General features: G+C 40.5%; 7 protein-coding genes and 1 long non-coding RNA gene across 35 annotated transcripts; 4 read left to right on the top strand and 4 right to left on the bottom strand.

Moving 5' to 3' along the window:
- The first annotated feature begins 13,536 nt into the window (after nt 1–13,536).
- LOC137284939 (ponticulin-like protein H) lies at nt 13,537–42,049 on the top strand. 7 transcript variants are annotated; one of them, XM_067817017.1, is made up of 6 exons: nt 13,537–14,208; nt 14,909–15,004; nt 15,587–15,835; nt 36,598–36,669; nt 38,919–39,018; nt 40,477–42,049. In XM_067817017.1, the coding sequence occupies exons 2-6, from the start codon at nt 14,935–14,937 to the stop codon at nt 40,535–40,537; spliced, it is 552 nt and encodes a 183-aa protein (XP_067673118.1). In that variant the 5' UTR covers nt 13,537–14,208; nt 14,909–14,934; the 3' UTR covers nt 40,538–42,049. The 7 variants fall into 7 exon arrangements, with proteins under 7 accessions (XP_067673118.1, XP_067673115.1, XP_067673120.1 ...); XM_067817014.1 differs by having other exon boundaries at nt 36,460–36,669; XM_067817015.1 differs by having other exon boundaries at nt 14,027–14,220; nt 36,460–36,669.
- An 8,555-nt stretch (nt 42,050–50,604) lies between these two features.
- LOC137284560 (uncharacterized) lies at nt 50,605–52,910 on the top strand. Its single transcript, XR_010956913.1, has 3 exons — nt 50,605–50,719; nt 51,552–51,671; nt 52,663–52,910. It is a non-coding gene; the product is annotated as an uncharacterized lncRNA (long non-coding RNA).
- Nucleotides 52,911–71,559: 18,649 nt separating this feature from the next.
- Nucleotides 71,560–81,753, top strand: LOC137284944 (uncharacterized). Of its 2 annotated transcripts, XM_067817027.1 has the most exons (6): nt 71,567–71,651; nt 72,392–72,479; nt 73,235–73,483; nt 77,977–78,457; nt 78,716–78,818; nt 80,385–81,753. In XM_067817027.1, the coding sequence occupies exons 4-6, from the start codon at nt 78,391–78,393 to the stop codon at nt 80,608–80,610; spliced, it is 396 nt and encodes a 131-aa protein (XP_067673128.1). In that variant the 5' UTR covers nt 71,567–71,651; nt 72,392–72,479; nt 73,235–73,483; nt 77,977–78,390; the 3' UTR covers nt 80,611–81,753. The 2 variants fall into 2 exon arrangements, with proteins under 2 accessions (XP_067673129.1, XP_067673128.1); XM_067817028.1 differs by lacking the exons at nt 77,977–78,457; nt 78,716–78,818 and having other exon boundaries at nt 71,560–71,651; nt 80,385–80,538.
- Nucleotides 81,754–102,278: 20,525 nt separating this feature from the next.
- Nucleotides 102,279–103,052, top strand: LOC137283930 (uncharacterized). Its single transcript, XM_067815604.1, has one exon. The coding sequence runs from the start codon at nt 102,279–102,281 to the stop codon at nt 103,050–103,052; it is 774 nt and encodes a 257-aa protein (XP_067671705.1).
- A 3,000-nt stretch (nt 103,053–106,052) lies between these two features.
- LOC137284933 (uncharacterized) lies at nt 106,053–126,272 on the bottom strand. Of its 16 annotated transcripts, none has more exons than XR_010956933.1 (6): nt 125,937–126,107; nt 110,002–110,138; nt 109,270–109,340; nt 108,226–108,592; nt 106,929–107,046; nt 106,053–106,525 (listed from the first exon to the last, which is right to left on the bottom strand). XR_010956933.1 is itself a non-coding variant. In XM_067816988.1 (6 exons), exons 2-6 carry the CDS (start codon nt 110,127–110,129, stop codon nt 106,453–106,455), a joined length of 630 nt encoding a protein of 209 aa, XP_067673089.1. In that variant the 5' UTR covers nt 110,130–110,138; nt 125,937–126,114; the 3' UTR covers nt 106,053–106,452. The 16 variants fall into 16 exon arrangements, 11 of the variants coding, with proteins under 11 accessions (XP_067673089.1, XP_067673091.1, XP_067673088.1 ...); XR_010956930.1 differs by lacking the exon at nt 125,937–126,107 and adding an exon at nt 111,494–112,066 and having other exon boundaries at nt 108,226–108,936; XR_010956931.1 differs by lacking the exon at nt 125,937–126,107 and adding an exon at nt 111,494–112,066.
- Nucleotides 126,273–126,306: 34 nt separating this feature from the next.
- Nucleotides 126,307–146,009, bottom strand: LOC137284938 (uncharacterized). Of its 5 annotated transcripts, none has more exons than XM_067817009.1 (9): nt 145,846–146,009; nt 137,965–138,037; nt 135,757–135,981; nt 134,578–134,736; nt 132,435–132,551; nt 131,377–131,496; nt 130,183–130,410; nt 128,736–128,838; nt 126,307–128,001 (listed from the first exon to the last, which is right to left on the bottom strand). In XM_067817009.1, exons 1-9 carry the CDS (start codon nt 145,870–145,872, stop codon nt 127,941–127,943), a joined length of 1,113 nt encoding a protein of 370 aa, XP_067673110.1. In that variant the 5' UTR covers nt 145,873–146,009; the 3' UTR covers nt 126,307–127,940. The 5 variants fall into 5 exon arrangements, with proteins under 5 accessions (XP_067673110.1, XP_067673112.1, XP_067673111.1 ...); XM_067817011.1 differs by having other exon boundaries at nt 130,183–130,389; nt 145,846–145,970; XM_067817010.1 differs by having other exon boundaries at nt 130,198–130,410; nt 145,846–145,944.
- A 1,582-nt stretch (nt 146,010–147,591) lies between these two features.
- Nucleotides 147,592–254,058, bottom strand: LOC137284937 (follistatin-related protein 5-like). Of its 2 annotated transcripts, none has more exons than XM_067817006.1 (16): nt 253,988–254,058; nt 250,119–250,243; nt 188,498–189,341; nt 187,934–188,149; nt 166,752–167,144; nt 164,070–164,279; nt 163,361–163,524; nt 159,068–159,185; nt 158,586–158,744; nt 157,107–157,247; nt 155,650–155,933; nt 154,567–154,752; nt 154,273–154,453; nt 152,555–152,749; nt 152,152–152,316; nt 147,592–151,035 (listed from the first exon to the last, which is right to left on the bottom strand). In XM_067817006.1, exons 2-16 carry the CDS (start codon nt 250,206–250,208, stop codon nt 150,842–150,844), a joined length of 3,540 nt encoding a protein of 1,179 aa, XP_067673107.1. In that variant the 5' UTR covers nt 250,209–250,243; nt 253,988–254,058; the 3' UTR covers nt 147,592–150,841. The 2 variants fall into 2 exon arrangements, with proteins under 2 accessions (XP_067673107.1, XP_067673109.1); XM_067817008.1 differs by having other exon boundaries at nt 253,861–254,021.
- An 8,275-nt stretch (nt 254,059–262,333) lies between these two features.
- Nucleotides 262,334–276,210, bottom strand: LOC137284941 (ubiquitin-conjugating enzyme E2-17 kDa-like). Its single transcript, XM_067817021.1, has 6 exons — nt 276,077–276,210; nt 270,998–271,061; nt 269,665–269,696; nt 269,337–269,414; nt 268,807–268,912; nt 262,334–263,276 (listed from the first exon to the last, which is right to left on the bottom strand). The coding sequence occupies exons 1-6, from the start codon at nt 276,098–276,100 to the stop codon at nt 263,137–263,139; spliced, it is 444 nt and encodes a 147-aa protein (XP_067673122.1). The 5' UTR covers nt 276,101–276,210; the 3' UTR covers nt 262,334–263,136.
- Nucleotides 276,211–288,358: the final 12,148 nt, after the last annotated feature.

Below are 288,358 nucleotides of genomic sequence, written 5' to 3'. Positions count from 1 at the left end.
GATATATTTGCTAACATCAAGAAAGAACCTGATTTCTCCTATCAACTAAATTCACAATGTTATGATGCCTTCCACCATACTTTGCCTGCTTGTTTCATACGAAAATGGCATGTACAAATTGATTGACAAAGTTAAAAGTGTGAAAATCGCATTTCTATATGTTAATTCGAGGTAGTGGCAGCATGTCATTAATTAAAACATAACTGACCGCCCGTTTGAAGAGGATGTCCAGTGATACACAATTCATCTGGTTCACTGGTTACATCTGTTTTATGTTCTTTGCATGTAATAACGTACAACGTGACTTACATAATATCAAGTCCATACCAGCGCCACAAATGTTTCTGGGGCCGAGCCTCGTTTTGAAATTTTCATGATTTACGTTTGTCAGAGCAGGCTGTACAACAGAGGACGCTGCACGACGTGTTTCCACGGAGTAGAAAGACCGTATTATTGCATTATACAAGTGATTAGATGTATCAAATAATACTGATTAATATTTATATATCCAGGTCCCGATTTCTCGAAACAAACTTAAGTCTCAGTTTAAACTTAAGTTTGAGTTTTTACTCACATTTGAGTAAACACAGGGAAATTCTTTTCCTAGAATGAACTGAAATCGATATTATACTCAAACACGATAGATTAATTATGTTTGTATGTGCATTTTTATTGAAAATGTACAGCTGAGTAAAAATTCAGCTATTTCATTTTGTGAAATTTGAGTAAAAGCTTAAGTTTTGGTCGAGAAATCGGGGCCAGTTGAATGAGTTGGTCTCAAAATTCTGGAACGGTTATTGTACTACGCTGTGCAATAAGACGGAACCCAGTCAACAGTAACCGAAATGGAGTTGTGTAATCAATGTTTTGTCTTGCTGATGTTTAATAGTCACGAAGCATATCTAAAGTGCAAATACATCATTAGATGGGGACACTTCCAATGTAAACACTGCGAGCTGAAAACATGATTGTCATCCACAAGTCTATATCACTTAGAGAAATATACTCACGCATAAAAGATAATACACAACTGGTATTTAAGGATGATTTTCCAGAAGATAAAGTAATTATTTTTTAAAAAGTGTTTTCAGTGTGGCTTTTCCGTGAAAAACACTGAGTACGTATAGTTTCTTTTGTACGTCAGTATACTTGTTTAATGCGAGACGTAAACTTTATTATTAGGTCAAGCCTATATTATTTACAAATCTAACACGATCTCTCAATTCATGGAAGTCACGCATACCTCGATAACGGTGTGTCTTAACGGTGTGTTTACTTGTGTATCTTACGTAACTGAAGGAAGAATCCGCATCCAGTGACTTTAAACAAGAAGAAAAAATGTAATGCAAATGTGATGATTAACTAACCAGGTTGATGATATAGTTTATATCCAAAACAGAAAGTAATTACTATTTCATTTCTGAAAATAAGATCTAGTTAAATAAGCAGGCAGATCAGAAAAGGAAGTGCCGATGAAACGGTTTAAAAGTCAATACAGATATGTAGCGTTTTTCAAAATTGTATGCTATCAAATTTTCCCGAAGCACACACGAAGTCTAATATTGCCAGCTAAGCTGAACCATAAAATATGTTTGGACCCAGAAGGAGTTAATGTATCCCTTTAAGATTCGGATTATGAAGTGTGGTAATTAAGGTGATAAATGTTTGGTAATTCAGGAACTTACGTAGTAGAAATGCAAGTCAGTAATTATTCATGACATGAACGCAGTGGTACTATACAGTGTATTGTATTGTGTGTTACGTTAGGGTGACGTGGGTCTTGATCTAATTGCAGTTATGGAGTACTCACTCACTCACACACAGACACAGTGGGTTGAGGTAGGGTAAGGTACTAATAAAATTCTGGTTATAATACGTCCTCCGCATGTTTTTGCTTGTCTTCAGATGGGGCTAGGTTGGATTTGGATACAATACTCGTTTGCCGTCTGTTTTCTCGTGATTGTTTACAAGATGACTTGTCTGGGGTGGAGAAGTGTTGATTGCGGCGTAAAACAATACGAAATTCAAAAAGGCAATAGATCTTCACTATAGTTGTTTGTATAAGAATAAGGGAAGACAAGTCTCATGTGCAACGACCTCTGAAATATCCAACACAAAAGAAAAGTGCAAAGAAGTGCAACATATAGCAATGAACTAAATGCACCGCGTAACAGTAGAGAAAACTACAACTGTCGACCCAACACATGACAGTAATGGGCAACAGTTAGTTGTAAACGAAACACATGATAGCAGACTTGGTGGTAAATGTAACACATGATAGCAGACTTGGTGGTAAATGTAACACATGATAGCAGATTTGGTGGTAAATGTAACACATGATAGCAGACTTGGTGGTAAATGTAACACATGATAGCAGACTTGGTGGTAAATGTAACACATGATAGCAGACTTGGTGGTAAATGTAACACATGATAACAGACTTGGTGGTAAATGTAACACATGATAGCAGACTTGGTGGTAAATGTAACACATGACTGTTTAGACTCTAAAAGTGAATGAAACACTATGACTGTAGTCTCTAACAGTGACCGAAACAGTGAAACAGGAGATTGTTTGTGTCTCTGGGGATTTAACTCGATCATTTCTGATTAATGCATATTAATATATATCGATCATCTCCTACAAGACATACTAAGTCCTATTAAATAGATTATTAAGTCCTATGTAGGAGATAACGAGACTATTATTTTTTTCACCGTGGCCCTACAAGGCTTCCGTACGTAGAGTCCCGATTTCGTCACTACAGGATTTTGTAAGCCTTTTGATGGAGCCCGACATGCGCTGGAACCAACACAACATCACAAGTAATTTAATATACTTTCAGTTAAGAAATGTATCCACCATCCACGGTGTCACGTCTTGAACTACTGAAGCCAGATTCAATTGCCTTAAGAACTGCCATGAAGTCAGTAAATACACCTGCCTCATGAAATGATCGAGGATGGGAACACATAGGATTTATCTCCCTTTCACTGCTTTTCTCGGTTTTGCAGTTCAGACAAGATATGGCTGAAAGAAAAACTGTTGCAGCTGGCCAGATGAAACTGATATACTCTTCCAAAAAGGAAGGGAACTGTACTTTCAACGCACGATTGTCGAAATTGGGAGATATATGGGATTGAATCAATACTGATACAATAATAGTGGATATTTTGAGAATGCATCACCATCACGTGGATTTCATTCAAATCAAAACTGTTCGTTCAGTTATCCCCTTGTTAGGTGACTGGAGTATGACATGAATATTTCAGGTTGACAATTTTCAGTCAGAAGTGTGTAATGTGACCCTGAAAACCCTGACCGTGCACAGATGCAAGGAAGTTATCGGTAAAATGGTCTACAGTGATTTATCGACTTGCCTGAAAAACGTCAAGATTCATAATGACACCCCATGCACATGTAGGAGGCTCCCATATTGTGCACGTGCTTCACATGCATTGTGTTTGCATGTGGTGATAACGTGAAATGATGCTGCATACACAAGATGAAAGTCATTGTAATGTTCCTCAATGGGTTTTCTTGCTACCAGACTTCAAAGTTCTGGTTCCCCTACGTTTTTGAAGAGCATATTATAGATGTGAGTGAGTGAGTTCAGTTTTACGCTGCACTCAACAATATTCCAGCTATATGGCCGCGGTCTGTAAATAATCGAGCCTGGACTAGACAATCCAGTGGTCAACAGCATGAGCATCGATCTGCGCAACTGGCAACCGATGACTTGTGTCAACCAAGTCAGCGAGTCTGACCATCCGATCCCCTTAGTCGCCTCTTCCGACAAGCAGCCGCATTTTATGGCAATCATGGGTTGCTGAAGGCCTATTCTACCCCGGACCTTCACGGATCTATTATAGATAGATGGATGAATGGATATATGGAATGATGGATGGAATGACAGACAGACAGAGATAGGTAGATTGAATTTCAGTTTATTTAGATACACGTAAATGTATACCAGAGAAATGTATGCCTGTAAACAAGTTTCATATATGTATATATATATAATGGCTTGTCATGCAATTGTCACTTCACTAAAACAGACCAATAGGTAATTCACCTGCATCCCACTGTCACATTACTCAGCTGAATGCCATTGTCACATCACTCAGCTGAATCCCACTACCACGTCACTCAGCAAAATCCGATTGTCACATCATTGAGTTGAATACCATTTTCACATCACACATTTGAATCCTCTTGTCACATCATTCAGTTGAATCCGATTGTCGTGTCACTCAGCTGAATCCGAATGTCACATCGCTCATTTGATTCTCATTGTCACATCATTCAGTTGAATCCATTGCCGCATCATTCTTTCGTCTAATCTGATGTTATTAGACTAAAACGGTCCTATAACCAAACGGCACCACTTTCGCTTGACTAAAACGGCGCCAAATTGGCAAAAACGACCCCAGTTCAAAACGGCCCCGATGTTGCTCAGTGAAAACAGCCAGAGATTGCTTTAAGTGACCCCGTACAATTGATAAAAAACGTCAAATATATTTGAACATTTATATTGACCTGTAACATATGTTGACAACAGAAAAAAGCCTAAACAATAGACCCCTTGCTGCACACATTATCAGCAGTACCATTAACGTGCTGGACCATGTATTTGTTTTCAACTTTAGTGAAATCTGAAGTTACATAATGGGTATTAAAAAGAACAACAACACAGACACTTAAAATTGTTCTAGCATGATAGCAACAAAGGAACAGTTCTTGCATATAAAGTCAGCAGGTGATGAGTCCATGGGCTTGGCTGCATTGGTCAAATCTTGACCCAACGACAGGTCTCCATCCTTGTAACCTCTCCAGGCCTCAAAGATGTCAACCTTTGCAACTGTTGCAGAGTTGCGCAGGTAGGCTCGAAGTCGGCCTTCCTGACTCATCCGAACTTACAAGGGCAACAGACTGGCTTTTCTGTGCAATTCGGAGATAAGTCCATTATGCCAAGAGGCTGGTCGCCGCTTCGACTTCGGGGCCGTTTTGCCGTGGGGCCGTTTCAGCTGTAACCCCAATTGATATGGCCTTGGATCTTTGTCGGTGGCGATTGCTAAGATGTGCATGGATTTTATGAAAAGTAACTTTCAGCATCTGATGGAAATGATTGTTCCGTTGGAGGTAAACAGTGCTCGGTCAGAATTACTCACTGACTTACACTGTGACTCACTCACTTATTCATTCACCTACTCACTCACTCTCTCAGTGACCCACACACTCACTGAGTCACTCACAGGTTCACTCACTGACTCACTCACTCATTCACCTACTCACTTTCTCAGTGACTCACTCACCTACTCATTCACTGGCTCACTCACTCAGTCACTCACTAAGCAGATATTGTCGGGTTTTGAGGGCTAGCGAGATGACAGATGACGTACATGGTCAGAATGGATGAGACTTCAAACCGCTGATATCTCTTGATATCTCTTGATATCTCTTGATATTGCTTGGTATTGCTTGGTATTGCTTGGTATTAGTTTTATCAATTTCTCGAAGACCTCTGTCAAGTTCTGCTCGTGTAGGTGGTCCAGTTCTGTTTTTCGTTGTCTCTCTCTCTGTGTCTCTCCTCTTTCTGGAAAAAAACATTTACAGTAAATTCACATTGTCAATATTTCTGCTTGAAGTGGGACGAACATCGACTGTTAGATGTTTTGGAGTTTGACAAACCCAGGAACCTCGAAATATAATCCAGATTCGAACCACAATCATATGCCTCTTTACTTACTCATTAGGGAACTTGGACGTCCGTGCGTTCTCTTTTCTATGCTCTTCAATGGTTATGGTTAGGGTAGAATTAGTAACCAACTGGAGTCCCAAGTTCGATTTTCAGTATCAGTACAAAAAGAAAGTGCCCATCTGCGTAATGCATAATCTTTCTCTTAAACCTTTTCAACAGATTCACTACACTGACATACACGCCTGTTTGGGGATGATTACGAAGTGTTTTGATTGCGACTTACAAGTCAAAAATAGTGTGTACGCGAATGCAGATATAATTTATTGTAATGTGAGTGGTAATTATGAAAATCATGACTTATTTAAATCGCATGTTGTGCGTCAAAAGTACATTTGAGTCGATTGAGATTGCTAGTGGTATGGCTGGTGCATGCACAATTCAGACGTCAAGGTTATCACAAGAACGAGCCATTGTAATTTCGTTGATGTGGTCTCCGACAAGCAGCTGCGCATTCTTGTAGAAGTAGAAGTAGAAGTAGGTGTAAGAGTGGTAGTTGTAGTAGTTGTTGTAGTGGTAGTAGGTGTAGTAAGAGTGATAGTTGTAGTAGTTGCTGTAGACGTAGAAGTACTAGTGGGTGTAAGAGTGGTAGCTGTAGTAGCTGTTGTTGTAGGAGTAGTTATAGTAGTTGTGGTTTCCGAAGAAGAATAATGGACAAAATAAACTTGAAAAAATGTATACTCCAAAAACGTATACGCATACTTATAATGCGAGTTTTAGTCTCCTGTGTGGATCCATGCCCGATTCTTATCGACATGCAATGGTAAAACCATTGTTTAAAAAACCTGGACTAGATGTGGATGGTTTGAAAAATTATAGGCCAGTCTCAAATCTTCCATTTACATGTATTTCCAAAGTTAGGTCTTAGGACCGATTCTATTCACCCTTTCATACTAAACAGCTTGGAGAAGTCGTTGATCAGTATCAGCTACTTCGTCAACAATACGCTGATGACACCCAGTTGTCCACAAATCACAACCAGAAGAAGCAGAAGTTGCTGCAGCTGTGTGTGTCATCTCAAGTTGTGCCCTTATCAAGAGCTGGGTAGATGTTACCAGATTGAGACTGAATGACAATACGACAGAGTGCAGGCCATTTGGACCACGTTTAAGGAGTGAGCAGTCTGATCTACATGGTCTACAGATTGGGTGATGTTTCATTCCGCTCTCCACAGACGTCAGAGACTTGGGAGTCATCTTGGAAAGTGAACTGTCCATGTCCAAACATGTCAACTATATTGCAAAAGTCAGTTTCGCAATATTGGCAATATACGTAAATTCCCAAGCCAAGTTTCTGCGGCTACCCTGGCACTTGCTCTTGTAAACCCGAGAATCGATTACTGCAATAGACCGCTCACCAACTCTCCAAAGTCGGCAATAAACAAACTCTAACCCATTCAGAATACGGCTGCCAGGATCGTGTCTTGCTTCAGGAGGTGTGATCACAATCCTTCGTACCCTTTACTGGCTTCCGGTACAACAAAGGATATGCTACAAGAGCCTGTGCTTCGTGTACCAATGTCTGTCGGGGAATGCTCACGAGTGTCTCCGTGACTGCATCGTACTGTATATCCTGGCTCGATCTTAGAGATTAGAGTGAAAAATTTTATTGACTATCCCAGTTACCAAAATAGTTTCCTATGGATATAGATCCTTTTCATCGGCAGCTGCGACTGAGTGGAATCAGTTACCAACATACATTAAAGACTGTGACACTTTCCCTCTATTTAAATCCAGACTCAAAACATGTCTATATAGGCAAGCATTCTGTGATCAGTCGAGTCAGGGAACCCTTGGACTGTGAGCTGTGAGCATGATCTATTCATGGAGTTATACGCAATATAAATGTATTATTATTGTCATTATTATACTTGCTGATTTGCAAGAAATATTTTGTGTGAGATAACGTTTTGGGATAACGTTTGTAGCAGTATATTTGTTGTTGAAAGTGGAACCTACAGTTACAACCATAAGTGAACCAACTACTACTACTACCAACACCAGCACCAACACCACCACCACCACCACCACCACCACCACCACTACTACTACTACTACTACTACTACTACTACTACTACTACTACAATGACAGTGCCGGGGCATTGTTAGTCTGTTTATGAGACATATCTTAAAGGTCACATACAACGTAAAACTTTGCAGATTCTGATACCTTTAAGTATGCACTTACCGAAACAAATCATGAAAAATGCCAATTCAACCTATAGAGTTGAAAAAAAATTCGATGAAAAATCGGAGTTCAAACGATTCACTAAATTTCACCCAGCGCTGGTGGAAAAACTGGTTTCAACAGCTGTGCTGCGCTGCGCCCATAACGCATGCTCAGTGAACAGGTTCGCGGAGCTTGAAACAGTATGCATGCTCGGAGTATGAGGTCGTGAGCAGTAGTCTAATCTTGATTGTATACACAAACAAGTAAATAATCTATCTACTCGTTACATTTAAAAAAAACTTGCTGATAGTGGTAAGCAGCCTCTATCACAGAGAAAGCTCAATATCTGGTTTATTGACGCCTATATGTCTGCCTGCCTGTCTGCTAAAGACAATTATGCAATAAGCAGCTTCCACCATTGATCACATGCAATTTGAACTTAACACCTATCAGGCTATACGCCATAAACAAAATAAACTGATTTATGACTCGTGCATCCGAGTCCTGTCCCTGCCACATTATGTAATTGGGCAGGTATGATACTTGTACACATGACATGTTTTTATGTCTGTGGCTTGCAAACAAACGACATCCATTTTTTTCGGATGACTGGATTTGAAGAAAACTGGTGCAAACTCTTGTCAGTTTCAAATCCTGCTTTACTTGGACGAATGACCGTTTCCAGCCACGCAGTAGTTCACCATCCCTACTAAGATGATTTTTGATTGAATCGAACTCAGATTCAGAGAACATGTATTTACAAAACCCAACATCTCTATATACATTCTCCAGTGATAACAACTTATTCTAGTGTAAATGATTTTGTTTGACAACGGTATATGAATCCATACTGAAACGTTGCATCAAGTACAATAAAAGAAGTTGTTATCCATAAAGAATCTTACTTTCTTGTGACTCGCCATACTTCTAAGATGCCCAGCAAACAGATCATCTTTCTGTACACACAATGAGTCCTCAGCGTATCAGCAAATGAACCAGCCAATCGGAGGTCATCGTTACACTTGAGTGCACACCCACCCGCTATGACTGGGATCGGTCTCGCGAAGGCTTCGTTTCGAGTGACGTAAGCCCAAGTACAAAATGTTGCACTTTTGAATCGCGATTGTACGCTTATAATTTTGTTTAATTGTTTTTTAACAAGCAGCAATGTATATTATATGTCATGAATAAGTGATAATTGTGTTTTAATTATGTTTCATTTTTTGGTTGCATGTGACCTTTAATTGACATGGGTTTACAGAATTAATAATACTGATTTTTTTAAACGTCACATGATATTAAACAAGGTAGACTGCACTTTACATCTATGTAAAACAGAGACATATGTTTTATGCTTGTTGTTTTACATATACTTGATAACATTAAAAATAGATGAAAAAAACTGCCTCATAATGACATAAGGAATGAAACACTCACGCACGCGCTGGCACCTTATAAGAGACAAACAGAAAATCTACTATTCATCAGCTAGATGAAATTAGTGCATTTGTGCACACATTTTGGCTAATCAACCAACATTTTTTATTGCTAGTGTCAGATAGAAGCACGTGACAAGGCAGCTAAGCCTCGATCTAATACTGCACTGGTTTAGGTCACTGTTCTGTCTGCGCAACATTTGACCTACGCAAGGTCCGAAATCAGTGTGACCATCAACGATAAACAAGATATCGGCAGATCCTTCGCGCAAGTGGCGATCGACCAAACGGTAAGAATTTCGAATCTGGCGAAGAATGTTCTTGCATTTTTGTGCAATGTCAAACACGAGATGTCTTGATGTATATTTGTAATTCTGTGTAGAGTTACGTAACATAGTACTGTCAGGATCTTTCAAATGTTCCTAATATCAGATTATGAGATCAGATTTCACAAAATGAAAAGACTTACTAAAACACTGGCAAGGCTGTACTTAACAAACGCACGGAAAATATGTCAATGAAGTACATTGTATTACCCCCATGGAGATGAGATTGAAAAATCAGGTGCACACAAATCCAGTGATGGAGTAATGAAATGGCGGCATGAGAAATCTCAGGGGTTTAGCTATATTTTTTTTTTCGTTTTCACAGTGGATTACTCAGGTTACTGGCATTTTATGAACATTATGTAGTTTGTATCCAGTCACAATGGCACTATCTTTATTCCAGTAACTACATCAGGTCTGTATTTACTTGAGTCTTTTTCAACTAAAAAGTGTTCGTGCTTCATACTTGATAATGTATGTAAGTATATATCCGTATTATGTGTTGTTTTGAATGGTTTTTGTTTTGTTTTGTTTGTTGTTGTTGTTGTTGTTGTTGTTGTTGTTGTTGTTGTTGTTGTTGTTGTTGTTGTTGTTGTTGTTGTTATTTATGGTGTGTGTTGTGTTTCTAAGGCAACGGTAACCTATTCCCTGATTGGCACCGGTCGTGCACCGATTTTCTTTGAAGTCAACGACACAACGGGGACATTATCTGTATCAACAAAATTAACCTCTGACCCCGATGAATTAACTACGGAAACGTCCAAGTGCCACAGCCTGACGTTTTTTTATCTCCTAATTACTTAATATTTCCTAATTAGTACTTATTATCTCCAAATTAGGACTTAGTATCTCCTAAATAGTATATAGTATCTCTTAATTAGGACTTAATATATACTAAGTAGGACTTAGCATCTTCTACTTAGGACTTAATATCTACTACGTAGGACTTAGTATCTCCTAATTAGTACACAGTATCTCATAATTGGGACTTATTAGAGTTTAGAGGTTTGTACTTAATCGGAGCAAGATGGTTGCCTTCGTTGTCTCAACCTTGATTGGAGCAGCGTTTTTAATTGGAATTGGTTTTCATTTGTCTGCGCCATCACTGTACTGGGATTCTTAAGAGGCATTTAGAAGTATAATAAGAAAATAATAAGACGAGTATACTGATGACAACTTCTTTTTATGGTCTAACACGACGTTTCTGTTCTATTTCTTGCCCCTTCTTCAAATTATAATAACCTTGACCTTATTGTAACCTTTTTAGGGTTTATATGTGGTCTAGGATAATTATAATACCTAGAATTGTTGTCGGGGAATTAGCATGGGACCGCACACCTTCAAAATAACCGAGAGAAGCATCAATTAGTGGCCAGTCTTTATTCGGTGCATTTCATCAGTCATCACATGATAAAACATCAGCAAAACTTGTACAAATAATAATATGAAAGCCATGTGAATTAACAATTACACAAATCTTACTGACAAAATACCTTACAATAAACAATTGCAAGGATTACACGGAGGTGAAGCCAGCGCAGCTGACAAATAAGCATAGACACGGATGAGGTAACGTTTTAGTAAGATAAGTAATACATGTGTTATCAATAACTAAAATAATCTTCTGTTTGTGGAGGTCGTAAATGACAGGGAACACAACTTAAATGGCGCAATATAAATACACAAATAATATACATGTCAGTGTGCTAGTTGAATCATATGACCACATTTTTACATCTAGATTATCGTGGGATACAAAAAGATGATATGTCGAACATCATGTTATTGAAAGTATTCAACGTATATATAATTAGAGCTTAACAATACTTAAAACGTAGCAATATTGAGCAGCAGAATGCAACAACAAGGCTTATGCGCGCTCCCTAGTTTTGCGTGTACAGTATAGTTACCTCATGTAATACATTTGAATTAAACGCACACAATAACCATTTAGAAATACATTCACTGGTATACATTTGATTGTAAACATATAATATACAAGACGTGCACAATGATTTTTCTGCTTCCACGAGCCCGATTATATGTAAATGTGATTTACTAAAGTTAGATTATGCCTGACGCTACTAAATTATACTGTAAGCTATTTTGACGTAGACTACATATTTAGGGTGGTGCTACATGATCTTACCTAACTAAAATATTCCCTGGTGTAGTTAGCCTATACTGCATAGTTTAAGTGCCAGTATACCGTATGAACTAACAGTATGGAACGCAACAGAAAACGTGAACATACATTGAATGAAATGAACATGGCTTAGCTTCAAAATAACCGAGAGAAGCATCAATTAGAGGCCAGTCTTTATTCGGCGCATTTCATGAGTGAAGTACCCCGAATAAAGGCTGTTATATATACCACCGATGCTCTCCGAGTTTGTGATATGGACGCAAGTTCAACTGAGTAATCCTTAAAAAATACTTACAAATGTTACTAATCTACACTGCTGCCTATCTGAATTTTGAGATTACCAGCGTAGCTTCAAAGACTTGAGAATGCAGAAATGACTAAAATTATCTAACAATTTTCTCGGCGAGCGTTTTATCATAGAGTAATCTTTACCTTTCTCTCTGGACATGTGTTCTTAACGATTAGTATATAACGCTTATCTAGTAACTTAGTAATTAAGACGAGCGCATATCTCACTGACGGATTAATATACTTGGAATATCTGTACCTGTAATCTTAAAGTTTAACACACAATGCTAATTATCGGATAACCTGGAAAATGAAGATCACCAATGACAGATACAGCGTTCAGTATTCTCGTTTTTGAGTAAAATATACAAACTGGGTTGTTTAGTTCTATTCTATGAACTCAGGAATATTTATGTAAGACCGAGGAAAATATGGCGTATTTTAGAACTATGATAAGATGATAAAGACAGGAGTACAAGACATATTATATATATGTCCAATCCAGTACAAGCCTCTAAACTCTAATAAGTCCTAATTAGGAGATGCTATGTACTAATTAGGAGATACTAAGTCCTGAGTAGTAGATATCAAGTCCTAATTAGGAGATACTATGTACTAATTAGGAGATACTAAGTTCTAATTAGGAGATATTAAGTCCTAATTAGGAGATAATGAGTACTAATTAGAAAATATTAAGTCCTAATTAGGAGATAAAACAATTCAGGCTGTGGCACTTGGACGTTTCCGCAGATTTTGATGTTGATAAACCTAAAGTAAATGAATACATTAACGATGTGTGTATTGTGACCGGCTTAACAGAGTAATACGTGATAAAACGAGATGAACCGATCGAAATGAACCGAGATAGAGAGCGATGAACCCGACGAACCGACGCATGCAATATCTTGTCGCATGTGATCCACGGTACTCTCTTGCCTTTTCATGTCAGTCATGAAAAAACACCACTTAGACCGCCTCCATTAAATATAATCTGACCAGTCCTGAGCTGTCATATATTACAACAGATTAAAGTACACCGTCAAGTTAAGGGGGATGACTCCTGCTGTAGCTGAAATGTGATCCCAGTTCCTTGTGCATAGTACAATAAACAAACACCATTTCTAATCAAACGATACTGTAATTGTATCTTTCTTTGTGTTGTATCTGCAACAGTGCGAACCGACAATACCCCACATCCAGGTGACGGGTTCAATCAGCGGTACTGCAGTGACACCGCTCCTGACCCCGCCTCATACCTGCTTGAATACACTACATCCAGACGTCCTATGCGGTTCTTATCACGTGACTCTCCCGCAGTGACATGTACCGCCACACAATATATCTGCGTCAGGTTTCAATGCCACAGGTACCCAGTGGTCCGTGACCTGTAGAAAACGTAGGGGGGACCTTCTGTTCTGTACAATGAACTCTCAGGTCGCGGATCGTTAGTAGCCACTTCTCGCTCTGTTGGCTAGCTATTTATTTCTTAACATAAACATTGTCCTGTTTAAAGACATCTGGAGCATTTTAAAGTACGTTTCGACCCGAACCTTGCAGCCGGACCTTAACCTACTTCACATTGTTGGAAAGTCAAATCTTAAATCACAAACATATAATTCACAGACTCCTTATCATGATCACCGAGGTAATGATGCTTTCACGATACATAATGGACTCCTTACTTGATCACCGAGACGGTGAAGCTTTCACGTTACATAATGGACTCCTTACTTGATCACCGGACGGTGAAGCTTTGGAAATGGAAATCAAGTGTTTTCGGAATGCAGCTTCACGCACAAACAAACTAGGACACATAAGTGCTTCAGCGTACGGTACGACGTTCATGTTACGCATGACTGGTGAAACGGCGGGCACCTAGAGTGGCGCTCTCTCCTGCTACGTGTTGGAGAGTACAGACATGGACGGATACTGTTTGGGTGTTGATGTTTGTGTTGACTTGGGAGGCGTTATTGTTGATAATACGTTTTGATCCGCATACCTCTTACCAGTTCAATGAAGAATAGATGGCGCTGCACGTTAAACAGTGACAGTGTCGGTCTTTGCTCGATATTGCGCACAACGCAGTGAGTATTTATGTATGTCCTTGTATTCTGATATTGTATTCATACAGTCGGAGTTGAAGAGAAAGAGAGAGAGAGAGAGAGAGAGAGAGAGAGGATGGAGGGATGGAAAAATAATTAAAACGAAGAATATGGAACATGTGATAATTGTGTGTGAGAAGAGGTGTGTGCGTGTGTGTGTGTTTGTGTGTTTTTTGTGTGTTTGTGTGTGTATGTATGAGAGAGTGAGAGAAAGAGAGAGAGAGGGTGGAAGGGAGGGAGGGGGTAGGAAGAGAGGGAATATAGAAATATTCAATATCGCTGATTTTGTTGACTCCTTATCCCAGGTTAGGTGCTTAGATCGAGAGAGAGATTGTACGTACAATGTGCAGGCAGGACGTTGATTTGTGTATGTCATACTCTGTACTCTGACTGTCATGTGAGAAGAAGGATGCATTACCACCGTAGCTACACATTCAGTCACGACCTGCTACTATTCTAGCGTGTATGACACAACACCTATGTCGTTCAGTCAGTTCACTTCACTGGGCTTCCAGCTGTATACGTTCGGCTTCCAGTTGTAACACGTATTCACGGTCTAGCTCAAACGTCTGTACCTGGTTCAAGGACAAGTAGTACGCGGAATATTGGACTTGTCTTGCATTTTAGTGTTCACGTATGTTTTTTAAGATATAATTGTTCACGTTTCATGTTTTTTTTGCAGTTATTCAAATCAGTTCATGAGTCATCATGTGGACCAAATGGGCAAGGCTGTATCAAGTCGTCCACTTCACATGTCTGATCCTGACAATATCCAAAGGTAAACCACACTATTAAGTAAAATATTTCGGAAACCTTTGAGTTATCTTTCAAACAGTATACCCGCGAAAATACGGGTTAGAAATGGTCTTCGGTAACTCTGGCTTGTCAACAAAAAGGATCGGGTGGCCCAGCTCGCTGACAGCTCACTGTTGTATGCTATCAGCGTTGCGTAGATTGATGTCATACTGCTGGGGTGGGGTGGGGTGGAGTGGGGAGTTAGTTAGGTAATGTACACATCCACTTACTAGTCGAATTGCTTGAATATTCTGTCTTGTACAATCAGTCAAGGTATTACTACAGTATGTGTTAACACCATTGCTCCTTCATGAGCCCGATGTTGTATGTGAAGCATATTGGAAAGCGAGTGAGCCTAGAGGTTAAAGCACTAGCTTGTCATGATAAATATCTGGGTTCGAGTCTCTAAACTATATGAGAAGGTCAGCTGTGGTGAACAAAATGATACGGTGTTACGGATTCAAGTATCGCTTTCGTATGTCCACAGTGATATTGCTGTAATGTTGGCAAAAGCGGCGTTAATCCAAACTCACTCACTCACTCACTCATGTTGTACGTACGTCAGGTACGTCAGGTCAGACATGCAGCTTCATGGAGACTTCGGGACAGAAGGGAGTGGACAGCCTGAGGAGTAACACGGGGAATACGACGACGGACGTGGATGGCTGCAAGACTCTATGTAACACAACCGACCTGTGTATAGCAGGGGAGTTCCTCTCCAGCACAAACACGTGTTACATGTACAGTCTGGAGACAACTCTCACTGCCCAGGCTGACACAGTGTTCTTCCAGTGGGACTGTACGAACGAAACAGGTGAGCATGCTGCAAATTTTCATTATTGAAAGACTACATGCTTGTATATGTACTATTCTGATAATGAGGAGATAGTGTTTCATCTCATCTTTAGCAGGGAAGTGAAGAGGCAATTCAAAACTTAGATTGTTCTGCCAGAATCTGTGTATATGTGCTTTAAATTAACGGTTCATCAGTTTACGAAATTTGAGCACGATAAGATAAGATAAGATGAGATAAGATGCGAGCTTACCCTGGTCTTCTGAACTACTATCACATGTTTCTTCTAAATGTACCAGACGCCCTCCCCATTCTGTTCAAGTTGCTAGCACATAGACCTGAAATGGTTCTGGAGTATGCTACAACGGAAGAACTGGCTTCAGGCATTGTTTGTCTTGCTTCATTTTGACATCCCAGAGTCACAAGAACATTGCTACGATATGTAAAGCCCGTTTCTGGTGTCCACCGCCGAGACATTGCTGGAATATTGCTAAAAGCGGCGTTAACCTTATCTCACTCACTCACTCATTCTGATCTCAATAGGATGGAAAGATGCGTATTGAGAATCGTCATTGTTCCACTGAAACTCTGAATCGCACCAGGTGCACCAGCCTCACCCAGGGTCAATCAGTCTACATTTGATGCCGCTATATATGCTGACATGCAAACAATAGTAGACATTTGCGCTTCATGCCAGGAGCATAGAAACTGTCCAAGTGTGGCTCCTTGGGGGTTATCTTCTCAACTGTTTCAAAGCAAACAGAAGGAGTACGCTGGTCATTCATGGATAACACGTTTCTCATAGTGACAGGTGCTTGGTCCAAGTGGATCGAATGTGTTCCAATTTTTGAAAGCAGTCGTCATCTGCAGAAGCCACCATCGATAAACTAGGTAGGATGTTTTTAACCTCCTGCATAGGAGACACTACTTTTTGTGAAGGGGAAGAACCTGTTTCATTCACATCCATAAACGGAGTGAACATATTGCGTCATCCCATCATCATCCCAGAGGAAGAGGTTTAGTAGAAATCATGGATCAAATAATAAAAGATGGCTTGACACAATGACACCATTGTTAATGGACTACAAGCGTAACTGCTGTATTATCGACTTACACATTCTACATCGCCTCATCTTTGTTTATCGGACCAGATTGCATTCTCGACTGGACTTGATGTTTTGAAATCCATGGTGATGAAGGGGCAGAAATAACGGTGTATCAGTCAGCTCAAACGAAATTTAGAGAATTTTAAGTCAATGACTTAAAGTGGGTTAAAAAACCCGTAACTGACCGGAAGTGTAACCTATCCATTGTCATACATAACCAGGTTTAAAGGATGGTAGATTGGCCAGAAGGCATGAGGAGTATGCCCGGCGAAGGGTGTATTTATCGGTGACCCCAAGTGGCGTGAAGGAATCGTAGTCTTCAGGGGGGAGGAGCAACCAGAAGGGATGATAGTTCGTGAAAGTCTCACGTATACCAGAAATGTATGAACATGTGAAGATCAAACCAGAAGTGACATCGACAACACGCAAAGTCAGCAATCTAACCCACTGAGCCACCGCGGCACAGATGATCTTGTGTACTAACGATAAGGTGTACGACTCTGAGAGTGTGGGTTCGAATCCCGTATGAGAATCAACTTAACAAAAGTACTTGAGTTTGTACTTTACGGAGAAAATGCAATCCCAAATATAACATCTTGCTGCAAAATGACATTACGTGACTGCATTTTCACAAAGGGTACAGCCTGACGATCAATGCGGTCCGAGTGCGTATGCAAATCCATTTGCCATTTACATTACCAAAATGTTTGTTTTCTCCAATGAGTTGTGATGGCTATGGATGCGTTCTTTGTCAGGGACAGTAAAAGTTGTTGATGAACTTGGATCGTGAAAAGTAGTTCCGTCAACTCAATATTATCATATTTCGTCTCTGCTAAGCTGACCAGTCAACGCTGAGAATCATTAAAAGGCACATGTGCGATTATCACAAAAGTACCTGTACATCTTAGCCCGCATTGGTAATAATGTGTGCAAATACCAGTATTTGACTACAAATATGACTGGTGATACTCAAATGAATAGATCAATGTAAATAAGTCAGTCCCTATATGCATATAGTGAGCCAAAATATATACTTCACAATTAATATTTGTAAATGCAAATATGAATTGTTATGGTTGACAGTTTTCGGGTCTTATATTATTCATCCTCTATTATCGACTCAAGAAAAAAAATCACCAGAGCACGTTTAGGCCAGTCATCAAATCGTGCAATAGCGCTGAAACGTGCTTTTTCACGTGCTGCTGGTCACGCGATCGTACCATTGCTAGTGCATTCGATCACAAATTTTCTTTCAAAACTTACAAGGTGAAAAAACACTCAAAAGCACTATCCGGAACAGACAGTGCTTGTGCCGTGCCTTTCAAATGTGCAGCGTCAATGTGCGATTATCACAAAAGTACCTGTACATCTTAGCCCGCATTGGTAATAATGTGTGCAAATACCAGTATTTGACTACAAATATGACTGGTGATACTCAAATGAATAGATCAATGTAAATAAGTCAGTCCCTATATGCATATAGTGAGCCAAAATATATACTTCACAATTAATATTTGTAAATGCAAATATGAATTGTTATGGTTGACAGTTTTCGGGTCTTATATTATTCATCCTCTATTATCGACTCAAGAAAAAAAATCACCAGAGCACGTTTAGGCCAGTCATCAAATCGTGCAATAGCGCTGAAACGTGCTTTTTCACGTGCTGCTGGTCACGCGATCGTACCATTGCTAGTGCATTCGATCACAAATTTTCTTTCAAAACTTACAAGGTGAAAAAACACTCAAAAGCACTATCCGGAACAGACAGTGCTTGTGCCGTGCCTTTCAAATGTGCAGCGTCAATGTGCGGTTGGCATACGGGAACACCAGGTCGTGACATTGCAAGGACAAAGTGTTGCAGCCGTCGGTCTGTTTATGATTTACAGACCTGATTTCATTACATTCAAGTCTGGAAACACTGCATATCGCCCTAGGCCAGGTCGATCATGTGTGACGTCATAGGCGGAGACTGTCAAAATGTATTACGTCACCTCCATAACTGTTTGTTGACGGCCTCATGAGTTGCCTAGGGATCGATTGACGGCACAGACCATCCGAAAGCGGCTGTGATCTGCTAACCTTCGTTTTCGACGACCATATCGCGGAACTATATACTATAAAAAAAACAATTAAAAAAAAATAAAAAAAAACCGCATAGACGAGAAATCTGTTGCGAAAATGTGGTGTTTTCAAACATGCACAACCCGTCCTCAAATAGCCTTTTCTGCATGAAATGTTACACATTATAGAAGATGTCTATACAACCAAATGGATACTTTTTGATAACGGGGACGTTGAGATCCATGGTGACGACGTAGCACGACCCCGACGTCGGGTTTCCAGGGTCTCAGACCAATCGCTTTCAAAATGTTCCCTACAGTTTGACCGGATATCCTCTGAAGTCCAGGCACCCTAGCTGCTATGCTGTCACCCATGGCAGTACGATCACACAATTGTAGTATCCGGATATACCGATCTTGCGCTGCAGTGGTAACTGTGTGTACAGGCTACGGACGGTCATTTGTTTTACCTGTTTGGTTGCAACGAGCTGCAAGCCACGATATCTTGCTCAGACTAACATTCACACGCCTGGCAACAGAAGACTGGTAATTTCCAGCATGCAGAGTCAAGACGTGACGTAGTGATTTGACTTTGAAACTCCCTCAAATGAATGCCAATTTCTGAAAGTAATCTGCATTTTTATTATCAGACAGTAAATGCTGTTTGCTGCAGTTTCCACTGGAAGGTGATTTCTGTTGCCTTGTGGCAATTCCTTTCTAATCCTTGTAAGAAATCTCACCAGAATCCACATTTTCAGGTAAATTCGATATTTTACTTGTGCAGTTGTGTAAAACCATGTTATCAACGCTTTTGTTAATACTTTGTTTGAACACAATAGGTAATTAATAGATATAGAAATCGAAAATAGAAATCGTTTCTTTTGGGGGATAGTGTTTTACGCCGTTACATCTACGTCAGCGTTTGCTGTGGACCGACGGTACCTCCAATGTCTTCAGTGATGAATCAAGATTTACCCTCAGATTCGCTGATGGTAGGATGAGAGTTTGGAGGTGACCCCGTGAACATTTAGCGTGAGAACCTTAATGCTGCAGGTTACCACGAACAGGTGCTAGCCCCTGAAATTATTCCATTCATGGCAGCTCATGGCCCAGGTCTGCGCACTCTCAGGAAGCAGACCCAATATTTGCAAGATGGTTTTGCTTCTTTTCAGGGAACAGATTTTCTCAGTATAAGATAAGATGGGGATAAGATAAGATAAGGATATCCTAATAGATAAGGAAAGTAAATGTGGTTTGCGTTTTGAGGACATGATTGTTGTGGTGAAGTTAAAAAGGATGAACCAAATTTGTTCAGAACTAGGGGGCGGGGCATATTGTATAATATATGATTGTGAAAGTGAAAGTTTGACTCAGTATAAATGTGTTCCGACCAATGTATTTCAAAGCATCTCATTAACGACTGATACTGAATAGATTATCTGTAACTACCATGGTAGCTGAAGTAGACGGGATGTGTTAGTGGTGGGTCTGGTCATAATGTTCGAAGAAATAGAAGTAGTACATATACTACCCATCGAAAGTAGTACTCACTTATAACACACACTGTACATAAAACTACATCGAATTTCCCCAGTGACTTGGTGGAACCAACTGCAAACCCAATGCAGATGAATTGCACTGAGATCAAACTGCTGAAAAGCATGCGCGAATATTGTGCATGTGAACAAGTGCAGTTTGGTGTAAAGTTTTGTTCAGAATTAACCATTTTTCACCGAGTTTCATCCTTGATGAACTCATGACAATAATCCTTTCCATGTTACGAATTTGTCTTCCAATACATCTGCCCATGTGTACACAGTAGCTTCAAACGGTGTGGGATATTTTGCAAAATCTAGTTTAGAACAGCTTATTGAATGAAGTACATAGCTACATATACACTAGTGGGTCTTTTGATGGGTAGTATAGTTGCAATAGCATTTGAGTACCAGTAGCAGTACCAGCAGTAATAGTGGTAGTAGTAGTTGTCGTAGTCGTAGTCGAAGTATTAGTAGTAGAAGTAGCAGTAGTTGTAGTGAATGAGGTTAGTTCTAGCAATATTCCACCTATACGGCGGCGGTCTGCAATTAATCGAGTTTGGACCAGACAATACAGTATCTGGGATACAACATAGGTTATGATGACATGTGTCAACAAGGCAGCGACCCTGACCACCCGATCCCGTTAGTGGCCTCCAGTAACGAACATGGGTTACTGAAGATCAGTATTTTAACCCGGATTTTCACTGGTCAATAGACGCAATAGTGATGATGCTAGTGATAGAGCTAGTGGTAGATCTAGTAGTAGTAGTAGCAGCAGCAGCAGTAGTAGTAGTAGTAGTAGTAGTAGTAGTAGTAGTAGCAGCAGCAGCAGTAGTTGTAGTAGTAGTAGCAGCAGTAGTTGTAGTAGTAGTAGTAGTAGCAGCAGCAGCAGTAGTTGTAGTAGTAGTAGTAGCAGCAGCAGCAGTAGTTGTAGTAGTAGTAGTAGTAGCAGTAGTAGTAGCAGCAGCAGCAGCAATAGTTGTAGTAGTAGTAGTAGTAGTAGCAGCAGCAGTAGTTGTAGTAGTAGTAGTAGCAGCAGCAGTAGTAGTAGTTGTAGTAGTAGTAGTAGCAGCAGCAGCAGCAGCAGTTGTAGTAGTAGTAGTAGCAGCAGCAGCAGCAGTAGTAGTTGTAGTAGTTGTAGTAGTAGTAGTAGTAGTAGCAGCAGCAGCAGCAGCAGTAGTTGTAGTAGTAGTAGTAGTAGTAGCAGCAGCAGCAGTAGTAGTTGTAGTAGTTGTAGTAGTAGTAGTAGTAGCAGCAGCAACAGCAGCAGCAGCAGTACTTGTAGTAGTAGTAGTAGTAGTAGTAGTAGCAGCAGCAGCAGCAGCAGCAGCAGCAGTAGTAGTGACACTTCATTTGCTAACGATGCTTCAGCCCTCCATGCTTCTCATACAATCATGTACCACCTCTGCCAGGTTGGAATTACACAGATGAGTGTGAGCATTGTGGCAAGAATTTGCAAAGGCAAGGGATACAGTGATCGCCCTCTTCTGTATTATTAATTCTCTAAACCCATACCAATTAACACATGTATCATAAACAGACTAACAATGATCAGACACTTTCATTATAGTAGTAGTGGTAGTAGTAGTAGTAATATAGTAGTACTACTAGTGGTAGTATAGTAGTAGCAGTAGAAGTAGTCGTCGTCGTCGTAGTAGTAGTGATGGGCGGTAAGGCCTGGGCCTGTATTGTTTAAAATTGATGGCGTTTAAGAGTTGGTGAACTGGCTAAAATGTTGGTGTGTAGATTAAAAATGTTTTGGGTATATAAATGGAGGTGTATATGATAAAATGAATTTGAAATATGGGTGGTTGAGGAGAGTGATGAATTTACAGTGATATATAGTATTCCAGAAATTATTGAGAATCATGTTGCGTCATGTAACTCATTACGTCTATTAACTTCTGGCGTTTTACTTACATAAACATGTTAAAACATCATCCTTTTACAGTCTCAGTCTTGTTTTAGTACTTTGTTAGACCTCCTCGCTCAGCAATGCATGCCTGAATACGCCTAGGCACACTACCCATCAAAGTTTGTAGGTAATCGTGTGACAGGGTATCCCAATATTGGACCACCTCGGCCTTCATATCTTCAATATTTCTCAGTCCCTTTTGGTTTATTCTGTCCTTCATGACTCTCCACACATTCTCAATTGGGTTTAGGTCTGCGCTGTAACTGGGCCAGTTTAAAACTTCAACATTTTCGCCCGACAACCACTGTTTTGTGTAGCGCGCAGTGTGTTTTGGGTCATTATCATGCTGGAAAATCCAATCATCTTCTACAATGTTTGTGCTGTCGGAAGAAGGTGACCATTTAGAATGTCAACGTATCTTTCCTTTGTCAAGTTTCCCGTGAAAACACACAATGGCGTCACTCCGTGAGCCGATATGCCACCCCACAAGTGAAACTTCGGGCTATGTTTTGGTCGCTGGTAGATAGGTTTGACAGTATCTGTGGTCCAGATTTTCACACAATTAGGGAAAAGCCAAACAGAACTTTCATCCGAAAAGAAAACATTATCCCAATCTTGATTTTCATGAGCCCGACACCAGTTTAAACGTTTTTCCTTTTGTGCATCTTTCATCAACGGCGAGGGAATTCCACGTTTTTCCACCCAATTAAGTCTCTGTAATTCCTGCCTAACTGTTTCATTGCATACCTGAGGACTTCCTCTGCTAATCATTTCATTTCTGATGTTCTCAACACTTTTCAATTTGCCCCTACTCACAATCTGCCCAAGTCTTCGGCGATCCACAACACTGAATTTCCTAGGCCGACCTGCCCCTGCTTTGTGCTCTATCCCGAGTTCCTGTTTGAATATTCTTCAAAGTTCTGTATACTGTAGACAGAGGAATACCATGTCTACAAGCTAACACTTTAGCATCAGCCTCACCCCTTTGAAAATCATCTAGAATGAGCTTTCTTTTCTCTCTTGCTGTAAATTCTGCCATGTCAACACAGGAAGCCGTCTGCTCAGACAAAGGAGATAACTCTTGACGTAATGAGCTGCCTTCTAAGCCTTCAAGAGTTGTCTCCCTTATTTAGTATGCTTAGTGCATAGTGAAAGCCCTTTTTCCAATCTTAGCATCATTAGAAAAAAAAGCAAAGATTTTCTCAATAATTTCTGGGAACACTGTATGTACAGTGGTTTGGGGGTGGTGGTGGTGATAATGTTCTGGGGTATTTTTATATACATAGTGCTGTGGGAAAAAAATATATTTTTGGCTCTGAACTTATTGTTTGTATATGGTAAAATATGTGGTGAAAAAGAAGGATTTAAATGGATTAAAAGGTTAAAAGTGAAATGGATATTTACAAGGCTGCGGGAGGGGATGAGTGGGTTGCAGATAGCAGGGATTGAGTAGGGCAGAGAGCGTGTAGTCTGGCGTGGACGTCGGAGAAGACGACCGTGCACCGGCTTGTGGGACCGTTAGGTGGCTTACGGTACAGGCGAGAGGTAAGATGGCGGACATTGTTGCAGAATGTTGTGGCGGAGAGTTGTAGGTTTTAAATTTTATGGGCTATGGAGGAATGTAGAATAAAGGTTGCTATGTACAGCGTTGAAGATAGGTTTTGGGTTAGCCGGGTTGAGTAGTAGGTGTGTGTTATTGTGGTATTTCGGAGGAATTGTGCTGTGTAGTTGGATGATATTGGTGTGTTGTTATTTACATCCGGTGAATAGGTGTGTTATTGATTCTCTTGTTTTGCTGTGTGGGCAGAGTCCATCTGGGTGTCTGTTCTGTCTATATAGGTTGTAATTGAGGTTGGTGTTGCGTGTGACGAGGGTGTCTAAATATGGGGTGTCTGAGAATGTAGGTGTTTTGGTGATGGGTTTTGTGATGATAGATTTGACCCAGATGGACTTGCTTGCTATGGGAGGTGGGTGTTGTATTGTGTCAAGTTGTTGTGTATGCAGCAGACTGGATAGGTGTGAGTAGAATGGTGCAATATTTTTATCATTTTTGAATTTTTTAGGGTGGATTTTTTAGTGTTGGTGTATTTTGTTTTAATGGTGTTGTAAATGGGGTTATGTTGGGCCCCAGCCCAGTAATTGAGGGCGGTTTGGTTTATTCGTGTACTGATTGAAGGGATGCCTGCAAGAAGGAGGAGTGTGGATAGGGGGGTGCTAGTCCTGACCCCTAGGGCTAGTTTGAGGGCCTTATATTGTATGGAGGTTAGTTTTTGGAGGTTGGTGGGGGAGAGGGAGTGCAGGACCGGGGCGGCGTAGTCCAATTTCGACTGTATGAGGCAATGGTAGATGTTTATGAGTGTTTGTTTGTCGGCTCCCCATGTAGTGCCACGAATACATTTCATTAAGTTTAAATCTTTTTGACAATTGTTGACCAAATTATTAATATGGGGAGTCCATGTTAGGTGTTGGTCAAACGTCACTCCTAAGAATTTTGCTTCTTTTTCGAAAATGATTTTTTGATTGTTTAGGTGCAGTTTGGGTGTATAATTTTTCATATGCTGTTTTTTTAATAGAATGCCCATTATTTTTTTTTACATTAATATGGAACCCCCACTTATGGGCCCAATTTTGAAGGTGGTTTAGCATTCGTTGAGCTTTAGAGGTTGCTTGCATAATTGAGATCGAGGAAATCCAAAAAGAAATATCGTCTGCAAATTTAGCTGTAGTTATTTCGGGCCATTTTTCGGGGAAGATGTCGTTAATCATAAAGTTGAAGAGGGTTGGTGATAGGATGCTGCGCTAGGGGGTGCCATTTTTTAGGGGATATGGGTCCGAAAGGGTGTTGTGAGTTTTGACTATTATTTGTCTATCTTTAAGGAAATGGTGAATGAAATTCAGAATATTTCTGTGTATGGCATTTTCTTGGAGTTTTTTGATGAGGCCGTTGTGCCAAACCATGTCGAATACTTTACTGAAATCTATAAAGATGGCCAGTGTGTATTGTTTCTGTGCTTGTGCGATTCTAATATCATGCTCCAAATGCAAAATGTGGTCTGAAGTTTGTCGATTTGGAGTGAAGCCGCTCTGGTCCTGTTTTATGAGTTTATGTGATTGTATATGATGCTTTAGCCTATTGTTTACTATGGTTTCCAGAGTTTTACAAAGATGTGACGTTAATGAAATTGGCCGAAATGAGTCTGGCTAGTTGGCGGGTTTCCCTGGTTTCAGGATTGGCACCACCTTTGCTGTTTTCCAGGAGTGGGGCAAGGTTCCTAGGGTCCAGATTTTGTTGAATAATGTTAGGGTGAGAGAGAGCATGTTGGGGGGGAGTTTGTTAATGATTGTGTAGGTGATATGATCAGGACCCAGGGCTGAGGCTGTTTTCTTGTGTTTGAGTGCTACTTTAAGTTCGTGTATGTTTATTGGTTTGTTGAAGGATAGGTGTGAGTGGGGTGGTTCAGGGGTGAAAGGGTTGTAATTTGCGATGTGTTGTTGGAAGGTGGGTGGGTAGTTGGTGGAGCTGCTTGTGTCCGAAAAGTGGGCTGCCATTGCATTTGCTTTATCTTTATTTGTGGGGTGTTCCGAAAGGTGGGGTTGAATAAGTTTTTTGGAATTTCCCTGTATGGCTTTAAATTTGTTCCACAATTTTCCTGAATTTGACGGGTCGAGTCTGAGGGATGAACAAAAGTTTCGCCAATGGTTTATTTTGGCAGCCCTGATAACATTTTTGGTATTATTTCTGAGTTTTTTAGCCAAATATATTTTTGGTTGAGAGCCTTTTTTCTTGCCTTCCTGGCGTTAATGATTTCTGTGCTCCACAAGGGGACTGTTTTTGGTGCAAGGGTGAGCCGAAAGGTGGGAATGCATTTATTTGTGATGTCAATGATGGTGTTTGTGTAGTTGGAGCTGAAGGTGTTTATATCGTGGTTGTATATGTCTTGTGTGTTAATTTGGGTGCATAGTTTATGGAATTTGTTCCAGTCTGCTTTTTTAAGGTTGTATTTTATTTCTGTGGGTGGAGGTGTGATGGTGTTAGGTTGGTGTTGTGTTTGTAGGTGATTTATTGTTATTTTGATGGGGCAGTGGTCACTGCCCCAGGTGTCTTGGTGTGCCTCCCATAGGCAAGCTTTTGCTAGTGTTGGTGTGGTTATTGTTATGTCTATGGCGGAAGGGAGCTGGTAATGGGATAGTTGAATGACTAGAATGATTCTAGTTGGTTGATTGTCATTTAAGGTGATATGGTTATGGTTGTCTAGCCAGTCTGATAGGAGAAATCCGTTTTGGCAGGTGTAGGGGTTTGGTGCCCCATGATGGATGGTGTGCATTGAAGTCTCCGGGGATAAAGGTGTTGGGGTTGATGAATTTGGAAATGATGTCTAAATCTTTTATGTTTAATTTAACTGAGGGACGTCTGTATACGTTTATGAAAGTAAGCTCTTTATTTTTAATGGTAGTTTTGATAGCCAGGACTTCAAGGTCTAAAGTTGGTATGTCAATTTACGAGTAGGTTAACTGATCAGATATAATGATGCCCAGCCCTCTTGCAGGGGGCCGGGGTTATTTACGGGCCGAGGGCGGTCTTTCCGAATATAAAAAAAGCCTGGTGTTTTGAAGGCGTTTCTGGGGGATAATTTTGTTTCCTGAAGAAAAATTAACTGGGGGGCAATTTTGTTTTGGGCAATGAGTGCCTTAAGCTCATGACCGTTTGCTCGGAGACTGTTACAGTACCACTGCATCAGAGCCATGATCACAGTAATTTGGAATAGGACTTTATAAAAGATCATGGGTGGGGCACATAATTTTGATAGATGGGGTAAGTAGGCTAGAGCAGCTTAGTGGGGGTGAATTATGAAAGAGTTTTAACAGCGATGAGTAGACTGGCTAGGGGTTTGTGGTATATGTTGAGTTTGCGGGCTGAGGTATGTATTTTTTTTGGCGGTGGTGTTTGGTAGAAGGGCTATGGTGGTGATGAATTCAATGAGTATGTTTAAGTTTTGGTTGGGTTTTGGGGGGGTGAGTGTGATGTTGGAGTTAGCTGAGGGTGTAGTGGGGGTTTTCAGTGTTTCCGCTATCCGATAAATACCGAACATAGTCCGATAAAAAGTTATCATTGTCCGGTATTTGAAAACACTGCCGGACATCATGTCCGATAAAATATCAAGTTATCAACTTAAAATAAATTACTAAAAAAGGGTTGGGAAACACCAGTTTGCTTAAAATAGAATGCAGCGTAACGTTCAGTGCTCGCGAGACATTATAGCATTCGGAAATCTGATGTTGATTTTAAATATCTCGGTTCCAGTGGTTATTTTAACTATGTGCGGAAATGCTCGATATTTACCGATACCTTCTGATTTCAAACACGTGCCCCGCCGGCGCTATTTTGAACAAAAATGAAGAAACAGACGAATCTTTCAAGCTATTTCGGGGGGGGGGGGGGGGGGGGGGAAGGTAGTACCCTTGCTGACAGTAGAAAACGAAAGTGTGACAATGAGACAAGTACACGTTCTGTTGTTTCTAACAGCGAAAACGTTAAGAACACTGAATCTGAGACTAGTAGTAAATCTGGACCTTCATCTGATACAGGTCCCCAGACATCGCAACCGTTCAACACGTGCGACAAATCTCAATTGAAAACACAATGTCAAAGTGAAAAACCTTCATCTAGTACAGTTACTCGTCACGTAAAGGATGACTGGTTTAAGGTGTTTCCGTGGCTCAGTTTTTAGGATGAAAAAATGTTTTGTAAAATATGCGTGGAAGCAAAAATGAAAAATAAATTTACGGAAGGCAGTATCAATTTGAGAAAATCGGCACTAGACGATCATCGAGATAGTGCGTCACACACTCAAGCTGTTAACCTTCTGTATCAAAAAAACTGCCATGGTTGCTCACACTGAGACTGTCAAGGAGAAAAACAATGAAAGTTTACTTGCACAAATGAACACTGTACTTGTTATGGCGCACGAAAATATTCCTACTGTTAAATTCTCAAAACTGATTGAACTTCAGCAGAAGAATGGTTGTTCAAGTTTACTTAAAGGTGTCGTGTACAGTCATTCACATTCCATTGAAGAAATGGAACATGCCCTAGTTGCAAGCACAATCGAAGATATTAAGTAAAAAATTGGAAAAAGCAAGTTTGTTGGCTTAATCGTGGATGAAACCGTGAATGTAACTGTGGAAAAAAAACTCATGATATTCGTGAGGATAGAAAATCAAGGGAACACGGAAACATTGTTTCTTGGAAATTTCAGTGTACAAAATGGCACATCAGAATGTGTAACGGAGAAAATTAAAGAAGTGCTTCCACAATGGAATATTGAGTTAAATCGCGTTGTTGGGTTTGGTTCCGATGGAGCCAGTGTGATGACAGGCCGCCGGACAGGGGTTGGTGTCTGACTGCCCGTATCTGATTCATGTGCATTGCATAGCACATCGAGTAGCACTTGCATCGGCAGATGCGGCCAAAACAACTAAAGTTGTCGCAGACTATAGAAAAACCTTGAATGAGATATATAAACTTTATGAATATTCAGCGGTTCGGTACAATAGACTGCGCGAACTGTCTGAGGTCTTGGAAGAGAGTGAGTTCTCCAGTATCAAGCAACCGTGTAGCGTTCGATGGTTGTCGGTAGGGCGTGCGGTTGAATCAACGAAATAGAATTGGCCGGCACTTGTGATGGAGATAGAGCAGGAGGCCAGTGAACGAAACAACCCTGTCGCGAAACACATTATAAAAAAATCAAAACCTATGGATTTGTTGCAATGACGTATGCATTGTCAGATATCCTGTATTACATGGACAAATTAGATACATGGTCATGTCTATAATGTCAGCGGAAACACTGGTTTTTTGCTTGAGTGTGCCGTGTTTAATGTTTGCTGGGTATGTGGGTTTTGTAGTGGTTGGGCGAGGGTTTGTATTGAGGGTGGGTTTTGGGGGAGGGGGGCAGTTTTGGGGCGGGGTTTGTTGTGGGGGGTGGGGGAAGTGGTGGTTGGGGTGGGAAGGAGGGGCATTTGGATGTTTTGGGTTGGGTGGGTGGTTGGGCCTTTGGGTTGGGTTGGGGTTGGGTGGGTTTGGTGGCTTTGGGTTGTTCGGGGTAGGGGGTGGGGGTTGTTGTGTTTGTTAGTTGGTTTGGTGAGGCGAATGGGGGAAAGGTTTGGGGTAACAGTTGGAGAAGGGGGGCGGGTTTGGCGGGGGGTTGGTTGGGCGGGAGGGGACGTGGTATGGGGAGAGGGAGGATGTGGAAGATGTGGATGTGTTTGATGGGGTTTGTGATGAGAGTGAGAGTAGGGAGTAGTGTGTAATGTGGCGGGGGGCAGCTTTTGGCTTTGGCAGATCAGTGTGTTTGAGGTGCTTGTTGGGTTTTGAGTATCTGTGTCTGTTTTATGGGGCACGTGTTTTGATTTGCTGTGTGTCCTTGTGTTTTACAATGTATGCAGTATGTTGTGTATGTGCATTCTGTTATGTCGTGAGTGTCTGAATCCGCATTTTGGGCATAGGGAATGTTTTTGCATGTGTCTGTGGTGTGATTGTATTGGTGACAGTGTTTGCATTGTTGAGGGTTTTTTATTACTGGGTGAACTTTGTATGTGAGTGCTCCGCATGTAATGCATTGGGGTAGGGTGGTGGTTGGAAATGTTAGGAATGTGATTTGAGTGTTTGGGTTTGTGTATGAGGGTTGCTTTGTGTTGATGGATTTGTAGTGGAGTATTTTGGGTTGTGATGTAATGGTGTTGGCAATGTTGATGTAGTCTTGTATGTCTGTGTGTGTGTCCCGGCTGTCTAGATGTATGACTCCCTGTACCTGGGTAAGCCACCTGGGGTGTTCCCACTCCTCCCGCAGAAATTGACATATTTGTAAGAAATGTTTGATTTTTAGGCAGATAGCGAATTTATTGGCGGAGTAGGTGTGGTTAAGAGGTGGTGTTTGTTGAAAAGGCCAAGAGAATTAACTTGTTGGGTGGTGGTTTGGGAGGAGTGTCTTTAGCACAAGTTTTTTTTATTGTTTTGCTGATTTTCCAGAGGGGAGGTTTGTGGACGTTTTTTGTTTTGTTGTTGATTGGATGGGGCGAGTTGAGATCTTGAATGGGTTGGTTGGGGACAATTTCCTCGAGATCCATGCCGAAATCAATGGGTATGGGTTTAACATTTGGTAGTGGTGATGTAAGTTTGGGGAATTCTTTGGTGGGGGTGGAGAAAAGTGAAGATGCTAGTTATGGTGAGCTCATGTTGGGGCATGGGGAGGAGGGTAAAGGGTAGTGGGGGTGGCGGGGAGGGGATGGGGTTATGAGTAGAGCAAAAACAATGAGACAATTTATAGGTAAAAACATATGAGGTTAAAAGATGAATGGGTTTTTTTATGATGAGAATGTACAATTTAGGTGATGATAGGATATTTGATAAGAACTATGTACAACTGGCTATAAAAGGTGGTTGATTGATAAAGGGACTTGTCCCGTGGGGAGGAGACCCCAGGCTATCGGTGGCCTCGGCCGCACTGGTCGGCGACTGTGTACGATAGTCTCTGATCGAGGAGGAGGTGGATATAGTCAAGATGGCGACGCCTTGGCTGGGGTGAGGCTTGAGGGCTTGGGCTTGGCTCCGTATAGTTCAACATCCAATGTCAGAATGAATGAATGAATGAATGCCCTGTTACTGACCGTCCGTTCAGTTTGGTGCTTTTGAGGTCGCCTTCGCCGGTTGGCATGTCGGCAGACCTATCCCTCCTTGGGATGCGTGGGGTGTCCCTCTTTGGGACGCATGGTTGTTGGCGTGGTTGTGGCTGCCAGTGGATGGGGGTGTTCCGCCTTGGAACGCATGGGCCGCTGTTCATGGACGTGTCCCACCTTTTTTTTTTTTTTTTTTTTTGGGGGGGGTCCGCAGGGGAGTAGACACGGCCACTCCCCAACTTCACCCTGGGAGTGGGCACGGCCACTCCCTTCGCTCTCTGCAGGGGAGTAGACACGGCCACTCCCTCCCATACCTGCTGCTGGAGCGGACATGGCCTCTCCATTGTTGTTACTTATGCTTACCTTGTGTCGTTTTTTGTCCCTCCTTGGGACTCATGTGGGGGTTTACTGCAACGGTTGTGTTGCACACGTGTAATGGTCCCAGAGTGTGGGTGGGGAGATTGCCAACCATAGTGCGGTTGGGTTTCAGACCTTTGGGGAGGGGAGCTTGGGTGTAATAATCTCCCTGTGTATGTAACAAACCGGAGGACTGGCTGATTGATATAATTTCTTTATATATACTGACATAGTTCACTGTCCAGAAGAAAGTTTGCTAGTGGCTTATGCATTGAGTGGTGCTCCGTGTGAGCCAGCAACTGCTTTGCTGTCAATGTATCTAGCTTGGTTTCTTCTTTAAGTGTCTGCCTGATCGTGTCAAATCGTTGGCAGTCCAGCATGATATGAGAGACCGTGGCCTTGGTGTGGCATGTTAGACAGTTTTTATATGAGGTTTTGGTGGTACCTAGCCTCAGGCGTGTGATCATGATATCCACTCGCCTGTTTTGTGAGGGGCCTAGTAGCTTCCCTTTCACACGGGGGCGGAGTTGATGTAACCATCTGCCTTTGTCTGAGGTGTTCCATAGCCTCTGCCACTTGCTAGTGATTGAATTCTGGATCATACTTCGGATTTCGCTCTTTGTCTTATTTTCTGAATGAGAACCAGGATCTCATGGATAGTGTCAGGTCTACTACTGGAGTGCTTAGTTGCCAGTGACTGGATTGCACTGAGAGAGTCTGAGAGGATAACCACTCTTTTTTCATGTAGGTTGCGACAATACCTAAATGCATGGTGTATGGCTTCCAGCTCTGCACTGTAGACCGGTTGACCATCCGAGATTGTGTGGTTGAAGGTGGCTGTGTGTATGAGGATACCGTAGGCCGAGTCCTCGTAAACCGTGTCAATCCTACTGAGCGCTCTGACACGTAGTAGCGTTGGATTCTCACTTTTAGGCGGTTCATTTGTGAGAGCGGTGTCGACATTTGGGGACCGGAGTCTCCATTGGGGACATTGCACTGTCATTGGTTGGGTTGGAGTTTCTACCTGGTCGCATCCATGCTCTCGCCTTAGCTGGATGACCCTGAGCCCACCTGGCGTTGTGTTGGGTCTCTTTTTAAGCCACACTTTGGTTTTACCAGAGTAGAGTTTCTCCTCCCACAACCTAGTGATGAGTGGATTGGAGCAGCGACTCCAATAGTTCAATATCAGTTTCTCTCGCCTGAGATGGAGTGGCAGCTCCCCAGTTTCCACTAATAGGGCTTGGTGGGAGGTACAGGTCGCTGCTCCGGCGACCAGTTTAAGAGCTTGGTATTGAATGCTTTCAAGCCGGCTCAGGGCCGATTGGGAAGCGCTGTGGTAGGCTTCGCACCCATAGTCTATTTTACTCCTGATTAGGGACTTATAGAGGGTCAAGAGTGTTTCGCTATTCGCTCCCCATGAGCTGCCGGATACAGCTCTCATTGCGTTGAGGTCCTTCTGACAACTCTTGGTGATATTCTCTGTGTGTTTGGCCCAGGTGAGATGTTGATCGAAGGTTACCCCGAGAAACTTGGCTGATTTCTCAAATTTGACCTCTTTGCCCTTGAGTTTTAGACAGGGTGTGTGGCTTACACGGCAACCCTTACGCTTGAAAACCACTCCTACTGTTTTCTCAGGTGAGATAGTGAAACCCCATTTGTCGCACCATTGTTCCACCCCATCGAGAGCTTCCTGAGTTGAACCTGGATCTTGGATAGCTCTCAATGTCTGACCCATACAGCCCCGTCATCAGCGAACTTAGAGGTGTTGGTGTAGCTGTCCCGTGGGACATGTTTAAATAGGTCATCAATCATGATATTGAATAGCGTGGGACTGATAATGCTTCCTTGCGGCGTGCCATTATCTAACCTGTGTCGCTCGGACAGGTGGTCCCCGAGGAGGACTAATATCGACCTTTCTTGCAGAAAACTTTGAACATAATTTGCCATTTTCCCTCGTACACCAACATTCTCTAGTTTAAGGAGGAGTCCATCGTGCCATGCCATGTCAAACGCTTTGCTGAAGTCTAGGAAGACAGCAGCTAGGTACTCTTTTTTGACCTGGGCTAATCTTATATCATTTTCCAGGCGGAAAATGTGGTCAAGACATGAGCGGTTTGATCTATACCCGCTTTGGTCATGAGATAAGTGTCCGTTTGTTTCAAGGTGAAGCTTTAGGCGTATGTTCACCATTGCCTTCATACTCTTGCACAGATTTGATGTTAGGGATATTGGGCGATATGAGTTGAGCAGAGGTATGACTGCCGCATGTTTCCATGCTGCAGGTACCTCCCCCTTATTTGGCTACGCTGTCCGGCAACCTTTTTAGCATCTCATAGCTGACCATGTCCTCTCCAGGATTAGTACCCTTTTTGTGGTGTATGGCAGTTCTGAACTCCTCCACACTGAAGCAGTGATTACAGGCGTGCTGTTCGCCTGGGGGTTGTTTGGGCCATGGAGGTGGCTTCTCTGACTTCAGAGAAGTTGTTGCTGCTACTGACAGAGGCAAAGTGGGTGGCTAAGATACTGGCTTTATCCGGTATGGATGTAGCCCCTATTATCTTGGGATTGCAAGCGGACTTGCGTTTCCCTCTGATAGCATGTATCTTTTGCCAGACTTGTTTACTGTTTGTTTTGTGGTTGAGCGATTGACACTGGTTGCCACAGTGTCGTTACGATTCTGTGGCTTGGCGGTTGACTTATAAACATTTCCCGCCTTACCGCTTCCCTTATCAGCTTGTGTGTGCTTTTGGTTTTGTAAAGTCCCTGTGTTTAGACTTTTTCTTTTTGTCTGCCTGCTCCTGCAGAAGTTCGAGAGGGCTGAGTGCCCTTGAACTTTGCAGTTCCTGCAATAGAGTGAGCAGTTGCCCTTGCAGACACTCTCTGGCTTGGAGCATGTCCTGCATTTTGCCTGATTGCGGCGATTTGCCTTCACATGTCCATAGCAGAGGCACTTCACGCACTGGTTGGGTCGCTTAAGGTAGGGTAGTGTTGCCACTACCTTACCTGCGACTGTAATCGTCTCTGGCGAGTATTACCACTCTTGTGTTTTTTCCATGGCTTTTAATCCTATACATGTCACTGATAATAGGATCGCGCTGGGTTGGGTCGATTAGCTGCTGGTCGCTAATCTTTTTATCTAGATGCACCGCGCATCTGGTGTGAGAAACCCACCCTGGCACTTTCCATATTATAGTTTTGCCAATGATTTTGTTGGGGACGCGTAAAGATTCATTTACGTTGTTGCCGCTAACAACGTATCCCCTGTTTGCTTTGTTTATTTTGTGGATGGAGATGGACTTACTAAGCTCCTCCTTAAGGGCTTGTGCAGAGACCTTGCTGGTGAGGGTGAGGTTGTAGTCTTTACATTAGACTAGCCTCTCCCACGCCAGGTGTTTCGGGGGATTAACCTTAGCCGGAGCTTTGGTTTGTTTAGCAGTTTCCTTGGATCTCTTAGAGTTCCTGATCCAAAGCTCGTTGATCTGCTCCCTTTCCGACAAGCTAAGCCTGCTAAAGCTGATTTCCCCTTGAGGCAATTTCATCACGGCTTGCGCATATGAGAAGTTTGCCGTGGCAAACTTTCTCTTTTGGGGGCTTTCAGTTTCTGGACTAAAATGTAGCTTTGTCTTCCCCGGACGGAGCTGGGCAAGTTCTCCGTTTTTCAGATCAGAGCTATCTCTGATGGAGTTGGGCATTCCCCTCTGAGGGCTGGGCATTCACTCGTTTTCGGACTCAGAGTCCATTTCTACATTTGGTGGGGTAGTCACGGCTACCCCTATGCGTGTATGTTGGCCCCGAGAGCTGAGCGGGCTCGCGGTCACTAAGAAGGTGTTCCCTTCCATGACTGGTCGGGAACAGTCCCTGTGAGAGCCTCACAGCGACTTGCCTTCTTGGTGCTTTCCTTCTGCTTTCCTGGAGGTTGTTTACATCTGAACATCGAAGTCGTGCCGATGATTACGAACATCATGAACGTGCGCCATGAAGAAGTTTATGAGCCATAATTTTTCTTGCTATGAAGTGCAGTTGACAAATTTAAACACATTTCACCAAAAAAATGATGTTATATCTAGCGCACGTTCGTAATCATCGGCTCGACTTCGATGTTCAGATGTAAACAATCTCCAGGGGCATGACTTGTGACACTCTTCTGCGGTGACTATCTTTTCCTAAAAACATAAGGTATTGCCCCGACAACACCTCATACCTAAACGCATTCAACGCGGGTGGTCAAAGATGGATAAGTATAAAAATGTAATAGTAGGAACTAAAAACAAAACTCACCGAGACGGGTGCTTCTTCCAACGACGCCATGTTTTGCTGCGTGAGTTTCCGCTCTCGACCGAAAAATCTCCGGAGATGGCCGAGCGTGTTTCCAGTATTATCGACATTGCTTCCGATAGGGCCGACGGGTTTCTGTTATTACCGTTAAACTACCGATATCGCTGCAATTGTTTCGCGAGTGGGCTGCGTTTGTTTACATTTGAGATGCAATTGCTTCAAATTTGCTGTAATTCCTTCAGTTACTTAGGGGGGCCTGATAATGTTGAAATATAATTTTAAGCGTAGCGACAGCGATTCTACATATACCAAACACGGCCCTTACTATACTGAAGATGGCCACTAGGCTGTCACGTGATTCAGGGCGGGAGGTGGAATTCGCGCAGCCATAACAGTGACACACGTACACTCAGCAGCAGCAACTTCTCCAAGCTGTATCGTATAAAATGGGGTGAATAGAATGGGTCCTAAGACCTAAGACCTAACCTCGGAAATAAATTTGAATGGAATATTTGAGACTGGTCTGTAATGTTGCAAAACATCCACATCTAGTCCAGGTTTTTTAAACAGTGGCTTTACCATTGCATGTCGATAAGAATCAGGCATGGATCCACACAGGAGACCACAATTCACATAATAAGTATAAGTCTACGTTTTGGAGTATACATTTTTTTGCAAGTTTATGTTCTCATTTTGTGTCCATTATTCTTTTTTAGAAACCTCAATTACTACTCCTTCAACTACAACTACTACAACTACCACTTTTACACCACCACCACCACCTACTACTACTACTACTACTCTTACACCTACTACTACTACTACTCTTACACCTACTACTACTACTTCTACAGCAACTACTACAACTACAACCCCTGCAACAACAACCCTTGTGTCAACCTTGAGGGCAACACTCAACCAAGTTGGTGAGTTAAATGAACTGCATGTACATGTTGGATAGAAGGTAATTAAGGGATTAAACGCTGGCTCAGGTTGGTGCCATCCATATTGTTAGAAATACATAAATATTGCGATATGTGATTAGTGCGTGAATGTTTGATTGAATGTATTGGCTTGTGGACCATACATATGTATTTGTCAAAGTTTGACCTGCTGAAAAGTGAAGGAGCAATTACCAATGTTTCTGTACGTGATGTTTAAACAGTACAACACAACTTGACAGTGACGATGACAATGACAATGATGACAATGACAAAACTTTAGTACCCCGAGGGGAATTCGTTGTACATTTGAAAGTGAACACATATGTGATTGTTAAAACATAAATGACTGCATACAGATTAATATACATAAAACGACAACAAAGACAGACAGTCAACAGTCAATTAAAAGGCGGGATACTTGATGGAATATAAAAGAATTTTTAACTCTCTTAGTTTTAAAACGGGGCATTTGGTAAAGATTGTATTCTTGGAATAAAATGTGACTTGAATCTGATAAAATTCTCTCAGCGAGATTAACAGCACGGTCATTAAAGAGGAAATTCCAGAAATCTTGGTTGCCATAAGAACAATTTTGTTTAGAGGAGATTTGCTTTTGAGGTTAAGAGAATCGTACCAACCCTGAATTGAAAAGGTTAAAGTACTCTCAACAAAACAACGATAAAACAACAACATTACTTTTTGGCTAACATTAAAAGATCTTAATTTGCGCATAAAATGTAATCTTTGTTGGCACTTCTCGAAAATGAAAGCAGTGTTTTGGCTCCACTGTAGTTTGTCGTCAATTAGAGTACCAAGGTATGTGTACTGTTTAACAATTTCAACATTTTCATTTTTAATTGCAACAGGAGTAATATCAGTTTTCTTGCTTCTAAAATCAATGATGAGTTCTTTTGTTTTCGAAACACTTAACTGAAGGTAATTATCGTCACACCACTTAACAAAGTTATCAACGTCTTTTCTGTAGTGGGCTTCTGTCTGTCTAATCAGGCCAACCAAAGCGGCGTCATCAGCAAATTTGACAGTCAGACAATCAGGGTTACGGCCTACACAGTCATTAATATAGAGAATGGAAAGCAAGGGTGAGATGACACAGCCCTGGGGTGCCCCAGTGTTAGTGTGCACAACTTATCGCACGTAACATATAAATTTCGTTCTCTGATTGGCTGGGCGGTCTTCTGTTATTTTCAGTGTATCACGCTTAAACGCGAGTAACATTTTTTGTAGCCCTCTGGGAATGCCGACCTGATTTGGTACACCATGGTGGTAATTCTGTATCTCGAATAACTTTGAATCACGTATGATGTACGGAAATTACCGACGTTTTGTGAATGCAAATCGATTGAAGGGGGATAACTCTAATCTGTTTTTCTTGTCTGAAAATTCTAGCAATGGCTGCAAAAGGTTTTGTACCCATTGCTCAAACAATTAAAAATTAACATTGAGGTGTTCGGTAAGATACACACGTTGTTCACTGGTCACAATGGGAACATGGGTTGATGCACCTTTGATGGTTGTTTATGTTCCCTGAGCCCGAAAACCGGGGGTACATCAACCAATAGGACCAGTGAACAAATTATATTGTCAATGTTTCTGGATGTGATGTTCCATAGTGCCTACACTTTACACTTGTTAATGTTTCTACCCCGTCATTGGGTAACCAGGCATCTGTTTAATACTGGATTGCCTGGTGCACACTTTATTTCTGGTCATTTACAGACCGCCGCCATGCAGGTGGAATATCGCTGATTGCAGCGTACAACGGAACTCACTCAAACACTCAGTGATAATCTTTCTCCTAAAAGTCTGTGACAGTTTCGACAAGAAACACTGAGGGGGTTTCATTTAGGAGATAAACATCATGTGTTGGCCAATTTCCGGGTGTTATTGAGTATTTGAAGCACGGGAATGCATTTGGAACCGACGGCTTCAAATACTCAATAACACCCGGAAATTGGCCAACACATGATGTTTATCGACATTGTAAACACAAAAGTAAACCAAAGGGTTTTACTGTCTGCACTCGTTTACATCGAGTACGGATACAGCAGTGAAGTGTCATCAGCTGACCGTTTCAGCTGGTTCCCATGGTAGCATCTGGAGCGGCTCATTTGTGACGTCATTCGGACTTTACGTCATGTTTTTCAACCAATCAGATTACAGAACACTGACGTTTGGTTTACAAGGATGTTTACTGTCTTCGTTTTCTCCAGATCGTGACCTTAACCAAAAGGGTAAGATAGCAAGTGCTGTCTCCGCTTGTGCCTTCTTCGGCGTCTGCGTCGTCCTGCTGATGATCATAATTTTTTTCAGGTGAGCTACAACTTGTCTATTTTCTCAAGTCCATATATTATGTGGCGTCAAACGCATCCGAACCGACAGAGCATTTTGCGGCAAACGCATGAAAATAAGATTTATTTAAAAGTGACGAACAAAAACGTACACCCCTGGCATTCTTTTTTTGAAAAGTCAACTTAATATTTTGAAAAGATGTTTTGATTGTGACTTGTAAGTCACTATTCGAACATTGTGTAACTGGTGGCAAAAATACCCTCCACAGTATCCATTTACCCGCATCTCATGTTCCTCGCCCAGCCGAGACGATTCAGTCGATGATGACGGATGAACAAAAGCCCCATGGTCTACAGAAGAAGAAGCCAATTGTTTATTAAAGTGTCACAAGTTTTGCATCACAAAAGACATAGTAAAATATAGGCATAAAATCGGGTACAACGTCTAGTCGATAATATATTGCATTTAGAGTCTAAACTTAAAAATAGATATTAAATTACTAACAGCTATTAAAATAGTGTAATATTACTGGGAATGCGAAATTAGTGCCTAAGGTTGATAGGAGGAGAACAAAGTGAAGATAAATAGTAAAGCTGTAGGTTAACGCCTAAACACGTGTGGGAGTATAGCTGCTACTTGTTTAGTAAACTGACTAGTATATTGCATAATGACAGTGATCTGGTCAACAGGGGTGTACTGGCTAAAGGAAGGGTATTACTTCGTTCCTGGTGATGTAGTACACGATGCTGATGATGTCAGTGTCAGCATCGAGTTTTGCAGATGTAGAATGCGCAGCTGCTTGTCGGAGACCACATCAGCGAAATTACAATGGCTCGTTCTTCTGATAATCTTGGCTTTTGAATTGTGCTTGCACCAGCTATACCATTAACAATCTCTATCGACTCAAACACTTGCGATTCAAATATGTCATGATTGTCGTGATTACCACTCTTATTACAATAAATTACAGCTGTATTTGCATAAACACCAGTTTATCTTGTAAGTTAAAAGTACAACACAACTTATCGCACCTGACATATATATCAAAACACTTCTTAATCATTCCCAAACAGGTGTGTATGTCAGTTTAGTTAATCTGTTGAAAATGTTTAAGAGAAAGACCAAAGGTTTCTTTTGGTATTATGCAGACGGGTACTTTTTTGTATTGATACTGAAAATTGAACTTGGGACTCCTGTTGGTGAGCCTGACTGGCAGGTTACTAATTCTACCCTAACCGTAATCATTGAAGAGCACAGAAAAGAGAACGCACGGACGTCCAAGTACCCTAATGAGTAAGTAGAGAGGCATATAATTGTGGTTCGAACCTGGATTATATTTCGAGGTTTGTTTGCACCACATCGTGGCTCCTAAGTTTGTCGAAAACTCCAAAACGTCTAACATTCTATGTTCGTCCCACTTCAAGCAGATATATTGACAACGTAAGTTTACTGTAAATGTGTTGTATTTTCCTGAAACAGGAAAGGCAGAAAGAGAGACGACGAAAAACAGAACTGGACCACCTACACGGGCAGGACTTGACAGAGGTCTTTAAGAAATCGATAAGACTAATATCAAGCATTACCAAGCAATACCAAGAGATATCGGCGTTTTGAAGTCTCATCCATTCTGACGGATTTACGTCGTCATGTCATCATGCTAGCCCTCAAAACCCGACAATATCTATTTTGTGAGTGAGTGAGTGATTGAGCCAGCGAATGAGTAGGTGGGTGAGTGAGTGAGTCACTGAGAGAGTGAGTGAGTAGGTGAATGAGTGAGTGAGTGAGTGAGTCACAGTCAGTGAGTAATTCTGACCGAGCACTGTTTACCTCCAACGGAACAATCCTTTCCATCAGATGCTGAAAGTTACTTTTCATAAAACCCTTGCATATCTTAGCAATCGGCGCCGACAAAGATCCAAGGTTATATCATTGCTTATCAGATGGGCTTATAGCTGAAACGACCACATGGCAAAACGGCCCCGAAGACGAAACGGCGACCAGCCCCTTGGCATAATGGACTTATCCCCGAATTGCACAGAAAAGCCAGTCTGTTGCCCTTGCGAGTTCGGATGAGTCAGGAAGGCCGACTTCGAACCTACCTGCGCAACTCTGCAACAGTTGCAAAGGAGCACATCTTTGAGGCCTGGAGAGGTTACAAGGATGGAGACCAGTCGTTAGGTCAACATTTGATTAATGCAGCCAAGCCCATGGGCTCATCACCTGCTGACTTTAATCAACAGATCTAAGAACTGTTCCTTTGTTGCTATCATGCTAGAACAATTGTAAGTGTCTGTGTTGTTGTTCTATTTACTATCCATTATGTAACTTCAGATTTCACAAAAGTTGAAAACAAATACATGGTCCAGCACGTTAATGGTACTGCGGATAATGTGTGCAGCAAGGGGTGTATTGTTTAGGCTTTTTTCTGTTGTTAATATATGTTACAGGTCGATATAAATGTTCAAATATATTTGACTTTTTTATCAATTGTACAGGGTCACTTAAAGCAATCTCTGGCTGTTTTCACTGAGCAACATCGGGGCCGTTTTGAATTGGGGTAGTTTTTGCCAATTTGGCGCGGTTTTAGTAAAGCAAAAGTGGTGCCGTTTGGTTATAGGGCCGCTTTAGCCGAATAACATCAAATTAGACGAAAGAGTGATGTGACAATGGATTCAGCTGAATGATGTGACAATGAGAATCAAATGAGCGATGTGACATTCGGATTCAGCTGAGTGACACGACAATCGGATTTAACTGAATGATGTGACAAGAGGATTCAAATGTGTGATGTGAAAATGGTATTCAACTCAATGATGTGACAATCGGATTTTGCTGAGTGACGTGGTAGTGGGATTCAGCTGAGTGATGTGACAATGGCATTCAGCTGAGTAATGTGACAGTGGGATGCAGGTGAATTACCTATTGGTCTGTTTTAGTGAAGTGACAATTGCATGACAAGCCATTATATATATACATATATGAAACTTGTTTACAGGCATACATTTCTCTGGTATACATTTACGTGTATCTAAATAAACAGAAATTCAATCTACCTATCTCTGCCTGTCTCTCTGTCATTCCATCCATCATTCCATATATCCATTCATCCATCTATCTATAATAGATCCGTGAAGTCCCGGGGTAGAATAGGCCTTCAGCAACCCATGATTGCCATAAAAGGCGACTAACGGGATCGGGTGGTCAGACTCGCTGACTTGGTTGACACATGTCATCGGTTGCCAATTGCGCAGAACGATGCTCATGCTGTTGATCACTGGATTGTCTAGTCCAGGCTCGATTATTTACAGACCGCCGCCATATAGCTGGAATATTGTTGAGTGCAGCGTAAAACTAAACTCACTCACTCACTTCTATAACACACTCTTCAAAAACGTAGGGGAACCAGAACTTTGAAGTCTGGTAGCAAGAAAACCCATTGAGGAACGTTACAATGACTTTCATCTTGTGTATGCAGCATCATTTCACGTTATCACCACACGCAAACACAATGCATGGGAAGCACGTGCACAACATGGGAGCCTCCTACATGTGCATGGGGTGTCATTACGACTTTTTCAGGCAAGTCGATAAATCACTGTAGACCATTTTACCGTTAACTTCCTTACATCTGTGCACGGTCAGGGTTTTCAGGGTCACATTACACACTTGTAAACCTGAAATATCCATGTCATACTCCAGTCACCTAACAAGGGGATAACTGAACGAACAGCTTTGATTTGAATGAAAGCCATGTGATGGTGATGCATTCTCAAAACATCCATTATTATTGTATCAGTATTGATTCAATCCCATATATCTCCCAATTTCGACAATCGTACGTTGAAAGTACAGTTCCCCTCCTTTTTGGAAGAGTATATGTTTCATCTGGCCAGCTGCAACAGTTTTTCTTTCAGCCATATCTTGTCTGAACTGCAAAACCGAGAAAAGCAGTGAAAGGGAGATAAATCCTATGTGTTCCCATCCTCGATCATTTCATGAGGCAGGTCTATTTACTGACTTCATGGCAGCAGTAGTTCAAGACATGACACCGTGGATGGTGGATACATTTCTTAACTGAAAGTATATTAAATTACTTGTGATGTTGTGTTGGTTCCAGCACATGTCGGGCTCCATCAAAATGAGATAGCAGGCTTACAAAATCCTAAAGTGACGAAATCGGGACTCTACGTACGGAAGCCTTGTAGGGCCACGGTGAAAAAAAAATAGTCTCGTTATCTCCTACGTAGGACTTAATAATCTGTTTAATAGGACTTAGTGTCTCTTGTAGGAGATGGTGGATATATATTAATATGCATTAATCAGAAATGATCGAGTTAAATCCCCAGAGACACAAACAATCTCCTGTTTCACTGTTTCGGTCACTGTGAGAGACTACAGTCATAGTGTTTCATTTACTTTTAGAGTCTAAACAGTCATGTGTTACATTTACCACCAAGTCTGCTATCATGTGTTACATTTACCACCAAGTCTGCCATCATGTGTTACATTTACCACCAAGTCTGCTATCATGTGTTACATTTACCACCAAGTCTGCCATCATGTGTTACATTTACCACCAAGTCTGCCATCATGTGTTACATTTACCACCAAGTCTGCTATCATGTGTTACATTTACCACCAAGTCTGCCATCATGTGTTACATTTACCACCAAGTCTGCCATCATGTGTTACATTTACCACCAAGTCTGCTATCATGTGTTACATTTACCACCAAGTCTGCTATCATGTGCTACATTTACCACCAAGTCTGCTATCATGTGTTACATTTACCACCAAGTCTGCCATCATGTGTTACATTTACCACCAAGTCTGCTATCATGTGTTACATTTACCACCAAGTCTGCCATCATGTGTTACATTTACCACCAAGTCTGCCATCATGTGTTACATTTACCACCAAGTCTGCCATCATGTGTTACATTTACCACCAAGTCTGCTATCATGTGTTACATTTACCACCAAGTCTGCCATCATGTGTTACATTTACCACCAAGTCTGCCATCATGTGTTACATTTACCACCAAGTCTGCCATCATGTGTTACATTTACCACCAAGTCTGCTATCATGTGTTACATTTACCACCAAGTCTGCTATCATGTGTTACATTTACCACCAAGTCTGCCATCATGTGTTACATTTACCACCAAGTCTGCTATCATGTGTTACATTTACCACCAAGTCTGCTATCATGTGTTACATTTACCACCAAGTCTGCTATCATGTGTTACATTTACCACCAAGTCTGCCATCATGTGTTACATTTACCACCAAGTCTGCCATCATGTGTTACATTTACCACCAAGTCTGCCATCATGTGTTACATTTACCACCAAGTCTGCCATCATGTGTTACATTTACCACCAAGTCTGCCATCATGTGTTACATTTACCACCAAGTCTGCTATCATGTGTTACATTTACCACCAAGTCTGCTATCATGTGTTACATTTATCACCAAGTCTGCTATCATGTGTTACATTTACCACCGAGTCTGCTATCATGTGTTTCGTTTACAACTAACTGTTGCCCATTACTGTCATGTGTTGGGTCGACGGTTGTAGTTCACTGCCTTGCGTTCAGTTTTCTCTACTGTTACGCGGTGCATTTAGTTCATTGCTATATGTTGCACTTCTTTGCACTTTTCTTTTGTGTTGGATATTTCAGAGGTCGTTGCACATGAGACTTGTCTTCCCTTATTCTTATACAAACAACTATAGTGAAGATCTATTGCCTTTTTGAATTTCGTATTGTTTTACGCCGCAATCAACACTTCTCTACCCCAGACAAGTCATCTTGTAAACAATCACGAGAAAACAGACGGCAAACGAGTATTGTATCCAAATCCAACCTAGCCCCATCTGAAGAAAAGCAAAAACATGCGGAGGATGTATTATAACCGGAATTTCATCAGTACCTTACCCTACCTCAACCAACTGTGTCTGTGTGTGAGTGAGTGAGTACTCCATAACTGCAATTAGATCAAGGCCCACGTCACCCTAACGTAACACACAATACAATTTACTGACTTGCATTTCTACTATGTAAGTTCCTGAATAACCAAAAATTTATCACCTTAATTACCACACTTCACAATCCGAATCTTAAAAGGGATACATTAACTCCTGCGTAGGAGATAGACTAAGTATTTCCTACGTAGGAGATAGTTAGTCCTACGTAGGAGATAGTTAGTCCTACGTAGGAGATAGTTCGTCCTACGTAGGATATATTAAGTAAGAGTTAATAAGACTACAAATAATCATCGTGGCCCTCCTACGTTTCTGTAGGATTCAGATTTCGCGATTCTGGCAATAACTGTGAAATGATATGACTACTTATCGACATATGTACTCAGCATGTCAAAATGATTAATTCGTCGACGTATGAAACTCGAAAATGTCATAATCACAAGACATCGTCTTGGACACTGTGGCGTAAACGCTTACTGTGGAATCTTAAAAGGGTCATTGCCGCATTGTCGCGCTTAAGTTAATTTTGACACTTTGTGCTGGTTTTCTGAGGGCGATAATGCGACAATGCCACAATGCCCCTGCTAGGATTCCATAGCTTGCAACTGCGTCACTGATACAGTGGCCTCCTCCGCTTTGTGACGGAAAAATTCCCGAAACAATGAAATATTATTCAATTAAATGTCCTGGCCAAATGAAATCAGGTTAAATTTACCAAGTGCAGTGCCTTAAAGGACCACTAAACTCAAGTTTTTGGTACTCTTCTTATCACTGCATATGAAGGACTTTTGGTTAGCCATAAACGAAACACCATTTTATTTTAAAAAAACTGTAGTTAATTAATACCAAGCGCTTAAAAGCTGCTAAAAAGCCGTCTGCTTCTCTCCAGTTAAATGTATAGAAAAATGTGTTGGGTTTTTTTTGTAAACATATTTTTATTCATGAACATAAATAACATGAATATGGATTGGTAAAAGGCTTATGTAAGTGCCTCTCCATTAACTATAATATAATGCAATAAAAAAATTTACACAGTACAATGAATTATTTCAGAAAATAAAAAGCAAAAGAAACTGTTAATCATTCTGATGACAGTGGAATTAGCTCCCTTGAAAATCAATTGTTTCATTTTTTCCATGACTTTGGTGACAACTGTAAATTGATATTATGCGGAGACTTTAATGCTCGGACGTCAGCTGAGGGGGATTATATCATCGATGATGATACAGACTTCCTGCCAATATATGATCAATATGTTGTAGATACGTTTTCACCTACACGTAAATCATCTGATCCTGTGGTAAATAATTACGGAAGACAACTTTTAGAGCTCTGTAAAAAGATATGTATTCATATTGTTAATGGTCGAAAGGAAAACGATATCGATGGAATGTCTACGTATATATCTCCGTCAGGAGCCAGCGTAATAGACTACTTCCTTGTGTCAACTTCTTTGTGTAGTTTCCATGTGTAGTTTCAATGGACGTGATGTCCCGAACCGAGTCAGACCATCTTCCCATTGTGTGTCGACTTAGCAACATATTACCCAAGAGAACGCAACTACAGGCTGATGTTCCATGTGCGTTATATGATGTACCAAAGTATAAATTACTCAAAGAACAAACAACACGCTTCAGAGACTTGTTGCATAGCGACACAGTTTCATCTATGTTAAGTGCTTTTATGTCATTAATTGAATATGATACCGATCGAGCTGTGCAGAAATTATCGGACATCTTCATTTTCTGTGGATCTGAAGAATGGGGAAGCGAATCCAAGCAAGAATATCACCAACCATGCCCAAAACAACCATCTTGGTTCGACAAAGATTGTCGTCGACTAAAGTCAGAAAAATACAGGTTATTAAACAGATACAGAAGATATCAGTGCGAAAATAATTTACGTCAGTATTTAAAGGCTAAGGCTGAAATCAAACATTGTTGTAGTTCCAAAAAGATATTATACGACCAGAAAATAGCGGAGCATATTTCATGTCAGGCACTACTTGGAGACTGTAAATGTTTTTGGCAAACTGTTAAACGTGCCCTTTCTGGTAATTCTAATATAAATGATTCTTCAATTTCTCCGCAAACTTGGTTGTCTTACTTTAAAATCTTCTTAACCCAGTCACAGTTACCGAATCGGATTTTGATAAGACAGTGAAAGACTTTATTAATTCTCACACATGAGATACTTGTTCAGATTTTCCTGTAACTGAAGAGCTTCTTTCAGGGGAAATTACTATAGCAGAAATAGATGACGCTATAAATTACCTTAAGAGTGGAAAAGCCGCAGGTGAAGATGGAATACCACCGGAATTCCTGAAGTGTTCCGATGACTTACTCTTATACTATCTTTATGCTTTGTTTAATAATTGTTTTGAATCTGGAAACTTTCCTTCAGCTTGGAATATAGGTATGATTGTTCCACTTCATAAGTCAGGAGATAAGACAAACCCAAACAATTACAGGGGGATTTCCATATTGAACGTTATAGGGAAAATATTTACAACTGTCTTAGAAAAACGTTTGAGGACTTGGATTGAACTGAACGATTTAATATCCGAAGCCCAAGCTGGCTTTAGGTCTAGTTACTCTACCACTGACAATATATTCACTTTACAAGCATTGATTTCTAAATATATGTGTAAACCACGTGGTAGGTTTTATTGTGTATTCATTGACTTCAAGAAAGCCTTTGACTATGTAGACTGAAACAAGTTATTATTTAAATTAGCACTAAAGGGTTGCCATGGGAAAATGTTTCATTTACTTAAGAATATGTATTCATCAGTTAAGTCATGTGTGAGATCAAACTCAAAAAGAACCAGTGACTTTATTACTTCAGCAGGTGTTTGACAAGGATGTGTTCTCAGTCCTATACTTTTCACCTTTTTCATAAATGAGCTTGTAACTGAAATGTATGATAAATGTGATCATGGTATATTTGTCACACAAAATATTTATGATATACTGCTACTTTTGTCTGCAGATGATGCTACAATGTTCTCTTACACTGTTTCGGGGTTGCAAAAGCAATTGAATGTGCTCCAATCTTTCTGTGAAAAATGGGGGTTCCAAGTCAATTTAGATAAAACTAATGTTATTGTATTCAGAAATGGAGGTATCGTTGCTAAACGTGAAAGCTGGGTTCTAAACAACATAACTCTAAAAATTACACCATATTATAAGTATCTAGCTATTCTGTTGTCATGAATGTTAAATTGGGCAAAAGCGTGTCAAACGTTAGCAGCTCAAGCATCACGTGTAATGATACCTCTGTACACATTGTTTCAACAAAAACACTTGCATATCCTTTTCTGCGGCTTGTAAAATATTTGATAGCAAAGTTTCACCAATTTTACTGTATGGGTCTGAAATATGGGGGACAAGATACTTTGAAGTTATAGAAAAAGTTCACACCCAGTATTTAAAACGTTTCTTACATGTTGGCAAATTCGCATCAAATAAGGCTATACTTGGTGAAACAGGGCGACACACGATGTATGTTTTAACACAGACAAGGGTTATAAGATACTGGATAAAAATGCTCCATATGAATTGTACTAGATATCCACACCAATGCTATTTAATGTTGAAAAGATTAGATGATGCGGGAAAGCAAAACTGGGTGTCAAATCTCAGAAATTTAGTGTTTTACACAGGCTTTACACACGTTTGGTTATCACAAGATGTGGGTGATTCTATTATGTTTACAAATATATTCAAACAACGGTTGAAAGATATTGATTACCAAAATTGACATAGTTTTATATCATCTTCACACTATTTAAGTAATATAGTAGCATTAAGTCTTTGCTGCAGCCTGAAAAATATTTAATGTGTCTCTCTGATAGGTCTTTGCTAAGAGCCTTATGTAAATTTAGAATATCTCTCCGTGATTTTAATATTAACAACATACGTAGAAACAAAAATGAGCAGGTATACAAATCACTCTGTTTACAGTGTGATCTCAGCGTTATGGAGGACGAATTTCACGTTCTGTTTATTTGTGAAAAGTATCATGATCTGAGATTAAAATATCTCCCAAGCCTGTCCAATGTAAAGCACTATTCAGTGAAACTCTTGCATAATACATTAAACACAAATAATGAGGATACTTTACGAGCTCTCTCTACTTTTCTTAAAAATGTGTTTATATTGAGGCATCAATGGAAATAGAAATATTGCTGTATTGTTTACCACGTGACATGTGTTCTGTCAAATATAAATGTATTCTAGGCTATGACGCCGAATTACTGAATAAATGTGTATGTATGTATTAAACATCAGCAAGACAAAACATTGATTACACAACTCCATTTCGGTTACTGTTGACTGGGTTCCGTCCTACTGCACAGCGTAGTACAATAACCGTTCCAGAATTTTGAGACCAACTCATTCAACTGGCCCCGATTTCTCGACCAAAACTTAAGCTTTTACTCAAATTTCACAAAATGACATAGCTGAATTTTAACTCAGCTGTATTTTTTCAATAATAATGCACATACAGACGTAATTAATCTACCGTGTTTGAGTTTAATATCGATTTCAGTTCATTCTAGGACATGAATTTTCCTGTGTTTACTCAAATGAGAGTAAAAACTCAAACTTAAGTTTAAACTGAGACTTAAGTTTGTTTCGAGAAATCGGGACCTGGATATATAAATATTAATCAGTATTATTTGATCTAATCACTTGTATAATGCAACACTACGGTCTTTCTACTCCGTGGAAACACGTCGTGCAGCGTCCTCTGTTGTACAGCCTGCTCTGACAAACGTAAATGATAAAAATTTCAAAACGAGGCTCGGCCACCAGAAACATTTGTGGCGCTGGTATGAACTTGATATCATGTCAGTCACGTTGTACGTTATTACGTGCAAAGAACATAAAACAGATGTAACCAGTGAACCAGATGAATTGTGTATCACTGGACATCCTCTTCAAACGGGCGGTCTGTTATGTTTTAATTAATGATATGCAGCCACTACCTCGATTTACATACAGAAATGCGATTTTTAAACTTTTAACTTTGTTAATTTTACATGCCATCAATTTGTACATACCATTTTCGTATGAAACAAGCAGGCGAAGTATGGACAGTACAAATAGTGGAAGGCATCATAACATTGTGAAATTAGTTGATAGGGGAAATCAGGTTCTTTCTTGATGTTAGCAAATATAACCAACACAACGAACTTGAGCGCCCGGTCCCGTTGTTCGCCTTCTGCGACACGCAACTGTAGCTGAAGGCCAGTTCTAACCATGCCATCATAGATACATACATAAGGCCTATGAACTGCAAATGTCGTGAGGCGGAATGGTGGAGGATCCCACAGGTATTGGTTACTGGATCTGAGGGCACGAGCACCAGTGTGAGAAATTCTGAGAAATACTCAGAATATGGTGTGAGAAGGTCACAAGGGTGGATGAACTACTGGGTGGTTTGTTGGTATCTGTTTTGTTTGTGCTTGTGTGGTTGTTATGTTAGCTCTGCTTGGCTATCATAAGCAACCTAGACGAGGTTTTTGATTAGATTTCTGAAATATTCCTAAGGCTTAACAATATAGGTGACTCTATATTGTTAAATCTAATTTTCTTACCTCTGTGTGACAGCTACAACACCTTCGACAATTGTGTCTGCAGCAGTTACAAAGGAACCGAATGCAACCTTAACAGCGTCAACTGCAGAGCCAAAGAACATGACGGTTCCAGGGATTTATCCAAATTCCGGTAGGATTGATTTTTCTTTATGTAGGAAGAGTGAGTGAGTTGAGTTTTACGCCGCACTCAGCAATATTCCAGCCATATAATAATCGTGCCTGGACCACACAATACAGTGATCGACAGCATAAGCATCGATCTGCACAAGTGGGAATCGTTGTCATGTGTCAGCCAAGTCAGCGAGCCTGACCACCCGATCCCGTTAGTCAGCTCTTAAGACAAGCGTAATCGCCTACTGTGGCAAGCATGGGTTGCTGAAACATATTCCACCACGGATTTTCACGGGTCTCTTTAGAAATGAAGACCACAGGCCCATAGTACAAGTATACACACAGTTCAACAGCACAGTGGATTCTCTCTGAAATAGCATCATAGCATCATAGATACACAAAGGCATATTTCAATAAACAGTTGACAATATTTGTCTATATTTATGTTTTGACGGTTGTTTCGTAAAATAACTGGGTAGATATTTGCCCAAAATGCCATCTGAAGAACACAAACGCCACAGAATCATGATTTGTCGTCAGCTCTCGGACAGATCATATTGATACTCAGGATGAAACCTTTGACCCTCAAAAAGTCCAAGTATGCATTGGAAGCACGAGGTGTCACCAACGCAAGGAGTCTTTAGGATGACGTTTTCAATGGTTTTCAGACGTGTCAAATACATTTTGGAAACGGCGAAACAAGTGCATTGAAGTGACGGGGTATTTATGTGTGAAAAACAATTTTCATACAGATCGCATATTAATTTGATCGGCTGGAAACCTTTGGGATAGCCCTCGTACACAGATAACGACGGTTGTCCCCTTTGTAATAACTACAACTGTTTTGGCAGGTGCGTCTGAGGCAGTTACAACGGAACCGAACGCAACTGCAAACGCCTCTACTGCGGAACCAGCCACCTCGTCTGCAAAATCTAATTACTCGAAGTATACGGCTATTCATAGGAAGTCAGGTATGACTGCTTACACACTTCTATCAACATTCATAACAATACGACAGACTGGCTAATGAAGTGGAACTTGTTTTATACTCGCTGTTTCCTTTGAAGAATATTTTTCAAAATTAATACTGGTGCAAACAATATTCCGTTTTGGAATACATGCACATGCCAGTATATCAATTGCTTGAACAGGACATGAATATTGAATGTTTTTCGGGCGTGAATATTGAATATTGAATATTGAAACATATAACAGTATTAAAGCCAAACTATGTCATTTTTGGAACGACAGGAATGTCATCACTTCAACATAAGTTATCTACAGAGAGACCAAACACTATGTCTACCCCCTGTCTATACCTTTTTCTTCCTTGCCCTCTAAACTCTTCTCTGGGCCTCTGTCTACGAGTCCTATCTTGCCTACATCTTCAATGCCCGCACACGTCCTCTTCTTTCCTGCCCCACCTTGTCGTAAGATGTAATTCGCGGGATAGGGTGTCGGGATCGCTGACGTGGTCGTCACACGTCGTCGTATCCCAATTGCGTAGATCGAGGCTCATGATGTTGACCACTGGAACTGGATTGTCTGGTGGACACTTGATTGTTTATAGAGAACCGCGATATCTAGAATATTGCTGTGTGCGGCGTCAAACAACAAATCAGTCAACAACTGGTCTCTCCCTGTCTGTCACTCACTCTTTCCCTCCTTTTGGCCCTTAAACCTCCCATTCCATCTACTCCTAATCCTAGCTGTCCTATTTCTCAGTCTCTTCCAGACCTGGCTAGCTATGTTCGAAACGTTCGTAGCCCTACGAACTTCTTAAGCCCATTCTTAACACATTGGCTACGATCAGAGTTAAAAATTCTTGGGGCTACGAACGTTTCGAGAATAAGGGCCCCAGGCCCCTCGACATATGTCGGAGTCTCTGCTTTTCTTCTGTTGTACAAAATGTGTTGTGTGCATGCAGTGCTCCTTATTATTACAACTGATTCGTCTCACCAGGGTATGAAACTTTTACAACGGAACCAGCTGCAACTACAACTACAACTACCCGGCTACAATTACAACTACCCCGACTGAAACTTCAACCACTGCAGCTACAACTACCCCGACTGCAATTACATCCACTGCAAGTACAACTGCCCCCGCTGCAAGTACAACTACCCCGGCTGCAACTACAGCTACACCGACTGCAACTACAGCTACACCGACTGCAGTACCAAACCTTTCGATTGCAGATGGTCAGTTAAAGTCAGGTATAACTGATTTAAGCAGAATTGTATTCATTTGTATGATCTTATACAGTTCCGTCTCGGGGTGGAACTTGTTTCTAACTCTCTAAAGAACATATACTGAAAGCCGTTAAAACGCAATATGACATTCTTGCTTTCTTTCCTCACACAAATGTCAATTTATATTGATGTACCTGGCAGATATGTTTTAAATAAACACCCGTAGATAAAGTAAGCGGAAAATGTCCAATCAACAACAACGTCAGTGACGCAACAACAACATCAAACAAAGGAGGAGGTGTCACTTGCCGTCAATATCGTTTGTGTCCACCGTCCACTGTAAGACAGTCTCCGGGGGCACTGGAAGACACAGAGTTCTCAGAAACAGCTGTGGGGTGGTCTGCCAGTGATGTTGATGGGTCTGTGTCAATTTAGCACTTGTCCTTGGTCATGGCACCACCCCTTCCAAAACGACCATGTTAAAAAACACAATTTTTCTCGACGTCGATAAATCCGTTGACGCGTCCATCTGCTTCGGGTATGTTAAAACTGCGTTAAGGCATCTTCGCACCGTTTTGGCACAGATGTGACGTTGTCCTATCCCAGTTGTCCTCTTTGCAGTATCAGCAGCTGTTTTGAACCGATTTCGGAAGTGTACGACTCGGATATTCCTGTCGAGCTGTCGTGGTGCGCAAGGTCACGGACAAATGCAACACTTTCGGTGGCCCGAAAACAGTGTCTGAGCTGACAAACGGTGTATGGATGCACATTACGGTGCCTGACAATCATTATATCTGAAGAGACGCCGCTAACCATAGCGAGAAGCTGATTGTTGTCGTCTTGTTCAAACACTTTCTCAACGTGATTCCGTTGTGCTTTTATAGGGCATGGGTGCGTGCACAGCGTTTTTCATGAATGTGATTGTGTTTGCGAGAAATGTCAAAGGTTCAGTTTTAAGCATCGAAGTTCATAAAAGAGGAAGTCTCTGGGACTCAAGCTCGAAATGGGCAAGAATATAAGCCTTTTATCCCCACATTCCCTATATGGTAGGGAAAAAAGCTGCAATAGAAGTTTTGTAAGTTTCAGCATAACAAGTACCAACTACCTTTTAACGGCTTTCAGTATATTTAAAGAACACTTATTAAAGTGAATGACCAGCTAGAGATATCTGTACATGTTAATATCATTTTATAACATGACAGACGCTATATGGTGGGCAGTATTTTGAATATATAAGTATTCCTGCTATTCGCAAATATCATTTCATGTTATTTATAATTATCGTGTCATGATATTCATACTGACCAAGTGTGTAGTGGCTACTACAGCGTTCCACTTAAGACAGTGAATATTACCTATATCCACCCCTTCTCACGCAGACAGTTCTCTGATGTCGACGGATACCGAAGTAATAATCGCTGTAACCGTAGGAACCCTCATCACGTTTTTCAGTGCACTTATATATGGGTAAGTTAAACATGTGTACCCGACAGAACAGAGTAAATGCGTCCTAGTGTGTCCATGACACGGTCAAGTAAACACGTCCTTCTGTGTCACGACATTGTTGAGTGAACCCGTCATTCTGTGTCATGACAAAGTCGAGTAAACAGGTCCTTCTGTGTCATGACAAGGTTGAATGAACACGTCCTTCTGTCACTCAAGGCTGAGTGAACCCGTCCTTCTGTGTCATGACAAGGTCCAGTAAACAGGTCCTCCTGTGCCATGACAAGGTTAAGTGAACCCGTCTTTCTGTGTCATGACAAGGACCAGTAAACAGGTCCTTCTGTGCCATGGCAAGGTTGAGTGAACCCGTATTGTATCATTTCAAGGTCGAGTTAATGTATCTGTATCCACGACATGGTCGAGTGAACACGACCTTCTGTGGCATGATAAGGTCGAGTAAACACATCCTTCTGTGTCCATGAATGTGTCAAGCAAACATGTCGTTTGGTGTGAAGTAAAATTACTTTCTGCACATTCGGGTGTAATCGAATATATGTCTGTATACATGGTACTTTTTGTTTTCTGTAACCTTCCATACGTGCTATTTCATCGTTCCTTTAACTTTCGTTTGTAATCGATAAGCTGACGTCGGCTGCTTGAAAGAAAACCAAATGTTATTCTATTAAATCATGACATTCCACCAGGAATATTCAAATGGCCTGATGAAAGTCTCAAAAACAACGCTAAAGGAGGACAAAATGTGATAAGAATAGATACAAAATAGACACCTGTCTATACATTGCTACTTTCTACCGCAAATGAGTACGGAAACTATTTGTGGTAACTGAGTTGAATCAACTGTAGAGAAACCATGCCTTCGGTATTAGGACATCGTCAGATGCTCTGTTCTTTTTTCAGGAGAAGCAAACGTAGGAGAGCTCGTTTTGATGTAGTGGCGATTCCTATTGACCAGAACTAGAGAAGCGGCCTTTTTCTCCTGCTGAATGGCACCAGCATTCCTCATCCTACCAGAAAGGATACATGTTCTTGGTAAACAGTGGTGTCACATTTGTTATGAATGACATTATTTCTTTATTAAATCCTATTTCGTTTCTGTACATGGAATCATTTCCCACTCTTCAGTTACATTTTTTAATGCATAGTTTACCATATAGCCCTATCTTCCTGCCCATGCGCATTCGTGAACAGCCCGGGACAAGCCGAATAGCGACTCTTGTCCATCTGGGAGGATTTGATTGAACATAAGAAACACGTCAAACAGGAAAGATAACTCTATTCCTGGTTGGTTCCACTGGTACTTAATATCACCGAAGTACTCATTCATCACCAGTCGCCCCTTTCTGCCCTGGAATAACATGGGTTGGTCACGAATGACCAAAATATTGCAGGCAACGTGGGAACGTGATCAGTTTTTCATAACATATCCATGTCTCCATGTAAAGACTGAAAATTCTCAGAATGAAGTCAACCAACACTTTTCGTTATCTGAAAACGTCTGTAGGCAAAGTGGGAAGATTAACAAACTAACTGGACAAGTTCATATTATCGGGTCGAATCAAACTTTCCGTTAACTTCACTTTCAGGTCACTGGACCGTATCGTGTCGTTTTAACCTGTAGGCAGTTTGGAACTGTAGGCAGTATGGGAATACACCCATGAGGGTGTTGAAAGCCGATATGTCCAATCATAGAACCAGTTGGAATGCTGGCATTGTGTGTTGTACCGGTGTTCCGACTCAGCGGCTAGTCGATAACTGCGCATTGAATTTTTTTCTGGGAAAGGGTCGGGCACTTCAATAACATCTGTGATTCACTTGCTTTGACGGTTGTAGGAAAGTGGGGCTCAGTCAATAACGGGTGTTTTCCTCATATTTCTGTAACATAATAAATACATGATTGGGGCGGTGTACTGTGGCATGATGACCAGAAGGTCACACATTTGTCACATTCCTATTCCGTGTACGATGCTTATTTTTCCGTATGATAAACATCTAGCAGGCATTTTTGACGGCAGTGTTAAGGAGATGATTGCAACATTTTTCGTGCAATGCAAATTATATTGAAGAGGTCTTTCTGTTTTTCTTTAAATTCAGAAATAATGTGATTCTTATCTATCTTTAGTTTGGCACAAGTTTTATTCCATATCAATTTCAACATGTTGTCCAACATTATTTTCAAATGCATAATATAATGTATGAACGATATTTTCAGTTTTACCACTGGTTCATTGCGACATTTACCAGCTAGTGAAGATCCCGGTTAGGGTGGTCAGGCTCGCTGACTTGGTTGACACCTCATCGGTTCCCAGTTGCGTACATCGAAGCTCATGCTGTTGGTCACCGGATTGTCTGGTCCAGACTCAATTATTTACATGTAGTAGGAATATTGCTGAGTGCGGCGTAAAACAACAAACAAACAAACAAACGGAAAACCATAGTGACCTTTGACCCATGCGATCTGATGAGGGTCTAACGGTATGGCTAACTGTACGAACAGCTTTATAATAAATTGAAACGAATAGCTTTATAATAAACGAATAACTGTTCAGTAAACGTCATTTGAGAGAGTGGGGTAAATGTCGTGAGATCCTCATATGGCTACAAGTTTCGTATAAAGCACTATCAGTTTGTCGTTACTACCTGTCACGGATCTAAAGATAACACCTACATGAAATCCACACCCGACACATGTCAGCGACAATTTTAACGTTCAGTCGGGGTATTACAAACTAGTGTTCGGAACGATCTTTTCAACACTGAACACGGAACGACCATCGCTTGATTCTTGACGTCGTGATTCCAAAATAATGTCATGAATAAACATGCTTTTCAAAAACTTTGTACATGTTAGCTTTGTACTTAAAATGTTTTTGTATTCAGACTTGGTCTCGTCGGTACATGGCTGAAATAATCAAGATACGACGTAAACATCAACGCAACTCCCAAAACGACTCTTAGCAATTCCCCGAAGCGTTTCCCAACACAACATCTGTTACATGTTTATATCGCCATGTCACAGCGTTTCCGGATTCTAGTTGTATGTGGTCATAAAAATGACTGATTTTATATCCACGGATATGATTTAGAAACTGTCCTATAAGGCACAAGGAGTTTAAACAAAAATGTTAAAATGCGCTAAATATGGTGGAATTTAAAATAATCTCTGATTTTACATCCACGGATATGATTTAGAAACTGTCCTATAAGGTACAAGGAGTTTAAACAAAATGTTGAAATGCTCTAAATATGGTGGAATTAGAAAAATGCCTGATTTTATATCCACGGATATGATTTAAAAACTGACCTATAAGGCACAAGGAGTTTAAACAAAAATGTTAAAATGCGCTAAATATGGTGGAATTTAAAAAAATCTCTGATTTTACATCCACGGATATGATTTAGAAACTGTCCTTTAAGGCACAGGGAGTTCAAATATATTGAAATCTGTTCATCGCTTCATAACTAAGAGCAATCAGTTTGTATATGCATAGGCTAGTTTCGCACTGTTTTGACTGCAAAATCTAAAAGGCTCGAACTTATAACATGAATGCGGGTATGTGCGTGGATGTGGGCGTTATCATGGGTGTGTAATGACCAGGGATATGTGGGCATTATGATGGGTGTGTAGATACCGGGGTATGTGGGCATTATGATGGGTGTGTAGATACCAGGGATATGTGGGCGTTATGATGGTTTTGTAGAGACCGGGGATATGTGGGCATTATGATGGGTGTGTAGATACCAGGGATATGTGGGCGTTATGATGGTTTTGTAGAGACCGGGGATGTGTGGGCATTATGATGGGTGTGTAGATACCGGGGATATGTGGGCGTTATGATGGGTGTGTAGAGACCAGGGATATGTGGGCATTATGATGGGTGTGTAGAGACCAGGGATATGTGGGCATTATGATGGGTGTGTAGAGACCGGGGATATGTGGGCATTATCATGGGTGTGGAGGGACCTGGGATATGTGGGCGTTATCATGGGTGTGGAGGGACCGGGGACATGTGGGCGTTATCACAGGGGTGTAGAGAAATCGGATACGAGGGCGTGTTTGTGTATCGTTGTCGGTGTCGGTGTCGGTGTCGTTGTCGGTGTCGGTGACGTGCCGGGTTACTGTTTTAGTACCATGTGTGGGTTACTGTTGAAAAGGCTGGAACGAAGGCTGGAACGAATACGCTGGCCGTTATCATGGGTGTGCAGGGACCTGGGATATGTCATACATGTGTAGGGACCGGGGATATGTGGGCGTTGTCATAGGGGTGTAGAGAAATACGAGGGCGTGTTTGTGTATCGTTGTCGGTGTCGGTGTCGGTGTCGGTGTCGGTGTCGGTGACGTGTCGGGTTACTGTTTTAGTACCATGTGTGGGTTACTGTTGAAAAACCTGGAACGAAAGGACTGATCTCATGTGCACAAATAACAATCGAGCTTAGATGTACGTGACGAAGTCCGGGAGATAATCGGCTCATCTGTCCACGGACTGTGATTTGTGATGAATCATGGCAGCTGATGGGTTATCTGTAGAGACATTACTTGTGACCACCGCTAGCCGCCAACCTTTGTTCATAGTCTGAGCGAATTCTTTAGGATACAAGATTGCATCAGTTACCGGCCCTGAAGACGTTATGTGGGCATTATGATGGGTGTGTAGAGACCGGGATATGTGGGCGTTATCATGGGTGTGTAATGAACTGGGATATGTGGGCGTTATCATGAAATTTCCAAAATCTCATCCAAATCTATCGCTGTCACGTATATGAGAGGATAACCCATTGCCACGTCAGAACGACCTTTCATGAACTTGAAATGACTAACAGGAAATCTAAATTAAGAAGAGATGTTTCTCTGGCTTTACGCAATACTTTAAAACCTGTAAAAGATATTTTGACAAAGCATCGTGTCAAAATACGAAGATAGATAGATAGATAGGGAGGCACAGAGAGAGAGAGAGTGAGAGAGACTTATATTTCCATAGCACCTGTTGCCATGGCAATACATTGTATGACATGGTTTAGGCGTTGTATTGTGGGTCATATTATTGCCTCATGAATACCAGCGTGTCAATTCATGCCTCACAGTTTGTGTCTTCATGCTGAAGAAAAGGTACATATAGTCATTAAGTCTAAACCGGCTTATGCCTCACACACTTCGGTTGATCGCATATGTATTGTGAGTTTTGACTGACACTCGTTCGCCAACATGACGACCATAAAACCTCATTTAAACAGAAACACAATGCTCTCTGCAGAATAATACACACGGAGTAGATTATCTACATATGATAAATATATTTCTGAATCTGTGTAATAGTATATGTGTATTTAATGTGCCCGTCTGTGAATGCTTTAAAAATGTGTAGTTAGTGCGTTTGTGCTTGCAGACGAGTAGCAAGTCATTTATCATGGAATCCCGATAGGTTAGTATTGAGGGCTTGCCCAACCTTTCTAGCAACATTCATTTGTGAGTCCGGTCTTTTTTAACAATGGTAGCTACGCCCCTGGCTTGAACGTGTGTTCACGTTTGACTGTTTGTTAATGCATGTGTGCGTTCATTTGTGAATCGGACTAACGGGATCGGGTGGTCAGACTAGCTGACTTGGTTGACACATGTCATCGGTTCCCCATTGCGCAGATCGATGCTCATGTTGTTGATCACTGGATTGTCTGGTCCAGACTCGATTATTTACAGACCGTCGCCATATAGGTGGAATATTGCGAAGTGCGACGTAAAACTAAACTCACTCACTCACTCACTCACTCATTTGTGAATCGGACTTTAACCACTACACAACCTCACCGCCCTCAATGAGTATAGTATTGCTGTCTCGAGTAGGAGGATGAAGTGGGGCACGCCTTTGTTTCCTATCACAGACAGCAAACAATGCCTTGAAAATTATGCATGACAATGCTATTCCTGTGGAAGGCTAGTTCTCTGACGCCTCACTGGAACACTTTAAAGATTTGTCTGAAGAAGATAAACGAGAATTGAATGGTTGCAATTTGTCGTTCATGCTATCAGTCTACCTAAGCTCATTCATGCTATCAGTCAGTGGCTGGTCAGACCCCTGAATATCTGAGCTGGAATTGATCTTCAGCAACCAATGCTTACATTAATTAGTGACTGATGGGATTCGGTGGCCAGGCTCGCTGACTGGGTTGACTCATGTCATCGTATCCGGTGCGTAGATCGATCTTCATGCTGATAATCAGTGGGTTGTCTGGTCCAGGCTCGATTCTTTCCAGACCACCGACTTTAGCCGGTATATTGCAGAGCGCAGCCTTAAACAAATCAGCCTGCATGCAAAATGTCTACACCACACCGACTTCCCGCACTCACCTACCCTTCGCGCAACTCATTATAACTTACAGGCGCGGCTTGTGAAGTGCTGTTCACAGGTATACAATGACAGGTTTCAAAATGCACTTCTCTCTCTGTCCACCGTTGCACATGAGAATACTTTACACAGTGCATTCGAATTATACTGGGGACAGCTGAATGTGGGTTAACTGACATGCAGACATTGACAGACACTGTCCTAAGTTTCTCTCTGCCTGAGTTGGTCGTATACAAACAGACGGCTTGGATCAAATTACGACAACAGGCAACAGATTAACACGGAATGGAGATTCACACGAAGAACTCGCACATTTTACGAGTATGCCTCCATAAACACAAACAATATAGAACTACACTGTGTTTCTAAGTCTCAGTGGGGTGCTTTCGACACAAAACACGCCTTACCATGATCCTCAGAATCACGGGGGCGGTGGGGTAACCTAGTGGTTGAAGCGTTCACTCTCACGCCGAAGACCCGGGTTCGATTACAGATATATATATGGTTTAGCTTGAATAGTTTTGAAATTTCACTCACTCACCCACTCACCCACTCACTCAGCGTCAGTATCCCGATTTTTTCCAGTAAAACCGACATCGTACTTGAACAAAAAGCAAGAGCAAAAGAAGACGTTGGCACTGAGAAACATTCGCTTACAGAAGACAAAGAACATCAACATCTAACTGAGGAGAAATCGACAGTCACGTTTTTTGTTTTCAAGAAAATGAATGAATGCAAGAGTAATAGGACTGTAACCTATAAATATATGGTACTGAAATGAACCACTATTTTGATTTCTCAATAACCGTAGTTATGTGGATTTTGACAGCTGATGGTATAGCTGTCGTTGTACAAAGCCATCTGGAGATCGTAACGTCCATACGAAACATAGACTTACGACTGGCGCATTCGTAACTACTCGTGTCGGTCACGGAAAGAGACGAGTTGTTACGAATGCCTGAGGTTTAGTCTTAAGGTTGCTTTGAACAATGACACCTTGGATAAAAAAATAATCCGTTATAGCTCAGTTGTTTCAAGCTTTTTTCATTATCTATGTAGTATGTAAAAATAATCTCTTTATGTATGTGTAAGAAAAATGATAATAAAAATCAGCTTTTCTTTTCTTGACTTATGGCTGCTAACCTGAGTACCTACCATTTCAACAAAAGATAGTGATCAGCGAGGCGTACAATCGAGATTTTTGTTTGGCTAAGCTGTCTGTGAGCGAGTTTAGTTTTACGCCGCACTAAGCGATATTTTAGCTATGTGGCTGCAGTCAGTAAACAATCAAGTCTGTGCTAGACAATCCAGTGATCAGCAGCATGAGTTTAGCACTGCGCAGCTGGGATACGATGACATGGGTCAACGACGTCAGCGAGCCTGACCACCCGATCCTGTTCACCTCTTACGACTGAACTGATCTTACTTGTATGGTTCAGATCCCCGCCATGATGTTGCTATGATGTTGATCACCGGCTTGTCTCGTCCAGATCCACCGCCATGCAATGTTGATGATTCTGACGGTAAAAAACAAAGCAAACAAGCGACTGTATGAAATATTTTGCATTGAGAGGGCCCATTATCAAAATGTGTTATCCTCAATCATCAAATGTACGGTTTTTCTTGATACATTCCTTAGCCAGATAGTGTTGATTGAAAATCTTCATTTTCATCCTCCTATGTTTGAAATACATGTATATCTCTCATTTTCGTCTTAGTCTGAACGACCTCCAATCAGACGATCAGGCATTCTAATCAGGATATCAATATGTATTCTGACCTGAACTTGTGTTTCGATTGTAATGCCTTGTTAAAATGACCTCTGACTAGGTTTTTTTCTCCCGAAACGTTCATATTTACCTGTACGAGTACATGGACGTGTATGTGGACATCATAGTCTAAATATCGAAATTAATGTTGTAAAACTAGAACTGCATACTATGCATACACGTTTTGACGTGCAACCAGATTCAACATGATGAAGGAGTAAACATTTAGTTATCCACAATAAAGAAGTTCATAAACATCCATAAATCTGACTTTTCTTATGCTTTCCACTTCTAAATGCCCTTCAAAGATTGAATCAGATTCCAGCTGAGCGTCATCCCTTTGATAATCACGTCCAGACCAGACTGTAAAGATGCGTGTTACCTGAACCACTGGGGCACGATGACATGCTATAAACAAGTTCTCGAGTCAGGCGAAGTCTATTTTGGCGTGATTAGATCCTGTTTTGGGGTGTCTGCTATTTTATGACACTGATGTATCTATATATATATACTCTTACAAATAAAAAAAATAAAATAAACATTAAAACAGAAAACAGCGAAAAAACTAGGGAAACTAGGAATAGGAAGTGTAAACGTTGCAGTACTGACGTCTTATGAACGCACCACAAATTCCCTCCATTACCACTCCTACACACAGCGCATGATATGCACGTGCACAGCGCAGTAGCTCTATACACGTGCATGGGGTGCAATTCTTGATTTTCACGGTTCTCAAGAAGGTCGAACAGTCACTTAGAATATCAATTTTGGCACTCATCTTCCATCACACATTTATTAGTGTTTGTCCCTAGTCGTTTGTTCTAAAATCGTACACATGCAAATTACATGTCATACACCAATCATCTTTCAAAAGTGACTACATTCCAAATAGCTATGGTTGTAAGGAAGTGAAAATGGTGATGCACTCTCACAACATTCAATATTATCATGTCAACATTGATTGACTCCGATAAACCTCCTAAGTATTTTTAATCGTAAAATCGTAGTTCCCCTACTTGTTTGAAGAGTATATTTGTGGTCAACACAGTGGCAGCAAATGATAGAAGAGCTTGTAAAATGTCACTGTCTGACAGTCCCATCCTGTTTGTCTGCAACTCCACAACTTTGGCAAGATTTCGTTCCGGGAATGTGTCTTAGAGTTGGTGGGACGTATTGGAGACAAGCAAGACGGTACTTTTTCGAACATTTTCATTTAGTTAAGACCCGTGAAGATCCGTTTGAGAACTGATCTTCAGTAACCCATGCTTCTTGTCGTAAGAGTGGTCAGGTTCGCTGACTTGACAGACACATGTCATCTCTTCACCAACTGCGTAGATCGATGCTCATGCTGTTAATCACTGGATTATGTGGTTCCGACTCGATTATTTATATATAGATACTGTCGCACTCAATTTGTGCTTTTATACGGACGATGTCTGGTGATCTTCTTCTCCATGGTATCCAACAGCTGAAAACGTGACAGGGAATGAAATCTATCCAGACAGGGTTTGACACAGAAGACCCAGACATCCATGAAACGTATTCAAGGTGACCCAGCCTTATAATAGCGGTAAAAATGTGATGTGGATCCTTTTGAAAATACAAGTTGCAATGTCATTTCAAAATCCATGTCAAGTCTCAGTTACCGTGTTATGCAGCTCCATCACAGACTTTGAGAGTTGCGGAGTTGTGAACATAGTGTGGAGACTGGGGATTTGAGGATGTGAGTACGTACTTGCGGAGAAAGCTAGTTGGGGAGGTGGGGTGAGCATCGTTGAGTGGGGTAGGGGGTGTGGGGAGGTGGATAGCTGGGGATTTGGGAAGGAGCGAGCATTAGGATGTGGATACTGGGGATATAAAGGATTTACGGAGTTGAGAATGTGGATATGTACTTGCGGAGAAGAAGGGGAGGAGCGTCGTTGTGGTGGTGGTGATATGGAGAGATGGATAGCCGGGGATTTGGAAAGGAGCGTGCATTAGGAGGTGAATAGTTGGGAAATTGGGTAGGTGAGTGGTTGTGGAGGTGGTGATATGGAGAGATGGATAGTTGGGGGTGTGGGGAAGAGCGTGCATTACTAGGCCAGTAGTTAGGGAGGTGGAGGGAGCATTATTGGAGAAATGGTGAAATGGTGAAATGGAGAGGTGGATAGCTGGGGATTTGGGAAGGAGCGTGCATTAGGAGGTGGATAGTTGGGAAGGTGGGGAGTTGGAGAGGAGAATAGTTATTTGGCTCCTTGGGTAGTCGGAGAGTCAGTCCAACTCGACCCAAAATCAAAACAAGCGAGTCTGCTAACGTATTATTTCTTTTATTTAAAAATTTCCTAGCACACCAAGATATATTTTGAGAATAATAGATCTGTAAGATCATGCTCACCATGCAAGGAAGGTCAGTGTTTCCAAGAAGGTCGGCTAATCTTCATGTCTGCCATCCTCACCTCCTCATCATACAGTTGTAATTTGCTTGATGTTAGCATTTTGTGTACACCAGGTTACATCGTCTGCGGCGCGAGGAACGTCTACGGGCTTGAGTGCTTGAAATTGGCGTGAAAACATCAACGTTCAGTGCTCAGCTTCTTCGAAGTTTCACAGATTGTGAATAACAAAAAATATGGGAAAGGAAACAACAAACCCAAAATGTTCCCGATCAGCCCCACCGTCAAGAACACCTGAAGAAGTCTGCAGTAACGAAGTGTCAATACTCACACCAGGGCGACAGGATCTTGATAAGAAATGTCAGCAATGATCCAAGACGCTTGAACACAACTGGGACATGACAAGTGCATCAACGTGCGTCAATGTCATAGGCCACCGACCACGTTGTTTGAACTTGACCAGGCATTGAAGGATCGCAGGGATTGACTCACTTGAAGCGCCACTGGGAGACACCAACACGGTATTGATTCGAGCGAATCAGTTTGAAAAACTCCCGACTGACTGAATAAGTATTGTTTTATGCCTCATTTAGCAATATCCCAGCAACATCAAGTCGGGGAACACTGGAAAAGGTCTTCACACATTGTATCCATATGGGCATTCGAACCCGGGTCTTCGGCGTGACGAGCTAACGCTTTAACCCCAAGGTCACCGCACCGCCCCAGTCTGAGAAAGAAAAGTGGCATCACGCACTAAGGACACCGAACCCAAAACGTTAACGCTTCCCATCTTGCCAAAATCGTCCTTGAGATCTTTGGCACTCAAATAATCTTCTGTAATAGTTTGCAGTAGAACCACGCACTGTTACTGCAATATCTCGTCCACATTTTTATTAAAACAATTTCTCAATATTCCGTATTTGTTTTGGAACATAGTGTATTCAGTAGTTCATGTTACAAACAGTTACGAGATCTTAGGCTTACGAGAGTCTTATGACACGGGGCCAGGAAACGCTTTTCGAATATATTGTTCACTACGACACGACTCGATAGTACGTCCACTGAAATTGACTCAGTGTTTAGTTTGTACATTATGGAGTCACTCCTAATATTGACGTGTCATGACGGGATAATAATAAATAAGCATCAAGATTCTATATTCATTGCTATGGAGCTATTACTACATGTTTTCACTATTTAAGAGCCATATTTAGATTTTGTTCTGCATGCCCAAGATAAAATTCTTTTTGTCATTATTGTTGCATCTCTTTCAAGCCTGCACCCCCGTGAAGACATATAAAGGTGTCACTAGTTGCGGATGTAGTTGTCAGTTCTGTTGTCGTGTTTGTGTCGGTGAAACATAACGATGTAGTCAGCTTTCTATGGCTCAGGGTTATTAATTCATGACACAGAGGAAAGGGTTGATGTAGATACGAGAGTACAATATATACATACAGAGGAATGGGGCACCAGAAATTTGCTTCACACATTGTACCCATGTGGGGAATGGAACCCTTGTCTTCGGCGTGACGAGCGAACACTTGAACCACCTCCCCCGTAAAATATACCTCAGTCTTACAAAACGTCCAAACGTTGTGGAACTTGTACCAGAAATGTAACCTGCTGTAGCTGAAATGTGATCCCAGTTCCTTGTACATAGTATAATAAACAAACACCATTTTTAATCAAACGATACTGCAATTGGATCTTTCATTGTGTTGTATCTGCAATATTGCGCAATACCCCACATCCAGGTGACGGGTTCAATCACGGGTACTACAATGGCACCGCTCGTAACCCCGTCTGTTTGAATACAGTACATCCAGACTTCTGATGCGGTTGTAATCACGTGGTACTCCCGACAGGTTTAAATCTCGACAGTGAGTGAGTGAGTTAATATTTAACGTCACATCGGCAATATTGCAGACATACATGACAGAAAAGAACATATATGGATATTATGAAGAACCTGTCGACGAAGAACAGTAAAACCACTAGACTATCACAGTTAGTATTAAAACTAGCGTGGAAACTTAAAAAATAATGGTATCACTATTTGGACAGTACAATATCAAAACAGGCCATAGATCGCCAACAACAGAGGGTAGATCACCATACTAGGGGCCATGGGGACTTACAGTACCTCTGCTACCTGCATCCATCTGGATTTACACCATCCCCTCAGCAGCCGGCGACTGTATGCAAGATTAGCCACAAATTACAGATACAAAGACACATAATTTTTATTTATACTACAGCTAAAAATGTAGAAGATTAAATCTGATTCCAAATGTTTTGGGACTTACGTACCCTCTCAGGAGGACAATAATTTTACGGTACTTCAACCCCATTCGAGGATGCAGCCACTAACAATGTTATCTGCTAATTCAACTTCCAATCATAAAATGCATATCTATTTACAAGTCCTGAAACAGATCTAATTCTTTTTAAAACGCAATGATTAAATGACAACTAACATTACTAAAAAGATCCTTCATACTTCGTGATTTAAAATAGTTATCCTTTGTGATGGAATATTCAACACAGTCAACACAACACAGTCAACAAAACACAGTCAACACAGTCAACACAACACAGTCAACACAACACAGTCAACACAACACAGTCAACACAGTCAACACAGTCAACACAACACAGTCAACACAACATAGTCAACACAGTAAACACAGTCAACACAACACAGTCAACACAACACAGTCAACACAACACAGTCAACACAGTCAACACAACACAGTCAACACAACACAGTCAACACAGTCAACACAACACAGTCAACACAACACAGTCAACACAACACAGTCAACACAGTCAACACAACACAGTCAACACAACACAGTCAAGCAAAACATGCCTAACCAATTGCCAAGGAGGAGAAGAAAGGAGACGGGAGGTAGCTATGTTTTCCAGCCCAATGCCGGCCGAAGAAAGAAAGGGTTTAATTCTGTGTCCTAAAGGTGGAACAAGAGTAGACTTCTTGTCATACAAAACTTCATAAAGTGGATTGAACACACAGTTATATGCAGGAATAGATTCATTAGAGTATAATTTAGTAATGTATTGTAAGGATAATTTTATACGACGTTGTGTAAGAGATGGTTCATCGGCTGCAACGTAAAGACTGTCAATAGGTGAAGTTCGGAAAGACCCAAGACAAAGTCTTAAACCTTGGTGGTGTAGAGAATCAAGAAGTTTAAGGTTGCTTTCGCAGACTCCACCGTATACGATGGCACCGTAATTAAGTTTCGAACGGACCAATGGTCGATAAAGTTGTAGGAGGGTAGCTTGGTCCCCTCCCCACTTACAATTACAAATGACTTTCAACAGGTCAAGTGCCTTCAGGCATTTAGCTTTAAGATATGATATGGGGGAGAAACGTTAAATGCGAGTCAAAAATCAATCCCAAGAACTTGGCTTCTTTTACAACTTTAATAGCAGTGCCATTTAGAAACAGTTCAGGGTCTTTATGTGGTTTATATCGTCTACAGAAATGTGCACAATTAGTTTTTGATTTAGAAAATCTGAAACCGTTCTCAAGACACCATTTATTAATTTTGTTTAAACACAACTGCAGTTGCCTCTCAGTAGTATGCATATTTTTACCACGACAAGAAATATTACAATCATCCACAAAAAGTGATCCATCAATCGAATCATTTAAAACTTTGGATAAACTGTTGATTTTAATGCTAAATAAAGTAACAGACAAAATACTCCCTTGTGGAACACCTTGATCCTGATTATAATGATCAGAGAGGGTAGAACTTGAAATTGCCTGTCATTTAAAAAGTTGGATATAAATAGAGGCAATCGGCATCGTAGTCCAAAGACATGTAAATCTTTTAAAATGCCGTATTTCCATGTAGTGTCATATGCTTTTTCTAAATCGAAAAAGATAGACACTGCATGTTGTTTATCAATTATAGCGTTTTTGACAAAAGATTCTAAATGCACTAAGTGATCAATGGTACTTCTCTTTTTACGAAAGCCACACTGAATATCTGTTATGGGGTTATTGGTTTCTAAGTACCAAACTAGTCTATTGTTTATCATGCGTTCCATGGTTTTGCAAACGCAGCTTGTGAGAGAAATTGGGCGATAATTTGAAGGATCGGTATGGTCACGTCCAGGTTTAGGTATTGGGACTACTATAGCATCTCACCATGATGACGGAAATTTCCCCGACGTCCAAATATCATCAAAAATATTTAGAAGAGTTTCTAAACAGGATTCTGGTAAGTGCTTCAGAAGTTGATAATGTAAGTTATCAGCTCCTGTAGCAGTATCGTGGGCCTCGTCAAGAGCAGTATGGAGTTCATGAATTGAAAATACCTCGTTGTAATCTTCCCCGTTTTCTGAAGTGAAATTTATAGATTTCTTTTCTTGCTGTTGTTGATACCTTTGGAACTCAGGTACATAATTTGTGGAAGAAGAATGTTGAGCCAGTGTTTCACCAAGTTTATTAGCAATATCAGATGTATTAGTTAATAATTGGTCTCCATCTTTGAGATGGTGGATGCTAGATCTAGAGCCCTTACCTTTGATTTTCTGGATCATATTCCATACTTTAGAAATCGGCGTGCGTGAATTTAGTTTAGATACATAGTTTTGCCAAGACTGACGTTTATTTTGTTTAAAAGTACGCCGGGCTATAGCGTTTAAAATTTTACATTTGTTCAAGTTATGGACCATAGGATGACGACGGAAATAATGTTCAGCTTTTTTTGTCCGTGCGAGCCTGTTTGCATTCAACATTAAACCATGGTTTTCGTATGTGCGGAATTACTGAGGACTTTGGGATACTCTGATCAGCTATGTCGTTCAGTTTATCAGAAAAAAAAACCATTTAATAGCATCAGGAACATCAATGAAAAGTTCAGGTTTAAGTTTGTCAATGCAGAGAGTTTCATATAAACTCCAGGTGGCCTTTTCAAAATTCCATCTAGATGATGGAGGGACATCAGATGGGTTCAGGGGTTTTAAGATTGTTGGGAAATGGTCACTTCCACAAAGGTCGTCGTGGACTGACCATTCAAACTCACTCAATAGACCAGAATCAGTAAGTGACAAATCAAGAGCTGAAGAGGTTCCTGTGCCAGGGTGTAAATATTAACATGGTGGAAATGCACAATATTTTAAAAAGATTCTATGACAGAATATTTTATTGAAATATCGAAATGCCACACGTTCCTCATCTTCAATCTGGCAAGGGTCACACTGAAAACGAAGGTCCAAGACCAATATATTGTAAGTGTCAACAGATAGAGATAGGCTAATCCAATTTATCGTGTACTTCACTTGTGGTCACACTGATATCGAATGTCCAAGACCAATATCTTGTATGTGTCAGCAGATGCATCGTGTCTTTCGCTTGTCAACGCCGTTGTGGTCAAATACGTTATGAAAATCTTTATGTAATTCTGACAGCTAGAGTAACTTAACTTCGCAGTAGGTACGTTATCGGTAGTCGAATTAGGCAATAGGATGTAGATACAACAACTTATCAGCAATATTATCAGTAAACCCGATTAGCTATGACAACTGGAAAAGGGTATAAAACAGGGACGACCACAGTCACAAATCATCCTGTGACTGTGGCATAATAAACTCCTTGTTTATTTACTCAGGTAAGACCCTTTACTTTCTCCTACCTTGGCAAATCGTTACCATTACTGTTCAATGTTTTCTGCAATAAAGTTTGCTATCATGACAACATGTTAAGATCCTTGGCAAGGTCGTTATGTTTATGTGGAACGTGGTCGTTAATATATTTTAGACTGTATTACTCTCTATTGCTCTGTTCAGAAGCGGCGAGGTATCCTAGTGGTTAGAACGTTTGCTCGTCACGCTGATTCCCCTGTGGGCACAATGTGTTAAGCCCATCTCTGGTGTCCCAAGCTATTGCTGAAATATTGTTGTGTACCACCCAACTCGCTCCCTGTATAGCTGTTCATGTTTTGTTTGTTTGATAATAGTGGTTTCGTGGCTGTCGTGGAGCGTGTCGTGTATTGTTACAATTATTGTATTATGAGTAAATACTTTCTAGTGTTGAATGATACTGGTACAATGTATAGAGTGTGTTCGACGCTGTGTATTTCATTATGTACAGCGTAATGTTGTTTTGGATATGCTAGTATTATAAGATGTATGAACAGAAATTGGGTTGATGTTATGTGTTAGAAAATGTATCTTGATTTATGTAGTATGTGTCGTGTACATCGACGTATGATGATTATGTACTTTGTATATCAGCATATAATGATAATGTATCTTGACAACTGATTACTGATTGTCAATATGTTCTAATAATTATTTATACCTAATCATGTAAAAATGATCCTGTGACTGTGGCATAATAAACTCCTTGTTTATTTACTCAGGTTCTCGTGTTGTGTGTGGGTTGGTATAGTTACACCTCCTATCTGCCAAGCGAGCTGATTCCCCAAACTCGCGAGTTAACATAAATATGTATTTGAACAATCATTATATATGCATAAATCATTGTTTGTAATAAACTCCTCCAGTATTTACCCTTTAGCATTAATAGATGGCCACCCCAGAGTGGGTTGTGGCCATGGTTTAGGAATACAAGTTATAGTACATACAAACTGGGACACATAAGTGCTTCAGCGTAAAGTGTGGCGCTCAAGTTACGCATGACTGGAGAAAAAGCGGGCCAAATGAGGCGCTCCCTCCTGCTAGGTGTTCGAGAGTACGGACGTGCACCTCCGTGAAGATCAGATGCTGCTGCACTTTGAACAGTGACAGTGTCGGTCCCTGCTCGATATTGCGCACAACGCAGTGAGTATTTACCGTTGTGTATGTCCTAGTATACTGGGAGAGAGAGAAAGAGAGAGAGAGAGAGAGAGAAAGAGAGAGAGATGGAAACAATATTAAAAAGACAATTGAACATGTGATAATTGTGTGTATGTGAGAGAAGAGGTGTGTGTATGTGTGTGTGAGAGAGAGAGAGGTGGAGAGAGAGGGATGGAAAAATAATTGAAAAGAAGAATATGGAACATGTGATGATTGTGTGTATGTGAGGGAGAAGAGGTGTGTGTGCTTGTGTGTGTGTGCATGAGAAAGAGAGAGAGAGAAAGCGGAAGACGGAGAGAGGGAGGGAGTGGTAGGAGAGAGAACATAGGCTTGTTTAGTCTCGCTGATTTGGTTGACACTTGTCATCCCCCCTTATCCAAGGTTAGGCGCTTAGATCGAGAGAGAAATTGTACGTACACTGTGCAGACAGGATGTTGATTTGTGTGTATCACGCTGTTCTCTGACTGTCATGGGAGAAGAGGTACAGATTACCACCGTAGCTATGCATTCAGCCACTACCTGCTGCTATTCTAGTGTGTATGACATAACACCTATGGCGTTCACTCATTCCACTTCGCTGGGCTTCCAGTTGTAACACGTATTCCCGGTCTAGCTCAGACGTCTGTAGTCTGGACTAGTCTTAACATTTTAATGTTCAAATATGTTTTTTTCTATCTATGATATAACTGTTCACGTTTCATCATGTTTCTCTTGCAATTATTCAGATCAGTTCATGAGTCATCATGTCGTCCAGATGGGCAAGGCTGTGTCAAGTCGTCCACTTCACATGCCTGATCCTGTTGATATCCAAAGGTAAACCACACCATTACGTGAAATATTTCGGACACCTTCCAGTTATCTTCCAAACAGTATACGCGCGAAGATACAAGTTAGAATCGGTCTTCGGAAACTCAGGCTTGTCGACAAAGGGGATCGGGTGGCCCTGTTCGCTGACTCAGCTGTTGTATGCTATCACTGCTGCGTGGATTGATCTCATACTGTTGATCACTGGACCGTCTGCTATTTGCAGGACGCTGCTATATAGCTTGGATGTTGCTGAGTGCAGCTTAACTTCAACAAACAAACAGAATGTAACAATATGCTCCTGTAGCTATGAGTGAGTGATTTTAGTTTTACTCCGCATTCAGCAATATTCCAGCTATATGGTGGCTGAAGCTATGAGAAATGGAGTAATGTACCCATTGACTTACCAGTCGATTTGCTTGAATATTCTGTTTTGTACAATCAGTCTAGGTATAACTGCAGAATGTGTTAACACCATTGCTCCTTCATGAGACCTATGTTGTGTGTGAAGCATATTGGGAAGCCTAGAGGTTAAAGCGCTAGCTTGTCATGAAAAACATCTGGGTTCAACTCTCTACACAATATGTGAAGGTCAGCTGTGGTGTTCACCACCATGCTACGGATAGAATTTGAGAAAAGCAGCGTAAATTAACTCACTTTCAAGTATCACTTTCGTACGTCCGCCGTGATCTTGCTGGGATGTTGGCAAAAGCGGCGTTAATCCAAACTCACTCACTCACTCACTCATGTTGTACCTACGCCAGGTACGTCAGGTCAGACATGCAGCTTTAAGGAGACTACGGGACAGAAGGGGATGGACAGCCTGCGGAGTAACTCGGGGAACATGACAGCGGACGTGGATGGCTGCAAGACTCTATGTAACACAACCGAGCTGTGTATAGCAGGGGAGTTCCTCTCCAGCACAAACACGTGTTACATATACAGTCTGGAGACAAGTCTCACTGCACAGACTGACACAGTGTTCTTCCAGTGGGATTGTACGAACGAAACAGGTGAGCATGCTGCAAATTTTCATTATTAAAGGACTATTCTGTACTATTCTGATATTAAACAGAGTTTTTCATCTCATCTTTAGCAGGGAAGTGAAGAGGCAATTCAAAAATTTAGATCTGTGCCATAAGCATTACGTCTTGAAATGGACGCTGAACTCGATGAGTTCAACGAAGTCATGATTGAACCAAGCATTATATACCAGTAGACGTAACCCTTTGAGCCAGTCCCTGAATGTCCTGTAAGTATCTGTGTATATGTGCTTTAAATTAACGGTTAAGTTTGAGCAAGATAAGATAAGATAAGATAAGATAAGATAAGATAAGATAAGATACAGTGCATCCAGGGGAGAAAAGACTGCCGTAGTTGAGGAAGCGAAGGCCCCCAAACTGAAGCAACCCTGGTCTTCTGAACTACTATCACACATTTCTTCCAAATGTACCAGACACTCTCCCCATTTTGTACAAGTTGCTAGCACATAGACCTGAAATGGTTCTGGAGTATGCTACAACGGAAGAACTGGCTTCAGGCATTGTTTGTCTTGCTTCTTTTTGACATCCCAGAGCAACAAGAAGATTTCTACGATATGTAAAGCCCGTTTCTGGTGTCCACCGCCGAGATATTGCTGGAATATTGCTAAAAGCGGCGTAAACCTAATCTCACTCACTCACTCACTCACTCTAATCTCAGTGGGATGGATAGATGCGTATTGAGAATCGTCATTGTTCCACTGGAACTCTGAATCGCACCAGATGCACCAGCGTCACCCAGGGTCAGTCAGTCTACATTTGGTGCCACTATATATGCTGACATGCAAACAATAGTAGACATTTGCGCTTCATGCCAGGAGCATAGAAACTGTCCAAGTGTGGCTCCTTGGGGGTTACCTTCTCAACTGTTTCAAAGCATATAGACGGATTACGCCGTTCACTCATGTATAACACGTTTCTCATAGTGACAGGCGACTTCTCCAAGTGGATCGACTGTGTTCCAGAGCAGTCGTCAACTGCACAAGCCACCATCGATAAACTAGATAAGACATTTTTAGCCTCCTGCACAGCTGACACTATTTTTGTTTATCTTAACCTGTATGGGCAATAATGTGTGCAAATACTAGTATACAAATTTGAGTGGTGATACTCAAATGAATAGATCAATGTAAATAAGTCAATCACGATATGCATATAGTGAGTCAAAATATAAACTTCACAATTCATATTTGTGAATACAAATATGAATTGTTATGGTTAACAGTTTTCGGGTCTTATATTATACATCCTCTAGTATCGACTCAAGAACAAAAAAACTCACAGCACGTTAAAGTCAGTCCAAACATCGTGCACCCCACAATAGTGCCAAAACGTGATTTTCACGTACTGCTGGTCACGCGATCGTATCATTGTTAGTGCATTCGATCACAAATTTTCCTTCATAACTTAGAAGGTGAAAAAACACTTTAAAGCACTATCCAGAACAGACAGTGCTTGTGCCTCTCAAATGTACAGCGTCAACGTGCCATTGACATACGGGAACGTCAGCACGTGACATTGCAAGGACAAAATGGTGCGGCCGTCGGTCTGTTTACAGACTCGACTTCAATACAATGGCAACACTGCATAGCGCCCTAGGCCAGGTCTATCATGTGTCACGTCATAGGCGGAGACTGTCAAATTGTGTTACGTCACCTCCGTAACTGTTTCTTGACGGCTTCAGGAACCAGAAATGAGCTGTTTAGGGGTAGATTGACAGCACAGACCATCCGAAATCGGCTGTGATCTGCTAACCTTCGTGTTCGACGACCATATCGCGGAACTATATACTATCCTTAAAAAAAGAAGGGCGTAGACGAGAAATCTGTTGCGAAAATGTGGTATTTTCAAACGTGTATAACCCGTCCACAAATAGACTTTAGTGCATGAAATTTTACACCAGTTTAGAAGAAGGTGATGTCTATAGAACCAAATGACACAGGGTTTCCGGGGTCTCAGACCAATCTCTTTCAAAATGTTCCGGATGTCCTCCGAAGTCCAAGCACCCTGGCTGCTGTGCTCTCGTCCGTGGCAGTACGATCACGCAACTGTAGTACCCGGATATACCGATGTTGGACTGCAGTGGTAACTCAAGGTCTGCCTTTAAGGGGACGGTCATTTGTTTTGCCCGTTTGGTTGCAACGAGCTGCAAGCCATGATATCTTGCTCAGGCTAACATTCAGACGCCCGGCAACAGAAGATTAGTAATTTCCAGCATGCAGAGTCGAGACGTGACGTAGTGATTTGACTTTGAAACCCCTTCAAAACTAATGCCAGTTTCTGTACGTAATCTGCATTTTTATTGCCAGACAGTAAATGCTCTTTGCTGCACAGTTTCCACTGGAAGGTGATTTCTGTTGCCTTGAGGCAATTCCTTTCTAATCCTTGTAAGAAATCTCACCAGAATCCACATTTTCAGGTAAATTCGATATTTTACTTGTGCAATTGTGTAAAATCATGTAATGACTGAATTGATCATCTGTAACTACCATGGTAGTGTAGTAGATGTAGTAGCAGCAGGAGATGTGGTAGTGGTGGGTCTGGTTATAATGCTGGAAGAAAAAGAAGTAGTACATACACTACCCATGTATGTCACTTAAAACACTCGCTGTATATAAAACTACGTCGAATTTCCCCACTGACTTTCGGGGAACCAACTGCAAACCCTGTTCAGATGAATTGCACTGAGCTCAAATTGTTGAAAAGCATGCGCGAATATTGTGCATGTGAACAAGTGCGGTTACGTATACATTTTTGTTACGAGTTCGCCATTTTTCACCGAGTTTCATCCTTGATGAACTCATGACAATAATCCATTCCATGTTAGGCATTTGTCTTCTAACACATCTGCCCATGTGTACACAGTAGCTTCAAACGGTGTGGGATATTTTGCAAAATCTAATTTAAAACAGTTTACTGAATGAAGTGCTTGTCTACATTTACACTAATGGGTCTTTTGAGGGGTAGTATAGTTGCAATAGCAGTTGAGGCAGCAGTACCAGCTGTAATAGCTGAGCAGTCGTAGTCGTAGTAGAAGTAGTAGTAGTAGCAATTGTAGCAGAAGTGGTGAATGAAGATAGGTCTACGCCGCATTCAGCAATATTCCACCTATATGGCGGCGGTCTGCAAATAATCGAGTTTGGACCAGACAATACAGTATTCAGTAGCATCAGCATCTGGGATACAACTGGGATATGATGACATGTGTCATTCAAGTCAGCGAGCCTGACCACCCGATCCCGTTAGTGACCTCCTACGATAAGCATGGGTTACTGAAGATCAGTATTCTAACCTTCACGGGTCAATAGAGGCAATAGTGGTGATGCTATAGCTAGTAGTAGTAGTAGTAGTAGTAGTAGGAGGAGGAGGAGGAGGAGGAGGAGGAGGAGGAGGAGGAGGAGGAGGAGGAGGTTTCAACCTTCCATACGTCTCATACAATCATGTACCACCTCTGCCAGGTGGGAATTACACAGATGAGTATGAGCATTGTGGCAAGAATTTGCAAAGGGAAGGGATCTCTTTCTTTAAAAAATCTGTATTATTAATTCTGTAAACCCATACCAATTAACACATGTAACATAAACAGACTAACAATGATCAGACACTTTCATTGTAGTAGTAGTAGTAGTAGTAGTAGTAGTAGTAGTAGTAGTAGTAGTAGTAGTTGGTTCACTTATGGTTGTAACTGTAGGTTCCACTTTCAACAACAAATATACTGCTAGAGACGTTATCACAAAACGTTATCTCACACAAAATATTTCTTGCAAATCAGCAAGTATAATAATAACAAAAATAATACATTTATATTGCGCATAACTCCATGAATAGATCATGCTCACAGCTCACAGTCCAAGGGTTCACTGGCTCGACTGATCACAGAATGCTTGCCTATATAGACATGTTTTGAGTCTGGATTTAAACAGAGAGAAAGTGTCACAGTCTTTAATGTATTTTGGTAACTGATTCCACTCAGTCGCAGCTGCAAATGAAAGGATCTATGTCCATAGGAAACTGTTTTGGTAACTGGGATAGTCAACAAAATTTTGCACTCTAATCTCCAAGATCGAGCCGGGATATAAGGTACGAAACAGTCACGGGAGCATTCCCCGACAGACATTGGTACACGAAGCACAGGGTCTTATAGCATATCCATTGCTGAACCGGAAGCCAGTGTAGGGTACGAAGGATTGTGATCACACTTCCTGAAGCAAGACACGATCCTCGCAGCCGTATTCTGAATGGGTTGGAGTTTGTTTATTGTCGACTTTGGAGAGTTGGTGAGCGGTCTATTGCAGTAATCGATTCTCGGGATTACAAGAGTAAGTGCCAGGGTAGCCGCAGAAACTTGGCTTAGGAATTTACGTATATTGCCAATATTGCGAAGTTGACTTTTACAATATAGTTGACATGTTGGGACATGGACAGTTCACTATCCAAGATGACTCCCAAGTCTCTGACTTTTGTAGAGAGTGGAATGAAACAAATGACGACCACAACACCAACGACAACAGCGACGACTACATCCTCAGCCTCTACTTTCACAACCACATCACCTACATCATCAACGTCTACAACTACAACTACCACAACGCCAACGACAACAACATCAACTTCTACAACTACAACCCCTACAACAACATCATCACCGTCTACAACTACAACCTCTACAACGACAACACCATCAACATCTACTACTACAACCACGTCAACCTCTACAACACCATTCACATCCATATCAACCACTATAAGTACCACAACACCGTCAACTACATCGACGACAACCCCTAGCACAACTACAATACCAACAACTACTACCATAGGTATTACAACGTCTCCAGCGGCAGAGATCACATCATCGTCTACATCGACATCGACGCAGGATGTATCGACAACGCCATCAACTTGAATCATCAACCACGTCAATGTCAAGTACCGTCTCTGACCCTGGTAACAAATAAACTTCATGGAACACTATTAACACATCAAAATTCACTGAGCTTTACATCCTCAAATACTTGTCAAATGGATTCAGTTGTCTACTCACGCTAATATCGTACGTACTGTGTGAAGTTTGTTTACAAATACTTGTACGTTGTTTACTCACACAAATATCGTACGTGATGTGAAGTTTGTTTTCTCACACAAATATCTTACGTACTGTAAAGTTTGTTTACAAATACTTGTACTTTGTTTATTCGTTTGCAGACAGTCTTCAGTTAGCGAGTATTGGGCTTATAACTGCCGTAGTGACGAGCGGAACCTTCATCATAGCCTTCTTTCTCATCCTCATATGTATACTTATATTTGGGTAAGTACAAGTGGACCCCAGGTCCCCTTACGGCACCATGTACTAGATTCGTTAAGTAACGTCAGACCACGTTTCTTTAATCGAACAACGTTGCTTTACAACGTAACAGTTGATCACGAAGGGGACATGGGTTGAGGTAAAGTCGATTTTTGTTTATGTTCCCTGAGACCGAAGGGCATAGGTTGACAGCATGGGTTGAGGTAGCCTTTGGGCTCTAGGAACATAAGCAAATATCGAGGGTACCTCAACTCATGGTCCCCGAAGGACCAGTGAACAACGTATTTGTCTTACAGAACACCTCGAGCTCAATGTTAATTTTGAACTGTTTGATCGTACACTTCAGACAACCAGTGTCAATCAAACAATTCAAATCTTGCAGCTTGCTGTTTTTCCCCGTAGGTATTGTCTTAGTAAAGTCGCCCCATGTAATTCCCCATCTTAATATTCACAGGGACTACATATGAACGTGTTGTCAAAATTTATTTATTGGAAAGAGAGTAAAAAATACAAAACAAAAAAAACAAAAAAAACAAAACAAACAAACAAAAACAAAACAAACAAAACAACCACCAACAACAAAAAAACCGAAAACAAAACAAATTATCTCCCTTCCATTGATTTGCATTCGCAAAACATCAGTAAGTTCCATGCATCATGCATCATTTAATGGTATTTGAGATAAAAATAACTGCTACGAAGTACCGAATGAGTTGGTATGGCACCGGGGAATTTTGCAATGTACCATGCTTGTAAGTGTTAGTTTTAACACCAAGTATTGAGAGACTGTAGATGTGCATGGTAAAGCCTGTTCCTCTGGGTGGGAGTTTTAACATCAAGTTCTGAGAGACTTTAGGTGACTGTAGATTCAAAATAACAGAAAAGCGCTCAGCCAATCAGAAAACGACATGTGTGAGGTAAGATAAAAAAAATGGTGCTCTTATTGCGAACACCTGGTGTTTTCACTGATTATCAGCGATATAGGTTCCTATAACTCTCAGCACTATTTTACCTGTTACACCAATTGACTCAATGTCTAACATAGCCGCGACTGACGTTAACTGACGTTGACGTTCTATATATGTAACCGATATAAGTATAGAAGCATTAATAATGTTTCTTGAACAAATACTGTTCCTAGTTAAGCGTAGTAGATACATTTGAAAATTTGAAGGCTACAATGATAATAACAGTGATGTCTGCTTGTTTGTTGTTTAACGCGGAGATCAGCAATATTCCGCTATTTGGCGTCGGTGTGTAAATGGTCGAGTCTGGACCATACAATCTAGTAACGTCATGAGCATCAGTCTACGCAGTTGGGATACGATGACGTGTGTCTGGAAGTCAGCGACCCTGACCACCCGATCCCAAACATGGGTTGCTGACCTGGATCGCCACACGTTGAGAATGAATGATTGTATGAATGAATGAATTAGATTAACGAAGCGTTTGTTCATCTTCATAAACCCGTAGCGCTGCTTGTGGTATTTGATCTTGTGTGTGGAATGTAGAGTGTCGAATGCTGCCCGACCCTCACCAGATACCATCATTTGTCTTCTCGTGTTCCAGTGCCAGAAGGCGTAAAAGAAACACCGCCGTCGTCACAACACACTACATCATCTACAGGGGACCAAACTCCATAACAGTGTGCAAGGAAAATATCTCCATAAAACAACACCCTTCGCCCCACGATGACCACAGGTACCATCGATTAAAACCTTCTCCCAGACTGAACTATTTAGATTACCAGGCCTATGTCGGTATCGCCCCCAAGGAGGCCTGGCTCACCAAGTAGACGGATGTGAGATGCGAGTTTTAACACCAAGTACTGAGGCACTGTAGATGTGCACAGTAAACCCTGCACCTACGGATGGGAGTTTTAACACCAAGTGTAAATGCAAGATTTCTGTACATACATGTCAATGTACAAACTGTTTATAATGAAATTGTTTTCTACGGCGGCGTATTAGGGCCACGGTGAAAATTGTTTTGGTGTCACTATCTCCTACGTAGGACTTACAATCACCTACGTAGGTGATATTATGCCTTACGTAGGAGATAGCAAGTCCTACATACGAGATACTAACTCCTACGTAGGATATAGTAAGTCCTACGTAGGTGATAATAAGTCCTACGTAGGAGATAGTAAGTCCTACGTGGGAGATAGTATGTCCTACGTAGGAGATAGTGACACCAAAAACATTTTTCACAGTGGCCCTAGTACGCTTCCGTAGTTTTCTAAATTGTTACAGTTGATTTTAATTAATTTATCCATGGTGGTCCAATAACTGAAATACTCTCTCAATATTTAAAGTATATTTCCATTAAAGTTATCATTCAAAAGTGTAAATGTTTATATTTGGCCAGTAAATTTCCATTGCCTAGTGGCCTTAACCTTCATATCTAATGTCAACGCTCACAGGTCACTTCAGTCAAAGGTCACATCTTGACCTTTCCAAAGCTCATGCAATTTGGAGCACATGCTTGTCAGTGTGTATTGGACCTCCATGCTGCTTGGCTGTCACTCAGCTGACTGTAAGCTGAACTATGTACAGACACACATGTGAGTACTTTATCTTTTTATTGCTACAGTATGCTATGTCTAAATGAAAATGAAATTGTTTGTATGCCAAAATGTTAATTGGTTATTGCAAAAATTTGTTACTATATTTCACACATTTATTTGCAGATTTGTTGTTAATTTTGAACACTGTGCTCTTGACTAATGCATTCACATATCATTCGAATGAAGTATTGAATGTTATGTACTGTGAAATTTGTACATTTTCCGAATTTTATTGATAGCTGTTGTTTGTAGTTTTCTGAACCTCATCAACGTAACAACTGTAAACCTCAACGCAACTCATCTGTCAAGTTTGTATCTCTGCCTCAGCCACATATAAACTGTAATTTCTGAATACTATATGATAACCCTGTTGATGCGAGTGTCAGTTTTGTGTTCTTGCGTTAACACCAAGGTCTGAAAGACTGTAGATGTGCATAGATGAGGCGCGGTGGGCGAGCTGGCTAAAGCGCTAGTAATCCAGCGAGGTTGAGGTGTAGGGATCGAGGACACTTGTGACCGGATGTAAACCGGTCAGTTCTGTGTGCAGACTCACAACCCCTAATCAATAGTACACAAAATGCACAGTGTTGTGCACTCAAAGAATCCACGAATCCGTTGGCATATGACCAGATAGTGGTCACATGAACACGTGCGAACACCTAGATGTAACATGCAGTACACTTGGACAAAGTACTGTGACAATGTGTTCCAGTCCACCAAGTTGTGAATGGATACGTCATTAGGATGAGAAAGCAGCAAGAAATTCTGTGCACCTTGTCCAAGCTGTGAATGGATACGTCATTAAAATAAGAACGTTACAATAAATTCGATGCACCTAATCCACAAACCTGTGAATGGATACGTCATTAGGATGAGGAAGCTACAATAAATTCGGCTCGCCTAGGCAACAAGAGCTGTATACTCCCAAGGGAGTTGAGATTGACAATGCAATGAAGCACTGGCTGCATGGATATGCGCGCTATATAAATATTCTATCCTATCCTAATCCCTGTTGTTCGGGTGCGGGTTTTAACAAGTTCTGAAAGCCTAACACCTAGGTGAGAGAGAATACAGTTGAACACAGTAAACCCCATTATTTAGGAATCTCGTCCTTTGAACGATTTCTGTTGGAAACACATGTATGTCCATGATATATTATTACCCACCCAATGTACGACAATCAATGCAAGTGCTTGATATTTATTTTTTTACACTGAATTTTACCGGATTAGTGGGTTTTCACTTTAACTTAATGACATGAAACATATCCAACGTAGGCGGTTCCAGGAATTTTCAAAGGGGGTGGGGTGGGTTCGAACCCCGCATAAACATATACTACCGACAAGAAATAAGGGAACTAATGAAATAATAGCGAATTTGAAACTGCTTTAAATATCCACTAAATCAGTTTTAGGCGTCATCTTCAATATCTGGTGTGTCCACCATGTTAGGCAACACATTCACGGCACCTTGATGGCATGCTGTCAATCAATTTCCGGATGGTTGCCCGTGGTATTGCCCGCCATTCCTCTTGGAGAGCTGCACCAAGCTGGGCCAGGTTGGCGGGTCCTGAGTCCCTGGCGTACACCCTTCGACCAAGAACGCCCCAGAGATGTTCAATTGGGGACAGGTCTGGGGACTTAGAGGGCCAGTCCAATGTCTGGATACCTTCTTGTCGGAGATAAGCGGAGACAACTCGGGCCCGATGTGGTCTGGCATTATCATCTTGGAATACAAAATTTCGGCCGATAACTCAATGCCAATGGAGCCATAACAGGACGCAATATTTGGTCAACGTATCGCTGACCAGTCATGGCTCCGTTAATGATGACCAAATCTGATCGTCTGTCATGTGTAATCCCACCCCAAACCATGACACTACCATCTCCATATCGATCATGGTCAAGAATTGCTGCTCTGGCACATCGCTCCCCGCTCTGACGCCAACAACGTTTTCAGCCATCTGTGAATCGTAGGCAAAACCTTGACTCATCAGAGAACATGGTGTAACGCCAGTGGCGCATAGCCCGTCTCTGATGCTGCCTAGCCCATGCCAATCTTTGGCGCTTATGGTGAGCTGAAAGGGTGACACCCTTAAAAGGCCGTCTTGCTTTCAGACGAGCTTGATAGTCGGTTTTTAACGGTTGAGGTTGAAGTGCGTCTTCCAGTGAGTGTGCGGAATTCTCTATTGGTGGCAGGGGCCGATTTAATCCTATCGCGTAGAGCAGTTAACGTAATGAGACGATCCTGTCGTGGTGTCGTTGATTTTGGTCTACCTCGCCCAGGTCTCGATGCAAACCCCACCCGTCTGACGGTACTTATCCCACAGGCGTGAAATTACACTTTTTGATTTACCCATCTGCCGGGCAACTTCACATAATGATGTCCCCCCCTCTATCATCCCCACGATTCTCCATTTTGTTGCTTCACCGAGATACTGCCTCGGAGGCATTTCTGTCAGTAAGTGTCAATCTCTATTGCATTAGTGATTGCGACTTCTCTAGTACATTTACAGGAGTTAACTTTTGTATGCACGTGTAGCACGTGCTGGGCGTGCATTATACGAAATTCCATTGTCATTGGGTATTGCGTTTGGGAGATACGCCACGATAACGGACCCTGTCACAGTCAAAGTCATCTACATTCAATTTCTTGGTTCCCTTATTTTCTGTCGGTAGTATATGTATTTATTGACACCAGCATATAGCTCATCAACAACACACGTCTCATTTATCGGGTTTCCATAGTGCAACAAGATGTGATGTTTTTTGTCTCAGATGTACATATGATGTTTATTATTTTATAGATGTTTAAACTTTGCAATGTCACCATTTGACATACTGATGGTGCTGATGCTTAGAAAAGCGTGTTTTGTCAGTCCTCTTTATAGATGTAATGTTGATGGCGTAGCGAAACATGTTTGAACTCGATGTGTCTTCAAACGTCGAGACGACTTCACTGTTAGTGTATTGTTGCTATATATACTGGTTTCCCGTGCCATAGTCTAACAATATTCTCATATTTTATATACCCTATATGTCATGACACAGCTGGTGTCAGTGAGTGAGATGGGTTTTACACAGCTTTTAGTAACATTCCATCAATATCACGGCAGGGGACACTAGAAAAGACTTCCCACACATTGTACCTATGTGGAGAATCGAACCCAGGACTTTGGCGTGACGAGCGAACGCAATAAGCACTCGGCTTTTGTCATGACAAAACAATATCATTCGCTAGCCTACAGGAATTCCAGGGGCTGGGTGGCATTTATAAAGTGTTATACGATTGGATGTCAATACGTTTTGAGCCTTGAGCATTTTTCATACCCAGGTGTCACAGCCTATGGTACGATATTGAACCTTGGGGTGTAGCTGATGTGACATATACTGAACATCATTGAAAACGCACCACCCCTAAAATTGTGGATTTCTAAGAGCAGAAGTGAGCAATCTATGTAAATTTTACATATTTGTGTAGACCAATGTTTGATAAAGAAAAGAAGCAAAAAACAATCAAGCAAAACAGTGAAGATTTAATGCAGCTGACAATGAAATAAAGATGGGGTCAAAATGGAAAGTCAGTAGCGTGTATGACCCCCGTTAGCAGCAACACAAGCTGTGCAACGTCTCCTCATTGAACGGATAAGTCTCTGAATAAAGTCCTGAGGCACTGCATTCCACTCTTGCTGCAAGGCATTGTCGAGTTCCCCAAGGTTGTTGATCTGCGGACGATGTGCGAGGCGTTGGCCGATGTAATCCCACAAGTGTTCGATGGGTGACAAATCTGGTGACAATGCAGGCCAATGAAGTAGAGGAATGTTGTTGTTAGCCAGATACTGTATCGAAACACGTGCAGTGTGGACTCGTGCATTGTCATGTTGAAATGTGTGCAGATCTTGATGCTGGTGAAAGAAGGGAACGACGTTGTTCTGAAGAATGTTGTCACGGTAGTAAACGGCATTCACTCTGCCACGACAAACAATCAGAGCGGTTCTGTGGTGATAACTTATCCCTCCCCACACCATAATGCTGCCTCCACCCCACCGATCGGTTTGCACAACACAATCCTGATGATAACGTTCACCCCGTCGACGCCATACCCGTAGACGCCCGTCAGCATTTCTCAAGTGAAAACGCGACTCGTCGGAGAACACCACACCATGCCAACGTCGTAACAACCACACACGATGCTGTTCAGCCCATTGTCGGCGTTCACGGCGATGCCTGTCAGTCAGGATGGGTCCAACGTAAGGGCGTCGACAACGTAACCCTGCCGCACGGAGACGGCGTCGGACGGTGGAAGCGCTGATCAAACCACGTCGACCCTGGACAGCGTTGGCGGTTCTGGCAGCGGGCAAGGTTCGATCCCGAATATGGCGCCGTACAATGTCTCGATCTTGACGAGGGGTGGTAACACGTGCCTGACCTGGGCGTTGCCGGTCCCTGCTGGTTCCTGTTTGTTGGTATCTGTTAGCAAGCCTCAGAATGGTCGAATGATGACACCCAAATCGTCGTGCAATGTTTCTGCTTGAAGCGCCGACCTGCAACATACCCAAGGCCTGTTCTCGTTCCTCTGGTGACAATCTTGGCATGGCGAAAAAACTTTACTTACGAAAGTACTGCGAAAATGAGAACGGTTTTGTGCCGAAGGTCATTTATACCCCTGCTTTCTGCATGCAATTTGTGCCCTTCGTGTGTGATGTGCATGAGTTTTGTTGTTTGCATGTGATGTGTTCGATGATGTGTTCGAACGATCCGTTTTTTACTGTAGAGCGTTATTTACGATCTAGTGTGTTATTATCAAAATTCCCACCATTAATTTTCCATTTCCAAAAGATTCTATTGCCTTATTTCAAAATTTACAGGTGGTGCGTTTTCAATGATGTTCAGTATATAAGTTTTGGTATCCTACTCTCAGAAGTTATTGAACAGCTCACATTGACAGAAAGAGACCCCCCCCCCCCCCCCCCCCCCCCCCGAATAAAATTGAATATAGAGCAATAATTAAGTGTTTAGTTCTTGAAGGAAACTCGGCGAATAACATTGAAGAAAGGCTTTCAGCTGTTTATGGGAAGTCTTCCCCTTCATCTGCTACCATCAAACGATGGGTCAATGAATTTAAGCATGGTAGAGAGAGTCTTGAAGATGACCCCCGTCCAGGTCGCCCAACAACAAGCAATAGTCAGGAAAACATTGACAGAGTGCATAGACTTGTGCTGGAAAATCGTCGAATCACACCCCACGAGTTAGAGAAGACCACAGGCATTTCACACAATACTTGGTTGACACATGTCATCGGTTCCCAAGTGCGCAGATCGATGCTGATGTTGTTGGTCACTGGATTGTCTGGTCCAGACTCGATTATTTACAGACCGCCGCCATATAGCTGGAATATTGCTGAGTGCGGCGTAAAACTAAACTCACTCACTCACTCACTCACCTGGTTCCCGCAAAGCAAATAAACAGACATGTAGACGTGCTCTCGTCTGATGAGGAGGTCGCTCCAGAGATTTCTGATTCTTGGTCACGGTTTATCACAATTGCATCAGTTGATGGAAGTCCATTAAAACTTAACCCGTTTGCTATCTCACTGGGCATTAGAGGTGTCTGTGGAGATGTTAAGAATGTCACACGACTACAGACTAGTGCCTTACTAGTGGAATGTTTAAGGAAACAACAGTCAATCTTTTGGGCTTAAAACAATTTGTTAATACTCCCGTTGTTGTTTCAGTGCACAAGACACTGAACACGAGCAGGGGCATTGTCAGAGATGTTGCTCGCTGTCTTTCTGATATGAGCGAGGAGGAAATTGTTATTGAATTAAACGCTCAAGGAGTCACACATGTAAAATGTTTTTCCAGAAAAGCACAAGATGGTACCTTTGTTAAAACCAACACCTATCTTTTCACTTTTTCTCTACCTGCAATACCTAAATCACTAACATCGGGGTGGAGGTTTATGTACCAAATCCACTCCGATGTTTTATGTGTTTTAAGTTTGGTCATGGTGCTAAGTTCTGCCTTAGCAAGATGGTAGTATGTTGCCGTTGCACTGGAGCCCATGATAGCTCCGAGTGCACAATTGACCTCAAATGTGCTGCAATGGAGATCACATGGCGTCTTCTAAATCCTGTCCATCGTTTGAATTTGAAGTCCAAATCTTAGCACACAAACACACCAAAGTAAGCACACAAACATCACCTACCAAGAAGCAAAAAGAACTAGCTCCATCTACTGCTCAAACGTATGTAAAAACATATTCCGCAGCAATTGCATCCTCCACTCGAGTTTGTAAGACAGTCTCTGTGTCATGTCAGACCGACATCTCCTGGGTCAAGGATGACCAGACTGTACTGCACCAGCCCTCTGACATATCTCAGAAAGGTAATCTGAAATCAACCACTTCACAAACAGACAATCCTACTCGTGATGTACCATCTGACTCCATGGAAAGTACACATGCCGATGATGCAAATTTAACCAGAAAAGAGAAAAAGAAACTACAGAAATGACGAAAGGCGCTCACTTACGTGGAGATGCCCACTCAAGTTCTTACATCTGTTGAGGTTCATAATTCGTACGATCTCCAGTTAAGCCTCCATGAACACTTCCAATACCATTATTCAATGGAATTGTACAGGACTGAAGAACAATTTTAATGATATACATTTACCTATACAAGATTGTAAGCCATCAGCAAGAAACATATTTTAAAGAAAACGATCAAATTGCAATTGATATACGACAGTATACTCCATATCACTGCTTTTCTCCTCCTGGGCCGAAAGCAACTGGAGGTTCTTCAATAATAGTGAGACACTGTCATTGGATCGAGAACAATATCTTCTAGAAATCCAGATAACAGTTCTATTTTTACTGCAGAAGCAAATGCCATATTAACAGGTCTCAAATATATTCAAAAAGACCCTAAACATAAGCAGTATATAATCTTTTCCGACTCTCTTTCTTGCCTTCAGGAAATTATTGAATTGTATAATAATCTTGCTATTTGCCAATACGACATCGTTTTCTGTTGGTTACCCAGCCACGTAGGCATTTCCGGTAACGCAATGGCCAATCTTGCTGCTAAGGAACAAATCTGCGACAAGAGAGTAAGATGGTAAGATTCTTTATGGATAACAACTTTTTTATTACATATGATGCGAGCGTAATTAGTAATTGTAGGTGGTGAGCTCTAATCTGTTATTTTTAACAGTTCATTGTATGCAGTTGGGATGAGGTATCCCGGATCCTTGATCTCTAATTACCCTATCAGCCATGTATACTTTGTTACCGCTACAGCCATTATTGGCTTCCTGTTATTGTCACATCATTACTACCATCCATTGTTGTTGTTAATCCCGCGCCTTTGATTCATATCCATACCATCTGTTCTAAGATGTATTACTCCACTCTTGCCTGACAACGGTAAAAGGATCCATACCGAAACGTCGCATCATATGTTATAAAGAAGTTGTTATCCATAAAGAATCTTACCCTCACTGGACAGGGCAGGTAGACAAAGACATTTTCGCGCGGTTTTAGGGACACACGTGTCTCAGCCTAAAAAACGGTTCTGTGTCAAAACAGGGTTGTCAAACCTGTGCGCAAACGCCCCTGACTCAAAACGGACACAACTAAAATGGCTACCTATCCCAAACAGTTGCCCACATGTCTAATTGATGCGATATTTTAAGTAAATGAATATAATATTTACAGATCATGTCGGCCCAGAAACAATCATGGTAAACGAGTCTAAATTCTTCCTGGGTATTACTTTCCGATGAATGTGGTTGCACTGGTGGTCACAATTGCGGCGACGGCGCTGGCTGCTGCTGCTGCTGCTGCTGCTGCTGCTGTTTCTGTTGCTGCTGCTGTTCCTGTTGTTGTTGCTGCTGCTGGTGCTGTTGCTGCTGCTGCTTGAGATCCTCTCCAGAATGTTTTGCTCGAATATGGCGGGACAAGTCATGAGCCCAAACATATTGTTTGGAGCATACGGGACAGTAATACATGTTCACACGGCAACAGTCCTACTACAAATGACACATTTACCCTTTTGTCTCTATTTAAAAATCTATTTTCATTTTCTTTCTTGACACTGCTTCCGTAGTAGTTTCCCCTGGCTGGATGAACCTTTGCCTTTCTCTCTTCAACTTTGCTTTCGCCTGTTCTACCACTTGTTGAGTCGGGGTGACGAAATTAATCTTAGGTTCTTGTTCTGAGGTTGTTTCTTTTGGTTTCTCTTTCTTCCACTCTGGATCGTACAGTTCCAAAAAGCGATCCACAGACATCATGGCAGATTTGGAGTGATAACGATCTCCTTTCCCTTCAGCCTGTAGCATGTAGAATCGAGTCCATTTTTCGACATCGGGTACGAAGAGTTTGTATCGTGGATTATTCATGATGAACACCAAAACGGGAGCAACTTGAGGTGATGTGTCACTGTCACTGGTCCACGACTAAATGAAGCAAGATTGTCCTCGTGATTTATATCCATGGCTTGGTATGGTATCACTGTTAGTCATATGAAGCCATAGCTCTAAGCCAATGCTCTATTGAATAACCAGGCATTTTGAATGGCCTCATCTCTAAGTGCATTGACAAACTGTGGTTTCAAAACAAATGCTACGATAGGCATGTTACTGGAGAAAAGACTCTTCCAAAACTTGTGTGTCGTCCATAGAGGGTGAACTAATCTTCGTAACACGGCTAGATAGTTATTTCTATCATTTTTCCTCAGGAAACGACGTTTTTCATATCGAGTCACGGGTAATGTTCCTTTTAATAACCTATTGATAATACCATTGATGGCAAGAATCTGTTCTCTGTTCATGTCTAAGATGTCTTGTCGAATTTCCTCAACGTCTTGAAATATTAATATGTCCCTTAAAAATGCGTAATGTTTCAACACGTACCTGGCCATCATTCTAGTCTGATGTCTGATCTCAATGAGTAAACCTCTATTTATACACAGACAACAAATATACTCTCATATGCATTTATTCTCAGACAGTATTTTACATTACAAATCCACATGACTACCCCAACGGGCCATCTCTGTCCGAGGGACTCCTACCAGGGCCAAGTACGGACAATTTGGAGACCACTTTTCATGTTCGACCCAGGGATCATCATCGACTTCCCAGTTCTTGAAACACCACACTGAACACACTTGCAAGCGTCTCCTCTGAGCAAGTATACAAATCCTGCCTGGGCCATGTGACTAGGACTCTGTTTCATCTGCACTGGCCAAGACTGAAAAGAATTCAGCCGTTCTTGGAACTGAGGTTTGAGAGGAATACTGTCCATACATAGGTACCCATCATCATATTCGGTCTTGTCTGTCTCAAGTCCCAGCAATGTTATGGCCTCTGTCTCTCCGCATTCCTCCAGTGCTTTGCAGAAGAGGGTGTATGCTTGAGGTCCTCGTCTAGGTAACATGTTGAGTAACTCACTGACCCTGTCAAAGGACAGTTTCTCCATAATGTCCGCTTTCATGAGGCAGGTAATGACGTTAAACTGCACGAGTTTGTCGACCACCTCTTCTACACGCTGTATGGCCTGCACGAGGCCAGAATAATTCTTCCTTAGGATCTCCCGGTGAACCGTTTCCATTTTCTGTCTTCAAAGTAAACAGCTACCAGAACCAGCAGAGTCAAGAACATAGACTGGAGAGGTTACGTTCGGCAAGTGAAGTCGGAATGATCTGGAGGGCTGTTTGGGTGGACCTTATATTACCCAGCTGAATCTAAAAATAAGTTGTGGGGAATTCGGTGTGACACAGTAGATCTCCATATACAATATAGAGGAGTGACTCATATTCTAAAAATACACACACCAGGTGTCCAGGTGTTGATGACGTCATGAATCCAATATGGAGGATTTGGTCCTCAAGTAGCAGCCTTACAACATCTGTTCTTTTCCTGGTCTGTCTACGGCGACACCAATCTCTCTGTAGCGCTAGGTCCGTCTTTTAACAGTGATACGGTGGTATCCGAGGGCACTGGCAACAGCATTGTACGTCGACCCCCATCTGTACCTCCCAGTGTCTCTTTCACTCTCCTCCGCTGTTAGTCGTGGCATATTTCTCGTATTTATGTATCATTATTTACATTCTAGTCTCTCTTTATACTCTATAGAATCACTCTACAGGTGAAATTGATGCAAATACTGTTTGAAAGTTGCTGATGTTTTGCGATTAATGATGCAAACATTATGTGAAAATAGAAAATGGAACAAAAATTATTTTGCAAGCAAAAATGTTACCAAAGATTATTTTAGGTGTACGAAATCATTTTTTTCATCGTATCAAAGACATGTTGTGCTTGTTGTTTTCACTTATTGAAATTAGCAGTTTTGTTTTAAAAGAATGAAATCATAGGAGTTAATCTTTCACGATTTACACGTTCTACAGCAGTTGTTTCATGTTTTAATAGTTTTATCTTTGTATCAAGGCAGGATTCATTCAACCTTTCTATTGGACAACTAAATTACTGTTGTTGGTGTATTTCGGCATGGTCGAAAATAGGACAATTTAACTCTATTGTAAGAAAAAGATCATTTCACCTAAATATGAATGCACGTGAGAATACTATTTTCGTGATTTGCATAAAGCTGTATTGTTAACCTTTCATGTGAACAAATACCTCCTAACTTATGCTTGATAGTTTTATTTTAAGGTGGAGAATTGTTTTGATATCTTCAGCAGACGAGTTAGATTGCTGCTATATATTATTTGATAGGAGGTTTGCACCTACAACAAAGGCGAAAGGTATTAAGTGGGTTTAAGAACATTTCAACTCTCAAGGACAAGAAATTTAATTTACTAAATTAATTGAAAAACATTTTTTGGAGTGCACGCTTTTTGAACGTATTCGTGTCTAATTTACCGAACCTAATAACCAACACCTAAAGAATGAAACTATGTTAAAACGTTGCTCAAAACGGGTTGTTCTCCTGTTACATCGCGTTTAGTAATTCCTAACCTCTTGGGCATTAATACGTCACGAAGACAGTTGATGAATTGTCAATTGATTTAGGTTACCTGCAAGAGATACCCGACTGATTCTCCGCATTTACGAGACACCTTTTGAACCTTTCCACCAATGTAAGGCGTGGATATACAACACAACAAACGGGGGTTATCACTGTAATATAATTTCAAAGCAACATGCCTACAGTGAATGGAACATCAAACCTATTGATGTAAATATATCCGTGTACAATGTGCAAACCATTTATACAGTGTCCATGTCGTGCTACGCGATAGTTTGTCGTTAAAGCCAGCGACTGTTTGAGTTTGGTTGAGGAACTGTGAAAGAAAGATTGTAAATGCAGTCAAAGGTTTCATGCGCAAATAGAGGCTATTATAACTTGTTGAGACGTCGTTGTTGTGCACGTGGACACGCATTGGAGACGACACCGTCGGGTGGACAATGTCATAAATCACTGCTCCTGACTGATAGGACCTGTCGACTAGAAAACTATTACATTGTGTTCTGGTTTTAAAGAACAAGGGTCTATAAGGATTGTGCACGAATTGGTAGTTTTATGTGCACAAGTTGGTTACTTGTGTATACGCAGATGTCAAGACTGAAATATGATAGTTTGTTGTGTAGAATAGGTGGATGCACTGTGTAGGTATTAGTTCTTGTGTATGTGTATCAGTGATATATGCGAGGGTGTATACAGATTACTGCAAAACCTTCTATGAGTAGTCGAATGCAGTAAAGCCAAGAGATGATATCGCGTTGTAGTATCTGTAGAAGATCCACCCATCGTTCCATACACGTATATATACATTCATTCGCCGACACATCAATCCATCCATGTGTACGCACGCACGCACGCACGCACGCACGCACATACATACATACAGTTTTCTTGCACTCTAACAACAAAAGTCAATATACGTGGAATAACATGTATGTGACAGGCTGAGACATAGACTTTCAATGGGCCAGTAGTGAATGAGTGGGCGATTTTACACCACTTTTAGGAACATTCCAGGAATATAACGCTGGGGGTGGGGGTGGCTACATAGATAGGCTTCACACTTTGTAACGTTATTGGGAATCGAACCTTACGAGCGGGAACTTTAACCACTAGGCTATCCCACAGTCAACATTTGCCAGTAATATACACGTGGTCATGGTTTTATCTTGCGACAGAATGGGATGTGATTTTTCACAATCAGGAATGATTTAGCTTTGATTGAAAGCCGGTTGTCATCAGTTACAGTGCGTGACTACCATGCAGTGGTCCTTTCAAGGTGCAACATGTCATTTCAGTTATGGCAGCATTTTAACCCATAGATAGATGGTTTAACTTGAACATTCTGGTTCGGATTGACCGATTTTTAATCCAGAATAGTAGTTTTTGTATGCACGGTCATGATTTAAAATTGTGGAAAATAACATAATATGACATATATACTCATCGAAAAATATTTTTTTAAGATCAAAGGTGAGTTTTAATAAAAAGGACATTACAAATTAAAGGTATTTTTCCCCAAATTATGCTTTTTCTGATTCGGGTAATTAAGCTATACTTCAACATTCATAAAAGTTACGTTAGGTTGGGTTTTAATAATATGTAATGATAAACACAAGACAGACATTTCTATTCAGAAAAGGGGCCTCGGGCCCAAAATGCAAACATCACTGATTTCACTCACTGAGCATATTTTAAGTTGATCCTCTTTTCTGCATGGTAGCGGAAATTTCCAATATTATATAGAGAACTTGTGTTTGAATCTTTTAAAATATTAACAACATACATATGGTTGTATGGTTTCTTTAAAGTATCAATAAGGTGTTTGTTTCTATTTGTACATTCTAGCAAAACATGATATCCATCCTCAATAGTATTTACATTATTTGTTTACAGTGGCTACACAGCCTTAGACGAATATTAGTATTAGTAGTAAAATATGATATTCATCCTCAATAGCATTTACGTTATTTGTTTACAGTGGCTACACAGCCTTAGACGAATATTAGTATTAGTAGTAAAATATGATATTCATCCTCAATAGCATTTACGTTATTTGTTTACAGTGGCTACACAGCCTTAGATGTATATTAATATTAGTAGTAAAATATGATATTCATCCTCAATAGCATTTACGTTATTTGTTTACAGTGGCTACACAGCCTTAGACGAATATTAGTATTAGTGTATCTTCCTGTTTCTATGGCAGTTTTACAATTTGAGCATCTATATCTGGTGATAGCAGTTCTTACATGTAGAGGTAAATCACAACATATGTACTTTTCAACACCCGAAACGTTGTGTTCTCTCATAAAGAAGTTGATATCCATAAAAATCTTCATTCTTATGAAGATTGTAGGTTTTGTTGATTTCACACAGGATGAAACTGCTTCAATAGGATCTCCCTTGTAGTACCACTTCTCACGAGACCTAAGCGGACCCCACTGTTGTCTAAATACAGACCCGTGAAGGTCCCGGGGTAGAATAGGCCTTCAGCAACTCATGCTTGCCATAAATGGTGACTATGCTTGTCGTAAGAGGCGACTAACGGGATCGGGTGTTCAGACTCGCTGACTTGGTTGACACATGTCATCGGTTCCCCATTGCGCAGATCGATGCTCATGTTGTTGATCACTGGATTGTCTGGTCCAGACTCGATTATTTACAGACCGTCGCCATATAGCTGGAATATTGCTAAGTGCGACGTAAAACTAAACTCACTCACTCACTCTAAATACAAATTTATACACATACCGGTATTGTTGCAAAATAAGTCTAAACCGTTTATCTTCAACTGCAACTGGTTACAGGGCAGAAACATCATTTGCGAACAATCAGGCATACAAGTTGTTTACATTGTGTGAAATAAACACCCTTCGACCACCTACATCCTCCAATTATGTATATACTAGTAAATAATTATTTAATATGATAAACATTAGAGGACTTAATATACAAGCCTCTCGGGTACCGATATTACATGCAAAGGGTTGAGACAGACCTCTACTAGATCTCACACAGGCTGACAGACTGCTGCTGTACATGGATGATATGATGTTGAAATATTTGCCCGTCACGCCAAAACATGTTTCAAAGCATTTAAGTGAATGTGGTGTTTGAAAGTGTCCAATAACAAGAAAACTCAATATATAAACAGTAAAATCTCCCATTTCTTTTACATGAATATTTTTTTTTGCAATAGCATAAGAGTAAATATGTGGTCTATTGTAGAATAGCCAGGTCTAAAACCTGCCTGAAAATCACCTACACTAAGTACATTATTTTCATCACACCATGTCTGCCGTTCAATGTTCAGTATTGAAGTCATGTGCATACTTTACATGGTGAGACAGTGAGTGAAATATCCCTGTAATTGGTAAACACAAAAGAGTTTCACTTAACATGGTCATGAAACTATAAGCATCGATGATAAGTGAGAAGGTTCAGCTGACCACATTAGTTCCCTCTTGGGACAACACTGTTTTGGGGGGTTTTGTTTCAGATCAATTGTGACCTAACATATTTGTGAACCTATCGGGATGGTTAATGAATAAATGCATAGTCAGTCTCGTGATATGGATTGTAGCAGAGCTGACACAGGTAACACGGATACCCATATGGGTGTGCAATGAGTTGGACCCGAGTACCCGTCTCAACACCCTGACCCCTTATGTTCGTGTGACTAATTGATTAAGCACTGAAACATATTAAATATTATTCCATTTATTTATTTATTATTATTAAGATTTATACATAATTAGTTTTATTGTAATATATGGTTAGGATATTGGAAAACTCGAAATTTTAACCTCAGAGCTGAAGAATATATTTAATGTCAGGAATTAACATAACTGGTATCCTTGTAGGGTAATAGGGGATGGGATATGCGAGTGGAAGATTTGGACCCGTCCTATCCTTAGGTTGTGGATGATCCCACATACTGTTACCGACAACACAATATATGTCGCCAATATCAGCTGGTCTCTGTATAAGTCGTACCTCTGAGGCTCAATTTGCATTTAGCTATTCTGTACGAGCACAGATGCTGGTAGATACTTTGACAGACGCTTTGTTCGAAAAAAACTTGAAATCGTCCATACATATTGACAGTATTGGGTGATTTAGACGATATAGATACCAAAAGATCATCTGTCGTTCATTTCCCAGTCGCAGAATGTCGCATGACTACTTTGACCTTTAAGAAGAGCGTTAAGGAACTGACAGTAGTTATCGCATCATGGAATTGGCTCAGGTGAATCACTATCAGTTCTTCGTCAGCTGATGAACGTCGACAATACAACATCAGCCCTAAAATATTGACACACCTCACTAGACGAATACTACCAAGTCGGCTGGTGTCAACTGCATTGTTCCAAAAGATATTATAAAGTTATGAAGTTACCAGTTGTGGTCAGAGCGTATTTTAAAAGGACACCGTCTGCTTGCCCAGATCTATAATGCTAGTATTACTAGGAGATTATTATTATTTTTATTAAAAATACATGCGTTTACCTCCTTGTAAGAACTGCATTCGTTCTTTATGACGTTGTCAGTTGTCCGTCTCATACGCGAAACTTTCGGCTTGACCTTGTCTGTCATGCATTAGTCCAAAATGAAGCCAGTCTAAACTGACTCACTGGCTCTGTACCTCAGAGCTCGCTGGGGCCAATTCATCATATACGGAGTAATATATTCTATCAAAATTTCTTATTTTCAGAGGCTTAAGCTTGATGTATCGTGCCAGAATCCTGTAATGCTAGGTCAAAACATGCCCCGGATGTGCTTAGTGGTGCTTCAAGACCATACGTATATTTCGTACCTTAAACAACTGTTGGTAGATCCAATATTAAAGTTGCAGCTGTGTAGGCCTTTTATGGCATTTGATGTTGTGCGAGTATTTTGCTTGTTTGTTTTTGTTGCATGTGTATGGACAGGGGCTAGTGAAGATGAGGTCCATCGATGCAAGATAAAGCGATTATTTCCTCACTAACACAGAAGTAACGAATTAAGTTATCTACTTTTTTCGTTTGTACCCTTAGCTTCCGTTTTTTTCCGATTTACAACTTCTGTGTTTTGCCCCTTCACCTGTTGGTGAGATGGCAAGGCGTATAACCAGTGTTATTTATGATATTGAATAGGCTTATTGTTTTTCATGGAATTTGGAAGAAGTTAATCCAAGTACATTGTATGCACAACTGCTTGTGGGATCTTTTAATTAGCATGAATATTTTCGCCAGTTATCCTTAGGGAAGTGGAAATGGGGAAAGATAAAAAGTGAAACAACACTGTGTGAAAGTACCTGTGAGTAATGCAGGTTTAAGCAGGTTCCGATCACAAGGATTTTTGTAGATGTTTTGTTATTGATTGAATGCAGTAATGTTGTTAGTTAACACCCAATGAACCAGGTGAGAGTAACAACATATTGCAAAGCCGAAAAAAACTATCAACCTCAATGTGAATGACAACATTTAAGCCTGTAACATCTGTATCCTTTTCTCCCACTTACATTTGTCCAAAGAATTGACAACGGGATGAAGCGAAGTGATTAATTTAGTGACCTAATGGAAACCTGTCCGCTTGCATAACAATGTTTTGCTTAGCCAGCCCCTAAGTATGAGCCTTGATTTCAAAGGCGTCAGCATGTGAATAAGACAATGTAAACCCAGTTTTTTCTGTGATCATTTGTTTTAACACTGGTAACATGAACACATAAAAAATGTTCAAATACATACCCTTGATACCCTGAATGAAGTACGAGTTTTTTTAAATTTACAAAATTACAAATGTTTCCCCACCTATGGAAATATTCATGTTTTGAACCCAAGTAAGCTTAAGAAAGAATCGGAAATTACACCACCTATCACAGTCAAAAGGAATGTATTTGAAATACTGTGTAGATCAGAGTTATATGAGGGGTGTGTAAGATACAAATACAAAAACAAAGACGTATTATTTCACATCGACGTAAAAAATGGTGCACCATAATGTCATATGGAATAATTTAGTTATGCAGTTAGTAGCTTTCTGTTATGTGGTGTAATTTTAATAACAATCCAACTCTATCTTCGACATATTTGGTAACGTTGGTACTATGAACTATGTAAACAGACATTATGTAATATTTCTGATTTAAATACAATGAATTAACTTTACTTTTGTTTCTTGGTCATAGGTTTTCATGAACACAATGCCATCCAAAGGAATGTATGATCTTTAAATAATAAAGTGATAAAATATCATAATTTGGCAAAAATACCTTTAATTGTAAATTTCAACTCATATTTTCTCATCAAATGCCCCTTCTATTAAAATGGACCTTTGACCTTACCAAAAATGTTTTTCGATCAGCATATAATATGCAGTTTTGTTGTCCACAATTTTCAATCATGATCTGAGCATTCCATAACTACTATGTGATAAAAGTCGGTCATTCCAAACCAGAGTTATTAAATTCAACAGTCTAGCTATAGGTTAAACTGCTGCCATATCTGACATGACACTGTGTACCTTAACAGGACCCCTGCATGATAGTAGTACACGCACAGTAGCTGATGACAATCGGCTTTTAGTCAAAGATGAATCATTCTGGATTGAGAAAAATTGCGTCCCATTCGGTCGCCAGAACTGCACCACATTTTCACAATTCTGGGGTTCTGGCTTCGATTTCGGATGAGTTTACCCAGAGTGCGTGTGTGAACGTCGTACTTTGTGTTTTTTACCCACTTCTTGGTTCATATTTCGAATTAATAACTTTACGCATAATCATCATTCTAATCTTTGGTTACATAATTTACATAGTGCCGGTTTAGACAGCTTCCACTGTATGTTAATTACATTTGACCACTTTCCAAATGGCATTGTGTAATCTGAATATGTTTTTCTTAGCATGTACAGGGGAATATGGTAATCGTCCAGATATACAAGACGATTTGCCAAAATAGAAAGCAGAATGCTACAAAAAATGAGTACGTAACTTAGTAATGGTATTTTTTCAGATATCGTATGGCTGTCAAAGGCCCTCATACGGGGGTGATATTGTTTCTGGGGCTACTGGTCTCATTTTGCAGTAAGTATGGAACTCATCACCTTCAAGGTTTTAGTTAAACATTGAACAGCCAGTGCTAGTCGCGAGAGGTGTGGGTGTCCGGACTCGCTGAATTGCTTGATATATACACAGGTCGATGCTCAGTATCTCCATCACATGATTGTCTTATGAAGACGTGGAGTTTTGTAGATCATCTTCATTTAGGCGGAATATTGAAGTGAGGTGTTAAATAACAAGCTAAGATCACGTTGAAATACTCATATGTACATGCTGACATTTATACAAGATATTTACGTCCAAACATTGTTCAGAGCTGTTCAGAATAACATCCGGCTTGGAGTTGTATACGGTACTGACAGACAATGCACAATACTGCGCCCCGTATATTGTGCATTACAAACAATCTCTAAGATATCATGGATGGGCGTGTTGCACAATACTGTTTCAGTTGTGAACTCTGTCGTGTATATTTGTTATCTTTTAATTCATACTTCCGACCAAATGAATTCACAGAACAGTATTTACCAGTGAAAATGCGGGTTAGAATTTGCCTTTAGCAACCGATGTTTGTCGTAAGAGGCAACTATGAGTCTTTAGGCCACATATCATCGTATCACAACTGGATGCTTTTGCTGTTGGACTGAATTGTCCACACTATTGTCCACATTATTTAGAGGCCACAGTCATGGAGCTGGAGTATAACTAGGCAGCGAAAAGGATAACAGAATTACACCTTGAGACGAGCCAGAATTCAGTGTGATCACATCAGATCCACCCTGAGTGAGTTAAGTTTTACGCCGCACTCAGCAATATTCCAGCTATATGGCGGCGGTCTGTAAATAACTGAGTCTGGGCCAGATACGAAAAGATGATGCCCGGAAACACCTTGGTTCCAATAAACCAATAAATAATCATATATAGTTCCCGTCTGTGGCACTGTGCTTCTGTGAATGTCATATCCCCATCTCTACAGTCTTCATGATGCGTAGGTCCGTAAAGACCCAGGTTAGCATTGGCCTTCATCAAACCATGCTTGTCGTACAAGCCGACGAAGCGGGTCAGGCCCTCTGACTTGCAGCTGCAATGTTGCCGTGTGGGGCGTTAAACAACAAACAAACAAACCAACCTGGCTGTGTATTGGCTATAGCACAACTATATCGCATGTACAATACACTTAGTCATATTGGCTATAGCATAACTATATCACATGTACAATATATTTAGTCGTATTGACTATAGGATAACTATATACAATACATTTAGTCGTGCTGGCTATACATCGGCTATAGCATAACTATATCACGTGTACAATATCTTTTGACTTTATCAAAAGTATGCTGATTTAATATACTTATTGTTTGTGTTACATGACCACATTCCATACATCAATGGAAATATTGTTTTTAGACATGTACATCCACGTTTGTCCGTAAATGGACACTGTTATAAACAGCCCTCTACGATGATGCCAGTGATAATACAATGTTCATTTGAAATTTTTAGAACCACTCACCAGATAAGACGTTAATGATATTAAGACCTAATTAGGAGATAATAAGTACTAATAAGGAGATATTGAGTCTTAATTAGGAGATAAAAAACGTCAGGCTGTGGCACTTCGGCGTTTCCGTAAAAGTCATCTTGTACATTACCTTAGATATTATAACATAGTAATTATAACTGTCAATATAATTAATATTTTTACACATTTTGAGCATTTCGAAAGGGTTACAATTCTAGTACAAGTTCAAAAACGTTTGGACGTTTTGTAAGACTGACGGATAGTTTACGGGATGGTGGGGTAGCCTAGTGGTTAAAGTGTTCTCTCGTCACGAAGAAGACAAGGGTTCCATATCCCACATGGGTACAATGTGTGGAGCGAATTTCTGGTGCCCCATTCCTCTGTATGTATATGTAGTGCTCTCGTGATCTTTATCAACCCTTTCCTCTGTGTCATGAATTAATAACCCTGACCCGTTACGTTTCACCGACACAAAACACAACAGATCAGCAACTACATCAGCAACTAGAGACGCCTTTATGTCTTCGCGGGGGTGCATGCTTGAAAGAGATGCAACAATAATGGCAAAAAGAATTTTATCTTGGGCATTCTGAACTAAATCTAACTATGGCATTAGCTCTTAAATAGTGAGAACGTGTAGTAATAGCTCCATGAATAGCAATGAATGTAGAATGTTGATTGCTTGTTTATTATTATCCCGTCATGACACGTCAATATTAGGAGAGCGACCTCTTAATGCACGCTCCTCCTCACATCTCAATACTAGGAGGGGCTCCATAATGTACAAACTAAACAATGAGCCGATTTCAGTGGACGTATTATCGAGTCGTGGCGTAGAGAACATCATATTCGAAAAACATGCCCTGGCCCCGTTTCACCTCCTCAATACCCCACCCCCACCTCCTCAATACCTCACCCCCACCTCCTATACAACTACCGACCTCTTAATGCACGCTCCTTCCCACATCCCCAGCTACCCATCTCCCTATTCCCCCACCTCCTCAATACCCCACCCCCACCTCCTCAATACCCCACCTCCACCTCCTCAGTACCCCACCCCCACCTCCTATACAACTACCGACCTCTTAATGCACGCTCCTTCCCACATTCCCAGCCACCCATCTCCCTATTCCCCCTATTCCCCCACCTCCTCAATACCCCACCCTCACCTCCTCAATACCTCACCCCCACCTCCTCTACAACTACCGACCTCTTAATGCACGCTCCTTCCCACATTCCCAGCCACCCATCTCCCTATACTCCCCCACCTCCTCAATACCCCACCTCCACCTCCTCAGTACATCACCCCCACCTCCTCTACAACTACCGACCTCTTAATGCACGCTCCTTCCCACATTCCCAGCTACCCATCTCCCTATATTCCCCCACCTCCTCAATACCCCACCTCCACCTCCTCAATACCTCACCCCCACCTCCTCTACAACTACCGACCTCTTAATGCACGCTCCTTCCCACATCCCCAGCTACCCATCTCCCTATTCCCCCACCTCCTCAATACCCCACCCCAAACTCCTCAATACCCCACCTCCACCTCCTCAGTACCCCACCCCCACCTCCTCTACAACTACCGACCTCTTAATGCACGCTCCTTCCCACATTCCCAGCCACCCATCTCCCTATATTCCCCCACCTCCTCAATACCCACCCCCACCTCCTCAATACCCCACCCCCACCTCCTCAATACCCCACCCCCACCTCCTCAATACCTCACCCCCACCTCCTATACAACTACCGACCTCTTAATGCACGCTCCTTCCCACATCCCCAGCTACCCATCTCCCTATTCCCCCACCTCCTCAATACCCCACCCCCACCTCCTCAATACCCCACCTCCACCTCCTCAGTACCCCACCCCCACCTCCTCTACAACTACCGACCTCTTAATGCACGCTCCTTCCCACATTCCCAGCCACCCATCTCCCTATATTCCCCCACCTCCTCAATACCCCACCCCAAACTCCTCAATACCCCACCCCCACCTCCTCTACAACTACCTACCTCTTAATGCTCGCTCCTTCCCACATCCCCCGCCCCATTTCATCATCTCTCCAACAACGCTCCCTCCACCACCTGTCCAACTACTGACCTAATAATGCACGCTCCTCCCCACATCCCCATCTATCCATCTCCCCACATTACCACCTCCCCAACGACTTCCCTCTCCCCCTTCTCAACTGTCCACCTACTATTGCACGCTCCTTTCCAAATCCTCAGCTATCCACCTCCCCATATCCACCCAACCCACTCAACTACGCTCACGCCACCACCTCCCCAACTACCCTTATCTAGCCTCATGTAAGAATGTCGAGTTTTGATTGGTCCACGTGACTCTGATAAAATACCATGTACATCCATCACGATCCGCCAGCAGGAGTATAAAAGTCGTATACTCCCGCTGCGAAAGTCATATCGCCCCGCTACGCCTCGGTGACGACGCGAAGTGAGAAAAGCGTGCATCGACAAGCTTTTAGTAACGTGCGGTGCATTGAGGTCAAACGATCAGCTGGTGTCAACATGGCAGCAAGTCGATTCGATGCGTGTTGTTTTGTTTTGATTTAGTGAAAACATTCAGCTAGATAAATGCGTTATCACATCGTGTCGAGGGAAATACGGGGTTTTATCAGTCTCTCGTCTACTCGGGACTGATAAAACCCCGTATTTCCCTCGACACGATGTGATAACTTATAATATCCGCAACTACGTACTCACATTCTCAACTCCATAAATCCCCAATCTCCCCTCTATATTCACAACTCTCCAACTCTCAAAGTCGGTCATGGAGCTGTATAACTCGGTAACTGAGACTTGACACGCATTTTGAAATGACATTGCAACTTTTATTTTCAAAAGGATCCTTATCACATTTCTACCGCAGTCGTGAGACTGAATACGCTTCGTGGATGTCTGGGTCTTCTGTGTTAAGCTAACCAAACGTTAACCCAAAATGCGTTGCGGACGCTGAATTCACTTTTGTGGGCTGTTCAGATGCTACACAGAGACCCCACTAAACATGTGTCTGGATTAACAGCTGTCTTGATCACGTTTTCAGTTGTTGGATACCATGGAGAAGTAGACGGCCCGGAATCTTGGATATTGTCCGCATAAAAGCACAAAATGAGTCCGACAGTATCTGTATATAAATACTCGAATCGGAACCACATAATCCAGTGATTAACAGCATGAGCATCGATCTACACAACTGGTGAATAGATGACATGTGTCAACCAAGTCAGCGAGCCTGACCATCCGATCCCGTTAGTCGCCTTTTACGACAAACTTGGGTTACTGAAGACCAATTCTAACCCTGATCTTCACGGGTCTTAAGTTAATGAGACGGATGTTCGAAAAAAGTCTCTAATCACCCTCTTGCCTGTCTCCAATACGTCCTACCAGCCTCTAAGACACATTTAAGGTCCGAAACCTCTCGAAACAGACAGGGTGCGACTGTCAGACCTTGACATTTTACAAGCGCTTCTATCAGTTGCTGCCACTGAGTCGACTACAAATATATGCTCTTCAGAAAAAGGTAGGGAAACCTGAACTTTCATGATCAATTTGGACAGGAAGTGTAAACGTTAACAAACGTTTCAAGGACAGACATCTTATGAACGCAATACCATTTCCTTTTATTACCACCCCTAAACACAACGCATGATATGCACGTGCACAACGCATAAACGTGGATGGGGTCCCATTCTTAATTTTGACGTTTTTTCAAGAAGATCGATATATCACTTAGAACTTTTGACACTCATCTTGCATCACGCATTTGTTATTGTTTGTTTCTAGTTGTTTGTTTTAAAATGAAAATCGTATACATGCAAATTACATGCCATACACCATTCAAAAGCGACTACATTCCAAATAACTATGGTTGTAAGGAAGCGCAAATGGTAATGCACTCTCGAAACATTCAATAATATCATATCAACATTGACTGATTCCGACAAATCTCCTGAATATTTTTAATCGTAAATAAAAAAATGAAGTTCCCCTACTTTTTGTGAAGAGTTATGTACATCAAAGTCAATCAATAGCAGACACCCAAAACAGGATCTAATCACGCCAAAATAGACTTCGCCTGACTCGAGAACTTGTTTATAGCATGTCATCGTGTCCCAGTGGTTCAGGTAACACGCATCTTTACAGTCTGGTCTGGACGTTATTATCAAAGGGATGACGCTCAGCTGGAATCTGATTCAATCTTTGAAGGGCATTTAGAAGTGGAAAGCATAAGAAAAGCCAGATTTATGGATGTCAAATTCCTTATTGTGGACTACACAACGTTTCGGAGCGCATGCTTGCTCTTTCATCAAGTGGAATCTGGTTGCACATTTTTTTCGCCGGTAAACAAACACAAAAGAGCAATACATGTCAAAACGTGTATGCATAGTATGCAGTTCTAGTTTTACATTAATTTCGATATTTGGACTATGATGTCTAAAGATGTAGATGACCGTTTCAGGCGAAAACCATTGTTAGATGTCATTTGAACAAGGCATTACTATCAAAATACAAGCACAAGTCAGAATATATACTGGTATCCTGCTTAGATGCCTGATCCTCTGATTGGAGGTCGTTCAGACTGAGGAAATGCGAAATGTACATCAACACTATCTCGTTTACTGAACGTATCAACAAAAACCGTACATTTGATGATTAAGGATGACACATTTTGATAATAGGCCCACTGAATGCAAGATATTTCATAAAGACGGTTGTTTGGTTTGTCACAATCATCAGCACTGCTTGGCGGGGGTCTGGACCACACAAGCCAATGATCAACATCATGAGGTAACGAGCGGGATTGGGTGATCAGGCTCGCTAGCTTGGTTGACCCATGTCATCGTATACAGATTGTGCAGTGCGATGCTCATGCTGTTGATCACTGGATTGTCTGGCACTGGCACAGACCTGATTATTTACTGAGTGCCGCCACATAGCTGACATATCGCTGAGTGCGGCGTAAAACTAAACTCACTCAGCTTAGCCAGACAAAAATCTCGACAATCCGCCTCGCAGATTACTATCTTTTGTTGAAACAGCAACAGGCACTAAGGTTGGCAGCCATAAGTCAAGGAACGAAAAGCTGAGATTGTCCATATTTTATTATTATCATTATTGTTACGCACAACTACATAAATAATGAACAAGCTTGAAACAACTGAGCTACAACGGACTATTGTTTGGTCCAGGGTGTCATTGTACAAAGCAACCTTAAGACTAAACCTTAGGCATTCGTAACAATTCGTCTCTTTCCGTGACCGACACGAGTAGTTACGAATGCGCCAGTCGTAAGTCTATGTTGTCGTATGGACGTTACGATCACCAGATGGCTTTGTACAACGACAGCTATACCATCAGCTGTCAAAATCCACATAACTACGGTTATTGAGAAATCAAAATAGTGGTTCTTTTCAGTAACATATAACTGTAGGTTACAGTCTTGTAACTCATTCATTCATTCATTTTCTTGAAAACTTTTTGATGTTACTCGTCTTCTTTAAGCGAGCAATTCTCTTCGTTTTCTTCCGCTTTTTGTTCAAGTTCAGTGTCGGTTTTTCTGGAAAAAAAATTGGTATACTGATGCTGAGTGAGTCAGTGAGTGAGTGAGTAAGTGAGTTAGTGAGCTTTCAAAAATATTCAAGCTAAACCACATATCTGTAATCGAACCCAGGTCTTCGGCGTGAGAGCGAACACTTCAACCACTAAGCTACCCCACCGCCCCAGTGATTCTGAGGATGGCGTATGACACATCGTTCCACAAGTGTTCAAAATATAATTGCATCTGTTCTCGAGGACGTTGACGTCGCATACATCAAATACATTGTAGATTTCAGCGTTCTAACCTTGAGGTAAAACATGCCCATTTTGTGATTATCTATAAAAATGACGACCAGACGAGAGGAGTGAGACTGAAGTACAGAGGCGTCTTTGTGCCCTTGTTTTAGGGTGGGTTTACTAACCTCTTGTTATTTGCTTTTGTGCAGCAAACGACAGAGACAGTAACCGCTCCAGTAAAAACCACCACACCAACGACACAGCCTACTATGACGGGTACATAGTTTGAATCATCGTCTGAAACTTTGCACATGGTAATATCACATTAAAATTATGTGGTGGTAGTAATAGCAGTTCAGGGATCACGGAGGCACACGTAGGGTTCAAGCACGGTTACTCAAACCCATTGGGATCGTCTTATAACTTCGAGACATCGTGACAATCGAGGTAGCGAGGAATGGACAAAGAGACAGGGGGAAAACGCGAATTATAATTCTACGGCTATGTAAATATCTTAAGACATCCTCTTATGGGCCCCTCAGAGCAATCTTAAATCCGACCAATCAAAACCTCGTCCATCAGATCAGGAAACTCACAGTCAGAATGCTTTTTCTAATCATGCAACCCCGAAAAAGTTAACTCGAGGTATTCCGAGCGACAAATACACGTGTTTCCTAGATGATCAAACATTACACCTTCTAATCCTGACAGCAATGAAGATCCAAGCTAGAATGTTCTGCCCCAGCCCGAGCCCAATGCTTAGTCCCTAAACATATATAGTTTTGATAGTAACAAATAAACCCATTTTAAGGAGCTGCATAGAACGTTCAGATTGCAGCGCATTGCTGGGCTGCTAAATTATGCAGCCGGGTAACAAAAGCTGAATTATTCACTGTATTTAGGTACATAGATCCCACTGCTTACAACTGAATAAATGAGTGAGTTCAGATTTACGCCGCACTCAGCAATATTCCAGCTATATGGTGGCGCCCTGTAAATAATCGAGTCTGGACCAGACAGCCCAGTGATCAACAGCATGAGCATCGATCTAGGTTGTTGGTGAAGAGGTGACATTTGTAAACCAAGTCAGCGAGCCTGACCACCCGATCCCGTTAGTCACCTCTTACGACAAGCATGGGTTACTGAAGATCAATATTCTAGCTCGATCTTAAAGGGTCAAGTAAAGAAAAATGCTTTGCAAATAGATTTAAGTCAGTATGGTCAATTTTAATGTCCCAGATCCAACATGTCTTTTAAGCCATGATAAAGAGAGATTGCCAAAATGCCAGATCTCACATTTACCTATTTTCGTGGTGTTTAAAGTATCGAGAAAGCGAAAATAGGTTTCATACCTATTGCCCTAACTGACTTCTACTATGATTTTAAAAAATGAAAAAAAAGAGAAATGTGGGTAGTGGGTATGATGTGTATGCTCTCTATATTCTACTTATTTATTTAGAAATAGTTTCTATAAACGCTCACCCGCTCCTGTAGGACAGTTCCATCGGAAGAACACTGTGTCAGCCTGTACAGTGAGACTTGTCTCCAGACTGTACATGAAACACTTGTTTGTGCTGGAGTGGAACTCCCCTGCTATACACAGCTCGGTTGTGTTACAGAGAGTCTTGCAGCCATCCACGTCCGTTGTCATGTTCCCCGAGTTACTCCGCAGGCTGTCCATCCCCTTCTGACCCGTAGTCTCCATGAAGCTGCATGTCTGGCCTGATGTAAGGGACGTGAGTGAGTTTTGTTTTACGCCGCACTCAGCAATATTCCAGCTATATGGTGGCGGTCTGTAAATATTCGAGTCCACTGATCCAGTGATCAACAGCATGAGCATCGATCTACGCTGTTGGTGAAGAGGTGACATTTGTCAACTAAGTCAGCGAGCCTGACCACCCGATCCCGTTAGTCGCCTCTTATGACAAGCATGGGTTACTGAAGATCAATAGTCTGAGCCCGATCTTAAAGGGTCTTCTTACAAGTAAAGAAAAATGCTTTTTCCTATTTTCCTGATGTTTAAAGTATCGAGAGAGCGAAAATAGTTTTCATACCTATTGTCCTAACTGACTTCTACTATGATTTTAAAAAACAAAAAGCTCGGTTGTGTTACAGAGAGTCTTGCAGCCATCCACGTCCGCTGTCATGTTCCCCGGGTCGTCAGTGGATGAGATTTCGGATACCTCTATAAACCTATAACTAGTTTTATCCTGTGTTCCTACATACAAGAGTGAGCGAGGGAGGGTGGGAGATAGTGAGTGAGTGTACAAACACTCTTTAAAACAGAAAGTAGTTTTTTGGACACCCGAAAGTACAAGCGATTCACCAAGGTCAAAAGCAGAAACGACAACTTTAATATACTCTGATCGCTCTTTATATTTTTTTTATTTATATTTTTATATATAACAGGGAGGGGATCATTTAAAGAAATCAGAGATTTTATTTTGTCATGATATAAAATATTTATGACCAAAGATTATGTTGGCAGTTAAAGGTATTAACATACATTAAAGGTATAAAGATTACCTTTGGACACCAGGAACCGAATAAGAACAAAGTGAAATAAGAGCCTCCCCCAGTGCGTCATGGCACAGACGCTGAAACAGAAACACTTGCCGTCATAATGGGTCCGTCAGTAGAGATCAAAGTTATATGGCGGCGGTCTGTAAATGATCAAGTTTGGACCAGACAATGCAGTGATCAACAGCATGAGCATCGATCTGCGTTGGGAACCGTTGACATGTGTCAACCATGTCAACGAGTCTGACCACGCGATCCTGTTAGTCGCCTCTTACGACAGTCATAGTCGCCTTTTATGGCAAGGTTGCCGAAGGCCTATTCTAACTGGGATCGTCACGGGTCTGGTCTTACGTAACTCGTGATGTCGTAAGACGCCAATGATAGGGTTTCATGGTCAGACGCGATGACCTGCTTGACCAATGGGATCCCACCTCAGGTCAATGGCCATGATGTTGAACACTGGATTGTCGGGTCCAGGTTCGATCATCCGGGAGATGTTATATTAAGATAGGTTGACATGTTTTGCTGTGTGTAAAAGAACACATAATTGATCGTTTAACGGTTTTAATGTAAGTGAAGTATTCATGCAGGCCGGCGATTCTGATACTACGCCATATCACATGTCGTGAAAAAATTATCGAAAGCATTAAAGGTATGTGTATTTAGGCCAGGTTACGTAACTATATGACAATGGTAATTTGCATTTGAATGCGGTCTGTACAAAAGGCATAGTACTACCTGTTGCATTGATTATTGTTTATATGTAGTGACGATAGAGATGGGAAGCAAACATGCCCCACAAGCTGAATGAAGCCAACCAGTTTAGAGTTGTCCTTGTTCAGATGTCTATTATCCACCGAGACCATGCATGAGTGCTGAAAATGTTTTATCCAGTTTCAAGAAGGATATTTCTATAACTGCCACAATGTCAAGAAGGATATTTATATAATTGCCACAATATCAAGAGGGATATTCTTATAACTGCCACAATGTCAAGAAGGATATTTGGAGTACCAAGAGGGATGAATTCAAATGAATATTTGAAGAAGGTAACGCGTGTATAGTATCGAAAGCACCCCACTGAGACCTAGAAAGACAGTGTAGTTCTGTATTGTTTGCGTTTATGGAGGCATACTCGTATAATCTGCACGTTCTTTGTGGGAATCCCCACAGCGGATTTATCTGTTATGCTAACATTGACTTGCAAATTCTTTGATGACATACAGCAACTTGTTTGACGATATATATGCATGACACAGTGAACATCATCTTTAATAAAGTGACATTTCGAGATTTTTTTTTTTAAAAAAACTGTTTTATCCAGTTCAGTGTTTAATAATGCAATTGCAGCCTTTTTTCGGTAAAATCAGGGTTCACTGGGTTCTGACGTCCGCATGTCTGTTTGCTGAACACGTTGAATTTACTTTACCGTAAGTCAAATATCTCTAACCACAGTACAGATACGCTGAACCTGTAGTATTGCCAAGAGTCTATGTTCGTGGATTCGAAAGCTGGTTTGGGTCGATTATGTCCCCAGGTTATTCAGCACAATACCTGCTAATGGTTTCACTAAGACATCGAGCTTTACTCACACATGTCGTGATATGGGTGAAATAGTCATCAAAGTGAAATATTCATCTAAGCTTCTCACTCACTCACTCACTCAGTGAAAGATAGAAGATTATTATGATATTAACAATGAATATTTTAGTTTCATTTCATGCAACTGTACATACATCCACCGTCCACATATAAAATAGCTTCACATGGATACCATATGTTAAGCCCATTTTCTGATGTCTCCTCCACGGATCCTTTCCCAGCCTCTCCCTCAAAGTCTACTCTTAGCTCACCCTTCCTGTCACTCTCAAAGGCAAAGGAAGTTGAGTTCTCTAAGGTGACACAATAAATTATCTAATTTTCCTGTTCTCTAAATACCTAATTGTTGTCAAATAACTAACTTTGAACTGAATGAATCCCAGGGAAATGGGCGAAGAGTCAACTCTGAAGTTGTAACGTAAATGACAGACAAGATTTGGCGGAAGGAAAAACAACACATACACACTACATATCCGACTACGCTGACATTGGGCTGTAACCCTCATAAGGGTGATATCAATCGACACATACACACATGACTTGTCAATAAGAAACATAAACATACCACTACTACTAGTAGTTTTACTGTTACTTGCAAAAGAATAAGGAAAGGCATGATTCACATACTTACTTCTCAAGAACACTCATAACTCCATTCCGTGTCAAGCTGTTGCCTGTTGTCGTAATTTGATCCAAGCTGTCTGTCTGTATACGACCAACTCAGGCAGAGCGGAAACTTAGATCACGCGCTCCGGATGTTGGTTAGGACAATGTCTGTCAATGTGTGCATGTCAGTTAACCCACATTCAGCTGTCCCCAGTATAATTCGAGTGTACTATGTAAGGTATTCCCATGTGCAACGGTGGACATAGAGACAAGTGCATTTTGAAACCTGTCATTGTATACCTGTGAACAGCACTTCACAAGCCGTGCCTGTACAGTTATAATGAGTTGCGCGAAGGGTAGGTGAGTGCGGGAAGTCGGTGTGGTGTAGACATTTTGCATGCAGGCTGATTTGTTTAAGGCTGCGCTCTGCAATATACCGGCTAAAGTCGGTGGTCTGGAAAGAATCGAGCCTGGACCAGAAAATCCACTGATTATCAGGATGAAGATCGATCTACGCACCTGGATACGATGACATGAGTCAACCAGTCAGCGAGCCTGCCTTCATCCTCCTACTCGAGACAGCAATACTATAATCATTGAGGGCGGTGAGGTTGTCTAGTGGTTAAAGTCCGATTCACAGATGAACGCACACATGCATTAACAAACAGTCACACATGAACACACGTTCAAGCCAGGGGCGTAGCTACCATTGTTAAAAAAGACCGAAATCACATATGAATGTTGCTAGAAAGGTTGGGCAAGCCCTCACTACTAACCTATCGGGATTCTATGATAAATGACTTGCTACTCGTCTGCAAGCACAAACACACTAACTACATATTTTTAAAGCATTCACAGACTGGCACATTAAATACATATATACTATTACACAGATTCAGAAATATATTTTAAATTATCATATGTAGATAATCTACTCCGTGTGTATTATTCTGCAGAGAGCATTGAGTTTCATTCTGTTTACATGAGGTTTTATGGTCGTCATGCGGGCGAACGAGTATCAATCAAAACTCACAATATATATGCAATCAACCGAAGTGTGTGAGGCATAAGCCGGTTTAGACTCAATGACTATATGTACCTTTCTTCAGCATGAAGACACAAACTGTGAGGCATGAATTGACATGCTGGTATTCATGAGGCAATAACACGACACAATACAACGCCTAAACCATGTCATACAATGTATTGCCATCGCAACAGGCGCTATGGAAATATGTCTCTCTCGCTCTCTCGCTCTCTCTCTCTCCTCTCTCTCTCCTCTCTCTCTGCCTCTATATCTAACTATCTATCTTCGTATTTTGACACGATGCTTTCTCAAAATATTTTTACAGGTTTTAAGGTATTGCGTAAAGCCAGAGAAACATCTCTTCTTATCGGTTAAATTAGATTTCCTGTTAGGCATTTCAAGTTCATGAAAGTTTCAAGTTCTGACGTGGCAATGGGTTGTCCTCTCATATACGTGACAAAGGTAGATTTGGATGAGAGTTTGGAAATCTCATGATAACGCCCACATATCCCAGTTCATTACACACCCATGATAACGCCCACATATCCCGGTTTCTGCACACCCATCATATTGCACACATAACGTCCTCAGGGCCGGTAACTGATGCAATCATGTATGCTAAAGAATTCGCTCAGACTATGAACAAAGGTTGGCGGCTAGCGGTGGTCACAAGTAATGTCTCAACAGATAACCCATCAGCTGCCATGATTCATCAGAAATCACAGTCCGTGGACAAATGAGCCGATTATCTCCCGGACTTCGTCACGTACAGCTAAGCCCGATTGTTATTTGTGCACATGAGATCAGTGCTGTCTTTCCAGCCTTTTCAACAGTAACCCGACACGTCACCGACACCGACAACGATACACAAACACGCCCTCGTATTTCTCTACACCCCTATGACAACGCCCACATATCCCCGGTCCCTACACATGTATGACAACGCCCGACATATCCCCGGTCCCTGCACACCCATGATAACGCTCAGCATATTCCAGATCCCTACACATTCATGATAACGCCCACATATCCCGGTCTCTACACACCCATCATAATGCCCACATATCCCCGGTCTCTACACACCCATCATGATGCCAACATATCCCAGGTCACTACACACCCATCATAATGCCAGCATATCCCCGGTGTTTACACACCCATCATAACGCCCACATATTCCTGGTCATTAGACACCCATGAAAACGCCCACATATCCCAGGTCTCTACACACCCATCATAACGCCCACATATCCCAGGTCTCTACACACCCATCATAATGCCCACATATCCCTGGTCTCTACACACCCATGATAATGCCCACATATCCCCGGTCTCTACACACCCATCATAATGCCCACATATCCCTGGTCTCTACACACTCATCATAATGCCCACATATCCCTGGTCTCTACACACCCATCATAATGCCCACATATCCCAGGTCTCTACACACCCATCATAATGCCCACATATCCCTGGTCTCTACACACCCATGATAATGCCCACATATCCCCGGTCTCTACACACCCATCATAATGCCCACATATCCCTGGTCTCTACACACTCATCATAATGCCCACATATCCCTGGTCTCTACACACCCATGATAACGCCCACATATCCCTGGTCTCTACACACCCATCATAATGCCCACATATCCCAGGTCTCTACACACCCATCATAATGCCCACATATCCCTGGTCTCTACACACCCATGATAACGCCCACATATCCCCGGTCTCTACACACCCATGATAACGCCCACATATCCCTGGTCTCTACACACCCATCATAATGCCCACATATCCCTGGTCTCTACACACTCATCATAATGCCCACATATCCCTGGTCTCTACACACCCATCATAATGCCCACATATCCCAGGTCTCTACACACCCATCATAATGCCCACATATCCCTGGTCTCTACACACCCATGATAATGCCCACATATCCCCGGTCTCTACACACCCATCATAATGCCCACATATCCCTGGTCTCTACACACTCATCATAATGCCCACATATCCCTGGTCTCTACACACCCATGATAACGCCCACATATCCCTGGTCTCTACACACCCATCATAATGCCCACATATCCCAGGTCTCTACACACCCATCATAATGCCCACATATCCCTGGTCTCTACACACCCATGATAACGCCCACATATCCCCGGTCTCTACACACCCATGATAACGCCCACATATCCCTGGTCTCTACACACCCATGATAACGCCCACATATCCCTGGTCTCTACACACCCATCATAATGCCAGCATATCCCCGGTCTCTACACACCCATCATAATGCCCACATATCCCTGGTCTCTACACACCCATGATAATGCCCACATATCCCCGGTCTCTACACACCCATCATAATGCCCACATATCCCTGGTCTCTACACACTCATCATAATGCCCACATATCCCTGGTCTCTACACACCCATCATAATGCCCACATATCCCAGGTCTCTACACACCCATCATAATGCCCACATATCCCTGGTCTCTACACACCCATGATAATGCCCACATATCCCCGGTCTCTACACACCCATCATAATGCCCACATATCCCTGGTCTCTACACACTCATCATAATGCCCACATATCCCTGGTCTCTACACACCCATGATAACGCCCACATATCCCTGGTCTCTACACACCCATCATAATGCCCACATATCCCAGGTCTCTACACACCCATCATAATGCCCACATATCCCTGGTCTCTACACACCCATGATAACGCCCACATATTTCCGGTCTCTACACACCCATGATAACGCCCACATATCCCTGGTCTCTACACACCCATGATAATGCCCACATATCCCTGGTATCTACACACCCATCATAATGCCCACATACCCCGGTATCTATACACCCATCATAACGCCCACATATCCCTGGTCTCTACACACCCATCATAATGCCCACATATCTCCGGTCTCTACACACCCATCATAACGCCCACATATCCCTGGTCTCTACACACCCATCATAACGCCCACATATCCTCGGTCTCTGCACACCCATCATAATGCCCACATATCCCTGGTCTCTACACACCCATCATAATGCCCATATATCCAAGGTCATTACACACCCATGATAACGCCCACATATCCCAGGTCTCTACACACCCATCATAATGCCCACATATCCCTGGTCTCTACACACCCATGATAACGCCCACATATCCCTGGTCATTACAAACCCATCATAGCGCCCACATATCCCCGGTCTCTACACACCCATCATAACGCCCACATATCTCCGGTCTCTACACACCCATCATAATGCCCACATATCCCTGGTCTCTACACACCCATGATAACGCCCACATATCCCTGGTCTCTACACACCCATGACAACGCCCACATATCCCCGGTCTCTACACACCCATCATAACGCCCACATATCTCAGGTCTCTACACACCCATCATAATGCCCACATATCCCTGGTCTCTACACACCCATCATAACGCCCACATATCCCTGGTCGCTACACACCCATCATAACGCCCACATATCCTCGGTCTCTGCACACCCATCATAATGCCCACATATCCCTGGTCTCTACACACCCATGATAACGCCCACATATCCTCGGTCTCTGCACACCCATCATAACGCCCACATATCCCTGGTCTCTACACACCCATCATAATGCCCACATATCCCTGGTCTCTACACACCCATGATAACGCCCACATATCCCTGGTCTCTACACACCCATGATTACGCCCACATATCCCTGGTCATTACAAACCCATCAAAACGCCCACATATCCCCGGTCTCTACACACCCATCATAACGCCCACATATCCCCGGTCTCTACACACCCATCATAACGCCCACATATCCCCGGTCTCTACACACCCATCATAATTCCCACATATCCCTGGTCTCTACACACCCATGATAACGCCCACATATCTCCGGTCTCTACACACCCATCATAACGCCCACATATCCCTGGTCTCTACACACCCATCATAATGCCCACATATCCCTGGTCTCTACACACCCATGATAATGCCCACATATCCTCGGTCTCTACACACCCATGATAACGCCCACATATCCCTGGTCTCTACACACCCATGACAACGCCCACATATCCCCGGTCTCTACACACCCATCATAATGCCCACATATCCCTGGTCTCTACACACCCATGATAATGCCCACATATCCTCGGTCTCTACACACCCATGATAACGCCCACATATCCCTGGTCTCTACACACCCATGACAACGCCCACATATCCCCGGTCTCTACACACCCATCATAATGCCCACATATCCCTGGTCTCTACACACCCATGATAATGCCCACATATCCCCGGTATCTACACACCCATCACAATGCCCACATATCCCCGGTCTCTACACACCCATGATAACGCCCACATATCCCTGGTCTCTACACACCCATGACAACGCCCACATATCCCCGGTCTCTACACACCCATCATAATGCCCACATATCCCCGGTATCTACACACCCATCATAATGCCCACATATCCCTGGTCTCTACACACCCATGATAACGCCCACATATCCTCGGTCTCTACACACCCATCACAACGCCCTCAAATCCCCGGTCTCTACACACCCATCATAATGCCCACATATCCTCGGTCTCTACACACCCATCATAACGCCCTCATATCCCTGGTCTCTACACACCCATCATAATGCCCACATATGCCTGGTCTCTACACACCCATGATAACGCCCACATATCCATGGTCTCTACACACACATGAAAACGCCCACATATCCCTGGTCATTACAAACCCATCATAACGCCCACATATCCCTGGTCTCTACACACTCATGATAACGCCCACATATCTCCGGTCTCTGCACACCCATGATAATGCCCACATATCCCTGGTCATTACAAACCCATCATAACGCCCACATATCCCCGGTCTCTACACACCCATCATAATGCCCACAGATCCCTGGTCTCTACACACCCATGATAACGCCCACATATCTCCGGTCTCTACATACCCATGATAACGCCCACATATCCCCGGTCTCTACACACCCATCATAATGCCCACATATCCCTGGTCATTACAAACCCATCATAGCGCCCACATATCCCCGGTCTCTACACACCCATGATAACGCCCACATATCCCTGGTCTCTACACACCCATCATAACGCCCACATATCCCCGGTCTCTACACACCCATGATAACGCCCACATATCCCTGGTCTCTACACACCCATCATAACGCCCACATATCTCCGGTCTCTACATACCCATGATAACGCCCACATATCCCCGGTCTCTACACACCCATGATAACGCCCACATATCCCTGGTCTCTACACACCCATCATAACGCCCACATATCCCTGGTCTCTACACACCCATCATAACGCCCACATATCCCCGGTCTCTACACACCCATGATAACGCCCACATATCCCCGGTCTCTACACACCCATGATAACGCCCACATATCCCTGGTCTCTACACACCCATGATAACGCCCACATATCCCTGGTCTCTACACACCCATCATAACGCCCACATATCCCTGGTCTCTACACACCCATGATAACGCCCACATATCCCTGGTCTCTACACACCCATGATAACGCCCACATATCCCTGGTCTCTACACACCCATCATAACGCCCACATATCCCCGGTCTCTACACACCCATCATAACGCCCACATATCTCCGGTCTCTACATACCCATGATAACGCCCACATATCCCCGGTCTCTACACACCCATGATGACGCCCACATATCCCTGGTCTCTACACACCCATCATAACGCCCACATATCCCCGGTCTCTACACACCCATGATAACGCCCACATATCCCCGGTCTCTACACACCCATCATAACGCCCACATATCCCTGGTCTCTACACACCCATCATAACGCCCACATATCTCCGGTCTCTACATACCCATGATAACGCCCACATATCCCCGGTCTCTACACACCCATGATAACGCCCACATATCCCTGGTCTCTACACACCCATCATAACGCCCACATATCCCTGGTCTCTACACACCCATCATAAGGCCCACATATCCCCGGTCTCTACACACCCATGATAACGCCCACATATCCCCGGTCTCTACACACCCATGATAACGCCCACATATCCCTGGTCTCTACACACCCATGATAACGCCCACATATCCCTGGTCTCTACACACCCATCATAACGCCCACATATCCCCGATCTCTACACACCCATGATAACGCCCACATATCCCTGGTCTCTGCACACCCATGATAACGCCCACACATCCCTGGTCTCTACACACCCATGATAACGCCCACATATCCCCGGTCTCTACACACCCATCATAATGCCCACATATCCCTGGTCTCTACACACCCATGAAAACGCCCACATATCCCTGGTCTCTACACACCCATGATAACGCCCACATATCCCCGGTCTCTACACACCCATGATAACGCCCACATATCCCTGGTCTCTACACACCCATCATAACGCCCACATATCTCCGGTCTCTACACACCCATGATAACGCCCACATATCCCCGGTCTCTACACACCCATGATAACGCCCACATATCCCTGGTCTCTACACACCCATCATAACGCCCACATATCCCTGGTCTCTACACACCCATCATAACGCCCACATATCCCCGGTCTCTACACACCCATGATAACGCCCACATATCCCCGGTCTCTACACACCCATGATAACGCCCACATATCCCTGGTCTCTACACACCCATCATAACGCCCACATATCTCCGGTCTCTACATACCCATGATAACGCCCACATATCCCCGGTCTCTACACACCCATCATAATGCCCACATATCCCTGGTCATTACAAACCCATCATAGCGCCCACATATCCCCGGTCTCTACACACACATGAAAACGCCCACATATCCCTGGTCATTACAAACCCATCATAGCGCCCACATATCCCCGGTCTCTACACACCCATGATAACGCCCACATATCTCCGGTCTCTACACACCCATGATAACGCCCACATATCCCTGGTCTCTACACACCCATGATAACGCCCACATATCCCTGGTCTCTACAAAACCATCATAACGCCCACATATCCCTGGTCTCTACACACCCATGATAATGCCCACATATCCCTGGTCTCTACACACCCATGATAACGCCCACATATCCCTGGTCTCTACACACCCATCATAACGCCCACATATCCCTGGTCTCTACACACCCATCATAATGCCCACATATCCCCGGTCTCTACACACCCATGATAACGCCCACATATCCCTGGTCTCTACACACCCATGATAACGCCCACATATCTCCGGTCTCTGCACACTCATGATAACGCCCACATATCCCCGGTCTCTACACACCCATGATAACGCCCACATATCCCTGGTCTCTGCACACTCATGATAACGCCCACATATCCCTGGTCTCTACACACCCATGATAACGCCCACATATCCCTGGTCTCTACACACCCATCATAACGCCCACATATCCCTGGTCTCTACACACCCATCATAACGCCCACATATCCCTGGTCTCTGCACACTCATGATAACGCCCACATATCCCCGGTCTCTACACACCCATGATAACGCCCACATATCCCTGGTCTCTGCACACTCATGATAACGCCCACATATCCCTGGTCTCTACACACCCATGATAACGCCCACATATCCCTGGTCTCTACACACCCATCATAACGCCCACATATCCCCGGTCTCTACACACCCATGATAACGCCCACATATCCCTGGTCTCTGCACACTCATGATAACGCCCACATATCCCCGGTCTCTACACACCCATGATAACGCCCACATATCTCCGGTCTCTGCACACTCATGATAACGCCCACATATCCCTGGTCTCTACACACCCATGATAACGCCCACATATCCCTGGTCTCTACACACCCATCATAACGCCCACATATCCCTGGTCTCTACACACCCATCATAATGCCCACATATCCCCGGTCTCTACACACCCATGATGACGCCCACATATCCCTGGTCTCTACACACCCATCATAACGCCCACATATCCCTGGTCTCTGCACACTCATGATAACGCCCACATATCCCCGGTCTCTACACACCCATGATAACGCCCACATATCCCCGGTCTCTACACACCCATGATAACGCCCACATATCCCTGGTCTCTACACACTCATGATAACGCCCACATATCCCTGGTCTCTACACACCCATGATAACGCCCACATATCCCCGGTCTCTACACACTCATGACAACGCCCACATATCCCTGGTCTCTACACACCCATGATAACGCCCACATATCCCTGGTCTCTACACACTCATGATAACGCCCACATATCCCCGGTCTCTACACACCCATGATAACGCCCACATATCCCTGGTCTCTACACACCCATGATAACGCCCACATATCCCTGGTCTCTACACACCCATGATAACGCCCACATATCCCCGGTCTCTACACACCCATGATCACGCCCACATATCCCTGGTCTCTACACACTCATGATGACGCCCACATATCCCTGTTCTCTACACACTCATGATAACGCCCACATATCCCTGGTCTCTACACACCCATGATAACGCCCACATATCCCCGGTCTCTACACACTCATGATAACGCCCACATATCCCTGGTCTCTACACACCCATGATAACGCCCACATATCCCTGGTCTCTACACACTCATGATAACGCCCACATATCCCCGGTCTCTACACACCCATGATAACGCCCACATATCCCTGGTCTCTACACACCCATCATAACGCCCACATATCCCTGGTCTCTACACACCCATCATAACGCCCACATATCCCTGGTCTCTACACACCCATCATAACGCCCACATATCCCTGGTCTCTGCACACCCATGATAACGCCCACATATCCCTGGTCTCTACACACTCATGATAACGCCCACATATCCCCGGTCTCTACACACCCATGATAACGCCCACATATCCCTGGTCTCTACACACCCATCATAACGCCCACATATCCCCGGTCTCTACACACCCATGATAACGCCCACATATCTCCGGTCTCTACACACCCATGATAACGCCCACATATCCCTGGTCTCTACACACCCATCATAACGCCCACATATCCCTGGTCTCTACACACACATGATAACGCCCACATATCCCTGGTCTCTACACACCCATGATAACGCCCACATATCCCTGGTCTCTACACACCCATCATAACGCCCACATATCCCGGTCTCTACACACCCATCATAACGCCCACATATCCCTGGTCTCTACACACCCATCATAACGCCCACATATCCCCGGTCTCTACACACCCATCATAACGCCCACATATCCCTGGTCTCTACACACCCATCATAACGCCCACATATCTCCGGTCTCTACACACCCATCATAACGCCCACATATCCCCGGTCTCTACACACCCATGATAACGCCCACATATCCCTGGTCTCTACACACCCATCATAACGCCCACATATCCCTGGTCTCTACACACCCATCATAACGCCCACATATCTCCGGTCTCTACACACCCATCATAACGCCCACATATCCCTGGTCTCTACACACCCATGATAACGCCCACATATCCCTGGTCTCTACACACTCATGATGACGCCCACATATCCCCGGTCTCTACACACCCATGATAACGCCCACATATCCCTGGTCTCTACACACCCATCATAACGCCCACATATCCCTGGTCTCTACACACCCATCATAACGCCCACATATCCCTGGTCTCTACACACCCATCATAACGCCCACATATCCCTGGTCTCTGCACACCCATGATAACGCCCACATATCCCTGGTCTCTACACACTCATGATAACGCCCACATATCCCCGGTCTCTACACACCCATGATAACGCCCACATATCCCTGGTCTCTACACACCCATCATAACGCCCACATATCCCCGGTCTCTACACACCCATGATAACGCCCACATATCTCCGGTCTCTACACACCCATGATAACGCCCACATATCCCTGGTCTCTGCACACCCATGATAACGCCCACATATCCCTGGTCATTACAAAACCATCATAACGCCCACATATCCCCGGTCTCTACACACCCATGATAACGCCCACATATCCCCGGTCTCTACACACCCATCATAATGCCCACATATCCCTGGTCTCTACACACCCATGATGACGCCCACATATCTCCGGTCTCTACACACCCATGATAACGCCCACATATCTCCGGTCTCTGCACACCCATCATAACGCCCACATATCTCCGGTCTCTACACACCCATCATAACGCCCACATATCTCCGGTCTCTACACACCCATGATAACGCCCACATATCTCCGGTCTCTACATACCCATCATAACGCCCACATATCCCTGGTCTCTACACACCCATGATAACGCCCACATATCTCCGGTCTCTGCACACCCATGATAACGCCCACATATCTCCGGTCTCTGCACACCCATCATAACGCCCACATATCTCCGGTCTCTACACACCCATCATAACGCCCACATATCCCTGGTCTCTACACACCCATGATAACGCCCACATATCTCCGGTCTCTGCACACCCATCATAACGCCCACATATCTCCGGTCTCTACACACCCATCATAACGCCCACATATCTCCGGTCTCTACACACCCATCATAACGCCCACATATCTCCGGTCTCTACATACCCATGATAACGCCCACATCCACGCACATACCAACATTCAGTATTTTATACATCGTTTATAATCTCGTACCATTACTGACCTCAGCTTAAGGTTTCACTAATTATACTGAACAGCAAAGGAAACGCCATTTTCGATCAAATGAAATCTCCCAAAAGTAAGCCTTCATGTGTATGTCTTTTATTTAAATGCTTGACAAAAAGCCAGAAAAAACTTTCTTTTGCTATTCAGCATAACTGTCCCTTAATAATTACTGTATTGCTATAATCATATGTTTGAATGCCTGCACACTGATGCTCAGATTGAAGATGATCTGATTTAAACAAATTTACTTCCTAAACTTGGGTAGCTAAACAAGCATGAGGTTTTTCTAAATACCGTCCCAGCAACATGACAATTTCAAGATCGTGACATCTACAAATAAACTAAAATAACAGACAACTCATATGTTCATAGTTAAATAAAGTGTTCGAGCCTTTTAGATTTTGCAGTCAAAACAGTGCGAAACTTGCCTATGCATATACAAATTGATTGCTCTTACTTATGAAGCGATTAACAGATTTCAATATATTTGAACTCCCTGTGCCTTATAGGAAAGTTTCTAAATCATATCTGTGGATGTAAAATCAGACATTTTTTCTAATTCCACCATATTTAGCGCATTTCAACATTTTGTTTAAACTCCTTGTGCCTTATAGGACAGTCTCTACCCCATATCCGTGGATGTAAAATCAGGCATTTTTTTCTAATTCCACCATATTTAGCGCATTTTAACTTTTTGTTTAAACTCCTTGTGTCTTAAAGGACAGTTTCTAAATCATATCCGTGGATGTAAAATCAGACATTTTTTTTCTAATTTCACCATGTTTAGCGCATTTTAACATTTTTGTTTAAATTCCTGTTACCAAATAGGACAGTTTCTAAATCATATTCGTAGGTGTAAAAGAAGGCATTTTTTCTAATTCCACTATATTTAGCGCAAGTAAATAAATCATGATATGATTGGTGCCGATCGAGCAGATCGCGTTTTCTGAAATATATCTTTGAAATTCGTCCCAGTTAAAATCACTGCATTCTAGTCTTAGTCGACTGTGAATTATCTGACAGTTTCTACAACCATGATATACATTAATGGTCTAAACGTATGGAGTATTATTTTCTGTCCACATAAACATGAAGGGGAAAATGTCAATATCCCGGGCTGTTGTATCATATCTGTCACGTGAGACAACACGACATATTGTCAAATATCACCGTTTTCATGTTTATAGCTCTTACGGGAAAGACATGTACATTGCATTAATGTGATAAGGGGCTCAGGAATTATATCACACATACGTTTGCCAAAATTAATCTTTAGTATTTCATAACCCTACGTAATTTTCCATTGACTTTGTTCACCTCCATTTCTCCACTTCACTCATTCACGCTCAGTTTCTGATCATATTTAGTTGTCATAGAAACAAATAACTCTTTTTAATTTGACAAGGAACGTTCTTAATCGTAGAATATTTGTTGTTTTATCAGCGTAGTCGCCAGTGGCTGATGTTATGGTATAAATCTAACTAGGGTCCGTGCAGATAGCAAAGATATTGTAAGTGCCCATGGTCCCTAGTATGGTGATCTACCTTCAGTTGTTGGCAATCTATGGCCTAATTTATATTATGCATTGTCCAAGTTATGCTATTAATTTTTAACCTCACATGATACTTCTAAATTCGAACTGTGATAGTCTAATTGTTTTACCGTCCTTTGACGACATGTTTTATAATGTGTATATTCTTTGTAAAAGTCAAATTTGTACTCATCACGATATGGCTCAATCATTGCCGACGTGACAATAAACATTAACTCACTAACTCACTAATTTGACACGGAACGACAGTGAGGTGTAGTAAGGTCTGGGAGTAAAGGCAACTGATATTGTTCATGAACTGCATACCAATGACTTGCGACTTGTTTTTATTACTCATGCCAAGCTTTCACGAAAACAATAAATAAATCTCACGGCAACACTTGGTTTACCACTTAAAATCACACCAATATGTATAAAAGCATCGTTTACAGTGCATGTTCTGAATAGGAAACTGACAATAATGTGTCGATTTCAGGACTTCGAACCATGAATCACTCATTAAAGTTCCAATCTGGACGCAGTCAATCTAGGGCGTTTTTAAATTTGGTTGGAAGCTCTGCGACTGTTAGACTGTTAGGCTAGCCTCCTCCCTACACCGCGGCCGGTTAGACATTTCCTACCAAATGTAACTGACGAGCCGTGATAGGTATGGGTTGGCTGGTGTTTAACGCCGCACCAAATGATATTCAGTTGCATGACGGCGAGCTGTAAATTGTCTGGACCAGACAATACGGCTATAAATATATAACGAGCATCGAGATACTATGACAAGCGTCAACCAACTCAGCGAACCTGGGCCTAGATTTCCGAAGCTCTATTAGCGCTAAGACAGCCGTAAGTGCCATACATTAACATTAACTTACGACTATTTTAGCGCTAAGAGAGCTTCTAAAATCTAGCCCTGATATCCCAAACCCGTCAGTCGTTCAACGACACGGTTGGGTTGCTGAGGACCAATCCTGTTCTGGATCTTCACAGGTCCGTGATGCAGCTGGGATGCCGTTACAACCACATCGCACATTGAATGTCTGATATATACATGATATGTATCCAGAAACTGGGATACTTACATCAACTGTCTGATATATCTACCGTAGTAACGGTGTGGTTGACCTCCTGCAACGTTTGGCGTAAACGTTATCGACGGCGTTCAAAGCACATACACGACCCGGCATCAAAAACTACCTACATCTTCAGCAACGTTGTCTGCTTCCCGTCACACTGTTACCTTCGACCAAATACAACTAGAATCCGGAAACGCTGTGACATGGCGATATAAACATGTAACAGCTGTTGTGTTGGGAAACGCTTCGGGGAATTGCTAAGAGTCGTTTTGGGAGTTGCGTTGAGGTTTACGTCGTATCTTGATTATTTCAGCCATGTACCGACGAGACCAAGTCTGAATACAAAAACATTTTAAGTACAAAGCTAACATGTACAAAGATTTTGAAAAGCATGTTTATTCATGACATCACGACGTCACAAAGCAAGCAATGGTCGTTCCGTGTTCAGTGTTGAAAAGATCGTTCCGAACACTAGTTTGTAATACCCCGACTGAACGTTATAATTGTCGCTGACATGAGTCGGGTGTGGATTTCATGTAGGTGTTATCTTTACATCCGTGACTGGTAGTAACATTTGGTAGTAACGACAAACTGATAGTGCTTTATACGAGGCTTGTAGCCATATGGGGATCTCACGACATTTACCCCACTCTCTCAAATGACGTTTACTAAACAGTTATTCGTTTATTATAAAGCTATTCGTTTCAATTTATTATAAAGCTGTTCGTACAGTTAGCCATACCGTTAGACCCTCATCAGATCGCATGGGTCAAAGGTCACTATGGTTTTACGTTTGTTTGTTTGCTGTTTTACGCCGCACTCAGCACTATTCCTACTACATGTAAATAATTGAGTCTGGACCAGACAATCCGGTGACCAACAGCATGAGCTTCGATGTACGCAACTGGGAACCAAGTCAGCGAGCCTGACCACCCTAACCGGGATCTTCACTAGCTGGTAAATGTCGCAATGAACCAGTGGTAAAACTGAAAATATCGTTCATACATTATATTATGCATTTGAAAATAATGTTGGACAACATGTTGAAATTGATATGGAATAAAACTTGTGCCAAACTAAAGATAGATAAGAATCACATTATTTCTGAATTTAAAGAAAAACAGAAAGACCTCTTCAATATAATTTGCATTGCACGAAAAATGCTGCAATCATCTCCTTAACACTGCCGTCAAAAATGCCTGCTAGATGTTTATCATACGGAAAAATAAGCGTCGTACACGGAATAGGAATGTGACAAATGTGTGACCTTCTGGTCATCATGCCACAGCACACCGCCCCAATCATGTATTTATTATGTTACAGAAATATGAGGAAAACACCCGTTATTGACTGAGCCCCACTTGCCTACAACCGTCAAAGCAAGTGAATCACAGATGTTACTGAAGTTCCCGACCCTTTCCCAGAAACAAATTCAATGCGCAATTATCGACTAGCCGCTGAGTCGGAACACCGGTACAACACACAATCTCAGTCATTTCATTCTGAGAATTATCAGTCTTTACATGGAGACATGGATATGTCATGAAAAAATGATCACGTTCCCACGTTGCCTGCAATATTTTGGTCATTCGTGACCAACCCATGTTATTCCAGGGCAGAAAGGGGCGACTGGTGACGAATGAGTACTTCGGTGACATTCAGTACCAATGGAACCAACCAGGAAAAGAGTTATCCTTCCTGTTTGAAGTAGTTCTTATGTTCGTACGTCGAAATCAAATCCTCCCAGATGGACAAGAGTCGCTACTCGGCTTGTCCCGGGCTGTTCACGAATGCGCATGGGCAGGAAGATAGGGCTATATGGCAAACTATGCATTAAAAAATGTAACTGAAGAGTGGAAAATGATTCGGTGGAAATGAAACGAAATAGGATTTATAAAAAAATAATGTCATTCATAACAAATGTGACATCATTGTTTTCCAAGAACATGTATCCTTTCTGGTAGGATGAGGATTGCTGGTGCCATTCAGCAGAAGAAAAAGGCCGCTCCTCTAGTTCTGGTCAGCAGGAATCGCCACTACATCAAAACGAGCTCTCCTACGTTTGCGTCTCCTGAAAGAAGAACAGAGCACCTGACGATGTCCTAATACCGAAGGCATGGTTTCTCAACAGTTGGTTCAACTCAGTTACCACAAATAGTTTCCGTACTCATTTGTGGTAGAACGTAGCAACGTATAGACAGGTGTCTATTTTGTATCTATTTTGATCACATTTTGTCCTCCTTTAGCGTTGTTTTTGAGACTTTCATCAGGCCATTTGAATATTCCTGGTGGAATGTCATGATTCGATAGAATAACAATATACAGAAAGTAATTTTACTTCACACAAAAAGACATGTTTGCTTGACGCATTCATGGACACAGAAGGACGTGTTTACTCGACCTTATCATGCCAAAGAAGGTCGTGTTCACTCGACCATGTCGTGGATACAGATACATTAACTCGACCTTGAAATGATACAGGACGGGTTCACTCAACCTTGTCATGGCACAAAAAGGACGTGTTTACTGGTCCTTGTCATGACACAGAAGGACGGGTTCACTCAGCCTTGAGTGACACAAAAGGACGTGTTCATTCAACCTTGTCATGACACAGAAGGACCTGTTTACTCGACTTTGTCATGACACAGAAGGACGTATTCGCTCAAGCGTCTCATGGCACAGAAGGACGGGTTCACTCAACCTTGTCGTGACACAGAAGGACGTGTTTACTTGACGGTGTCATGGACACACTAGGACGCATTTACTCTGTTCTGTCAGGTACACAATTACTCATGTTCAACTTACCCATATTCAAGTGCACTGAAAAACGTGATGAGGGATGCAACCGCGAGGGTTCCTACGGTTACAGCGATTATTACTTCGGTATCCGTCGACATCAGAGAACTGTCTGCGTGAGAAGGGGTGGATATAAGTAATATTCACTGTCTTAAGTGGAACACTGTAGTAGCCACTACACACTTGGTCAATATGAATATCATGACACAATAATTATGAAATGATATTTGCGAATAGCAAGAATACGTACATATTCAAAACACTGCCAACGATATAGCGTCTGTCATGTTATAAAATAATATTAACATGTACAGATATCTCTAGCTGGTCATTCACTTTAATAAGTTTTCTTGAAATATACTGAAAGCCGTTAAAAGACAGTTGGTACTTGTTATCCTGAAACTTACAAAACTTCTATTGCAGCTTTTTCCCCCTACCATACATTGAATGTAGAGATAAAAGGCTTATATCCTTGCCCATTTCGAGCTAGAGTCCCAGAGACTTCCTCTTTTATGAACTTCCATGCTTAAAACTGAACCTTTGACATTTCTCGTAAACACAATCACATTCATGAAAAAAGTTGTGCACGCACTCATGCCCTATAAAAGCACAACGGAATCAAGTTGAGAGTGAGAAAATGTCTGAACAAGACGACAACAATCAGCTTCTCGCTATGGTTAGCGGCGTCTCTTCAAATGTGATGATTGTCAGGCACCGTAATGTGCATCCATACACCGATGGTCAGCTTAGACAATGTTTTGGGGCCACCGGAAGTGTTGCATTTGTCCGCGACCTTGCGCACCACGACAGCTCGACAGGAATATCCGAGTCGTACACTTCCGAAATCGGTTCAAAACAGCTGCTGATAGTGCAAAGAGGACAACTGGGATAGGACAACGTCACATCTGTGCCAAAACGGTGCGAAGGTGCCTTAACGCAGTTTTAACATACCCGATACACATGGACGTCAACGGATTTATCGACTTCGAGAAACTGTGTTTTTTAACATGGTCGTTTTGGAAGGGGTGGTGCCATGACCAAGGACAAGTGCTAAATTGACACAGACCCATCAACATCACTGGCAGACCACCCCACAGCTGTTTCTGAGAACTCTGTGTCTTCCAATGCCCCCGGAGACTGTCTTACAGTGCACGGTGGACACACACGATATTGACTACAAGTGACACCTCCTCCTTTGTTTGATGTTGTTGTTGCGTCACTGACGTTGTTGTTGATTGGACATTTTCCAATTACTTTATCTACAGGTATTTATTTAGAACATATCTGCCACTTACATCTATATATGTTGACATGTGTGTGAGTAAAGAAAGCGTGAATGTCAAATTGCGTTTTAACGGCTTTCAGTATATGTTCTTTAGAGAGTTAGAAACAAGTTCCACCTCGAGACGGACCTGTATAAGATCATACAATACAATTCTGCTTAAATCAGTTATACCTGACTTAAACTGACAGGCTGCAATCGAAAGGTTTGGTACTGCAGTCGGTGTAGCTGTAGTTGCAGCCGGGGTAGTTGTACTTGCAGCGGGGGTAGTTGTACTTGCAGTGGATGCAATTGCAGTCGGGGTAGTTGTAGCTGCAGTGGTTGATATTTCAGTCGGGGTAGTTGTGATTGTAGGCGGGGTAGTTGTAGTTGCAGCTGGTTCTGTTGTAAAAGTTTCATACCCTGGTGAAACGAATCAGTTGTAATAATAAGGAGCACTGCATGCACACAACACATTTTGTACAACAGAAGAAAAGCAGAGACTCCGACGTATGTCGAGGGGCCTGGGGCCCTTATTCTCGAAACGTTCGTAGCCCCAAGAATTCTTAACTTTGATCGTAGCCAATGTGTTCAGAATGGGCTTAAGAAGTTCGTAGGACTATGAACGTTTCGAACATAGCTAGCCAGGTCTGGAAGAGACTCAGACAGCTGGGATTAGGAGTAGATAGAATGGGAGGTTTAAGGGCCAAAAGGAGGGAAAGAGAGAGTGGCAGACAGGGAGAGACCAGTTGTTGACTGGTTTGTTGTTTAACGCCGCACACAGCAATATTCTAGATATCGCGGTTCTCTATAAACAATCAAGTGTCCACCAGACAATCCTGTTCCAGTAATCAACACCATGAGCCTCGATCTACGCAATTGGGATACGACGACACGTCAGCCATCCCGACACCCTATCCCGCGAATTACATCTTACGACAAGGTGGGGCAGGAAAGAAGAGGACGTGTGCAGGCATTGAAGATGTAGGCAAGATACGACTCGTAGACAGAGGTCCAGAGAAGGGTTTAGAGGGCGAGGAAGAAAAAGGTATAGACAGGGGGTAGACATAGTGTTTGGTCTCTCTGTAGATAACTTATGTTGAAGTGATGACCTTCCTGCCGTTCCAAAAATGACATAGTTTGGCTTTAATACTGTTATATGTTTCAATATTCAATATTCATGTCCGAAAAACATTCAATATTCATGTCCTGTTCAAGCAATTGATATACTGGCATGTGCATGTATTCCGAAAGGGAATATTTTTTGCACCAGTTTCAATTTTGAAAAACATTCCTCAGGGGAAACAGCGAGTTTAAAACAAGTTCTACTTCATTAGCCAGTCTGTCGTATTGTTATGAATGTTGATAGAAGTGTGTAAGCAGTCATACCTGACTTCCTATGAATAGCCGTATACTTCGAGTAATTAGATTTTGCAGATGAGGTGGCTGGTTCCGCAGTAGAGGCGTTTGCAGTTTCGTTCGGTTCCGTTGTAACTGCCTCTGACGCACCTGTCAAAACAGTTGTAGTTATTACAAAGGGGACAGCCGTCGTTATCAGTGTACGAGGGATGTCCCAACGTTTCCAGTCGCGCCTGTCAAAACAGTTGTAGTTATTACAAAGGAGACAGCCGTCGTTATCAGTGTACGAGGGCTGTCCCAAAGGTTTCCAGCCGATCAAATTAATATGCGATCTGTATGAAAATTCTTGTTCACACATAAATACCCCGTCACTTCAATGCACTTGTTTCGCCGTTTCCAAAATGTATTTGACACGTCTGAAAACCATTAAAAACGCCATCCTAAAGACTCCTTGCGTTGGTGACACCTCGTGCTTCCAATGCATACTTGGACTTTTTGAGGGTCAAAGGTTTCATCCTGAGTATCAATATGATCTGTCCGAGAGTTCTCGAGAAGCTGACGACAAATCATGATTCTGTGGCGTTTGTGTTCTTCAGATGGCATTTTGGGAAAATATCTACCCAGTTATTTACGAAACAACCGTCAAAACATAAATATAGACAAATATTGTCAACTGCTAAACGTATATTTATTGAAAATATGCCTTTGTGTATCTATGATGCTATGATGCTATTTCAGAGAGAAATCCACTGTGCTGTTGAACTGTGTGTATACTTGTACTATGGGCCTGTGGTCTTCAGTTCTAAAGAGACCCGTGAAAATCCGGGATGGAATATGTTTCAGCAACCCATGCTTGCCACATTAGGCGATTACGCTTGTCTTAAGAGCTGACTAACGGGATCGAGTGGTCAGGCTCGCTGACTTGGTTAACACATGACAACGATTCCCACTTGTGCAGATCGATGCTTATGCTGTCGATCACTGTATTGTGTGGTCCAGGCACGATTATTATACGGCTGGAATATTGCTGAGTGCGGCGTAAAACTCAACTCACTCACTCTTCCTACATAAAGAAAAATCAATCCTACCTGAATTTGGATAAATCCCTGGAACCGTCATGTTCTTTGGCTCTGCAGTTGACGCTGTTAAGGTTGCATTCGGTTCCTTTGTAACTGCTGCAGACACAATTGTCGAAGGTGTTGTATCTGTCACACAGAGGTAAGAAAATTAGATTTAACAATATAGAGTCACCTATATTGTTAAGCCTTAGAAATATTTCAGAAATCTAATCAAAACCCACGTCTAGGTCGCTTATGATAGCCAAGCAGCGCTAACATAACAACCATACAAGTACAAACAAAACAGATACCAACAAACCACCCAGTAGTTCATCCACCCTACAACTTCTGGCAAATTTCTGCACCCTCATACCTTGTGACCTTCTCACACCATATTCTGAGTATTTCTCAGAATTTCTCACACTGGTGCTCGTGCCCTCAGATCCAGTAACCAATACCTGTGGGATCCTCCACCATTCAGCCTCACGACATTTGGTGCCCGCTTTTTTGCTTCAGTTGAAACTGCACTGTGGAACGCATGTCCACTTAAACTACATACAGCTCCATCTTTTCAAGCGTTGAAGCGTAACCTCAAAACACACCTTTTCAGCCGATACAAACAGCTCCAAGCTCATATTACGACTGTTCTCTGTCATACTCATTCATGTGACTTTGATGTGTTTGTTTTATAAATGCTTGTGTTTTTCAAATTAAAGATGAAAATGCAGTAGAGAGGGTTCGGGTGATCCTGGCACAGTCAGGCTGGTAAGGTTCATCATCAGTTCAGGACCCTCGCCCCCTCTACAAGCAGCCCAGACAGCGAATGGGACTTCTCCCGAGAAACACTGCCTCGTCGAACCCACCAAGAACTTTCCGGAGAATATGGAGGCTCCCCAACACTGCGGCCTTCTGCATTATCCAGAGTGTCAGAAGGCTTGTGCTCCGGGTGGAGAACCCTGGCACTCTCCTGATCTGCACTAAGAGATCAAGAGGTACGAAACCAAGGGCACCAAGAACAATAGGAAGCCTGACGACAGTGTACTTGGCATGCAAGCGAGACATTCCAAAGGCGAAGTCCGCATATTTATCATGTTTTTCCTGAATCTTGCCAATCACGTTGCTGTCAAAAGGGACAGAAAATTCAATGATACAAATACATTCATTGGCTTTATTAAAAAGGACAAGATCAGGTTTGTTGGCTAGAGTTCTTCGAGATTGTATATCGGCCTGTACCATAGAAGTTTGAAAGCATTATTTTCCATGACGCCCTGGACATGTTCAAGGTCGTATCAAGGATGGACCTCGGGGTCAAAGCCACAGACATGGCGAAGGCGGACAGTTTCTGTGAATTCACTGCAAAGACGACATTTTGATGTTTTCTTTAAGAATCACATTCTGGGAAGTGACTGGTCCAGAGCAGCAAAAAGGAAGCCCCCAGTTTCACATTTGAGACCAGTCGACTTCATCCAGGCGAAGGAGTCGGTTGCCCAGGGCATCAAGTAAATGCAGCAAATGTCGCACCCTGTCTTGACTGACAACGAATCCCTCTTGTATGTATTTAAGATGCCTAAGCTTGCGACCACACATTTGCCCTCGCCTAAACAGATTCAGTCGTTTTAGTTTCCTTTTCAAAATCTTCATGCTGATAATGATGCCATTTAAATGGGCCAAACAAGACAAAATTTCTGAATACTGCGAGCCCAACATGCAGCCACTTCGTATGCTTTCATCCATGACAGAATCCATACAGGAGAAGTGGATGAGTACTGGTTGCCTTTTTTTTCAAACGCGTTTATAAGATCCTTAACTCCTTAATGAGGAGATATTAAGTCATAATTAGGAGATAATAAGCCCTGATTAGGAGATACTGTTTTCTATGTGACCCAAATACGCTTCCATATACAGGAGATGCCAAGTCCTACGTAGGAGATACCACGTCCTGCGTAGGAGATATTAAAACCTACGCTGGAGAGGGTAAGTCCTACGCTGGAGAGGGTAAATCCTACGTAGGACATAGCAAGTCCTACGAGGGAGATATTAAGTCCTACGTAGGATATACCAATGAAACTAAATTAAACACTTCACCGTCGTCCCGCTACGCTTCCGTAGACTTGAACAATGGAATTCTACTACAGTATATCTGTATTAAAGTTTGAATGTGGAAACAAAATACCTGACTTTGAATGAACCGCTTCTGTCAAGTAATTTCGTTCTGTAGTCGAGGTGGTTGGTTTTGCAGTCGAGGCGGTTGGTTCTGTGATTGAGTTGGTTGTAGTAGCATTCCGCTCCGTTGTAACTGCTTCATAGGCAGCTGTTGTAGAAGCTGTTGTGGCTGTTGGAGATAGGTTATGTGCATAATTTGGAATAAAATGAAGAAGGGATGGGCACAGATAGAGAAGGAGGTGGATCACGGAAATGGAAAGTGGAGAGAGGTGGGACACGGGAATGGACAGAAGGGTGGCAGAGAGGGAGAGAGGTGAGACACGGGAATGGGGGAGGACGGGGAGTGCAGAGAGGGGGGAGGAGGAGTTGGGACAGGTGATTCCAAAGGGGTGGGTGAACGAAGAGGAGACAACGGGGAGGAGAGGGAAACAGAGTGAGAGAGAGGTGGGACACGGGAATGGAGATGGCATGGGTATAGAGTGGGATTAGTGGAGACACGAGAATAGAGACCGGAGGGATACTAAGAGAGAAAGGTGGAACATGGATATGGAGAGGGGAGGGGCACAGAGAGGGAGAGGTGGGACATGGAAATGTTCAGGGGTGAAACACAGAGAGGGAAGGACACAGAGAGGGTAATGGATGGGATATGGATCGAGAGAGGCATGGCATCGAGAGAGAGTGTGTTCGTATAACGTGACTTTATGAAGGGGTCATGAGTTACAGTGAGTTGTTCAGAAACTCGGCTAGAGAAAATAAAGGAATACCGGGGATAGAGACGTTGCCAAGGATCCACTATTAGTCTGCTCAAAGTGTAGACACTGATAACGATAACTTGTGTCAGTGTAAAAGGCCTTTCTTCTTTTCTTGCAGACCCGTGAAGGTTCGGGATAGAATAGGCCTTCAGCAGCCCAGGCTTGCCATAAAAGGCGACTATGCTTGTCGTAAGAGGCGACTAACGGGGTTGGGTGGTCAGGCTCACTAATTTGACTGACACATGTCATCTTTTCCCAGTTGCGCAGATCGATGCTCATGCTGTTGATTACTGGATTGTCTGGTCCAGACTCGATTATATACAGACCGCCGCCATATGACTGGAATATTGCTGAGTAAGGCGTAAAACTAAACTCACTCACTCATTTCCTGCAAAAAGGCAATTTTTAGCTTTGAGGCTGATTGCTAATATGTTTACTTGTAACGGGCGGCCGCCAGAAGTATGTACACCTAGCATCTTCTCTTAGATCTTCTGTTTTCTGCGCGTACAAGACACACGTGAATTCTTCTGAGCAGAAATCCCCCGCTGTTGCCACGTCAAACCGCTCAAGGTAATCCTTACAGACTTTGAGGCTAGCAGCTGACTTGAATGCTATCCGGTCCTCTATATCTCCCCTGGAACCTTTTTTAGTAAATGCTGTACCTGCAACAGATTGGGTATAAACTGTTACTGGATCCGTCCCTGGGCGGGACATAACAAGGACTGACCTCATTACTGTACCCGGATCTACCGTGTGTAACACGAACCATCATATTTATCCCCGGCCATGCTCTTCACTTCAAACGCATTTATAAGATGCTTAACTCCTTAATGAGGAGATATTAAGTCATAATTAGGAGATAATAAGTCCTAATTAGGAGATACTGTTTTCTATGTGACCCAAATACGCTTCCATATACAGGAGATGCCAAGTCCTACGCAGGAGATGCCACGTCCAGCGTCCGCCTCTCCTACGTAGGTTTTAATATCTCCTACGCAGGAGATACCACGTCCTGCGTAGGAGATATTACAACCTACGTAGGAGAGGGTAAGTCCTACGCAGGAGAGAGTAAGTCCAACGTAGGAGATACCAAGTCCTACGAAGGAGATATTAAGTCCTACGTAGGATATACCAAGTCCTACGCAGGAGGACGTAGCAGATAATGAGACTAAATCAAATATTTCACCCGCTACGCTTCCGTAGACTTGAACAATGGAATCCCCCGCTGTTGCCACGTTAAACCGTTCAAAGTAAGCCTTACAGGCTTTGAGGCTATCAACTGACTTGTATGCTATCCGGTCCTCTAAATCTCCCCTGGAACCTTTTTTAGTAAACACGAAAGCATCATATTTATCCCTAGCCATGCTCTTCACTAAATGTTCATTCGACCGCCATTGCCATAGAATGCACATATGTTATAGTAAATAGAACATCCTCTTGTGATAAAAGTAGAGGACAAAGTTCAATTTTTTGGTCACTCGGGCCGATATTATTTCTGAAACAATTATGACCCCTTGAGAATCCATGCTGTGAACGTTTGAAATCAGTTTGGTATTGATGATGTTACGTGCGCTTCGAACACGTAAACAGTTGCTGTGGACATGCGTTACCAGGTCAGGCAAGGCCCCGAAATTTGACGTGCAAAGTTACTTCCCATCACGTCACGAAACCTCTGATTGCCGGTTCCATTTGGTTGGGTGGTTTCTTGTTTAACGCCGCACTCAGCCATATTCCAGCCATATTCCAGCCATATTCCAGCTATCTGGCGGTGGCCTGTAAATAATCGAATCTGGACCAGAAAATCCAGTGCTCAACAGCATGAGCATCGATCTACGTATTTGGGATACGATGACAAGTAATGGCGGATCCAGAGGGGGCTTCAGGAGGTTCGAATCACTCCGTTTTGAAAGTGATCACATTGAGGATGTGTTTGCTTTGCCAATGGTTGTGTTTCGGGGGTTCGAACTCCCTGAACAGCCTCCTTTCAAACTTCCTGCATCCGCCCATGACATGTGTCAACCATGTCAGCGAACCTGACAACCCCACCCGGTTAGTTGCCTTTTATGACAAGCAGGGGTTATTGAAGACCAATTCTAACCCGGATCTTCACGTGTCGATTGTGGGTTTGATTCCTGGTTCGCCCTGATTACACGATGCCATTTAGGAAGTGGTCAAATGCAACATATGTCATATTTGGGATTTCACTTTCTTAGTAAAGTACAGATTCTAGTACTTTTTAGGTTGAGTCCCATCCGGGATTGACGGTGCGGGTTCGAATCCCGGATTGGACTCAACCAAAAAGGTACTAGAATCTGTACATTATTAAGAAAGTGAAATCCCAAATATGACATATGTTGGTTCGCCCTGGTTATTATTTCCGTGTTTGTCAGTGCCAACCGGTTTGTTAATTTCAAAGCAATGGACGTCTGAAACCTTTATCACTACCTACCTTAACTTTACAGGCCGTTGAAACAATTGTTGAAAACGGCGTTATGAAAGTATCTGTATGTTGTTTTTCTAATTGTTGAAGAGTCTTACATAGTCAACTGGCGGATGTATTCCAATATTAATTGTTTCTGGTGTCTACTCAATATGCTTTACGTCAAGTTTAGCAGTTTGCACGAAACTATTGGATATTTGCTTACCTTTCGAAATCAGAATGAGATTTGCAAGGTGCACGATTAGAAGCAAAATTCGGGAACCCATGTATGTAAGATCCTACAACAGAAACATAGAAGAACACACTCAAAGCACTAACGTAAGCAGGAATATCCAGGATGCAAATGCCTGCGGCCTATACGCATAAACATTGACATGGACGCAACAAATCAGACTAGCGGGTCCACAGGGACTCAGAAAAAGTCCAAATAGTTTTGTTAATATGTTGATCAAGTAGCAATAAGTTATCAATGAGTCTGCTACTAACCGGGTTATGATACCATTTGCACTTTAATTACTGTGGTGATCATGATACACAATACAACAACAGTAACTGAACTGCAACAGTGATATAACAAGATATTATACTTCACCTCAATCCCACCTCTACCCCATAACATCCCACACAAACCCCAGACACCTCTTCAGCTCAACACCCCTCCAGCCTTCACCTCAACCCCATCTCTACTCCATAACTTCCCACACAAACCCCAGACACCTCTTCAGCTCAACACCCCTCAAGCCTTCACCTCAACCCCATCTCTACCCCATAACATCCCACACAAACCCCAGACACCTCTTCAACTCAACACCCCTCAAGCCTTCATCTCAACCCCATCTCTACCCCATAACATCCCACACAAACCCCAGACACCTCTTCAACTCAACACCCCTCAAGCCTTCACCTCAACCCCATCTCTACCCCATAACATCCCACACAAACCCCAGACACCTCTTCAACTCAACACCCCTCAAGCCTTCACCTCAACCCCATCTCAACCCTATAACATCCCACACAAACCCGAGCCACCTCCCCACCTCAAACCCCCACACAAACTTCCTACTCATGGTGGAATCAAAAAGGCACCATTTTATTAAATATCGGTTAGGTTTATAATGCATTTTTGAAAATGAACAAAGAAAACTTTCCATCACAAAATAGAAACGAATCTGTCAGTTATGCGATATCGAATTCACTTTGTGTTCGTCTGTCCATTTTAAAGTGGCCTACAACAGAAATATATTAAAGATCATTTGATAAGGATGCCGCCATTGCAAGCATTCTCGTATATTCTAACGACTAAGAACGAATCTCAGATGTTAAACCTTTCTATATACTAGTATAGTAAACATGTACTAGTTAAAAGAAATGAATTGTTTAAAGAACATGTTACGTGTAATATGATATGTACATACTCTCTTGTGTATGGCCGCTGACGTTTGAACAATAAAACTTTTTGACTTGACAGCTCACAAAACTCTTACTCACACATCTCCATCCCTCACAATCCCCTCAATCCCACATGTCCAGATATCACATTTCTCTCAATCTCAAACCACCACCCTTCACAATCCCCTCAATCACACATCTCCACCCCTCATAATCCCCTCAATCACACACCTCCACTCCTCATAATCCCCTCAATCACACATCTCCACCCCTCATAATCCCCTCAATCACACACCTCCACTCCTCACGATCCCCTCAATCACACACCTCCACTCCTCACGATCCCTTCAGTCACACACCTCCACTCCTCACAATCCCCTCAATCACACACCTCCACCCCCCACAATCCCCTCAATCACACATCTCCACCCCTCATAATCCCCTCAATCACTCACCTACATCCCTCATAATCCCCTCAATCACACATCTCCACCCCTCATAATCCCCACAATCACACATCTCCACCCCTCATAAACCCCTCAATCACACATCTCCACCCCTCACAATCCACTCAGTCACACATCTCCACCCCTCACAATCCCCTCAATCACACACCTCCACCCCTCACAATCCCCTCAGTCACACCCCTCCACTCCTCACGATCCCCTCAATCACACATCTCCACCCCTCACAATCCCCTCAATCACACATCTCCACTCCTCACAATCCCCTCAATCACACACCTTCACTCCTCACAATCCCCTCAATCACACATCTCCACCCCTCAGAATCCCCTCAATCACACATCTCCACCCCTCATAATCCCCTCAATCACTCACCTACACCCCGCACAATCCCCTCAATCACACAACTCCACCCCCCACAATCCCCTCAATCACACATCTCCACCCCTCATAATCCCCTCAATCACACATCTCCACCCCTCACAATCCCCTCAATCACACACCTCCACCCCTCACAATCCCCTCAGTCACACCCCTCCACTCCTCACGATCCCCTCAATCACACACCTCCACCCCTCACAATCCCCTCAATCACACATCTCCACTCCTCACAATCCCCTCAATCACACACCTCCACTCCTCACAATCCCCTCAATCACACATCTCCACCCCTCATAATCCCCTCAATCACACATCTCCACCCCTCACAATCCCCTCAATCACACATCTCCACCCCTCATAATCCCCTCAATCACACACCTCCACTCCTCACGATCCCCTCAATCACATACCTCCACTCCTCACAATCCCCTCAATCACACACCTCCACCCCCCACAATCCCCTCAATCACACATCTCCACCCCTCATAATCCCCTCAATCACTCACCTACACCCCGCACAATCCCCTCAATCACACAACTCCACCCCTCACAATCCCCTCAATCACACACCTCCACCCCCCACAATACCCTCAATCACACACTTCCACCTCTCACAATCCCCTCAGTCACACCCCTCCACCCCTCAAAATCCCCTCAGTCGCACACCTCCACCCCTCACAATCCCCTCAATCACACATCTCCACCCCTCACAATCCCCTCAATCACACACCTCCACTCCTCACGATCCCCTCAGTCACAATCCCCTCCACTCCTCACGATCCCCTCAATCACACATCTCCACCCCTCACAATCCCCTCAATCACATATCTCCACCCCTCATAATCCCCTCAATCACACATCTCCACCCCTCACAATCCCCTCAATCACACATCTCCACCCCTCATAATCCCCTCAATCACACACCTCCACTCCTCACGATCCCCTCAATCACATACCTCCACTCCTCACAATCCCCTCAATCACACACCTCCACCCCCCACAATCCCCTCAATCACACATCTCCACCCCTCATAATCCCCTCAATCACTCACCTACACCCCGCACAATCCCCTCAATCACACAACTCCACCCCTCACAATCCCCTCAATCACACACCTCCACCCCCCACAATACCCTCAATCACACACTTCCACCTCTCACAATCCCCTCAGTCACACCCCTCCACCCCTCAAAATCCCCTCAGTCGCACACCTCCACCCCTCACAATCCCCTCAATCACACATCTCCACCCCTCACAATCCCCTCAATCACACACCTCCACTCCTCACGATCCCCTCAGTCACAATCCCCTCCACTCCTCACGATCCCCTCAATCACACATCTCCACCCCTCACAATCCCCTCAATCACATATCTCCACCTCTCACAATCCCCTCAGTCACACATCTCCACCCCTCACAATCCCCTCAATCACACACCTCCACTCCTCACGATCCCCTCAGTCACACCCCTCCACTCCTCACAATCCCCTCAATCACACATCTCCACCCCTCACAATACCCTCAATCACACACCTCCACTCCTCACGATCCCCTCAGTCACACCCCTCCACTCCTCACGATCCCCTCAATCACACACCTCCACCCCTCACAATCCCCTCAGTCACACATCTCCACCCCTCACAATCCCATCATTCACACACCTCCACCCCTCACAATCCCCTCAATCACACATCTCCACTCCTCACGATCCCCTCAATCACACACCTCCACTCCTCACAATCCCCTCAGTCACACACCTACATCCCTGAAATCCCACAGTGACACACATTCCAGACAAGACAATCCTCTAATCACACATCTCCATCCGTCACAATCCCCTCAATCACACACCTCCACTCCTCACGATCCCCTCAGTCACACACCTCCATCCCACACAATCCCCTCAATCACACACCTCCACCCCTCACAATCCCCTCAATCACACACCTCCACCTCTCACAATCCCCTCAGTCACACATCTACATCCCTGAAATGCCACAGTGACACACATTCCAGACAAGACAATCCTCTAATCATACACCTCCATCCCTTACAATCCCCTCAATCACACATCTCCACCCCTCACAATCCCCTCAATCACACACCTCCACCCCTCACAATCCCCTCAGTCACACACCTCCACCCCTCACAATCCCCTCAATCACACATCTCCACCTCTCACAATCCCCTCAGTCACACACCTCCACCCCTCATAATCCCCTCAATCACACATCTCCACCTCTCACAATCCACTCAGTCACACACCTCCACTCCTCACAATCCACTCAGTCACACACCTCCATCCCACACAATCCCTTCAGTTACACACCTCCACCCCTCACAATCCCCTCAATCACACACCTCCACTCTTCACAACCCCTCAATCACACACTTCCACCTCTCACAATCCCCACAGTCACACACCACCACCCCTCACAATCCCCTCAGTCACACACCTGCATCCCACACAATCCCCTCAGTCACACACCTCCACCCTTCACAATCCCCTCAGTCACACACCTCCATCCCACACAATCCCCTCAATCACTTACCTGGCGCTCGGTATTCAGTGAGAAAAAAAAGGTAGCAGCGTTCGCTCTTCACGCCGAAAACACGGGTTCACTTCCCCGCATGGATACAATCTGTGAAGAGTTTCTGGTTTCCGCAGCAGTAATATTGCTGGAATATTGCTAAAAGCGGCGTAAAACTAACTCACTCACTCACTATGGATGTTTAACTTTGACAAGATCTCTCCGCGGGCAAGTACTAACCAGCCTTCATTAGCGGGACCTGGTACAAGCAGCAGTATACGCGCAATATTCTCATCTTATTTCACTCCCTCTTCCCATCTAGGATGTTAATCTGCATTAGCAAGTAAACGGGAAACATACACTTGGGCGAAGAATGTCGGTATGACTAAACTTCCTTGAAGTTATGTTAGCTAGATCGAATGCTGTTACATGTGTTAACTGGGCAGTGGCTCATCCAAAGAATCGGGAATCGGCGTTGTTATCGATTAGGAGATGTAAGGTAACCTTAAAGTGTTCGTCCATCACGCCGACGACGGTGGTTCACGCAGAGAGAGACACACAGAGAGAGAGAGAGAGAGAGAGAGAGAGAGGAGGGAGGGAGGGAGAGACAGAGAGAGAGACAGACAGGCAGAGAGGGTGAAAGAGTGAGAGAGAGTGGTGTGATTCCAATTCTGTTCTGATACTGCTGGTACGTTGACAATAGTGGCTTTACCTCACTCGCTCACTATTTCGGGCACAGGTGGGGAGGAGAGCGACACGTGTTTCTCGATTCTTTACATGTTCAGACACAGATGTGACAGGTGTATTTTAGTGTAAATATATTATTTTAATCTTGCTATTATTCTCTCATTTTAGCAATGTACATTAGGCTCTTTAAGGGTTAGCCTTCAGTGCTTGGCCACACCGACTAACTGCACAAGCCATGACGTTTCTCGGCTGATTGGCCTCAATATCACCATGCACAATTTGATTCATTCTGCACTGCCTCTTTGCCACAATAAGACAGCTTTAACTGTTTTAACTATGATAACTATAAGTGTAATTATCAATGTGTGCCAGAAATTCTATGTTCATGAATGCATACACCATTGTACCACCCACTGGATATGTGTATATGTATGTATCCACGTTTTATATTTAGTACCACCACGTAAGGCACGGTGATGAACCACATGTATGTTATCATTACGACTTATGAGCAATGGTGTATTGTTACCTATCCTGTGTGTATTGCATTGGATGCATGTATGTGTATTATCATTGTGTTATGTGTTGTGATGTAATATCATAATTCAAATGTGTGTAATAAGCAATTATGTTGTTCGTGTTTAAGTATTTACCCATATGTAACCAGTGTGTGGAATTATAATTATATATCGTTATGAATTATGTGTGATGTATATCATATTATTATAGTTATTGTTACATTGTGTCGTTTACCAATCTCACATCTTACTCTAAAATAAACAACCTCACACCCAGCAGTATGTTGGTAGTCTATGCCGACGTGCTATGGAGATCACCAAGATATATATCTGGAGCTCGTTAACTCCCTATGTTGTCGTTGTCGTCGATGTCGCACAGTGGAGGTTCCACAGTAGTAGTAGTAGTAGTAGTGGTGGTGGTGGTGGTGGTAGTAGTAGTGGTAGTAGTAGTAGTAGTAGTAGTAGTAGTAGTAGTAGTAGTAGTAGTAGTAGTGGTGGTGGTGGTGGTGGTGGTGGTGGTGGCAGTGGCAGTAGTAGTAGTAGTAGTAGTGGTGGTAGTAGTAGTGGTAGTAGTAGTAGTAGTAGTAGTGGCAGTAGTAGTAGTAGTAGTGGCAGTAGTAGTAGTAGTAGTAGTAGTAGTAGCAGTAGTAGTAGTAGCGGTGGCAGTAGTAGTAGTAGTAGTAGTAGTGGTGGTGGCAGTAGTGGTGGCAGTAGTAGTAGTAGTAGTAGTAGTAGTAGTAGTAGTAGTAGTAGTAGTAGTAGTAGTAGTAGTAGTAGTAGTAGTAGTAGTAGTAGTAGTAGTAGTAGTAGTAGTAGTAGTAGTAGTAGTAGTAGTAGTAGTAGTAGTAGTAGTAGTAAATGAATAAAGCTGTTTTAAGCAGCAAAAAGTTGCAGTCTAGGGAGGTGCCCTGTATACCAGCCCCCGCGGCAGTGTCGATGTTGTTGCCTATATATCTCAGCCAGAAACATCCGACCTGGCACGCCCTCCTCATCTCAGATAAGGTTGCAGTTGTAACACGAGTCACTGTAACCTACTCAAATACACATCCCTCTCTGTGGCTGCTGCTACAAACAGCGCAGTCAGTTCAAATCGGCAAGATTATTTTCATGGGTTTGTTGTTCCTTTTCTTTACGTTGGTTAACATTTAACATTCAACCTATTAGTGGTACGAGAAGAACATATACCATTCAAAAATAGTAGGGGATATTTGATGTACAAGATTGGTAAAATGCAAATGATGACGACAAGGAGGAAACAGATGATGAAGAGAAATTTCGGGAAAATGTGACAATTTATTCCATTCCTTTTGAAATGTTTCATCTGTATGGATTACATTACTTTTTCTTATATGCATTGGCGTTGGCTAGTGGTATGTTCGCAAACTGGAACATCGTCTGCATGTTTCAATGTTAGATATAATTTCATAACCATTTTTTCACTATGCACAGTACCCAAGCGTGCTCTCAGAACAGACTGTTCATAGAAATACTGTTTCAAAGTTGAAAAATATAGCAAAGTAAAGATGGCAAAATGTTTATCATACAAAAAATGAATATATCACGAAATAATCAGCAATATCCACAGACACTGTCATCTGTCACGAATGAGAAGCAAACTGGGAACACATCTTGGCATTTTGAATGTCATTCTTTCAAGTTATCATCTCAAGCATATTGCTTCAGCTTTTGACACCTCTCAAAACAACAAAATCACATACTTGTAAATACGACAGTATGTTCTCAACATTATAATATTGAACATTTCATTTCTGATGTGTCAAACCAGTCACACAGCTGCGTAATATTTACAACTGTAAGCGCCCTGTGAGCATTGTTTTAAGTCTCGGGATTCCTAATACAATTCATGGAGACAGGCGCTTGCGACCTAACTTGATAAAACAACCAAGGTGTGTGACTTGTGTGATCTCAGTAGATTCGTGTATATCTAATTATACGAACAGTAAATCACATTGCAGAGTAATTGGTTCATGTGGGATGCTGGGCATCACGCTTATAAGGACAGGTGAACATGGGGGAAGTCTACTGACCATGTTAAGTACAATTAGACGAATATCATCTGTATCCATATCCTCCTAATGTTATATAATCACTTACCTCTTCAGCGTTAACAGAATGACGCATGTGTCCCGCTCTGCCTCTCGAGAAGTCGCCGGGAAGCTAGCTTTTACTCAGCATGCTAGTTAGTTCCGTGTTGGAGATTTATATATGGCGAAAGATTTATAAACACAATGCGACAACGCCCTGCATTAAGTGCAGACTCAGTCGCCCAATGGTTGTGGACATCCGTGTACCTCCCTCAGTGACCTTTCAACGAGTTCGAATACGTGAGTGACTTTAGCTTTACGCCGTATTCAGCAACATTCCAGATATATGAGGTCCGTCTGTAAATAACCCAGTCTGGACCAGACATTCTAGTGATCAACAGCATGATCATTGATCTGCGCGATTGGGAACCGATTAGAAGTAAGGCCAGGAAGTCTTTAAACAGGCGACAGCCATGGTCACCTTCTGACTTCTTGAAGATGTACAGTGTACCTGTGTGCGTGTGTTTAAGTGAGTGAGTTCAGTTTTACGTCGCTTTTAGCAACATTCCAGCAATATCACGGCAATGGACACGAGAAGTGGGCTTCACACATTGTACCCATGTGGGGAATCGAACCCGGGTATTTGGCGTGAGGAGCGAATACTTTAACCATCCTGTATTTGTCTGAAATAGGCAAGGTTATTGTCAGGTGACAGTGCTCGCATATTGAGGTACCATACCCCAGTTAAATATGGATATCCCTCTCAGACACAGCATACCGACCCGGAGGCGACGAGTCCTCACCTATCCTCTTAATGGCAAGCAGCCGGCAAGGTAAACCCAAGCACAGTCATTTAAGGTCTTTTGGTTAACAAGGCTATGTGAAGGAAATAGGGCATCCGCTCACTGGCTCACTGTATGTGCCCTCTAACCACTAAACCGCGGATTTGGTCATGTATTCTGGTAGATGGGAAGACGAGAAAGGTAGTATTTCTCTAGATGTCTATCTCCTATACAATCACAGGCTGTGATGTTTGCCTTCCGGAAGCTGGGCAAGGAAACTGCTGCATCACAGCAGATACCCATCCTCAGGTCTACCTGTTTTCTAGCAGGTGGGATGGCAAAGTGAAGTGTTACAGCAGTTTCTGGCCGTCTGCTGGGTTTGACAATTTTTTTGTCCTGATTACATAATGTAGTTTTCATAGCTTAAATTTAAATTAAATACTTTTCCTTTACTTCTCGTTAATCTTAATTCGGCAAAATCAGTCAAACCTTGTCTTAAGTTTCACATAAGCAATATTCATGCAATACTACCAAGTGATATTGGCGCCCAGGTGACAGTTACTCACATACCTTAACACAGACTTAAGGTAGTCTTCATGCTTAGGTTGTTTGGTACAATGGTACCAAGGCTTGTAGCAACCTTAAGCTACACCAGATGACTATTATCAGATCACCAGTCAGGTTATTTTTTCCCCCAGTTATCAATATATTCCAGTTATATGACAGTGGTCTGTAAATAATTGTATCTGGTCCACATAACCCAGTGATCAACAGCATACTCATCAATCCAGGTAGGTGGGAAATGTGATGAACTGTCAACTGTCAGTGAGCTTGACACCTGCCTGTTATGACAGGCATGGGCTACTGAAGACCAATTCTCACCTGGATGTTCCTGGGCTTTGGTAGCAAATCATAGGCATGTCCAAACCAGTGGTTCAGAGAATGAGTATATTCTTCACTAACTGGTTCTGTGACACATCATAGGCACATCATCTCCTACAGGGACAAAATAACACATAGGAATAACACATTCATAAACAAAAGGTTTTTATTTCACACATATTTTCACCGATTTCACAAAAAAGGGTAAAATTGTGCACTTTAAGCCAGATTTCACATTCAATCACATTGCATATACATAGGTTAGTCAGCAAGATTGGTCTTTGTAGAATTACATGACGTCTATGAAACAAATTTGTGAAAGCAATATTGTCAAAATACTTGTAGTCACTCTTTTCCGCAGTACAATTAAACTTTCCTAAAATATCCCTTAAGGATAAAATAATACACAATGTTTCCTCAAATATAATCTAAAACCTATTTTCTTTTCAGATTTGATATCCATCTCTTTTGATGTGCTGTTAAATATTTTCTAATATGAAAGAGACATGACTTCTGTACATAGCACTTATCCAATGTATGGACATGTAATAGAGAGAACAAGGTAAAACTGTGAATAAACCACGCATGTAATAAGTGCCATAATAAACACATAAAGTTGTAAACTTGACTAGTGTTTAGAACCATGATGTGGGTGTGTCCAAAACACTGACTAAGTGTCTGTCTGTCAGTTTCAGATCTGTTTATATGAATCAATTCAAAGTTTTATCACTTCACATAACAAGAAAAGCAAATTACAACCAGTTCATGAAATTAAATAACTTTGGGTGTTGTATTGAATTTAAACCCTGAATATACCACATTCTTTAGTCTGAAACTCACATGGTTGTACATTTCCAGTCAATACTACTTGTCAAGTTCAAGAAAGTATGCATACAAAACTTCATAAACTACCCTTTTAGCAATGAATACACTGTTTGAGCATAAATATTCTTTAAAACAACCTATGATCACTTCCATATTTAAAACTTCCAGTTTAGGTCATCTGGAAGGGTACATAGTAAACAAAATATTAAACAGATCTATCAATTTGACATTCCTGATAAAACTGGTATGCGATAAAAATGGCTTATTATGACTGAAACGATAACAAAAACAAGACATGAATATGTCAACAGAAAAGGGAATGTTCAAGTGATCATGAAAAAATTGATAAAAGTAAAAATACATAACTATAAAAACATGACATTAATATGCCAACCTTGTATACCTTAACTGTGCACTTTGAGCAGTGCGCTAATCATTATGATACACAGCGGTTGTCTCCCCTTGATGCCACCGCTTATGGACAAACCTTTAACAGTACACAGATTATGTGCCACAGAAATGCAGTGAACAAAAAGCATTAAAAAAGGCACATAATGTTCAATTGTAGGACACATAACTAGGGTATATATACAATCAGTTGCTAGCAATCACAGCGAGAAGCATCGGGATCCAAACCTGCCTCAGTGTGGCAGTCAATCAGATATGGTCTTTACAAAGCAATGGCCAATTACAATGGCTCTTCAGATTAGAACTTTGATCCAACTAGTGAATGAAATTGGTTTATCACTTATGGTTAGTTATCAGCTGATAATAAAGGTATTCAAAATCTCACCCACTGGAGCCATTAAAATCTGACAACCCATCTTATTTCCATCAATTATCAGGATAACGGATTTAGACTGTCATCTTTCAATTAAGAAATTCAATCTTAAAGTTTATGCATTGTCATGCCACTCTGATCTTCATATCAAATAAACTTGCAACACTCAAATGAATGCACAAATTCCATTTTGTTCAACCACCATTCTTAGAAGAATCACAGACAAAAGCCATCAACCTGACCTACGTGAACAAAAATAGTTTTCAATAGGGCTGAATTTACTTCAAAATCACAGAAGCGTGAACAGGACTGCATACATTTAGTTCAAGTAGGATGTCATAAAAATACATATCTTGTATGAACGTGGCTAGTTGTACCTTGAAGTGGACTTCCTCAGGATATCACTAAAACGAGTGTAAACCACTCACGCCTACAAGCAAGCGGTGTCAGAAAGTCATGCAATGGAAAAACTCAGCCTGAACTGAAACAACAGAATATAAAGACAAAAAAGACCAAATTTCGATGGTTTACCTGAAACAGCAACTTCTCAATCACAGGATAAACACACAACACTCGGAGGGACACAACCAAATACAATATTAATCTCTAACTTTCAACATCACTATAACAAACAAAAAATGACAAGTCATACTTTAAATGTATGTTTCCTAAAATGCTTCATAATTAAAGTAAAATCTACAAATCAGCTGAACAAATTGGAATAATGTAAATTGATATGGAATAGATGCTAAAGGAATTATTCGTGGTGGGATTATCTCTTCATGGTGAAACAGTTTTATACACTAGCTATCTCTACCTGATATTGAATGTCTATATTGCCCAAGATCTACATATGTAAAGCTCTCCCTTTGCTATACCTACACTGCTAGCTACATGCAAACAGGTCTGTATACAAACAACACGATACCAGCTGAGGACATGTATTCGCTTCACTGCACTTACCTAACACTAAGTGAAAAAGTGCCCATGAAAATTGCATTTGCAATGTATACCATCAATATACAATATAAATTTCCGTGAAACAATATGATTATAAAATCAAGTCAAGGTGAAAAATAAAAAAAACTTCTTGGACAGCAGTGCCCAATAAATTCAAAGACTGGTATCATAAAACGATAAAAATATTTGCAACTTCAGCACAGAGTCTCAAAGCATTTTCACATCTATCAAATAGACATAATTTGCAGTATTTTTAGGTAAGATATATGCACACACATGACAAACACTGGTGATTGGTCACAACCTACTTCTGACATGTTTGCCTTTGACAATAGAGTACAGCATTAATAAATAACACCTACACAACAAAATGGAAACATTAAGATGATGACAGGATGATGTGAATATGTTACCGTGTTCTGGTCCAATATACTATAAGCAAACGATGAGATATGCTCACTGTATCACTAGTGCAAATTATGATGGGGATTTAGCGCTCTTAATTACCTCCCCTTCTTGCCACTGAATGAGTTGTCTCCCTTTGTAGAGCGCAAACCGCTGATGATAAATGGGTGATTTTCTAAGATCATGATCTGTATTTCCCTTCCTTATCTATTTTTCAAAATTCTTCACACATCATGGGGTACTCCTGCAAATATTCAGACTGGAAGGTTTAAACTGTAACTTCAAATACAATTCTCAAGGTCTTGGTTGAGCTGTAAATGGTATGTCATAAAATTGTTTCTCAAACTCCTTTAGAGCTCATGCTTGTTCATAGAGTTAAAACTTGTTCTTAAAATAGATATGTGGTGAATTAACATTGCATGTTTAGCGATTCAGTTTTCTACAAAGGCAATAACGTGGCTGTTGACAGGGCCTTTAAATGTACACTGTACTCGATGCACTTTGCCGTTGATGATGCGGATAGATGTTGGCAGGGAGCTGACTAAGAAGTTACTGAAGACGCCTCCAGCTACAAGTGTCTTCTTCAGTGGTTGTGGCTTCCAGTCCCGGTCTGTCAGGGAGGATCCTGTGAGAATAACATTAGATATCTATGTTACTAATTCTAAGAAAACGACGTCTAGAGCACCATCAGTTGCCATCATGTTATGAGTGTGTATTTTCTTTATATTTTTGTTATTCTCACTGCCACGCTTGAAATCCCGAACCTACATTATCTGCTGTCGCACTAATCGCTATGTTGACAATCTGCCATAGTTGATTCTCTCTCACACCAAGACTTTGGTGAGTTTGCTATATTGTATTTTGTGACCCACTGACTTAGATTTTGTCTCCCTTGAATTGTACCTGAAATCTGCATTGTTATACTGACTTGTGACTTTGTATACCTTGCTCTCTTTGCATAATAACAGAATTTTGAACGTTTATGACTTGTCTTTGTTCTGTTTTGCTGATTCACTAGGGGATCTGAGTACTCTTTATTGTAAATTATCCATAACCAGTTGTGCAAGTAACAGTATTTTATTACCCCTCCTTTTGCACGTCAAACTCACTAAATGAGCAAACTGAATGAGCAAGTGAGGTTAGTTTTACACGGAACTCAGCAATATCCAAGTCATATGGCAGTGGTCTGTAATAATCGAGTCTTGAACAGACAATCCAGTGATCAACAGCATGAGCATCGATCTGCACAACTGAGAACCGATGACATGTGTCAACCAAGTCACCAAGTCTGACCACCCAATCCCATTAGTTGCCGCCTACGACAAGCATTGGTTACTGAACATCAGCATTCTAACCAGACATGTCCAGGATATGGTGAGAGTATCTCCCATGGAGATGTGTTTCCAATGTTGTTGTTGGACTCTATCATTGGATGTTGTTTTGGGACATTTCATTTATAGCCAAGGGGTGTAACAACCCTCAAATAACAACCCTGTAACAGTTTTGGCAAACCTCCCCATGTCCTTAAACATTTGTTCATGATCCACCCTAATAAGACAACATTCAAGGTCACCTTATAGTTAATTACAAAATGAGTTTTTTTTATGGCCCTCCTTTACAGACTCATACTTTTTAAGACCCTTTCCCTCAATAATCTAACCAAAAGATTCTCTCAGTCACTTCTTATAACAAGCACGGGTTGCTGTAAACAACTTCTATCTCAGCATACAACAGCTCTTACCTTTGACCTTGTCCAGTTTTCCATTGGTAAGACTGAGGAAGAAAATGTCATCATCATCAGCAGACGTCATAACAACATCGTATCCCAGATGTACAGCGGAGGCGAAGAAGGCTACATCGCTGATACTGCAGCTGAGTGTGACCTCAAACTCTGACTCCAGGTTTCCTGAACAGTGGAAGAAGTTCCACATTAGAAACAAGTTATTGTTGTTTTACTTCAGGGAATCTCAAAGGCATCCATTACCTTACCATTGAATTACAAACCAAGGAAATTATAACATGAAAAATAAACAGAATCATAACATACTAACAGAGACTGTTTGGGTGAAGGTTCAGCAATCCAGTAAGAGTGAAAGAAATAGACTATCAAGGTGTAAGGAATTTTATCTGTGCAGATGACCTACCATCATCTGACACTGTCAAGACTGAGACTTTGCCGTAGAAGTCGTCAACGGTGACTATGTGCTTGGAGTCAGGCGCCACGAAGGGTTTCCCTGGGATGGCCTTCTTGGAGATGACAGTGTCAGTGAGGTAGTCCATCAGTAGCTGAGTGGTCTCATGGGTTGACTTGGACACACACTGGACGATGACATGTCCACCTGAAATACAAACACACATCTGTGTACGACTATCACTCAACCAGATGCAGGGCTGTGCAGCTAAAATCATCAGTTATTCGTCAATACAAACATACCTTGTTCTTCTTAGTATCATTACTACTTCAAAACTGGTTATAACAGCCCATATTTCAACCTATGAGACACTTTAACTGTCAAGACATACAGAGTCATCTCCCTTGCAGCACCATACAAACAAGGGGGTAAATAAGACACCGAGAACAAGTCATGTTGGTCTAAGTTAACCCACATCACGTATTGCATGTGCATTGTTTCACTTTGTGCTTGTGCTTGTGCTTTGTACTGTGCTTACATCCTTGTAATACAAACCAATACTAGCAGCTAGAAACTATGCTAAGCTAAATGAAATTCTAAGATTTATAGTTCCAATTGGCATTGTCAAATTATGAGGATTCCCAATGTTAATTTTCCTTTATTAGATTTCCTTTTTTAAGGTGACATTCATCGGTGCGTTTTCTCTGCAAACAGACTATACTTATTACAAAGTGCATAGTACTGATAGCTGTAACTGTATTACATACTAACTAATAACCCCAAAGGGAGTATAAACTCACTGAAAACTACAAGGGTAGGACTGGCTTCCTGACTCCCAAAACCTTACAAAGAAACTTCTAATGTCAAAACCATGACTACTGATTGACTGAAAACTACAAAAGGACTACTACTGACACACAGGAAACCAAAAGAGTGAGTGAGTTTGGTTTTACTTTCGGCAACATTCCAGCTATATCATGGTGTATCTTTAACCTCTGGGCTACCCCACCGCCCCAAAACTAAATGATGAAACCATGGCCATGAAGGAAGTACTCACTGAGAGCTAAGAAAGGAGAACTGAAATACTGCAGGGGTAATCACGAACTGGTAGCCTAAAGAGGGCAACCACTAACTGATAGCCCTAAAGCCCTAACTCACCTTTACCCATGACGGGGACTAACAGCCATGAAAGAAGTAGTCATTACAATACCTTAAAGAGAGTACCAACTCACAGAAAGCCATGAAGGGAAACTGTTATTGATAGCCTTGAGTCAGTCAGGGAGTAGCAATATTTCAGCAACATCACAGCAGCGGACACCAGAAACGGCCTTCACACTAAGCACCCATGTGGGGAATCGAACATGGATCTTTGGCATGACAACCCAATGCTTTAACCACGTGGCTACCCCACACCCCTGACTGTAGAAGTAGTGACTACAACAGCTTAAAGAGAGTACCAACTCACTGAAAGCCAAAACAAGACAACTGACTCACCAAAACACAACAAGAGAGTACTGATACACCAACAGCCATAAACAAAGTACTGATTGACCAATAAGTATTAGTGAGTGAGTGAGTTTAGTTTTACATCACTTTTAAAAACATTTCAGCACTCTCACAAGAAATATCAATATCACCTGACACAGGCTTCACACTGTACCCATGTGGGCACTCAAACTCACTAAGCTACCCCACCACCCCTAACAGGTATCAAGGGAGGGCTGACTTACCTATAGGTACAAAGGAGACACTCTTGGGTACACAGTTGTAGGATGAGAAGTCAATGGCCTTGACATACTTCATGGTCTTCAAGTCAAGTTTGAACAGTCCCTGCTGGCCGTTGTGGGTGATGTAACCGTAGTTGAAGGAGTGGTGCAGGTCGTTGGCAGGCGGCAGGAACAGATCCTGAACCTGAGAAAAAGAACAATGTTCTATTTCAAAAACCTTTCAAAAACTCATTTGCAGATAAGATGTCCAAATAAAATCCTCGTATAGGTGAAGAGAGTGCTATTTAATTCACTCACCATATCAAACCTGTTGCCTACAGGCTGTGTGTGGACAGCATGGTGCTGGATGTACTTGCTGGCATCGCGGATTACAATGATGGTTTTTAGGCTGCTGTCCGTGTCACTGTTCCAGCACAGAACCCAGACCTGATCCAGATGCTCCACATAGTGCAGAGCCATAGGTGCCTTGTCTGTGTCAATCACCTGCAGAGGATATGATATAACTTTCTGTGAACATTGGTCACAATGTGAGCCACGGGTCATAAATACTGTTGAAAATGAGAGTGGAACCTACAGTTACTCCCCTTTGAGGAAATGTTCATGCCACACTGCATGGGGTGAGTGAGTGATTTGGGTTTTACTCTGCTTTTAGCATTACTCTAGCAATGTCATGGCAAGGAACACCAATAATGGGCATTACACACTGTACCTATGGGGGAATTAAACCTTGAGAACAAGTCAAACTTTCTGTCTGAATGAGTTAGATTTTACTCCACTAAAACCACACCCTCAGCATATCAAGCAAATACTTTATCTACCAAGTTGCCCCACCAGGGATGAGTGAGTCAGTTGGGTTTTACGCCACTCAATATTCCAACAATAATGACGAGCCAATGCTTTAACCACTGGGCCACCCAACCGCTGTGTTGTGTCATGAAACAATCTATGAAGCAATCTATGCAAGATTTTTGCTTTCGGACAAATCATTTCAAAATGTTAATGAACTGAGGCACTGGCACATCAAGCATATCAAGCATGTAAGTCTCCATCTGCTGTTTCCTGATTGGCTGGTAAAAGAACATGTGGTTTTGTGCTGTGCTCAACAATGCCACTGATTTTGTAATGTTGTCACTTTCGTCATTAGAACTGCAGTCTATAGCATCACAGATGTTGACAAATCTATTAATACGACATGGATCCAATATGTCACTGAATTTATGGAGTAATAAATACAAATACAGTTGTGGCATTTAGTGGGTATAAAGTATTCACTGACTTCTTGCAAACATATTTCCATACAAAGAAAACCATACCGAAGACACACCTGAAGATGACACACAAATATTGTCAATCACATCAGTGTCTTCGACATCAACCAACCTGAATTGGGTTCCATTTCCTGGCTGTGTCTACCACAATGACTCTGTTGAGTCTGGGCTGACTGACATACACAAAGTCCTTGACATTGGCAACGGCACCCCACTCACAGCCTGCATCAGAGTCGCACATCTTAAGTGGGGCATCAATGTTGTCGGGGATGAACTTGAAGTTGCCAAACTCTGGCTTCACGTCTCGCTCGAGGAGACAGGTCTCAGGCTCGTACACAGTGTAACCCTTGTTGTGGAAAACGATGAAGGAGCCATATGATTTTGGGGAATAGGTATCTGCAAGAAGAAACATGTCCATTAAAGAACAGAATTTACACCAATAAGTTCAAAACAGATGGTATATCTCCTATCAGTGTTGAATACATAAATTTGATGAGATACTCTTTTAAAGTACCTTTCCATAGTTTTGTGAAACTTGGATTAAATGGGTGATAGCTGCAAAAAGAAAGGTCAAAACAAAGTATAGATTGAAAATGCTTTGTGAGATATTCCTCGTCAAAATGTATTTAAATTATATTGCAGAAAGCTGAAAGAAACACTTCTCTCAACTTTTCCTTGCTTACCTAGACTTGTTAAAGTAATCATAAACATCACTTCTCTTGTTATTATAAATGTTTGATTTGCCTATATTACATCTTATTCAAATTTTATGATTCATAACTATGAACTGACTTGTTGTTGAGTAGTTTTGAGAGAGTGTGGTTTTAGGCCACATTTAGCATTCCATGCATCTATCTACGTAAATGGCATACTATGACGTGTGTCTATCATATCAACCAGTCTGACCAACCAGTCCCGCCTCTTGCGACAAGCATGGGTTACTGAAGATCAATTCTTAATCTGATCTTCAAGACCCCATTCCAATCAGGAATAAATGAAAATAAATTGTTGACTAAATGGTATCTAATCCCGATACCAAGTTAGTGAGTGAATGGTCTAATGCATTTTCAAACTGAATTGTATCTGACACCTATCAGTTTGCAGTGGTAGGAAAACCCAAAGTAATACAAACCCTCATTATGATAGGACAGATGGAGAAACAGTATTGCTGTGAATGCAGGATTTTAACTCATGTTCATATGTCTCAACTACATCTTTGATACACAACAAATCACTGGAGATTCCAGGGGTTTAGATGATCGGCCCATCCATTCATTTCACTCAGTGAGTATATTGTTTGTTTATATACTGAACAGCAAAAGAAATGCAAGTTTGGGAAAAAATGAAATCTCACAACTTCTTCTACTTTACAAAAAACAGTTGTGTTTCTTTTCCTGCTCAGTACGTTGATTAACTGCAATATTATTGCTTTGTCATTGTGGCATAAAAATAATCAAGTCTAGACCAGGCAATTCAGTGAGTCTGACCAACCGATCCTGTCAGCTGACCATAATGTAAAGATACAAATTCTAACCAAGAGAGTCAGAGGGGCACTGTAGACAGACTCACAAGAGTTAGTCTTGTTCGGGTTCTGTATGAAGATGGAGGCCACATCTTCTGACCGCCCTCCCTGGTTTTTGGCAATACACTTGTAGGCACCAGTGTCCCTCAGGTAGTCAGCCTTGTGCACCGTTAGGGTGCCATTTTCATCTGAATCAAAGAAGCACATCTCAAGTAATATTTATTGAATTGGCTGTGATGGATAAAAATATACATGCAATACTTTAGTTTGTCATCCCCAGCTTGTCACTGTTAAACAGGACACTGACCAATTCCTACATCTCCATGAAATGTCAGTCAAAAAGCTAGAAAGACATGGACAAGTGGCATATGGTTGACCATTTGCCCCTACATTCCCCTACTGGGATCTACTCACAGCTATATTTTCCATTTGGCTGTATTCTTCAGTATATTTGCCTTTGGGACCTATTCTTACCTATATTCCCCACTGAGATCTATTCTTTCCTGTATTCCCCACTGAGATCTATTATACTATATTCCCAACCGAGATCTATTCTTACTTTTATTCCCCATTGAGATCTATTCTACCTATATACCCCAATGAGATCTTATCTTACCTGTATACCACACTGAGATATATTCTTTCCTATATTCCCCTTTGGAACTATTCTTTGAGAGATGAACTAGCTACATATCTTTCTATTTATTCTAAATTGAGACCTATTCCTGCTCCACAGATTCCCAACTTAATCTTTTCTTATGATGGTTCTCAACTGAGACCTATTCCTGCTCCACAGATTCCCAACTTAATCTTTTCTTATGATGGTTACCAATTGGGATCTATTCCTGCTCCACAGATTCCCAACTTAATCTTTTCTTATGATGGTTACCAATAGGGATCAATTCCTGCTCCACAGATTCCCAACTTAATCTTTTCTTATGATGGTTACCAATTGGGATCTATTCCTGCTCCACAGATTCCCAACTTAATCTTTTCTTATGATGGTTACCAATTGGGATCTATTCCTGCTCCACAGATTCCCAACTTAATCTTTTTTTATGATGGTTCTCAACTGGGATCTATTCCTGTTCCCTAGATTCCCAACTTAATCTTTTCTTATGATGGTTACCAATTGGGATCTATTCCTGCTCCACAGATTCCCAACTTAGCTCTCTTCACTCCATGCATCCTAACCAGGATCTATTTATCACATATCCCCAACTTAAATCAGTTCTTCCATAGATTTGGTAATATAAGTAAAATCAGTCATGTACAAGTATATAGAAAAATGAAATTTTTGTTGATTCAAAGGAAAATTAAATTGAATGACACAATTGAGTTTAGTGGCCACTTGCAGCAATATTCCAGAAATATCACGGCAAAGGACACCAGATATTGGTTTTACATACTGTACCCATGTTTGGAATCGCACATGGGTCTTTGGTGTGACAAGCAAACACTCGGCTACCACATCCTCCTCATTACACAACTGAAGAAGCAAAAATCTAAACACATTCTCCACATACGTGTTCTGATGAAATGGTTAGGTGTTTCTGGGATGGCCATCTCATTGACCTCCCAGCTGATCTTTGGTTTGGGGACACCCTCTGCATGACACTTGATGACCACATCCGAACTAGACTGCATCATCTGAGATGAATGAGACACACGCACCACAGGGGGCACTGAAACAGACATATCATCGTCATCGTCATCATCATCATCATCATCATCATCATCATCATCATCATGCATATCTTCTTATGATTGCTGAGTATGTATAAATAGTATATAAAGTTAGTAAATCCTAGTAATTTAGTCTTTATTGTCCAGTGAGTTACAGTTCTCATCTTAAAATGTATCCGAGAACCAAGATGACTGGATTCACCCAACACTGTAAGACATTGTTCCTCAAAGACTAGTCAAATTTTGGAGGGGTTTCTCAAACCAATCCAGTTATTTTATAAAACTCGCAAGTCTGAAATGAGCTGTGGGCGACAGAACGTACTCTGAACTTTGAGGTTATGTATCTGCTGAACCAAAGGGTTGTTGACATCCTCACAGGTGTAGTTGCCCATGTGGTCTACCCCGACCTTGGAGAAAAACAGAGACCCATCCTCGAAAACCTGCAACAAAACATGAGTGAGTGAGTTAGTTTAGTTTTACACTGCTTCTTAGCAATATTCCAGGGTTATCATGGTGGGGAACACCAGAAATGGGTTTCACACATTGTGCCCATGTGAAGAATCGAACTCGGGTATTTGTCATGATGAGAAAATGCTTGAACCACTAGGCTATCCTACTGAAACAAAACATGACAACATTAGGGAGAAAAAAGGTAATTGAAGCATCCCTCATCTTGCCCGCTACTTAGGTTTCTATGACAAGGTACATCAGAGATAAGGTCTTTTTCAATCTATTGTGACTTGATGGAGTGCAAAACATTTAATCAGCTTTTGTTGCAGTATTCTTTTGAGTTTGGTTGGTTTATTGAGTAACGCCACACTCATAGGCCAGGAGCATTAGACATGACATTGGGAAAAAAAATAGTAGCAAGATGTATTTTTCAGGAAAGCTTCAGAACATTATTGCCATGTGCAGAGTACAAAGTTCTGCAAATTCTACCTTGTGGCATTTTCAAAATGGCCACCTATTTCAAGATGGCTGCCCAAATCATTAAAATGATTATACACACATATATTTTGTCAATAAATATGCCATGTGACATATCAAATGAAAGCTCATTTCACAAGGAATGTAAATATATTACTTTTAACACCACACATACATAAGACAATAAAAAATGGCATGATAACAATAATGTTATGAAGCGACATTTGTTTTTCTTGTTGCTAAGAAAAGGCTTTGGTGAAGTTGTTGCCTTCATGTCTGTCTGTTTGACTGAGCCTGTTGACTCTGTTCAGCAGATCATATCCATCAAACTCCACTAAACTGAACCGTAATGTTGAAGCACAAAGGACACATAGGTGTCACATATCTGACAAACTTTGTAGCAGTTGGCTACCGCCAATGACATAATGCACTCTCTTTGGATGGTCATTGTTGTCTCTGACTTGTGATCTCAGTTGATTAGCAAACATCTGATATCTCACTGCTGAGGCTGCCTTCTTTCCTATAGTAACTGCGTTGTCTGCGTTTACCGGTTTGTCAGCTACAACACCACTTGCTATGCAGATGAGCGAAACATGCTCTTCATAGGAGAAAGGAGAATGGTCTTTCACCAATGGAAGAATGTTTCATAGTCCTTGTTGTCTCTCATGATGTAGCATAAATGGAGCTCAACATGTTGCTCAGATGTGTGGCTGTGCACCCCTGTGAATCTCACGAAAGCATCACATATTGGTATGCACTGAAGCATTGCATTGACCCAGCTGGCAACAGTGCTGTCAGTTATACCACGACCATGAGCCATTCCACCACAGATCTTCAGCAGTCGCATCAGATCTTGCTCGATCACTTGGTCAAGTTGCCATTCCAGAATTTTTAGTTGTGAGACAAACGATCTTGGACAACAGGCAGATATCACGCTGTGAGCATTTGCTGTTTGACGACCTTGAGAGACTTTCACTTGGTCCGACTTGGACTTTATTATGCCACACATGAAACCATGTAAAGAGTCTGGTACCAGTGTGCTGCTTTCATCATGTTAAGAAGCAATTTCTTTCATCCAAGAACATGTAAATTCTCAGCTTTCCATGCTCACAAGAGCTGATATTATCCTTCCTCAAAAAGTTCATAAATTTAAGATGAAAAGTTTTTGGCTCATATCCATTGGTTCCACCTGGATAGCTATTCAGAGATGTGAGCTCCAGAAGTGAATTCCGACATTCAGCATTTTCACGAATATACATTCAGAGTTTCTCAAGTGCTTCATGTTTTACTGTATCGAGAGGCTGACCTCTTCCATCTGTATTGTCCTCAGCTGGAAATGGCTTACCAACATATCGAGGACAAGACAATCATGATGGTATTTCAACGCTGCAGCTTGTATATCAAAGGTATTTGAGATCCAGAGGTTGACAGTGTCCCCACACTCGTCAACTCGAGCATCTGCTTTCTTGAGTATACTTTGAATAGAATCCATCATCATAGCTTCGTGTGACTTGACTCTACGATGATTGGGAATTTTTAAATCAGTTTTTCCCTTTGCTATTTCCTCTGTACAGTTGAGACAATGTGCTTTGACATTGACAACAGTGGCATTTGAGCGCAATTTAGAAGCTGGGCTTTCAACATCAAGAGATAGTTTTTCATTTTTTCTTTTGAAAGAATTGATGCTCCTCGTTCTGATGTAGTGTCTTCTGCATTCCGCAATGGGCAACATAAATAACTTTCTTTCTTCAAAATATGACTGGTAACCATCTTCTCTCTATATACTTCCTCGGACAAGACCATGAAGACCCTTTTCACCAACTTCACCATGGTCGGTTGCTATGTCTTTTCCACTGATTGGCATTCCACATCTTTCCATCATTATGTTGTGTTTTATGTTGTTCTGTCAGTTTTAAACACTTACTTCAATAATGTTCACCCAAATATCACATCTTATCTATTTCATTTGTTGCATAAAGTCATTGAATTGTTTCAAAATCAAAATTTACTTAAATATTTTGGAAAAATCATGATGAAATCCAAAATTTCACGTCCCACTGGTGACCTTGTTTTTCTCACAGAAATGCACTTCTTGTACTGTTTACCAGAGAACATATATATATGCTTATCACCTTCACATGGATTCAATGGTAATTTTTTCATGAAAAAGATAAAATCATCTATCTTGAGAGGATAGTAATTTTGTCCATCAATAACAGCTAAAAATATATTAAGTCAACCATAGTGGACAGTTTGATAAATTTGACCAAATGCTCAAGCATCAAATGTGTTGTTTTCATGCCATTTTTATTGTCTTATGTATGTGTGGTGTTGAAAGTAATATATTTAGATTCCTTGTGAGATGAACTTTCACTTGATATGTCACATGGCATATTTCTTGACAAAATATATGTGTGTATAATCATTTTATTGATTTTGGTGGCCATCTTGAAATTGGCAGCCATTTTGAAAATGCCAAAATGCATGATATCAATATATTTAGATTTCTTGTGAGATGAGCTTTCATCTGATATATGACATAGCATAATTACTGACAAAATATATGTGTGTATAATCATTTTAATGAATTGGGCGGCCATCTTGAAATTGTTGGCCATTTTGAAAATGCCACAAGGTAGAATTTGCCAAACTTTGTACTTTGCACATGGCAATGATGTTCAGTAATTTTCCAGCTATATGATGGCAGTCTGTAAATAATCGAGTCTGGACAAGACAATACAGTGATCAACAGTTTGAGCATCAATCATGCAATTAAGACGTGTCAAAAAATTTAGCAAGTGTGACCACTTGATTCTATTAGTCGCAATTTACAACAAGCATGGGTTACTGAAGACCAATTCTAACCTGGATCTTCACAAGTCTTTTGTGAAAGCTAAGTGAACATTCTTTTTTATGTAAGATTATATATTTTTCTGCAAAACACATGACTTAATGCATGCTGCAATTCTTTGAACCCTGTTATATTTAAAGAAGTAAACTTCTCAAGCGATAATCTTGTCAATTTGATGCATGTATGGGGATTACTCAATTTCAACATAATGTAGAAAACTCAAAGCTGGGTAGGAGTGAATGAGGATGGTTTTGAGCCACTTTCAGCAATATTCCAGCAACATCGCTGTGGGAGATACCAGAAATGCACATTTTACCCATGTACTCTGCATCAGGAGTAATTGCTTTAACTACTACTGGTGAACAAGGATAAGTTGGACCAGCACAGAGAACACATTTACAAGGCGTAGATAGTGCACAGCAATGAGCAAACCCATCTGGTTTGTGAAAGGTAGAGCTGATGTAGCCTAGTACACATGCAGTGCATGACAATGAAATTAATTCCATAGCTGCAGCTGACTTGCTCGTAAGACTTTCACATGGTCAATGTAGCAACTACACTTGGTTGCGGACAACCTGGGGTCTAGCTCCTAACGAACAAAGTGCCAGTGGAAGGCACTCATACATGCTAATACAGGTCAACTGTCAGGTCAGTGCTCCTTGTTTCCCAATAGGTTATCCCCTCATCCCCCCAGCTGAGTAGAAGGGACACCTGACAACTTCGTGGGGAGCTGAGTTACCATAAAAACCTGTATATCTTAATCTAATTATATAAATACTTATTTGAGAGTTCTTATATATTAATACAGTAGACATCTTAAATGTTGATACATCCTACCGTGAGTTCATCATTGTTTAGTTCACGGATGTCACGGTTAAATCTCTTCCAGATGATCTCATCGGCACCTGACACACCACATTTAAGTTCAAGTCCATTTCCAACGGTTGCCAAAGTCGGGATGACTTTCATGTCCTGGTGCAACTTTTTCACCTTCATCGAGCCTAAAGAAAGAAAGTTGACATCCTTTAACAGCATTGGAAAAAGACCAAAATCTTTTTTCTTCCAATTTCAGTACTTCAAACAGTAGCCTGTGGCCAAACTAGAACCTTGTTGGCAAATAATTATGTCTGCTTCAAAGGATTCTGATTGATTGCTGCATAGTTGTCTTTGCAGGAAAGATTCAACACACTATTTAAATACTTCAGCTGGCTGCACAAAATTGCTGAGGTTTCTTATTTCCCAATCATGTGGTTATCATTTGCCAAATCCTATTCACTGTGAAGTACATAAACATATTGATCATCACATTTATTTCAAAGGCCTTCAGATCCTCTGAAGCATACATGTCCATATCCTAATTGGTGTTTTTCCTAATTCCTTGACATCCGAACAAATTCAGGACAAAAATTGGTAAACAAAATATTCAAGGTTGAGGTCATCTCATTAAAACTTTATAATAGCTTGGTGAATTTCCAGGTTAATGGCAAACAAAATGGTTACCGGCTGAAGTCAATGTCAGAACTAAATGTGTAGTGAAGACAAGTACCATTGAAGGCAGCAATGAATTCGCTGACAGACAGTTTCCCATCAACAGGATTGCGGTCAGCGTAACGGATCATGTCAGCAAGGATACAGGCATCAGAGAGACGCTCATAATGTTCCCTTTTCTCCACTTCTCTGGCCTCGATATCCTCCAAGTAGAAGTCAAGGTCACGGTCATAGAAGCTGAACATCAGAGTTGCCAGGTATTCGCGCTCTGAAACAGTCAAACATCACTTAATGCTATACATGGCTAGTCTCTACTAGACAAGGAAACATTTGTTTCCCAGGGAGAATCATCAGTGTTTCCATCACCATAGTGCTCAGTGCTTTTTTTATATCTTTGTGGGCAAATTACCAAATAGCTTAACTTTTGTTGGCAGGATATCAGTAGACCTAAGCTCCTGTCGGCTGTAATATGTCTGTGCCTAATTGATGTTTTTGCAAAGAATTAAGCTTACAACGATAACACAACATGAATGTCCAGGAGGAATAAAAGAGCTGAGTTTCATGGCATGGTAGGCAGTTTATCAGTCGAATTACAGCTGTATGTGTTGTATGTAATTACATGTGGAGCAGACAAACCAGATTTGATCCACAACAGCATGAAACAACCTTCCCCTGGCACCCAATTTTACAGTGGGTTAAGTCCTCTAAACACCCATTGTAAAACATTTTGAGTTACCAACAGATAGTACCAGCAATAAGGCACAAGCTCTGTTCTCATAAGAAAAAAAAATCAGACTCTCCCTCAAATCTAGCCACTAAAGCACAACAACTTAATCAGCCAAAAGTATCTACAGCCTGTAGTGACACAGAAAGTTATGATACAACAAAAATAACCATGTGTGTCAAAATATGTATGGCACTCTGCAAAATCAAATGACAAACAGGGAAATCAACCCTAAACCAATAAATGATTAGATACCCTAGTACATCTTGACATCAAATAACACCGCTGGTGAAGAAGTTCATATTGACACACATGGTCGCCAACAAATGTTGCACTGGTGTAAGTCTTTGTTAAAACATGGGATTTACTACTGTCTTATGCTTTGTGAAAGAATTATCTTGTCTGGTATGTTTACTGGAAAACTGCACATGCTTTAATGCAAACATTATTAAGATGGCAACCATGTGGTTCAATTCTTTGAAAATCCAATGTGACATGTCAATATCGATTTTCAGTAATCATTATCACTATTTGATTTTGTATTTGAATACCAATTTAAATTATTTCCAAACAGTCCAAAACAATTTTGACTCCCACTCCAGTAGTTTCAAGCAATGACATAATGCAAAATGTGATTGCTTGACACCAAACTAAAATTATCCAATAAGAATTGTTGTTAGCAGAAATAGACAAGTTGACAATGGATTTCACGCTAAAAATGGTGACTCTGAAATCTGAATTTTTACTTGTAAAAAGAAACGAATTGAAAATGATCGAATCGAAGGCCCAATATCAAAAACTGAACTGAATCAAGGACTGGATGAATCGTTGCCACCGTAAATGTTACAACAACAATACAAGCCATGTTAGACATGGTTTCTTATATCGTGCTGAAACATACACATCACGCATTGAATGAATCCCTTGTATTATTTCAAGCCAGAAAGTCATGTCAGAAACATAACTCAGAGACTTGAACTAGTGAAGAATTAGATGAAAATTATTTCATAGATAAACAATAAAATCACAGATAGGTCACACACCATACAGTACATAACTTAAAGATCCACCACCAAGTGTCAACCCATCCAATGATTGTCTTGTATAAAACATTGTCAATCTCACCCAGACCATGTCAAGTTCCTACCCATCCAGAGTTGAAACTCAACTATAATACTTGAGTACAAGTGTTTGCCACTAGCATGGCAATGTCCCCCCACTGCTAAAGAAGAATGAAATATTTATATCATATTTACTATGTGTTACTTCTCGTTCACACACAAGATGCGTGAAATGACTGCTGTCTGGATAATCACCCAACGTAGACAAAATTGAAGACATTGGCTGCAATGTTTTATGGAATATTGCGTTAACATACGTTTCTGTGTGTGTGTCATATTGAAAGTAACATCAAGGTCACCCAAATCAACCGGTGTGTACCTAATTCCCCAATGTAGGCTGTCACCATATTTGAAGACACTGGGTACACCATACTAAGTTTTCAGACATATGATGGTGGTCTGTGAATAATCAAATCTGGAGCAGACATTCCACTGATTAACATCATGAGATAGATTTACCACTTGATTCTGTTCGTCGCCTCTCACAAAAGAGACGGGATGCGAATTCCTGTGTCTTTTACACATAAAAATTGACAATGGATGCAACAAAATTATTATTATTAATTTAGTGCATCCACAGAGATGCAGAAAAAGTCCAAACATGTTTTGTAAAAATTCCAAATAACAATATCTTATCACTGAGTTTGCTATCTGAATCATTTGCAATTTAATTACTGTAACAAATAATGTGATCATGATACACAATACAATAACAGTATTAATTCTAACATTTAAATACCTGTGACCCCCATTTTGTTGTCCAGGACCCCTGAAAATTAAGAGTATCACCCTCAAGTACAGGACAGGAGGTAAATCCCTGGACAAGCATGGGTTGCTGAAGAACAATTCTAACCCAGATGTTCACAGTGGTGAATAACCACTAACATAGCCCTACCTTCTTGGACTTCTGTCTGGCAGTTGGGCTCTGTGAACTTCTCACAGTGATACTCCAACAGACTCTGCTTCAACTTCTCATATTCCTCCCTTGTACATTCTTTCTTCTTCTGAATACCCTTTCCTTCTACATTCTTCACTCCATCGTTTAACATTATGTTGGCCTTGACCTGTACATCTTCCTTGTAGACTGGTTTTTCAGTCTGTCTGATTGGCTCTCCTTTGGCGGAAGATTTAGGGTAGTCGTATATTTCTGCAGAGTTGATGATGGGAGATTTGATGGCATCTTGTGGTATGTCATTGTCAATGTCAATTTCAGATCTGTCAATGGCAGGTGCTTCAGTGTTCTCCTTGACCTTGACCTGTGCAAGGGCCTGCTCCCTGTCCAGCTTTTCTACACAATGAAAAAACAGAAAAAAGTTTACTTTTTGATTCTCAAATGTAATATTGAAAAGTGAATTTAATCTCCATACTTGCTATTCAAGAATTCCCAGTTCATGTAACTGCAAGTGAAATGGATTATATTGCAGTAGAGCATGCAGTTATTCACTAAGACAAGATCTCTGGTTTCCTTAGCATCACATCATTGCTAGCCTTATGGGCGGTTGCTCAACATCCGAGCTCTGGATGCCTTACATTAATCAACTGACACACCATATATATATATTGAACACGAAACAAAAACAAAAACCAGATTTCAGGATCAGCAACACTTGTTCATTAAGCTTCAACAAATATGCACTATCACTCAAGTAAGACACAAGTACAGATGTATTCCCCATTCGAAACATTATACACCAGGCAGGGGACACTACACTCCATTACTCATAACTAATGGATACCAGATATGAGTACGGATTCATTTCAAAATTACATTTTCTGCAAAAACTCACCATATATCAGATTCTGCCACTGATCTGACAAAACACAATGAGGCTCAGATGACCTTATCCAATCAAGGGTCCAGGAAGGACAATCTGATGCTCCCCATTTCCAGATTAATGCAAACGCCATTGTCCAAACCAAACCATAACCATTGTACTGAAGGGTGCATACTCCTGTTCAGCCGAGTTTTTAAGTCAGAATCAGGCAATAATTCCATCCAATAAATATATCATAGCCAGCCATTACTCTTCCAGTTTCTATTTTTTCTTGTCACTATCACTGATTTATTGAGTTACAATTCAGAAGCAATTCTCCACACACAGCGCACAAGCACCCCATGAAAATCAATGGTGATGGTCTCCTTTTCAACATATTGGACTTGGTATTTTCTGATCTGAAGACATAGTCATTGACTCCTACCACACACAACATGGACTGTCATCCCTCCTTAAGACAAGGAATAGACATAATTTTGATATTCCAATTGGTAAGAACAAAGTTTTGTGTTGTACCAATAATGCACTGGTAAAGTAAATGGCAAATGTTCAAAATACAAGTTACCAAACAAATTTTCATTCACTGGTTTGATTAAGCATGCTTTTTTAAGCATGATGGAACATTAGAGAACTGAGCTATCAAACAGATTTAACAAACAGTGTTATTTCTTTGAGAACATCAATCCTGTAAATCATCTAATGAGGGTAGTTTTATACAGCAGTCAGCAATATTAAGGCTGCAGCAGGCAATGAGTCTGATCAAAAGAATCAAAAGACCCTGGCCCAATCCACAGTGAGTGAGTCAGTCAGTCAGTCAGTTTACATTTAAGCCACTTTTTAGCAATATTCAACCAATATCACAGCGGGAGACACCAGAAAAAGGCTTCACACACTGTAACCATGTAGGGCATTGAAACAAGGGACCTTGACATGGTGGCAAAACACAACGCTACCACAGTGCACCCGTAATCCAGACCATTTAGAGGCCATGGGGTTGAACCACACCATCTCGTGGACGCTAGGTCATAAATCAGACTAATTAGTTGTAGAAATGGGCAGCTTAGAGGCGTACCAAACTATCTTGTGGTGGTTGTAGCAGCACTGTACACAACATCTGCTGTGATGGTGTCATCACTCATCACTCAAAAAGACAGAGGTTCGATTCCTCACAAGGGTACAATGTGTGAAGTCCGTTTCTGGTGTTCCCACCATGATATTGCTGGAATATCGCTGAAAGTGTTGCAAGAATAAACTCACAAAATCTTGGAATTGCACCAGGTAGCAGAAGAAATGTATAAACTCAGGCCACAGGGTTACATTAACATCTGGATTCGAATCTTCTCTTGTTGAATTAAGAAGTTATGTAATTTCATCACTGTAACACAAACTGACTAGAATTCACGTAGTAATTGCACTACCAAAAGCTCAGTGGAACCAAGTGTAAATGAATAAAACTTAAACATGTACATTTCTAGACCATATTCCATAGATTTGATAAATGACATTTCATGACTATGACAAATCATGTATTATGTATGAAGCATAAATTCTGTTTTTAAATACCAATCTTTCACTTTCTTGCCTTTCCTGTTTTGCTCAAAGTGTCAGAAACTGACACAATGACTGGGGGTTAAACATCTTTAACTTACTTCTACCAGACAGTTATTTTTAGACACCAAAGAAAGTTGTCTTCACATGGTTCCTAGTTAGACCAATGCCTAGCATCCTGACTTCTGTCTCACACCATGTCATTATGGTAACAGAATTTGAGGTAAGGTATGGAAGTCTGGTAGCCATGACAACACATCAACTTCAGATCTGTTTCTTGTGTTCCATCTGTCATATACACTCCAAATATTAAGCATCCCTTTCATCAAAACCAGATAATCCCATACGAAGATGATGAAATATCAGATTAATGGGATATTGAATATGAGTTAATGTATTAAACCCTCACACATGATTGTTATTATTTTTTTTTGATTATTTTTTTTTTGATTCACAATGTTTTCACACATTTAAGTGAGTGAGTCTAGTTTTAAGCCGCACTCAGCAATATTCCAGCTATATGGCGGCGATTTGTAAATAATCGAGTCTGGACCAAACAATCCAGTGACCAACAACATGAGCATCGATCTGCGCAATGGGGAACCGATGACGTTTTCACACATTTAAAGGTACGGTAGACGCAGTCAAAAAGTAACATTGTTAGGTACAGTTGTGCTGATATACATGGTACATAAGACAATCAGTAGTATTCCTATGGGAGTAGGTTGCTGCATGCCAGCTAAATGGCCCCGTGTTGGGAGGTTTGGGCAGGGATGGCTGGATGGCTGGCTGGATGGATGGAATCAATGGATGGATGGACAGATGGATGGATAGATGGATAGATGGATCCACATAAGACTAGGATAACACAGATGACATAGACCAAATTATCCATCCCTTTCCTCATAGTGCTTGAAAAGTGCATGTAGAGATGACCAAAAGGAAAAGAATTTGTCAACACAAGAAGAGGAATAAACATATTTTGTCAAGTCATAATACTTAATTATCTCCCTTTTCACATGGCCGATAAAGGTTCCATTTGAATTTCTACTATGTCTTAGGATAACTTGTTTCGCGACAAGTATTATGGCATGTACTGGATTATTATTTTTCCCTTTGATCCTAAGCAAGACATTCTGTTTTGTGAAATACAACGGAATATTCAAGTCAGTTAAGAGCCATGACTGATAGTTTTTCTGGTAAGACTTTCAAAATTGACACAGTAGACATATAAACAATTGTCTGGGAACTCATAAATCAGGAATGGCATTTCTCTTCCATTAAATGTTTTCATGCTCTGACAAATGCAATAATAATGACATTACAAACGAAACATTTCTTATTCAGACCTCAATTTAGTACCATGGTTCTTGCAAAAGTCCATGTCAATTTTTGACCTTCTGAAAAAAAACATCTAAATAATTCAAAAGCATATTTGCTTGTTTCACATTGCAATAAAAGCAGTGCATCTGGAATTTGTCTGGTGCAACTAGGTTTCTATCTTAGGTTGCACCAGGTGCAAGTAAGTCAACATCTCTTAAATCAAGCCCTGTTATTATTATTATTTTTCATTTACAAAGTAACCACTGAGTCACTGTTCTCAAGGAAGCCCCAGCAACATGGGTTATATACTGGACAAACATAGTTAGGAATATCTATAAATTTTTAAATTATGAATAATAATCTATTTATTCATTGACACACTGATGAAATATCAATCATAAAAATACTACTATCCCTAACTTGGACAAAAATATTATTGAACAGTTTATTTTTTCTTCTGACCACTGACAGGCTTTGAGAAAAATAAAATCAGCCACTAAAAACAGATTTAAAATGGCATTCAGAATCAACATGGGGCAGGAAAATCATCAGCTAGACACACGGGCATACAGTGTTCCCAGAAATTATTGAGAAAATCTTTGTTTTTTTTCTAATGATGCTAAGATTGGAAAAAGGGCTTTCACTATGGACTAAGCATACTAAATAATGGAGACAACCCTTGAAGGCTTAGAAGGCAGCTCATTACGTCAAGAGTTATCTCCCTTGTCTGAGCAGACGGCTTCCTGTGTTGACATGGCAGAATTTACAGCAAGAGAGAAAAGAAAGCTCATTCTAGATGATTTTGAAAGGGGTGAGGCTGATGCTAAAGTGTTAGCTTGTAGACATGGTATTCCTCTGTCTACAGTATACAGAACTTTGAAGAATATTCAAACAGGAACCGGGATAGAGCACAAAGCAGGGGCAGGTCGGCCTAGGAAATTCACTGTTGTGGATCGCCGAAGACTTGGGCAGATTGTGAGTAGGGGCAAATTGAAAAGTGTTGAGAACATCAGAAATGAAATGATTAGCAGAGGAAGTCCTCAGGTATGCAATGAAACAGTTAGGCAGGAATTACAGAGACTTAACTATGTGAAAAAACGTGGAATACCCTCGCCGTTGATGAAAGATGCACAAAAGGAAAAACGTTTAAACTGGTGTCGGGCTCATGAAAATCAAGATTGGGATAATGTTTTCTTTTCGGATGAAGGTTCTGTTTGGCTTTTCCCTAATTGTGTGAAAATTTGGACCAAAGATACTGTCAAACCTATCTACCAGCGACCAAAACATAGCCCGAAGTTTCACATGTGGGGTGGCATATCGGCTCGCGGAGTGACGCCTTTGTGTGTTTCCACGGGAAACTTGACAAAAGAAAGATATGTTGACATTCTAAATGGTCACCTTCTTCCGACAGCACAAACATTGTATGAAGACGATTGGATTTTCCAGCATGATAATGACCCAAAACACACTGCGCGCTACACAAAACAGTGGTTGTCGGGCGAAAATGTTCAAGTTTTAGACTGGCCCAGTTACAGCCCAGACCTAAACCCAATTGAGAATGTGTGGGGAGTCATGAACGACAGAATAAACCAAAAGGGACTGAGAAATATTGAAGATATGAAGGCCGAGGTGGTCCAATATTGGGATACCCTGTCACACGATTACCTACAAACTTTGATGGGTAGTGTGCCTAGGCGTATTCAGGAATGCATTGCTGAGCGAGGAGGTCTAACAAAGTACTAAAACAAGACTGAGACTGTAAAAGGATGATGTTTTAACATGTTTATGTAAGTAAAACGCCAGAAGTTAATAAACGTAATGAGTTACATGACGCAACATGATTCTCAATAATTTCTGGGAATACTATATGTGATGGATGATCATTGGGTTAATAAAGTCTATGCTAAGTATGGATGGATCAGTGTGCACAGCAGTTTTAAAGGTATTTATCTCCACAGTAAGCAAATTAGTGAATCAGACAAACCAATGACTGATACTGGAGTAACGGTCCATACAGGTAAGCCAAAATTCACAGGGTGATGGGGTAGGCCAGGGTTCAGTTCCCTAAATGGGAACAAAGTGTGAAGTTCATTTCTGGTGTCTCCCGTCGTGATATGGATAGAATATTGGATCAGACAATCCAGTGATCAACAAAATGAGCATCAATCTGTGCAACTGGGAACCGATGACATGTGCCAACCAAGTCAGCTAGCCTGACCACCCAATGCCGTTAGTCGCCTCTTGCGACAAGCAAAGTCGCCTTTTATGGCAAGCATGGATTGCAGAAAGGCCTACTCTACCCCAGGACATTCACGGGTCTATTTATGGCAAGGAACCTTGAGGTAACAAGAAGGTTGTTGAAGATGAGATCTAGCTTTGAGTTGGTTAATGGCCGCCATATCAACATCAAGCAGAATTCGCAATCACATAATCACTGATTCATCAAAAGAAGGGATTAAGGAGAGATCTAACAAGCACTGAAACTACTGTACGTAAAGTTTATGACAGTGTAATCTCTTGAGCTGTCATACAACATGCAACTGGTTTTCTGATTATTTTGCATCAGTCCAGTTCACAAACACAACTTGCTAATTAGACAGATACTCCTGAAATAGATGCAGATCCCACGTATTATGAGTTTTATCTTAACAAAAACACATCAAAGTCAATAAATCCTCCTCCTTAATACTTCAGATTTATTTATGATCCGAAAAACGTACTTCACAGATGGAACTAATGCAATTTCTTTGCAGGAGTCGATTATTTCCTTGAAAAAAATATCCTACTAATGTACTCCTGTTAACAAATACTCCATTAAGGCATAAATGTACCACATGAACACACCATGTTTGACAAATGACCATGCTATATGAGAAATGTATTCCATACAAGGATATATGAAACAATTTTATTATGTGATTGAGCATACATATATGATAACTGGACCATGTGACTCTTACAGAGAGCTAATCAACATCTCTAATGACAGGTTACGAAAACTTCGGAACCAATTATTTGGTTAATTTGTTGAAGTCACTTTGTTTCCATGGAAACAGCATTTCTGCAATATCAAGTGTATGTTTCATTTCTGAGATAAAGACAAAAGAGCGACATGGTATCCTCATGTTGTTCCAAGTCGAGACTGGGAAGGCTCTGTTTCTTCATTTAGGACAGATCAATATTGACTGCCTCTCTCACCAACAAAATCAAATTCTTCTACACAATGGGCTCCTTGGAAAGCAAATGGGAAAAGACTATGTATCTTCTTTCACACAATCAACCAGTTTTACCGGGAATGTAATTAGCAATATGCAGATATTATTATTCAGATGGCGCTAAAATATGGTCTTGCTTGACAGATGGTCTTCGCATTGTCTGCAACCAACTCTACTAATGTCAAGAAGAATCGGTAAACTGGCATTGAATTCATGCCTGCCTAAGGAAGGGAAAGTTTTCCTAAAACTAAATTGACCTCCAAGATTCTTCAAAGAATGTGACTTCAATTATAAGACCTGGTGGTGACTGACCTCCCAACATCTGGTTCCTTTGGCGCCAGTGACCGACTTACTTGACCATCTGTTCAGACAAACATAGATGTCAACCTGGCCCTGGGCAGCCTATTACCATTCAAGCACAGATATCGTTTCAAAACCAGCGCATATTGATTTCAAGACAACACTGAAAAACGTGATCAATTAATACATTTCTTTCACAAAGCCAGATACAGGAAGTGCATCCTCGTGCCAGAATGTCCACAAGATACGCACTCAATCCGATTTTACTTTTTCAGCTTTTGGAAATGTGGTTTGCAAGTTTCAGACAGGTTTGAATACATTGATTACTTCTTAAAGCGGAAATTGTATCTTCTTCATACAAAACCAACTTCCATCACCTTCAGGGCAGCACAAGTTATCAATTTCATTCACACAATTCCATGGCTAACCAGCTTTTGGGCACATTCACAAATCCCAATAAGGAATTTGTCAAATTTACCCATTAGCCCCAAATAAATCAAATCATGAATACTTTAATACCTACCAATTGAGAATGGATTGGAAAGTATGGAAAACTAAACAACTCTTTTGGGTCATGTTTATTGTCTGCACTTCATGATCAATAACTGTAAACCAAGTCACTGTGTTCTGTAATCTGACTGGTTGAAAAACATGATCAAATGGGATTTGATTCCTGGACACTACAACACTATTCACTGCATACTAACATGTAGCAACATCACAAGCAATCGCTTTGTTGTGTCATCAGCAGTGGTGGCGTTATTCAAATCATACTGTGACGTAAAGTCAGAATGACGTCACAAATGAGCAACTCCAGATGCTACCGTGGGAACCAGCTGAAACGTCCAGCTGATGACACTTCACTGCTGTACCTGTACTCAATGTGAATGAGTACATACAGTAAAACCCTTTGGTTTACTTTTTTGTTTATAATGTCGATAAACATCGTGTGCTGGCCAATTTTATCTGATTATTGAGTATTTGAAGCATGGGAATTCATCTGGAACCAATAGTGTAACAGAGTACTGTCGAACCCCGTTTACTCGGACCCCACATATCCGCCTTCTGAGGAATTTTTATGTGAAACGAAACTTACGTTCATTAATTGTACTTGGTTAACTGGACCCCACGCTTCCAGATGTGGGCTGCGAATTTTCAAATCATTCCTATAGATTTCCACTGAAAATGATCCTGTTATCCGGACGGGAAGATATGTGCAACATGCATGTATATGTGTCATGTCACTATCGTTTACCGCAAGACTAGGTGATTTCACTCTTAATCTATTGGAAGGCATTTGGTGTGAATTGGCTAATTAGCCATCAAAACACTAGGGACGAGTGTCACCCGGGTTGTTCATTAGGATTTGGCGGGTGTGGGAACATTTCTCTAGTAACAAAAACACACCTTAAGTAGGATTAAGGTATACTACACCGTAATTGTACTGTATATAACTTATAAATCAACCCCTTCTATCTGTTGCAATGCAAGTTAAAAATAGAATGCCAGATGATCATGTGATCCCATCCAGATGTTTAATTTCTCCAGACAGCATAAGTTCGACACAATGTCATGTTTTTAGGGCATTTAAACTTTTTAAAAAAGTATATGCAATTGGCAAAATAGAGACTTTTTTTCATCAATTTACGTTTTTCATCTAACTTACCACCTGAAGCTCCACGTGCTACATGATTATGTACGAGACAACCTGACGAATGGTAACCTGCATTCCGTCTTCCATGTATTATCGGTACACTCATATGTTATGATGATTCAGTGTCATTACTATTGACTGCTGATTTATTGATATACGTACATGAATGTTTTTTGCATTCATTTAATATTCATATTCATTTAATATTCATTTAATATGATCCAGATCACCTGTTCAAAGACGCTTTGTTTTTTCTAGATCACTGGATGTCAATCTCAAATGGCGTATCATTTTATTAATCTCAGCTCCCTGGGGATCATACAAGTCTTGCAGCCACCATAAGCACTGTGGCTTTCCATCCGTATGAGGTACCCATTCACAGCTGGGTGAACAGGGACAAACAGTCACAGTATTCTGGCCAGTTTACAGTATGTTGCTGCAACAACTGCAACAACAAATGGGTGGAAGAAACAACCCGTGACACAATTCAGGTCTATTATCTAAATGTTTGTCATCTTCAGACTGCAAGGTATCTAAATATCTGTTACTTCATATACTCAATTAGCATCATTTGTTATTGAGATATGTAGTGGGAATGGGTAATTTTCAAGTATTATCATCACAGGGTGTAATGGCAAAAAGAGTAACACATTTTGCTGACTGACAAAAACGGTAACGTGGCATTAGAATTCCTGAACTGATTTATCATATAACTCGCACCTCTACAGAACAAGCTAATCTTTCAAAACAAAAACAAATCAATTACAATAACAGTCCAGTATGCAGTCCTATGTGGAAAACATGCACATTTATTTTCAAGACTGCAGGATAACTCAATTATCAGGAACGATACCAGGAAAATACAAAACTGATTAAGAGAACGTTAATAAAATCATCTCTGACAACAACTGCAAGATGAAACTTCCAATGTAATTACTATTATTATCCTGGCAGAAGAAGGAGCAGTTGGTAAGAAGAGTCAGTGTATCAGGACAGTACCTTCACCATCACAATTACTAATTTCAGGGGTCCTTACATAAAATATGAAAGTCATGTAAAGTAATTGAGTGGGTTTAATTTTATACCGTACTCAGCAACATTCCAGTTCTATGGCAGCGGACTGTGTAACTAATCGTGACTGGACCAGACAATCCAGTTATCAACAGAAGGAGCATCTATCCGCGCACCTAGGAACCGATGACATGTGTGGACCAAGTCAGCAAGCCTGACCCCAGATCCCGTTAGTCGCCTCTTAAAACAAGCCGTCGCCTTTTATGGCAAGCATGGATTGCTGAAGGCCTATTCTACCCCAGACTTTCACAGGTGATGTGATGAAATGATGTAGCAGACTGTACTGTACTGTACTGTACTGTACTGTACTGTACTGTACTGTACTGTTTAATAATTACTTTAATTATAATGATCTTTACGTTTTTGGTTATGTCTTACATTGTATAGTACTATATGAGGCAGGGGTTCAATATTTTTTTTTAAAAGCGACTTTCCACAGGGCAAGTGACTTCAAGAAAGTAACTCGTCCTGACTAATTTTCCATGTGCCCTGATTTTATGACACAACGTTTGATGTTAATGTTTACTGGACTATTTATCGAAGAGTGATATACTTTCAAAGAATGATAGTTTTTAATTACTATTATATTGCGAAATGTAATAGCTACATTATGAGCAGATATGAAATGAAATCCAAGTTTATTTGCAGTTAGAAACCATAAGTGGAAATTATCTAGTAGTCCTCAGACAAGTAAAATACCATTATCTGATTGCCCAAATTGAAAACTGACTTGTCCTGAGCATCGGGCATGTGGATTTTTTAACCCCTGGTGAGGGACGCAATATATGTGTGTTTTTGCATTCTGTATCTGCATAATCCTACATCATTTGTGCATACTAGACAAGAAAATCCAGTCATGGTTTTGACCACCTTCCAAGCATGTTCATTATATAAACTTATTTAAACTGCTATTGCAGTTACTTCAAAATGAGCTGCTCCTCAGATGCAGCTATCAGTTTTCAATTTCAGCTTAGAATACATCTTGTTGCCATGGTCACACAAAAAAGCATCAAGTGTCATAAAATATCTGCTATAATTTGACACAAACACTATTTCCTCTTGAAACCCTGGAAACATCATATCGGTCATAATAAAATTTTCAACCATTTTCAGATTATTAAACTGAATATCTCTGAAGCCTTATGTTTGAGAAAATTAATAAGAAGCCTTTTTTGGCCATTAACTTTCCAGGAGTAAAATACACATCAAAATATCTTAAGCTGAAATGTTGTGCGACAGTGTACCAGGTTTCAACCAGTGAAAGAAACACTTCAGCATGGTGAAAGCTTCAACGCATTTAACAGTGACTGTACATGGGAAATGTGCTCATCTTTGTGTATCGATGGATCAACGTGTGGGTGGGGAAACGCCAAAACATTATAATGAGAATTCAAATAACCAAAAGGAACCAGTACACCACTAGACCAAGCTATGGGCAAAGTTTGTTAAGGAAACTGTGAAGAGGTTTAGAGTTCTGGGCCTAGATTTTCGATGCTCACTTAGCACTAAGATAGTCGTATCTGCCATACATTAACTTTAACGTACGACTATCTTATTAAAAAATCTAAGCCCTGTTCCAGAAAAGACCACTACCACCAATCTCAATTGTTGCCATGGAAACACCAAAAGTATTTTATTCAGAATTCTTAAATTACCAAAAGGCACCAGTACACCACTAGATTAATGTATGTGTCGAGTTTGGTGAAGAAATAGGGAATGGTAATAGAGTTCTGCTCCAAAAATGAGCACTTTCAAACATATCAAAGTCAAACTTGTTGCCATGGAAACGCCAAAAATATCTTATTCAGAATTTCAAAATACCAATAGCACCACTAGACCAACTTCTGTATCACGTTTGCTGAAGAAATAGTGAACGGGTTGAGTTTAGAGTTCTGCTCTGGAAGAGAACACTAGCACCAATTTCAGTTGACCAAAAAGGCAACAGGATACCAGCAGCGCTATCTATATGCCAAGTTTGGTGAAGAAATATTAAACAGTTTTAAAGTTCTCCTCAGGAAAAAATAAATGTGCACGGATAGACACATGGACAGACACACAGATGGACAGAATGCATTTCAATACCCCCTGCAAACTCCATAGTGGGGGAAAGAAAGGTTATACTCAACACACATTAAAGGCATACAAATACCTCCACTATGGTGTACTGAGCATGATGCACATATACACCACCACACTGTGGTGAATATCTATGGTAATTGATGGTGAATATCTACAGATATTCAAAACTACAGTTGGGATTTAACAAAACTTAGCCCTGTACCATACTAAGGCCTGGTAATGACTTGCATCCTGTCAAATCACTTAATACATGCAAAAATATCTTGTTTCACACACGACAAAAAAGTTGATAACATTTGACACATTTCAGAAAAAAGAAATAGAGATCAATAATCTAATATCCCCTCTCCTTTAGCAAGAAACATTCACAGACCAATATATGGCTAAAGATTTGTATTTAGTATTACTGCAGGGCATATAAGAGAAAAAATAATAAAGTAAATATAAAAATAATAATAAAAAACAATAAAGTTAATTTCAACCTTTCATTGATCTCCAACAGTCTTGAAATTATATTTATAAAATAATCAGACAAAATTGAATAATGTATGTATTAGTGTGAAGAAGTATATTCAGAACATGAACGTCAGATTACATTCTTTTAAGAAACACTATGAAACACTATCGACCCAAATATTATATCATCATATGGTACATAATAATGGTAAAAACAAAATGTAACTTGAAGAACAATATTACAGGGCCTTGCTCCACAAAGAGATCGTAGCGCTCTGACTGTCGTAAGTCTATGTTTAAGCATGGGTGTTATGATCATCTTTGCGCTACAATCTCTTTGAGGAACAGGGCCCTGTATCTTTTACCAATGTACTAAAACCAGTGGCATTGTGCAAGTCCACCTACAACCCAGGCAACTGCTACAGCCTCAGTCTGTGACATTATTTTTTACCTTACCTAACACATGAATGTCGCTTTCTGATTGGCTACGCGCTATTCTATTACTTTCAATGTACCCCGCTTACAGGCAATGTATTATTGGTAGTACTTCTTAGCCTCGAATAACATTGAATCATGCATGAGTGAGTTAGTGAGTGAGTGAGTTTAGTTTTACGCCACTCTCAGCAATATTCCAGCTATATGGCAGCGGTCTGTAAATAATCAAGTCTGGACTAGACAATCCAGTGATTAACAACATGAGCATCGATCTGCGCAATTGGGAACCAATGACATGTGTCAACCAAGTCAGCGAGCCTAACCACCCGATCCTGTTAGTTGCCTCTTACGACAAGCATAGTCGCCTCATATGGCAAGCATGGGTTGCTGAAGGTCTATTCTACCCCGGGACCCTTGAGGGTACATGAGCATTTGGCCCCTGAGGGACCAGTGAACAACTTATAATGTGCAAGACACATTTGTGACACATCTTAAGGCAGTAGTCCTAAATGTAGGTTGTACTTATAAACCAGTTATCAGTTCTTCAAGTTTGCTACGAATCGGAGTGGAATAATGAAAGTTAACATCTCTCTCTTTTTCAAACATGAGTAGCTACGAATTTGAGGACAAGTAAAGTGAGACTGACATTAAAATCATGTCAACCAGTCTAAAAAAATACATTTCCAAGTTTGCCTGGAGACTTCACTATGCAATTCTCAGGCATATAATAATTATATTGAATATTACAAAATCAAATGGTTTCTGCTATACACGATTGTTTGCTTATCACAGTTTTATTGTAACTCTGGGTGTGAACAGATGTTGAAATCCATTTCAGTGGACCAATATCACTGGGGAAATTGATATAGCAAGCAGTTGCCAATACATTTCTATAGGCATATATTAACAGCTGTTGCATGTTTTTATGGCAAAGTGAAGCTGTTCTGCATTTGAGTGTTGACAATGTGTTCAAAACCTCATAATGATTCTTTCAGACACCAAGTGTAAGTAAAATATGCTTTTTACACTGACATTTATGAGTTAGTATGATAAACAAGGGCGATAATCCAATAGATATACAACTTCTTTATGACAACAAAACGCAACATTTTGGTGCAGATATTAACACCACCTTCACTTGATCTACACCTAAACACCATATTCAGCCGAAATAAGAAATTGTAAACCCAGAAAAGTATCATCCACTCTTGAAAACATTAATTTCCTTTTTATGATTAAATGAGGAAGTAACTCTACAGGCTAACTAAACAATGTTACGCCAGTTCATCAGATCTACAGCTAGACCTAAGCATGTTCTACCCCTAAAGCATGTGAAATAAAGTATAGTTTTGCAATACCTATGAGATATGAGTGAGTAAATGCCCCTTTAAACGGAGCACCAGCTATACCAGAAGATGAAGGTGTTTAACATCAACTCACAAGCTTGTGTTGGGTAGAGACAAACCAAGAAACTTAATCGAGTGAACCAGGATTGAACCCATGCTAAAAGGTATCTGGTATGCCCAAGGGATGCAGGTCTGCAAGTTGTCCTCGGTGCCATTATACAAATCAACTTTAGCGCTGTGACACACGTAACTCCACATTAAGGTTTGGTAGTTATGATCACCTTAGCTCTAAGATCTTTTTGTACAATGGCAACCAGGGCCTAGATTTTCGAGGCTCTCTCAGTGCCAAGACTGACATAAGTTGATGTTAATGTATGGCACTTGCGACTATCTTAGCGCTAAGAGAGCTGCAAAAATCTAGTCCCAGATCTGAAGCCTACAAAGATTCACTATGCAGATTTTCTCTACCTCAATGTGTAGAGTCCGGTGCAGACAATCCAGCGATCAACAGCATGAACATCAACTAACAGGATGAGATACAATGTCATGTGTTAACCAAGTCAGCGAGGTTGACACTCGATCTTGCTTGTTGCTTATTTCAAGATGCATGGGGTGCTGAAGACCAACTCTAACCTGGATCTTCATGGGACAGTTTTCCAAAGGAGTATCATAAGTTTAAGCATGAGGATGTGTACTTATTGCACCTTTGATCTTTTAGTAAATCATCCTAGCTCTGAATACCTTTGGTGAAATAGCCATGTACCAGTGACAATGATGAAAAAGTGCCCTTTACTGCAGGATGAAGTCCTCTCAGTACCTTTGATCTGATAGTGTAGCATCCTAGCATTGGATATATGTGGCTGAAGTGACCCTGTACCTGTGACAATGATGAATCTGAAACCTATTGTTCATGGAGGAGAGAAGATTGTTCCAACATGTTGAGTGACTGCTCAGAAATGGAGGGCCATTGATTTTTGCATGACTGAGCAACACAGACCCCACTGCAATCTGAAGCAATGTTCCACAGATCTCTATTCTTTCCGAATATACACCAAAACAAATAGTAAATGCATAACTTATAAGGATGCAGGGGTAGATACCATTGGTCAAATCCAGCTGGGTGATGTACAAAATAACCTTAGCACTAAGACTACCTTAAGTCGTTTTTTAATTCAGTAGTTACCGTTGCCTTGGCGCTAAAATCACTTTGTATGACATTCTGGTCTAGGCTACTGCCGTCAGATGCATCATAAACAAATATGTAATATACACAAATGTGACAGTTTGGCGGAATGAACATGTTCCTCAGAGACATGGGTAGCATTAGAAAGACACTTAGTAACTCATGCAGAGCACAAGCTTCAAGTAGCATCCCAGTTGATTTCAACAGTAAATACCAAATATTAAAATTATGTCTTCAGTATATCTTCAGTTGGTTCATAAACTGGATCAAAATAACCTCTTCGTTTTTGATCCATCACTTCACACAGTGTAACTATGTGGGGATTCGAACCAGAGTCTTTGGTATGACGAGCAAACACTTTGACCACCAGGCCACCATACTGCCCATGAACTGCTCAGAAGGATCTCAAGCTCTGAGAACTTATGACATCTCTATTGTCAAAACTCACTTTCGGATGACTTGCTGCAGTAAATCAAATTGTCAGACATGACTCACAGCCATGAATTCAACAAACCAAGAGTTGGTCTTGACGACGATGTGAACTCTTGTGTCACTTATACTGTAATCTCGTCTCCATCATATTATTCCTCTCATCCATCTCACCCCCAAATGAGGGTTATCTGTGCCCTATCCCCTTCATCTCACAGCAATGTCTGTACCCATTGGCCAGCAGCTGCCTCGTCTCCACCTACGGCATTAATGGACATCTACCCATCCATCCTCTCACATACAAATCGTATCCTTCACTCTTCAAACACAATTCCCTGCTCATCTCATTTATCTCAGAACTGCCTTTTGGATGACACTCACAACATTTCTTGTCTCAAATCACTCATTTCTCAAAATTCACTTTCAAGATCCAGATTGTTGTATTCACGACCCCAATGACATATACATGTACATTAGAGATGATAATTGGCCAATCAGCGTCAGCATGACAGTACACTCCATCATTTTTTCAGCACAACTACCTGAATCAAGTCCACCAAATTCTAAAAATACTACCCTTTTGATAACCCAGTACTTAGGCATCAAACATGCATATTTATCTCTTGACTTCACAACAGACCTTTCCTTAATGTGATATACACACTCTAGGACATACAAGGTCTTTTTCACTACTTCTGAAACAGAAATTCTTTATTCACATCTCACTACAAAATCCACCAAGGGCTAAGTTATGTTTCACTCAAATCAATAACACTGTCTGCAAAATACCATAAAAGAAGTTCAAAAATACTGACCAAAGTTTCTTAACTATCATACAAATATGTCACTAGTCACTGCTGAGGTGAAATATGTTGATTTCAAACTGTTTTGGTACTTCTTCTTAAAGTCCTCCAATATTCTTCTCCAATGTTTATCAATAATCAGTCGATATTTAGTTAATGATCATTCATCTCTAAATCTTCATCGAGCCCAAATAGCAATGTCCTTCCATCCAACCTAAAAATCAGTTTATGTACCACAGTACCTTACCTATTTATAATATCATAAATCTTCCAATTCATCTTGGAACCAGTGACAGAAGCTATTTAATGAAAACTTTAACACCTGACCCCATTCTCTTCAGTCAGTCATACTACATTCATTGATAAGCAGCCTATTAAGTATTAATATCATGTCAATGCCACAGTCTTGGTTAAATATTGAAATAGATGGCACTGGACTAAAATGCAAAACAGGTTATTATGAATACATCACTAACAGCCTGTGATGACAGCAGCAACTGACCTCCAATACCACTAGCACCACTCACAAGATAATTTGCATAAAGTGCCTGTTTCACAAGCGCAGTATTCTGGCCTTTCAATAGCATCACAAGTCACTAGTACTCATAATGATGCATAAAAATAGACTAATTTCACCTGAGCAAATAATATGTTCACCATGAAGAATGTTGCTTGGGCCATGCAAGTACAGCAACATTTCAAGGGCTGTAATATACACCCTTGTCATGATGCCAACACCAGCAAATATGAATTATGTACATATTTAGCTGACGACTAAAAAACACATGACAGGAACAATAATCGATACCTCGTGTTCACTATTCCTCACCAATACCAGCCACTGGGATGAATTCCTAACATAGATGATTTTCATGCATAATTCATGGTACCTGATAAACACAGACAATCGAACCTCTAATAACCCTCCCATTAATGTGCAGCTTACTGTAGCATAATAAAAAGTAATTGGCATGCACACATGACGATGTTGGAACTGTGCTGTGTAGCACCTTAATTGTCATGGATTCAGGACTTAACATTGCAATCAGCCTTGAAAACCATAATTTATTCCCCTTTGCACTTCGTATGCATCTGCATCAGCCACATCAATGACAATAAACTAAATCTACGATGGGTTTTGTTCCAGTTATGACTCAGGTCACCTCTGCTTCTGGTTATGTTGCATGAAACTGCAAAATCTTGACAATCATGATAAATCCTTGCATTACACACACAAGTGGTTTTGTAGCCTGAAACTGCAGCAACTTTACCAGTAAGATAAATTCTTACATCACATACAAAGGTGATTTTGTTGCATGAAACTGCAGCAACTTGAGTAGTGAGGTAAATATCCTTGTATCATACATGTAGGTGGTTTTTGCATGTCACTGCAGCAACTTGATAAATCCTCGAGTCACACATGTAGGTGATTTTGTTGCACGAACCTGCAGCAACTTGAGCAGTGAGATAAATCCTTGTATCATACATGTAGGTGGTTTTGTTGCATGTCACTGCAGCTTCTTCACCAGTGAGATAAATCCTTGTATCACACATGCATATGGTTTTGTAGCATGAAATTGCAGCATCTTGACCAGTGAGATAAACCTTCCATCACACACATAGGTGGTTTTGTTGCATGAAACTGTACCATCTTGCAACATAAGAGGTAAATCCTAGTATCACACTCTCATGTGGGCTAGCAACACACAACTCAACAACCATCTTGACCAATAACATAAGTCTTCATTTAACACCCTTTGATGTTTCCTAGCATATACCTGCAGCATCTTGACCAATGAAGATGCCACAAAAGAGATGTCAATATTTTCTCAGATCTTTCTCACCTTCTCCTGCCATGAGAATATCATTCTGCAAATGTTGGTTACTAAATACACACATCCTGCACATAGTCACATAGGGAATAGCAAAGAGACTACCATGATTACCACTGCCACAAAATGAGAAGTTACAATTACAACCGCAGATCAATACTTCTTGTACCTGCACAATAATAATGTTAAGCTGAAAGTGATATGGTGGTATATTAAATAATAATAACAGGACACTTTGTAATGTTCATATATCCATTACTAATTGTATGCTTACAACATGCAGTAAGAAAAGAGGTCTTCAGTTGTGTCCCTGAAAGAGTCAAGTGTGTAGAGTCTCTCCGCTCTTGTGGCAGGCTGTATTACACACATGGTTAGTATAATGGTGTTGAGTGTAATAGTGTAATAGTGTAATAGTGTAATAGTGTAATAGTGTAATAGTGTAATAGTGTAATAGAGTATTAGTGTAATAGTGTAAAAGAGTAATAGTATAATAGTGAAATAGTGTAATAGAGTAATAGTGTAATAGTGTAATAGAGTAATAGTGTAATAGAGTAATAGTGTAATAGTATAAATAGTGTAATAGTGTAACAGAGTAATAGTGTAATAGAGTAATAGTGTAATAGAGTAATAGTGTAATAGTATAATAGTGTCATAGAGTAATAGTGTAATAGTGTAATAGAGTAATAGTGCAATAGTGTAATAGTGTAATAGTGTAATAGTGTAATAGAGTAATAGTGTAATAGTGTAATAGAGTAATAGTGTAATAGAGTGATAGTGTAATAGTGTGATAGTGTAATAGAGTAATAGAGTAATAGTGTAATAGTGTAATAGAGTAATAGTGCAATAGTGTAATAGTGTAATAGAGTAATAGTGTAATAGTGTAATAGAGTAATAGTGTAATAGTGTAATAGAGTAATAGAGTAATAGTGTAATAGAGTAATAGTGTAATAGAGTAATAGAGTGATAGTGTAATAGTGTAATAGTGTAATAGAGTAATAATATAATAGTATAATAGTGTAATAGTGTTGGCACACATTATTATAGATAATCATTGCAAATAGGTGGATTTCAGTAACGTTTATGTTTCTAGTATGTAGGGATTGTAAATGATCCCTTTTTTCTATCTGTGTCTGCAACGTTCATGTCCAGCAATACCCTTACATGTGGTGCCAGTGCCTTGTTAACTCCCACTCTTGAAAAGCCTACACAAAGATAATCAATGCATCTGAGTCACAGTCTACAGCTGTCTTCATTCCCATACATTACCAAAGACACTGAAAGTCTTGGCACTTACAGGGACAGAACTCACATACCTACTAGCTCTGGAGCTTCATCTAGATTTTAACGCTTTTTGGAGAAGTCCATATATTTGGGCTAGTAAACATTACAGAGGTTTCATCTTGAATCCACTTAAAGAAGAAAAATTAAACAAATTTGTTATCTTGTTAACTGGTTGATAAATTCTCATGAGAGAGAGAAGAGGGGAGGAAGAGGGGGAGGGAGAGAGAGAGGGAGAGAGAGAGAGAGAGAGAGGGAGGGGGGGGGGGGGTCCAGTGCCCCAAAACTTTTCCTTAATGTTAGGAACTTTCACTATAAATGTCAACTCTTCTTTACATCAAGTTCTTTATCCAAATTCTTTATACATACATCCCAATTCACAATCAGTAGTTACAATCATTAAAAAACTATTCATCAAAATTTGCACTTCACCAGGTAGATTTCTTAACATGAGCAAGTTGTATTCAGCCTAAGAGCCTCAAAGACATTGTGGATGATTTTATTACCATCTTCCAGCATTGTCACCTTGGTGATTGATAAGTACCTTTCCCTGTAACCAAGACACTAAGGCAGTGCTCTATAATCTTTCATGTCTCATGGGATAATAACGATGTGAATTGTGTCAAAGCTCAAACAAAGATTGGTTGTATTATCGACTTTTCCAGATCCCACGCTCAAACGTTTTCCTTAACCTTCAGGCAACTTAGCATAAAACATGTCACAATGAAACATGCATCACATTCTTATAACAAATCAATCTTCAAAAACATTTGAGTGAACTATATGCTTGTCTCAAACAGTATCCAACTCATGACATGTGATATTGTTCATAGGTTTTGCAAGCAATTTAAAAGGCAATGAAGTGTCACAACTGTTGCTTTGCAGATCTGGCTAAACTGAATAGTATTTATGAAAGTTCATGTTGAGATATATGAGTAAGTGAGTGACTTTGAATCTTTTAGCAATATTTCAGCAATGTCACAGCGGGGGACACCAGAAATGGTCTTCTCACATAATACCCATGTGGGGAATCAAACCCAGGTCTGAGTTCTGACCTGGCCACACATTTGTGATAATGGTATGAAAGTGTTCCGAATTCTTGCACCACAATTCCTATACAAAAAAACTTGCTCTGAATTCATATCTTGCAACACACATACATTACTAGTACAAAACTGTTGGTCCACAATATAGACTTGCCATGGAGAGATGTAGCAAAATGTAATCCGATTTAGGTCAACACAAGGCATATCCTTAGAAATCAAAATGAAGAAAGCAACCAAATTCAAGATCATTCAAACGAACTGCACATCATGTTAGTTCTATTTTCATTGTTAAACATCAACATACCTTTGATCTTGAAACAGAACCCAGTGTGGTCAATCTTGATGTGTTCGCCACTTACACAAGCACTGCGGTGGAGCTCACAGTGGCTTGGGTACCAGTTGTTGTCAGACCCACAAACAGGCTTGTAATGACCCTGACAGCCTTCAATGCCAAGACACACACAGACTTTGTCATGACACATGCGACCAACTCGGCAATCAGAATTTGACTGACAGAGAGCTGAAACAAGTAACGACACATAGGATGTCATGAGGAAAGAATTAATAAGTACATTCAGTCCTTATGTTTAACACAGGATCCAGACAGGATCAGAAGTAGAAACAGGCTGAATAGTTATTTTTCATTTTCTTGTTTTGTTTGATCCGTAACACAATACTGAACAATACTCCAGATTTCAGCAATAAGGGAAAATGCTTCACTCACTTGAGTATGGACCACACAATTCAGCGCTTAACAAAATAAGAACACTTTTACACTATTGGGATGCAATGAAATCCACAGGGTGACAGGTTGATGTGGTAGGAAAGTCAGAAGGCAACAGGTCTCAAGGGCAGTATATACACTCACCTAGAGGCTTCGACTGGATGTATGTCTTCTCTTCCTTGACTGGTTTCTTCCCTGAGGGTGTCACCATAGTCATCTTACCATCAACCAGATCAGGGGGAGGCGGGTTGGGACTGGTTTTCAGATCGGGCTTGGTCTTAGCATACTCCTTCAGGTAAGCAGGATTCATCAGGTCCTTCTTTACAGAATGTGCATTGACATCCGGGAATGTGTTCACTACCTTCTCCTTGGATACTTCCTTCTGCTCAGCCAGTTGCTTCTCATCAACATGCTTCTCAATGGGTGCAATCGCCATGTCGTTGCCATAGCTGCGGAAAGTCGTTCCCTTCTGGACAGGAGCAGTGTCATCATGCACCATGTTGACTTCAGCCTTGGGAGCTTCAGTTTTGGCATTCATTTCATCGATCTCCTTATAATCCTTTTCCTCCTCATCTTCATCAATGTCTTCTGCAGAGTCTGCATAGTCCTCCTCAAAGGAGTCCAGATCATCTTCTTCCTCCTCATCTTCAATATCATCATAGTCCTTACTGTAATCGTTCACATCTTCCTCATCATCCACAAATTTGTTGTAGTCAGCATCATACTTAGAGTCCCATCCTTTCTCCTCTGAGGGATTGTACAGATGTGGCTGCTGGTGTTTAGGTAGAGGCTTAACACTCTCACCCTTTGCCTTGAAAGGGGTGGGTGCTGCAACAGAGTCTTTGGGCTTCACAGCCTTTCCTGCAGGATCCGTGATCTTGCTGTGTTGGTTATCTGCCACATGGTTTTCTGACTTTTTGGAATCCTGGTTGTCTTCTCCGAACCACTGACTCCAGTCCTCGTCCCACCAATTCTTCACAGCCTTTTTCTGTCAACATTAAATACATACATGAAATTTGCTCTCAATCGTATTAGTAAAAATCCTAAAATACACATGTAGAGCTTGGGGTGAAATTATGTCACTTAAACGTATTTCAAACTCTTGTGAGCAACTTTCTTTCTAAAGGCATCTCATGCCTATGTAACACCTTGAATGACAAAAATGTCTACAATACTTGAAACAGAACTCAATGGACGTGATCTTGAACGGTCGTAAAATTGCTGATGTGTTTTTGAGCAATATTCAACCTCTCATTCATTTTGGCATGATCTTGGATTGTTGATACACTGTACGTCAATTCAGTGAAAATTACATGGAAGAAAATTCATATTCTTATTCTGTTATATTTATATTCATAACCTAAAAATATTCATACTATCAATTACTTTCAGAAAAGAAAGTTCAGAAATAAAGTTCAGATACTTCTGAGGCATTTATCAAAATAAAGGAAAATTCATTCTCGTCTCCTAGAATAGTATTCTTTCTTTTGTGTATGGTGTTTAGGAGCATGATTCCAGAGCTTGACGTGAACATTTGTATGGGCAACAATGTTTTACTAAAAATGCATAATCTGATATTTCTTGATTTAAATAGCCACTAAATGCCTGGCATGGAAAACATAATTTGAACAGGCTGTTACAGTCTGTCCTGATTCAAACTTCTGAGGAGATATCATTATGCAATATCTAATTGATTCTACTCACAAGGTCACTTAACAAATGGACAACCTTTCCCTGTGACAATAAAATTTATTGCAACAAAATGTTCTGATATTTTTTCCCTATCCATCCTATTATAAAAGTCTTTTTAACCAAGATGTAATGATCTTGAGATTGGAACTGATAATGTAGAGAAATTAGACAAAACATTCAAAGTCATTAGCTACTGGCTTCTCTTGCAAATACTTTTTCTAAATCATTACTGGATTCCGCCATACAAACAAATTCCATCAGAGGAAGTGCCTGAGAGAAAATTGAATTAAGACAAGTGATGATTTAAAAATGTGAATGGCCACAAGAAAATGAACATATTTTTCAAGAGGTTCGTCATGAGGGGTCTTGCTGCTTGCATCAGTGAATGATGAACTTATTTTTATAGGCACTGAACAAATTTGAACTAAATTTCAACTTCGAAGGAATGTAATTGAGAAAGAGAATAAGATGGGTATAACAATTTGAAATGTGTTCCATTCAAAACATGTCAATGTAACGTGGGAGGTGTCAGTGAGTTTGATTTTCATCACTTTTAATGAATATTACAGCAATATCACGATGGGGACACCAGAATGGGTTTCATACACTGCACCTATGTGGGGAATCGAACCCGGGTCTTCGGTATGATGAGCCATCACTTTATCCAAATTTGAGAGAGAAAATGAACTGGATACAATGCCAATTTGAACAGTTCGGGTTTATGTCACTTTTAACAATATTCCACAACATCACAGTGGTGGACACCAGAAATGGGCCCCACACATTGCACCCATGTGGGGAATCAAACTCAGACCTTCAGCATGATGAGCAAACACTAAACGACAAGGCTACCCCATTACCCCTTATCAGGTTTGAAAGAACAAAGTGGGAACCCACAAGCATGGCTGTGAGGATGAATTCAGACTCTACACTGAAATCACGGGATTCTTGCATGTCCAAAACATGCAACTTAGCCATCAAAGTGTCATGAAATTATCTAAAACTAAACACAAAATAGAATAGACAGCATTTATGTTTTCATTAGCCTATAAGAAATAATGAATGTCTATACGTTCTCATGGGTCAAGCAGACACTGGTTGACTGACTGTTGTGAAGGAATGATTTACAAGAAAACTTCTTCAAACTTTCCACTGCTAAACCATCACTGATGTTATGGTGGGCACCTGGTATGTGAAGCAGGTTTCATCTTTTCTGAGAAAGGTTAACCACACAGAAAGTATTCAGAGATCAAGTCAAGTTCTGAATTATGGCTGTACTCATATGATTCCATGCTGTTTTCTGTGAACAACTGACTAGCCCTTGCATGTGTTGGCGACGCTGACATTGGTGGAGCAAGATGTTGCTTTTTTGGAACACCTGGGGTCATCACTGTTAAATAGTAAGTCATAAACCCATGGGCCTAGATTTTCGGAGCTCACTCTGCCAATGTTAATGTATGGCACTTAAGGCTATCTTAGGGCTAAGGGAGCTTCGAAATTCTCGTTCCTGATGTTGCTGGAAATTCACCAAGGACTATTTGTACAGGTTTCTAATTACTGAATGACTTTGTTGCTTCAAATCATATATAAAAGGTGTTACATTTAAGTAGTGTGCAACCAAAACTAATCACTATAAGTCAGGTTTTTGTTTACTAATGTTTCCAAGTGCAATCTACATAGAGCAAACCATTTTGCCCATATATTCTGGTAGACAGATACTTTTCTATTATCCATTTTAATAATGTTCAAGTCTCCTTAGCAACGGAATGGATGGATGATCGAGGTACACTATTATTCCTGTAACAACATCAGAGACTCATCTCAAGCAGTTGTGACCTGAAATCTACCATGTCTGCATTGGAAGCTAGCTACACTCAATCTGTGTGTTATGTCTGTCTGCAGTAATAGCCTCTGGAATTGGGTGTTACATATCAAAGGAGCGACTATCTTGCTTCAGTATAAATCACTGTCAGGTAATGGTCTTCATCTCCTCTCCCTAGTCAATGTTGCATGTCCTGACATCATCGAACAGGATCATGCATCTTTAACAATGGAAGTCTAAGTACAGACAATAGCTGTAAGTTGTATATCTGACTATGTACACTAATACATGAGTGTGTGGGTAAGGCGGTAGGTGGGTTGAGTAGTTAAGTGAGTGGTCAACAAAATAAGTAAGTAAATGAGTGAGTGAGTGAGTGAGTGAATGAGTGAGTGAATGAGAGAGAGAGAGAGAGAGAGAGAGAGAGAGACATTGCTCTGAACAGTATTCAGATACATCAATGCATGTCAGTCTACAGCAGAAGAAAAACCCAAAAGATATTGGGCTCACATGATTATGAAAACCACAAGTCCATAGTTCTGGTCCTGGGAACCCTAGAAGCAAACAGTGAAACCAGGACTGGAATCCATGACAACATGTTTCTAGCACACCCACACCTGAATCCAACCCAGTCAGCAAACTGTCTGCAAAAATTAAACCTCTGATAAGAACTCATGCTATATCCACACTGTCTTCAGGATGAGTTATAACTACAAAATTGTCCACAAATTTTACCTAGTTAAGTGATCGAAAGAATGAGCACCCAAATAAGACAATGACACAAAGTGAAGCTGTTCACACAATGAGTATGTGACAGACCTATTCTCACAGGCACCCGAAAGCCTCTTAGCTCAACCACTGCTTCCATTAATTCAAGGGCAAATGTTGGAATGCTGCTAGTTAGTCACATAGCCAGACAGGCACCTGGGTCGATGGACCTGCACTTAGTATAGTTAGAGGACAATTACAGGCTTGCTTCCACAGAAACACAACAAGAACAGATACAATTTGACCTGAGACACTGAAGTGCCCATTATGATCCATACAGCGGCATTATTCACCTACAAATATTGATACATAAGTGATATCTATGACAAGGTTATCTCGTGGGATTCACAAACAACACTGCCAGACACTGCACTGACTTACATTTTCCCAGTGAATGAGCACAGTGAGCTATAGGGTTGCAGACTGAAAAACAGAGGTAGCTAAAACAAGACCTTGAAAACAAATGATAACTGTAGCTGGTAACTACATTTACCAACACTCCATCTAAAGCCTCTACTCAGGTGAAATACAATCACCTTAATTTGTTTTGACATTTCCACATAAGCAATGGAAGTAGAGCCCCAAGGATGACTACAGTCATATAATTACAGGACGTTAATGGGATATTTCAGTCTCAGTTCGTGCAGCTTCATTTTCAACATGTTATTGTCTTACTCTGTGTTGTACTAGCCAAGATAAAGTCACCAGATTTCCATTTGATTAAAATGTCAGTATTTACAGCAACTAGTACTTTGCTGTCTTGACAAAAGAGCTTTACGATGACAGAAGTCTATTCATGTTCAAAATGTCTAAAAAGGGGAAAAATATGGGTTTTACATATCTTCATTGTGGATGGTTTCAAGATTGACAAACAATATTAAGAAGAATATTTATAATGAGCCTTTGCAGGCTTCATATCCTGTTAGAGTACAATCTGATTATTATTACCCCAGATAACCCTAGCTGCCTGTTGGATTAATAGTCTCATGACTGATTGCATCAGTTTCTCATTTTCTGTTGGGTGAAGACAGGCAATTTTGAACAAACTCATGGGTCTAAGGTGAGTCCACATATATCACATGTATATCACTATGGGGCAGGACTGAGGTCCTACAAATTATCAAGCATCAAGCAACCACAGATGGTTACCCATCCAAGGACTCTCCACACCCAAAGTTGCTTAATTCAACTGATCTATGACCTGAGTTCTGTGCACAGGACCACACACCACCAGAAGTACAGTGACATTCATGTGCAATAAGATTTTGTTTTCTAAATTGATGAGAAATATTAAAATGTTCACATTTCTAAATTGTATGATCTAAACCAAAATGGTATGTAATTTATTTACAACAATACTACTCCTATGAAATAGATGTATTTAAGTGTACATAATACGCCATTTGGTCACATTTGTTTTAAATCAGAGTACCAAACTTGTTAAAAATACATAAAAGATAGACAAAAGACATACTCATTGAGCATTATTGAAACATAGTCCACTAGGTGATCTATGATCTAAAAGCATAGAAAACAATTAACTTATCCCATTTACAAAAGAACAAACCATTTGTCTCCTTAAAAGTCATGTTAAATATAAAACATGCACAAAGTCCTAAATATCAGAACTATAGGCCTTTATGCCTGTATAACATTTCTTTCAAAGGCCCCTTTAAGTGATACTATACAAGGGCTTGTTAATGAGTATGTGATACAAAGTTATATCCCCTATGGCAGGTGCCTTTCAGGGCCTCAAGAGCAACAGTTACTGTTATTAACAGTCAACGTAAGCCCAGATCCTTAACCATGTACATGGGCCAAATGCCTGTGATGGGCACTCAATGAGAACTATTACTACCATCCTGTTCCCTGGTCGAGGCATCAGACAATGTAAACATCACCCTCGGCACAGATTAATTCATCAATGGTCACTAATTTCCACAGTTGATGTTCGGACATTGGTTCTTAGAGTGGATTAATGCAGTGGCCAGGGTATGGAGTATGGCACCTCATTTATTAAGGCTAACTGATCTTAAAGTTTTCACCCGTCAAACTTTACACTGATTACACGATGCCATTTAGAAAGTGGTCAAATGCAACATATGTCATATTTGGGATTTCACTTTCTTAGTAAAGTACAAATTCTAGTACTTTTTTCGGTTGAGTCCCATCCGGGATTCGAACCCGCACCCTCAGAGTCAGGCACCTAATCGCCAGCACACAAAGTCAGCTGCCTAGCCCGCTCAGCCACCGCGACTCCCACAAAAATGAAAGTCGGACAACTGGTAGTCTAGACTGCGTACTTGGTGTACTCCTCTGATGAGTGTAAATTGGCATGGCTCCCACGGCCGAAAGCTATGATTACACGATGCCATTTAGAAAGTGGTCAAATGCAATATATGTCATATTTTGGGATTTCTAGAATTTGTACTTTACTAAGAAAGTGAAATCCCAAATATGACATATGTTGCATTTGACCACTTTCTAAATGGCATCGTGTAATCATAGCTTTCGGCCGTGGGAGCCGTGCCCTGAAATCCCAAATATGACATATGTTGCATTTGACCACTTTCTAAATGGCATCGTGTAATCATAGCTTTCGGCCGTGGGAGCCGTGCCGTGAAATCCCAAATATGACATATGTTGCAAACTGTACACTGTTTCTTTGTTACCATAATCTGTACAACCTCTTGTGTGCAAGAGATCAAAGCAGGAGCAACCTATGAATTCATTGTAAATGTTTGTGTAAATAAAAACGTTCAGTTAATCAAAGGACAAAAATTGATGGACAAGATCTATTCATCATGTTCAGTAACTGAACAACAGTGATCATCATTACATAATTCTGATGTAAGTGCTTGAACATCATCACCATAAATCCTGTATTTGTGACTACAGCAACACTGAATTTCCGAGTTTTTCCCTCTTTTGACATGGAAATAGCTGAAGACTAAAGGTGCCATTTTGGGTACAACCAGTTGTGTACAGTCAACAGCTATGAAAATGGCAGTTGAAAATCTGGAGTTTCATTTAAATGTGACCGCGGTGACATGTATGTACAGGTTTTACGGCAGTGATATAATAGAGGTCGAATTTTCGTAAGAGTTATCTATTATAAGGACCAGGCATGCATTCAATAGCACTACACAAAACTGCAACATCTGCTATTCATCTACTACTGAATGCCCTCAACATCAGAATACAAAACATATTTCTAAGGATTTCACCTTTGATACCATGCATGTAAAACAACTCTTTAAGTCAAAAATACATTGGGTTCAGTTTGCGTCCCATAGTACAGTAAGATGTGATTTCACCTTTGATACCATGCATGTAAAACAACTCTTTAAGTCAAAAATACATTGGGTTCAGTTTGCGTCCCATAGTACAGTAAGATGCAGAGAGTGGTACTTAGCAATGTTGCAATGTTATCATGGGCCCATGTAATGATAGTCTGTGTAAACTGCAGTAATTCTCTTCACGTAATACATTGCAGCAATAAAACCATGAGGCAGAAGCAAGGACTGCACATAATCATGATCTAACTCATGTCTCTACACGGAGGCCAGTTGCCGGCAGCCTGCTCCAGCCCATACCACAGTTTTCATCGGACAATTTCTTTATTGATTTTTCAGCAAGAGATTATCTCTGAGAAAAACGACAATAACAATATGCCACGAAATCAATGGCTGCCTTCTCCGAACAACAAATGGTCAATTTATCCTGTTTTCTCTTTAAACTGAAAAGTAAGCACACTTGAGGATTCATTAAAGTCTTTGATAAATGCAACAGTCAAAAATTGATCAAACCCTGCTCTAATAGCCATGATTGCATGTCTAACATTTGAAAAAATATTTTCAGAATCATCCATTTGTTTCACAACTTTACCATTTCAAAGCAGAACAAACATTATTATGAAACACTCACAACAGTTGTTTCGTAACCATAGCAACAAATGCAATATCAATCTGTGAATAGATCACAAAAGTTGTGTCACATCGACATCACTGACAGTAGAAAGAACACAAAGATCTGGGTTTATATTCCTTCAGTGTTCAAAATCTGCGATTCTGTAGCTCACCTTTCCATTTGTGTCAGAAAGTCAATAGTGAGTGAGTGAGTTAGGTTTTGAGTTGAGTTTTACACTGCTTTTAGCAATATTCTGGCAATATTAAGGCAGACACACCAGAATTGGGCTTCACATTGTGTAGTCATATGGGGAATCAAACACTGGCCATCAGCATGATGAGCAAACACTTTAACCACTAAGCTACCCTGCCTACCCCTGATAGTCAGTAAATATATTTGAAACAGGAATAAATCTTCCATTTAAATACTGCTTGGTTCCACAATATTCGCATCCAGTATACTTATTTAGGAAATCTTAAAATGAAATGTTTCTTTGCTGTTCCAACTTTAAAAAATGCAATGGGACCAAAATAGAGGGCAAACAACTTGGATTAAAAAGATTTTATTTTCAAAGGTTTGAAAATTACATGATTTTGTAACTTACATGGATACCAAAAGGTCAGTTTTCATCAGATTCTAATCATTTGTTGAAATGGCCACAAATTCATTTCTAAAATAAATACTTTATAAATTTTAATACTATATCATTGTAAGCCAGGTACATCTTTGACATCTTCACGAAAAACATTTGTGTTTATCTGAGTGATTCTCAAAAAAAAGTCTTCCTGGTAAAGAAACAATTTCTGAATAACTAATGGAAAGACATGATGTTTCCAATACAGACATTAAAAAAATCACTCTTTTCACAACTCGATCTGTTACTGGCAAAATCCATGGGTAATACTTTCTAAACGCTTGGAGAAATACAGTGATAATGGTTTCACTTTTTAGCATTTGTATGAGATGATTTGTGTGCTCTTGCTCCGTAGGTGTTCTGGTGTTATTTTCACCCTTGGGGAAAGCCTGTAAATGTCTCGCTGCTTTCATTTATAATGCACAAAAAATCTATCAAACGATCCAGCTTCTGAATTGAAGGTAACGTGCGAAAGTGAGTTGTCTGTGTGAGCATTCTTTCGCTCTGGCTTAAGCAATATTCCAGCAGTATCACCAGAAACAGTACTCACTCACTATGGGCAATGACCCAAGTGCTTTCACATGATACAGAGTTACTGAGTGAGTATGTATGGTTTTATGCCCCTTTCAGCAATATTCTAGCAATATCCTAACTGGAGAGTGCAGAAATGGGTTTCACACTTTGTACCCATGTGGAGAGCCAAACCTGAGCCTTGATTGTGATGACCCAATGCTTTAACCACTAGGCTATCAAATCGCCCCATGATAAAAATAATGTTGGGGGTAAAGTACAGTAACTACAGAACGGCCTGAAACATCTTAATGACTAATTGTTGGTTTACACCAATCAGATGGCTCAAGCACTGTTATCAAAGAGATGGTATGGTAGCCATGTGATTAAAGCATTTGCTCTTCATGACAAAGATCTGGGTTCGATTCCCCATGGCAGTACAACACTGAAACCCCATTCCAGTATACCCACCATGACACTGAAGCCTAAAACCACACTCACTCACTAAATCTTGTCAACATTTAAATAAACATGTCTTTGCCAAACAAATCATTCTCTGTCTGAATGAACAACAGCCTATACTTTTCACTGGGGAACCCATTATTCAACTGCAGGTACTTTAGCATGCGGAGCATGAACTGTATCTTACTCTGCAATGGAGCATTGAATACACTTCATCAAGAATGTTCTGGGATGTTGCCATAACCCTTGCTGTGGGTGTGGAAGCTGTCTGTTTGTGTTTCAACCTGTTTCAAGCTGTGACTGCACTGCTTTTCTCACAGTACTACAATCAATATTTCAACATGTTTTAGGAAAGAGAATAACACTGCCATTGCTTTTCTTTTGGAGTTGACTACTCATACTTAAATCTTTTAAAAGATGGCAGGTTGCTATAGCCATTGCTCTTCTATGAGTGACAAATGTTTGTACTAATTTTGACTATGTTCAACGGTTCATAAACTACAAGAATTTTGATGGGACACTTTTAACAGAGTGACTAGTCTTCATATTGACCCTAATTTCAATGTCATCTGTATCTCTGATGGTGAAAATAGTGTCGCAAGAACTGAATGAAACCTAGTAGACAATTATTATACAGAAAACTTTCCCTGTTTCTATACTGAATGTTGACAGAATGTTCTTAGACGATGGTCACAGCAAAAGAGATGGGCTTGCACTGAGCAATTAGAATCATTACAGTAGCCCCAGGAAGCAGGGATAGGCTTATTGTCTACAGTTGAGCTGCAAGCGTGAAACTATCACTGAAAAGGTTGGCTCTTGGCCAAGTTAATGCGATTCTCTTCCCTTGCACCTCTGTAAAGAAGTGTCTAGTGCCAGCCCACAAGACATGATCTAATATACACAACGTAAGACATTCAAACAGAGAAAATATTCACTGCAACTCTGCTCGAAGGACAAACCGTGATAAATATTGTATTGCCATCATGAGAATGTATACTTTACATGCTTAAAAACACTTGCAAAACTACATGTTGGATCAAATTATGACCACAGGAACATCAAAATATTTTTTAATTTAACCCATTTACAAAGCATTACAAAATATTGAGAAAAATTGGCCTTTGGGGTACTTTCCTCACATAACAGCACAAACCTGGTATAAGAGAGGCATGGCTGTTGATGTGCAGCTTTCTGTAACAGGCATTTCTTAATTGCACTGCTGGATCAAACTAAGTTAGCAGATGAGAAGACTGCTGACCCAGACACTGAAGGTTAATAACTTTGCCCTAGACTAATTGCTGGAGACATTTGTATGTTAGATTACAGCTACAGCTGGCTTATGCCAGTATTATGTTAAACAGCATTACCGAGTGTCCCTTTACATATTACAATCAATCGGTGGGAAAGAAACTTGGGAACATGCATATAACTCATTATTCCCCTTGCACTAGTAACAGGGGACCAGCTTATGCATTCTGTTGGGGATTTTAAGAATGAAAGCAGATGTTAGTGAAGGTCTACCAGATAGTCAGAATACCGTGATATTCTCAATAAAGCCATTTTGAACTCAAACAAAATGACCATAAAGATCTACGAATAGCTGGCTGTCAAGAACGAGTGACATCAAATTCTTTATCTGTTGCATGCAGAATCCCATAAAGTAAAGACGAAAGACAGTCAATGTGTTGGCTGGTTATTTAGAGTTGATGGGCAATAAAGAGCCTACAAGCCTTGTCAGGCTGCTACAGACAGCTATGCAGAGAAGCCAGTGATGATCGTATTTGTCCTATTGGACTACCAGACAACAATGCGGAGAAGGTAGTGCTGACTAGACCTAAAATGTCGCACGACCATCTGACTGCAACACAGAGAGGCCATTTTACCCTGTCAGTCTACGCCATATCCATGTTGCTGAGAAGCCAGTATTTGCTCTCTATAGCTAAATTAGAAGCCACTGCCTTGCCACACTAATGAATGATCCAGGTGCACAGAAACCCGACCTGATTCTTCTCTCTGGACTACCGGATAACCATTATTCACAATATGTGATGGGGGAAAAACAGTCACCAATGGCTTCTATGCATCAAAACCCTTTCCCCATCCATAAGAGATATCTGCTGCAGGCAGATCCAGTTTTACATTTCCAACTTTTTCATTATTCTTTTTATACTTTATTTATTCTAAGCATTTACACATTTGGACATGCAGTGTATTTTATGAGAATAGAGAATGACAGTTTGACCAAACCTTATTCAAATAGTCTGTAATACAAATAATGACAGAGGTACACACATAAAATTCAGTGAGTTCCTTCTCTATGAACTAGGAAGTTGGTGAGTAGTATGTCATATGTACTACTCACCATGATCATATGTATGTTGGCATGTTTAACGTGACACTCAGCAAGTAACAACTGTACGAAGGTTTTCTGTAAACAATAAAGTCTCGGCCAGGCATTCCAGAGATTGTCACAACATAAGACAGAGAACGTGTTTATGAATCACAAACCAGGTGTTTACGGAAAGCAGTCTAAGTAAACTTATCCTCAGTACTTTTCGTTACCCTCCACTACTGAGTCTAACAAAACCTTACGCAAGGTATGTCAGGTAACCTTTGAGATGGACCACTCAGAACACTGCTTACCAAATCGCAAAAGTGGACATTTGCCCATACCTTTTGAACTTTCTATCTCGAAAAGGTTCATATCTGAACGAATCTGAATGCTATTTAGCGTATGCTCGCTTCCGGGTTATGCACACAGTGTACAAATGGTAATTTAACCATGACAATGTTGAGTAAACAGTCGCTGAAAAAGATGTTTTGGGCAATATTCAATGATGGAAATATCAGTTAATGGTAACCATGTCAACAGAAACCCTAAAGTGTATTTACTGCAGGTGAAATAATTGTGCTATATGCAGATTTTTGTTTGCGGAGAGATCTGTGTCAGTGACTTGAATATTTTGAAAGACCCTCCGATCCCTAAATACAGTCGAACCCCATTGTCTCGAACTCGGTTGAGACGAATTCTCGGATGTGTCGAACTGACATCTCGGTCCCTGCCGATTTCCTTATATTTATCATTATTTTTACCCCGATGTGTCGAACTAGATGTGTCGAATTCCCGGTTGTGTCGAACTCATTTTAGGGTCCCCAAAGGCTCTAACAAGTACAAATTTACCCTTTTGTCTCGAACTGTCAAAGCTGGTTGTTGCAACTGAAAACTTCAGTCGCACAATCGGAAGTCATCCTCATAAACGTGCTACCTAAAGATCAAAAGTAACGATTAACGGACTCAACAATCAAGTGACATGTTTAACTACGCATCTATACACACATTGTTAGCACACTTACCAACTGAACTTTACTCAAACAATTAACCATAATTAAGTTGTTACCAGTGACACATTGATCACAGACCGACAGGATATCTCTAAACAAACAATGGCGCATGTTGTTGTCATGTGACAGTCTATGTTAGCGGTCATGTGATTTCCGTGAAAATAGAAAATGAGAAGTGAGGAAAACGGAGTTGGATTATCTAAACTGATGTTTTGTTTTTGGTTTAGTATTTAAGGTGTAGGATCAATATTTTTAACCAGTACGGTTAGTAACATGGCAGGGCAATTCAGCGAAGGACCCGATCAGCCCGGGGGGATAACTGGATCGCATGTTACACCTAAAAAGCGAAAATTATCTGTTAAGACAATAGAGACAAAATACGAGGCTGTCATAGATAAATTCCCCACATGTACACGTATGTACATTCCGATTCCGTTTGTATGAACTATACAACTTTTTATACTGACTGAAAATGAATTTGTGCTGTCAACTAAATGGGATCGCTTGTGAGTTTGTTAAATTATTCTTGTTCTTATCTTTTTGTATGTATATTTATTTGCCATGACGAATAAAGTGATTGAATTGATTTACATTTGTATATGTTGTAATTTAAAGATCAATACTGCCGTAAACGTTTATTGCAAAGATATATTGTTCGTATGTGTATCCTACTGCAAAATAACGATGTGTTAAGCAACGTGGTCGTGTTGGTTCATGGTCTTTTCAATGCTGACGGATGTGTCGAACAATCGGATAAGTCGAACTTTCCCCTTGGACCCAACGAGTTCGACACAACGGGGTTTGACTGTAGTAACAGTTGTCCGGTTGGTTAAATTTATTTAACCGTCTTGCGTTTGATTGCATGGTCATTGGTCGCTCAAAGGTTACCTGACGCGACCTTCTACTAGGTTTTGTTTGACTCGGTGGTTGAGTGTAATGAAATACACTGAGACTAAGTTTACTTACACTGTACGGAGAGGTGAGTGTACCCTGCCCTACTGGTGGCGCCTGTCATAAACACATGCAAGGCTGGTCAGTTATTCACCTGAGACGATTCCGGAAATGTATGGTACAAGTCAAATTAGGGAATTGGATCAGACATAATTTAGGTAACTGAAGCATCAGTTTTCAATATGTCTTCCTGTCATAAAACTTTTTGAAAGCTGTACTGAGACCCTGACTGTTGTAACATTGATATAATGCTTCTGACTGTAATGGTTGTGATTAGTGAGAGTAGGTTTTGGAGTAACTCTTCCCTCTGTAGGACAATAACCACTGAGTAAGCAATGGCACTGATCATATTACCTTCCCATCAACATCATGAAACAGAACTGAAAAAACATCTCAACACTCACAATAAGGAAAATACTTCATTTTGGCCTTAGTTCATGATGATCAGTTTGGGAAAATACTTGTGAATTGCCGACAGGATCAGATCATCAGGACAGGTTCCCTGACTTGGCGGACACATGTCATTGCATCCCAACTGCATCAAATTGATGCTCATTCTGTTTATCAGTGGATTGTTGGGTCCAGGCTCAATTATTTACACATCAATGCCATATAGCTTGATCACTATTGAGGGTTGTGTTTAAAACAACAAACAAACAAACATGCAAATTGAGTAAATTTTCTGTGTTCTGTCCCCTGAGCCACAAAGCACTGGTTATGCCTATTCATCCAAACAGTGAATATACTGCGACATAATGGGCATTTAGGGAGGTAAAGTGTTTGACAGTGAGTAATGCTGAATTTACACCCAGATCCTATTTAAAGTTGCTGCCATTTTGATGTCATGGATACACGAGGGAGAAAACTCACTTCCACAGTTCTGCTATTGCTATTCAGTCAATCTGTGTTGAAGGAAACCATCATCTGTAATTGTTCACTTGGGTAAATTTTAGGACTGACAAAAAAAACAACAAATCTTTGGAAAGATTATTGCTGTAATAAATGCATCTAGGTAAATCTACAAATACAACTGGGGCCGTTTCTTGGTTTGCCAGCTACTACCTCCACATTTATTGCAGCAATACCTGCATACAGGTAAATCTGCAAACTCTGCCATTATAGACTTCAATTAGGACTGTTTCTTTGTTTGTCAACCGTTACCACTGCTTTAGACTCTGCTCCCTCATTAAGCAGACCCACCAGGATATAACTACAATGCTGTTAAAAGCTGTGTTAAATCCAAATCATCAGTTTGGACACCTACAGTTGAGTTAACTGGTGTACTGCTACAGAATCTAAGACATATGCGACTGGACGTGCAGAGGAGGGATCAATGGAGGTGATGAGCACAGTATTTTACAATGTTAGCTTTCCGATGTATCAAGTCCTACATTAATAATGACACATAGTCATGGGTTACGTAGCCAGATGTACCAGAGCAGCAAGCACACCTATGGTGATCTTCATGTTCATACACTTTTTCCTGGACGATTGGTTATGACACACAGACTAATCTCATAGATTATGGTGTCATCTATAGCAAACTGATGGATGGACCTGCTGATTAACCATGTGATACGGTTATTATTACCTGCAGTGTGGCAGCTTTTAGAACCAATTATCAATAACATTAATTATACATCAAATCTGTTTCGTAGTAGTGGTGACCGAGTTATATATATATCACGAGGCAACTATTACCATGTTCAACATAACAGGTATCAATAGAGTCAATTCTGGTCAAATTTGTAAGGAATTCATAGTTACTGCCAGGAGACAACAGTTTCTTGCGTTTTTTCCCAACTTTTTTTTTTAAATACCACTCATGTAGCTACAAGGTAACTTGAAATGGCTATGAGCATGCTCATGGTGGCAATCAGTGTGTTAAACATTCATATTCTGCATTTGTGCAGTGACGTTTTGATAAGTACTGGATAACAATGTTCTATAACCGAACACAATTAGTGTAACAGACACCAAACTAAAGCGAACAAATATAGCTTTAATTATTCATGAAACAAAAATGTCAAAAGCAATTAAATACAAACGACCCTTCCTGTGGTAATGCCCACAAGGATCTATCGACTCTGGTGTTACTGATCAGTCATGGTAGCAGTTGTAATGAAGGTGAATTGCTGATTGGTCTAGAATTTGGTTTGGGTCGCCTTGTACACTGGGACACATAATACAGTGAGTGTGGTATGTGGGAATTAAATGCTTCAAGCTCTCTCCCATTCTTGAAGCACCTGCAGTTGACATGAAGAGAGAAAGTCATGCCTGAAGCTTGATTCATACACATCCATAATTTCTGCAATAATGCTACTGTAAAATTACCTTGACAACATTAATATGTCTCTAGGCAACACTGTTACAATATTAATCAGTATGTCTTGTTTATAAATTTTCCCATAAATACGTAATACTGATCACTTGATGGGGCACTGGGTTGACACACATGATTACTCACACAGGTATTTCTGATAAATACAATTCACGCATACCATCTGACTACCTAACTAAGAGGCATTTAGAAGCTGGCATACTGAAACGATACACAGTACTGCAACTGAGACGACCTGTTCGTGTTGATTTTAATGTCTACCCACGATTGATAAAAGTGTTATGATATAAACCAACTTATCAACTTAACTGTAATAATAATGTTGCTTATTCATGAGAAAATGTCCCTGTTTATCTTCAGTGCAAGGTTCTGATGCAGCTTAGTGGTTAAAGCTTTCATTTGTCATGCTGAAGACCCGGGTTCAATTCCCCACACAATGTGTTCAACCCAATCCAGGTGCTCCCCAATATGATACTGCTAAAAGCATCATAAAACCACTCACAGCATTCCTCACAATACTGAATGTATGTAAAACTACCGACAAATCCACTTACATCAGCCAGTCACATCAAACCCACACGATGATTTCTCATAATAAATTCATTAATCATGGATGAATTGCTTTAAGATTCCCAAATTATCTAAACAGAATATCAGACAAATGAGGCAGATCTGAATGCAGCGGAAATGAGTATTTAGTCCTGCTCACCATCTAGCAGCCCAGTTTGGACTGGAGCCAGGATATTGTGGTGACCATGTATAATGCAAGGTGTCCTCCTGACAATAGCTGCAGATTCTCCATCTAGATCTCACATGTGATAGGCAGAACATGCAAGCCTATTTCAGACAGATTAACCTGTTCTGCAACCAGCTTTCCATGTGCAGAGGCTATAATTTGAAGTCCGATTACAGACTCGAAAATGATCTTCTCAATAGCCGATAATCATTTTTGTGATGTTAGACTCCAGCTCAGTCTTCAGCAAGTTACAACTTTCTGTTATTTCACAATAAATGGAAAATAGTTATGCCATACAAATGAATGAGGGCCATAGTTAGCATCAAGTTACTGTATACTATAAGCTGACTATGTTGGCATGAAATATCTCATATTAACTTTAATACTAATTCAGTAGCAATCAAAAACATAATAATAGGCAATGATTCCTAATCTGAAAATAAACCAAAAAATTATTTCATGAATTAATTGTTACCTTACGCTAGCCTTGTAGTTATATTTTTCAAAAGTTCATATAAAAAGAAATCTGTATTATTTGGCAATAAGAATATATCAAATCCTGTCAGTACAAAAATTATCCAATCTTTTCTTAAGTTCATATCACTTAACAAAGGTTTTACATGAAAATATCAATATGTCACAATGCTTTTTCTACATGAATGTTTCTGATGTAAATATCCTTTTGTAATATGTATTTGATGTGGAAAAACATTATTACAGGGGAAACCCTGTCTGTCACTGTACGTGCCTTAAGTGCAAGAATAAATATTGTTGAAACTAAAAGGAACGTGTGAGATCAAGGTTCTTAATGAATTGTCAAACAAATGATATATATATATCTGTACTTACATTGAATAACTGGAAACTAAACCTATATATAGGAAACTACAGTCCTGGCAAACTCTAAGGCACTACTATAGTTAATAATAGCCACAATTCGTCACCTGCACTTTGACAAAATTTTACAGCAAGTGGTCAGCATCAAAACTACAATCTGTTATATCCATTATTTCGCTTACAGTGCATTTGTTGTAGACGTAGTTTACAATAATTATGCAAACCATGGTCATTTTGACACAATACGCAAGTTTCACGCAAGCCCATTAGGAACTGCCTGACCATGAACCTGTGCATCATCCCTTTGTCGCTTCTTCCCATCAATATCTACCACCCTCTGACATTTCCCAGTACCTGTGACAACCAGCACTGGGACATGTTCGGTCCAGCATTGGTACCGACAGACACAATCTCTCTGGTCTTTCTTGTAGACCTAGCCAGACTAAGACTGATAAATAATGGATGTCGAGAGTTGCAACTTCACAGTGTGGTTTGGCATTTTAATTAACCTGTGCCATATATTCCACAAATAGTCACATCATGTCCTAGCAACATCCCTTCTTGGTCACCTCACGCCGACTCAGCACAAATCAGTTGTCAAAATATTCCATCTCCTGGGATGTATTGATTGGCATTCATCTTGGAACTTCAGTGGAATGTGTGAGTTGACTGTAGAAACACCTCAAATTTGTCATATAATCATGCACTCTGCAGTATTTCCAGCTATATGAAGACAGCTGTATGATAAACCAGTGATTGACATCATAAGTAACAATCCAGGCTGTCAGTTGATACGACATCTTATTAACCAGGTCACCTAGACTGACACTGATCCAGTTTACTGACCCTTTCTTATTGACCCCTATGACTAGCATTGGTTAGTAGGAAGCCACTCTATGGGGATTCCCATAGAAGGACTCAACTCAAAAGAGACCCGAACAATAATCTGTATAAGCTGCACTGACATGGGGTCAGGAGTTAATCCTAGGACAAGCACAAGTGATTGATAGCATGAATATTCCACACTATCAAGTATGATGACAAGCACGTGCCATGACCTACTGACCAAATCATCAAGTATGATGACAAACACCTAGTATGTCCCAGTGACTAAACCATCAAGTATGATGACAAGCGCCTGCTATGTCCCAGTGACTAAACTATCAAGTATGACGACAGGCACCTGCTATGTCCCAGTGACTAAACTATCAAGTATGATGACAAGCACCTGCTATGTCCCAGTGACCAAACCATCCTTAAGCTGATCAGTTTCAATGCTTTTACTGATGTTCAGTTTCCATCCTCACTCCCACAACTGAAAACACGGACCATAATTCACAAGCACATACTGTTCCCACAACCCTCAAATATCTATCTACAAGACACAGTCTGCCAACTACAGTGAAGCATCTTTCGGTTATCAACTGATTAAACTTGTGCACACTGATGGGACCATCTATGACTGTGGAGCAATTGGTTTCACTGTAAGCATATCTAAGTCAATACCACCCTGCTGGATTCACAGATGCTTCATTGAAATTATCATAGCTGTGATCATGTGACTGGCATGTTCCAGACTGTTTTGCCACATTATAAGCCTGTATTGTTTTAGTTCAACAGATGCTGATGAAATGGCATAAAAGCCATACCACACCCTATCAATCACACCTCATCAAGCGAACACGCTCTGACATATCTACCCTAGTGTCCCCCTCAGGAAATTCCATCAGTTTCAGCCTACTCCACTACTTTTAACCTATGGCATTTATTCCAGAAAATGACAGTTTCTGCCTGGCAATATCCCCTTCCCTCAAGTGAGCTCTGAGTGGAAGAGGTCATTAAGACATTGTTGCCCTATCAGATCGAGACCATATAGTTCAGGCAGTCAGCTCAAAGCAGGGATATCCTGAGACACTCAAACACTCCCTTACCACCGCTCGACCCATACCATCTCCGGTTGTGCATGAACAAAGTATCATATTTGCTTGTATATGCATTTTTTCCCAAATAAGCTGATTAGAGAAATAAGAATATTATCCACTCACACACTTCTTAGGGGTTTATTTCCCCTTTGTTGTAACATTATGGTCTGCATATAATAAGAAATTGCAAGGAAAATATCAGCGACCCATCAAAATGATTACAAAGGCACCCACTAAGAAAACAAGATGTCAGAATATTAAATTCCTTGTACAATACAAGTGTCCTCCAATCATTATATTCAGTTACCTGTGAAGACTCGGGGTAGAATGGACCTTCAGCAACCCATGCTTGCCATAAAAGGCGACTATGCGTGTCGTAAGAGGCAACTACTGGTATCAGGTGATAAGGTCCGCTGACATTGTTGACATGTGTAATCGGTTCCAAACTGCACAGCCCAATGGTCACGCTGTCGATCCCTGGATCACTGGATTGTCTAGTCCAGACTCATCTATTTACAGACCGCTGCCATGTAGCTTGATTATTGTGGAGTGCGGTATATAACTAAACTTACTCACTCACTCACTATATACAGTATTTGGTTCATTACACAGGGTATCTGAATGGGAGTTAGATAGATTATCTTTTCAGTAAGTGCAAGATAACATTGATTCCTGTGAATACAAAATGCTGAACATGACTGGAAATAACATTCCACTTTTGAATAATGAAGGAACAATCTCAAAATGAGCATAACACTACCTCCTTGTGAAATTTAGAAAACTCTTTGCTTAACACTACCTTCTTGTGAAATTTAGAAAACTCTTTGCTTAACACTACCTTCTTGTGAAATTTAGAAAACTCTTTGCTTCTGCCACTGCTTCACCTGATGTGGAACTATGTACATTTCAGCCTGGCAGCATTTGTGTTATACGCTGCAGCTGTGTTTCCAGAGAGTTGAATACAATTCATATTCACCTTTCAATCTGAGACATTGTTTCCGTTAATCACTCCGATCTGTCACTTCTGAACTTGAACCAATCAACAAGTCCCACAATGTATGGCATATTTGATTCAGAAGACTAAACACTCTCCATAATGACATCTAAACCCATAATATTTCTTCCTACTAATATCCTTCTGAGCTGACAATATCATCACATTTTACTGACCTCAATGTTCACACCCAAGGGAAAACCAAGCATACTTCATGACCTGCTACCAGAATTCAAACAATGGTAACAGACAAGCAGACCCTTTAACCGATGCCAATTATTCCTGGTAATGGCTGTTCCTGACCGAGTGGTCTTCTTCCATTGTGAAACACTCATCACTAACCAATGATTGGAAGGATGCTGTTACTCAATCAGCCGTTGCCAGCAAGGACATATCCCTCGAGAACAATCATCTGTCATCCATGACAATTACCCTGATCTTAAAACAAGCTGTGCTTGATGGCAGTTATGGCTCCCATGCCAAATCTTAATCATCACCATCATGCCTGCTGGTGGAGATGGTAGCTATTCATTGGGCACAGTATCCATGTACAATAGTCATCACAATCACCATTTCATGTATCTCAAATTTCAATTAACTCCAGCACAAGGCATCAAGAGGCTCTAGTTTGATACTGAAGAAGCAAGGTCTTGATAATTAGTGGCCTTCCACCATGTAATTACCAACTGAAATGATCCTTCCTTTGTTGGAGTGAGTGAGTGAATGGGGTTTTATACAATGGTGAGGACTATTACTAACATAAACTACAGCCTGTGGTGCAACAATGAAGTACACTGGTCAACTTACGGTTTCAAAAAACAGTACATACTTTATGTACTTGAGATATTCTGGCACACATTATGAGGGAATCTGGACCAGCTGTTTAAGTTTCTGTGGAGATGGGGAAGGGGAGACAGTTGTAGTGGGGCTGGAATTGAAGATAAATCATAAATTGTTCCAAAAACCAAGTAATTATGTTTGAGCCTGGTATGAAAATATTAAATTGCTTGTCTAAAAATACATCACAAAGTCTCATGAGTTTTATCATATCATATCAAAAATATCTACCGTCATCACAAATCCCAGTTTTACCGTACCAAAAGGTTCATCCCTTAGTGTGGCAACACCTAAACAGTCCAAATTCAGATACTTTGTAAAACTAATTTCTGTGGGAAAAATGGTTCATCATTCTCAATTCCTTGAAGTGTTATACCACTTATCGCCAGCTGTCCCGCTGTTAAGTGTTTGTGGTATTTGTGGAAGAGAGGGATAATTGCCTTACGCTGCTACATGCACTTACCTCCAAATGACCAATTTCACTACACAATTCTATCCTGCCATGTGACTCAGTTAAGTATGACTAACCAGCACTGTATGACAAAAAGGGAACGAGCATGTGGTTTCAATGTTACTGCTTTTGGTGAAGGTCTAGGATGGAATTGTTCTTCAGCAAATCATGAGAGGTGACCAACTCACTCATCGTAGATGCTGCTTATGATAGCGAGTGAGTGAGTGAGTTTAGTTTTACACTGCACTCAACAATATTCCAGCTATATGGTCTGTAAATAATCGAGTCAGGACCAGACAATCCAGTGATCAACAGCAGGAGCACTGATCTGCATGACTGGGAACAGATGACGTGTCAACCAAGTCAGCGAGCATGACCACCCCATTCCGTCGCCTCCTATGACAAGCTTAGTCACCTTTTATGGCAAACTTGGGTTGCTGAAAGCTTTTTGTACCACGGGCCTTCACGGGTCCTGCTTATGATAACTACAGGCACTGAAATTATGGCATTTCTCATATACACCTATCATACACTGGTTCTGTTTCATTATTTCTACCTCAGATGGCTTAAAACACGTCCTAAGGGCAAAGAACTCAAAAATGGCATTTCAACATCTTTGTGGATCAATACAAAGTACATAATTACTTTGAAAACAAAAATTTGTATCATCCGTCATGTCTGTCAAACCTAAGAACAGATTTTATTTCTTCAGACAGATTTGAGGATCCACTTTTGTAACATTAACAATCAGAGCAATTGATACTGAAGCTTCTTGATTTCAGCCATCATTCAGAACATGCCAATGGCACTTTGTACTCAAAGCAACTTATAATCATTTGAAACAGTCACATCATATCTTCAAATGTCAGCATTGTTCATAAAGATGAATGAAACAATGTAAGGTGAAAGAAATCCATCATATAAGCTTCAATAGGAACAGAATGACAAAAAGCATTTTAAAACTCACCCAAACACTAATAAACTTAACAATACACTAAAGTACTTTGAAAATACTGCATAAATACGCATGCACAAAAAACAAGCCTTACCAATACTTTTATGGCAAATATCTACAAGAAATACCATTGGTTTTCCATGTCTTTGGCTCAATGAATTCTGCATTGATCTTAAATCTTTATTCATGTTTATTTAAATTCAGTTATTTTTAACTCAAAAAATCCCTTGGCAACTGTAAACATCCACAAATCAGTCTAAAATCACAAGAAAGAATTAGCATGGAACATTTTCAATCGCTTTTGAACAAAGCCAAATCTCCTGAGAGCCATCTTGAAAGCAAGATGACATACACAGACAATACAGACCGCTCAGAAACTCAAAATGATAAAAAGAGTCTGTCCTCAATATTCAATACCAATGCTCTAGAAAAACTCTGATATTTCATCCAGCACTCACTGGTGTTACATGACAGAAACAACAGCTATAGATCCATAGATCTATAGACCTCCAACATAAAGCATTCATGGAACACACAATCAGTGCAATAGACTGCTGCCCCGGAGACCTTAACATGCAATCTTGTTTACCTCTCAAGACACTGCTGGTTTCCAAGTGGAGATACTTCTATCTAGTTTTTCCCAAAGGTGGTTCAAGGAATTTTTAAAGATTTGACTTGTTAGCTAGATTTCTTTGTAGCCTGCATAGATCGTGTCATGTCAGAATAGCAGAGTGTCAGTAATTGCATACATCAGTCCCCTGCCATCCAAAGATTAAAGTTACAGGCACTTCTATTTTTCCAACTTCAGAGGGGTAGTAATTCCAGACCGCTACTGATATTAAGTACATTCCAAACTGATGGTGAAGTTCGAATCAACACTTATGCTTTTCCAGCAAAAGTCATTTATTTTTTTCAAACAAAATACAGACATGCTGATCTGAGCAAAAATGAAATGGAGTCTTTCATCCTGAATAGAAATAGCGCATGAATAAAAAGCATTCATTTCTTCTTGCCCAGAGATATCTTGAACATGAAGCAATGAGATTACCAATCCCTGTTGGTAATGGTAAACGTGGCAATACTGATATTATTCTGGCAAGTGAAGGGAGCATTTGATGCCTGAACGATGACAGCCACTGTATTCTACAAGATCCCACCATAAACCTTGCTGTGTTATCATGCTGACACTTCAACAACATGTACAGTAGGACGCCAGCTGTAAGTGAGGCTGGGAACACACAGGGCAAACCATCAAGCCACTTGTGGAAGGAATATCAGTTACACAACAACTGAAGGGGTCATGAGACTAGATGTCTTGCTCAAACATTAACAACTGATGAGGTCATGAGACTAGATGTCTTGTTCAAACCTTAACAACTGAAGGGGTCATGAGACTGGATGTCTTGTTTAAACATTACTAGATGTCTTGCTCAAACCTTAACAACTGAAGGGGTAATTGAAAAGTTTCTATGTGTATTTTACCCAGATATGCAGCTTATCTTGGCCTCTGATCCTCCAGGCCAAAAACAAACACAAGGTTCAAACATGTGCAAGACAATGAATAGTGACAGATACTCCACCATTACAACAGATTTGACACCAAGCTCAATGTGTGATTATGGTGACTCTAGGTCCTAAATTTGGTGATAATGAGACAGATTTTTCTGCAGGAAATTCAATATAAAGGATGCATAATATAATATCCAACATTACAGTCAAAGACACATCACACTGATGCGAGTTCTAATCAAGCTCAAAATGTATCCAAATTTGTATTTTACTAAGCGCATTAATTTTTTTTCTGGAGAATGTTTTTCTTTCAATCATGATTGCCTAATGCCCTAAAATGGGTAATTTGGCATACACCACCACACTACTTGACTGAACCTCAGATTGGACTGAGAAAGGAACAAAGTCATGCTCAAAACCACCTCAGTATCTTCCAAGCTTCCAGCAAACATGACAGATAATAAGGTGGTGAGGTGTCAATCAATTAATTATTAACACAGAAAATTGATTACGATGTCTTTAGTCATGGAGGTTGGTCTGCAACATCCATTCTTCACAGGTGTTCTCGAAGCATGGATGCTGGAGAACAAAAGACTTGAGTCAGCAGATTTCAGGGTTATTCAGGTGCCCTGATAGAAGGCTCCTGTGACTATGTGATGGCATCATGTCAATAAAGCTGGGACATAACCTAATGTATGGTGAAGTTATTGATTCCAGCATGGTTTAAAGCATGTAAATTAGAGCTAATGAAGCAAAACTAAAGTATGCATTGTCACTGATCAAGAGTCATTTTTTTATAAATTGTGGTTCCACGATGGCAAGACAGAGAAAATCAATATTCAAACAGAATTATTGAATATTCTACATGTGAGGTTATTAAAATTTAATTTATGACACATATGCCATAGCTCTTTTCATAGCTATTATTATCTTTTTATCCAGGCTGTCTTTTCAACAATCTTAGAGCCATATGATAATTCAAATGTTATCAAGCATTATGACAACCCAGCTATTCCAGAATTACTTGTGTTATGTATATTCATGAGAACAAAACTGTATCTGAACCAGGTATTTATAGAATTCATCAGTACTTGAACATAATCCAAAAACAACCATCTATTTAATACTGTTTCAGCACTGCTTACAACACAATCAATCCAACCAAACCTTATACAAAACAACAAATAATCCAATTGGCACAAGAACCTTTTTCATTTGTTGGTTGCTTTGATCAACAATGCTTGACTATATTCCAATAACATCACCGCATATTATATAGAGATTATTAGGTCAGCAAGTGAGTCATATAACATATGAAAAGAGTATGAGTTTCATAAGTCATATGACAAGCTTGCTCAAGCGTAATTTCTTCAAATATTCTTAATATCATCAATTTTATTCAGGTACATTGCTGCAGAAAAACATGGTAAGCATGTGTGATGACCCTGTTCATTGACATCATGTTCCATCGTTTAATGACATCACAGACAATAAAATACAGACACAATGGTTGCAAGGCAAAAGTATACATGTGACATATTTGACACCGGTAATGTTTCACTTTTCAAACCACTGATTACAACAATATGCATGCTGTGTTATAAATAGTTCCAAGCTTGACCACCTCCTCCACTTGGCTTCCTGTTAGCAATAGCAGACATTGTCGGAACCTATTGCAACCTGGATTCCACCGTGTGGGAGAGTTGACTTATCATCAAAACCTTGATGCTGTGATAAATAACACCAGAACATTCTCCAAGGCAGAAGGCCAAAGAAGAATGATTTATTGCCAAACATTGTTACCAAGCGTAGAAATTGGGAGGCACTGCTTGTACTGGGGCCTTCAGTTTGTCGCAGACAAAATACATACTCAGATTAATTCATCAGCTTAGAAAACAGGGCATGAAAGCTTTCTTTGAAGAAAAAAAATCAATGTGTTTGCCACAAGTGCTATTAGCTACTTTCTTTTTCATTCTACATTTGTCTAAGTTAGAAAATCATATTAGTCAGAATAAATAAAATTTATTTTCTGAGATAAACACTGTGATAAAGAACATGTTGATGTATGTAAGCTGAAATTAGTTTTAGAATAGGTGATGTATGAACTGCCATATGTGGGCGTTCTGTTCAAAGTAATGCATTCACAAGAACCCTGAATGTTTCCACATCCACTGGTCTTTGTCAGCCATAGACAGTTTTTTCCTTAAATCAGAATGTATTTTTTGTCTTTGAGGATCTTAAACACCTTAGAGTATGAACTGATCCGTGTGATATGTTTTTAAGATATATTCTCTATGTTGCAGCTTCAAACTTATGTCTCGGTGGTTATTTGTTTGTTGGTTGTTTAACATCACACACTGTTAGGGGAGTCTGACCACCCAATCCCATTAGTTGCTCCTTATGACAAGACCCATGAAGATGTGGGTTAGAATTGGTCTTCAGCAACCAATGCTTGTCATGAGAAATAACTAACAAGATCAGGTGGTCAGGCTCCCTGACTGACCGTGTGTGATGTAAAGCAACCAACAAACTCACTGACTTGGTTGACATGTCATCATAACCCAGCTGCAAAGATCGATGCTCATACTGTTGATCACTGGACTGGATTCAATTATTTACAGACTGGCACCATACAGCCACAATATTGCTGAGAGCAGCATTAAACAACAACCAGTCTTCCCCTATGACAAGGATGGGTTACTAAGGAGCAATTCTAACCCAGATCTTCACTAGTCCAGCAGTCATGCTTGGTGACACTGGACAATGGTGGACATTGTGGTTGTTTAATGCAATGATCACTGCTCATGAAAACAATCAGTAAACACTCATGTACAGACTTAATTGTTGTCATGGTGCAACAGACAAACACTGGCTTTTTCAAGAAAAATTTGTGAAAAGTAAGAGTGAGTGCAACACGGATCAAGAAACAATGAAACTCTTTTCATAGATGCCTCATGTGATCAATGACATTCAGTTATCCATTTACATACTTTCTATGCCCCAAGGCAGTCTCCACGAATTATTATTTTCTGGTCTTAGTATTGTATTTATCCCTATAAAACAAAGTCCTAAATAATAAACAACTACAGTATAAAAATTTAATCCATTATGCTAATACTGATTTATCATGACAATCCATTTCAACAATGCTATAGATTGGAGTGAGAGATTGTGTAAGCATAGTTTTATTCCACTTTTAACCATTTCTCGGCAATAGCCGCAGGGAAACACTAGGGCATGAGTGAATGAGCAAGTGAGTGAGTGAGTATGGTCTTATGCTCCTTTTTAGCAATATTCCAGAAACATCATGGCAACGGACACATATTGTACCCATGTGGGGAATCAAATCCTGGCATTCGGCTTGAAGAGGAAATGCTGTAACCACTAGGCTATCTGACATTAGCATGAAATACAAGTTTACTGAACCATTGCTTGAGTGTTCTCTAATCCACAACCTTGATCTGGAAGAAGCTGAGAAAAGAAACTGGAAACGGACAACAATTATGCAAGAGTACATGTCTTTTGTCTCTAATGTATCTTCAGAGCTGAACTTACCATACCACCAAACCTCCACTGTTTGTTAACACAAAACACACAAATGTCCATATAAGGTAATAGATGGGAAAAATTCAGCAAGACTAAGAGTCTGCCAATTATTGGAAAAAGGAATGAACTGGCTTTACGTATCAAATTGTCCATTAGGAATGAATCTCCTAATCTTGACATTGTGAGCACTATGGCAATACAAGGACTAATACCCATCCATCTGTAACCTCCTCCTCATCTCATCCCTACCACCCACCACACCAACACACTCCATCTCTCTCATAGGCGGAGGTGGGCAACCTTTTCACAGCAATGCGAAACCAATGCGAAATATTGATGGCGACAGAATTCCAATTGAAACCTTGGATCCAACCTGCCCAGGCATGTTATGGCTGAGAATGTCTGTCAGGTGCTGCCAATCTCATACTGCTACAAATGAAAAATCTATCAACATGATTAACAGTTGGATGTTTCAATCTCCCTCGCAGATCCACACACACTTTGAAGGTCGTCAAAGTTTTGCTCACTTATTGCTGGTTTTTACATGCTTTCAACACATAAACCATACACTTACATCTATGAAGGCAACTGATTGGATAATGGTGAAAACATTGTGGACTTAAAGTGGGCACCTGTCTGTGACGATTTAGGAGACGTGCAGGTTCTGACTGTGAGGTTCTACAAATGAGTGTATGGTGACACGTACTGTCAGTCTTGGGTGACATCTGCCATTAAACCCCAGGTGTACAATACACGTGGAATTAATATTGACTATTGCTCATGTTACAGCAAGAATTTATTAGCTGAGCATTTACAGGGATCTGTTTCATCAACACAAATTCATTGTCAGCTGAAGCATGAGTGGCACTTCAGTGAAAGGTGGCGCCAAAATATTAATGCAAAAGTTAGCTAAAAAATCCTGGCTGTCAGCATGTAAATGTCATCATGAAACTCAAAATAGGCCCAATTACCGAGCAATATTTTTCTTGCTCTCGCCTATTTTTGCTGTCATATTGATATTAGCTTTACATTATATGCTACAAATGCAGTTAAAATTGCACTAGTTCTAGTCCAATAGATGCAGTCATATAATACACCTGTTTCCATGGGTATTGACTTGACCTAAGGCACCTGATACTTTATTGAGTTAAAAAAAAGGAATTTAGGTTTTCAAGCAGATCGATCCACACTCAACATACAATGTTGTGACAATAATTACTGAACACAACATCACTGAAAGAGTGTTCATATTACAATATACAATATACAGACTGAATATGACCAAACCAAGCTAAAATTTCATTTAAACATAAACTTCTTTGATAACAGTTACTACGAAAAAAAAAAAATTTTCCTGTTATCTGTAAAAGAATTGTGACAGAGAAGAATGTATTCATTAATTTGATATAGATATTCATTCTATGTAGAAGGAACTCACCAAGAATACTTTCAGGTCAGTCTACAAGATTGTAAACAAGATTGTAAACATGACTGTAAACAAGATTGCAAATAGTCCCTCACAGGAGCAAGATGCAAAATACAGCAAATATGGTTGATATGTAACATACTTCTCTACAGTCTCATGTTAACCACTTGTAAAAACATCAAACAACCATTGCCAATGTTCAGTTTTGCTTCTGAGATGTATGATTTTACCATTGATTTCTCCAAGAACTTTCTATTTTTCATTCATAATGGTACATATATAACTATTGATACATATTTTACTTTCAGATGTCTAATCAATTATAAACATGATAAGTGTCTTGTCATTTGCAAATGTCAAAACCTTGGGGAAATCAAGCGATAAAATTGAAATTCAGACAGTGTTAATAATTAATTGCCTTGTATCAGCACCACAGACATCCAAATACATCCATGCCTGTTTTTGGTTTATTATTTGGCACCACAATGAGCTATAGTCTAGCCTTATAACAGCAGTCTGAAAATAAGGACAAGACAATCCAGTGATTGATATTGTGCCTTTAGTGTATGACAACACACAGACCCATGAAACCATAACCACCCAAGTCACAAAGTGTGACCTACCGATCTCGTTGTCTGGCTGCCTCTTTCAGAGGTCGCTATGAGACAATTCTAACCAAAACTCCCCACAGGAAATCCATCCAGTAATTCCATATATTCTCTTTGACCATAAATACATAACAACCATTCCAAAGCCATAAACACTTTCATCCAGTGGACACATTTATTCCCAAGGCATAACTAAAGCATACACCACCTCAAGTCTTTGAATGTCATTTAGACATACACCACCTTGTAGCCTCCATTTACCTGAACAATACTCAACATCATCTATTGAAGTCTCACCATAAAGGAATCATTTGTACAGGCAGTGTCAAAATAAACCTCCTCAACATAAACAGCCTCACCCATAGTCTTTGTTTCCCACCTGTGTCTTGATAATCTCCCCTGATGGGTTCTCATTAGCAGTGCCATTAGGATATTACTACTGCAGTGGAGATCACTAATGGTATTGTATTGATGAGCAGCTCTCGATCTGGTGATTTCTCTAACACGACTTACTGTCTCCTATTAGTGGTATATCCTTGATGGAGCAATACAAGTTGTGATATTGTGAGATGCTTTTAAGACTAAGATCTGGTTGCAATGTTTTTTCTGAAAATTTAACAGCGTAATGTGCATGATTTCTCATAACAAAAGAATCATGAAACTAGAGACATACACATATACTTAAATGCAAATATATAACTTAATCACAGAATCGTTGCTGTTGTTGTTATGAATCTCAAAATTGACAATCTAAGTTGTAGCAAAGAAATTCAACACAAACACTTGTGAGCTTGCTTTCAACAGAAAGCCTCACTATAAAGTTCAACCCTAGCAAGATGAGGCCTACAAATACAGTCAGTCTTATTAATCCGACCTCCATTATCCAAAAATTGGCTTTATCCAACATTTTTGCTACTAACAAATTGAATAAACGTAACTTAGTCTTGTTTATTTCATCCGACATCCTCGTTAATCTGACGTTTTGCTGTGCAACAGACAATGTGTGGTTACAAGATTTGACTGCACTGTCTAGTTTCATGCATGGCAAAACTGTGTTGACAGTGGGAAGAACAAGACCATGACTAATACATTAAAACTACAGACTGGAATACATTTGTGCTCCAAGAAGGTCACTAATTGAAATGTTTGGCATTGTACTATTTCAGGCAATTGAATGAAACTTGTTTCTTGATGACCGACCAACAGCTGTCACCATTGGGCAAACCATAAGCAGTATGCTTCTTCGAGATCTATTAATGCTCAGACGGTTAGTCAATCTTTATCATTTTTGGTTTCTACTACAAATGATGCTACCATCCTCAAGTTAGAGTTTGGTAGTATAAACACTTTAAAAATATGCTGGACAGAGGTTTATGATCCAGGGAATTCAAAACATATTATATTAACACAGTATCTCAATCTTACATGAGGTAGATATTACAGTATATAGGTATATACACCATGGAGTTCAGAATGACAACAGGGCAGTGGGGAAGCCATGGGTTAACGTGTGCTTTGTCATGCAAAAGACCCTGGTTCAATTCCTGTTGTGGCACAGTGAGTGAAGTGCATTTCCGGTCAGTCTGCATGCATCCATCCATGCGACTGTGATGCTATGACCTGCATCAAGCAAAATGGTAAAGGTGAGCACCTGATCCCTTCAGTCACCTCCAAAACTTCTAATTCACGTGTTCATAAGTTCCCTTCCTGCAATCATCATGAATTGTTGAGGAAAATGAATTTGCAATTTACGGGTGAATAGTCAGGTCTCTTGAACACCCCTTGAACCCAGCAACAGAAAAAAATCAATACTGCCATGAACAGAACATTATTTTAACTTCTTCAGCACGCTCATGACGGCTGAAGTGTTTTACCTGTCAACATCAACCCAACACTAAATTATCAATGCATCCTCACATTTGTTTCAACACCATGAAATAATTCAAATCTACTCTATATCCCCTGGGCAAGCATCACCCTTCATTTGATTAACGGTTTCTAAAGTAATTGGCCTTGGCTTTATGGCAGTTCAAAGATAATCCCAAGGAAACCTTTCACCCCATTGTTTCTTAACAATACCATCAGCCTTATAACTATTGAACTATCTTCTCTGAAGAACCATTTTAAATACTCATGAGAATGCACAGTGCTTTGATCGTGCTGATGCTGTATCATAACTCGATTTGAAAAGACGTATTTCATTAAAAGACTGAAAAGGTTCTTAGATATTGAGGTTTGCCATGTACTTGAGCCGCAGTCAAGTTGACCCAACTTGAAAATGTTTTAAGCAATGTACAAAAGTTTCAAATGCCAGAATGTGGAATGTTTTGTTTAGATTTACAATCATTTGTTGTCATCTATCAGCTATCTGGTAATTTGGATACCAAAGCATGTTCATTTCAAAAAGAAACTGACAGCTGATTCAAGGTGACTGAACTTAAACCACATCCCTTTCATTCTCTTTCTAATCTGAAGTGTTTCAGAGTCTCCTTTCGAATCCAATCTTTCATGCTGCTTTAAAGGATGAATACGTAATGCTAACACCTTCACACACGCCATTTAAACACCACACGATGCAAGTCAGTACTTATAATGTTAATCTAGAAACTAATTAAATAAAATACAAATAAACTATGTGAGCTTAACACAGAACACATTGTACAAACACTTGACAAAGCTTTGAAAAATGGTTGACAGGTTGATGATCAAAGTCACTCTAAAAGCAAACAACTTGTTCGAAATAAATGGAAATGATAAAGTACAAGACTGCCCTAAATGCTACATATCAGCAAGAATTTGTGGCCTGTAATTCATTATTGAGGTATGTAGAACCTTAACACCACAAATTAAATTCCCATGCACTGAGACTATGCCATGAATTTTAGAAACATGATAAATCAAATTCACACTCATTACAACAATGATAATCTCTTTATGAAAAACATCATCATACATCAAGTTAGGTTTCTAACAATGTTTAGGCATGTGTGAGAAGAAAATCCATAAACACATTGCCCTGGCACGAAGATAGACGAGTGCCCATTGGTCTGCATGACAAAGGATTGACAAATACAAGACCTTTTCCATTATCAGGAACCCAAGATGAACATAAACATTCTTAAGGTTCAACACAGTCCTTAATGAGTCCCTAATATATGAAGGCTTTGATTTAATGTCACCATGTCTCAATCCAAAGCTCATAATATCCAGCTTTGTCTGATCCAGGGTCTCTATCGTAAGTGGAGTACTGGAATTAAGAATGCTACGAGAAAAGTGATGAAATCTTGATATGGAGGCTAATTATTTCTAGAATGGCATCACACACCTGAAAAAGTATCAACTGTTGCATACAAACACAAACATGCAAAGAAAACTCCTTATCTTCACACAACGGCTACACACATGACATTGACACCTGAGTAAGCATCCTTCACATAATGTGCATTCTAGGTCGCAATGACCTGAACTGCATGACCACTATCACATGTTCAATACAATGGCACCATGCCACCAGTCGGTCGATGACGTGAGTCAGGTGCAGGATCTCTGCAGACAGGTTACTAAGGACAGTTCAGGTAATGCCCTTATAATCCAATCATCATGCATTGGCAGGTTATCACTCAGTTTAATCACTAAGCTGCTACATAAGAACAACTGTACTGGATGGATTGGCCAACCATCAGCTTGTCTGACACACTGACTGGCTGGCTTTGGTTTTACGCTGCTTTTAGGAATATTCCAGCAACACCACGGCAGGGGACACCAGAAATGGGCTTCACACACTGAATCCATGCAGGGGTTTGAACTCAGGTCTTCAGCTTGACAAGCCAATCCCTTAACCACTTGACAACCCCACTGCCCCATCAGCAAGTCTGACACTGAAACATCACGAACTGGGCAAAATCTTCAAAGGCAATGTTGCACAATTATCAGAGGGACTGAAGAACAAAACATCTTATGAAAGACTGCAGATGCCATTAACCACAGACGATTGTAGTTTTTTGTTGTTTGTACGCAATAAATACCAGATCATAAGATGTGACAGTGTTTCTGAACGTGCTTCCTGGAAATGAATGTTAATGCTTGGTAGGTTTTCTGGATTACCTTTGATCAAACACTCAAGGTTTTACTGGAAGCTGGATTATGTGTCCCATATACACTAAACAGTGATCTAAATTACGGATGAAAGTGTCCTTGTGACAACTCTAATGTTGCAAGTCTCATGGGCCCTGTATCATAAAACTAAAGCAGAAAATATGATGCCTCTTAATTCCTTCCGAAGCTAAAACTAATGCACTGTACTGAGTGTCCCATAACAGGGCTGAGATACCATTGACTGATGTATGGTAAAGGCTTAAAAGCACTTCTTCTCACAGAAAATATATCACCATTAATGACAATTATTATACTATCCATGCTATTTTTGTTTCGTCTTTCAGATGCTGCCTTCAACCTCCTCTTCCTACCATGTGCCATCTCTTCCCCTCAAAATACAATAATCCAGTAGTCAGTATTGTATCCCTCACCTTAACACAAATCAAGGGCAGGTCCAGACCTAAATCCCTACAGGTGGTATATTACAGTAATATGACCTTATTACTTTGACTTGCTTTAATCTTCCTTTCAACACAAATACATTTCAGCATTTCAGCATCACCAAAGGCAGATGTTGCAAATTGTGAGTTATAGTTAAAAGCTCCTCTGCAGGAGTGAGGGAGTTGGATATGAGAGTGGATGAAACATATTTTAGTTATATCAAAATCTTGAAGAATAGCTCAGACACCAGAAAACTGACAAGACATTTATTAGTCTGATTACGCACATAAAGAGTGACTGCTGCTTTCAACAATACTCCAGAAACATTCATTAGGGTCACCAGAAATGGACCTAACAAATCGTACCGTGTGAGTTATCGAACCCAGGTGTTCAGGAGAACTGTGTTAGTAAACATAGAATATTTGTGTGCATTTATAATTTAAAATATTCACACGAACATTATTTACTTTGCAGAAATTTTCTTCGACATGGTGAGACAATGCTCCAAGCACTTGGCTAAACCACTACCTGAAGCATACAAGAACAGCTCTTGAGTAACCTGAGATCTGAACACATGATCAGATGATCCATTCCCACAGCAAATGATGGTATACATGACCCCCTGTGTCCCTTCTCCGTATGTGAGGATTTCCTGCAATGTCACCAGCAGAACACTGGATTAATACTCCTTTTCCATTTGAAAGTCTTCCATCACCCACACCTTACATCAATGAACGTCTCAGCTCTGCACAAGCAAAGGGATCAATTGACTGAATACAAACCTTTTCTTCAGCACCCACCCCATGTCATAATGTCCATCCTGCAAAGTGCCACTGGTGTCAGAACCAATTTAAAGCTTGTTCATTCTTCCTTTCCCTCCTTGGGGAAATCAAACCTGATCACCAAAAATAAATCCTATCATAAGATCTATGGATTTTGTACAGTATTAGATTGTCTAAAACCTATTGATGACTCTAACATGAAATTATAGAATTGTCCATTATTGCAAAACCTGACCAATCAGTTATTGGAATGGTCTCAGAAGTTCCACTGGGGAACAAAACACCTGGGTGGAAGATAACAATTAACACATGTCTAGGGAGCTCTTGAAAGAATTTCTATGTTGAAGAAAGAACACTGTATGAGATGCTACTGTCATGCATACTACAATCCATGTGAAATGAAATGGGAACTTTAACAATGAGTGGAACTTTCAAAGCTCATTTTTTTTTCTGAATGTATTTTTTGTTCGAGGCCAGATTGAATTTATGGAATTAAGGAGACACTTGCATCCATGTGAAAGTGGGCTGGCTGGCTGGCTGGCATTTGGACTCTTTCCTTCGAGTTTACACAGGAAATAATTAAGCAAGTTTAGTCATAGCAATATTCCAGCAATATAGCAGCGGGGGACATTTTACTTATGTAGGAAATCAAACCCAGGTCTTCAGCACAAGAAGCAAATGCTTGACCCAGTACATCACCCCAAGGCCCGGAAATGATTAAGGAAAGTTTACATGGATTAACAACAAAGCAAGCAATAAGCTATTATGGTCAATGGAGCTATGATGCAATATTGCATAACACCACATTAATGTTGAACTGTGAGTGAGTGAGTGAGTGAGTGAGTGAGTGAGTGAGTGAGTGAGTGAGTGAGTGAGTGAGTGAGTGAGTTATGCAGCAGCTTCCTTTCGGAATAAGTGAGTAAGTCAGTGACCATGCAAAGTGAGACTTAACAAATATATGTGAGTAAGGAAGAGCATTTTAGAGGTTGGTGGTTGCAATCAGCAATTTCTTCTGTAACATTTCAACAACAGCTTCCACAAATATAGGATAACAAACTACTCGAGACACGACCATGATCATATTTCTACAGCCAACATCTCCGTGTAACCAGGGCAACGAAAAGCCAGAGATTGCTTACGACTTCTTACAAGCCAAATGTCAAACACAATAATCCCTCAATCATGAGAATAAAAATCCTTTTCATTCACCCTGGTTTCAAGAAATTGAATCTTAGAGATTTTTTCATTTTCAAGACAAATGTGTGAATTTGCACTTGTCCCTAAACACCAGGTTGAGCAGACTTCTTTGCTTGCCTAGATAGGGTTTGAGGCAATGCAAACTGATGTAATTCTGTGTTTAACAGTGTAAGTAAAACTTGGTTAGAGTCTTCCCACTTATTGTGTCTGAGACAGGAAGCTGCAAATCAGCTTACATCTTGTCAAACAGTCCCAGGCTCTTGCAACAAGGAACTACAAGAAGGTACTGTCTTCCAGACAACTCAATAACAAGAATACAGCACTGACCAAACTATTCTATTTGGATCTTGACCCATTTCAATTGTCTACCATATAATGACTGCACATGAATGCAGCTATCTGATTACAGGACATAGGAAACTACTCATACGGCAGCTCAAAGAGGATGATCTATGGGTCAACTTGGGCCATAGTCCACATTGAGTAGAACCATTCATGATCAATAAACACTGTTTTTGTAGGATACATGACAAGACGTCTGATGAATCTGGGTTTGAGGGCACATGTGAATGCCAACTAAAGTATTGTAAACATAGATCAGAGTGAAAGGTTGAGGTCCTTCAACAAAACAGAGTCCAGAATGGGTATGAATCCAAGAAACTTCAGGGCATTCCTTGCTCAGTCTCCTGGCACCAAATCTGTAAACATTTACGATTTCATGACCTGTCTCCTTAAGTGCTGCCATTCAATATCTAGCTGGTATTTCAGATCTGATCTGATGAAAAGCTGTTAATAATGGCTGAAAAGGACACGGGATGCCAATTGGGGCTCACTTGGCAGTTATTACAGACAGGCCATAGTAATGGCACAGAAATGTTAGCTATCTGGCAAACAAATTTTAAAATTAATAACCATGGCAAACCCGGAGTGAGTGAATGTGTGAGTTTAGTTTTACTTTTAGCAATATTCCAGCAATATCACGGTGGGGGAAACCAGAAATGCGCTTCACACATTGTGCCTATGTGAGGAATCGAACCTGGGTCTCCGCATGAGGGAGTGAGTGAGTTTAGGTTTACTCCGCACACAGCAATATTCCAGCTATATAACAGAGTCTGGACCAGACAATCAAGTTATCAACAACATGAGCATCGATCTGCACAATTGGAAACCGATGACATGTCAACCAAGTCAGCGAGCCTGACCACCCAATCCCGTTAGTCGCCTCTTGCACCTAGCACAGTCGCCTTTTATGGCAAGCATGGGTTGCTGAAGATCTGTTCTACCCCAGGACATTCACAGGTCTTCAGCATAATGAGCAAACGCTTTGACCACTAGGTTACCCAACCACCCCTGATAACAAGGAACACCTGAAGATTGGAACCCCTGGAGGTGGAATGTGAAGACTGGAAGGATAAAATTTGACTTAGGCCTTGGCAATGTTGAAACAACATGACAGCGGCTGACATCAGCTCCTCTCTTGTGGTGACCAGACAGGGTGTGATATAAAAAATTCATCACTCATGATCACAGATCTTATCATTACATCTAAGTTACAAGTATGTTCAACTCTCATGTCAACTTAAGATGTGTACAGAAACTGACAGATTAACAAATACATCAATATCTATTTTCACTTAATTACACTTCATCTTCCTGTAACTTTAATATGCATGAAAGAGTGAATGAGTCAGTTGAAGGGTCTGCCACTCTTAGCAATATTCCAGTAATGTCACAGTGCGGGACACCAGAAACAGGTTTCACACACTGTACCCATGTGGGGAATCAAACCCTGGTCTTCGGAGTGATGAGAAATCACTAGGGTTACCCCACCACCCAAAGCATGAAAGAAAGCTTATTCCATGATGCTTCTTGAGAGAGGGTGATGTTTTGTGTAGATAGTGAAATGCTAAGATTATCTTGTCCCACTGTCTAACTGTTGAGGCCCAATTCTATGAATCACTGTCTGAATCATGACTATTCTGAGGATAGTGGGGTATAAGCTCTACATGATGAAATTCAGAGTTATATTCTCCACCGGGTCCATATGATGTATGGACCCCATTTCGGACATTTCCTGCTATGATAAAGCTGAAATATTGCTAAATCAGCATGAAATGAAATTCACTCAACTGAAAAATATTTCAAACAGACACTTCAACAATGATGATGAAAAGCCACCATATATGACACGCTTGGGTAAATAAGTTACTCTTTGTTCCATAGACTGTGTTTGCCAGAGAAGCCACTTAACAGAGAACACTGCCTCGGATTGCAGCTTCATATGTAGGCCAACATGGCCATGAGGAACAGAACACTCCACGATGTACCTGCATGAAATAAAGCCAAAGGGTTAGGGATTAGCCCCAATCAGAGTGGCTGCTTGTGATATGGGATATCCGGTGGCTTGGAGGCACATGTGGTCCACCCAACAGCCACTGATACTCAGACAGGAAGTGAGAGAATCAATGATCATCTAGATGCCTAGACTGCCCCTCACGATAGCCGATCAGTACACACAATTCTTGCATGCGTGTTGGCCAATATCTCGCATTGATTCTCCTTACTCTATCTCAACAAAATCATAAAGGACAGAATTCTAAGAAGTTTTTATTTCCAAGTCAAACAAATATATTTCTGTCAGTATTAGCGAGGATTTCAGTCCAGGGTGGTAGTGACAGAAAATGGCGTGGAAGTGAGATTGGCCGGGCTTATTAAAGAATTCAAGCACATGACCCACGGCTCCCTAAATAATTCGAGTCAATAACAGGGGTAATCAATGGCTTATGACTGGGTCAGCTGGGATGTCTCACGTCAACACATGCACTTCGTTACACTGAGATACAGGCATAACTAAACTGTCCATAGCACTGCAATAAAGCTACAGCCAACAATATTCCACCTACATGCAGTGATATAGTGGGTGTGAGTGAAAAAAGGAAGAGAAAATGAGCTGGTGCTTTCTCCTCATAGTTAGACAATTCACATAAAAATTAAAAAACAGCATGATCAAATCTGCGGAATTCAGTGGATCTTCAGAAAATGTTCATCACTATACATGGAGTAGAAAATAATTCTAATCTCGACAAGACAATCCAGTGACTGATATTGTGAACAACTGAACCTTGTCACTAAGTGAAAACAACTTGCAGATTCAAGCTATGTGGGGCACCTAAAAATCTAGAACAGACAATCTAGTGATTGATATTATGGACCAATGGACCATGTCATCAAACCTGACGTGACCCATTTGATCTTGTCTTACAACCAGCCTCAACTGCCTTGGATCTGGTATGAGCCAGTATCTGTGCAGGGGGTTGACTCTTAACATCTGCTGAGCATTTGTCTTAACATCTGCTGAACACGCAGAGCTACACAAACAGACTTCATCAAAAGTTTAATCAATTTCCAAGATGATTACGCTGACATTAATAAACTGACAACAGTCTGTGAACTAACAGATTTTTTTCAGTATATTTATGCAGCATTCCTACATAAACATCAAGTTTTGGAAAATCTAATCAAAACACTTACAATTTAGATTTAGATTTAGAGGTCTATTATTTGCACTGACACCATCGATACCATTTTGTTAGTGTCTCATGGGTGAACACAGTGACAAGTGATGTGAACAATTCACACTCTTGGATATTTGATACTGAAATCATGGAAACAATCTAGTACAGCAAAAGAAATAATCAAAGTCATTATTTCCAAAATATGATTAGATATTGCATTTGTGTTTCCACAGTGAGCCGATAAATATGAACTTAACACAAATTTAACAATGTTATTTATTTCATATCAGTTTTCAATTTGTACACCATGGAATTCCACAAACTAACATGTTGCCTCCTCACGTGACAAAAATTTTAGATTTGTGTTCTTAATCATATTAACATTTTGCAAATTTAAAATCCTAAAGCAAAACTGAAATTGGAATGCTTCATCATCAATTAAATCTTAAAGAAAATGTATTACACTTGATCTCAAAATCTGAAACTAAACAGCAGTGTTGACAGCTTTGAGAATCATATCAATCACTTCAGGGGCCATTGCGTGGTCAAATTTTTGTCATATCACACCTTAGCATTTTCAGAAAATGATAGTGACACTGAATCAAAAGTATGAAACATGATGAAACATTTTGAGGGTGTTTTTTTTTTCAATTTCAACATGAAATTGCAATATTCTTAATATTTCCAATCATCTTCAATTACTGACCATAACTTCCACTGATATGCCAATCATGCCTCATTTATATCTTCATTAGGGAATAATGACATAAATTATCTTACCCTCCTGAAACCTCTATGCTCATGTGCCTGAAAATTAATATTTTGACATATCATGTGATATTGCCTTGGGCAATGTGAGACAATATTGGCACAGGAAGAAAATCCAGATTTTCAATAAATTCTGATTCTTTGATCAGTGAAGTGCACTGCATAGCAGTTGTCAGTTCACCATCAGGAAATGATTTTCCTAAACCTGTCGATTACCTGATGAAATCCAGCTGCTGCTGTGAAGATCACTTGTAATATTACGCAAATAGTGCAGTTATCAAGCTGCAGAGTGCTTGAGAAGTACAAACAAAACATTTAACTTTTTCCTACAAAAACCATGATTATCTCCCTTTTATCACTTTCGTGACCCAGATGTCAACATGGCAGTAGTGAGTGAGTGAGTGAGAGAGTTTGTTAGGTATTATGCGCCTTTTAGCAACGTTCCAGCAACATCACCACAGGGACAGTAGAAATAGGCTTCACACAACGAACCCATGTGAGAAATTAAACATGGGTCTTAGGCAATACGAATGAACACTTTAACAAGTGACCAACCCCACGCAACATGGAAGTAACAAACACTGTCTACATCAATGTGGTATACATTTAATTACTGTTATCACAGATTTACAATCCAGAAAGTGTCAGGTTAAACGTTACCATTCTAGTTATCAAACCAAAGTCCGGATCTTTGTAGGAACACCACTTATTGCATTAAACAACAGACAGTCACAGAGACATACAGGGAGAGATAATCCCTGCCATCACCAATACAGGGTAAGGTCTACCATTCCCTTAACTCACGATTAGAATTCTGGTTTGCCAAAAACTATTAAAAAAATCATAGAGAATAGATTACCAGAACGTATGGGCATTAGTGTCAATAAACATCTGACACTTCAAACATAACCTTTGTTTTCATCAGCACCTAATGAGTATCATTAGAATGGCAGCATCTTGTATTTTCCCCAAAATGGCTACATGGTCACACCAACATGTCCAATTAGTGCCGGAACAATGCCAGTCAGACACCCTTTGGACGTCCACAGCCTGGAGATCTCTGTACAGAGATGCAGGACCATTATGGCAGGCAGTTTAATAGCAGGACTCACCAATTCTGTCGGTTCCAATGTTGGCAATATGGTCGGTGAATCTTTAATACAATTATACACCAAGAGAGGAGGAGTCTCAGAGGTCTTAAAGTCTTTAGAAGACATGTCTCTTTCTTTATCAACTTAAGGCATTGCTAACTTACCGATTTATGATCTATTGGCAAATTGGAAATCAAATTAAGAGGATTGTTTCAACACTAAAGTCCTTTGAGGTCATCTAGTCTCCTCAGAAACGCTAATGGAGCTGAAATTAGATCTGTACATCTAACACATAAAGGTGAGCTTAACTTTAAGACTGTAGAATTCTCATTTCAAAACGGACGGCATTGCCATTTCCATAGCAACGCTGTTGTCTTGCGACAGCTAACCTTATGCTAAGTTAGTTGAATTGTGTGTACATATCACTGATTTCGAAACAGGTTTGCAAAATAAATGTAACACTGTAACAATGTGCTTACCTTGACATATGACACAATTAGTCTGATAAGGTCGTTATAACCAATACATCCCAATAAATTATCATCACCATGTACCTATAAATCATCATCACCAAGGCTGTGGAAATTTATCAGAAGAAGTAAACATGGACTATTCACATTATGACCAATCAACTACCTACTGGGCTACACAACAACACCCAGAAAACTGCAAAACAACATGTGGCAGCATTCGGACAAAATCAGTCAGAAGAGCTCTAAAAAGTTTGTAATTATCATGATAAAGACACCTGTGTAGATATTAACAGCCACCTGTGTACATACACATATATTTGTGTCACAGACCTATAGAGAAATTTCCCAAATAGTCATACAAGACAAACACGATCATGTGTATGTACAACCAGGACAAAACCTGACCTGAAAAAAGACTGACTATTCTTGTACGTTTTATCTAATTACAAAAAGAATACACACTGTGTTTGGCCATAAATACTTTATAAGCAATTTCCTCTACAGAGGAAAGGATTTTTTTAGACTGATGTCGAGGATAACCCCTGCTGACTCCTGTAATATGTCAAAACTGTACTTTCCTCTATGGCAACATCTTCACATTTAACATCCCAACTGACGACTTTAGAGGGTTCACTATACCAACAAGGCTCCAAGACAGGAAGCTAGGGAGACACTGATGATGTTGGTCATGTACACAGGTTAGTGTTACAGGAGGCCTCAGTTGTGGATCCTAACTATACATCATGTTCGTTATGCATACAGGGTACAGTAGTGTTACAGGAGGCTTCAGTTGTGGATCCTGGATCCACATGTTGGTTATGTATACAGGGTGCACTTGTGTTACAGGAAACTTCAGTACTGGATCTTAGATGTACTAAACATTGGTCAGAGACACAGGGTGTACTCCAGTTTTAATATCCTAGACACATGCACACACAGTAGCCTCATCAAGACTGTTACAAGACTAAAATATTGCTTCCTGCCTCACTGACTGTCCATAAGTACAATTTCAATCCTTCAGAGATACTGTTTGATCAGTTGCCTGTTCTCATGAATCATTATGAATACCCTGTACTCGTGCTACTGCCCATGGGGAGGCCCACAACTTATGAATGCATGTCATTGTCACTATCTCTTTTTGGAGTAGGGAGCCTTGCCATTGACAGATTTGCTTTCCTTGTTGCTATTGAATAGCTTTATGTGTTGTGTGTGTACACATGGGGAGGTTCCTTTTGACATGGTGGAGGAAGCAGTCGATTCCGGATTTGTTTTTGAAGCAGTGTTCTGATACTTATGACCTGCAGAATTTCTGTCTCCAAGAACACCGTTTCACAAAACCATGCAAGACAATGCAAGACAACTGTCATCTTCCTGTTACACCATGTCTAAACCACCATGACAAATCTGGTTTCTGTATTTTAAATCTGCACTCATTATACAATCACAATTCTGTCCTCTCTATTCTATCATGAACACACTGTCCTCTCTATACCATCTTGACAACCCTGCCCTCTCTATACCATCTTGATAACTTGACACATCTGCTCTTTCTATAACATCTTGGCAACTCTGTCCTCTCTTTACCATCTTAAGAACTCTGTCCTCTCTTTAAAATCTTGACAGCTTGACAAGTCTGTCCTTTCTATACCATATCAACAACTTAACAACTCTGCCCTTTCTATACCATCTTCACAGCTCTGTCTCTCTATATCATCTTGACAACTGTGTCTCTCTACACCATCTTGACAACTTGACAACCCTGTCCTTTCTATAACATCTTGCTAACTCTTCCCTCCACATACCATCTTGACAACTCTGCACTCTCTAAAAAATCTCAAAAACTTGACAAGTCTGCCCTCCCTACACCATCTTGACAACTCTGCCCTCTCTATACCATCATGACAACTTGACACATCTGCCCTTTCTATAACATCTTGCCAACTCTTCCCTCCACATACCATCTTGATAACTCTGCACTCTAAAAAAATTCTCAACAACTTGACAAGTCTGCAATCTCTACACCATCTTGACAACCCTGCCCTCTCTATACCTTCTTGACAAGTCCCTGTACCTCAACTATTCAGCCTTCTCTATACCACCATGAATTACAAAGCTCTATGCCATGACAAGCCATCTTACCTGTGACAGATGGGCTACTGCATAGCAACACAAAGGTAGTTACCACTTTGATAACATCACAAGCACTGGTATATAACTGAGGACCATGTGAATCAATGAACCTTTATCTACCATAGAAGATAGGAGATCCCCTTGCCAAATCAACTGTAGACATGAAATGCACATAAGGTGATATCAAAAGTGTTGATTTACATCTTAAAAATTACCATTTCTTAAAAACACATGTAACCAGTTTGAGAAAGAATACCATGCCTATGGCAACAGTTGCTAGGCTTGTTCAATATCAAATGCAATGACATGATCGAATCTTTTTAAGAGCCTGACGATGATGCAAAGTTTAGAGAATAGACTATTTATTGTTTTGTACCAACACCAGTGTCAGCAAGCATAGGGTTTAGATCAATACATACACTGATGCTGCCTTGTCAATGCCATCACCCCAGTTTGTTACTTCACTGACCAATCAATGATGGCTCCTCAAACTGCGTGGAATGAATCGGCAGCATGAGTCAGCTCTGCATTGAGAGGACGCATGTGACAGCTCACCAGCAACAAGTTGTGCAGCATTTATGCAACAAAATGTTAGAAGGGACACGTGATATCTGCTACCATCCTGACTCCGCTGCCCTGTTTCCTTGGATACAGATCTCACTGTCATCAACAAATGTTGACTCTGATGATGAAACCTAAATTCGCTCAACATCAGGACATTTCTCATATGATCACACGTTTGTTTCACTAGACAAATGATTAGCATGTTAGACTTTAATGGATACATGAGTGAGCATGATATAAGGTCAAACATTTCCAATAGGCCGTCCTTTCACAACCCTCCAGATGAACTTGATGGATGACACACAGGCCATGATGACCTTCAGAGTAAACCCTGAATATGACTGATGAATCACAGCAATAGACAAGTGCTTGCCCAAGTAACTCTTTACATATTCATTATAAAGAAGAAAGATGCCTCACTCCTGATAATAACTTCCTTGACATGCCCATTTTCCTGATTTTTTCTTACCAAAGAAATTCTATTATGATGAATTGCTCATGAGTTATTTGACTGGGTCTAGATTTTCAAAGCTACCTTAGTACTAAGATCACCCTAAATCAATGATAACCTATGGCACTTACGACTATCTTAGCTCTAAGAGAGGTTTCAAAATCTAGAACCTGGAAGACAAATTATCGAGATGTTCAAGTCGCATCTGAACTAAGACGAAGTGATGTAGATGAGCTGAATAATTCGGAGTGGGTGAACATGTTTTTACACCACTTTTAGCACCATTCCAGCCATATAACATAACAGCAGATGACACAATGGGCTTCAAACCTTGTACCCATGTTCAGGATGAAGAGTACAACAGACATTCTTTTTCATGTTAAGTGCAAGAAGGATGTCACTATTTTCAGTAAATGTTCAAACTGTCCTGTACAGATATGACGCTAGAAGTACAGCTGTTAAACCATCTAGCCTTACGCAGAAACATACAAACATGAACGCTACACTTTGAGAGACTGCATTTGTGAAACCATCACCAAAAGGTTGAATTTCAACAAGCTTGAAACCTTCCAGCACTTCTCGAACCTTAGTCATCAGGTAAACTGTTTTTGCTGCCAGCTACATGGCTAATTGTATCCCCAAGGTTTGCAGTGAAATCAATAGTGGCCATCCAGACAATCATGGTGAAAACAAGATATCTTGGTCACCTGATACACAAAAAACAAATGGTCTGGCTGGATGTTCCAGCAAGTATGACAAAGGCGACTGTTTTAGTCCCACGTCAGATCGTCTTTCATTTCATTGCAAGGTCTCAAACAATTACCCCGCAACACATTTTGGTCATAAGGGACTGAGATCAACGGTATCATGCATGTTTTTGCAGTATTGCCATTTGGCCTGACGTGGGTCATTACAGATTAAGTGTTGATCAAAGGGCACAGCTTCCATTTCAACCTGATGCTGGGGACTCTCAGTGCATCATTCTCTCCTATAACCTTTAAGTCACCAAACCCTAGCATGGAACACCAAATAATTATTTCATTAAGCATTTATACCAATCTTAATGATACCAATACTGTCACAAATTACATTGAGTCTGTAGGATGTACACTGCCTGAACCATTGATAACACACGGATTTGACTGATTTGGTTACATGAAAGGCAATCTGGATCCAAACTCGATCTATGTTCGCAGGTGTTTTCATGAAAAACAATTAAAAGCTATTTATTTACTATTGGCATAACCTTTTGTATAAATCCTACTTCATAAAAATCACCATCTATAAAAGGCACATCTTCCCAAAGTGTCCCAAAAAATATTTTTCAAATTTTCAGCAAAGTTTAACTCAGAATTGCTAGGTGAACACCAGAGTCAACCACCGTTGTCTCGACATTCATGGGACCAAGAAAAAATATCAAGTTCTTCGAACTTGAAGAGACATCCAACCAGGGCATATCACCACACATTAATTTATCAACAATCACATACCAGTCAGGTGAATACGAAAAGCCCTCATTGGATTCTCAGTGTGTCTTGATTCAAAACAGTAATCCATTATCAGTAGTGTTTAGTTGTAACAGTGAGTACTTGCTAATTAATTCCTTCTTAATTAATTTTCTAGATAAACAACAAACAAGTGACACCTTCAACTCAGTTAGTCCTAATTAGTTTACACACTATCTATCCCTTTGATTCATGCCCCATCGAGTGTAGAAGAGTGGCAACAACCTCAGCTCAGGGGGATACTTGCCCCTAAAAGGTGAGTGAATGTCATGTGGGGACCCTGAAATTATATCAAGATATCCGAAATATCGAGACATCCATATCAAGCTAAAAGAGCTTGAATAATGATACCTTACGAAGGATTTTGCTGTGAACGACATGTCATATCAAGAAAACCAAGATATCGAGTTATCAGTGTTCAGCAAAACAGTGTTTGACTCTGGTTGTCTCTCAACATGGCTGCAGGTATGAAACAAAAAACAAGGAAGCGGTTTGTCCACATCTATCTAATATTGTTCCGCGTTTTGTTTTAAGTTTCCCTTTTGATGTGAAATCTGACTTCTCAACTACACACTAATTTAGTTAAATAGTCCATAGACTTTGCCTGCCATCCATCGATCCTTAAGCTCTTCATCCATACAGTCAATTGCAGAGTGTTGAAAAATTGCTTTGCGTAAGAATAGCTCAATTTTGTTAATTTTATTCATGAAGCTGATGTCCCCTCTCTAATTCTGCAAAAGTTATGAGTTCTCTCTAACAGCAAATAATTAGAAATCTGGCCCTTGCCTTAACCATGCAGTATTTATTCTACTTTCTACTTGGAAGCTGTACAGCCAATCACAGCACAATGTTATTTTCAATGGACACTGTAAATCAAGTCAGGAAAAAGCTAGCTAAACATGTACCCTGTCTACTTACACTTTATTTGAACAACACATCTCTTATATCAATGATGTTAATCTTTTAACCCTTTTAATCTTTTTATCTCTTTGAGGTGCTTTTAAAAGGAAGCCATGATCCACCATGTGGTAGCCATCAGCAGATATCACAGGTAGAGGTGAAATAGTATACTGTAACGCATACCAAAAATTTGGTATTCTTGGCTTTTGTACCATCAGTTTGTTAACCTATTTAAACCTTTTCTAAAATGTCTAGAAATGAATTCATTTTGTCAAAAGACTATTTGGCTAGATATTTTCCCAGAAGTTCTCAATCTCATATACCAAACCAAACCAAAACGAACCAAATCAAAGTCCTTGGGAAACAATACACACTGCACCATGGTTAGAGCGTACTGTTTCACTCTCCTAATCACAGGTGAGTTGACAGGCAAATTTACTATCATATTTTAGACTTTGGCAAACACTTGTGTTTGTACGATATTTCCCAATTTTGTGTAGACCCCTGCGAAACTCAGTTCATGAGTTCATGAAGTCTTCATGAAGTTCATGAAGACTTCATGAAGAGTTCATGAAGTGTTCATCAACTTTCGCTTTAATCTTCATGAACTTACTTCATGAAGACACACTTCAATGAAGACTTCGTCAACTTCATGAAGTAATTTCACACTTCATGAAGTTTTGTTACTTCATGAAGACATATTTCATGAAGAGTTCTTCAACTTCATGAAGTTATTTTACACTTCATGAAGTTATATGTTACTTCATGAAGTTTTTGTTCATGAAGTAAGTCTGGTCTTATTCACTACAAATTTCCAGAGTAAACTACATTAAAAAGAAAATACAGAATAAATATTACAAGCTACAATACTTTTATTCATGTTACATAAGTTGTTATGTAAATGATTACAGATGAGGCATAAACATTCTTTCCACATATTTAATTAAGTTTAAATTATCTGTAAATCCAATCTCTCGTGGCATTACTAGTTTTTGTCTAGTAATTTTTGTTGTTGTTTCATAATTTATACAACAAACATTGCATGAAAGAACGCTAAACGATTCTGTGCCTAACAGGAGTTGTTTTAGTAACATAGGGACAGTTCAAGTTAAAACTTACCTTCCTGAAATAGCTGCGTAACCAGTTGGTACTGTGGAAGTTTTCTACTTGTCTTCCTTATTCATATTTACTCCATAAAGTAAAGTTTTCCTGTCAAAATCGTCTCATTTCTTTGAATTTCTCCCGTGATTGCTCACGATCGGACATGCATGCAGATACTTTACTATCGCAAGAACGTCTTCCGCAAAGTTCATAACGAAGCAAAAACATAAAACTGTCAAAAACATTAACAGTCGACTCGGTACTAGAAAAAAAAGAAACGTGGAAAAATATTTTGATATCGCCATGCTTCTGACAGCTTTCATAACCCGCAAGTTGATTTTTTCGTTGAAAACATTCAATGCTCTCGATTTTAGAACACATTCCACTGTCACTCCCTGTCCAGCACGATATGACCCTAAAACTACGTCAGTTTAGACTAATGAAATAAAATTTATGACCAGGGACATGTGCATTATAAACTATTCTTCTAAGTTATGATCGACAACGGAACGTGAACTCAGAACATGTTTTCACGGGATCCCCGCCGTTGACAATAATACGACATGTATATTGACAAGTTCCAATTTCGATATTGATACCTAAATATTGTAATTCTTGCCATTATTTGTTCATAAGATGAGAAATTATACACTGTCGGTATGATGGAGTAACTTTCGCGCCAAAACTGCCCCGCCCTTCGTTCTTCCGAAATCTATTGCGACTTTAAGAACGGATAACAATAATCATACATCTTATTTTATTTATAGACACGATTTACTCCTGATCTAAGCTTTATATTTACACTTAATTTTTCTTTTCTATCAAAAAATGTCTTTACTTCAAACTTGCAACATTCTATACGGAAAGACGCGACCGTTTCCCGGCATGACGCCATTGCTGCTGTCTTCGAGCACGAGAGTGAGGCAGAAGGCGCCAAATGCAACTTCGCCAACAGACAACGATTCAGGCGATGAATATCACTAATAAATTTGCGATTCGCGCATTTCGCGGATAATACAACGATGGATATGTCAAGAACTGACTCAAGATAAAGGAATCGACTAGATTAACTGCCTATGGATGCATCCCAAGGTGATTTCCATGAGCGGTACGTAAATAACACCAATTTTGAAATTATTTTGAGTGCCGGAATATGCATAAACAAACATTGGTGAAGGGATAAGCTTTGAGGAGAATGACAGAAACATTTTTTAAACATATAGCAGTGTATGTCTCTTAGTCTCAGAAGGAAAATCAGTAATGTGTACGGAATGATAATGTGAACGTTGTGTACGATGGGACTTACACAGTGGCATGTAACGCTGGTGACTTAAATCTGAGCACATGCAGATGGTGTCAGAGTTCAAGGTGCTAGTTTGGTGCTAAGTTTGTTTGGTTTAGATCATAAACAACAAAATAAATTCAAATGAAAAGGGAGATAATTGCTATAGGCACTTTCAGGGATGTTTCATTTTCTCTCTGTCGTTTTTGTATTCACTTTTGGAATAATTACAGATTGTCAATTAAAAGTGAATGTGCCACAATGTTTAGTCATCTATTTGAGTTGGAAATAGGTTCAGTTACATGAAGATACGTTTTTCTATTTTATGATGTGCTGATTATTTTAAGTGTTGGGAAATGCAGATATTTCAGAATATATTTGATTATGAATGTAGACTAGTGATTTAGAAGCCAGTTTTGTTACTTGATATGCACTCTTTGTATTAAAAAAAAATAATTTAAGGTCATCAGTGTAAAATTAAATTATTAAATTATTTAAAATAGTTTAATTAATCAGGTGAAAAATTATCTGAAACAAGTTATATATACTTAACATTTTGAGCAATTTTTTTTTAAAACAACAAAGTTTCAGTATTTGCTTTAGACTCTTTGAAATGGAAAGACTATGATTAAATGTTGTTGGTTGCAATGTTTTTCAGATTTCCACTGGGCGACTCTGAGGAAATAGGGGCGATTCTGCAAATGTTGAAACACAAAGATGAAGTTCTCGATGATTATATTCCTGAGCCAAAGTGGTCACTCTTCGCACTGAAGACTTCGGTTTGATTCGTAACATGAATACAATGTATGTAGCCCTTCTCTTGGGTTCCTTGTCGTGATATTGCTGGAACTCAACTCACTCAGTCACTAACCATTCTTAAACCAATGTGGGCATCTTCAGTGATGTTACCACTGCTCTTCCTGAAGGTTCTTCCATCCTGTGTCTTCTGAGATAAATTGTGATGCCCCATGTACAACTTCCAGGTAGATGATTAAAGGCCCTGTTGTAAATTCTCTTTTGGTTGTGACTCTCATTGTCTACTTAAAAAACATATAGTCTGAAGGGATTACACTTTCTGAAATTGTATATTACAATCTACTGCATGAAATGGTGTTCCTAATGAGTTCATTTTCCGGGATACAGACTGATTGACATCCAAGCTGTAGTAAAGATAGAACAAGTATATATGGATGACAGCTTCTTTAATTCTAGAGCACAATGTTTGGATACAGGTTTTTGTGTTGTTTTTAAATAATTAATCAGAATTTTCTGCTGAAGATTTGAATAAAAAGGAAATCCCATCAAAATCTAGTTTTCTGTTTGTGTCCTCTTTGCTGCTTGATATTTAATTTATGTTACATCTATTGGTGATGAATTTATATGTTGCCTGCCAGCTTGCATGGCATGGTCAGATTATGTGACTTGTGTTGCAGAAAAAGGCCGAAAAAGCTCTTCAGGAAGTCTTCACGAACAGTTCAGGGGGGTCTTCATGAACTCTTCAGGAAGTATCTTCATGAACTCTTCAGGAAGTATCTTCATGAATTCTTCATGAACTCTTCAGGAAGTATCTTCATGAACTCTTCAGGGAGTATCTTCATGAATTCTTCATGAAGTATTTCATGAATTATTCATGAAGTATCTTCAGGAATTCTTCATGAACTCTTCATGATGTATTTCATGAATTCTTCATGAACTCTTCATGAAGAATTCATGAACTCTTCATGAAGTATCTTCATGAAGAATTCATGAACTCTTCATGAAGTATCTTCATGAACTCTTCATGAAGTAGATGTCTCATTTAATGTTCATGAATTCTTCATGAAGTTTTCATGAACTCTTCATGAAGAATTCATGAAGAATTCATGATCTTTTCGCAAGGGGATAACTCACCGAGATTCCATGCACCACTTGAAATGAATACCCAGGGCTCGATTTAAAAATGTTTAACCTACTTGCTGCAGGTGCAATGTAAGACAAAGACCTATCTGCACCAGCAAAATTTCATTTGCAACATAGGGTGTTAAAACGTCAGAGGTTTTGGTGCACATAAGCATGTGTCCTTGATATAGTGCCCATGATACCATAGCAACACAGAGACACAGCTGATCTTTGTTGATTTATTTCTGAAAAATTGACATGCTCCTGGTGTATGTTAGACTATTAACTAGGCTGCACTTTGTAATACTGGGTTGCACCAGTGCAAGTAACAAATCACTAAATCAAGCTCTTATATCCCAAACAGGCATGTGCCAAATGAGTACACCAAATTGCCTGTGTTTTCTTCATTTTCATAAAGCACCAGAACGTATCATACACTGATATAATAAACATCTTTTGGTGGGATGCATCCAGGACTGAACTGCCTCTGATTGAACCTTCCTTGTGTACATACTCTATCTAGTGACCATCAACAGCTGTTAGAATACATATACCACTCAAAAGCTGGTAGTGTTAAGGATCATAAACATCTTTAGTGAAATGTCTGGCCCTTACAAAGTATTACAACACTGAGAGTTCTATGGATACACAACTTCTAAATACCACTTGGAGAAAAGAGTGAATGAGTTTAGTTTTATGTCGCTTTTACTTTCAGGAATATCCCTGCAAGATCACAGCAAGGGACACCAGAAATTGGCTTCACACATTGGATCCATGTGGGGCAAAGAAAAGAAGTTACACAATAGGCATAGTATAGTGGAGTGAGTTTAGTTTTACGCCGCACTCAGCAATATTCCAGCTATATGGCGGCGGTCTGTAAATAATCGAGTCTGGACCAGACAATCCAGTGATCAACAACATGAGCATCGATCTGCGCAATTGGGAACCGATGACACGTGTCAACCAAGTCAGCGATCCTGACCACCCGATCCCGTTAGTCGCCTCTTACGACAAGCATAGTCGCCTTTTATGGCAAGCATGGGTTGCTGAAGGCCTATTCTACCCCGGGACCTTCACGGGTATAGGCATAGTATAACTGAAGGTAGTAGACAAAATGAATACGGTTTGACTTTAACGACCAGACTTCATACTGCAATATGTGAACAGTATCCAGGATTAGTCTCTCTTTGTTAAAAGGCCATACAAACCACTTCTTAAAGTATTAATCAAATTAGAGCGCATGTGAAAAGCAGTACTTATCGGCTTATTAAATCTTTTATATTAAAATTTCCAATAATACTAATTTCTGATTTACTGGCTAGATAAGCAGTTGTACTTCCAGGTCTAATCAAGTCACAAAATTCAATATACAGGAAGAAATCGATAGAACCATGTCCTCATAGAAAAAATATCGATTTAATCAACAACATGTGCAACATGGCAATACATTTTAAATAGGCCACAGCTGAAATCCCTCATCTGTCTCACCGTCCCAGACCATATATGTTCCCAGCCATCCCATACTGAATTGCTCAAGCTCAAAATGATGCAATTCTAGATACTCCATATTCCATTGGAGATACACTTGTTTGTTTTTCTCAAAATCATATTTCAGTCTTCTACGATCACCCTTTAGAATTATTCTCATTTTGATTCAGGGATACTATAAATATGTAAATGTAATGTGAAGAGTAGATAATTCATGAATCTTCAGCTTAGATGGGCAAAAAACCCTCATCCACAAAATGAGTTCAGCAATGGAAGCATGCATGCTGCACTGATAGCAAAGTCAGTGACAGTCTGGAGGGAGTGGGTGCAAAAATAATTCAATAATATTATATTTATAATGTGGGATTTGTCATATTTAAGCAACCTAACATGTTAAGTTCTGAATGTACAAAGAACCTTCACTTCACTTTTTTCAAACTGTCCCAAATCAATTGTATCTCGTTATAATATTCTTAGATAGATTTACACATTGTCCGTGTATGATCGTCAGGAAACTTAAGGTTAGGGTTGGTGTTCACATGGTTAGGGTTCAACTCCTTTATACAACAAGGAAAGTAGCTAAAACAATGGTACCGGTATAAGGAAAGTGCTCCAGTTTGGTGAATTTACAGCAGACTTGGATAAGATCTTGTGGCTAACAGCATGGAGAATCCACCAGCAGTGATAGCAAAGTAGAGGCTGCATCAGGCCATCAAAGAGTAAAGTTTGCACCAGCATTCTATTGTGACACCTAAACCTGCACAAGTTTACGATTGTGAATTCACTGCAACAACCTTCTGTTTAGAAAATACGAGCCTGCACCAGTCTTCAGCAGCGAATTCTAGAGCAGACCTCAGTCTGTAGAAATGAAACCAAGAGCTTGCACCATGTATGGATTGTGCAGTCTGAAAGCCATTTCTGCAACACAGTCTCACAGTCTGATGCAAGTTTAATACATTAGCCATGAGTCAGCACACAGTGGCATGCCTCAATATTAATCTTTTATCACTGATTCCGGTGTAGCACAATACTTTTTGTCATTTTGACATTTCCCTAGCTCAGTACTGAATCTAAATATTTGATTCGCAGAAATGGGCAATTTTGAGAATTAGGGAGCCAATTTTGCTTGAATAGAAAATCTGCCATTATTATTTGACTAGACAGAAATATTTTCAGTGCTAAACTTTTCAAAATACATCTGAAAATGAATGGATATTATAACCAAAATCATTAACAACATGAATCATTTGATTTGCTCGGGGATCACAATGACAAACACAGAGATACAACTTAGTAGTGCAGAAATTATGAGAATCAACATGTTACCAGTGTAATACCACATATTGAAAATCAGGTGGTATTTTTCTACATAAACAATGTCAATTTATATGGATTATTTCTCTAAACAAGAGGCACCACAATACAATGATCTCACAACACAATATGAACAATCCAGATAAGTCTGTGATACGATGCATATTTCAATAGAGTATGTATACCTTAGCAGTTAATTGTCCCTCCACACTTTTCTTAAATATCAGATAGCAAAGAAGTTATTAAGGAATACAATAGAAGAGAAATTCTGAAAGCTTGGGGCACTGCTGATATTCTGCTTTTGATAGCCAGGCAGGAAACACTAGAGAATATGCAAAAATATGGTTCTTGAACAGTTACTGGCACTAATCACGTTTTCACATCAATATATTATACCAATCATTCTAAATTGATTTACTGTTTTGCCTTGTATCACAATAAAATCCTGTATTGTCACACATTACGCCACTAATACATAGATGACAAAGTCATTTGCATTGTGATCTTTAACAGCAGCACTTCTACATGGATGTTCAGAATGGCTATAGAGAATTCCATATTTGCATCAAAAATTACATGATTGGATAAAGTGATATGATTGGAACATTCTAGCACCTAACAGACAGCTTGGGTTCTTCAGGGTAATGATAATCAGTGTGTTAGCACTTAGAGCATGCTTTGTTGCATGGAGATAAGGCATCAAAAGACTTATTATTTTTACTATTATTACATTAACATGATATCATCATAAAACTTCAATATTTCATTATGTTTTCAATCATTTCTTCACACTGACCACACCAGTCATTAAGCTCAAGTAACTGAGATGTAAGTATGTGTCTTTACCATGATTGTAATAACTTCTTAACAATTCCACTTTACGTAAAATTATTAAAGTTTCACATAAAATGCACAAGTCCATCACATCCCTGGTAGCAGCATAAAGTCCTAAGCAGCCATTGTTTGACATGTCAGTAAAGTGAATGGACCCTGTGACCATGACAACTTGGCTGGTATCATCTTTACCAATAACATCATTACCTGGTGACATCACCTGAATGTTGCAGGTGACAATCACAGTTTTTCCAAACACCTGATTATTCACAGGCCATCACCTTAAGACATTACTGAGTGCAATGGTGAGCAATCTTAATCAACAATGTTTCCATCAGTATGTTTGGTGTTATCTGAATATATATTGGGTTTCATCCATTTATTCTTTATCATGGCAACAACATAGAATAGCAAGGTAAAGCACGACGACATAGCTATTCCTGTCTTTCAACACGAGCTGGAACAATACTGCACAGTTTGCAGGCCAGGCGATCAATTGTGTTTGCTGTCGTCGGAGCAGCATAGATCAGGATTCTTGCACAACCTGTGTCACTTGCAGAAGAAACCCACTTACACACTTCTGAAGTCATTACCATAAATCATGCTAAGACAATTACTGGCTCATTTGAAATACAAAATGTCAATATTCAATAGCGGCTATTCTTGATTATGTGATAATCAATAAATGTTTTTGATTCATGACCTGAGACCTGACAGTCAACAGAGTCAAGATATGTTCTCCTCTGTGTGGAAGGTGGCACAGACGCAAAACAGGTTTACATAAAAAGACAGTCTGTGTAAGCTTTGCGCTTAACGGAGTCTTACCTGACACAAAACATTCCACCCAATACTCAAGCACATGAGAAAGGATGCAAACAATTCCATTGCAAAAAACAGACAGTTGTTCCAATCATTAAATGTTAAAACCAATTCAATTTCAGCCATGGTAGCACATACATAAATTTCACTCTCAAATGTCCAATTTCCTTCATGTCTAATCTCTTCCAGGATTTGGTTACACTTTCTTTATGAATGCTTTATTTCCATTTGTTGTCAACACAACATGAGGTGTTGTCCCTTGGGTCTACTCCTACACGCCAAGGGCACCCGAAACGCGAGACAGAGAGCTTTCAAGACTCCCCACATACCCAATAAAGAAACAAAATGTTCAGTTCACGCTTTATGTTTACGGAATACGTGTGAGTTTGAGTGAGTTTTACGTCATATTTAGCAAAATTCAAACAATATGACAGAGGCAGACACCAGAAATGGGCTTCACACATTGTACCCATGTGCAGAATCAAATCCGCATCAAGACAAGCAGATGCTTTAACCACTAGGCTACCCCATCACCCCTTCGGAATACAGTGCTGAATGGGTATATAATTGCTTAGAAACTAAACTTGAACAGTTCTCCTGTCATCAAAACTGAAAAAGATTTCATTACTTCCCCTCAATCTTTTTCAAAATTTAACTGGTTGTCTATAATGATAATAAGAACCCCCTTATCACTTTCTTAGCTCTTGAGGATATATTATGATGTATATGGTACTGATGTGTTATTTCATTTTTTATTCAGACCTAAACCGACTAGGTGACATTGGCGCACTCATCCTTCAGAACTAATCTTCTTTCTGATGGTCTTTAGCTCCATCCTGCAACTCTGACTATTCAATCCGACATGTCCATTCAAATTTTCTTTCTGGAAAGATTCCTTTTCCAGCTACCTCATAGAAATTGTCTCAACAGCACAACAAGCTATCTCTTAAAACATTTTTTGGGGAACATTCGCAAAGCCAGTTTCAGAGCAGATTTAATTCCCTCCTCTGTGTCCCATTAGAGCTGACAATAGCTTCTGACCCATGGTACTAAATCTTCATTGAACATAAAAATCATCCGCACTTCTTTGACTCAGCACAAAGGAAATGACAATGTTGTGTCTTGCCTTCACTTTGAGGTCCATGTTTTCAAAACACATGTTAATTATTTCCTTCAGCTTATCCTCACCGAGCCATACATGGCAATTGCGCAGAATTCCAACACACAAAGAAAGTGTCACCAGTTCCAACGGCGGGATCTCAATCAGTCCAATGCTTTCACTGTTGCCATGGAAACAGGCAAACATACACCATCCTTCCTGGCTCCAAATCTGGCCTCTCGGCTTACCTCATGTACTTGCTAAAGAATACTAACATTTGCAAATGCCGGGATGTAAGTCGTGACAATAAGGTTTTTTAAGAGCGAACAGAACATGCAGCTAGTAATAAGACCTAATGAGATGTCACAATTTGTCACTACAGATAATTAAAGTTCAAGTATCACATCCATTAGAATTGAATTTTCAGAAACAGGGTCCATACAATAAGGATATGACTTCTATTCATCCACAGGTGTTTATAATAGCATTGAGACTAAAACGCCTTTGTGAAACATGGCTCTAGATAGACAACACTCTCATTTCATCCTTTACTGTAGAAAAATAAACTAAGAATTATCTTGACAGGCTTCACATATACTGATGATGCCAGATTGGATGGAAACAGCACAAGATTCCAAAGATAACTATTTCAGCAAGCCCTACTGACAGTTCCCTTTTGTAAATGGGCCAACAGTTTAAAAGTACCCATACATATATCTCTGTATGACAACTAAAGGAGGGAGAGGTTTTTATATTGATTCTCATCTCAAATCAGGTTTTATAAGGCTCAACAGGACGGATTCTCATTGCTTGTGAACACACTTCTGATGTTTTCAATAAGGTTTTGGCTTTTCCAATAACCCTCAACATCAAATGACCATGCAAATCTTTCAGTGAGGCTATCAACATCAAAACCTGGAACTGATCCTCAGCAATTTCCTTGACATAAACAAGACACTTCTTTACCATAAAATGTCCTACTGCTGCCGAAAGTATTAGAACAATTCTTCCGCCGAATATGATGACCTACACCAAGATGGATCATGGCTTTGTCAAAAGGTAGCAAGTAGCTCTAATTCAAGACCACACTGTCTGGCATAGAAATAGCAAATCAGACTTTGAGAGTCTGAATTGAGGATCAAAGGACCACAGATGCCATCAGACAGAACCCCAGCTTTATGACTATTAAAGATTAATGCGTCTCTCGGACCGAGTGGACTGTTGTAACTTTGCCCAGGGTTACCACAGTGAGACAGAAACGCATGTCCAAGGTGGACCATGATGCATAGCTACAGCATTGTATTAATTGAAGCACATAGACAAGATGGCTCAGGATCAATAATCATGGTCTGCATTAATGGCAATACCAATGCTGGGATGTCCGCTGCAAATTTGTTCTATCAATATACATCATTTTCACACACAATAATCACTGGTCATTACATTCACACATGCTATCGAACTGAAATTAAACATTTGTTGTCCATTAGCAGAGACACCTAGCGTTTATAGTGATACTCCTATTGTCATTGAAAGGAGCATATGTATGAAGTAAATAGGGGTAAATTATCAGGAAAATGTGCTTAAAGTGACTGATTACAGGGAAAACATGGTGAGCTAACAACAGATCAGATAAATACATCAACATCTAACACACTCAATGCTGCATATGAGGAGTATTGAATTCATATTCTGATGTTAACAGGCATTATTAGTTGAGCGTGTCTCTACTTCAAAAATTTGTTCAGTATACCCATTGTATTTTAAAGCCTATGACCATGATGGCAAACAAGGAACTTAATTTTATTTTGTATGTATGATTGATGATATTTATGATACAGTGAGTGAGTGAGATTTAGTATTGTGCCGCTTTTAGCAATAACCCAACAATATCACGGGAGGGGGGGACCAGAAATGGGCTTTACACATTGGACCTGTGTGATGAATCAAACCCAGGTCTTTAGCGTGAAGAGCTAATGCTTTAACCACTAGGCTAAACCAACAGCCCCTATTTATGATATAGAGAAACGCACAGAGATAATATGCTGTTGATCATAAAATATCATTCCTAAATCAGTTTGATAAGTAACTGAGAAGATTAAGTACTAATACAACAAAAAACATCCATGTCAGGGAATAATCAGACTAGATTATCTCCTAAACCAGATTCCATTCGGCAGAAGGGGAAAATGGGTGTGAAAGTTCCTTGAATTTATCACTGAAAATCAGAGATGAAGCCAGTAGTTCGTGCAAAGAGTATGCACTTCCTGTCCTTCAGGAAGTATCTGCCAATCACGGAATTAGCATCAAATGAAGGTGTGTGTTTGCCGACTCAATATATTGCGCACAGGAAATTCAATATTTGCGGTGAAACTTGTCTAAAATGTGCACTGACATTAAATACGCCCCATCAACACTAATAAGAATGTGAGGCAGTCTATTGAACATGTCATCATGACATAGACAAACTGGGTTCTTACATACATACCCTATTCGAATTCAGGAGTCGTTTAACATCCAAATGTTTATATTAACTGAACATTCAAAAATGCAAAATAAAGCATTCAAACACGCTAATCTTTGTTCAGACATAATGCCCGCCACATGCCAATATGAACATGAGTGGGAACATTGTCATCTCTATCTGAGAACATGCACTGACATTAAATATTTTGATGCACACTAAAGTTCCTAAAAAAGACTTAACAGCTGGTCCAGACAAACACCTGTGTGAAGTAAAGATAAAATACATCTCAACAATTATCCACTTACATGTACAGTTGATAAAATACATTTTGACCTCAACACATTAAAGTGTAATATTACATGAGAATGATGTATGCACTAATATCAACAAAAACATTCATCACACATTAATATTCTTCTTTTGAAATACTAATGCTGGTGTATATGAATATGTAGGGCAACTCTGTAGCAATTATGTAGATGCAGTGTGTACACTGTGTCCATATGATTGTTGTGGGGACCTTACATTCCTCATACTGTTCTACATGGTCTCTATAACATGTTGAACAAAGGAGACAACAACACACCTTCAGTGAATAACTCAGATGTGCACATCTTAAAACAATGAATACAAATACTAGAGGCTTTATGACTGGTTGTTATGCTGCATACAAAATATAGTTTTTCTTCAGCTGTTTCAGAAAATACAAGATGATTTGTATGCATGTGAATGGCCAAAAACATACATTTTCCTGGAAGGCTGTTTCATGGCATTAGTAAATCTACATAATGCATTCATTACAAAATGAAAATGTTATTAATACCCTTTTTCTTTGGACTTCTTTGAAAATGGAATCCCAATTTACCTTACATAAAGTACTCTGAGATCGAGAGATTAAACAGGGATATGCATTACAACAAGTATGGTTGTCCTGGACTAGTGACTATATAGTGCCACCAGTGACTATATAGTGCCACCAGTGACTATATAGTGCCACCAGTGAATATATAGCGCTACCAGTGAATATATAGTGCCACCATTGACTATATAGTGCTACCAGTGAATATATAGTGCCACCAGTGAACAGATAATGCTACTAGTTTCTCACATAATCCAAAATGAAACATAGAAATTTATGGATTCTAGAATGCCCATTAAACAAGTAGTATCACATAATCTAGTTACTGCAGTGTGCCTGTGGTGTTTACCCAGTCAAAACATGCTAAATGGAAGCAGCACTGGCTGTTGATAGCATAGAATAGCTAATGAATTAGCGAATAGAATAGCTATTGCATTAGGATGGAATTTAATTATGTACTCACTTTTTCCACTGTTTTCCTTGGCCTTGCTTCTATGAAGGACAGAAGGCCACAGCACAGGAACAGAAGAATGTACCCCTTTACCAACTCCATTGCGTTCACTCGTACAATCACGCCTCACTCATAGCCTGTGAACAAACAGGGAAAACACCTTTATGAACTGATGTCATTTTGGTATATATAGAATCAAACTGTAAGCAGTAAAGAATAGCCTGACCTCAGCAATGTTAGTAAGGAGGGATTTGGAACTCATTTATCAACAGCATGAAGAAAGTATTTATGCCAAGTCGTCATTACCCGACACTGAAAATTTACTGTTGGGGTATCAACACTGGACTTGTTAACACATTTCACACAGAGTACAGTGATCGATGTTCAACCAACCAATAAGAATCCCCAGATAAGTTTTGGATACAGTGTAAAATTTCTAAAAACAAGGCTGGATTCAACGCACTGGTAAACCTATATTCAAATACCATCTATTGTACTCTACTAAATAAGCCTCACTAACATGCTCACTTAACCGTTATGCGATACAGAGATTCGAGTTGGGTTTAAGCTAACAATGACAGGTGTAAATTTCAAAATAATTAGGGGGACTTCTTACTGAAATTACATGGACAAACGATAATGGCTTAGAATAGCATGTTATATGGCTGTTTGACACCTTCTTGTACATGGATGGACAACTTCAATGGATTACAACCACCTCCTTAGCAGGCAAGGAATGGGTTTTAAAATTGAGGACAGGATCTTTGCAGGCTTTGCTGAACAGAGGTGTTTATTATGAAAATACCTACTTCAGTTACAGTGCAAACCAACTAAGAAGGAATGTGTATATCGCAATGCAGGCGTATTTAACTATAAACTGAATTACTACCAGTAGAGAATCACAATTTTAACAATTTCTGATCTTTCACAATCAGCTTCATTACATCACTGATGCCAGGATGCTCATAAACCTGAGACAGAACAAACAAGTGAGTGACTGAGTTTAGTTTTATGTCAGACTCAGCAATATTCCAGCTACTGTAAAACAGAAATATTCTCTGTCAATTCATATTTTGCCAATTCTGCGTTTCTCTTTCCAGTGCAAACAATACTCAGTACTATAATATTACCTCTTTCAATGCCAGTCAACCAGATGCATTCACATATTATAAAATGATTTCTCAAAGGATATGTAATCAATTTCCCGGTATTGTGGCTTTCCGCTTGCTAAGGGGATACAACAGGGGAAAGTACTTCCGTTTTGGAAGCTTCGTACCAATAACATGCAAGCCATCGTGTTATGGTAGGTATCGTTCAAAAGCTCTGAACATCAACAATATCACTATGCCCTTGCCAAGAGTATTTTTGCAGTTGTAAGAAGTGATTTTATTTCATAAAGATTGCTTTCTAATGAAGGTTTTCTGCCTCAGTCTACCATGAGGACTGTGATTGGTCAGAATCATGCATGTCTCCTTAGACAGTCAATTATGTTACAGCAATGGATATCATCCTCATAAACAAACAAACTTTACAGACAAAAGTTTTGGGTAAAATCAGACTTTTTCTGAACGCTTTACGTAAAAAAATCACTACCTGTAGTATAGTATGTGGAACGTATCGTACTAGTTTAAGACCTGTGACAAAAATGATTCTTGCATACATTTTAGCATTAAACATCACATCTGAGCATGAAGTTTGAGGCGAGGACTGCTGAAATGTTACTTGAATTACATTAAACTAACATACAAAAAAAAGGAGGAAATGCTACTCTCGAAAAACGGGTGTTTATCAATTTTGAATGTCACATCTGTCCTGATACACAAGTCCTGATAGTTTTGTTTTAGCAAACAGCCAGGATGTTGGGGAGGAAGCAAAATGGTTTCATGCCACTTTCAAGTACAATTCAGCTATACCATTGCAGTTTAGGGAATGGAACACAGTCTCTCAGCATAATGAGCTAACTGACCAGTGGAAAACAGTGCCAGTCAGTTCCAAATATACCAGTTCTACTAGTACTGTCCAGTATGATATGCTGGAATATTCTGTCACATACCATCGAAAGATTTTTTGGCAAATGAAATGTTTGAATATAAACAGAAGATCATCTAGGACAACAATTGCTACTGCACATCCTCTTCTCTGTAGAAAAGTGTCTCAATCAGTCAGAGAAATACAAGTCACCTGTGCAAAGTCATAACATTAGATGTTACCATGGTTACAATACAAAAACACAACATAAACACATAACTATCTTTAAATAGAAATTTGACACGGTTTTGTGCTTATTACTGCTTAGTTCTCCAGACAACTGAATAATAATCAAAATCTTAGGATGATGTTATGTTTGGTCATCTCATGCCGAAACTCACAAACCTTGGTATCATTTTGGTCAACATCTTGCAAAATATTCCGAAAATTAAGGACAAGTTTTGTCAGACACATGGGCAAGGAAATATTTCCAACTTTGGAACATATCATTCTCTGAACCCATCTTGTCCAATTACTGAGATTCTTAAGAAGTTGGCTTCACTAAATCTGGCTTATATATTCACCAGCTTCTAAATGAAGTTGGTGAATATATAAGACAAATATAATGATTGCAACTTATTTATTTTAACACAATGTTTCTGGGCCACTTCTTGCCCCTTCTGCAGGTGTTATCTCAAGTATGAAGTTGCCATTGACATACTTGTCTTATATAGTTCAATCCCATCTTTGATAGGCATGCTAGAAGTTGAGTAGGTGGAGAATGAGGACCATGATTTATGGATATACTACTTCATTTATTCAGTGAGTGCGACGTTTCGACATAGAAACACTGCCATTTGCTTGACAACAACATTAGTATCTATGCTGAAATGTTGCACTCAATGAATAAAAGAAGTTGTATATCCATAAATCATGGTCCAATCAATCCATGCTCATCTTGGGCACTGGACTATGAAGTGTACATATCAACTCACTAAAGTTGGCAAGTAGTTCCCACTGACACATAATGGCAACTGTTTCTTCAAACTGTGGTCCTTATAGATCTCAAATAATGCAAATATGCCAAATATTATATTTAACAAAGTCAAACAATAGCAATGCAGTATAAGCTACCTCACCATGGTCCTCATCAGACAGAAATTCTGTCATCATCTTCACAGACAAATAACAAATAAAGGTTATACATAATTAATCACTCTATCAATTATAACCTTAAGGGAGGAAATTCAGTAGCAAAATGAGGCAATGTGATTTATATTAAAACAAAAGTGTCTATACAACATCATTACAGTATGAAATGACACAAGATGCAACAGGACTTTAAAGAATTTTCCTCTGAAAAATATCTCTAGCCTTCAAATATAAAAAGAAACGTGTTGTTCCAGACAGTGTCTATACAAAGTAGTAGTTTATGAAATAGTGCTGTAATCAGTCATCCGGATGAGTCATAGCAACAATAGATACTGCTCTGCCAGATGACAAATAGAGACATCGTTCCGATTATGTCAATAAACACGGGCCGAGCATGCCCAGAAATACCCTTTGAAAGAAAATTAAAATATCTCAACCATCACTGTCAGACGATCCGAAAGTAGTGAAATGAAAACTCTGTTCCCTGGACATCAGAATAAATAACGCGGTCCCCTACAAGTCGTCTGCGGCGTTGTGCCATTATACCAATTCCAGTGCCATGATGATATGGCCTGATGCTTTTACAACGCGCACCTGCGCAAATTCAAAATCAGGCGTATACGTGTGTACCGACCTTACACTTTGTTAAATAGGTATCCGCTATTTCAACAGTAGTCCGAGGATAACTGATATAGACATACACTGAAAGCAACACAAGCAGACGAAATTGCAGGGTCCTTAGACGAACCGTTTTCACTCACCGGTCACTCTCCAAGAACCATACGATACACTGCTTCCGGCCGAAAGATGGCGCCCTTAGACTGGTCTATTTATACAAAGGGAGACAACTTCACACCGCATTAACATAAATGGTGACAAAATGGCCACATATTTGTCGAGACAATTCGTTAACTGAACCATATCATCGCAGCGATATTCTCAAACTATGTTACAGTATCATGTACGTTTCTAACTCAAGATTCTAGACGTTAAAACGCGTGGATTTACCTTTGATAAATGGACTATTCCAACAAAGGTTTTTGTGCAAATCAATTTAGATTTAATAATTTATTCCCTTATAATGGTCGGCGCACGAGCTAATCTGATTCGTTCAGAGAATGTATGGTTGTACAGGCTGTCCAGGTGCCTCCGTGGTCGTCGGACGAGAATCACTTCACACAGACACCACTCTCTCACAGTCCTTCTAGCGGGACAGTGCCATGACAGAAATCGATAATGTACATTATCACGCGCAAAACCTTGCATAATTAATTTATGCCGCTCTGTGGTACTTTGTACACAAGAACAGCTTTACTCTATAGCAACATATGTCGCATTACAACCAGTATCGATTTCTACCTACCGTAACCCATTGTATTCATTTAACGGAGGTTTCATCCTCAAGGCTTTGTCTTGGGCCACTGAGCCTGGTCTTGCTTTGGTTAATTGGACAGTGTTTCCGAGACAAAGCATCTTGCACGATAAAATGCCTCTTATATGTTGATGACCTTGGATTCTGGTGAATACGCAACATGCACCTGTTTGCAGCAGGCTCGAATCATCAATACATTGTTGTTTGTCCTGTCTCTACTGTTGTCTAAACAATTTGCAATACATCATGAGTCTCACCCGAGTAAGATTCGATATTAAATTTATCAACACGAGTCCATTGTTTAAATGTCTGAAGGTTTATACTTAGATTCTGTATATCATCCAGAATATTTTTGTCTACTTTAAACATTAATAACTAGTGATCTGAATGGTGAAGGTGGAACTATTCTCGCTCAAGAGCCACAGAGACTATTAATGTTATTTGATTGTGACGTCATGGTAACCTGATGTCACAATGGACTGCAAACCATTGTGATGCAATTTTATTCTGGTGATATCTCCTTGGATATACACTTTGTTATCACCTTTCAATGACATATTTCCATATTTTGGGTATACATCTCCCATTTATTGCCCGGAACTTAAACTTCCGAGGACCCCGCGTGGCTGAATGCCTTTCCTCTCGAAAATAAATGCAAATGTTAAAGCAACTGTAAAAGATGGATAAGATCATGATACAACCACAGTGTTGTTCGAGTGCATGGGGAAGGGTATACTTACTTACTTACTTACTTACTTACTTACTTACTTACTTACTTACTTACTTACTTACTTACTTACTTACTTACTTACTTACTTACTTACTTAGGCGGCCGTTTACACATTCACACATACACGGGAACCACTACAATTGGCAATTTCGGCAGTGTCTCACGACATGTTTGGAGCAACGTTCTGATTTATAAATTTATTCAAAACGATATAAAATCATACAAAATGGACAAATATCTCTTCTGGTATTTGTAAACCGGATTAAGCTCGGATTATACCCACGCGCAGCCTAGTCATGTACAGTGACTGATGACCAAGTCGCGATTCAATCTCTCGAGTCGACTAAAGGCATGTTACGACCCTTCTGCTAAGACGGATGATAAATCAAAGCAGCGATCAGGGGGGTCAGTTAGGACATTGACAGGGGTGGATTTCCAGGTACCAGGCGAATAAAACGAGAACAAAGGAATCACGGTCATTGATTTTATTACCGTGGTTAACCACGTGTACAAAGTATGGCAATTTACATGCATTTCATTTGTTTCATGTGCCACTATATATAGTACACACACATATAGTGAGGGCAAGTGGTTCGTGAAGACGGTGATCTTAGACCCTGCATGGATATCGGAAATTGTCACCCGTCAAACATCATCTAAATAGTACAGTGAGGAGTGAATCTGGCGAGACGGTTAAATAGATTTAACCAATCAGACAACGGCTACTATTTAGGGATCGGAGGGACTTTCAAAATATTCACATCACTGACACAGATCTCTCCGCAAACAAAAATCCGCATATAACACAGTTATTTGACCTGCAGTATATACGCCTTGGGGTTTCTGTTGACATGGTTACCATTAGCTAATATTTCCGCAAGATAACATCCTTGAATATTGCCAAAAACACTATTTTCAGCGACTGTTTACTCACCGTTGTCATGGTTGTACGTACGCCGTGTGCATTACCCGGTGGTTGAACAGCAGGAGCGGATCCAGGATCCACACGATGCATATAGATCATGGAGTGCAAAGGTTAAGGGTAAATGCTCCCCAAGGAATTATTTTCGGGGCAGAAGGTTGGTTAACTTGTGGAGATGAATATCACAATTACTTGGTGTTAACGCCTACCACTTGGGAGAAAACAAAATGTACGGGCATTGTGCTAAGAAACATAACAACCTAAACAAGACGGACATGGGTATCGAACACACAGATTTCGGAATCGCGGAAGTGACACTAATTAATAAAACAAAACAAACATACCTACATACTATGCTTGTCCCAATAGAGACGCGAGTGAGTGAGTATATTTTGATGACACAATAGACAATATTCCATCACCTGGACACTGGACACAACGCCATCAGAATCATCTGTGATAGTTTGGGTAATCGAGGAGGTACATTTCCGTGAATGTATAGCGACGTATATAAACACATAATGGCTTTTGGTTTCAAAAATAATTGCTCGCTGATTCTTTAATAGCAACCTGATGTGTTGCGACTGAATATTTGCGTGCAGTGATGCGTTGTCCACTCTGTGATGTGTTGATGAACTGGCGTCCTCGTTTGTTGATACAGTGTTGATGGAATGGCGTCCTCGTTTCTTCAGTGAAGATGTAATGGCACCTTCATTTCATCATACAGTGGAACGGCGTCCTCCTTTCTTCAAACAGTGTTGATGTTCATACAGTGTTGATAGAATGGCGTCCTCGTTTCTTCAAACAGTGTTGATAGAATGGCGTCCTCGTTTCTTCACACAGTGTTGATAGAATGGCGTCCTCGTTTCTTCACACAGTGTTGATAGAATGTCGTCCTCGTTTGTTCATACATTGTTGATGGAATGGCATCCTCGTTTGTTCATACATTGTTGATAGAATGGCATCCTCGTTTCTCCATACAGTATTGATGGAATGTCATCCTCGTTTGTTCATACAGTGTTCAGGGAATGGTGTCCAAGTTTCTTTAATAAGTTTATTTCCTTACAAGTTCGAAGGCATTGAAGAGTGAGTCAAATGATACAGAGTTATACAGGTAATTACCCGTAATGATCCAGATGCCTGATGTTGTCTGTGTCTGGTTTTATTTTTATCTTCGAGTCAGTTTACGAAACGTGACACGAAGATAGACAAAGAAGAAGGGAATATATGATATTGATAATTTCTACCCAAATGTGAAGCTGATAAATGCAATCGAGCAGACACGACTGTTAATACGTTCATGAGTGGCATCAAGTTCAAATGACGCGAAGCAAGCCTCGTCTAAAGCACTTAACCCGCAAGACGCTGTTGCTCACCTTTCCTCTGGAGTAAGTGATTCTAGTTTTATGATGTGCACAGTATTATTCCAACTATTATTTGTAAATAGTCGAGTCTGGATGAGACAATCCAGTGATCAACAGCATGAGCATCAGTGAGTGCAACTGGGAATTGATGACATGTGTCAACCATGTCCGCGAGCCTGACCACCCGAGTCGCCTCTTACGAAAAGGATGGGTTTCTGGCCAATATTCGAACCTGGACCTTTACGTGGAACAGCTTTTTTTCATCCTGGAAAACTCTTGACATTTAACGGGTCCTGAGAAAGAGTCCACACGAATTTTCCCTACAGTATAGTGGCAAAACATCACCCATATCTTTTTACTGGGTACAAAGGCTGCCAGCAAGCACATTTGGTATTCTACATACGAGAGATTTTCGCATATATCCGCGTAGTGCTGGTTCAAGAACGACGTTAAATATATGCAATGGGTTTACGAGTTATAAGTAATCTGGAGTCAAACCCGGAACATTGGCATTTAGAACGAACCATGCACGCTTAAACACCCTATTGGTCTTGTGGCAATGTGTAATGCAGTGTAAAAAAGTGTCATGGCTACATAAGCCACCGTGTCAGCATAAGCTCACCTCTTACGTCGAAAGGACGTGTTAACCCTTAGCTGTCTCACAGTGTGCGAAATTTTTGCTTGCCAGTACGACAAGCTTTGCCTGAAAGTCAGCAGCCAACAAATTCATTCACTCGCCCGAAATTTGAATGTAAGACACTGAACGAACGATTAGAAAATGGTAAAATACCATAATTTCTCAGACTATATAAGTTCGCATGATTCAAAAGTGTATTATGACTTAACAAGTCGGAGAGAGTGCTGTACGTTTTAAAATCACCCCATGAAAATTCAATGGCTAGTCTTGCCAGGGACTGTGTATTGGCCCGATTGGATTTTGTACGAGTCACTGGCAAGTGGGCCAGTTTCTGTTTCGCACACTGCACTGATTACACCCAGTGGGCTGTACGCATTTCATACACTCCATACAATTTATACACTGTCAACTGAGCCGAAATGCATAATACATGCTAATACCTCGCCGCAATGACTGACATCAAATTAGGCAGCCGTGTAAGGAAGAGAGTGACTGTGGAGTACGTGAATACGTTACAGTAGTTGAGGTCCATATTCGTGACACAAGCAGCCTCGGTGACGCGCCATTATAGTCGGTGTCGGATTACGGGCAGTACTTATACAGACTGAGGTTAGGTGCATGTATATATAGTTCTGCTCTATGGGCAAACATTACACTTTACAGGCCTACATCAAAATACCGCCTCTCTAGTTTGCGAGACAATGCGTCTGCCAGGAGGGTGGAAGGTCGGTTGTTCGATTCCGGGCCTCGTCATAGTAAAAGACGCCAGGAGATGGTAATTGCTACCACTAAGATTGGCTCTCCGGATTAAGGGGACAAAAAAGGGCTGGTTGAAACGGATATGACTTCAGCCGTGTCCAATTCGGACACCCATGGTAAAAAGCGACCTGCTAACTCTGGGACAGTATAATACGAATATAAACACACACGAGCCCATCGAGGTTAACACTATCTTCAGCAACCCCTTTATGTTGTGAGAGGACAAACGGGATCGGGTGATCCATGTCATCCGAGTTGTATATGTCACACACCGCCAACATATTGCTGAACTATTTAGTGCACACGCTATGTAAGTTAGACAGTCTTGAACGGGTACTGAAACGCAATTTCACCTCACCTATGCATAGTCATTGTATTTAACAAACATTCATGAACCACTTGTTGTGAGTTCGAATCCCATTTCCGTCGGATGGTCAGCTTTATCAAGATGAGGGATTCAAACCAGAGGGACTCACTAAAGACATCAATATTGACAATCCAATGTCTATATGATCTGGGCCTGGGCCTAGATTTCCGAATCTTCAATCCTCGCAATGACACGAGGGCCTGTGACCATAACCCGGTGAAACATTTGGACAAAAAAACACAAGCATTCCTTTGTGTTCTGCATAGACCACATTTACATAAACTGTATGCATAAGAGGAGCCCGAAATGTTCAAAAGTGAGGGTTCAAGGGTTTCGAGCCTCCCCGTATTCGCTGATGATATATCCACAGAAACGCCAGGTTTCAAATCCCTTTTCACATCACATTGCCACAGAGTGCGTAAGTTCACAGTACTTCCGATATGTCTTGTTCCGGTGGGAAAAAGGCCCGATGTGATGGCGGGTTTGGTCGTTCTTTAGCATTTGCATGGTGTTGAGAACCAATAGGAAGAATCTGCGTACCATAAAGCATTCGTAGCGCTAAGACATTCGAAACTACAGACAGGTCGTCAGATTACAAACACTTGGCTACATTTAAGACTCGATGTGCATGTTTCGGGTGTTGATGTTGTGTCTGTACAAGCTGCTTAAAACTCTGACTATATATACATTTAACAGGTTCAGCTATGAAGAATCGTTCCAGTGATTACTGGTTTTGTAAATTCCGTAAATCTACTGGCCGACAGAAGACCTCATATGTCCTTTTCCGTTCGTCGTCTGTTAACGAGGAATGTCATCATTGTTGACCCATCACTGGCGATTCATCTTCACTCTATTCTCTCATTGACCAACATAATAGTGTAATTTGGTAATATTTTATGAGCGCTTCGTTGGTTTAACTCGCAGCGACATGAACACCCAAAACACATACACCCTTTGGTCACTGTTCTGCAATAACCTGAACAGATCATGTGGAGTAAGTTTTCATTAATTAACGTAAATAATGTACTGAACAGAAAATTAAAACAAACTCCAACGTTGGATTATAAGTTTTTTCTTCAGAATCAGTTACTAAAATCATTCAAATGTTAATAGTAAATTGTAACTTTTACATACCCCACTTTCTTGCAGTCAGTTTTCAGCCTCTGGGTAGTGCATAAGTGCATACGGATAGTGAGTAGTAATTACTTTTCTGAATGCATTCACATCTACCATAAAGCTGGAAAATGGGTTAGAACTGTCTTCAGCAAACCATGCTTGTCAAAGATCAGGTGAGCTGGCTTGCTGACCAGGGACTCCTTTCACAGAGCACTCAGGTGATTGTAGTGAGTGAGTGAGTTTAGTCTATTGCATTCAGCAATATTCCAGCTATATGGCGGCAGTCTGTAAATAATCCAGTCTGGATCACACAATCCAGTGATCAACAACATGAGCATCGATCTGCGCAATTAGGAACCGATAACATGTGTCGACCAAGCCTGCAGGCCTGACCACTCGATCCTGTTGGTCACCTCTTGCGACAAGCATAGTGTCCTTTTATGGCAAGCATGGGCTGCTAAAGGCCTATTCCAACCCGGGACCTTCATGGGTCTAAGGTGATTTTAAGTTACTAAGGTAACCTTGGTGCAATGTTAAAGAATGAAAGATGAGGATAATCTTGGTAAAGTTTGCTTCAGGAAAGGAGACCTAGGTTTACTGACACATATACGAATTGATGCTGATGGTACTGACCACTGGATTGTCTGGTCCATCGATTATTTACAGACCACCACAATGTAGCTAGGAATTTGTGGTGTTACACAACTAACCAACCAACTAAAACAGGAAGCGACTCGTCAATAAATCTGTATCATAAGAAAAGCAATTTAGCCTTGTTTATCTATTTTCAAAAGCCCAGTCATTAATTCCTATGATAATATATTGCACTTGACATTCTTTCATTTGCATAAACATTCAAGTCAGGTATTGTGTTCCTCATACCATCAGGAGTTTGTGTGTTAATATTATCACATAATGTGCAGTCCAAGTCTGAGTTCAAGTCCATATTGTTCAAACAGGAACTCCAAAAATTTGATCTTCAGTAACCCATGCTTGTCGCAAGAGGCAAATAAAAGGGATCAGGTGGTCAGGCTTGCTGACATGGATGACATGCCATAGTATACTACCCGCACACATCAATGCGCAGGCTGTTGATCACTGGATTGTCTGGTCCAAACCTGATTACAGTCTGCTCAAACAAGCCAGTTAGGGATGTCTGCCCACAATGGTAGTTAGTCCTGGCCTTGTATCGGTCTAGCAAGCCAGTTTGGGATGCATACAGCAACAGTAGCTAGTCCTGGTCTTGTATTGGTCAAATAAGCCAGTTTGGGATGCATACCCGCAACAGTAGCAAGTCCTGGTCTTGTATTGGTCAAACAAGCCAGTTTGGGATGCATACCCGCAACAGTAGTTAGTCACTGACGTCTAAGCACAACAACAGTAGTTAGTCTTGACCTTGTATTGGTCAAACAAGCCAGTTAGAAATGCCTACTTGATGTGTGTCTTTCAAGCATTAATACAGTGTCTGTGCATGCTGCTTAACATGGTGATCATAATAGTGACTGAACACGTTCAGGCAACATGTCCATGTAGTTGTGTGGCACATTACAGTAGCTGGTCCTGGCCTTCCATAACCCAGTTGGGAGTGCAGTATTCCCACACGTCAGTAAATGGCCTCAGCTAAAAGTTCCTGTGTCAAAATTGCAGAAAGTGACATGACGGGCATATGTAACTATGACTCACCATGACTTTGTACCGGCAACCAAAGATAAGCTAAACTTGTATCAGACAGGAACCCTGGCCTTGTTTTCAACTCCTTGTCATTATTTTTTACAGGATAAAACAGATCCATGGTGAATCTGTCCTTGTAAGAACTTCTCAATAAAGACACAAGACAATGTTTCATTAAATCGGTGATTTATGATATATACAAAATATTTTTACAAACTGTCACAAGAAATGAAGAAAATCTTGGGATGAGACTTGAAACAGTTGAAAGTGGCATAAACAAAATGACATTTCCTCTACAAATTGTTTTCTAACAGATACATGAAACTTCAGGACACTGCAGCTCACAGGGGAATCCATATAATATATCTCATACACTAAATATCAAAAATATCATTTGAGTACACCCCACACAGATTTTATGTATCAAGCATCAGAAGTGAAACCATCAGGAACTAATGTTTACGCAGGTAGGCTGTGCAGACAAGATGTCAGAAAACCAACAATTATGCATTTTGAGATTGGTTTGAAGTTAACCCACAGCTCTCATTTTCTATCACAAACGTTTTCGGTCATCACTGCCATAGCACTTTCAGATCATGAAAACAAATCTGTTCATTAAGGAAAACATTTCAAATAAACCATAATCTTCAGCACAGGGCATCTTTTAAGAAAATGACAGAATGCATGAGAGACTGAGGGATCTTAACACCAGTTATTTTGGCCCGAGTGAGCTAGCAGCACATTTATGTTGATGCAGGAATAAAATACTACAGACTTTACAGCTCCATTCCAGTTAACATGGTCCAAACGTACCAGACACATAAAGGAAATAGCAACACTGCTGGTTGGGTCAAGCTAAGAACAGTTCCCAGGGAACTGACCGATGGAAATAGTGTACTAATGTGTGAATGTGTTGAATCAAAAAATAAAACCGGCACGGAGTGTTTTGTGTTTGGATGTGGAATAGTCATGTCAGACTGCGTACTTGCTGGTCCATTCTCTGGCTGTCTGAACGTACTTGTCTCTGTCATTTTTATAAATTCTGGCGATCTCAGGTACAAGCGGATCGTCCGGGTTGGGGTCTGTCAGCAGTGAGCAAATGGAGAGCAGAACTGAAAACAAACAACAAAAACATTAAACTTTCGACATTAAGGTAATAACAGATTCACTCAGGTTTGTACTTATGCTTGAGTGAGTGAGTGAGTGAGTGAGTGAGTGAGTGAGTGAGTGAGTGAGTGAGTGAGTGAGTGAGTGAGTGAGTGAGTGAGTGAGTGAGCGAGCGAGTTAAGTCTTACACCACACTCAGTACATTCCAGCTATATGGCGGTAGTCTGTAAATCATCAAGCCCCAACCAGACAATCCAGTGATCAACAGCAGGAACAATTATCTGTACAATTTTGAACTGATGACACATGTCAACATGTCAACAAGCCTGTCCATCCGATCCTGTTAGTTGCCTCTTGCGACAAGCATAGTTGCCTTGTGGCAAGCATGGGTTGCTGAAGACCTATTCTACCCAACATCTTCACAGGTCTAATCTTATTTGGAAATACAATTTCAACATGACGACAAAGTCATCAATATCCTTCATGAATATGTCTACAAGTTATGACCGTGCCAAATGCTTAGGTGTGTATATAGAAAAGTGGAAGGAGAGTAATGAAAGTAATGAGTTATAAAAGTTCTGCTCCTGAAAGGAGCACAACCACCAATTTCAGTCTAAGTCAAACTTGTTGCCATGGAAATGCCAAAATATTTTAATCAGAATTAAAAAATTACCAAAAAGGCACAAGTATACCACAAGACCAAGCTACGTGGTAAGTTTGGTGATGAAATAGTGAATGGTTTTAGAGTTCTGCTCCGGAAAAGAGCACTACCACAAATTTCAGTTGAAGTCAAACTTGTTGCCATGGAAATGCCAAAAATATTTCTTTTTCAAAATTCCAAAACTATCAGAGGCACCAGTACACCACTAGACCAATCTATATGTAGGTGAAGAAATAGAGAGCGGTTTGAGAGTTCTGCCCAAGAAGAGATATATATGCACGGATGAATATACAGACGGGCAGAGCGCATTTTAATACCCCTCACAAAACAAATAGGAACAAAAATAATCAGAAGATGACATATCCCTCCAAAATCATCTCACAGTTACTTAAAATCCATCTTGATAGGATTTTTTTGGGACTAAGTCCAAATCGTTTCCATGGAAATAACATCCCCCTGGCCCCCACATATTTGAAAGAACATATCATCTGACAGTTACTTGATGTCTTTTTTAGACTAAGTGCAAATTGTTTCCATGGAAATGATGAAAATATAAATGCCAAATATCTGTACACAGCAAAAGGCACCACTTAAAGATCTGCCTCATATATCTGCCAAGTTCTCCTGAAAGACATCAAATGGTTTTTGAGTTGTGCTCAGGAAACAAAGCCCATCCCTCCCTTTTACATCTTCGTCCAAATCATTTCCATGGAAACCGGGAAAAATAAAAATGCCCAACATCTGTAAATCACAAAAGGTAGGACTTTGAGATCTGCCTCACACATCTGAAAAGGTCTGCAAAACAATATTCAGAAGTTATGTTCCGGTAACAAAACCCAACCCTCCCTTTTGAGACTAAGCCTGAATAATTTCTGTGGAAACCCAGAAAAGGATACATTACCAATATTTGTAAATAGCAAAAGTCCTCTTTTGGGGTCTGCCTCACGTATCTGTCAAATTTTGCTGAAAAGTATTAAGAGCTGTGCTCCAGAAACAAAGCCCATCCCTCCCTTTTGAGACTAAGCCTGAATCATTGACATGAAAAGTGGGAAAATAAAAATGAGAAAAATCTGCAGATAGCAAAAGACACCACTTTGGGGTCTGTCTCACATATCTGCCACGTTTTGCTGAAATATATCAACAATTTCTCAAGTTAGGCTCTGCAAACGAAGACCATCCCTCCCCTTTTGAGACAAAGTCTGAACTGTTTCTATGGAAACCCAGATAAAGATAAATCACGAAAATCTGAAAAAAGCAAAAGGCACCACTTTAGGGTCTGTCTCACATATCTTAAAGTTTTGCTTAAAGGTATTAAGAAGTTTTCCCGTTGTGCTCCAGAAATAATGCTCACCTCTCCCCTTTTGAGACTAAGTCCGAATAATTTCAGTGGAAACTGGGAAAAATAATGCCCAAAATCTGTAAATTGTAAAACGCTCCACTTTAGAGTCTGCCTCACATATCTGCCATATTTTCCTGAAAGACATTAGAAGTTTTTGAGTTGTGCTCCTGAAAAGCAACACATCCCTCCCTTTTGAGACTGAGTCTGATTTCTTTCCATAGAAGTTGAGAAAATAATAAATCACAAAAGCCTGTAAATAGCAAAAGGCACCACTTTGGGGTCTGATTAATATATCTACCAAATATTGAATGGTATTTGAGTTATGCTCTGGAAACGAAGTTCACATTTCCCATTAGACTAAGTCCAAAACATTTCCATGGAAACCAAGAAAAATAAAAGTGCCACAATTCTGTAAATACCAAAAGGCACAATATCAGCTTGTTTGCTATGTCTGCCAATTTTGGTCTAAAACGATTGAACGGTCTAAAAATATTGAACGGTCTGTGAGTTATGCTCTGTGAGTTATGCTCTGTGCAGGCAGGACAGATAAGGCGATGACTATATTCCCCCACATTAAATGCCATGGGGCTAAAAATATGAATACAAAATATCTGTCAATAGCATAAGACACCTCTTCAAGATCTGTTGAAAAATACTGAACAGTTTTCAAGTTTCATGCTGGAATCTCCCCTTATAGACCAAGCTCAAATTGTTTCCATGAACAGCAGAAAAAACAAAAATGACAAAAATCTATAAAAAGCAAAAGGCATCACTTTGGACCTGCCTCAAATATCTGCAAAGTTTTGCATAAAAATATTGAACTGTTATCCTCCCATTTGGACTAAGTCCAAAATGTTTCCTTGGAGAGCGAAAAAAAAAAAAAATAATAATAATAAAAACAACAAAAATCTGAAAAAACACTTGGCAACCATTTCCAAATATTCAACCTGTGACTATTAGTGTAAATCTTGGACAGTGGTTAAGGCTATGATAGTATATGTATATATAGGCATTGTCTATCCTTAGCTTATGCTGTCATATAGTTTGGGCTCCATGACAAATTATTATTCGCAATGAAAATTTAGTTATTGATTAATGTATGCAAGGTGCTATAGACCTATTTGTTTTTAAGTGATTCTTGTACGTTTTTTTCTACCCCCAGGCCTTGATGTCTGGAAACAAAGTATTTACTCAAATCTCCAACTGAGTTTGACAATATGAAACTGCTGAAACTCAGCTGCATTTTTAAAATAGAAAAGCCCAAACAACCTAGGCAATATATTCACAAAACTCAAACTGTCTACTGTTTGTGAGGTTAATAGCAATTTCAGTGCTTTCTGGGAAATGTATTATCTGAAATTTGAGTAAAAACTCTAACTTAAGTCAAAACTCAAATATAATTTTGTTTCGAGAAATCGGGGCCAGATTTGTAATTAAACGAGTAAATGTGAGATTTGTTGAATAAATATACACAGATATATGAATTATCTGCAGTTCTGTGGCAAGATATCAATATTGTTGGTTAAGGTAAAGCCCTTGTATGGGATTTTATGAGGAAAGCCTTCTGTACAACCCTTGACCTTTGAGCTACTTGTGTACCAGCCTAGTCAGCAGATATCACCCTGTAGACATCTATGTTGACATTTAACTCAGATTACCATTATACATAATGACATTCATCTACTTAAGTGACTGGCAACTACATTGTTAAAATTCATATAAGGCAGTCAGCCAGCCTATATGCAGAGATGCCAACCCCAAAGTGTAGCCAATAGTAGTTTCAATGTTCAAACTTAGTAGTTTGACGATAAAATTCATAGTCGACTAAATAAACAAAATCATGATGGATTCTGAGAAAAATATGACTGATACTACGGTCATGTGGTTAAATTATTTCAGGAGGAACTAAATGTGTCAAATCGCAAAGGTATTGAAATCAGCTTTGCTAAAAGTATGTTTGTTACTAGCAATGATTCCAGTTCAAATATGTCATTAAATATGATGAATGGAAGGTACGTGAAGTCCGAAAATGTATTTCATCGTTGAAAATATATGTTTTTGTCTATATATCCGAATTTTAATGCATTTTATTCAAATTTCATAGGATTTCAGTGGAATCGTAATGGTGTAATTTGAAGGTAAAATTTGTAGCGACTACGATAAAATCGTAGAGGTTGGCATCTCTGTATATGGGTATCAGTGTCACAACATCTGATGAGATCTCATCTGCTTAAGACACTCAGACCTCCAGATGAGATTTAGCGCATGTGGGTACTATATCCACTGTATTTTTTTGAATGGGTACTATGAATGTTGAGTGGGTATTTCATGCTCCATCACTCACTGTTTACAAATGTCATTTTACTCACGTAAGTATATGTTTATTGAGTAAGTTCACTAAGCTGGTATGTTCTCCCTTATGTCATACCTAATCAAAACCAACTTAAACAGTATTACTTGACAGCAATCAATGTCTTTTTCAGCACGCAAAGAATTTTCTAAAATACATAAATTCATAAAAACTCTGTAAACCTGTTTTAAACTTTTTGCGAATGTAACATTTTACATGCGTAGTTGGTACACAATTATTTTTTAAGCTTAATTGGAAATTTTCAATGCATATTCTACTCCAATTTGCAGCATATCTGTGCATTATAAATAGCCTTCATATACGATATACCACATCAAGCCTGCTGGTATAAAAGGAACATCTCATCTCAGAAACATGTTCCACCAAAAATAGATAGCTGCACTAAGTAAGCTGGATTTTATGCCACTTATAACAAAATTACAGCAATATCAAAGCAGGCGACACCAGACATTGTACCCATTGCTGCACTTGAGAATGTATTATTGTCACTAGCATGGTGAATGTTTTAGCCAATTATTGCCACTAGCATGTAAAAAGGTTCTCACTCCATCACAAAGTTTTTCTTGTCTATGTGTTTTACGTCAAGACAGTGGTGTATATGTTTTTGTCAGTAACATTGTCTAGGGCGTTTTGTCACTTGTGTGGTGAGCAGGTTTTTGTCACTCATATGGTGTGTGGCTTTTTGTCACTAGCTGTGGTGTGCATTTTTTTCCACTTCTTTGGATTGTGGGATTTTGTCCCTACCATGGTCTATGAGGTTTTGTCACAAGCATGGTTTATGGGGTTTTGCCACTAGCATGGTCTATATGTTTTGTTACTGGTGTGGCCTTAGAGGCGTGTTACTAGCATGGTATATGTTTTGTCGTTATCTTCGCGTACGATTTGTGTCACTAACATTGTCTAATGCTTTTGTTACTCGTGTGGTATTCATGGTTTTGTCACTTGTGTCCTATATGGGCCCTTATGGCCTGAACGTTCCATGCAACCCTCAACCTTTATTTCCAAGTGCACAAACCCACTCAGTGTGTAAAATATCTTTCTGCCTAACATATATATGAAACTCATCACTATGTGTTCACAAACACCAAGTTTGGTGAAACAAGTTCAAGCATGATACAGGTTATTGCATAAATGTCTCAGTTCGAAATTTTTTTGTCCAGTTACCTTTGGAGATTGTGAGAGCTGGCGACCACTGTGTCCTCAGGATGTCCAGGCAGATGCTGCCATTGCTGTTGATGTTTGGGTGGTAGATTCGTGTAGTGAACGCAACCTACAAAACCGTTCAAAGCCACTATAGCAAGCATCCAGCAGCTGGGAGAGCTTCTTTAAAATAAACCCCATCTATACAATGACTTTCACTATACACAGTCACTGATACATTGTTCAGAGGTGTGTTTACTTTGTAGGAAAACTGCACGTTTACCTGATAAAGTATAGGTTTACTCAAGATAAAAGGAAAGGTTCATTCAATATGTATCTTTACTTAGCATGACAAGGCACAAATGAAGATATCTAAAATGATGCTATTCACTGTTTCATATCTCCAGACTAGCATCTTATATTCTTGATTAAAAATCTAATGTTTCTCTCATCTAATGTTTCTTAGCAGTGACATATGATGAGTATGACAGTTTCTCTCAAATTTAGACGGCATGATGTGATATGACAACTTTGTACACCATCACATTGCTTACCTTTGGAGGCTTGAAGGGGTAATCAGTTGGAAAATGTATAGTCAGGAAAAACACGCCACTCTGATAAGGGCTGTCAGTCTACAAAAATGAAAAAAAACAAACAAAACAAATCATATTCTGGTACTATCATCTTAGTACGTATTTCAGTAAACAGTTCCAAAGGTTGAAATAGTCCAAGACACTACACACATATTAAATGAACTTTTGAAACGCAGTTACATTCCCAGAACATATTTCCACATTTACTGGTTGCCATGATGAAGCTCAGACATTTAAACTAAAATATCAAAAAAACAAAAACAAAAAAAAAAACCAGAGGATTACTCACTGGTCCCATTATTGTTGCTTGCCAATGGAATACTGAAAAACAAGGACAGATACATTTTATCAGTCTGTGAAAAACTTTAACGTCTACTTAAAACAGAGGTTGTCAGATGATGCAATATCCCCCTGGCCCCAACATATTTGAAAGGACAAATCACCTGACTGTTACGTAATGTTTTTTTAGACTAAGTTTGAATTGTTTCCATGGAAATCCTGAAAAACATAAATGCTTTTTAACTATAAACAGTAAAAGGCACCACTTCAAGATCTGTCTCATGTATCTGCCAAGATCTCTTGAAAGATATGAAATGGTTTTCGAGTTGTGCTCAGGAAACGAAATCCATGCCTCCCTATTGAGACTAGGTTCGAACCGCTTCCATGGAAACTGGGAAAATGATAAATCACAAAAATCTGCAAATAGCAAAAGGCACCACTTTGGGGTATGTCACACATATCTACCAAGTTTTGCAGACAGATATTAGGAAGTTTTTGAGCTTGTGCTCCAGAAACGAAACTCACCTCTCACTTTTGAGACTAAGTCTGAAACGTTTCCATGGCAACCCAGAAAAAAATAAATCACAAAAACTTGTACATAGCAAAAGGCACCACTTTAGGTTCTGATTGATATATCTACCAAGATTTGCAGAAAAATACTGAATTTTTTTTTTAGTTCTGCTCCAGAAACGAAGCCCATCCCACCATTATACAAACACCAAAATGTTCCATGAAACAAAAGAATAAAATGCCAAAAATCTGTAAATAGCAAAAGGCACAACCACAGGTTCAGATTATTATATCTATCAATTTTAGTCTAAAGACATTGAACAATTTTTGAGTTATGCTAGGGAAACAAACTGATTATGGACGGATGGACAGACAGAGGGAAGGACAGACAGATGAGGCGATGACTATATTTTCCTGCACTAGAAGATAAGTCTCATTTGAAAATGGTCATTTAATAAGTGCCCTTTGTAATCCAATATAAACACACACTAATTTGCATGAGCCATGGTCTGTTCCAAATATGTTGCTTTAGACTCTGAAAAAATCGGCATTGCTCATTTCTGCACTAATCTCTCCTTAAAAAACATGCTTTTGCATGTCTCCTATCTCCTTACCACTGGAACTGTAGTTGGGCCCAACTATCTTAACAGATATTCAACATTCGCATATCAAATACATAAATTGTAGACACAAACGAGAAAAAAAAACAGGTTTCTTTTCGATTTCCGACAGTACCTTAGTTGACAATGAAGCAGTTGTTTCTATGACACCTCATTTTTATCCTTGTGTACCAGCAAAAGGAATTCACGGACAAAAACAGTACAACTACTCACAGTCATCTCCGACTGGTCCCGCTGAACACTGGGCTGGAGGGTCACGACCCAGATCCTGTAGTTCCTGTACACAAAGCAGAAACACTGAAACAGCTGGACAAATTACAGGGACTGGTCTATCTTTAATTACAGCAACTGTTTATGTGGTGAATCTAAACACCCAAGTCAGTGTAGACACGTAACCTTACATTTATCCGTCAATGTTCTCACCTCGACTGAGATGGACTAAATATCCTCAGACACTTACCACTAAAGTTGCTAAAGCCCTATTTGCTACCAAATGGGTATTCTGTACATGTAAATATCCACACATGTCCATGAGAAACTTACCAGTAAATCTACTAAGCCCTATTAGCTGAAAAAATATACATAAATATCAAAACATGTCTGCAAGAGTTCTTTTCAAACTCTGTCTTGCCAATATTACTTAACGGTGAAGAAGTATGGGGTTACCAAGATTGACAAGTTATTAACAAATAGCAATCTAAATTTTTAAAATTTGTACTAGATGTAGGAAACCATGTGTCCAGTAACACAGCATTAGCAGGATGTGGTAGACATTAGTATTGACTACCATATTAAATGTATCTGGTACTGGTGTAAACTATTATGTGTGGCTACTGATAGGTACCCCAAGCAATCTTATATTCTTTTGAAAAAGCTTGATTATTGTTATTTGGGCATCTTAAAAATGAATATTGTTAAAAATGTCTGGATTTAAGTATGTGTAAATAAGATTTCATTTATATTTAAAGAAAGACATGTAGACTTTGCAAGCAAAACATGTTTAGCAAAATTACTGAATCAGCACATCTACCTTATTACAAATCATTCAAGTCATTATTATATGTTGAATACTATATTTGTTATGTACATTTAAAGGAATATTGCTGTTGTTAATGCTTCACGATTGCGTCTCCTACGTAATGTACGATATAAAGAAGACAGTGCGACAGGCAAAATATGCAAAATGTCTAAAAATGAATTACTTTTACTTATTTCTGATGCATATGCAAATTTAAGAGGCAAATACCTACCAAAATTTAACTGTCCATCTGTTTTGAGAAAATATCATAAGCTGCCAACATGCAAAGATAAGAATTTACTCATAAAAAATTAACTATTAATCACGCACTCTCTCAAAGTAAATCTATCCAATATGAGAAGAGACATACTATAACTATGTATATGTTAAAACCATATTGTCTTTATAGCATTTACCACATTGCATTTATTGTACACGGGCCAACAGCCTCCATACTGAAATAAATTATTCAGTCTTATTCATCATATTCATTCACAATACACACTCTGGGCCTATTTGGCACCACATCTTCTTTTGAGCTTGAATTGTAAGGGAAACAAAACTCAGATGTGAAACGGTGTCAAAAACAGCCCTAGACTTCAGCCACAAGTTGAAAACTTGAGTCTATTCACAGTTTGAGACGTGTGTCCAAAGTAGGCCTACAACAAATGTCATTTGAAAAACACGAAAGTGTTAGCCAGTTGTTGCTCAATGTCACACTCAGCAATATTCCAGCCACTAGTACGTGGCAGCAGTCAGTAAATAACTGAACCTGGACCAAACAATCAGCATGAGGACTGATCTACACAAATGGGATATTATGACATGTCAACCAAGTGTATCCGCCCTATCTTACAACAAGCATAGGATGCTGATGACCAATTCTGACTAGGGTCGTTGTAGGTGTTGACACTGACAACCATTTGCTACATACTTAGGCCCTACAATTAAATGGTAAGATTATGATAACAGTAATCCCCAAATCAGGTTAGATAGCAAGGGATTTTCATTTTAAGACAATTTCAGCATGTAAAATATGCTGGTTTATCAATTATTTACGAAGCAAAGCAGCTGTGAATGAAAAATTCTCCCTATTTTAACTTTACCATAGGCATAGTCACAAAACTGCATGTAACTTCTACCCAATATATCAGATTTCAGAAAGATATTGTATCAGTTGAAAAATGACCTACTCAGTCAAACGACCTACTTGTGCTTCAAATACTATTTATATCCTAAATACTTAGCAATGTGTTGTGAAGTTACCTGTTTGAATTAAAACACGATAAATTTTGGTTGTGCAAGTCTAATTGCAAACAGCAATAAGGAACAAGATAAGATGGATGACTTAAAACAAAATGTGCATCACCATCATTGTTTTTTTAATCTTGTTCACATGAGCTAGTTATGTTCCATCCCTTGTCTCTTTTCTAAAGTAATGTCTGGGCTGACAACATATCTGTTGTATTCATAATATTTCATTTCAAAACTAGAAAATGTGGAATGTGCAATCTGAAGACACACGTATGTGTCTCCCTAAACAAGACCATCGGACATGTCTGGTTTGCAGTCATCTTGAAATATGCCACACTGAACAAAATGAAGTTTCTAAATACCAAATGTCTGACTTAAACATATTAATCTTCATTACAGAAACATGTAACTTGTAAGACATAAGAACAGTGTTCTGCTAGGGCTTTAAAATAAGAATTTATTCACTGATGAATACAAACCAGGCCCCACTAAGTAATTGAAGGAATTACAGCAAATTTGAAGGAATTGCATCTCAAATGGATACAAACGCAGCCCACTCGCGAAACAATTGCAGCGATATCGGTAGTTTAGCGGTAATAACAGAAACACATCGGCCCTATCGGAAGCAATGTCGGTAATACTGGAAACACGCTCGGCCATCTTCGGAGATTTTTCGGTCGCGAGCGGAAACTCACGCAGCAAAACATGGCGTCGTTGGAAGAAACACCCGTCTCGGTGAGTTGTGTTTTTAGTTCCCACTATTACATTTTTATACCTATCCATCTTTGACAACCCGTGTTGAATGCGTTTAGGTGTGAGGTGTTGTCGGGGCAATAGCTTATGTTTTTAGGAAAAGATAGTCACTCTAGAAGAGTGTCACAAGTCATGCCCATGGAGGTTGTTTACATCTGAACATCGAAGTCGTGCCGATGATTACGAACGTGCGCTAGATATAACATCATTTTCTTTGTAAAATGTGTTTAAATTTGTCAATTGCACTTAACAGAAAGAAAAAATATGGCTCATAAACTTCTTCATGGCGCACGTTCATGATGTTCGTAATCGTCGGCACGACTTTGACGTTCAGGTGTAAACAATCTCCAGGGGCATGACTTGTGACACTGTTCTGCAGTGGCAATCTTTTCCTAAAAACATAAGCTATTGTCCCGACAACACCTCACACCTAAACGCATTCAACACGGGTTGTCAAAGATGGATAGGTATAAAAACGTAATAGTGGGAACTAAAAACACAACTCACCGAGACGGGTGTTTCTTCCAACGACGCCATGTTTTGCTGCGTGAGTTTCCGCTCGCGACCGAAAAATCTCCGAGGATGGCCGAGCGTGTTTCCAGTATTACCGACATTGCTTCCGATAGGGCCGATGTGTTTCTGTTATTACCGCTAAACTACCGATATCGCTGCAATTGTTTCGCGAGTGGGCTGCGTTTGTATCCATTTGAGATGCAATTCCTTCAAATTTGCTGTAATTCCTTCAATTACTTAGTGGGGCCTGACAAACTATCAGAGGGTCAACACGTGTTCAAAATCTCAGCAAAGTTTATATACAGTTGAAGTTGTCAAAAACTGCCTCTCTCCAATCTGGCAAGTTGTCAACACAGGAACATTATCTCAGTCCCATTCGTGGCTTGTACATGTATCATCAGCTCCATAATCCATCATATTGTCTAAACTGTATTATTTCTTCACTCCCAGTGAGTGCTGGTTTAGACAGCTTCCACTGTAATTCAATTCTTTGATCGCCCACTATATAAAAGACTTGTAGGCATTGCACACACAATTATACAATTATTCAGCCATGTGTGCAATATATGTCTGACCTGTCTAACCTGTCACAGTTGATTTCTGGACAAATGAAAACATCAGTATCAAGAACTGTGGCAGCATATGGCAGCAGTCTGTAAATAATCGAGTCTGGACCAGACAATCCAGTGACCAACAACATAAGCACTCATCTATGCAATTGGGAAGCGATGACAACTGTCAACCAAGTCAGCGAGTCTGAGCACTTGATCCTGTTAGTCGCCTCATACCGTTAAACTAAGAAGCAGTAAGAACTGCAAACAGAAATTCAAGGAATTCTAGCAGTCAATGACTACAACCAGATGGACTTAATACCATCTGCTCATCACAAGATCTGAACTGTAACTGAGTAGACGTATACCTTCGGATTATATGTTTTCAAACAGTTGTGTTTACTTGAACAAGTCGTACTGCATCACAAAGACATTAAAAATACTTGTATGATGACATGTGCTCTGAGTTGTCTTTTCTAAGTTAGGGCCACATTTCTTAATTGTTCAAGCAATAATCTGAAAACAATGTCCAAAAACTGATGATAATAAGCCTTCAATGGTACAATGGTACATATAAATGACAAGTGAAATGTTAATAAAATCATGGAACTGTCCTTGTGTCACTTCGCTCTGTGTATGTGTGTGAATGTGTGTGACAGACAATGAACGAAGTGGCTGTCATGAGAGACTGCAACTAAATAGTCATCAATGAGAAGTTCAAACCCACAATATAATCAGCAAAAGTGTCCCCCGGTATAGTATGCCCTTTATAACATGTACAATGGTGGTAGGGAATATGATGGTACGAAGATAAGCTTATCGTACGAATTCCTGAGTACTAAATGACGTTTTCTGTCTTCTCGGACTACCCGCAGTTTGAATGAAAATGTCAGCCGGTGGTGGCGGCGAATTCTGGGGAAGACATAAAGACCGGCGTTATTTGCTTACTTTTAGAGCGGTAATGGTTGACCACTGATTGAAAGATTTATGAATTCAAACCCTGGTCAACCAATAAACAGATTCATCATGACTAACCCTCCACAAATGGAGAGAAATTCCAATAACTTAGCACAATGTTCACAGTAAGCTAATGACCCTAAACAGGACATAATAGAATTTGTTTCCCAGTTCGTCTATGTGATTATTTACACATCAAATTCAACACACGAGACATACATTCATATAAAACGATGGCAATCTCACCTTATTTATTCTCTTCAAAGCCATGATTATGATAAAATTTCAATGAAATGTAAGTGTGTTTTCTTTCCACAATGCAATATGGTGTCTGCGCATGCGTAGATAGTATTTCTGGTTACCTCCCTTAGTTGGACATTGAGTCACGATAACGTCCCGGTCTATTGACATTATTGCGTAGTGAGTGTCCACGAGTCAATTTTTGTGTCAGATCTACACATGTATAGGGGTGACTTCAAATGGCGCAAGTCTTTTAAATACACATGTGCAAAATATACAGTCTAATTTTAATTAATTATGAATGTACGAGGTGCCTGCATGTCTCTGCAGAAGAGTGACTTGAAAGCTCAGCCACACCACGGATATTTGAACATCCTGTTATCTCCATCACTTGCACAGCAAGGAAGACGGATCTGACTGATAAGAGATTAAGTCTTGTTATTATTATTCCGGAATTATATCATACCATTGTTAACTACAACTACGCGAAAATACACTATTGCTACTGGCGTAATTCTGATTATTCTAGAATGAGTGAGTGAGTATAGTTTTACGTCGCTTTTAACAATATTGTAGCAATACCACGACGGGGAACCAGAAACGAGACTCATATTGTATCATTGTGCGGAACTGAACCCGAACAACAAATGGTCCCTATCGCTGATTAAGTAGGGTGATCGCTTAAAAAGTCTTATGTAAGAAGATCGCACAATATGTGAACAATATGTATCATCGGATTAATCCCATAAACTACATACACAGGATCATTGCTACGCCCCCTGCCGGCTAAGCCCCCGGCACCGGAGTTAAGTTCCGTAACTCTGATGAGGAACTTCCATTTCAACACGGAGGTGACGGGGGCGTTTAGGATTATGGATACATGCGATCTTACATCCTTTCTTCTCCATTCGTTCGATCATCAGCATATTTGTGAAAGTATGCAATGTTTAGAAAACAGTTTCTGTTGTCATTCTGTGCGTTCGTTTCATCTTGCTCAAATCACGTTTTAGTGACATGAACTTTGAAAGTCTAAAAGTCAGTTCAAAACTTTGCTGGATTAACGTTTGAAGTTACACAAATGTGTGTATATAGATCAAGAGAATAGGTACAGCATTTCAACCCCTGTTAGGTACTTCATGTATGCGGAGAGGCCATTTGTTATTTCCTGTGTCCTGGTCCCATTGAGAATGATGTAAGCCCACTTTAATCACAGAATATTTACATTGTTTTTCAAAATGATCGTGGAATATTTGTTGTTTTTAGATAAACGTCTAACGTTACTAACAATGTCTAGCAGATGAAGGGATGGTATAAATCCAGCGAGGGAAGTAAACGTACTGTACATGTAAGTCCCCACGGTCCCTAGTGAAGACAGTAGTATGGTGGCCTAACTTCCATTACTAGCGATCTCTTGGCCACTTTTAAATCGTGTTGTTCACGTTTCATGATCACATACTAGGTTTCCCTTAACTCTAATACTCTAGTTATTTATTGTTCATCGTTATAGGTTTTTAATTTGTAATTTTATTGATCTTTAGATGACAAATGATGATTTGTCAAGATATGGCAATGGTATTTGCTGATGCGACGATAAATATTAATTCAGTGACTGAGTGACTCCTGTCAATTAGAACGACCAACTTAAGTCTGTACGCGACCATTAGAGAGATACACATGTTGTGTTTGTGTTGGTTATTTTCTCACTAATCTAACTTCACAATCTAACTCTGAAAACAATAAAACATTCTGTGCAGTGCGCAGAGATATTGAACATGACTGAGTATAGCTCCAACGTAAGTATAAATAAACTCGCGTGACATATCCTTTATATATTTTCAGTTGAATTCACCACGTTGCAGATTAATGTTATGCACCATGTATGCGAAGTGGGTTTGCATGACCTGCCGTAACTCTTCGTTGGCAGTTGGCTCGTAACATTAATCATAACTACCGTCAACTAGTACATGTTGCCCACATGTCGCTTTCAAGACGATGAAGAGTCTGGAGGAGATGACAGTTATTTCTCCGAGTACAAGATTCTTTATTGTGGTCATTGCCATTGCAATTTCTACGTAGAGAACAGTTACACACAGTTTGCTTGGCCTGAAGCCTTTAGGTTAACGCAGCAATATGGTTTCTGGTCCCTTGATATATGTCAACTGATGTGAACAACTCTCTCTCTCTCTCTCTCTCTCTCTCTCTCTCTCTCTCTCTCTCTCTTTCTCTCTCTCTCTCTCAGGGTAACAACAAATACTTTGTTTTAACATTTTGCTTTGTTTTCACGACTTTTTGTTGAGACCTCTCCATCGTCTTCAGTATTCAACAGGAGTCGTAAAACGTCATCCATGTCGAAATGTACTGTACGATGCATCGATCGCCTGTGAACTAAACTACCATACAGTTATCAAATTAGCCTGTTTATTCTGTGATTCTTTATAATACACAACATTTCATATCAAGGGCGTCATTTGCTTGTCATTACCATATGTTGTCACCAGTGAGTTACGTTTAGTTTCGCTTTCGGTTCTGCGACGAGATTTCTGCTTCACAAATGTATAGGATGTTACTGACCCACTCTGTACACACTCAGTTTGCAGCGTACGGCCAAAGGTTACACAACACCAAATGTTTTTCCATAGACGTCTATAGCAACCTTATATTTTTAAAAAAAGAAACATCCAGGCTATCAACAGCCAAACCATGTACATAGGGTTACAGTCTGACCTTTAAACTACAATAAAACATAAATTCTGTCCAACTTTAGACTAACAGCTAGTCTCTGAAATGAACATATTTTACTGAAAATACGTCCATAGTGAAGAAAAATAATATAATGAAATGGAGCCCTGAGACTTTCTTCATTTTGAAGCTAAGGAAATCTAGACTTGCCACATTTTCTAGACTTGCTTGGGCTTTCTTGGATATATATACTTCAGGGTCTGTACGACACACTAGTCCAACTTGTCCTGCTGTTTTTCCCAGCACAGGAAGCGGAACACATCAACCCTTCATTCCGCACCAAATGTAACCTACTTGAAAATATCGGTGCGCACATAAGTATAAGTCATGGTGATAAAAAATGACAGCACTGGATACTTAGAATTGTGGTCAGTTTTAATTACTGGTTGGATGTGTTTTTAAAACACATCTTACACTATTTCATCCAATCACAGCTGTCACAGGCCTCTGCCCGTTTGAGTTGTTTCCAAACGGTCCTAGCATGTGATATTTATATAGTGTAGTGGAACCCTAACCTCTAGGTCACACAGGAGATTGTCTAGCGGATTTTGCACAGAGAACTAACCTGGTGATGACGGTGTATACATAGCCTGAAAATCTGGCTCTGATTGAAATTCACTCAGAAATATTCTAGATATACGACATTATTGAGTCTCTATCAGACAATCCAGTGACTGACAATCTGAAGAGTCCCCCCCCCCCCCCCCCCCATCTCTACTACACTCGCTACAAGATCTCAGTTAATAGATTAATAGGATAGACTCCTTCGTACCCGAGATGTGAAAGCCTGGGGAGCTCTCACACCATTCTGAAGCGGTTGGAACACCGTTGGCGCCCCGTCCTCGTACATGTAACGGGGCTTCCTGTACAAAATCTGCACTTGAAGCAGCTCTACATGTCTACATCAGGTGTTGCTGTCGTTGAACGCTACCCTCAGGACTATATCCAGCTATATGATGGCAGTTAGTTATACAATCCAGTCTGGACCAGACAATACAGTGATCAACAGCATAAACGTCGATCTTGGAGCTGGGATACGATGTCATGCATCAAACACGTCAGCCTCGCCGCCCTATTTTTTAGCCCTTCTGAGGACAAGTATGAGTGGCTGAAGATCAATTCTAACCCGCATGTTCACGATGGCTGGCTGGATGGGAAGCAGGGAAGAAGACGCCTTTGAGCCAATAATATATGCTTGAGATTTAGGTTGAAATTTGTATCCAGAAACAACCACATGTTATCTGCGTAAGAAAGAAGCTCAGTACTGAAAAGTGACATGATCTGGGATGAGTGAGGTTAGTTTCACGCCGCACTCAGCAATATTTTAACTATATGGTGGCGCTCTGTAAATAACTGAGTCAGGACCAGACAACTCAGTATTCAACAGCATGACCGTTGATCTGCGCCCTTGGGAACCGATGGCAATGATCTGGGATGAACACATCACCAGCGGCTCTATTACTAGATGCTGAGTTAAATCTTGCTTCATCTGACATATTGTTGTTCTCACAGATCACATAGTATTTCTAGCTGTCGGTTTTCATTTTGTTTTCATTCCAGCACTTGTTTCAGCTTTACCGAAACCATCCTCGATATCTCCAAGGTATACGTTCCGAAAAGTCTCCACTATACCCTGGACGCATCTACGGATCGGCCCGATAATTTTATTACCTCCCTTTGCTGGCTCCGCATTCTCACAGTAGCCAATCAGCTAGGCCGCCGTTATAACCGAACTTGCCAGTGTCAACAAAGGTAGCAGTCGCAACTGCGAAGGTTTGCTCGCCGTGTGACTCACAATTTGGGGACATCATACAGACAAATTTATAGGTACGAAACTTTTTAAATATATATGCAAGAACGCCATCTACCTCTTTCAGAGAACCTCTGCATGGTTTGTTTGCCAAGTTTAATCCGTTATATAATTTAAACAACGAAAGTGAGTTGTGATTGGTTCGCTCAACTTCCCAGCGTAGACACCTGATTGGATAAAAAGCCAGCCAAGGGAGGTAATACATTTATCGGGCTGTGCCGTAGATGCATCCAGGGTGCAGTGGAGACTTATTGGAACGTATACCCTGGAGATATCGAGGATGTACCGAAACATACCTCATATTTTTTTGTAAGTAGATGTACAGAAACCCATCCTTGTATTAAGAGAAGACAGACGAGGTCTGACCTGATTGTTCATCACTGGGTCCCGTTTGCGTGGGGTGTCGTCGTTGCATGTCAAGCACCTGTTGGTCTTCATAGGTGAAATGAGGTTTAACGTCGCACTTATTTTTCTCTCTCATATGGCGTGTGTATGTGTGGCTGGTTGTGCAAGCCTAGACGTAAGATTACTGCTATACCATGCCGCAGTTAAGCATAAATACCCCTCTCAGATGCATTATACTGACTCCGAATCAACCGGTCCAGGCTGAGCTCCAGACAGAGACCAACAAGTAGCATATTTTAACGTCTTTTGATAACGCGGTCGGAGATCAAATCTGCGTTGATGCTTTGAATGTTTTTTTTTGTTTCCATTAAACATGATCGCCATCTTTGTTCGCTTGGCGAGGCAGCTGTGAGGATGGTTCATGGGAGCTCGCGGGCGCTCGTCCGGTCACAGGCGTTCAAGATCGAGCGTTCGCAGGCGTTCGCGATTCTGAACACGCGCTGGTGAAATGTGTATGACAAACAGAAACGCAATCGGCGCGAATCGGTATTCGAATCCACGATCACAGGTTTCTGGAAAGCCTAAGGGAGGTAACTCAGCCCAGTCCCCGTCACCAAAGCATGCGCGCAGATATCAAAAGCACACAAGGTCATGGTCACTCTTCTTATCCGACTGCAGATATGAGCTGCTGAAATAAACGGGGTTGAGTAAGTGAGTGAGTGGCTTGTGATATTGTCTAGCCATATTCCAGTGTATGTCACGGCGGGGTACACCAGAAATGGACCTTACACATTGTGGGGAATCGAAGCCAGGTTTTCGGTTCGACGAGCGAACGCTTTAACCTCTGTGCTACCCCACCTCCCAGATGAGGCTGAAGGAGCACAAGCGATGACCATATGGGTCTGGTCATACAGAAATAACATCGCATGACACCCGAGTTATGACAGACGCACGTGTTGTAGTGGTCGGGTTTGACCCCTCTACGAAAGAGAGATAGGTAACCAGTCTATGAATCATATTATTTCTCCTCCCATCCGTCCATTTCTGCAAAAGGAGAGCTCTAAATGAAGCAAGTCTAGCTTTTCTTATGGTCGGGGTTCTTTGTTCCTATCAAAATCATGTATTTCAGAGTCGAAGATACAGTGTAATGAAAGGATGAGACCCCAAGGAACTTCTTGACCATGCAGTTATCAATGGAAGTCAGATACCAAAATATAATATACATCATATTATTCAATGTTTCATAAGGGAATCCGTTTTGTACGATATATTTCAATATTGTGTATTGTGTTATTGTTTATTGGATGTTGGTTAACACCACACTCAGCAATATTCCAGAGGTCTGTTTGTAAACGAGTAAACCAATGATCAACAACATGAGCATCGATCTACGTAGTTGGGATACAATGAAATGTATCCACCAAGTCATCGAGCCTTATCATTGTCGTCTTGTAAAAACGTATGAATTGCTAACTCGAAGCTTCGCGGGTCTTTAAATAGATTTTCGTCCCTTTGCTTGATTTGCCATGGGACCTTGAAGCAGTTACCACAACGCATTGTCGCTCCTGTCCGACGCAGCAGGTTTAAGGCATCGCTTTGCAACTAGATGGTGTCGGTTTTCCCAAGTCAATGAGCCGTGAAGGTCCGGGTTAGAATATTGATCTCCAGTCACACATGCTTGTCGTAAGAGGCGACTATCGGGATCGGATGGACAGTTTCATTGACTGAAATTGGTTGACACATGTCATCGGTACCAAATTGAGCAGATCGATGCTCGTGCTGTTGATTACAACATATTCCATATAGCTGCAATATTGGTAATGTGGTGTAAAACTAAAGTCACTCACCCACCTAATCATTCACGGGTTCAAGGTGAAGATGCACCCCAAACCTCAGAAAACGATAACAATATGCACTTAACGCAATAACAAAATCAGTTTGATGTTTACTGAAAAGATAACAAAAAAAGTTCAAAGTTTAAGTAGGGTGGTATAATGCAGGATATAACGAATGAAGTTAAGCCAGCCGGACCGGGATCCGTCTATTGTTTTATGACCGTACAAGATCACATGCGTGTCCTGTCTGTATCCTGGTGAGTGACGACGGTGGAGACGTGGCCGTGCGAGCAGCTCGTTGTTGACCTGTTTGACAAGGATTGGGGCGGTCATGGCATACCTTACCAGAGCAAACAAGATGGAAAACCTGTTTCCCGCACTAAACACACAGGACGTGATAGACAGCTTACCTGTGTCCTCTTTCCCTCTTTCTATCTCCCACGCCCTTACGAGCGCTTTGTAACTCTCGCTGTTTGTGAGGATATATCTGGTATTTAGTTCACAAATATGCGAAGTTGAGAAAGAAAGTGACAGATGAGTAAAATACGTGTTCTGTGCATCACGATCATCCTTAGTATATAAGAGTAAAATTTAACTCCAAAATTAAAACATCAAATTTAACTCCAAAATTAAAACATCAAATTTAACTCCAAAATTAAAACATCGACGTGTGTTGGGCATCTCAGTAATATATGGTCTAGACAGGAGGAAAGGCGTGTTCGTTTACTCTACCCTTAGGATTCCTGGCTAGAATTATCACCAATAATTTCAACGAGGTGCTGTGTCTCTGACGAACCGTCTTCACAAAGCTATAGTAACGCTACGACTGTCGCACCGCCCATACTGTAACACAGACTTACGACAGTCGTATTTTCTACCATGGCTCTGTGAAACTTGGCACAGGACCCACAGGCCGTCGTGTCATTGCGAGGATTAAAGATTTTGTTTAGATATGTAAGAATTTTGAGATGACCCCCGACCGGAAACGCTTCACATTACAATATATCTAAACATATTGTACTGTGAAGCGTTTCAAGTCGGGGGTCATCTCAACGTTTTTATTACTATTTTTTTTTTTTTTTTTAAAAATCTTTAATCGTCGCAATGGCACAAGGGAATATGTCAGCACCTACATTTTCGTAACGCTCCTACCGCTAAGACAGTAGTAAGTTAATGTTAATGCATGGCACTTACGACTATCTTAACGCTAAGTGAGCTTCGAAAACCTAGGCCCTGGTATCTATGTGGTCCCCAATAATGTAGTTTTCAAACGTTTTATTGGCTGTTATCGATGTAATGTGTTTATTGTTGTGACACCACTGAGAAATGTTCATTGTGCATGCTCAAGTTTGCTTTTGATGTTTCAATCTAAATCCATTAAACCATATACATGGTGTTCTTGGCTTGTGAGTCTCGTTGATTCAACTGAGGGCGTGTCGTTGTTTTCCAGCGGTGTGGATCGGTATTCACGACATAAATCACTTGAATTTTTGGTCCAGGGCCCAGATTTTCGAAGCTCTCTTAGCACTAAGATAGTCGTAAGTGCCACACATTAACATTAACTTCCGACTATCTTAGCGCTAAGAGAGCTTCGAAAATCTAGGCCTATATACATACTGTATGACAAACTTATGACAGCCGTAGCACTGTCACACCTCGGCAAAACGTGGCACGGTTGTTTACACCACGCCGTCATTTGGGAAATATTGTGTAGTGCAGCGTTTACCAGCATGTACAATACAAGCATTCACTAGTCATATTTTCTACTCAGATGTACGATACGGCTCTCGACGCAGAGAGATACCATATGGCGGTTAATTAAATTACCTTAAAGACTAGCCTTATTTGGTTTTGTGTAGTGTCAGAAGACATTAGAATGCAGACTTAACACCTTGTCTTGTGTTATTCTTACGTCTTGCGTATGTGTATTTTTCCTTTTTTCACGGATTTGTGCATTTGTAACTGACATGGGGTGTGATGGGTGTTCTCTCCCGGTGTTTAGTGTACTGCATGGAACTATTACCTTCAGTTTCTATGTACACTTAAAGACATTTATATTCGTATTCCACGTGTGTTTGCGCATACCTCTTGACGTCTTCGTGTGTTGGACCTGGTTGTCTTCAAAACCACCGTCACCCCGAACCCGTTCTCGAGGAATCGCCCACACTGCAACTTGATGGCCTTGCATTCAGAGGACGAGCAATGATATTGTAATGATCACTACTCACGAGCACATCGTTGTCGTCACCTGGGGCCGATGGGGTAGCAATCTCTCGTAGTAATCATATCAGACCAAAAGATAGGACACCCGTTTCACAAAGCAGTCTAAGATGATCGTAATGTTCACACCTTAACATAGACAGACTTACGACTGTCGTAGCGCTACGCTCGTTTTGAGGAACGGGCCCATGATACCTCTAGCACAAAGTGATTTGAGCAATTCGATGATAGCAACTTCTGTACTCTATACGAGGGTTGGCTGAAAAGTTCTAAGCCTCACTGTGAAAAAAAGTTACAAAGTCCACGTTTGTAATTTATTTTTCTACATAGTCCCCTTCCAAGTTCACACACTTTTGCCAGCGATGTTGCAAGGCTCGAATCCCGGTCAGGAAGAAATCTTCTTCAGCTACCCTAAAAAAATCAGTCACAGCGGAAATGACGTCATCATTACTTGCAAAATGGCAACCGGCGAGTTCCTTTTTCATTTTGGGGAGTGAGTGGAAGTCAGAAGGAGCTAAATCAGGTGAATAAGGGGGATGGTCAATGAGTTCAAAGCCACAATCGCGGATTGTTGACATGGCCACCACCGATTTGTGAACAGGCGCATTGTCTTGGTGGAAGAGGACACCTTTAGCGATCATCCCTCGTCGTTTGGCTTGGATTGCTTCTCGCAGCTGGTTCAGTAGATCAGCATAGTATCTGCCGTTGATAGTTTGACCTTTTTCAAGATAATCAATGAGCAGAATACCCCTGGTATCTCAAAAGACTGATGCCATCACCTTTCCAGCTGAAGGAACAGACTTGGCTTTCTTCGGAGCTGGTGAATCAGGATGCTTCCACTGTTTTGACTGTAGTTTTGTTTCTGGTTGAAAGTGATGTATCCAGGTCTCATCCATGGTTACAAATCGTGCCACAAAATCATCGGGATCTGCTTCAAAACGACGCAAATTGTCAAGGGACGTCTGGAACCTGACACGTTTCTGTTCTGCTGTCAAGAGCTTTGGCACCCATCTTGCAGAAACTTTAGTCATTCCTAATTCGTTGGTGATAATATGCTCAGCCCTCTCATGAGAGATGCCCACTACACTAGCAATATGTCGAGTAGACAATCGTCGATCATCCATCAACATATCGAGCACTCGTGTGATGTTTTCTGGAGTGGTTGCTGTTGAAGGCCTTCCTGAGCGTGGGTCATCATCAAGGCTTTGTCTGCCACGCTTAAATTCTGCAGCCCACTTCTTTACTGTGGAAAATGAAGGAGCATCATCCCCTAGAGTGGAGACATTGTCAGCATGTATTTGTGTTGGGGACATCCCTTTCTTTTGCAAGTACTTGATGGCTGCCCTGTATTCAGTTTTGTCCATTTCTGATGATTTCAGAGGGTAGGTTTACCAAAAGAGCTGTAGTTGAGAAAAAACTATTAGTATGTTTGTAGTTCTTGTGTCTATGATTCACTAAATGATTATCCTCATTGATGGCAAACACCTGTCTCTACCTGGTGGGGAAAAAACACTCAGGCTGAGAACTTTTCAGCCAACCCTCGTACCAGACTAAAATAACCGTAGGAGTAAGATTGCTTTGTGCAAATCGGCCCACAACTAAAAAAACGCCATAATATGATCTGAAAATGTTGCAACTGGCGAAATACCTCAGTTCATTTAGTCATGCACACAGCTTCCATACTGGCGTATGCCAATATTTGTCCATATAGTTTCAGACCTGGGCCTACATTTCTTAGCGCTAAGATAGTCGTAAGTGCTATACATTTAACATTAACCTACGACGATTTCAGCGCTAAGAGAGCTCGAAAATCGAGGCCCATGTTAGGTTATGGTCTAGAGACTAGGAGCGTCTACACACTGAACTGAAGGTCTTTAGTTCGATCCCGTAGCGCGTGATATCAAATATGAGCAGAATCGCTGGAAAAACGGTTCCATTGATTTTGTAAATCACTCGGCAATCATGAAATTACCCACTTACACCCCGATTCAGACTCTTGTGGGGGCGGTTGGGTAGCCTAGTGGTTGAAGCGTTTGCTCCTCAAGCCAAAGACCCCGGTTCGATTCCTCGCATGGGTACAATGTGTGAAGCCCATGTCTGGTGTTCCTGCCCTGATACTGCTGGAACATAGCTAAAAGTGCTGTAAAACCACGCACACTCACACATTCTTGGGTTTTCGGTTGGTGTGACCCTTTCAGCCCTTTTCACAAAATATTTTTAGCGATTGTTGGTGTCTGTGAAGAATTCCTTACATGCTCATTTGTCTGTCTGTCTGACTTGTCTAGTCACGGCAATAATTTTGTTTGTTTGTTTGTTGTTTAACGCCGCAGTCAGCAATATCCCAACATATGACGACTGTCTGTGATCAAACTGGTCTGGAGCAACTGAGATATGATGATTTTGTGACATCCACATCGCTTCTTAAGTGAGTGAGTGAGTTAGTTCAGTTTTACGCCACACTCAGCAATATTCCAGCTATATGGTCTGCTATATGGCTGTGATTTGTCTGGATCAGACAAATCAGTGATCAACAACATGAGCATCGATATGCACAACTAGGAACCGATGATGTGTCAACCAATCATCTAGTCTGACCACCCAATCCCGTTAGTCGCCTCTTTACGATGCTTCTTAAGACAAGCATGGGTTGCTGAAGATCACTTCTAACCCTAATGAGGATTCAAATAGTTCTACCCTGCAATAAATAATCCTGCCTTTCATTTGGTCCGAGCCAGAGGTATCCAAATGGGAGATACATCTGTTGCATTTAGAAGTGAACCAGTTAGTGAATGTATTTTTCCAATGCTTTTAGCAATATTCTAGCAATATCAGGGCGAAGGACACCAAAAATGGGCTTCACACTTTGTGACCCTGTGTGGAATCGAATGCTGGTCATTGGTGTGATGAGCGATTGCTTTAACCACAAGGCTATCCTCACTGCCCACTGCATTTAGAAATTTGGGTTTAGTCTTGCCTTAGTGTGAGATTTCAAACGAAAAATACCAGGTTTCTATTCTTCAAAAAGAGTATCTAAAATTTCAAAGCACAATGGGATTATCTTCATTATCAAAACCTGAGCTGCTCCTTACTTGCGAAAATATGAAGTTAAGCATCATTAGTTGAATCCAAGGGGTATGAGGAGGAGAGTGCTGGCTGTCATACTATCACATAGCGAATACACTTAGTATTGACCTTAAATTGTGCAAGACATTTTGAATGTTCACGCTTGCCAATGAATTCAACATTAAACACACCAGGGCCATCCATACCTGTAGGAAAATCAGTGTTTGTTCACACATTAAATTGTAAGTTAAATGAGCGATCATCATCATAAATGGA

The sequence above is a fragment of the Haliotis asinina genome, chromosome 5, assembly GCF_037392515.1.
Source record: "Haliotis asinina isolate JCU_RB_2024 chromosome 5, JCU_Hal_asi_v2, whole genome shotgun sequence".
Taxonomy (NCBI): Eukaryota; Metazoa; Mollusca; class Gastropoda; order Lepetellida; family Haliotidae; genus Haliotis; species Haliotis asinina.
Note: the sequence above shows the minus strand (reverse complement) of the source record. Positions and strands in the feature narration are given on the sequence as shown.

What these genes read in the sequence shown, in the direction of transcription:
- LOC137284933 (XM_067816988.1), bottom strand. Translation starts at nt 110,129, where the DNA reads ATGGTCTCGGTGGATAATAGACATCTGAACAAGGACAACTCTAAACTG. An exon ending in AACAATAATCAATGCAACAG is followed by an intron (nt 109,341 to 110,001) that starts GTAGTACTATGC and finishes TTTCTGTTTCAG; the next exon opens with CGTCTGTGCCATGACGCACT. An exon ending in GAACTGTCCTACAGGAGCGG is followed by an intron (nt 107,047 to 108,225) that starts GTGAGCGTTTAT and finishes CCATGTGCAAAG; the next exon opens with TTTCAGACGATGATTCAAAC.
- LOC137284938 (XM_067817009.1), bottom strand. Translation starts at nt 145,872, where the DNA reads ATGCGTCATTCTGTTAACGCTGAAGAG. An exon ending in TCTCATTCTGATTTCGAAAG is followed by an intron (nt 135,982 to 137,964) that starts GTAAGCAAATAT and finishes AATCTGTTGCAG; the next exon opens with GTACAGCATTTACTAAAAAA. An exon ending in AGCCTGTCAGTTTAAGTCAG is followed by an intron (nt 128,839 to 130,182) that starts GTATAACTGATT and finishes CTTCTCACGCAG; the next exon opens with ACAGTTCTCTGATGTCGACG.
- LOC137284939 (XM_067817014.1), top strand. Translation starts at nt 14,935, where the DNA reads ATGTGGACCAAATGGGCAAGGCTGTATCAAGTCGTCCACTTCACATGT. An exon ending in GGACTGTACGAACGAAACAG is followed by an intron (nt 15,836 to 36,459) that starts GTGAGCATGCTG and finishes ATTCTTTTTTAG; the next exon opens with AAACCTCAATTACTACTCCT. An exon ending in GGCAACACTCAACCAAGTTG is followed by an intron (nt 36,670 to 38,918) that starts GTGAGTTAAATG and finishes CGTTTTCTCCAG; the next exon opens with ATCGTGACCTTAACCAAAAG.
- LOC137284937 (XM_067817006.1), bottom strand. Translation starts at nt 250,208, where the DNA reads ATGGAGTTGGTAAAGGGGTACATTCTTCTGTTCCTGTGCTGTGGCCTT. An exon ending in ACATAACCTCAAAGTTCAGA is followed by an intron (nt 158,745 to 159,067) that starts GTACGTTCTGTC and finishes TGTCTGTTTCAG; the next exon opens with TGCCCCCTGTGGTGCGTGTG. An exon ending in AAAACTGGACAAGGTCAAAG is followed by an intron (nt 151,036 to 152,151) that starts GTAAGAGCTGTT and finishes TTATTCTCACAG; the next exon opens with GATCCTCCCTGACAGACCGG.
- LOC137284941 (XM_067817021.1), bottom strand. Translation starts at nt 276,100, where the DNA reads ATGGCTTTGAAGAGAATAAATAAG. An exon ending in GGGACCAGTCGGAGATGACT is followed by an intron (nt 269,697 to 270,997) that starts GTGAGTAGTTGT and finishes CTTGTTTTTCAG; the next exon opens with TATTCCATTGGCAAGCAACA. An exon ending in AGCTCTCACAATCTCCAAAG is followed by an intron (nt 263,277 to 268,806) that starts GTAACTGGACAA and finishes GTTTGTTTTCAG; the next exon opens with TTCTGCTCTCCATTTGCTCA.
- LOC137284944 (XM_067817027.1), top strand. Translation starts at nt 78,391, where the DNA reads ATGTATCGACAACGCCATCAACTTGAATCATCAACCACGTCAATGTCA. An exon ending in AAGTACCGTCTCTGACCCTG is followed by an intron (nt 78,458 to 78,715) that starts GTAACAAATAAA and finishes ATTCGTTTGCAG; the next exon opens with ACAGTCTTCAGTTAGCGAGT. An exon ending in ATATGTATACTTATATTTGG is followed by an intron (nt 78,819 to 80,384) that starts GTAAGTACAAGT and finishes CTCGTGTTCCAG; the next exon opens with TGCCAGAAGGCGTAAAAGAA.
- LOC137283930 (XM_067815604.1), top strand. Translation starts at nt 102,279, where the DNA reads ATGCACGCTCCTTCCCACATTCCCAGCTACCCATCTCCCTATATTCCC.